At 43.2% G+C, this 212,437-nt stretch overlaps 13 protein-coding genes and 2 non-coding genes across 21 annotated transcripts; 9 read left to right on the top strand and 6 right to left on the bottom strand.

The window, feature by feature from the left end:
• Positions 1-9,677: 9,677 nt before the first annotated feature.
• Positions 9,678-14,480, top strand: ccnq (cyclin Q). Its single transcript, XM_071918730.2, has 5 exons — positions 9,678-10,124; positions 11,095-11,278; positions 12,072-12,204; positions 12,755-12,973; positions 13,818-14,480. Exons 1-5 carry the CDS (start codon positions 9,977-9,979, stop codon positions 13,905-13,907), a joined length of 774 nt encoding a protein of 257 aa, XP_071774831.1. The 5' UTR covers positions 9,678-9,976; the 3' UTR covers positions 13,908-14,480.
• Positions 14,481-27,169: 12,689 nt separating this feature from the next.
• On the top strand, positions 27,170-57,983 carry atp2b3b (ATPase plasma membrane Ca2+ transporting 3b). 2 transcript variants are annotated; one of them, XM_071918722.2, is made up of 25 exons: positions 27,170-27,419; positions 30,614-30,811; positions 32,514-32,768; positions 33,624-33,749; positions 36,220-36,345; positions 37,904-37,960; positions 38,377-38,418; positions 38,592-38,756; positions 39,244-39,315; positions 39,515-39,657; positions 40,097-40,229; positions 41,419-41,528; positions 41,920-42,054; positions 42,416-42,522; positions 42,746-42,821; positions 43,023-43,181; positions 43,375-43,554; positions 44,369-44,456; positions 44,543-44,649; positions 45,151-45,342; positions 46,096-46,309; positions 46,957-47,168; positions 48,986-49,093; positions 49,426-49,608; positions 57,453-57,983. In XM_071918722.2, the coding sequence occupies exons 1-25, from the start codon at positions 27,170-27,172 to the stop codon at positions 57,981-57,983; spliced, it is 3,969 nt and encodes a 1,322-aa protein (XP_071774823.1). The 2 variants fall into 2 exon arrangements, with proteins under 2 accessions (XP_071774823.1, XP_071774824.1); XM_071918723.2 differs by lacking the exon at positions 37,904-37,960.
• A 9,554-nt stretch (positions 57,984-67,537) lies between these two features.
• crebzf (CREB/ATF bZIP transcription factor) lies at positions 67,538-70,219 on the bottom strand. The gene is made up of 3 exons (XM_078288523.1): positions 70,078-70,219; positions 68,137-69,243; positions 67,538-67,695 (listed from the first exon to the last, which is right to left on the bottom strand). The coding sequence occupies exon 2, from the start codon at positions 69,182-69,184 to the stop codon at positions 68,399-68,401; it is 786 nt and encodes a 261-aa protein (XP_078144649.1). The 5' UTR covers positions 69,185-69,243; positions 70,078-70,219; the 3' UTR covers positions 67,538-67,695; positions 68,137-68,398.
• Positions 70,220-71,231: 1,012 nt separating this feature from the next.
• las1l (LAS1 like ribosome biogenesis factor) lies at positions 71,232-73,668 on the bottom strand. Its single transcript, XM_071918721.2, has one exon. The coding sequence runs from the start codon at positions 73,537-73,539 to the stop codon at positions 71,818-71,820; it is 1,722 nt and encodes a 573-aa protein (XP_071774822.1). The 5' UTR covers positions 73,540-73,668; the 3' UTR covers positions 71,232-71,817.
• Positions 73,669-73,766: 98 nt separating this feature from the next.
• On the top strand, positions 73,767-77,034 carry haus7 (HAUS augmin-like complex, subunit 7). Its single transcript, XM_071918734.2, has 9 exons — positions 73,767-73,832; positions 74,142-74,257; positions 74,359-74,429; positions 74,618-74,679; positions 74,778-74,968; positions 75,177-75,291; positions 75,753-75,965; positions 76,097-76,208; positions 76,292-77,034. The coding sequence occupies exons 1-9, from the start codon at positions 73,776-73,778 to the stop codon at positions 76,351-76,353; spliced, it is 999 nt and encodes a 332-aa protein (XP_071774835.2). The 5' UTR covers positions 73,767-73,775; the 3' UTR covers positions 76,354-77,034.
• A 199-nt stretch (positions 77,035-77,233) lies between these two features.
• On the bottom strand, positions 77,234-78,290 carry mrpl49 (mitochondrial ribosomal protein L49). Its single transcript, XM_071918703.2, has one exon. The coding sequence runs from the start codon at positions 78,259-78,261 to the stop codon at positions 77,734-77,736; it is 528 nt and encodes a 175-aa protein (XP_071774804.1). The 5' UTR covers positions 78,262-78,290; the 3' UTR covers positions 77,234-77,733.
• Positions 78,291-79,135: 845 nt separating this feature from the next.
• LOC139926857 (ninjurin-1) lies at positions 79,136-82,984 on the top strand. The gene is made up of 4 exons (XM_071918704.2): positions 79,136-79,339; positions 80,567-80,801; positions 81,224-81,359; positions 81,513-82,984. Exons 1-4 carry the CDS (start codon positions 79,277-79,279, stop codon positions 81,598-81,600), a joined length of 522 nt encoding a protein of 173 aa, XP_071774805.2. The 5' UTR covers positions 79,136-79,276; the 3' UTR covers positions 81,601-82,984.
• emd (emerin) lies at positions 82,636-86,763 on the bottom strand. The gene is made up of 7 exons (XM_071918705.2): positions 86,689-86,763; positions 86,113-86,191; positions 85,909-86,016; positions 84,373-84,407; positions 84,263-84,288; positions 83,435-83,494; positions 82,636-83,268 (listed from the first exon to the last, which is right to left on the bottom strand). The coding sequence occupies exons 2-7, from the start codon at positions 86,189-86,191 to the stop codon at positions 83,079-83,081; spliced, it is 498 nt and encodes a 165-aa protein (XP_071774806.1). The 5' UTR covers positions 86,689-86,763; the 3' UTR covers positions 82,636-83,078.
• Positions 86,764-88,581: 1,818 nt separating this feature from the next.
• Positions 88,582-138,041, bottom strand: flna (filamin A, alpha (actin binding protein 280)). Of its 6 annotated transcripts, none has more exons than XM_078288011.1 (49): positions 137,662-138,041; positions 130,771-131,245; positions 118,619-118,870; positions 117,394-117,491; positions 115,997-116,144; positions 115,544-115,662; positions 115,316-115,393; positions 114,936-115,098; positions 114,285-114,485; positions 111,433-111,570; positions 111,006-111,132; positions 110,447-110,583; positions 110,083-110,279; positions 109,776-109,889; positions 109,527-109,670; positions 108,881-109,004; positions 108,341-108,501; positions 108,123-108,213; positions 106,344-106,513; positions 106,091-106,208; positions 105,503-105,615; positions 105,109-105,258; positions 104,287-104,605; positions 103,750-103,923; positions 103,258-103,420; positions 102,781-102,941; positions 102,203-102,370; positions 101,939-102,062; positions 101,608-101,764; positions 101,064-101,253; positions 100,144-100,167; positions 99,315-99,562; positions 98,663-98,737; positions 97,483-97,582; positions 97,151-97,291; positions 96,778-96,906; positions 96,311-96,484; positions 95,708-95,869; positions 95,357-95,560; positions 95,058-95,210; positions 94,505-94,627; positions 93,964-94,230; positions 93,732-93,869; positions 93,271-93,386; positions 92,089-92,221; positions 91,761-91,937; positions 91,439-91,657; positions 91,035-91,232; positions 88,582-90,457 (listed from the first exon to the last, which is right to left on the bottom strand). In XM_078288011.1, the coding sequence occupies exons 2-49, from the start codon at positions 131,138-131,140 to the stop codon at positions 90,273-90,275; spliced, it is 7,635 nt and encodes a 2,544-aa protein (XP_078144137.1). In that variant the 5' UTR covers positions 131,141-131,245; positions 137,662-138,041; the 3' UTR covers positions 88,582-90,272. The 6 variants fall into 6 exon arrangements, with proteins under 6 accessions (XP_078144137.1, XP_071774810.2, XP_078144136.1 ...); XM_071918709.2 differs by having other exon boundaries at positions 130,771-131,275; positions 137,680-138,041; XM_078288010.1 differs by having other exon boundaries at positions 130,771-131,280; positions 137,684-138,041.
• Positions 138,042-151,970: 13,929 nt separating this feature from the next.
• Positions 151,971-155,770, top strand: rpl10 (ribosomal protein L10). The gene is made up of 6 exons (XM_071918706.2): positions 151,971-152,101; positions 152,937-152,995; positions 153,975-154,082; positions 154,334-154,472; positions 154,905-155,067; positions 155,549-155,770. Exons 1-6 carry the CDS (start codon positions 152,079-152,081, stop codon positions 155,702-155,704), a joined length of 648 nt encoding a protein of 215 aa, XP_071774807.1. The 5' UTR covers positions 151,971-152,078; the 3' UTR covers positions 155,705-155,770.
• Positions 153,373-153,505, top strand: LOC139926889 (small nucleolar RNA SNORA70). Its single transcript, XR_011785326.1, has one exon. It is a non-coding gene; the product is annotated as a small nucleolar RNA SNORA70 (small nucleolar RNA).
• Positions 155,238-155,370, top strand: LOC139926890 (small nucleolar RNA SNORA70). The gene has a single exon (XR_011785327.1). It is a non-coding gene; the product is annotated as a small nucleolar RNA SNORA70 (small nucleolar RNA).
• Positions 155,771-159,688: 3,918 nt separating the features above from the next.
• On the top strand, positions 159,689-172,806 carry LOC139926887 (solute carrier family 46 member 2-like). Its single transcript, XM_078288326.1, has 6 exons — positions 159,689-160,285; positions 162,965-163,162; positions 165,252-165,423; positions 171,418-171,501; positions 171,875-172,031; positions 172,264-172,806. Exons 1-6 carry the CDS (start codon positions 159,704-159,706, stop codon positions 172,346-172,348), a joined length of 1,278 nt encoding a protein of 425 aa, XP_078144452.1. The 5' UTR covers positions 159,689-159,703; the 3' UTR covers positions 172,349-172,806.
• Positions 172,807-173,023: 217 nt separating this feature from the next.
• Positions 173,024-187,954, bottom strand: LOC144542319 (L-rhamnose-binding lectin CSL3-like). Its single transcript, XM_078288328.1, has 10 exons — positions 187,819-187,954; positions 178,248-178,320; positions 177,072-177,116; positions 176,919-176,963; positions 176,219-176,354; positions 175,866-175,978; positions 175,713-175,757; positions 174,719-174,854; positions 173,743-173,856; positions 173,024-173,258 (listed from the first exon to the last, which is right to left on the bottom strand). The coding sequence occupies exons 1-9, from the start codon at positions 187,825-187,827 to the stop codon at positions 173,748-173,750; spliced, it is 711 nt and encodes a 236-aa protein (XP_078144454.1). The 5' UTR covers positions 187,828-187,954; the 3' UTR covers positions 173,024-173,258; positions 173,743-173,747.
• Positions 187,955-195,340: 7,386 nt separating this feature from the next.
• dnase1l1 (deoxyribonuclease I-like 1) lies at positions 195,341-201,838 on the top strand. Its single transcript, XM_078288020.1, has 10 exons — positions 195,341-195,469; positions 196,973-197,140; positions 197,435-197,523; positions 197,744-197,833; positions 197,940-198,052; positions 198,444-198,556; positions 198,720-198,877; positions 199,561-199,657; positions 199,999-200,797; positions 200,834-201,838. The coding sequence occupies exons 2-9, from the start codon at positions 196,991-196,993 to the stop codon at positions 200,119-200,121; spliced, it is 933 nt and encodes a 310-aa protein (XP_078144146.1). The 5' UTR covers positions 195,341-195,469; positions 196,973-196,990; the 3' UTR covers positions 200,122-200,797; positions 200,834-201,838.
• The last annotated feature ends 10,599 nt before the right edge of the window (positions 201,839-212,437 follow it).

The raw sequence follows: 212,437 nt of genomic DNA, 5'->3' as shown, positions 1-212,437 counted from the left end.
GGCACAGATGGCCAGCCTCAGCACCTGCAGTTCTAGCCTTAGCCAAGGCTTTATTTCTTTCATGAGGGGAATCTGAGAGGCAATCCTCCATTTCCCTACAAGACCTCCCTAGGCCTTTGGTGTAAATAAGAATGAGCTCATCAACTTTCCTGGTTAAATAACCTGAAATGCCTGAAATAGAGGGCAGCATGATGCATTTTGATAACAGTGTTGTGTAGCCTGTTGTGGCATTCAAACTATCCCCACAGCTCACACACTGACTGAATTAAAATAAATAATGTGCACAACCAGTTTGAATGGTAAGCAAGTCAGCTTGGACAGAAAAGTCTAATGATGACATTTAAAATCTATGCGGCAGTCTCTGATTATTGCAACTAACTGACTAATAATGGAGGAGTGGCGTTCAATATGAGATATCCACACACAATATTACATGACAACTATTCTTAGAAAATGACTGAAAGCACAAAATAAAAAACAAATGGTTTAACTTTGTAAGTCATTGGTTGACATACAATATGATACACTGACTGAATCTTATATTTTGAGCCTGCAAGTAATAGAAGGCTAGTGTGTGGATATAAATAGATATATAGTGTTTTCAAATAGTAGATGTAGATGTGGGTAAAGAAACAAGTACGCTCTGATAGCTCCAAGGTAATTTAATGACACATTACCATGAACAACATGCAGTTCACAGTATCTGATCATGCTGCCCACTTCCTTGTCCTAAAGCCCCATGGTGTGAACTTGAATACAGGCTACATTTCCCTTCTTAAGTCTGCATGAAACCCTACATAAAGTTTTACTCTTAACAGCTAACATAGGAAATTGTGGCTTTCTACATAAAACTTTTTTCTCAACTATCTGCAGAAGGTTAGTATGCTAACCACATAAATGTGAACACCCTAACAGTTCTTTAACTATGACACGCCATATGCTGTGTGCATGTGTCCTTGGTAACCACCACTATGAATGAAAGGATGTACTTTACGTGTGTATGAGGTTAAGTTTGGAAATCCTCTCTGAGCAGGTAATAGTGAGGGTCTTGAGTCTGTGCTGTTCCTGGTTCACCAGCACTGCTGTGCTGATCACCTGGCACTTGGGAACCAGTTTCTGCTGCTGATGGACATGTGTGTCTGTGGAAGCTCTGGGGATATGGACACTGCCTGGCTGCCAGTGTCAGTGGTTGTGGTTGTCGCTACTGGAGTCATAACGGGAATGTAAAAGTAGAAGATAGATTAGTAGAAGATGGCTTTTGTTTCTCACATAGTGGTGTCCTCAGCCTGGACACAGTGACTATTCAGTTGGGGGGCTTTTCCATTTACTGTGGCCATCTTGCCCTAGCCAAATTCTGTTTGCGTCCTCACCGTTTGGCCTCTGTGCAAGGGTGTTAAGACTCTTAGCTGTCTTGTTGTAATGCCACCTTCCTGTCTGTCTAAACTTGGTCCCGAGATGCGCTCCCTCTGCCAGCCCTTGGAGATGGTGTCTGAGAGTCACTGGCATGTGGGGTCGGCCAGTGTCTCACATCTGAGCTCTTCCATTTGCCGGGAGAACAGCACCTCGACTGTCATCACTTCTGTAGATCACATTGAGCGTGTAGCACTGGAAATTAGCATAGTTTTCTGAAGACATACTGAGGCTGTGTGCAGGGGCTTTAGAAGGACGGTGCTGAGTGGCTGATGATCTGTCTCAACTGTTAATGGGAAATCATATATCGAGGTTTTGGAGCGATTTTGGGGGAATATGAGTATTATATATCAATTGAAAGGTCTCAGTGAGATCTTTTCAGTGCCAAAAGGACACAACTGAAATCATGACCCATACGTTTTAATTAAACAAAAACTGAAAGCCGTAACAGTAAAAGTAGGGTTTTGTTTGCTGCCAAAAGGGCGTAACTGCACTTACGCCCTTTTGACACCAAGCAAAACCCCACTTTTGACACTGAACAAGCATTGTGGGTAGAGGATTCTAACAGCACTTAGGCCAACTCAAAATGCATGCTGACGTAAGTAATGCTAGCATGGCAGCATGATCACATCATTTTTAGTATCCTATTCATATCCTAATTAATATTCTAGGTCAATATTAGATGAATGTAAATATGTTAATATTCCCATGAAATAGGCCTATAGATTCAAAATGTTATTTTATAATGTTAGGAGTGTGAACTGGTCAAGATGAGCTCTGGTAGTAAGACTGCTGGTGGCTGAAGTTCTCCCTCAGTGTTATGAGGAGTTTTACAGGTCTTTGAATGTGTCCCAGGACACATCAATAAGTGATGTGTCCTGGGACACATACAAAAATGTATTATACTAGCAAAAGAAAAAAAAAAAAGTAGTAGTTTAGAATCAAAAGTGGTTTCTTATGTCTATGGAGGTTTATTAAAAAGGTTTATTAAAAGTTATTAACAGAAAAAATTTATCAATCAATTTGATATGTTCCATGTAGCCTACAATTTTAAAGGCCTTGGTGAAAGTTGCTGAGCATTACTTCAAGATAAAGATATTCATTCTGATCTTGTTTTATATTTCAGTGTTGATTGAAGTGTAATTGCTAGATTTGTATTAAAATGAATGTGTTTTACAATTGTTTACTTACATACGCCCATATTCTGCATGGCTGTATTGGGGCAATGTTTGTGCCAAAAAGGCGTATTTCACAGTATTGTTTTTATAGTAATGCTCAATCTGATAACACAAAAAGTTAAAATATTGTGCTTAGTATGTGGTAACGGCAGCTGATCCAAGTTTGATCAAAATTTGTTTTGGCTCTCCTGTAAAATCTACTATAACGCATTTACGCCCCTTTGGCTCCAAGCCCTCGATATGAAGTCATAGAATTTATGGCAGGCAAACACTAAAGTCAGGAGCTACTTTTCATTTTGAGTGTAACATGTTTCAGTGAGACCTACTGAGGCGAAAGCCACTGGTTTGTTGTTCTGACGCAGCTGGTACACATTAAAATACTGCAGTACAGGTGGGCTGGTCAAAATATCTTAGAAACTGGTGATGCACGGTGCTCCTGCCAGCTCCATTCCTGGCAGAGCAGTTCAGATAGGGGGGTTTCACTGTAGGAGGGAATAAACTTGGATGGGTAATTTGTCATGCCGAGAAAGTGTAGGAGGCCTTGTTTATCCTCTGGGGGAGGCATCAGGCGGACAGTCTCAGTCTTTACAGGATCAGGGGTTTAACTCAGTGGTCAGTGAGCATGTGCCCCACATGTGGAATGTCTCTAACACTCTGAAGTGACACTTTTCAGGATTTTCAGGAAGAGTTGCTCCATACATCTCTGGAACATCTCAGTTCCTGTAGAGTCTATACGGCATGCGGAGAAAGCGATAACAACCCACTGGGGTCATGACGGTTGTCAGCTTTGATGATTCTTCATCTAGTGGAATTTGCCAAAACCCACATTTTACATCCAGCATACTGAACACCTTTGCTCCTGGCATATCAGTGATTACCTGTGTGGAATTGTATAGGTACTCACACTGCGGTCTTGTTAGTTGACCTAGTTCCTGAATTTCCCCAAGGAGATTAATAAAGTGCTATCTTATCTTATCTTGCCTTATGTGCCTGATGTTCCAGCTTCCAAGCCATTCGGCTCCAAGCATCAATTGTTACATCAGCTATCAGGCATATGGAGACATGCAGGAGCCATGTCTTGTCATTTTCTCTTTCATCTGGACGCACTTTGGGTCCAACACCTAGTTTGACGCTCTCACAGAAGCCCAGCAGCGCCTTCACAGAGATCCACCTGAAATTGTATCACCTGACTTCTGAAAGTTATGAGGTTGATCTTGTGTGTTGGGTTAATAAGCATGGCCTGGACAGGACATTATGCTTTGATCCAGTGCCTACATTAACTGTCAATTACTGACCTGTATTCACTGAGGAGAAGGTGGTACGTAGCTCGTCTTTCTCCAATAGATCTCCTATGCTTTCACTGTAGAACATTTCAGATGTATCAGGTGATTCATTCACCCTGTGTATGGGTCCAGTATGTTCCATTCTTTGTTTAAGGTGGGGGATTTGCTTTTGTCAGATGAATGCTGTCCACCCCAACTGGAGCACTGTAGCTGCTGTATTGCACACACCTCTGCCTCCTTTTTTTTAATTCCTTGTGCCTTTTGGACTGTTCATGGAGCATGCAAATCTCTATGGCAGAATCCAGGGTGAAGGCCTTTTCTTTTAGGAGCTGAGAGCGGACAGTGTCACTCTGGATACCGCACACCACTCTGTCTCTGACTTCTGCCAGAAGTTTCAATGTAGGTTTTAACACAATATGACTGTATGACTGTATTGTTTCACCTGGGTTTTTTTTTCATTGGCAAGCATAAGAACGGTGCTACTTGTGATGTTTGTAAAGAGATGATGATCCATTTCACCAAAGATCTTTGTAAAGAGGACAGAGAATTGTGCCAGACTATGGCCAAAGGTGGTTGCGGCCAGGCATCGAGGACAGAGTGGGCACTTAGCCCCATCAGATCAGAAATCAAATCAGTAGCGTGCAAAAAAAACCAAAAAACAGCGCAAGCGTTTCCAGCTTAGCGAGTGATTTACTGTCAGCTGTCATCCATATGAGGTCAGCCGCAATTCAGCCACAGTTAGGCAATTAGAATACCAGGCGCTAGTCTTGGGATTGCGCCTAGCCACTTCCAGAAAATGGCATCATCTGTGAGGACGAGGAGAGACATGTCCCAAACTGAATTATAAGTGCTTGTGGATGAGGCAAAAAAGTATGTGTGTGTGTGTGTGTGTGTGTGTGTGTTCCAGATAATAAAACAGCAGCACACTATGGTTGTGGTACTAAATGGACACCAGCTATCTGTCCCATCTATGAGACTGGGAGAATGTAGGGATTACACCTCTTTATCCTAACAGCCACCCACAGCCTTGGTCTCTGTTTGACATCACCTCATGCAGCCTGCTGTTACTTATGAATGAATCATTTGAACTGGGGAATTTGGCTGCTACGTTTGTGATGAGACAGGAGGCTTTGCAGACAGCGTTCATGGAGTAGGTGTGTTGTCTGTTTCGGTAAATTTGGTGTTCTTCAGATGGTGGTATTATGGGCCCATGTGACATTTGGTGTTGTTGATTTTGTCTGCTGCTTGTGGAAAATGGATATGTTGTCCCCGTCCTGATAGCATTAATTGCCTTAGTACCCCAGACAGCACAAGAGTGATTGTGACATCCCTGCTTGTATATGCCACCGTCCGCTATTTTTCACCTCCTTCTCATCCTGACATCCCAAATAGGATAATGCCTGGGTGAAACATTCTCTCTCGTTGTGTTCGACCTCTCCATCTGTCCCTCCATCTGAACAAGGCAACAGCCATGTTAGCACATAAAATAAGGCCTGCTTTCACCAGGCGTTAAGTGTGCGCAATCTGGGTTGAAATCAGCAGTTTTTGCTGTAGTAAATCAACAGGAGTCATTATAATCATTTGAATAATCTCCTCCTGCAGTTTTGCACCTTACAGCTGACACGCCTAAAAATACATATTAATTAGGTCAAAAGCGCTACACATTTCTGCCCCACTGTCCATCACATTTACACATGCACAACCCTTGTGCGCCGTGTTGGTAAATCAGATTTGTCCCTTTTTACGCACGCAATTGCATTAGCGCCCCATTAAACCTTTAGAAAATATGGGGGTTAATATGAATTGTTTAGACAGTCTCCCAGTCACAGGTATGACTGAAGTGAAATGAGATGCTCACACTGACATAGCCTTCATGTACGGGCACATCTGCAGACACCCACCCAACAGTGGTAACTTACCGCTTACCAGAGACTAGTAATGAGCAGTGAAACATAAATTCATACTTTGACCCTACATTTCATTTTTCATTCATTCATGTTTCCTGGAATTCATCTTTTGTATCTGCCAACTTTAACAACAGATACAAGTAAAACATTTACAATAGTATATCAATATCAACAATGCCAGTGTCGTCAATTTAAATCCCTAATCCGCTATCTGTATGGCGCTGCGGATTTGGATCATGTTCTCTGTACTTAATTTTGTTGCAGAGTCTTATTTCAGGAGCATTAGTCATTAGGCTGATGATGAGAACATGTTTTTGGTCCCGGTTTGATTTTCATTGGTGGAGTGACCCTGTTGTTAGTAGATTGATTGCGGATTGGGCCTTTAATTTAAATTTCATTTTATTTATTGATTTTTCTTTTAATCTGATAAAAGATTAGTTGAGCTGCTTAGTGTTGGTTATGATAAAAATGCTTTCACGACAAGTTATTACAGCCAAACCCTGTGTTTTATGCAGTTATGCACACAGTTCTATTGGATTATCTTTGGTAATTCTACTTGGCCTGTTATGGTACATCATGTTTCTGTTTGTGTTATTGGTTCAGTTTTTCTGAACGTTATTGTTTGATCCTGCGTTAGAGAGAGATTAGCTAACTTTTTAACATATTTAGCTTTTCTTCACTCTGAATGTCAGGGGGATCAGGAACACCGCTGAACGCACAGCTATGTGTCTTTTTTTTGAAGGGGCATACTGTACATTAAATGGTAACTGTTTTCTTTTACAAGAGACACATTCAACTGAGGCAGTCATTACAAATTACCTCACTGTAGCCATTTTAAGTCACTCATTAATGATATCACTAAACAAGAACCCTTAGGCAAAAAAAAGTATGAATTAATGTCCCATTCTGTATTATTTTGATTGTTTTTATTGGTTTTATGCTCCAGCAGTCCATGTTCTTATTTTGATCCTGTAACAACTGTAATAGTGTGTATACTGTAAGATGTCTTCTACCCCCAGCACTTTTTTCTTTGTACTTTTTTCTTCCATCTCTTCTTCCTCTTTGTTTTCTGTAATGTTCGGCAAGTTGTTATTGCAGCTGCGCGTCAGCCAGGCGAATATTTGTAACCACATTTAAATTTGCCCAGGTTTGGCATTTACTCAGTACACAAGGCAATACACAGGGCAAACCTCAAGAAGTTTCAACATCACTCCAAAACATCTTTCAGGGAAAGGTTATCTACTTAAGCATGGTGACGACAGGATTTTGTTACATTCCACCTCTGCTCATAATATTAAGTCAATACTGTTCATGGTAAATATCATTGTTCACAGTAATCTTTGCTAACAACACTCTACAGATTGTTGATCACCACTACAAGACCATTCTCTGGGCAGCTTCCATTAAATGAAAATGAGCTCAAACAGCAAATCTGTCAGGATTTCTCCATATAAGATAAATGTCTTGTTCAGTTCTCCTACAACAATTTCATTGTGGCTCTCTGAACCTGTTGTCTCCTTTTGAGTCTCCTTTAACTGTGAAGTGTCTGGAAACTCATATCACTTGAGAAGGGAAAATGGGGCCTGTATAAACATTACACAATACATGTGATTAGTCTTATGCCCTATAGTAGCACTGCCCTGTCCAACAGCAAAAGGTTTCATAAAACATAAAAGGTCTAATCTTTAATCTGGTTTATGGCTTTTTTTTTTTTTTTTTTAAATCAAACCTCTTGAGAGATAAGGCAGGAAGAGGATAGATTGGAGGAATACATGGTGAAGCTTCACTTCACTGAAAAATCTGACAAAGTGAAAATGTGCAGTCATATCCTCACATCACATTTGCATGGTATGTTGTGGAGAAACAATCACGATCCTGCCAAACCTGTTTGTCTCCTGAATCAGCTCTTTGTTCACGTATGTGTGTGTTATTACAAGAGTTAGCTACGTTTAGATAACAGACTGTGGTCCCGACCTGCTGTGCAGCATCCAGCAGCCCGGCTGTGTTTTTGCTGCCTCTGTGTGGCGGAGAGGTGCTGGTGTGTTGTGGGTCCAGGCCCCAGGCCTGCAGTCTGCTCCGACCCTCCACAGAGCGGCCAGTGGGGTTGATGCAGCGGGCTGGGAGGCGAGCTGGGAGATCCCAGGTCCCCTTGAAGTCTGGCCAGGCGCTGCCCTTCTGCAGCGTAACACACACACACACACACACACACACACACACACATACACACAAATAGTGAATTTAGCCATAAATTGATTCAGACACAAAGACAGGCATGCATATATCTAGGGCTGCAACTGACAATTATTTTCCATTATCGATTAATCTATTACTTTTTCAACTAATTGATTAATCATTTAGTCTATTAAATGTCAAAAATAGTAACAAATGCTCATCACAAGTTACCAGAGCCCAAAGTGGTTTTTAAAATTGTTTACTTAGTCTGACCAGCAGACAAAAAACCCCAAAGTAGACTATTCATTTTATAATGATAAGAAAGCAAGCAAATCTTAGCATTTGTGAAGCTGTAACCAGCAAATATTTGATATTTTTACTTGATAAATAACTAAAAGGATTAATCGATTATCAAAATTATAATCGATTTATTTTCTGTCAGTTTCCTGAATTTCCCCATGGGGATTAATAAAGTGCTATCTTATCTTAATTGATTAATCGACTAATAGTTTCAGCACTACATGTATCACATGTGAACATGCAGACTCCTGTGAGTAGAGGATCAGAGGATTTTGATATGCTCTCACCTTGACCACTCCTGGGAGCAGATGTCCTTTATCATTGGCAATAAAGGTGGTGTGACCTTCTAGTGCAGCAGGTCTCTGTGCATACAAATACACACACACACACACACACACACACACACACACACACACACACACACTGTAACCACTGTAACACCATTTGGCAATGTAAAATACAGTCTAACATAACCAAGATGATTATATGCTGAGTGCCTGCTGACATTAGGTTACCTCTTTGTAGTCCTTGGACGCACACCAGTTCTGCAGCTTCTGCGACTTGAAGGCACTCTCATACTGAGATGAAAAAAAACATTAAATAATGTACTATGGGTGAAATACAACAGCAAAACCTCTTATTGTTTGTTCCTGATTTTTGTCAATCCAAATGCAGATATTTACCTGGTTTGCTGAGTAACTGGATGCCATCTCTGCATCTGTCTGCAGCCTCCTCTTCAGTTTTTGTTTACTCGTTGCATAGCAACAGGACCAGGAAATGTATACCTGATTTGGAACAGGTTTCACTGCTTGGTCCTAACCAGAGTTTTCCAAGTCAGAAATGGCAAAACTTCCGCATGCTTCAGAAGTAACGACTCATGAAATAAAATGGCAAACCTTTTAAATGAGAACTTCACTTTGGGCGCATAATCACGACTAGCTGAAACATTAGATGGCAGTAGTTTGTCGGTAGGAAGTAAAAGTACCACCCAAAGAAGAATGACTTGGCGGAAGATGAGTATATGCTGTGAAAATTACATTTTGGAGGAAAAAAAACAACTTGTGTTTTCATTTACCACAGATTCCCGCTTAATATAGCGGGAATTTTTTTTATCACCAATCTTTATTTTCAGATTGGTGCCATGTATTCATCAATTCTGCAACACGTGTTCGTCAGTAAGGCTTTTATTTTGAAAGCTGTAACCGGAAGTTTTTTTTATTTATTATTGTGGCTAATTTGACACTGCTGGAAAAAGCAGAGTTTGGGATAAAAAAAAAACAGCACTTGCAATTATTTTATTTATGACAATTTCTTTTCACTTTGGCACTCCATATTACTCAAAAACGTTGCAACGTGTTCACCAACGAGGGTTTTATTTTGAAAATGTAGACCGGAAATCCTATTGTTTTTATTCTGGCTAGCGTGTGCAGACAAAGCATCTCAACGAAAGATATCCACTTTGTTTTAGGGAGAGCATCTAGACTAATATTTTCAGCTGAATATATATTAAGTGTCCAGTTTGTTCTAACAATTAAGGCCATACCATTGGCACGACAACATAGCTTTGCAGCAGCGCGTGAGTGAGATGAGTTTGTACCACCTGAGTCTCTGGCTGAACATACAGCTATCTGAGGTTGTCTTGTAGACACACAGACAGTTACTTACTCATTCAGTTACTTGTGGTAAAACGTTATAAGGCACCCTGTTAGGACACGGTCCATGAGGCATGGAGGGGCCGTCCTCTCGGTTGTCTGGTACGCCGGATGGACCGACGTGGCTGGCGGGCAGGAGAGGCTCGGGTGAGGATGCAGAGACTGACCCTGCCCGGGACACGAAAACACACTTCCGCGTTTGTCGGTTCATCATGGAGACAGGTAACCGAGAGGTGTGTGTGGATGTGGGAGAGTGAGTGATTGTGTGTTTCTCTTCTGAAAGAAAGAGTGAAAATGAGAGATAAAAAAAAGTATACGTTCAATATAATGTCTCTGCCAGTGGCCTCAAGCGCCACCTCTCTTGCGGGTTTTTGTTCCATCGTTACTCTTGCACACTTGATGCAATTAAGGGCCACATACTTTCATGCTAGCCCTGTTCAGATTGGTCTGTTCCCACTGCTCAACCAATCAGCATTTGGATCACTGTGCAAGAGTAAAGATGCAACAAAAACCTGCAGGGCAGTGGGTAGCTGAGGACTGGGCTGGAACGTTGCTCTGTGCCATACATCTGCATGTTTACATTTGGACTACACAGGATAAGAAGTCAAGTACATAAGTGTTTCTGACAATATGTGACCATAGACCTGATGTTCTGTTCTGTCTTGTATGGAGAGAACATAATGCTAAACTCCACGTAAGACAGTACTTGCAACCGTTTTTGAATCATTTGGATCTACTAGTAAATTCAGCATACATCTGATCCACCAAGCAGCTGTTTATTTCAATCAGATTTCAACTTTTAGAAGTGGTTTACACTGCGCGCTATTCCACGCCCACCATGGTGTATTTTGGTGGAAGGTTATTATGGCAGGAAACCCAATTAGAAAAGTGGAAATTTTATAGAAATATGTGCTGCATTGGATGTATGCCGAATTGAAGAGTGTCTCCAAGCAATTTGTAGAAGGTCTTACATCATGTTCTGTGATGTATGTGTTTGCCGATTAGCAAGGCCCCATTAAATTGCCAGAATTTTGAATGGAGTTTGGTGAGAATGGTGTGAATGGAGTTTAAGAGTGTCAGTATTAGGATAGAACTTTTACACTAACCGTAATATGTGTGAATGAATGAACATGACAAAAGATGAAGATGAGGGTTCAACTCTCTCTACCACTCTCTCCCTTCCCTTTCTCAGGAGTGAAGCTGGGCATGCGCTCGGTGCCTGTGGCCACGGCGTGTGTGTTGTTCCACCGTTTCTTCGAGTGTGTGAGCGTGCGCGTGTACGAGCCCTACCTGGTGGCCATGAGCTGTGTGTATCTGGCCGGCAAAGTGGAGGAGCAGCACCTCAGGACCCGTGACATCATCAACGTGAGCCACAGGTAACAAGCTGGGTCATGGCTTTGGCTTTCAAAGGTCATACTGCCTGCTGCCTCTTCAATTCGTTGTCGGTATACCTATATTTCACTATGAGTCACTGATGGACAAATCATATTGCTGACGGAAAAAATACAGGGGTGTTATGGCTTTCATACAGCAGCTAGCAATGCTTTTGTACTGTGGGAAAGATTTCTTCAAGGTAGTGTGCATAAGAACAGAAATCAGGAGAAAGCAATAGAGATGAACCAGTTCCATTTTTGATGAAACATGGCCAGCACCGTCATTATCAACAAATGTCTTTGAACAATGAGATGGCTTTGCTGTAATAACGTTTTGTGTTACAGCTCATTGCGCGTGCACACACACACACACATACACACACGGGACACTGACACACCTACCATGATTTTGATGCAAGAGTGTGTACAGTTGTAGAGAAAAACATTTTATTTGATATATAATGTTTTTAAAAAAATTTTTTTTACATCTATTAAAAAACAGTAAGAAAAAATAGTGAATTCCCTATTCCCTGAAAATGAACATGAATATTGCCTCTTTTTACAACCCCTAATATGGACAATCATTGCATTCATGTCAATACATAACAGCATCCAAAAAAGCAAAACTCGTTTTTTTTTTACTCATCACTGCTTGTTTGGTTTGTCATGTCATATCGAAGTGGTCACCTTTAATCCTCTCTCTCCCTCCCACCTTTTCTTTCTCTCTCCCTATCTCTCCCTATGGCTCCCTCGCTCCCTCTACTTCTCTCACTCTTTCTCTCTCTCTCCCTCCCAGGTATTTCAACAGTGGCAGTGCTCCTCTAGAATGTGACAAGGAGTTCTGGGACCTGAGGGACAGCGTGGTGCAGTGTGAGCTCCTCATCCTCCGACAGCTCAACTTCCACGTCTCCTTCCAACACCCACACAAGGTAGGTGTGTGTGTGTGTGTGTGTGTGTGTGTGTGTGTGTGTGTGCACGCACCTACCTGTCCACCTTATTTTGTGTTTTGCCTACTTGTCTGTTTCTGTTTTGTCTGATGCTGTCGTCAATGTCCCCATGTGTCTGCGTGTACAGTCTTTGCAAAGATCTGGGTCAAAGAAATTTTGGAAATAATTTGGTGGCAATTTCACTTTCCTTAGCTCTTATTCTGATTTCTTTTTAGCACATGTATCACAGTGTGCTGTGGCTGTGACCCTTGCCTCCTTACTATTGGTTGCTTACTTTGGTGATTACAAATTGTCAAGTAAGACCAAGTTGGCAGAAGAAAAATATACTAAAATGACTTTGAAATACTTTCCTGTGATTGGCTAAACACTCTTGCATATCAAGTAGTTTTAAATACTATTATACTATAATATACCCAGGAATATTCTATGTTGAGCATATAGGATTACATTGTACCATTTCTCTCTCCTCTCTCTCTCTCTCTCTCTCTCCCTCCCTCCCTCCCTCTCTCTCTTTCTCACTCTCTCACTCTAGTATTTACTCCACTACCTGTCGTCTGTGAGGTCGCTGGTGAATCGCCACGCTTGGTCTCGAACCCCTGTTGCCGAGACTGCCTGGGCATTGCTTAGAGACTGTTACCACGGACCCATGTGCATCCGCCACGCACCCCAACACATCGCCATAGCAACGCTCTACCTGGCTCTGAACAGCTACGGAGTGGAGCTGCCTGTCGGGGAGAGGGAGTGGTGGCAGGTGTGTGTGTGTGTGTGTGCGTGCGTGTTCACTGCAAAGTGTTCATAAATACAGACTGAAGAGAGAGGGTGGATTGAAAGCTTGTGTGGGAGAGAGGGAAGAGAGAGTATGTGTGCTGAACAAACCTGGACTCAAGTAACAGTAAACATTACCAAATAGTTGATGTTGTTGAATACTTTCTGTGATTAGAGGTGAAATATTTGATTTTCACATTCATATCACAAAAATATTTTTAAAGGTGGAAATTATATATGAGAAACGCAATATTTTAACAACAATGTATGTTAAAAGAAATCTACATTTTTGCCAAAACAAATGGCTTCAGCCATTTATTAAAAGAAGCCTTTTTCTCTGAGTCTAATCAGAATTGAAGAATATGCATTTATTATGAAATATCAAATACTTTATATATAAGAGGTCCCCTTGCGATATGATTGAGCTTGAACTGCAAAAAAAAAAAAGAGAAAAGAAAATTCTTTGATTGCTTTAATTACTGCTGTTATAAAAGCAAAAGGTGCTTCTACTAAGTATGAACTGAAGGGTGTGCAAACGTATGCAACCAAGCTCTTTTAATTTTCCATTTTAATACATTGTCAGAAATGAGGAGCCTTTTGTTATTACCTTGTTTTTGCTGATTACTATATCCAAATGGAAGTGGGAAAAAGTGTGCTTTGTATGGGTTTCTACTTCGGGCCTCAAGGCAATAAAAACTAGGACATTTGAAAGTGTGTGTAGCCTTTTGATATTCACTGTTTATTCATGCTAGGTATGGTGCTGAATCCTGTCTTGTGTGTGTGTGTGTGTGTGTGCGTGTGTGTGTGTGTGTGTATGTGTGTGTGTGTAGGTGCTGTGTGAGGACGTGACGAAAGCAGACATTGATGCTGTGATCTCTGACCTTCTGCAACTCTATGACATGGACGCCAAGTGTATCTGAAGGACACACCTAGAGGACCTGCACATGGCAGACAAATGGGTTCATTTCTGTGTGTGTGTGTGTGTGTGTGTATATTTGTGTACATGTGAGTCAGTGCGTATGTGTTCCTGTACATGCATGTATCTGTGTGTGTGAGTGTCTGTGTGTATGTGTGTGTGTGTGTGTTGCCCCAGTTAGCCTGTGAGCTGTGACGAAAACGCACCTGCACTACCACGTCCCGCCACCCTGGGGAGACATTTCTTGCTTTCTGCTCCCTGATCTCCCGGCCCTGCAGAATGCTGATGTGCTCTGGAATATAAGATCAGTGCCAGGTTTCTCAAAAACATCCCAGCACAAAGCACAAGCACATGTTTTCATCGCGCTCACTGAAAAGGTTCCATTACAAATTACACTGTATGGATTTTAAGGAAAGATGGTTTCTTAAAATTCATCACTCAGTAGATTAAATATGTAAATGAGTCCAACAAATCTGTGAAAAGACCTGGGAATGGCGGCACTCTGGAGGCTGTGATGAAGGCTTATGTGCCGAAACGTGCCTAATGTTGGCCATTAATAAAAATATTGTTTAATTGAGGTTAAGTCTTGTTCTATTTTTTCTATTATCCCACCACTTTGGTACATTGTAGGTGGGACATTATGTTGTGATGTTGGCGTCTGTGTGTCTGTCTGTGTGTCGACACTCAAGAACAATCCATGATAGAAACGTCATACTTATACCACAGGTTCCTCCTATAGAGTAGACGATCTGATTGGATTTTGGAGCACCTTGCTGCATAAATTTGCATATTAATGAAGAAAACTGATTTTCTTGAAGCTAACTAATTCCTTAAAGCTTTAAGAGTTCATATTCATAGCACCCATGTGGCATGTGAGGACAAGTATGTTGACATAGAAATATTTGCTAGTTAATGCATTAATTATCTTAATTAATGACCTCATTAGCATAACTGGTTATGTTTAATATATCATGGTGATTATGGTGGGACATTGGGCAGTTTAAGTGCCTTTTGTTTTATGAAGTTTTTTTGGAGTGCCGCCATTTCCATGTCTTTTTGTGGATTCATTGGCTGAGCACCCAACCACAAGGTTATGCGAGGAGGTACACCTACTATATGTTTTTATATGAATGATACAGACATATTTTACATAGTTTTATATACTATATTTTAGTTCAGTCATATTGTTGAATATAGTTTGTTTGTATTAACCCTGCAGAGCCTGTCCTATCCTGTTTCAGAGCGGGGTTAGCCCTGTGGTAAAATCAAGATTAGCCCATTTCAGAATGCAGCAGAGTGTGACAGTGCGACGGCCCAGGGCTAAAAGCCCAGATTGCCTAGAGCAAGCTCAGGCTCTATAATGCAGTTGGCACAGGCCTAAGTGGAGTGCGAAAAGAGAATGAGTGTTAAGGTGACTTTAGGACACCTTGTCCTGGGTATTCAATGAGACTGGGATTTCATCAGTGTCCCCATGTTCTTTTTCTATTTAGTTTCCCCCTTACAATGGTCAAATTTAAGGGAAAAAATTGTTTTGGGGTAATGTAAAAAACCAAAGATGTGTAATACTCTCAGCTGTGTGAGCGGTGAAAACTCAGCTATTTCTCATCTGAGATGTGAAGAAATGTTTGACTTTGTCATGCGTGTCTGCTAACATATTGTGAATCCTGCTGAGGTTTGATCCCATTGTTGCCTGATGCGCTTTAATTTGCTTGTCGTTTGTTATTGTACAAAGCCTCTCAGACGTGATATTTTTAGCAGAGGAGCGATGTGTGTGTTGGCTAACTCACTTCTTTTTTTTTTTTATTATTTTAGAAAAAGAATTTAAATGTAAAACCAGGTCTGCCTGTCTCGAGTGTGTGTGTGTGTGTCCAAGAGAGAGGAATCATGGTCACATGATCAACACTGACACATTGAGTCTCTCTCTCTCTCTCTCCATCCCTCTCTCCCTCTCACATCCCGTCTCTCTCTTCATGGGACCAGAGACATTGCGTGCATCCCAATAGCATCACGTGTCATACAATATTCCTCTTCCTGTCACATTCTCTCTGTTCTCATCTGTCACTCACCTCCAACTCATTTTTTTCCCCCTAGCATCTGGCTTCTCTCTCTTTAGCGGTTCCTCTCTCTCTTCATTTCCTCCACTCCTGTCACCCTCTCCACCTCTTTCTCCCTCCTCCATCTCTCTTTTGCCCTCCATTTCCCTGTATCCTCCTTCTCTCCTTCACTGTCTCCCTCTCTCCCGCCTGTTTCCTCCTCTCCCTCCCTCTCCTCCGTTTCTCCTCTCACTCTCCTTCCTCTTCCCTGTTTCTACCTCTTTTCCTCCTCTCCTCCCCCCTCTCTCTTTCTCCCTCTCTCCTCCTCTCCCCCACTTTTCCCTCCTTTTCTCCTCCTCTCCTCCCCGTCTCCCTCTCTCCTCCTCCCTCTGTCTCCCTAATGTTATATTAATAATGGAGAAGGTGCGTGTTCAGCCAGACTCCATGAATTAACCATCAGATGGAAAGGAGTACTAAGGGAAGGAGTTGGAGGAGTAGGGAAAAGAGAGTGACATGGATGGATGAAGGGTGGAGGTGGCGAGAGAGTAAGGAGAGCGGAAGCTTGGGGATGGAGGGAGGTGGAGAAGGAGAGAGAGAGAGGGGGAGGGCGAGGAGGAAGAGAGGAGCTGGGGTGAAGGAGGGGAGCTTATCTTTGTATTACACTTCACCACGCTCCGACCTCCTCTGATCCCCCCTCCTCTATATGCTTCTGATGTGCTTACACAAGTCAGAAGGTCACACACACACACAAGCAGCTGTGTGTGTGTGTGTGTGGCTCCATATGCATGTGTGTTTACATTGAAATGACAGTTTGAGATGTAAATGCTGTGTCAGGCCGGCGGTCATGGAGCTGAGTGCCCTTGAACGGATGAAAGCTCCGGAGCCCCCCGCCTCAGACCTATTAGATGTGAACCAAGCGCTCCTAAACACTCTAAATGCCTAATGCATAGACAATAGACTATAGCCCTAACCTAAGAGAAGAAGTAGAGATGGAGAGAAAGAGAGAAGGTAGTGTATAATGTGTGTGTGCTTAGTGTTAGGGGGGAAAGAGAGCAGTATGTATAGTCTATAGTCTGTGTAAACAGTGGGATAAAAAGATTGATAGACAGATAGAGAGACAACTATCAAACCATCAATCAAAAATCTATCAAGACCTTTCAAGACACACCTCTTCTTACCGGTAACATTAATACACACACTGACCGTTAGATCTGCCTTTGAAAGCATTACCATCCCAGGTGATCTAAGATGTTCACAACCCCAAAACCAAAGAGCATCTTCAGTACCAGTGGGTGAGATCCAGCAAACCAACTGACTTTATGACGTTCAGCAAGTGGGAAGGTTTTGTTGGGGTTTTCACAGCCTGGGCATGCTAACTTTAGAAACCAGAAAAGTGCATTTCCCGGGGAGAAAAAAAAAATGTGTGGGCTAACTGAAAGCAGCTGGAAGCGGGCTTGCTTCAGCTTGAAAAGTTAATACATAAGAAAGAGTATGGCTTTTACAATTTGTCACTATTCACTCTGCGGCATTAAATCTTACAGGAAAAAGACAAGAATAAAACTTAAAAAATGTAAAGAGTAGTGAAAGTTTGAATACATCCACACATATCTTCAAGTACCTGAGCATTTAATTGGAGTTAATAGCTGAAAGTATGTTGAACTTGTATTTAGAGTCCAGTTTTGGAGAGAATGATAATAATAATCATGACACAATAGTGGGAATAGCCACTAATAAAACATAAGAAACAGTCTGTTGGGTCATTGAATCAAACACAACCGTTGTCATCTTTACATCACCCCATGCTGAACACTTGAACACAGAGCTGTGATCAATAAGCTCCTTGTCAGTGGGGTAGTCAGGAACCTCAGCTGCTTATATGTGTGTTCAATAATGATGTGATTTGATGTGGGATCCCATGTGTTTAAATCAAGTTTACCCTCCTATTCCAGCTATTTTAAATCTCCATGATGTAAATTCATAGTACCTGAGATGAAAATAAGGCCTTAAAACATAAATTAATACTATTCTGACATTGTTTGTGGTTGTTCACCCTGTGGTGAGTGGAGTTTAGTTTACCACCTTTTCACCACTATATCACTACACATGATGGCCTAATAGACAGAGCAGCACTCCTATTCTGATAAATGTAAGAAATATGGCTCCGGACGCCCCCAGAAACCATAACACAACAAATAACTACTTGTTTGTTATCCACCATCTGGGAAACGTGACACCTACTCAGAAAAAGTGATGGCTGGCATGAAAGTAATGAACTGAATAATATTGACATTATCAGCTTTCTTGAGCCTTTTACTTACTAAGTTTTCAAAATTCAGAAGATGCAACCATCTGTATTTTTGTAAATACTGAGCAATGAACCTCAGGTAACATTTATTTTTTACAAAATGGGTAGCCTATAGCACCAGATCATGAAGTATAACCTACAAAACCACTTTTTCTTCAACGCATAGGAGTCCTTTTATTATTAAATAAATTACCTTGATGTTTTTTGATAGTATTGGCAATTGAACTGCATCAAAATAAATGAAAAAGGCACTGTGAAGAGAAAAGTCTATCCTCAGGAGCTGCTGCCCCCTTCTCTATGAGATACTTCTTTGTAATGATTTATTATGTTTGTACATGTAGTTGTAGTTTATTGGTGTATCAGTATCAGGGCCAATAGACACAACATCCTATGTTTCAGAATAGGAGCATTAATCTGAGACAAGTTTACCTTGTAAGCCATAGTGAAGTTTACAGGCCGGTTTCCCATATTGTTAATATTCCTAGATTTGGAAGAAATTAGTTGGGCTAAAGGAAAAGGAAGATAAAAGAAATTTGATGGATGATTGTTGATGGATTTTGTTGATCAATGGCACTCTAGGAGAAAGGGCTAAATCTGTGACTATTTTAAGCCTGTGAAAGCCAATTTGAGCTAAAAGGCCATTTTTGAGTAGAAGTGGCTTCATGGCTTCATGGCTGCTGGTCCAGATTAGATGTTTGAAAGTATAAGGTGGACATTTTTGTGCTTATTTGTGGAACTATTAAAACAAATTAGCGCCCATCCACAAAGAGAGTGTTTCTGAGTTTTGTGCGTGCTTTTGGGAGATGGTGTTGAGTGCTTAAAGATAAGAGGAGGGATAAAAAGAAAGATAAAATCAGCAACAAAGCTTTTCATCAAGATATCTGTGCGCGTGTTTTTGTGCGTGTATGTGTGTGTGTGTGCGCGCAAGTCTGTGGTCCATCTCCCTCCAGTGTAGAGGAAATCTATTAATAAGTTCATCTGATTCATCTATAAATACATTTCTCCTCTCTCTCCTCACACTGGCTCGCTGCATAACAAGCTTTGACAGTAGCCAGTTGGGTATAGCCGTGCATGTGCATGGGGGACGTTGGGGGGGGGGGGAGCTATTAGCCTAGTATGAAAAGAGCGTATGATATTCTTTTGTTCTTCAGCACTAGGGTGTGCTAGCTTTCAGCACAACGGACAGCGCCTCGGGCCTGGGCTTTGTTTGCTCCATCAGCCCGCTGAGCGACAGAGGAACGGCCCGCTGCTTCTCAACCCACCAGCTGACACTGGGTTGGTGTTTCTCAACCACGACCCCATGAGCCGCGGACCGGACAGGTGGGTCCAAAAGTGGGGTCCGAGACCGCCAGGGGTCCTTGAGCGAGTTCCAGGGGATCCCCACCAAAATGAGGATTAGTTAAAGTGACGATCCTCAACTTTATCTCTAATTTTTTAGTTTTTTTGGTGACATCTTTGGTGCTCAGCGCTCACTGAAGTGGTGTATCTGCACTGCACTTCCCACAGGTCATCTGTCAGTCAAACAGTGTGTCCAGTCCTGTTCCTTGGATTTTCTGTTGATGCAGTTTGAGTTTCTGTAGGTGGCGCTCTTTTCTTTGTCTGTTCAGCCATGGTGGCTATCACTGCTCATGTTACTACCCAGCTCTTCTTCTGTTTATTCCAAACAAACTGCTGTTGCTGCTGCTGGAAATGTAAAAACGCATCACTTCCTGTGTGCCAGAAGATTTTTCCCGGGAAAGACCTACCAGACACCTGATGTTTCAAACAGCAGATGACCTGGCTATAGGTTGAATCACTGTTGTGTTGTGTCAGTCAGATGGTAAAACACATGTTTATTCATATGAAAATGTTGCAATTATTAGCCTACTTATTATGTTATTTCCTCACCTACAGTAGCCTACAGTATAGAGAGTTCTCAAATGGGGCCCCTGGTGTAGGCTAATGCACTTTTATTCCGGGGTCCATGACATTTAAGAGTTTGGGAACCTGTGGACCAGTGTCAAGCCATCCAAAACGCAATATAAGACTTCCTGTCAACACTTTCAAAATAAAACCCTTATTGACAAACATATGTTTCAGAAGGTTTTTTTTTGTTTTGTTTTTTTTACTTTTTAGTAGGCTAATTGCGAGGCTTTTATTGTGAAAGTAAAATCACTTTTTCTGGTTTTCTCTGGCTGGCTTGATGCAGCTCTAACGGGAGAGGTGTGTCACTCTCACCGCTCACATGCAGACAAGACAGGATAACGTTGGAGTCAAATTAACATCCCGTTAAAACCGACGTTGGATTTCACTTGTCTTGGAAAATGTTTTTGAATGACATTTTGACATTCTCTTACTGACTCTAGGCCAATTCATAGACAGGCTATGTAGTAGCCTGTGTGTGCAAAACCAATTTGCAAATTGTGTCTGCCGCCCACAGCTGGGAAGCTGAACCAACTGTAATTTATATCTGTCTAATGCCCACAGTGCCTCAATGACAAAATTACAATGTAACCTATTTCTTTAGATCACTACAGAACTGTAGGCCCGCAGGCCCATAAATAATTCATTCAAAATATTGCGTGGCCAAAACACAATATATTTTGTATATAGCCTATTTAGATACAGTATATGTTGTCAGCAGTGCAGAGAATAGGCTTCCAGAGTCCAGTATATGTTTGGGGTGAAGGCCATATAGCCTAGGCCTATAGCCTACGGGTGTTTTTCTTTCTTTGCCGATCTCTGAGCTGAAGTGCATGTGAAATGTTTTTTAATTTTCTTTTTTTGCAGTATGGAATTTGTGTGGTATATGCAACAAATGTTAACCATATAGACACACATCAGTCAGGATAACATGCTGCAGTCTGCCTTTCTTTATACACTATAGCCTATGTTTAAAACTTTAAATTTGGGACTGTTCCAAGAGTTAAACTATTGCTTTATTACCTTTATGGGTTAAAAAAAATAGTAGGCTATTGTGCGTTTGGACAACCTGATTCATTTGCAAAAAACAAATAGGCCTCTCACTGTTGCATTAGCCAATTTATTAGGCCAATTATTCTTTTTGTAGGCTAATAGAAAATGGAACATACAATGTACAGAATGAACAAGGACGCCAGGATACAAGCAGGATATGATATAAAAATAGAAAATAATTAGATGTGTGACATAGGCGTATCTGTAAGTTTAGAAGAATATTTCGCAAGCAAGTCGACTCTTCTAGCTTTTATCTAGGCTATATGTCACTGTTCCTAGTAGGCTATTTTTTCTTTTTTAAAGATGACTCTAAAAGGCAACTGATTGTGCCCTACAAAAAAAAGTGTACGATGCGGTGTGTCTGCTGTCGTCATCACGCAGCCAAGTAGGGGGTGTGTGTGACGTATTGAGCACCCCCCACCCTCCTCCCCTCTCCTGTATCCGCGCTCGGTTCCTCTCGCGGATGCTGCGACCGAGCTCCTGTGCGCGCGGGCTCTCGCAGCAGCTCAACCCCCCCCCCCCTCCTCCTCCTCCTCCTCCTCCTCCTCCTCCAAAGATGTCGCATGAGCTTCTCCTCGCACCGCGGCGTTTCTTTTTTTTCTCCAGAGCCGTTAACAGTTAACAGAATTCGGTCAAATTAGCAGCTTGCACCGCCGCTAGCAGCTCTCGTATACGTGCACGGTCTGCTCCCTCCCCCCGCCCCCCCCAACCTCGGAGGTGTTTAAACCCTCAACCCGGCGCATCCTCTCTCTCTCTCTCTCTCTCTCTCTCTCTCTCACTCTCTCTCTCTCTCTCTCTCTCTCTCTCTCTCTCTCTCTCCCTCCTCAACCGCCGCAGAACTCCGCCGACCAACCGTCAGGTGACCGCGCGGAGCGGAATATTCATCAGCACCGTCGTCGTGTTTCATCCCTCCACTCCTTCGGACTCCAGGCAACCGAAGCTGCCGTTGCGCCGGTCCCCCTGTACCCTCTCATCCGGTTTGGGACATTCTCCGCTCCCCGCACACGCAGATTAACGGGGATTCTGCCTCCCCGCCCGCGCGCTGATGCTGATGTCCTTGAGCTCGGCCTGCACGGTGAGTCCGTGCGTGCCCGCGTGCGTGACTGTTATTTACCCCGGGCGCCCGAGCGCCGTTTTTATTAGGGGAGATGTGTTGCTCTCGTTGTGATTCACTATTAATGGCATATAGGGAGTTTTTTAACGGAGCAGCAGAATGTGTCAGGGCCTGTGTGGAATTTCTCATCATAGGCCTAGAGAGCTATGATAATATACAGTAGAGGCATACCATGATACCGTGTCCAACAGCGCTATGACATTATGATAGGGAGTGTGTGTGTGTCTGTGTGTGTGTATGTGTGTGTTTCTGTGTGTGTGTATGTGTGTGTGCATGCGTGCGTGCGTGCGTGCGTGCGTGCGTGTGTGCGTAAAGCTAATGATACATATCCATCCATTCATCCATCCTTCCATCCATCCATCCATCCATGCATCCATCCATCCGTGTCCTGTGTCAGTTGATGAGGGGCTGCAATCTTAACATTTTCACCGAGCAGCACGCGCTATTCTCTGGTTTGCCTCTTGGTTTTCCCGGGCACTGGTGTGTACCAGGCTATAGGCTATTGGGTATCATTTGCGTTGTTTGTCTCGATTACGGCGCGTCGCACCTGCAGCGTTGAGCCACCGGGTGTCGGTTGTTATCCGGTGATGATCTTTTGCCGGAGGGACCTGCAGGACTGGCCCGGCTCAGGGTGGGTGTGAGGCGGGTAGAGTGGGCCGGCGATGGCCGGGCCAGTAACCTTGCGGAGGGACATAGGGGAGGAAAGTGGCGCACCACACTACGTCTCTCTCTCTCTCTCTCTCTCTCTCTCTCTCCCCCCCCCATCTCTCTCTACAAGTATGTAGCCCACTGTTACTCATCGCAATAAGGACCCAGTCTTGTTGCTATGTATATGCGGTAAGGATGAGGAAGAGGATGAGGTGGAGGGATGAAGCTCAGGCACGTCTGAAGGTGACCAGGAAAGGTCGTTTTGTGTAGGAAAGACACTGTTGCCTGTGGCCTTTCCTGCATGGAAGAGCACAGTCTTATTGGGAATTGCAAGTATGATGTGTGTGTGTGTGTGTGTGGCTGGGGGAGAGGAGGGTTGGGGGGGGGGGGGGTAGTGGTTAGTGTAGGAGGCACAGTGTTTGTGTGTGTGTGTGAGTGTGTCAGAGAGAGGCAGAGAGATGTGAGGGAGATGGACACACACAGAGTGGACATCAATCAGTCTTTCATCTAGCTCGACTCTTTATTTCTTTCTTTCTTTCTTTCTTTCTTTCTTTCTTTCGCACAAGTTCTTTGAAGGCCAGACCCTGCCCCCCCCCTCTCAAACCCTCACTACCACCATCATCATCGTCACCGTCATCAGCATCATCAGCCGGTTGCTTGCTTTAATGTGCTCCACAGTACTGCAGATATCCGGGCCCTGTTGGCGGCCCACCTTTAATGGCTCCAGCCACTGACTGTGTCGAATTCTAAGTGTGCTATTCCCGCTGGGCATTACAGAAGTGTGTGATTGGCGCCGAGCCAGCGACGGCAGGCAGGCAGCAGCCCAGATACAAGGGCCCCGCCAGAGGTGACCCTTCAGATGCCTGTCGGAAAGTGGGACTGCAGGTGCACAGGTGGCCCGCAGACAAGCCAGTGTAGGCGGGGAGACGAAACACTGACACGGGCGCTGACAAATGAGCACACAGACACACACACATACGTGGACACACACTCACCTCGGATCACGCTTTCGCACACACATATACACACATACGTGAACATACTCACCTATGATCGCACTTTCGCACACACATACACACACACAGCGCAGGCATGAACACACTCTACTCACCTAGGATAACATTTGCGCGCGCACGTAGCACAGATGTGAACACATGCGTGCCTTTGCTCACACACGTGCGCACTCACACACATACACACACACATGCTCGCTTAGTCACATGTGCTGAAGTGTGTGTACGTAGACTGGGTCGCCCCCTCCAGTACACACACACACACACACACACACACACACACAGAAAGCACACGTGGCCCTGCTAGCCTAGAATCAAATCCCATGAGGACCTTCTCTCCTGTGCCTTCCCTACTCTGCATCCTTCTCAACCTTCCTGCTGCCGCGATAAAGAGAAAATACCTGGGGGAACAGACTGGCCACTCTCCTTTAAAAAAGAATCAAATTGCTGCGACCCTCTGAGGGATGGCGTGCAGGGAAGCAGGGCTAGCATTCAGGATGAATGGGCAGGCCACTGAGGATAATGGTGACCTTTTGTCTGACTCTTTTCATGTTCAAACACATATTCAGCCAGGGCAGCCCCCTCTCTCACTCTCTCTCTCTCTCTCTCCCCTTTAGAAAGCACCGTGGTGTGTGACACATTTGTGTGTGTGCGTGTCATGTCAGCGATCATATATAAGTGATGTCTTCAGGCATGTGTGTCTACATGTATGTGTGATGCATGCTTGCATGTTGTGGCTAAATTGAAGGGTTGTGTGTGTGTGTGTTTGTGTGTGCATGTATGTGTGCATGAAAGAGAGGGAGTTGAGAATGCGTAAGCAATTGAGGGAGTGACAAAAACTGTTTTTTTTTTTTTTACAATTTATGTAATGTTGTAGAGGCACACACACACACACACATGCAGACACACACACACAACACACACCAAAGCTCTGGCACAAAGAGAGCGAAACAGAGAGACGTGGTCAGAGTTAGTTTGTGATAGTTGGGAGGATGAACAGAAGAGTGTCTTCTGTGTGAGCGTTATAAAATCAGACAGAATCAGTGAGTGAGAGACCGGGCTGGAGAGAAACTGGCTGAGTAAATAAATGATTGCAGTAGCAGGAAGCAGATAGACGGGGAGAGCGACTTCGTCAAAATGAGGGAGAGAAAGAGAGAGAGAGGGGGAAGGGGAGAGGAGAAGCTGAAACAAGCGATGAGACGCCAGAAGACGAGGTGCACGAATACAGTCGGTAGACACACATGGATACAGTAGATAGATGTAGATAAATAGATAGAGAGAGAGGAAAGAGGGAGCGAGAGAGAGAGAGGGGAAGCTTCAAAGGCAGAGCAGGGTGACTCAGTCATAAACTAACACTCTCAGTCAGGATAGAGGCATGCCAGGACAGAGAGGAGAAAGGGAGGGAGAAGATGCAAGAGACAGGGGGAGCCGAGGGAGAGCGAAGAGTGGAAAGGAGGGAGGGGGAAAGGAATTAATGATGAGTTTTAGCTCTTTTTTTTCATGTTCGTCTCTATATGAAATACCCTAGCAGGGATTCAGAATATGTTGTGTCATGTGTTATGCTGTGAATGTTTAGTTACAGCCAGTGCTAATTGCCCATTTGGGATGAATCTTCGTTTAAATGTGGTTGAAGGAAAGAGAGTTAGTCCGCCACTGTTCTACTAGACGGTGTGAACAGAATCGGTGTCAGATTTATTTTAATTAAATCAAACCCAGAGACGGGTTGAAACGTTAATTCGGTGATTAGGAAATTGTGTTTCGGTGGATTCAACAAGAGCATCTCACTTCAAGAGATTTCCTGTTTTCTGGTCTCAAGAGCCACTTCTTAAACTCAACAAATTGAACGTGAATTAATTAACATCAAACCTGCAAAGGACATGAATGAATCCAGGCATGGCATGCTTTGTGTCAATGTGGACATAGCAGGGTAACTTTTAAATAGTTAAACTTAAGCAGCAAAGGCCCCCAGAGACCAAAATACACATTAAAGCATGTACATGGTTTGAAGTAACATGATTTCCCCAAATGTACATGGAATTACTTATTAGATTTGTTTACTCAGAGAAGAAAGTGACGTAATGAGATCCAGCCTGCGGCCAAAAATGTAGAGACTTTTTGTCATTGTTTTTTGGTATTCTTTGTTAGTGCGCTTACTGAACACCTTGATGCAAGCGGTGTTATTCTCAGTGTTAGCTGAAAGCAGAAGAATGCTGTTTCACACTCACGCATCCTTTCCCATGATAACCAGAGAGATACCTTTCATGCCATGCCAGTCCACTCAGGAGGGTGCTGGATGTGAGTGAGAAGTAGGAGCTGGTGGGAGTGAGCGGTAGACAAACAAACCACCTCTGCATCCAGGTCAACCTCCCCTGTGACCTCTGTGACACAAGAGCGCATTTAAAATATTGAAGGAAATCAGACGATGGCCTTTACATGGCCAAATAAATGTAAAGATTTAAATCTAAGCGTGTTCACCGGGAGAGATCATTTCCATTTGGTGTATGCAATATATTGTTGATGATTCGGTGTAGTGAGATCCATGAAATACAGTAGTAATGCTTCTCTCCCTCTCTCTCTTTAGGTCCTGGTGGTGCAGCAGTAGCGACCTCTGAACTGGATCCGCTTCCCGTCTCTGGTTTTTCAGCCGCCTCTGCCTCGCTCGCCCCTCTCTCCATCCGCCCGCCATCCCCCCGCCTCTGTCTGTCCGTCCGCCGGCCCGTCCGTCCGTCCATGGACTGGCCATGACCCTGGAGGGAGGGGGACAGAAACGAGGAAAGAGCGGAGTCGCCGAGGAGACGAAGGAAAAGAAAGCTGGATTCAGCCAGGCGCTGCGCTCCCGAACCGCCCCTGCTCATCATCCTTCATCCCCCTCACCCTCCTCCTCTTCCTCCTCCTCCTATGGAGAAGTAAAGGAGTAGCAGGAGACTCTGCCAAGGTAGTGAGGAGAGGCGAAGAATATCAACAACACAAAAACAAAACAAAAGAACACCCCTTCACTCGCCTTAGAGAAAATAAAACAGGGTTAGGCATATCATTAGCATTACAATTTTAGAGAAAGGAAGTGCGACAGAGGGATTTTGACCAATGAGCACATGAACAACCCCACACCAACCAAACGAAAGGGGAACTGACCTGAGGACGGACTAGAGAGAGAGAGTAAAAAAAAAAAAGGGAAGAAAAAAAAAAACCCTCACCGACATGTCAACGACAGCCACCATGGGGGAAATGGCGAACAGCGCGGTGGAGTTTTACCCCAAGGGGACTCGAGGCGGGGGTGGAGGAGGAGGGAGGGCAGACAGCAACCATGCGGGGGGAGATTTCGGGGTCACGGTGGAGGACCTCAGGGACCTGATGGAGCTCCGGGGGTCCGAAGCCCTGCAGAAGATACAGGAGAACTACGGAGACACAGACGGGCTCTGCCAGAGAATACTGTCCAACACGACTGATGGTGAGCTGGGAGGGACGGACGGACGGATGGCTGGAAGGATGAATAAGTAGATGGCTGGGTGGATGGATGGATGTATGGATGGATAGTGGAATGAATAATGGAGGAGTAGATGAATGGATGAGAATTTGGATGGGTAGATAAATGGACGTATGGGTGGATGAGTAGGTGGCTAGATGGATTGCTGGCTGGTGGGCCGGCTGGAAGGATGGATGGATGAATGTGCGGAGTGACAACTGAATGAATGAAGAAGTAGTGGGACAAGTAGATATATGGCTGAATAGATTGATGCATCGATGAGTAGATGGGTGGATGAACTGGTACATTGAGAGTTGGATGAATGGAGGAGTAGATGGATGGGGGGATGAGGTGATAGATAGAGAAATGACTGGACGTACAGTATATTGGGAGGAGTGGATGAATAAGAGTAAATCGATGAATGGATGAGTAGTCATGGATGGACTGGTGTATGCTTGTAATTGCGGGTGTTTCTTTACGGCAGTGTTTATACTTTACACCATTTTATCGACATTATCGAAACTTACACACACTCTCTCTCTCTCTCTCTCTCTCTCTTTCTCTCTCACACACACACATACACACATACACACACACACACTCGAGACAAGAACAAGTTTAGAGGATTACACTAATCATAGATTTTTGATGACCAGTGATGGTAGAATGTGGTGTATGTGTGTGTGTGTGTGTGTGTGTTCTAACAGGGGTGTGGTACTACACTACACCCACTCTAACTAGTGTGTAACCTAGCAACACAACAGCAGAGAGAAGTTGGCTGGGAAAGACAGAGATAGATAGAGAGAGAGAGAAAGAGAGAGAGAGGATGACTGATTGAGAACTATGAGATGGAGATAGTGAGGACTAGAGTGAGGTGAATGGAGGAAGAAGAGTGTGTGTGAGTGTGTACATGTTCAAGTGTAAGCTATGTGTGTGAGAGGTGTGTGTGTGTGTGTGTGTGTGTGAGAGAGGGAGAGAGGGAGAGGGAGACAAAAGCGAGAGAGAGATTTGGTAGGTGTATAGTTACAGAAAGTCTGTGTTGAGTGTTGCTAATTTGATACTGTGAGCTGGTCAGGAATCAGCGCAGCAGGCCTCAACAACGCAGCACACACACACACACACAGAGTCATGTATCTGAAGTTGTCCCTACGAAGCACAGTTGGCAAACAACACACACAGACACACAAACACACACACATACTCCTCTCCACACTTTTGGATGGGCTTCTCTCTCATGGTGTTGATTTTCACAAATTACATATGGTGCAATTTGGCATGACAAACCAAACCGCAAGCGCAAACGGAGATGAAGGAAAATGTTTTCTACCTTGTAGAAATTTAACGTCATTACTTGAAACTCCATCTGCTCAAACTTGTGACGGATCACTCAGAACCCACAGCGGACGATATTTTCTCCCCTTTCAAAGCTCTCAGATCTAATGCAGCCGACAGTACAACAAAGCTGCTGCCTCTGCTTAGCAAGATTACAATAGCGCTGATCACAGAAGAGCAAGATGAATAGGTAGATGGATGGATGAGAAAATAGATACATACAGTAGAGAAGTAATCAAGAAATATCCAGTCATATATGCCCACATCAGTGCATACTCTGCAACAATGCTACACTCATAGCATATGCCATCCAGACTGGGGTCGATATACCGCACGCATATACATTATAATACAACTGATGCTGAACATCACCCGTAATATGATACACAGAGCAGAGTGGGGGGAATCAATCGGTTAAACCAATATGGAATGGCATCACACACACACACACACACACATGAACACGCACACCGATATGGATACCCCAGCACTGCAGCATAAGACCATTATATACACAGTCCAGAGAGAGAAAGGAGGAGGAGAAATGAAGAGAAAGAGAGTGAGAGAGCGAGTGTGTGTGTGTGTGTGTGTGTGTGTGTGTGCGTGTGTGGTGGGGGGTGAGGGGGTGAGGAGGGAAAGCTAGAACAGCTTGCCGCATTGTCAAGGACACATCAAGGGGAGATTGAGAGAGGGAGAAAAAGAGAGGGAGAGAGAGGAGGAGAGCCAAAGAGAGAGTCTGTGGAAGAGGAGGAGGAGGAATGGGAGAATGGAGAGATGAATGAGAGAGAGAGAGAGAGAGAAAACAGAGAGTGGGAGGGATGGACTAATGAAAGGAGGATACAGCTAGCTAAGATTACTCAGCATAAGGTCACTTGTTTTCTCTCTCTCTCTCTCTCTCTCTCCCCCTCTCTTCTCTTGCTCGTTCTCTCCATCTCTCCCCCTCTATGTCTGCCTCCCCTCTGTCTGAACCCTGTTGAGCTGTCATATTGCTACACAACTCTTCAGCAATGCTGGGAGCTACATATGACTCCCTGCAGCAAGCACAGTGGACTAGGATGTCTCAGAACACACACACAAACACACACACACACAAACGGACACTAAGATTGTCACCAATCTTGGCCAACCACGGCAGACAAATTGCAGTTCCCCTCCCCAACGCCCAATCACAAAATAGCACTGCTCCAAACCTAGCGCTGTGGAGGAGTGACATCACCTGTTGCTGGGCAGAAACCTGCTGGAGACAGGAAGCCCTGACTTGATATCCTCGTCGCCATGGAAACTGACTCACTTAGGGGTGAGGCTGAAGGGGAGAGGAGGGTGAGGATGGAGATGTTGGAGGGAGGCTGAGGAGGAGAGAGAGCGAGTGAGGAGTCTGGAGGCAAGGGGGGGGGGGGGGGGGGGTAAATTGGGAGTCAGCTGCCATAACAGAGATTTTCAAGGTGTTGTTTGTGTTGGTAAACTGTTTTACTGAACAAAGCAAGTTTGACTAGTAAGCTTTGGCTGTTATTGGGTGATTCTGTGTGTCTATATGTGTGTGTTATAGTGAATGCTAATCCTCTAGTGCTTACATTAAAGGTTTTCTAAAATGGTTTTCTAAAACAACAAACCTCAAACTTCATGTAATATAGAGCAAAACTGACTAGTAGTGTATGCTTGTGTGTTTTCAGTTTATTTATTACTGTTGTGTGTGTGAGTGTGGGTTTCTGCATTTGTGTGCAAACTAAAAATTGCTGACATCTCGAATGCTCTCATTCTCTTCCTCATCTGCCTCTTTTGTCTGCCTCCCTCTCTCTCTCTCTCTCTCTCTCTCTCTCTCTCTCTCTCTCTCTCTCTCACTCTCACAGGTCTCAGCGGGGACCCAGCAGACCTGGAGCGTCGGTACCAGGCGTTCGGCCAAAACTTCATTCCCCCGAAGAAGCCCAAGACCTTCCTGGAGCTGGTGTGGGAGGCCCTGCAGGACGTCACGCTCATCATCCTGGAGATCGCCGCCGTGATCTCCCTGGCTCTCTCCTTCTACCAGCCTCCTGGGGAGGACACCGAAGGTGGGGAGAGGCAGGCAATGGGCGGATCGGGTGGGAGGGGAAGGAGGAAGTTGGGGAGTAGGAGCAAAAGTTTGGAGGGTGTAGCTGGATGGAGAGAGAGGCCTATCCCCCTATCAGTCTCCTGGTAAAAGAGCAGAGCAGGAATCAGAGAGGGAGGGAGAAACGCTTGTGGGAGGAGAAGAAGGGAGGAAAAGTGTTGGAACTTCCATATTACTCCATTCTGAGAAGCGCAAGAATCAGAGGGAAGCGGAGGAAGAAGAGAGAGTTAGGGAGGAGGAGGAAATGGAGGAAAATGAGGGAGAGAGAGGCAAGGCTTGGGTAATAGGGAAGAGAAGGATGGAAAGAGGGGTGAAGGGAGGGTTAAGGGAGGATGGGGGTGAAAAAAGAGCATTGAGCCAAAATATCTACCATCACCATATCTCCTCAGTGCAGGAGAGTCAAGTTTTACAGAAGTAAATGAGAGTGATCAGTGGGTTGGCATTGTACTCTTATGCTTGATTCACAATTCACAAAACCTGTAATGCAGCGGTGTTGCTGCAAGCTGAATTCTACGCCAGAATCCTCTGGCCCAAATGCATTGAAATTACTCTGATTAGATATGGTTATCAATCACTGTACTGCAGCATATATTTTTTGTTGCAAGTCCGATTCACTGACAAAATGTTTTCATCACGAAGACCTCAAGGAGATCTTGCAAAATAGGAGCAACACAACATTCGCTTCAGTTTGCACATGCATTATTAACGCATAAGCAGAATAAATCCAACACACGCAACAACTTCACTGCAACGCAATGCATCTGAGACAGAATGATGCAAAACGAAATGAAAGAACTTCCAGCAACACATTCAGCACAAGAAGTGTAATCCTGGCCTTAGAAAGCATTGTTTCCTTTTGGTAATGAGTTCAATTAACATGTCATTGTACTTTCTTCCTGTTTTATTTCCTTGATGGTTAGAGTTAATGAGAAAAGACCGCCATGTAATGATCTAATCATCTTTTTATTGGTTCAACGGTTAAAAGGGGAAGAAGGACAAAATAAAAGGATAATGGGGAGAGGGTGGGTGAGAAGAAGAGAAGTGGAAGGGAGGAGGGCAAATTGTTGCCATTAGCTCACTGGGACTGTTTTCCACAGTGAGAGGTCATGGCAGAGAGGAAGTGGGCGCAGTCTGAAAGCTCATACCTCACACTACTCACCAGATAGTATGCGGCAACAATACAGACAAAGTATCCACATATTAGTTTCAGTACATAGTGCAACATCGACATCTGTAGTCAGGTGTGAAATGCTCCTTAACTGATTTTTTTAAATATATTTCAGGTATTTTACTGGTACCAAACTGTAAAACATGCTGAGATAAAGCAGCCACTAAATAGGAGGCAGTGTGGTCTTTTGGCTGGTCCTTTAAAGGACCAGCAGGTTGCAATAATCATTGGGTATTTGAGAACTCATTTAGCTTTCCAGCAACTTATTTGAAACATACTGAATCTGAATTGTGCTATCCATACCACCACCTATCCGGTCCTTCAAGCAGGTTAATATTGTTTGACCCAGGTCGGGTTTCTACTAAGCACAAGAGTGAGGCTGAAAGAGAGTAGGAGGAGAGAGGAGGAGGAGAGCGCTGATATCATCTCTCTAGCTGTGTATCTATCAAAATATCTACCCATCCATCCCTCTCTCTCTCTCTCTCTCTCTCTCCAGCATGTGGGAATGTGTCTGCGGGTGAGGAGGAAGGCGAGGGGGAGACCGGCTGGATCGAGGGTGCGGCCATCTTGCTTTCTGTGGCGTGCGTCGTCCTGGTGACGGCGTTTAACGACTGGTCCAAGGAGAAGCAGTTCCGGGGTCTACAGAGCCGGATCGAGCAGGAGCAGAAGTTCACTGTGGTGCGGAAAGGAAATGTCATCCAGATCCCCGTGGCCGACATGGTGGTGGGGGACATGGCCCAGGTCAAATACGGTAGGGACACCGTCAAAAAAGCTTACTGTATAAATAGACATATACAGTACATGCTGAATGCTAGCATGTACTTACTCACTATCTCCCTCACTCACTCACTCACTCACTCCGTCACTCACTCACTCACTCACTCACTCACTCACTCACTCACTCACTCACACTTTTGACATTATTCAGATGAACTTATATACTGATCCTACACATAGTTAGGAATAAATACTGGCATACGTGTACACATAGACAACCTAACTTAACGTAACATGACTCCACCTGACCTAATCTTACTTGATATTGTTAGTGTCCAGCTGAAATCTTATTTCTCCAAAAGTCAACAAGTCAGGAGAAAATGTAGTTGTTGTAGTTGTCTTTTTTCACATTTTAGAATTAATTATCAGCGGTTTGACTTGGACAAGGTTCATCTTCTATATCTGAATCACGTCAGCTGTCAGTGGAAATAAAAATGGCAAAATTGGAAATACGGGCTATTTGGGACACCAGTGTTACACCGGCTCTTAGTCCAACTTTAGGGAGTTGTAGTGTTCTTGTCTGATCTCTCCTACTCTTCAGTTACCTCTTCAACGTATTCTCTCAGTACCCAGCTTCAGTACTCAAATGTCCCCAACATCCATACTTGTAGATGTCCCTAACAGGCACCCATAGACCTCCCCAGCTCTTTACTCCCCTTTAAAAAGTAATGTTCTCTTCTAGTGGTATGTACCTGACATGTCCCCAAGAGACACACATACATTTACATGTCCCCATGAGGCACCCATGCGTCTGTATGTCCCCAACCAAAAGGGACATAAACTACTATGTTATAAAATCTTGCACTGATCTCTCCATTTGTGTATCCAGGGGACCTGCTGCCAGCTGACGGCATCTTGGTCCAGGGCAACGACCTGAAGATAGATGAGAGCTCTCTCACTGGAGAGTCTGACCATGTACACAAGTCTGTGGACAAGGACCCCATGCTGCTCTCAGGTTTGTGTTCCCACTGCTGATGATGACATCATGTTGTCATGACGTCTGTCTGTGTGTGGACACATTCTTCTGATCACAATAACTCAAGAACAATCCATGATAGAAACTTCATTACACCACAGGTTCCCCATATAGAGTAGATGATCTGATTAGATTTTGGAGTACCTTGCTGCACAAATTTGCATATTGAGGGAGAACTGATTTTCTTCTTCTCTATAACTCCTTAATGCTTTAAGACACAGAGTTCATATTAATACCCCACCTGTGTTATGTGAAGACAGGTATGTTGACATAGAAATATTTGCTAATTAATGCATGAATTAGTTCAATTAATGAGCTCATTAGCATACCCGGTTATGTTTAATGACTCAAGAACAATACATGATAGAAACTTCATACTTACCACAGATTCCCCCTATAGAGCAGATGACGATGTGATTAGACTGTGGAGCCCCTTGCTGCACAAATTTGCATATTCATGAGGAAACTACTATAGCTCCTAAATGCTTTAAGATACAGAGTTCATATTAATACTGCCCATATGTTATGTGAAGACAACTATGTAGACTTATTCATAATTAAAGCATTAATCATCTTAATTAATGACCTAATTAGCATAACTGCTTATGTTTAATATATCATGGTGATTATGGCAGGACATTCGGCAGCTCAAGTGCCTCTTGTTTTTATTTGATTTTACAATTGGATTTTTTCCCCAGAGTTTGGGATTGGACAAATTGGAAAGTATATTTTGAGGTGTTAAAAAGTGGCTGATGGTTGTAAACTTCTTCCTGTGTGTGTGTGTGTGTGTGTGTGTGTGTGTGTGTGTGTGTGAATTGATTGTAATAATAGCATATAGAAATAATAGAAAATACAAAAATTTTCAAGTTAACAAAGTTATTATCACTTCACTTACTCTTCACTTACTTTACTAAAGTTAAGCTAACTAAGGATTTTAGGCTTAAGGCCAATGGCTGGTTCACCAACTAAGTCATTAGCTTTCAGGTGCACTAGGTAGCTAAGTGAAGCTACATAGCCTAACAGCAGTTGGCATAGCATAATCACTGTTGTTTCCTTACAGATTATTTCTTTTTACCTACTGATGAATTTATACTATGTGGGTGAGTTAGCCAATTGGTTTTGGATGATTATCCCATCAGAAAAGGTGCTGTAGCTCCAAAGACGGGCTTATTATCCAACACTTGTAGCGTAGAGTATATTGAATTAGTACTTAGTACAGCAGAAACACTGATGCAGAGAGGAGTGAGACATTAACAGAGAACAGCAGGAGTGAGACAGATAAACAGAGAAATGAGTGAAACAAATGAACAAAGGGAATAGTAGAAAAATATAAAAATAGTAGAAAAATAATGCAGTGGGAGAGACAGAGAGTGCAGAAATCTATCTGCAGAAATTGAAATTATCTTACTTTGTGGCAAGCAACAGTCAAACATACTGCTAGTCAGTATACAAGTGAATTGATATAGCCTAGTTGTTGTAAATTATTTTATTGTTTTTATGTGTATTTATTATTTTGTTGTCTCCCACAATAAAATTTGGGGAGGGACTATGGATTGGCCCGGTCCGTCCCTCCGTTATATATCTTATATATGTCCGTCCAATATTTTGGACGCCACTTGATTTGGGGGCATGATGCATCTCCCCATTGTGTTTCAGCATTTTCAATCACTAATTGGCCCAAGGGTGGCACTACTATTACAGGTCAAAACTGTAATACTGCAATAGGGCTGCCTTGTTCATCAAAACATTTTATTGTGTGTTGAAATTAGTTTTTTGAGAATTAAATATAAATAGTATATTATTATATAAATAAGTGTTTGAAGTGAAATTTCTTGTTTGGAAACTTTGGGGGCTCATGATGTGACGTATAGGGGTGGAGGGTTAAAGGGTGTAGGGGACTGGGACAGGTGGGACAATTGTTGATCAAAATAACTTGTTACAGCTTATTTTATCAATATAACTATATCAAAACTGATTTGTTTCTATCTAGTTTTGATGTGACAGAATCTTATTGAACCAAACCCAGATTGACTTTACAGAATGATAAGGCTTTATCTCTGTTTGGACCCTTTTAAAGAATCCAGTTTCTAATTGGCCCAGGATTTGGATAGTTTGCATTCAAAATACCATGTGGGTGCAGGCCTTGTTGAGCTATTAACATAGATTTCACTAACAGTTTTGCCAACTGGCATGTCAAAACATTGATGCTCAGTATCTCAGAACTGCTCTTTACCCAGATAGAACTTTATAATCCCAAACTTATGATTTGTTGATTCTTATCTGTGACCACTTGGGGGCGCCACTTACAAGCCCCATTGGGCTCCTGTTGGCCCCTGCATATTCCTCTAACACATCGTTGTTGATATTCATGTCCTATTATATGTGCAAACTACAGTAAACTTAACCAAATGTAAGTGAAGCTAATCCAGTAGTATATACGGATGTTTAGGTACCCATGTGATGGAGGGCTCAGGGCGGATGCTGGTGACGGCTGTGGGCATCAACTCTCAGACTGGCATCATCTTCACCCTGCTGGGCGCCGGAGAGGTGGAGGAGGAGGGGAAGGAGAAGAAAGGTAAGTGCAAGAGATGGAATCAGAAGAAGGATGTTGTTATGTTATAAATGAAATAAAGGCCTTTTGGGCTGTAATGAGAGGAAGAAAGAGAGAGGGAGAGAGATCTTTTTTGTTGAATTTGTACAGGAGCTTGTCTGTAGAGTTTGTTTTATCTGCCTATATTGCAAGTTGAATAGACTTCATATTTGATAATACATCAGAATGCTGTTGTTCTTGAAGTACCGGAAATGGCAGGAGAAGTGAATAGATGCCATCTTAACTTGAGAAAGGTGCTTACAGAAAGCTGACAGATACAGGCTCTCTCACACCTCTCCACCACCTCCACATGAATACTTCAAACTGGTCTCCGAAATGTTCGAGTCAGTTAACATGTACTTACTCACACATGGCAGTGTGTGTGTGTGTGTGTGTGTGTGTGTGTGTGTGTGTGTGTAGAGGTAGGGGGCTGCTGCCTAACTGATTTCAGATAAGAGCTTCAACAGGAAACACACCAGTTTAACCTCATGGATAATTTAGCCCACATCCTCTCCATCCCTCTTTCCACTTTTTCTTTCCTTTTCTCTCTCTCTCTCTCTCTCTCTCACGCCCCCTCTCTAAGCTTGTCGCCCTCTCTCTCTCGCTTTCTCTCACTTTATCTCTTGTTTACCTCGCTCCTCTGCCCTCTTTCGCTTTCCCATCTCTGCTATTGCGCTCCCCTCTCTCTCTTTTCCTCCCTTAATCTGAGAGAGAGGCTGCAGATTGAATCAATTATTGAAAGAGCAGGGGAGAGAGAGAGAGAGAGAGAGAGAGACAGAGAGCCGGAGAGATTCAGGGAAGAGGGTGTCGGTTGGTCAACGGATGAAGCATTAGCCCACGCTCAAATTTGTTTTGGAAGTCCTCGCAGCCAGAGCAGAGCTGCAGACAACAACAACAAAGGCTACACATACTTTCAAAGGCACTTAAGGCTAATATCATTACTAGTGCACTCATCCATACCTATACCACTGCAGTTGCTTATGCATGGGAATGTGTATTGTGTTGTCGGGATCCTGAAATAGGGAAAAGGTCTGTGACAAAGAAGAATCAGAGATGGACAGCAACAATTTAGCTGATGGTGTTTTTTTTTTTTTAAAGGAAAAAATAGTCTTAATGCTTTTCGTCCTCATTCTGTTTCCAAAGTGTTAGTTATGCAGTGGAATGTTTTGCACTCAGTGCAGCAGCCTCTGTGGGCTGGATCATTCAGACAGCCATTTACTGGAGCCAGTACATAATTCATAAGACTTCTACAAATGCCATAACTTGTTAGTTTTTCCTCATGCAATATGGGTTTGCTATGGGGCTATGTTTACTTTTCTCTTTGATCCGTCTCTCATTTGAAATAGAGGTTATAGTCTATAAAAAAAAAACATTTAGTCATCTGCAAATGACTAGTCTAGTCATGCATACACACACATTCACTGTTTATTTGAGTTTTTCATTCTTTTCTTTTTGTTCTCTTTTGTTTTCCCTTTTTACCAAATCCTCTCAAATACCCCGAAACCTTCCTCCCTCACACACTCTCCACTGCCCCTCCAAACAGAGGAAAGTACTCAGTTCCTCAACTCTGCAGATGCCAGTTACAGCACAGTCACCAATGGTATGTGAGCATAAAGTTGTCTGCCCCGCCCCGTTCCTCTCCTCAGCCAATGAATGGACCCCAGTAAACGGTGCAGTGAAAGTGACAGTGACAGTGATCTACTGTATCGACTCCGTACATATAAAAAATGTCTCTCAGCCTCTTGACCCAGTGTATGAAGATGTGTGTACCTGTATCAGTGCTCCCTTCAGTATTGTTTTGTTGTGGGTTTCTGTTTTTTGGCCGTGTGTTTTTGGGTGTCCTGAGATAAGAAATATGAACTGATGTTGATTATTTATGAATATTCATACATGTGAACACCTCTTCTCCACAATTGTCTTTCTATCTCCCTGTCTCTGTCTCTGTCTCTCTCTCTCCCTCTCTCTCCCTCCCTCTCTCTCTCTCCCTCTCTCTCTCTCTCTCTCTCTCTCTCTCAGGAAAGCAACCTGATGGAGCTGTGGAGAACAATCAGAACAAAGGTAAAGGGTCATGACTTGTGTGTTTGCGTGTGCATCAGTGCATGTTTGTGTTAAAGTAAGGGTTGGTTGGGATGTGGGATGGGCTTACTTCATCTGCAGGTGCAGTGCTGAAGAGGAGGTGTGCGTGTGTGTGTGTGTGTGTGTGTGTGTGCGTGTCTGCGTGTGTATTTCAGCCAAGAAGCAGGACGGGGGCGTTGCCATGGAGATGCAACCTCTGAAGAGTGCTGAGGGAGGGGAGGTGGAGGACAGAGAGAAGAAGAAGACCAGCGTTCCTAAGAAAGAGAAGAGCGTTCTGCAGGGCAAACTCACCAAACTGGCCGTTCAGATTGGCAAAGCGGGTAAAGCACCGTCATACATAAACTGTACAGGTTCCAGAGAGGTTTGTTTATGGTGATCTGGATTCTGCTTTTGTTGGTTGGAACCAGCTTTGAGGAGATCTCTATGCTAAAAATGAACAAGCACAGATTCTGCTCAGTGGCAATGACGTATAGTTCTTTGTGAATACGAGAAGTGAATTGTGGGAGTTGTGTGAAAATTTGCAGCTAAGGTGCGAAGCTTCATAGTCACATTCTCACAATAGTAGAACAAATTCCTTTTATTAATTAGGTACTGCTTGATAAAGAACAGACATTATTTGTAGAAACCGATTTTCTCAAGTGCTGTAAACTGTGATGACGTTTGATAGTGCGCAGGTAGAGGAGTGGAGTGATGATGAACCACACAGCGCCTCATCATTCACGTGTGACAGAGATATTCAACAAAGTTAGGATAGAATAAGTGAGTGACACACTGATGGACCAATCCCCTCTTTGGATCTTCCCACAGGTTTGGTGATGTCGGCCATCACCGTGATCATCCTGGTGCTCTACTTTGTCATCGAGACATTTGTCGTTGAAGGTCTGTCTGTTTACGTTACAACAGATGACATGCAAACACAAACACACAGAATGCATCCCTCCCACTTCCAGTCAGGCTCTGCCAAATCTTACGGATGTCAATCTTTTTCCTGTGCTGTCAAATGTTTACGGCTGTGTTGTTCATGAGTCACTGCTCGTAACTGCTCTTTAAGACGTAACACGTGCGGCGTGTGTTGCAGGTCATGTGTGGCTGGCAGAGTGTACCCCGGTCTACATCCAGTACTTTGTCAAGTTCTTCATCATCGGAGTCACTGTGTTGGTGGTGGCAGTCCCGGAGGGCTTGCCTCTCGCTGTCACCATCTCTCTGGCTTACTCTGTCAAGGTAGACCCATCTGTGTGGACTGTGTATATCAGACCAGGATCAAATAGTGTGGGCAAATTTTGTCTTTAGACTACCACATGGCTGGGCAATACAATGACTGCCAGAAACCATTCGAAAGTCAATTTGGTGTTGTGCTGATGCAGTAAATCCCACCTATCTGGTACTTCAACTGAAGAGTAACTAAACCCCAATCCCCAATCTGTGTAAAGCCTGATATCTAATGGTTAAAAGCATGCTACTGAAATTGCCATCTGAACAATTAATGACTTTCTCACTGCCTCTTCCCCTTCTTCCCTCTCTCCTTCCTCCCCTCAATCCATCTCTCACTGCCTACCTCTGTCCCTCCTCCCTCCCTCCCTCCATCCATCAATCGCTCCATCCCACCCTTCCACCCGCCCCTCACCCGTCCCTCTGCTTTCCATCACCATCTCATATGTAGAAAATGATGAAGGACAACAACCTCGTACGCCACCTGGATGCGTGTGAGACCATGGGCAACGCCACGGCCATCTGCTCCGACAAGACCGGCACCCTCACCACCAACCGCATGACAGTGGTGCAGACTTACCTAGGTGAGTGGAAAGCAGAATCTCTCTGGAAATTCACAGAGGGTTTCTTTTCCAAGCGTTGTCCTACTTTGTGCGGCCTGGGACCCACAGTAAGGACAACATATAAATGGTTTAATTCTTACAAATGTTAGATATGCATCTTCATCTTCAAAAACACAGGTGACTATCCTCACTATTTATTATATAACACTATTTATTATATTATATAACACTATAAGGTGTTAAGATGAATTTTAACTTTAATAGCCCTAATTTGCTTTACTTTCATTCCAGTAATTACTTCGTAAGAGGAGGTGTCAAATGGTGGATATCCGACTGTGGAAAGAAAGTTTTCATATTATTGCTTCTTTATCACTCTTATCCACCAGCAACAGGACAGTGACCCATTTTGGTTCATGAGCTACAGTATAGTGTGTAGAGGTTTTGCACAGTTAGTGCAGTCTACACCCGCCTGTTGTACGCAATGCGTCTCTGTCTACAGAGGTTCAAATTCAGTCATTTGCTGCTTTTTAGCCTTTTTTCTCTATGTACCTTTTCCAAGTTCCAGCTTCCTATTGTAAGTGTAAAAAAAGTGTTAATACTGTACTGCATTGTACAGCAGCTTCTGTAACACCATATAGACCATATGTCACTAAATCTCCCCATTGAAACCAGTAGAAAATAAATACTTTTGGAAAGGGTGACAGCTCCTGCGGCTGCAGCCCACTCAGCCTATTCAATTGGAAAAACCAATATACAGTATAAATGTTACTTCACATATATAGGATAAGATAGAAGTTTAATGATCCTCGTAGGGACATTGGGTTGGCGCAGCAGCAGAGAATAGCATATAGAAAAGAATAAGACAAATTGAGAGTACTGAATAAAATTACAACATATTGAAAATAATAACGCAAATCAATATATAAAGACCCAACTTCTTCATTGCCAGATTTATAAGTTGAAGCAGATATGTGCAATGCTAGCTATTCACATTATCAGGTGTACAGATGGGAGAACATATATACAGAAAGTCCAGACATGCAGATAAGCATCAGATTTACAAATGGAGGTAACATGGTCAGAAATATGTGCAGAATGTGCATGTGCATTGTTAGCTAACACCTTGTACCACGTTGTAACATATGGAGCTAGCACACATACAGGCTGGAGGTGCAGAGGTTATTATTGATATGTATTTGTTATTGCCCAGGTGATGTGCACCACCGTGTGGTCCCGGACCCTGGGCAGGTCAGCCCCCGGACGCTGGATCTAGTAGTCAACGCCATCGCTATCAACAGCGCCTACACCTCCAAGATCATGGTGAGTCATACACAGAGACAGAGATGCCATTGTTCTTCAGAAAGTCATTTTCTGCCTTATTCTTTCAGCAGACCCTTCAGCAGCCCTTCATGATTTAGGTGTATTCTCAGGACTCTGAAAATAATTTCACCTTTCACTGTGCCTTTCTTTTAACGTTTTCTTCTTCCTTTCCTCTTTCTTCATTTATCGCTTTCTCCCCTTCTCTCCTACCCCCTCTTTCTCCGTTCCTCCCTCCCTCCCTGTCTCTTCCATCCTCCCTCTCCTCCTCACCTTCTCTCCGTCTCTTCTTATTCTCCCCCTCCCTCCACACCTCACTCCGCTTCTCCCTGACTTTCTCCCCACCCTCTCTATTCCACCACCCCCTTCTCCCTTCAATCTTGCTCTCTATCAGCCGCCTGATGTGGAGGGGGGTCTGGCTAAGCAGGTGGGCAACAAGACAGAGTGTGGCCTGCTGGGATTTGTATTAGACCTGCAGCAGGACTACGCCCCTGTCAGAGAGCAGATCCCTGAGGAGATACTCTACAAGGTAGGGAACCGAGCGCAACATCCACCTTCACAGGTTAACTTACTTAATATGGCCCAGTTAAAAGATATTGCTGTCTGAAATACACAATTCACCTAACTGTGGATTGAAAGAAAGGTCAGTCACAGCTTATTTGAATTTATCCAATCCTTATTCAATAGGCTAGAAATTTTACCATTGCATTGTTGCACTTTGTTTTTCGAATTGTATCATTTTGTTTCCCCCATGACTCCCAGAAAAGTTTTTAATTTCACTTGGCATTCATGTAAGGTGGAATGACAATAAAGTTGAATCTAATTTGTTATACGTCTCTCTCTCTCTCTCTCTCTCTCTCTCTCTCTCTCTCTCTCTCTCTCTCTCTAAGGTTTATACATTCAACTCAGTGCGTAAGTCCATGAGCACCGTGATCAAGCTGCCTGACGGCTCCTTCCGTCTCTACAGCAAAGGAGCCTCTGAGATCCTGCTGAAGAAGTGAGTGATGGGGAGAGGGATGGAGGGAGGTGGACAGAGGAATGAAAGGATTGGGATGTCATGACATGACATGACATGACATGACATGACATGACATGACATGACATGACATGACATGACATGAGAAAAGAGTTGGGTTGAAGGTTTGAGTTTGGGGAAAAAGGATGTTCTACCTGTGAGATTTTCCTCTGTGGCTCCATCTCTGTCCTTCGTCTCTCTCCAGGTGTTCCTACATCATGGATGCCAACGGCGAACCTCGCACTTTCCGCCCACGTGACAGAGATGAGATGGTCAAACAGGTGAGCCGCTGAAATAAAATATTAAATACTTTTAATTGCCTTAATCCAGTTTGTATACTTCAAAGATTTGAATGTAAACTATATTTTTACATACAGCACAAGTGTAATAAGAGTACGAGTCCCTAAGTAGTTAAGCAGACTGTAGTATGATGGGTGATGAGATTTTGTTTTGATGAAGTTTTGATGATGATTGATTGATAGGTGATTGAACCAATGGCATGTGAGGGGTTGAGGACCATCTGCATTGCGTTCCGTGACCTGCCAGGCAAGCCGGAGCCAGAATGGGACAACGAGGCAGAAATAGTGACTGAGTTGACCTGCATCACTGTGGTTGGGATTGAGGACCCTGTACGGCCTGAGGTAGGGCAGGGTGGTGTGTGTGTGTGTGTGTGTGTCTGTGTGTGTGTGTGTGTGTCTTTAGTTTTTAGTTCCTTAGTTAGCACCTAATTCAGTGCGTTAGTGTGATCAACAATACACAATAATCTGCTAATCTGGATTTAAAAATGGATGTCAAGTTAAGTTTTGGTGCAAACAAATGTGTCTGTCCCTCCAGGTGCCGGATGCCATCCGTAAGTGCCAGCGTGCGGGCATCACGGTGCGGATGGTGACTGGTGACAACATTAACACAGCCAGGGCCATCGCTGCTAAATGTGGCATCATCCACCCTGGGGATGACTTCATCTGTCTAGAGGGCAAAGACTTCAACCGACGAATCAGGAACGAGAAAGGAGATGTGAGTTGGGGTCGCAAGCGTATGAGTGATGAGTAAACATGCATATTTCTATAGTGTTAAAAAAAATAGTTCTTTATGTAATCGTAGGATGTTTTCATGTTGCTGGACTAAATCAAAATGAACTAAATATGAACCTAATTCAGCGAGACATCTGTTATGGGAGGAGCCCACTTGATAACCCCAGTGACATAGCTGCTCTCATCTAGCCCCTCCTTTCCTCTAATATCCAAGCCAGCTTTCTATGCAGGCATTTAACCTGAATAGCACAAGCATATTTACATCAGATCCTGTGTATTAGTAAATGCTGACACATCTATCTTTGAATAAATGAAATACTCAAGCCTACTTGTATTCTTGTATTATTCACATCTGTCCACTTTAAGTAGCAGACACTATCAAAGGAAACATTTGTACAGAGGTTGCTTTCAGTTAACCTATTTTGCATCATCATTTGAACTCTGCTGAATGCTTAATAGGATGGATGGCTGCACTCTTGCATGGACTGTGAATTTAAATTCACATTATATCCAAGAGTGCAGTGCGTTTAAATTCACATTTTATACTCTGTGTAATGTGCTTTGTGCTCTGTGTAAATTTTCATTCTAGACAAGAGTGAGGCTGGTTTAAATTCATTATATATGCAAGAGAGCAGTATATGGAAGGCTCTTTTCTGTGCAGGTCTTTGATCCTTTTCTCTCCGCCACACCTGCGTACCGCTGGGTGTGCCTAAGCCTCTTGATCAACAGTGACATCTAGTGAAAGCAGCGAACAGTCACGAGGTTCTCTAAGCCCTCTTTCTCTGTTTGACCGACAGATCGAACAGGAACGTATCGACAAGATCTGGCCCAAACTCCGTGTGTTGGCTCGCTCCTCGCCAACCGACAAACACACACTGGTCAAAGGTGAGTCACGGCGTTTTACTAACCCAAACACGCACACACACACACACAGACACACTTTACAACCTCTTTTTCTCGACTGTGTCCAGGCATCATCGACAGCACCGTCATAGAACAGAGGCAGGTTGTCGCGGTAACAGGAGATGGAACCAATGACGGGCCAGCTCTGAAGAAGGCTGATGTGGGCTTTGCCATGGTAACTCCCTGTTTGAAATATTATGCACTATTAGTGTTCTTTATTGATAAAATCCTTCTGTCTTACTCATTAATGTGTTGTAATCATCTCAGAAAGCATCAGCTGGTTTCATTCCAAAACACTATATATCCATTTTGGAGAAAAATTGCTCATCGATACTCATTGCTCCAAAACACTCAAATATGCATATTCTCTCTAAAGGTATTAAAATAACTAATAACTTAAGTGATATTCCATGGTGAATTTTGTCTTCTAGCCAACAAACATTTGTAAGAGTAGGAGTCTAGCTTTTCTAATGTTGGACATCTCATTTTGGAATGAAACTCTTTTTTGAATAGACTCTCACGCAGTCTAAGTGGTAAGACTTGGAGCTAGGCCAACGCAATATTGAGACAGTAGCACTTGCAAATAGTTTTAATGCCGGAATACTTCTATGAATCCTGTCCTGATTCTCTCTCTCTCTCTCTCTCTCTCTCTCTCTCTCTGTCTCATCTCTGTCAGGGTATTGCGGGGACAGACGTGGCTAAAGAGGCGTCCGACATCATCCTGACTGACGATAACTTCAGCAGCATCGTCAAGGCGGTGATGTGGGGCCGAAACGTCTACGACAGCATCTCCAAGTTCCTGCAGTTCCAGCTCACTGTCAACGTGGTGGCCGTCATCGTGGCCTTCACCGGGGCCTGCATCACTCAGGTAGACGGATAGCACTGTGAAACATGCAGACACATGCTGACACGTGTTAAGTTGTATAAAGTGGAAGTATGATGGCTTTTCATGCATACGCACATGCAGACGCATACTGACACACGTGGACACACATATATGCCTACACTCTCCTATGCATGATTCACAAGGAATATCCACTTGCATATTATTATTATTATTTTTGTCGTTATTATTGTTGTTGTTGCTATTTTTGTTATTATTATTATTATTATTATTGGTTTGTTCACTTTTTAAATTATATTATAATATTTGGTTTTTATTTACTCATGTGTAAAGCTTTTTGTAACTGTTAATAATAATAATAATAATAATAATAATAATAATAATAATTATAATAACATCAATGTAGTTATAAAAAACTTTAAAACTGCAAAACAAGACAGCAGAGCAAGAAACATAAAAGTAAAACATAAAAAGGGAGGTCAGGGTCAGTTAATAAAAGAGCATTACATAAAAGCAAATCTATAAAAGTGAGTTTTAAGAGGTGATTTAAAAGGTGATATTCAGACTAAGCGTTTCAGCCAGGTCGCTTCAAAGTCCTGGTAGCAAATGTCCGATCGATCACCTCTTGTTTTCAGTCTAAACTTTACATACACACTGACACACTGATACCCTGCCACCAGAAAACCATTCATGACTGAAACCACAAACATCACTAACCATCACTATGTCTTATTCCATCCCTCCTCTCTCTCTCTCTCTCTCTCTCTCTCTCTGCAGGATTCTCCACTGAAGGCGGTGCAGATGTTATGGGTGAATCTGATCATGGACACGTTCGCCTCTCTGGCCCTGGCCACCGAGCCCCCCACCGAGGACCTGTTGCTACGGAAACCCTACGGCCGAAACAACCCGCTCATATCCCTGACCATGATGAAGAACATCCTGGGCCACGGAGTCTACCAGCTGGTCATCATCTTCACCCTGCTGTTCATAGGTATAGACACACACACACACACACACACACACGCACACACACACCCACACACACACACACACACACAGAGCAGCAGGCATGAAGTTTCACCTACCATTGAAATACCATGAAATACTATTTGTATCATTGATATTGGTTTCAATGGATAGTTTCAGTCTGGATTTAGTAGGTTTAGATGCTGTTTAGGGAGTGCAGAGTCATTTCCATTTCCCAGTCAAGAAAATATTTAGGGGGAAACACACACACACACACACATACTAGGCTAGTGTTTCCCTTACCACTGAAATAGTGTGGAATAGTATTTGTATCTGTACCAATAAATAGATTTAGCGTGGATTTAGCTGGTTTAGATGCAGAGTCCTTTCCATCTTATCAAGAAAATATTCAGGGGGAAACACTGATGTGCACCCACACACACACTCACACACTCACACACACACACACACACACACACACAAACACCTGAAAGCACTTGAGTGACTACTTTGTTCAGAGGCCTCTTTGTCCTGCAGCAGATCAAACACACAAACAGCGCACCCACTGAAGAACACAGCAGATTCTCTCACTTTCTCCAACCTCTCATCCGCTCTTTCCTCCTCTTCCTCCACTCCTCTTCCTCCCTCCCTAAAATCGCTCCATCCCTCCAGGCGAGCGCATCTTCAACATCGACAGCGGCCGCAACGCTCCGCTCCACTCCCCTCCGTCCGAGCACTACACCATCATCTTCAACACCTTCGTGCTCATGCAGCTTTTCAACGAGATCAACGCGCGCAAGATCCACGGAGAGAGAAACGTGTTTGACGGCATATTCGGCAACCCCATCTTCTGCTCCATCGTTCTGGGGACCTTCGCCGTGCAGGTAAGATGAAAGGCGAAAGGGAGGTTGGAAAGCGGAGAGGGAGAAAAGAGAAAAGTGGCTGTTACTCAGTGATTTTGGTGATTATGGTGACTGTATTTCTAAAGCAACACATAGCATGAATGTCGTCTACTGATGGAAACTGTGTTTTGCTGATGGCCTAGGCTGTTTTCACCACCTTCTGTAGTTTGGGTTATGACGCAGATCTGGAAAGTGTCTGGGAAAAGTATAGAAAATGAATGTCATGATCATTTCCAGGTCTTGAAAAGAAGAGAAGGGAATTGCACAGAGCTAGTTGATAGTCATATTGTCCTGCTGCTATCAGCATACATCACTCTCCAACCCCATTTTCTGTCCTATGGTACTAGGGACCTTTGCTGTGCACATAAGAATGAACAATGAGGAGATTCAAGATTCAAAACTTTACCATCTCAACCACAGTATGTAAGGGATGTTTGCTGATTCTACTCACAGTGAATACAGAAGAGGTTTGCATTGAAGAGGGAATTGTCAGCACACAAACACAGAGGCAAGCAAACAGAGAACAGCCGAGGCAGAGTTAGAGATGGGGATAGAGAGAAGAAGAGGGATATTCTCTCTTTCTTGCTCTGTGGTACTGGAGGGAGAAGCGAGAGAATAGAGAGAGCTAAAGGGGGATGGGTGATTTTGGAGTGAGAGAGCGAGGGAAGAGAGTGGAAAGATACAGTTCAGAGGGATTTAAAAAGGGAGAGATGACAGATGAGTGGAGGCAGCCTGAGAGGTGGAATAGAGAGAGAGAGAGAGATCAGTAAGAAAGATTGATCTGCCCTCTCTGTAGGATATTATTACAGTACGTGATACACTATATCATACTCCCAATGAAAGTTATGACTGTGCAGTATAGTGTTACGATGATACTGACTCTGATAAGCCTTGTTCCTGGTGTAAATGATCATGTTACTGTTTAAAATGCTGTCCCTACAACCACAAGCAAACAGACCTTGTGTACTGTAGAGATTTTTGTCACTGCGGTCCGGGTTTAAAGAACCACAGTGAAAACAAGCCTCAGGATTGTGCTTATTATATTGGAACTCTTCTTATTCCTAAACATGAACTTGTCAAACAAATTCAATCAATCATTTGTACGGAGTGTCAAATGAGTTAGAGTGGAAGTTGCAATGCTTACTGTGGCTGACGTCATTTGTTCCCAGCTTAGTATTTCCCCTGTAGGAAGTTACACAAATAACGCTTCATAACACTAATTTGTGACATTTCAGTGTGCTGCCTTTCCAGTGGAGACTGCAGTAGACGCAATAGATAGCAAAAAGGGATATGGGCATCATGTTATCCTGTAATGGTTCTAGTATGGATACACATAATATAACATTTTTATATTATATTAAAACATTTTATGTTGCCATGCCATGCCAAATTCTGCATATTGTGACCAGACTTAAAGAAGTAATGTCTTTATAATGCGAACAGGCATTAAGAGAGACTGGTAACATTGGTAATGAGTTAGCTGTACCCATAAATACTCTGTATCTATAGATCGTAATAGATAAAAAATGTCTGCCTGTGATAATGCGCCTCTCCTGTAGATTGTTTTAGATGCAGCAGGGATCGGCGTTACAGTGATAACATCTTGTATTTCCTATTTCAGGTCGTGATAGAGTAGAAGGGAGAGGTGTTCACTGATGACGCATCCCGGTGGTTTTGTTTTTACAGTACAGATTGCGATCGATACAGCAGGAATAGATGGCGCAGTGATGATTTTCTCCCCTGACGTCGTGTTTCTCGGTGCGACAGTAACCCCCCCCCTCTCTGTGTTTCTGCTGTAGGTCGTGATCGTGCAGTGGGGAGGGAAGCCCTTCAGCTGTGCCCCTCTCAACGTGGAGCAGTGGCTCTGGTGTCTGTTTGTGGGAGTTGGAGAGTTGCTCTGGGGGCAGGTGAGTAGCTCTTCAAGCTGCTGAGTCAAACCACACCGAGCTTGTGTGGGCTGACAGGCCTGCTTTACACACACTATAGCTTTTCCCCTGAGATGAAGCCAAGGAAACATTTTCACACTGACCTAGATAATTCTATTCTATTATATTATATTCAATCTGTTCTGAAATTGACAATTTAAATGATCTGGTATTATCTGATCCAACTTGTAAAAGTACACTTTTGGATGGACATACTATATAATTGGAGGAAGACACAACTTCCCAGTAAAACGGTACAATAGCGTCTGCTGGTCAAATGACTAGTGTTTCCATGTGTGTTACCTGGGCGACAGCTGATCGCCACGGTGCCGACGGAGCGGTTGCCATGCCTGAAGGAGGCGGGGCTGGGCCTGGAGCCCGGGGAGGAGGAAGGGGAGGAGATGGCGGAGGACGAGGAGGAGATTGACTGCGCTGAGAGAGAGCTGCGCCGCGGACAGATCCTCTGGTTCAGAGGCCTCAACCGCATCCAGACCCAGGTACTGTTGGATTGGACCACCAACACAAACCATGACCCAAACACTCTCAGTTAGATACACCCAAAGGTGTCCAGATACCACTACAGCTCAACCAGCAGTCCTATCAATCAGAGGCTTCACATGGTCATGGTACACACGCAGTTTGTTTAAGGTGATTTATAAGTAGATGGGGAATGTGCAGAAACATCAAAACCAGTGACAATGTCAGAATAATAATGCCAGTATTGTTACTGAATTGCATAGCAACACTGCCCAAATAAATTGCCAGTACATTATGGCCTTTACACACATATTGGGCCTTCAATCTGCTGCAATACTGTGTAGTTCATCACTAAAAACTGTTTTGCATTTCATCGTGATTCCTCTTTGACAGATATGCCATAGTAGATAAGTCAAGGTATTTTGCCTCCTTTCTTCTTGCTCTTCAAAAGTCAATCTCTCTCCTTCTTTCTGTCCTGTTCCTCCAACTTGTGCCAAACATAATGATTCAAGTTTTTCTCTCCAGCACAGCTAACTTTTCTGTTCTGCTCAAATGTCTTGAAATGGCTTTCTTTAACTCTGTTGCTGGAAGTGTATTTTAGACACTCGTAAAGTAGTGTGAGAGACTATTGTGTGAGAGTGTGTGTGTGTGTGTGTGTGTGTGTGTTCGGCTGTGCGTGCTCAGCTGCACGCGTGTGTGCGTGGTTGTGTTTACACATACAAGCCAGGCTAAGTAGACAGGCTGTTGACTTGCTTGATTACTTTAATTGATCGATTCTCACACTGCTTTATGTGAGAGTGTCTGCAGCACGGACATTAAGTCAGCAAAACAACAAAACATCAACATGAACATTAAGGGTGATCACTATCTACTAACAGCCTCCTAGCAGGGTTAAAGAGGCAGTCCAGACTCTCTGCTTAAGTGCCTATCTTTGCGTAAAGTGGTCAATTTTTCATTAAGAGGGTTTGGTCTGAGTGTGTGGACAGACACACACATACACACACACACACACACACATACACACACACATACACATTCATTACACTGTCAAATCTCTTCACTTTTTCTATTTTGTACATATTTATTTACACTCCCATTATTTATACAATTCTGAAGTCAGTAACATCCAGAAAGAAAAGAACATCTTCCATCATAGGGGGTTTGGATGCTGTTTCAGAGTCCTTTCTACTGTGCCATGAAAAACACACACACACACACACACACACACACACACCCAGACCGGGCTTTTCCTACCCTCACTGAGTGTTGCTGTTTTGTCTCTGTCCTACAGATGGAGGTAGTGAGCACGTTCAAGCGAAGCGGTTCGTTTCAGGGAGCGGTGAGACGGCGCTCCTCTGTGCTCAGTCAGCTCCACGACGTAAACACTATCTCTACCCCCTCTCACGTAGCTCTCTCCACCGCAACAGCCAATACCAGCCCAGCCCCCGGGAGTGAGTCCGCCGAACGCACGTACACACATACACACACACACACACACATACACGCATACATTCACGCATGCAGTCAGTCACTCACTTCCTCTCTCTCACACACACACTTTCATAGACACACACACACACACACACGCACACTGCTGCACGGCACGTGGACTGCAGTATTACTCTCTATGGTTGTGTTCCCTCCGGCTCGCTCGCTGCTCGTGTGTGTGCATTGTCTCCTCTCTTCTCTACTCTCCCTTTTCAAACAGCACCCAGTCCCGACCGGCTGTGTCCCGGTCTATTCTGGTCTGGTCTGGTCTGGTCTGGTCCCATTCCAGTCCAGTCCCAGTCCCAGAGTCTTGTTTTGTTGTTCTGTGTCGGTTGGTGCGGGAGGTCGGCTCGCCGTTCTCTTTCTGCCTGAGAGGCCAGTGTCCTGACAGGAGAGGAGCAGCACGGAGATAGTTTTCACTTACACCTTGAAACTATTTGGGGTTTCCAAAGTTGAATGAAATGAAAGAAGGTGATTTGAGGGGACTTGAGCATTGAAAAGAGCTTGATTTGCTCTAAGAAAGCATGGGTAGAGAATTTGGACGCAGCCCGAAGTTCAGAAAGAAAATGGCGGCTCTTCCTGCACTGTGTGTTATCTCCTGTCTGTGAATGAGGTCAAGCGTGGTTACTGTGGTTGACATTTATCTCCAACTCAGAAATGTGAAGGAGTGGTGTGATTATTTAATAAGCAACCTGTGATTATAGTACTGCTGTAGCGCTAACAGTTCTATAGTTTCTATTTAGAAAACACTATGATTTGATTCCCACTATGCTACAGAATGCATACTCATGACCAAATGGCTTTCACATGGCTTCTGCAGTTCTCCGTTAAACTGTAAACCTTCGAGTATAAAAGCCCCGTAATGCACTGCTGTTTCCAAGACTGTTACCTGTAAAGTGTCCTCTTCCTCTATCGCTCTAGCCTTCTTTCTCACTTCCTTCTGTTCCTCTCCTTTTAGTTCAGTGCTGCCATTGTTGTCAACTGTTTTTTTTTTTTTTTTTCTGTAACAGTATTTCCAGCTCTGATGTCACAAGTTTGGCTCGCTCCTCCCTGATGTCTCCAAACGTACTGATTTCTCCCTCTCATGTCTGTTTCTTTCTCTCTCTCTCGCTCTCTCTCTCTCTCCATCACGGTTGTCACTCTCTCCTCTTTCCTCCATATTTGTGAGGTATTACAGGTTCCCCGTTTGCTTCAAGTCAACAGAAATATTCTCTGAAATGTGTTATAATTGTTCTTCATAAGTAGAGTTGTTCTTTTGTAGACACTTTAGAGGTATTTAGATTCTACCAGATCTAAATACAGGCTCTTGTGTAGCATACTGATAAGATTTCTTTAGTCGGTTTCTCTTCATTTTATTTTCTAATTCTATTTATTTGTGTCTTTCTTTGTCCTTTTCCTCATCCCTCTTTTTACTGTCATCCTTCCATCTCCTTAGTAGGGTAGCGTCCATCCCTCATGTTTTAACTTTATTTCTTTGTATGTCAGTTCTGCGTGCGTCTGTGTGTGCGAGTGTGTGTTTGCGTGCGTGCACGTGGACTTGCTGAGCCGTAGATTGGTTTCTGTGTGTTCTGTGTTTCCTCTGTCGGCGTGCGAGTGCATCTGTGTATGTGTATGTGTACGTGCGCGCACCTGTGCTTGTATGCTTGTGTATGTGTGCGTGTGCCTGTGTGTGCATGCATGTGTGTGTTTGTGCTGTCTCTTCATTTGCTCGTCTCATCAGTCTACTCACGGTTCCTCCTCAGTTGCTTCTCCTTACCTTCCTTGCTCCCTTCCTTCCTTCCTTCCTTCCTTCCACCCTGCCTTCCTCCCCACTTTGCTTCATCACCAGTAGGTGTAGTTACAGAGAGAGGCTCACGTCGGCGCTGCTGACACCATATTGTTGGCTGTTTCCATCCTCTATAGACACTAGGAGTTACCTGGGCTTTGGTTAAATACTTTGGAAACACATCCTTCTCTCCATCACTTATAGCACAATTGCTTATATTCAGGGGAGCCCGAGCTTTGACGTAATCTGCAGCATTAGCTGACTGATGGAAGGGGAGAATAAAAGGTAACATAGCTCATCTGAAGAAGGTGTGGAAGGAGGGATGTATTGTCAAAGTATTGGAAAAGGGTTCAGGTGCCGCCACTCAACAGGGGTGCTTTTAGTTTCAAGTTCATTGCTTGCTTTTTCTATTCTTTTCCCTTGATTTGAAGGGCTTGTCGTGTCCAAATCTGTTACTCAACAGTAGCATGACACATACTTGCATTTTGACCCTAAGTCATCCTCTTGTGGTTCAGTTCCTGGGAATGTGAAGGAGCAAGCATTTAACTTGGAATTGAATGTACCCCAGGTTTGCTTTTCTTAATCACTTCATGTGGTTTGGAGGCAGCCCTGGGTCAAATGAAATTTGCAAATAATTATTTGCATTTGCTTTAAACTTCAGGAATCAGATGGGTGGGGTTTACACATGAGGAGAATTCACATGTCAAATAAACTTTCAGTCACAGAAAAGTCTACCAGACTGTCAAGTACTTCCTATGATTGCCTCAACTCTCTGCTCACCTACTTATTGTATGCTTCTATGTGGCAAACCCCACCCCTCTGGTACTCCCAGCAACAAACAAATGCTACAAATTACTTGCAACTGCTGTTTGACCCTGGTCTAGTTTGAGGAAGTGATCAAGTGTGTTACCAAGGCAAACTGACCTCTCCCCCTCCCATGCTGCTCGGCTGCAGAGAGCCTCAAGGTCATTACTGAACTCCACTACCCAGAGTTCATTGCAAAGCAGACACAGCCCCCACACTTGGCACTGTGCCCCATTGCAGTATGGTGTGCGTAGTTCTGACGTGGACACCATCACCTCCCTGATTCTTACAGCCAAATCTGTCATCATTTGGTAAGGAAAGAGCCTAGAGAAAACTCAAATAATAAATATAATATTTGATAGAAATATCACTAAACAAGTAAGTGTATATGTTCCATATAACGTTGCTTTCGTCCACCTGAGCTGTGCTGGGCCCTAGCGATGCCTCTGGATCATTTGGACCGATCGATGGATCCAGTTTGTTTTCATTTCAGACTGGGCTTCCTAGTTTCATTTACCCACACATACATGGAAGGTTTCACAGGTGCTAGACTTGGGTGGGATTCAGGACAGAGATGGATATAGAGAGTTTGCTTTGGTCAGGAGGGATGGAGGGGAAGTAGAAAGGCTTTATGGGTTGAATCTCAAATCCATCCTCAGTTCCTCAATTCTTTGCTCACACTCATATTCAAAAAGAAGATTTCATCCTTCTCCCTCAGTTTCTACTCCTTATACATGATGTGAATAGGAGGCATGAAGAGGGTATGCAATGAATTGAGGAAAATTTGTTCAGATAATGCTATGGATTGGAGTGCGGCCATCTTCAAAGCTTCAGCCACAGCTATCTAGGGTGGGTGCTACTCAGTGTTGGGCCGCACGGCGGGAAACGGGAGCCATTAACCAGTCATCTACCTCACAGCTTCTCCCTGTGTTTCTGTTGCCGTTTCTTCTCATCAGCATTTGTTTTGCACACAGCAGCCTCTACCTCCCAGCGCCTATTTCCTTCTCGTTCTTTAACCATCACGTTTTTCCATCAAGCACTGCTGAAAGAGCCGGCAGGGAGAGAGAGAGAGAGAGAGCGAGAAAAAGCAAGAGAGAGAGAGAGAGAGAGTGGGTGAGAGAAATAAGTAACTCAGCAGTGCCCTGGCCTACAGGCCTCTCTGGTCACACCGTGGGCGTTATATACTCGAAAGTTTACTCTTTCCACGGAGACAAAATGAAAACAAACCAAGCGCTGACGAAGTGAGCAAGTAACATTCTGAAACCTTCTCAGGCTGCATGAGGTGTTTTTCTACTGTCTGACAGGCTCTTTGGAAAAACAGATAAGCACTGAACCTACTGCTTGACCGTCTGTCTGTCTGTCTGTCTGTCTGTCTATCTGTTTGTCTCTCTGTCCGTCTGTCTGTCTGTCTGTCCTGTATGCCAGAGTCATATATAGAGACTCTCCTCCTAGTTTGGCCAACTGCAGCACCGGGCCCCATTCTGCTGCCTGACCATTCATCCATTCATAACCACAATTTGGATTCCGATCGGTGTTGCAGTTGACATAATGCTTCTCTGTTGATCTCATGTGGCCAAACTGTCTCTATGTACGGCTCTGTCTGCTCGTGCCTGTCAGTGTGTCTGTTTGCACTGGATTGTTTCTGTTTCTTTTTGAGCTCATGCTGCTTCTTTTCCTCTGTTTGGGCTTGGGGGAAGGGTGCATGGACTGACTGCCGTGGCAAAAGAATGTGTTGACGCACGCATACACCATACACTGCATAATATACCTTGAAGTGCACTCATAGACCTCACTCTGGAGTGTGTGTGTGTGTGTGTGTGTGTGTGAGAGAGAGAGAGAGAGCACGTAAGTGACAAAGATCTGATTCAGCATGACCTGGCTGCCTCTCTGTGTGTGACAGGGCTGACGCCTGCGTTGCGCTCCAACCTTTAAACCAATCACCTTCTGTTTCTAATAATCTAACCAATCACACACTGTTCTAACCTGCTGATTCTCTGTGATGTCACTTTTCTGTTTTGCAAGACTTGTTTTTTTTTTTTTATCCTGCAGCAACTTCATCAGCATCATCATCATCATTACAATCTTCCTGTCTCTCCTTTGTCTCTCTCACTGCTGCATGGCTGCAGTACATTTTGCGTGTGCGTGTGTGTGTGTGTGGAGTGGCTGACTGGCTGACTCACTGTCTGGATGTATGTGTGTTTGTACTTATGAACTAGCTTTCTTGAATAATCAGCACCCATGAATGACAGCTTGACAATGCATGTGGACGTCAACCTCCAAGTCACATGATGTGGAAACAGCTCATCCATTGGTTCACTCCCAGTTACGACCACTGCTGCATGTATGTTCGTGTGCGTGTGTGTGTGTGTGTGTGTGTGTGTGTGTGTGGTCACTGCTATAGGTTCTTGCTGATTTCTTTTTCATTGTACATTAAACTAACACACTCACCCTCCATGCTTCTTCTTCATCTGTGTCTAACAACCATCCACATCTGTGTGTGTGCATGCGTGTGTTCCAGTGTGCTAATGTATGCGTGTTTGAGTGTTTTTCCCACTCATATCACCCCCCCTCCTCCCCCTCTAGCACACACACACACACACACACACACACATGCCACGTGTGTATGATGCGGATGGTCTGCAGCTTCTGTGGTCTTTGTGATGGTGGCTCCTGAATGCTCTCGTCTTGTTTGGTCTGGTTGATCGTGTGGGAACTGACAAAAAACATGTGTCATTAGCCAACTCATTTTGGAACAGTTTGCTCATTGATTTTCTTTTCACTCTTGTCTTTAAGAGACACACAGGATCAGGTGGACGCTTGCTTAATAGTGTATTAGTCGAGATATTTGCTCATCTTATTTGTGTTATCAAGGTTAAGGTGATTGCAGATTGAGTCTTCCAAAATTTCGTAATAATGTCTTAAAATGCAAATATGTGCTCCAAAAATGTATTTCCCCATCACGAAAGGATTACATGAAAGAGACATGACTAGAAACAGGCAGCACTTTGATATTGAAATAGCGCAGAGTGGTGGATGGGTGTATATACTTGCCTACAACTCTGGCGACCCTGGTCATACCAAGAAGTTTCCTACTGTGAGTGAAGTTTCATTTGTAGAGAAGGCGTTTCTCATGTAACCATGACCAAAGCCTTACTCTAACCTTAACCAAAGTTTTAGCTGCCTAAACCTAACCCTAACCTTCACCAAGTTGTTTTAGTTGCCTAAACGTAACCATTAGCTAACCTTCTCATATGACAAACAGGTTAAAGTGGCATGCCCAATACGTGCTATTGTCACATAATCCCTTTGTGGTGGAGGAATGTAATCTTCACATTAGCCGTGTCCAGAACACATAATCTGTGTTTCAGAGTTCCGTCTTTGCCATTAAAGTTTGCCAGTTAGCCAACTTCCGCTCCCAAAAACTGTGGCTCTTTGAGGTTTAACTCAACCAATACGATTATTTCTGCGTCCAGAGCAGCTCTGACTCAATGTTTGTATAACTAAAGCTCTAGTCTGCACAATGACTGTACCTATCAGTCCTATCAGGATTCCCTATCAGGAATACTGCTCACCAATGTGACCTTTGGGAGTCAGGAAGCTACCTTGAGAGGAGTTGTTGGTATAAACTCTGCCTGTAGCCACCTGGCCCTGAGTGTCCATCTGTCTGTCAGTTAGTCTGTCTGTCTGCCGGAGGACGCGTCTGTCTGTCTCTGGGTTTCCCTTGCCTCCCTCTCTCCCTTTCTTCCGTCTCACTTTCTCTTCTTTCTTTCTTGTACTCTCTCCCTCGTCCTCCCTCCTGTCCGGCAGATGCGAGTGGTGAAAGCGTTCCGTAGTTCGCTGTACGAGGGCCGGGAGAAACCGGAATCCCGAAACTCCATCCACAACTTCATGGCCCACCCGGAGTTCCTCATCAATGACCTCATCCACAACATCCCGCTGATCGACGACACCGACGTGGACGACGAATCGGAGCTCAGCAGATACCAGCACCTGCACCCGGCCCTCCGCAAGCCGCCGCCCCCTCCCACCCAGCCCCAGCCCCCGGCCCGCACCCGCCCCACCCGACCCTACCGCCAGTACAGCCTCCCGGTGACCCCTTGCAACAGGAACAACAACAACAACAGCAGCAGCAGCAGCAGCAGCAGCATCAGTTCAACGGTCGCCCACGGCAACAGAAACAGCAGCACCGCAGTAACTCCTAGCAACCGGAACCCCCACCACTATCACCACCACCAACACCACCACAACCATCATGGCAGGGACAGGCTGGCGAAACCCTCTCCCTTTCCCTCTCCCCCTCACCTGGCCCATCTCTACTGCGTGGAGACCTCCTTATAACTGAGCTGCAGGGGGTGGGAGAGAGGGGGGGAGGGGAGGGGGGCAGAGGAGAAGGGGAACGGAGTCATGGGGAGGGGAGGAGAGGGGAAGAGAGGGCTGAGGACACACAGAAGACATTTTCATCATATCCGATCTCCCTTATAACAAGCGAGGAGGAGGGAGCGAAGGATGAGGGAGGTGCAGGAGGGAGTGGACAATGGTTGACAACTCCCTGAGAACATTGCGACTTTCCCTCCCTTTGCCCTTGCTCCGGCCCTCTCAGTCTGACCCCCCACTCCCCCCCACCCCCCCACCCATCCGACCTCCCCGAGCCCACCACCTCTCTACCGCCTCCTCCCCTCCAAAACGACGTCCCTCCCACCCAGCCCACCCTGACCTCTCACACACACACTCGTCATACACGCACAGATCTGCTCTGGCTGCGGTTGTTGGAGCAACGGTGGGGTGGGGAGGGAAGGGAACGGGCACCGTCGGGTCAAAACTACACATCCCACAATGCATCAGCAGAACAGGGCCGTGTGGCTATGGGGGCTGACTCACTCTGTTTCTATTGGTGTTCATCATTAGCGTTCGTGTCACTCCCTACCCACCGACCTACCTGCCGTGACACCATTGTCATCATCATCATCATTTATCTGGTTATGATCGACAGCCACTTTGAAATCACTACTTTGCTTGCGATATAACTGACGCTTTGTTAAAGCTTTAACTACAGTTCAGTAATTTCCATTTATTTATTGATTTGATTTATTTCTCTATTTATTGGTGCTCATTCATTTCTTTCTTTGACATTTGTTTATTCATCTTTTTTCTCTCTGCTCTCATGCAAAAACTTTTACATCAAACAATAATTTTTTTAATCTGTTAAATTTTTTTTAGGTTTCATTCCTCTCTCTTTCTCTCTTTCTATGTGTGTACGTGTATTGTCTTGTCTCTTCTGAAAAAAACTGACAAAAAACATAACAAAAACAGAAATTGCAAACAAGGATACTGTTCATTTAAACCTAATAGTAATTAAATAATAGAATGGCTGCAAAAAAAACAAGAAAAGGAGGGGGAAAATATATATATAGATATATATATATAATTTCAATGTCTGGGAAGCGACAACACAGAACAATTCATGGCCATCACTGTTCTTTCTCCAACCCAGCCAATCCTTGAATGCCGCCCCATGAGTCCACATGACCTGTTACCTGTAATCCCACCTGCCCGGCTCTGACATGATGCAGTGGGCGGGACCTGATATTGATTTGACTCTGTGGTGTGCACCTGTATACATACACTCACCCCATACAGTGCTAACTTAATTTGCAGCCTCCCACCACGTCGATGAACTGAGTATGTATGATTACCGTTTATGGACTTCACCTGGGACGAGCCCGAGACGCGTCCCTCTTCCAGTCTTCTTATCTCTCTGTTACTCGCTCCATCATCTTCTCTCTTGCTGTTCCTCGGTCCGGTCGTCGTTTCGAAATCTTTTTCCTCAGCTCCCTTTCTCTCGTCCGTCTCTCTTCTGGTCTCGTCGTTGGGTGTGTCGGCGTCTTTCAGTTGGTTTAAAAGCTGAATGCTTGTGAAGCATTAACCCTTTAAATGGCATCAATCACACAATGCACAGGCGATGGCCCTTTAAGACTGACATGCACTCACTCACACGTCCGCCCGCTCCTGCTCACGCGCCATCGGGTCGTCTCCATCGCGTAGCGTTGTCCTCTACTCATCTCCGTGTGTATTGTGGATATAAGGCGACAGAGATTCTGTTTCGTTTCACCTGTTCAGTCCAGCCATTTTGAAGGAGAAGGAATCACTGTACACTGTTGAGAAGCAACCGACCACTTCAGCAATCAGACCCATGTCTGATTATGTCAACGATCCCCTTCAGTGGCCAGTCTTTGCTCCGGCCATCAGGCTCAAAGCCCACTCAGATCAGCAATCTGGCCAGTGAAAGCTTGTGTGTCATGTCCTTGTTTCATTATTTCAGCAAATACTGTGCATTCCCCTTCACTATGGTGTACAGTTTGCTGATTGGGAACCTTAAGATGCCGTATTATCTTGGAGCCGTCCAAAATAACAGGGCAACACATATTGCATGAGCAGCAGGTCCCAGCGAAACAGTCACAGAGAACATGTTGATAGCCGCCCATACGACAGCGGGCGTAGCGTTCATGACATTACATTCCACCCACATCTCGCCTATTCCACCTCAACATTCCATGGAACATACAACATTCCAAATGACCTCATCACATTCCAGACTGGGTGTGAGAGTGCCCTCCTGTATCCCATGTTGCACTAGGTGTGGGCGAACCGCTGACGTCATCTTGCCTCGGAGCGTGACTGCAATGCAATGCAACCTCGGAGCCCCCCCCCTCCCCCCCACCGCTGCCCCCCTCCCGCTCCCCTCTCCCCCTCCCTCCCCTCCTTCAGTTATCTCCCGACGAGCCCGAAATCCCCGAGTTATCGACGGGTCCCACCACCAGAGCGAGGCAGGGGCAGACAATATGCAACAGACTGCCATGTCAACAGCTGTACCCAGACATAGAATTAGACAAAATGTACAACACGGACGTTCAATACATGCAAATACGGCGAGAGAAACATGTCTGTCCTGCTAGTTCTATTTCTGGATGCGCGCGGGGCTCTCTGGGAAACACCCTTACCTGTATAGAACTCTGTCTTCTTGAATGCCCATCATCATCGCCGCCGCCCAAAACCGGCCTGTCAGAGGGCAGGTGGGTGGCGGCATTGTATTGGTCTGTCTGTTTTGAAGCATGCATTTGGTATCATTAATGTCACTCTTTATGTGTTGGTAAATCATTTAGGCTACTGTCACTACTGTGTGCTATGATCTCTCCACATCTGCGCTCTCCTCTCTCTGACACACACACACACACACACACAAACACACCCATATCCTGTTCTCAGTCTAACCTGATCTATTCTATTTCAGCACCTCTTAGCACAGCTCTATCAATGCTTTCTACAGTCTACAAAACACACACGCATACACACACACACACACACACACACACACACACACACCAACAGGCAGATAATCTACAATGGTGTAAATTCGACTGTCCAGTTCCAGCCATCTCTGTCCATCTGTCCAGCCACGTTACATCATGATGTTGTGAGCCAATTTCACAGGAGGGAAAACACAATGTGAAAAAGAATATATTATAATATATTTACTATCAAAGTTATAAACTAGAAAAACAGTTCCTGGAGAAACTGTGTGGGCTTGCTGCAAACAGCTGGAAGTAAAGGGATACAGGTCAGTCAGTTAGACGGGTGATCATTTTAGACAGGTAGTTATACAGGTCAGTGAGACAGGTGGTCAGTTAGAGAGTTTGTCAGTGAGACAGGTAGTTGTACAGGTCAGTGAGACAGGTGGTCAGTTAGAGAGTTTGTCAGTGAGACAGGTAGTTGTACAGGTCAGTGAGACAGGTGGTCAGTTAGAGAGTTTGTCAGTGAGACAGGTAGTTGTACAGGTCAGTGAGACAGGTGGTCAGTGAGACAGGTAGTTATACAGGTCAGTCAGACAGGTGGTCAGTGAGACAGGTAGTTATACAGGTCAGTGAGACAGGTGGTCAGTGAGACAGGTAGTTATACAGGTCAGTCAGACAGGTGGTCAGTTAGAGAGTTTGTCAGTGAGACAGGTAGTTATACAGGTCAGTCAGACAGGTGGTCAGTTAGACAGGTGGTCAGTGAGACAGGTAGTTATACAGGTCAGTGAGACAGGTGGTCAGTGAGACAGGTAGTTATACAGGTCAGTCAGACAGGTGGTCAGTTAGAGAGTTTGTCAGTGAGACAGGTAGTTATACAGGTCAGTCAGACAGGTGGTCAGTTAGACAGGTGGTCAGTTAGACAGGTGGTCAGTGAGACAGGTAGTTATACAGGTCAGTCAGACAGGTGGTCAGTTAGACAGGTGGTCAGTGAGACAGGTAGTTATACAGGTCAGTCAGACAGGTGGTCAGTGAGACAGGTAGTTATACAGGTCAGTCAGACAGGTGGTCAGTGAGACAGGTAGTTATACAGGTCAGTCAGACAGGTGGTCAGTGAGACAGGTAGTTATACAGGTCAGTGAGACAGGTGGTCAGTTAGACAGTTTGTCAGTGAGACAGGTAGTTATACAGGTCAGTCAGACAGGTGGTCAGTTAGACAGTTTGTCAGTGAGACAGGTAGTTATACAGGTCAGTCAGACAGGTGGTCAGTGAGACAGGTAGTTATACAGGTCAGTCAGACAGGTGGTCAGTTAGACAGTTTGTCAGTGAGACAGGTAGTTATACAGGTCAGTCAGACAGGTGGTCAGTTAGACAGGTAGTTATACAGGTCAGTCAGACAGGTGGTCAGTCAGACAGGTGGTCAGTTAGACAGGTGATTAGACAGGTGGTTAGTGCTTGCAGCAAGCCCACTGATTATTGTACAACTGCACCACTACTGTACAGATCGCCCAAATGTGCACATGTGCATCTTTGATTTACAGGTACTAAGTTCCTGTTACACTTTTATTTATTTTTTTGATGTTTCTTTCTTTCTTTTAATCCTATTGCTTTTTGTAAAGAGAGGAACAACAAAATGGAAGCGCTTGTATATTATGATTATTATTATTATTATTATTATTGATTTTCTCCACCGGTGCTCCCACTGATGGAAAAAAAAAAAAAAAAAAGACAGTTGCACATTCTCCTGAGCATATTCTGAGGGCTGTGTTTTCTGTCCACTGAACAGCCCCTGAAGTGTGCAGAGGTGTGGAGAAGCTTAGTCTCTCTTAAGACCAGAGACACCACTCTGTAAATAGAGACCAGGAGATACAAAGTGTACCTCATTATGATCTACAGGACTGGACAAAGAGGGGACCCAGGGAGGATGGAGAACTGGAGGGTGACGCAGAGCTAGAGACTGCAGAAGTGCAGCGCATCCGTGGCGTGCGTTGTTTAGGCTGCTCTTTTAGATCTGCTCCAAGTATTTTACTGCCATGTCACGACGGGAAGAAATTAAGGTTTTACATTATTCATTATACATACTGTTGTAAATATTGTGTGTGGAATGGTCCCCCTTCTTGCACATTGCAGTGCTGTTCCGCAGACAGAAAATGCAGCCTTAACTGTGCTGAAATGAAAAAAGACCAAAAAAAAAAAAGAAGAAAAAAATAATATAAAGACTATTGAATATATTAAAGAGTTACCTGCCTGTTATTTAAGCGAATAAATATCTATATATGAGGAAGAACACACCTGTATACTGTAGACTAAAACTGTATGGAAATCTAAGAGAATTTAATGGGAATAAGTCCAACACCTTTTGTCTGTATGAAAGAAAAAATACATCAAAGTATTCTACAATAATAACTTTGACAAAGTCTGTGTGGCTCTGTGTTGTTTGTTCACACTGGTGCAAGGCTGCACCAAGGAGAGTTTATTTTATCCTTCTGAAACTGCTAACGACCAACTTCAACAGCAGAGGGCAGTGTGGCTACACTGCTAAAGTTGAACATAAAACACTCATAATCTATCGGGAAGCCATGTGTCTGATTACAATCTTAAATAAGAGACTAAAAAACGTATTTACAAGCTTCTGTTTCGCAGCCTATCCTGAAGGTGGCCGTGTTCCAGGTAAAGTTGCCAGATATTGCAGAAGGAAGCAATGTAAGGAGAAATCCTTTACAGGCCACCCCACTACAACTAGCGATAATCAAATATAAGCTCAAGCAAATCCGCATGTTTGTTAAGGAAAACGTCACAGCTTTTTGTTGCTTATTGTGTTGTGAATATGCTTTTGTCACAAATAGGCTTGTGGCATTATGGGCAACTGTATAGCCTAAACCAAATGAATAGACGTAAATCTAATTGCTCGTTTCCTACATGAGCATTATTATCCACTCCTTCCATATCCAGGTCCGGTACTGTTCATTCATCCTCCTGCTTCAGAAAGCGCTGCTGGCCACTTCATAACGAAGTCTCATCCATACATTTCTATCTCACCTTAGAGGGACTTCTGAGGACGTTTGTAGTGACCTTAATGCGCTTGTCTTTTCATCTCTTATGTATAATTTTAATATTCCTATATGGATTTAGTTTATATCATATGTGTATAGTACCATTCCAAACTTTACAATGGGATTACTTTTTTGTAAATGGTGTTACACAGTGAGGAAATTGGATTCTCCTAAACCTTCTATAGCTTGTTTCTCATGTTTCAGTTCATTTCAGTGTTTTTGTGGTAGTTCAGTTGATAATGGTCATATTTGATATGTAGCAATGTATTACAGGCATGTTAGTGACAGCCTGTGTGTTTAATGCTTGCGGAGACTGTACTTTCCTGTAGCAGCCGTCTCGAGCCGGACTTGAAGCCTCCGAGTCCTCTGCCAGACAGCATGGCAGCCATGGGCCAAAAGACAACATAACTCATCTAGTGAGTTGGACAGTTACATCACATTGGCATCATTATGGTCAATGGAGACTTGCATGGGCCTTTATGCCTGACCCAAGTGAAATTTTCATTCGGATAATCCTAAATAATCCTAAATAAATTCAACCCAAGTAAACTTAAAATGCTCAACATCTAACAAAATCTGGTCAAAATTATGTAAAATATGGCAATAATTGAGTCCAGCTGAGGACCTTTGTTGATTAGCCCATGATGGATTCAGGGCATGGAGTATTTCAAACAGTTCAACAAAATTAGTGCTGCATTAATTGCAATACAATACCATCTTCTAAAGTAGATTCACCAAGCTTCTTTTTAAACCTGTAGCAAGTTTTATGGTTTGTTGGCTTCAAGTGGACATAACCATATTTTATAAGTGCCAGCCACATCATTTGAGTGGGGAACCTACATTAGTAAACCCTACATTTCTAAGTGTTTTGATGCTGAAGTTGGAGTGAAAAGTTTTGCAATTTAGTAATCAAGTGGTGCCTAAACTGAGCACTGAAGCAAAACTCTCCACCTGGACATGGCATCATGGGTGTCTACACCCACTCAACACCAAAAATAAAACTCCATTATTATTAAAACATTAATTCCATGATATAAATGTTTGGAGGTGAACTTGGTGATCCCTACTGTGCCTTGCTATGGCAAAGTATCCACTGAATGTTAAAAAAAAAAACAGGTAACAACCAGAATCTAATGTCGTGAACATGACATGAAATGTGATAAATTCCTGCAGTTTTGTCAAATGACCTTGACCCCGTTGTAAAATCCCCAAATATTTCAAGCCATTACAAATGGATCAATATCAATCGGAGGGCTCTTGCTCCCCGACTGAAACATACCTCAAAACCCAATATTTCAAGACCAGCTGGAACCTAACTTCGCTATCACTGAAGGATTCAGCATCCAGTGTATCTGAAAAAGTTGCCTAGACATTCCTGAATTCACTGAAGAAAACAATCACGACAATGCTATTAAAATCTGAAGTCATTTCTTGATTAGTTGCTACATGGTAGCATATAAAACAGACATCACCAAAAAAAGAAATCTCCATTTCATTTTTTTTTAAGCACCAAGAAGTCATATCACAGCTTACAATGGCATTCTTTAGGCAACATTTTCAGATACACTGGATGCTTATGGCAATGCCCAGTCAGCACCAAATGGACACCATATATCTTGGTGAAAAAAGAAGAGCCCATCTGAGGTGTAAACTCTTATGAAGGCAAAAACTGCAGAGGACCCACATCTAAAACACTGGTGCTGCATAATGTCTCCCAAGTAAAAAGGAAATGAAAACAAAGAGCTGAGTAAAACATTAAAATGTTTTCACAACTTGGACTTGATACACTATTTATGATTTATTGGTAGTATTAAAGAAATGAAAGAGGACTACCACTTGATTTAAGAATTCACATGTTACTCCAATGGTCTGGGACCAACCACGCAGCATCTGTGCACATGGCTCTTCCAACACTAGAAACCAGAGCCTCCTAACCTGTGATGTCACAGCGATGTATAGGCTAGGGCTGCTAAACTCGTCAGCAACACTAATTTGGCTGACTCTGAACACCGTCTTAACTTTAACTTCCACAAGTGTCACATTCTGAAGGAGAACTACAAAATTATCACAGGCGCCGTCAGCTGCCTATTCCTTCCAGAATAATTTGCTGTTACGCATCATGTACATTGGTGAGGCTTCACAGCTCAGGACAAAGCTAAGAGGATAAAAGCAAATGTTCACAAAAACAGATGGAACAACCCACCTTAAAGCAGCGCTGACAGTTGTTTGTTCAAATGAGGCATGTAAAAATGCACAAGTCTCTCATAAAACTAGAGCCCAGTGAGCAAAACCACCATCTGCTAAGTCAAGCAACACTTGTGGATTTCATTTGTGGAGGAACCTGCTCCACAAATTATCACTACATGACATCACAGAATAGTGTCTTGGCTAGAGACTTGCTCATGTACATAAACCTTGGCTAAGCTATCTAAAAGTGATGTTGAACTTTGGTAGTAGCTTGGGTTGTGTAGCTTCCTGGCTATGATAAAACAAAATTGGCGATTCAGTTATCTGTTGCTCTGGCAAAGGCAACTGGAGGTGTGTTATTTTCTCTCTCCATTCACTGCCATTGAATGGCAAAACAAGTCTCAAAATCACACTTCCAGCACATTAACAAGCACAAAGCAGATTCTGATTATATAGAATTTAAAAAAAAACTAGTAATGCTGCTGAATTGCTGTTCTTGTGCAAACTGAAAGGTTTAATAAACAGAAAGAAAGCAAAACAATTCAGCAGCATGACTAGTTTTTTTTAATATTTTGTCAGATTCCGCTTTGTTCATGCTTGTTTATGTGCTAGAAGTGTGATTTTGAGACCTGTTCCTCCATACAATGGCAGTGAACGGAGAGAGAGAAAAACACAATTCTCCAATTGCCTTCACAGGAGCAACAGATAACAGAATTGCTGATTTTGGGGTTATATCATGGCCAGGGAGCTACACAACTTAACGTACTACCAAAGTTCAACATCTTTTCAGATCATGGGGACAATATGCACATTCTGTTTTAGTGTGTTTTTCACTTTGAGGCATTGGAATAACATCTGAATTCAGTGGTGTCTGCCTTTAACCATGATGGGCCCTCTCCTAGCGCTTTGGGCTTCCATTCAAATGAGGTCTTGGTCATTTGTTTTGAGAACCTTTACCAGACTCGACCCAAATGTTCAGGAATAGTAAGACCTTTATCTGCAGAGCTTGCTGTTTAGAAAGAGAAAAAGAGATGCATTAATATCAACAGCACAGAACAAGACGCAGAGTAGATATTGTTAACTGAAAGCATACTGAAAATATGATTTATTTGTCAAACATTTCCCCAAACCCATGTTCCTCAAACAATGCTTATTCAGATCAAAATTATATATACACATATTAACATTCTGTTACACACTTTCATATACAAATCTGGCGTTTTCACCACATCAACCAGATCATTTTGGAAGAGTTAAGCAATTACATTCCAAAATGTCAATATATACAAGACATAATTATGAGACCATTAAGCCTCAGTTATCATTGCTACCAGTAATGGAGCAGTTGTAGTCACCCCCAGATATATGCTGCATGAGCTACACTGCTGAGAGCTAAGGATGTTGTGGAGTATTGGTAAAATGCAGTCACTTACACCATTTGTTACCGATACTACCTTTAAAAAAATACCAGGCCACGTTGGCAGCAGCTTGTCCAGCCTCTTCAACTTCCAACAGCAGAATCCACTTTAGCATAAAGAAAAATAGGCGGCGCTAAATGAAAGTATTCTTTTGTACAATGGTGCTGGTTCACAAAGAGACCAATTTTAACCAAAAGACAGTATTTTAAGATTATTTTTTCCCTGGATCACTTTAATTCCAGTTTGAAAGCCAATTTACTCTCAACTAAATCACTCCTTGTGAACCTTCACCTTCATCTTAACAGCTTCTTGTCATTACATTTAGGATACTTTGACTTAAGTCTTATTTACAGTTTAACTGCTAAGAGGATTTCATTATAAATGAAACATAAACATCCAAAAGAAACAATTATATAAGTACTCAAAATCAACTAACTGGGAACAAGGACAACTGTCTGTGGGGAAAACAAAAGTACTAAGATCACTGCAGAACGCCTCAAGCCTGTGAGAAAAACAAAACAAGCATCTTTTCTTGTCTGATCCTTACCATGGAGTCAAGGAGGCAAAGGTGTTCTGAAAGCCACTCATCCCGCATGGTAGATCAACCCATTACCTAGAAGAAAACTGTCAACAAGGTTTAGCAGTAACGAGTATTCATCGGCTTCATCACACTTCACAACATGCACATTTGTAGGATCTTAGGTAATCATAACTAATTCAACAGTGTTCATCAAGCCCCATGAAGTTCATTACACTGAGCCATATCAAGTTCAGTCTCAATATCTGAAAACAGAGAGAAGTACTTGACCCTACATTTTGAGTGATGTGCTTGCACTCTCTGCACACTTAGTGCAGAACTCCACTGAGACGTGGTTCTTGTCCACGTGCAGACACACGCCACCAGATGTCTCTTTCTCCTCCACTTTCACACGTTTCCTGGGCAGCGCGTAGTCGTGGTCGTTGGAGTCGGGCCCCTGGAAAAGCGAGGAAGATAATTTCATCCCATTCACACCGCTCAGCCTGGACAAGAGCTGGGCTAACATGCTCTCGTTGGCCAGCACGGCCCTCAGGTACCTGGTCTCATCTTCCAACTCCTCCACCCTCTTGGTCAACTGAGAGTTTTCCTGCTTGAGCGAGCGGTTCTCCGTCGACAGAAACCCGACTTTCTTCTCCAAGTCGCTGACATATTCTTTCTTCTTGAGACGATTCAACCTAGCGGCGATGGCATTTTTGTTGATCATGTGGCTGGACTGGTTGTGCTTGCTCTTGATCGTCAGGTCAGAAGACATTCTCTCTGGAGACGGGGTTGCTGATGCTTCAATCCCGGAATCAGGATCCTTGACACTGCACACACCCAAGTCTTCCAACCCAATATCGAAGAGCGGGGAGGCTGCATCTCTTTCAAATGTCCATTTTAGGTCTTCAATTCCAAAGAAGTCATCTAGATCTAATCCAGCTGCGTCGATATCCTCAGTTGGCAAGCACTCTGATGGACTTGGGAGATCTTCTATTGTTTCCACAGCATCTGTGACTTCAACTTCGAGAGACTGCACCTCAATGTTGTTGATCGCACGGCCTCTTCTTCTGGTGATCATTGTGGCTTGTGGATGGGAGCACAAGCACGCTCTCCACAAGATATGTTGGAATTCCTTACCTGTGAAGACAGACAAGTGATATTTGTAGTGTGACACAAACAATTAATAGGTTAACTTGACATGGTTCATGATTTCAAATTAACTCATCAGTTCACTCAAGATATTCAGATATGTAATAAGAATAAAAAAATGCATGAAATAATGGCATGAATACAAGAGAACATTTATTTAAAATGTGTATGTGGAATATTGTCTAATATATGTCTAAACATTTGAAAAGATCTTCAGTGGGTTTCATCTACCCGAATAAAGTGTGCTCAAAATAACTGGCAGCCACCATTTTCTTTCAGACTGCAGCTAAACCTCCTTGAGCTAATACAGTTGAGAAAGGGCGCGTTAAATGTATTACCAACGTAACTCAAACGTTGAAGCAGGCCAACAGCCCAGACCGAAATTTTAGCAATGGACGGTTATCTAATGTTGCTTTATAATTCACTTTATGTCCCACCTTAACCTCGCGTTAATAATGCAATCCAAAATAGTTACGAGTGGCAACTGTTTGACAAGTTAGCATTATCGAAGTAGTAGCTAACATTAGCTCGCAAACTAACGCTAGGCCCCAAAAAGCTAATACAGCTAGGTTAGTTTGTTAATAGATAAATGTTCCAAATGTTCCTGAATGCGTGTAGTTATTCCGAAAGGTGTTCAGATATAGAAAACACAAATTGTTCAGAACTTAATCCAAACTAAGAATGTTTTAAAGGGTTTTGCAATTAATTACAGAACTATCTTTACCAAGCTTACTAAAGACACGCGGCTCTAGCTAACAAAACCAATCTAGGATGACGCAGCATTTTGCAACCGATAACCTCACTCTTTAAAACAGTACTTACCGTCTTGTATGAAAAAAAAATGCTTTGATAAATATCAGTATGGAGTCTTTCGATGGAGGCGTGTTGATTTGCAAATCGTCCTGCAGCTTGAACACAAAAATGAGAACAATCGAGCGGTCAGACGGTTTTCGTTGAGACCGACGTCAAGCGAGCCAGAATTGTAAACACTTCCGGTCAAAACATTCAAAATAAAAGCCTTATTGACGAACATGCGTCACAGCCATAAATAAAGTGAAATAGATAATACATTTAGGAAGGTATCTGTAGTGAATGAATATAAAATTGTCTTGTTTTCAAATGACATTTTCACAGCATATATTCTGTTTTAGACAAGAGTTGGTTTACCACACACACAGTCAAGGTCTGAGTGTTAGGCAAACCTACGCCTCAGCTTTCATGCGCGCCCCCTACTGTAGAGGAGTATAAAGGTAAATGTTCTTTACATAATGGTGACGTGATAACCTTATAACATTACGTGAATATTATCACTGAGCTAGTAAGTTCCCTTTTGATTCCTTCAGACCTTGTGTTCCTACAATATGCCACTTCTCATGCCCATTTTAATAAGCAATTATATTTTCACCATAGTTCATTTCTTTCCGTGAAAAGATAATCATGCAGTTTACACCTGTCTGGCACTATAATGTATACTGTGAATCTATTGAATAAGGATTTAGCTCAGCATTAAAAATAGAAGGTAAACTGTTTCACAAGTAAGAAGTGGGAGTTTAGGTGGATTTATCCTCCGCTGCATCCATTATCATTGCTATCCAGAAACTACTGTCATTTATCACCATTTCTATCCTTGGACTTTCTCACTTCTTCCATTGCAAAATTAAATTCATTACAGTAAATAAAATACATTTTGCTTTACCTAAATGAATATACTAATCATGTATTTTTTTTTATGCTTGTCTTTATGCTTTCTTGCCTGTGATTCCCTTCACAGTGTAAACATTTTGCCTGCTCATGCTGCATTGGCTGTTCTCCACATTAGACATCCTTTCCAAACCAACACTTCTCTTCTTACTTACAGCTGCAGCCTTTCTCCTCATGACAGCATCTAAGAGAACAATCATATGGCAACAGACATGATGACATGAACATAAATCCTAACTCTCAAAGCACAACACCATCATCTCACTTTAGTTGAAAAAGGTTTTATTGGACAATTAAGTGTGTAGAAGAAATTATATATTACACTGAACTACTTCGCCCTACTGGCCTTGCAATATCATCTCTTTTGGCAGGATTTCCAATTGAACTTCTCTGCAAAGAGATTCACAATTGCATTAACAGTGAAAACAGAACAGGTGTAAGGTGTAAGAAAACAAATCCTGCTGCACTCAACCATCAATGAATGAACCAATTCCCAATTCCACCTCACAAACTTTTCTTATTAAGTAGAGTACATGCTGTTTTTTTTAACATAGGCTGTGTTAAATATGTCTGCACCATAGCTCTACTTTGATCATAGTCACATACTGGAAATAGTATAGACACAGCACTTGGCATGGAGGCTTTTGCATTTGCTTTACATATAATGGTTTGCGTTATTCAGCAACTATGTACATTCAACAACAGGCTGTAAATACTTTTAGTTGTGAAGTATATTTATTTTCACCAATATGTTTTTTTTTCTTTTTGTCTTTTTCTAGCAAGTGTCAAAACAACAGAAAGCAATAACTCATCAATGTGCCAGCAGTTGAAGGCTTATGTTTCACAGTATCACATCATGACTTAAAAGAGCTGCAGTCCAGATTTCAATTTGTTGACATCGCTGTGGGTCCAAAGAGGGCCATCGGTCGGTCTCAGCGGCGCCAGGACTCCTGGGACATTGTGCGGTGTGGCGCTCTCCACCGGCTGGTCAAACACAGTCATTGTTGAGTAGTTGTCCACCATGAGGCACGAAGGGTCTTCTGATTGTCCTGGGACTTTACCAAGAGGATAGTTCTTCCACAGAACTCTATCAGTGCAAACCTGCCATGGAGAACCCCTGAGCAACTTGGCCTTTTTCGCCTGAGCGTCGGCCCCGTGGTGCTCTTGAAAAGACTCGCTCCTCTCCGAGTCGTTCCTAGAGCGCCGAGTATGGACCGGGCGTCTGGAGTGCTGCAGCTTCTCGTGTAAGCTCTCCAGTGTGTACACAGGCTGCTCCCTCTGCTCTGGAGTAGGATCGTCTCCTGAGTTTGCAGTCTGTGTGTAGATGGAGCAGAGCTGCAGTAGCCTCTGTCGGGTTTCCAAAGGCAAAGGATGCTCCATGTCGTCCAGGATCAGCTGGAGCAGGTGAGGCGTGCTGAAACAGGGAGCATCCAGACAGGCGGAGAGAAGCTGCTGCCACCGCAGCTGGATGCGGTTGACAAAAATCCTGTCCTTCATTCTGGCTTTCTTCTGACCTTTTGTTTCAAAGTGGTATTCAAATCTGTTGCTGTTGCAGAGGATGACCTCTGAGATCCAAGCTGAAATGTAGAAGGACCTCTGATTATTGGGCTCTCTGGAAAGCTGCTGAAGTTCGACGAAGAGCTTCTCCAGGAGGAGGTGAATGAAGGATGGCGAGTTGAGCATCTTCAGGAGGGGCAGCCAAAAACGCAGAAACACTTGAGGAAGTTGGGGGACAGTGGAACTGGCATCGTAAGCAGTGTCACAGCCTAATGACTCCAGCTGTTCATTGGTGGGAACTAGAAATCCATCTTCCATCAACACATCAATCAGTGTCTCACTAGACTCTAAAGCAAACTGCTTGATCTCAGCTAGAATCCAGCTCATGTCTGCAAAGGGGGCGGGCCACAGGCTCTGCTGTTTGTCGTCAGGCAGTCCATCAAAAGCCTGGTACTGTTCCTTTTCGAAAGATATCAACAGTTCCCTTGCGCCCTTGTAGGCTTCCATTTCTTTTTGCCTTGCAATGAGCTCATCCTCTCTGCGTTTCAGGTCATTCTCTTCATCCTCTCCATCTGACTGTGACTCCCAGTCCTCATTTAGCCCCCCTCCCAGCTGTCTGGACCAGTACTCCTGCTGCAGCCACTCCAGAACAACCTTACAGCCCTTCCGACACCAGTTCAAGGTAGGGAGCTTGCGGTGTGTAAAATCATGCCTGAGGTCTACGATCCACTCCGGGATGTTCAAGTTCCCAGCCAGCAATCTCAACGGACGAGCGGTTCTCCCCTGTTGACGCTCTGTGATTAAATTAACAAACCTGACCAGCGCTGTCCCGTACAGCAGGACCAGGTCGTCCCCGTCCAGCTGTCCGGACCGGTCCAATACCTGGCACCGCACCAGGTCCGCCGTGCTCTCCACGGCCACAGGAGTGCTGTTGGCGTACCTGCCTTTCCAGGCCGATATTCTCTGCAGGGCATACTTCTGCAAGGCGCAGTCCTTGGAGTACAAATACTCCAGCACCTGGTCCCACTCAGCCTTGTTGACCCACGCTACCACATGGCGTTTTTTCTCGGAGCTCTTCTTCTTCATTTTTAACAGTAGATGAACCGTACGCTAAACTTAACCTAGACCTAACGCACTTATATGTCGAGAAAATGCTGCCTTCTGTCTCAAATATGTAGCGAAATATATATTCACCAGCGCCAAAGTGTTTGGAGCCTGAATCTGTCGGAGCTAGCGATTGTATTGCATAGCGGAAATGATATAATAACTCGTCGCCCTTACCTCTGTAACGTCATTTTTCTGAGACGGACTATATTTGGAAAATGGCGGGTGCTTTGAAAGAAAAACAACTTACACAAAATATTTACGTCGCCTTGCAGGTAAATTAACATAAAATAATACAAAAATTAAGTTCGAATAATATGAAACATAAAGTTACTCCCCAGAGTCCCAAGAGCTTTGTTGTTAATGTAATCTGCATGTCAGCTAAATGAGTCTATCTTTCCTGAGTGTAGATAAAAGATTGTTAGCTTTAGCCTCGGCTCCTCTACGTGACGCACAGGCTCGTGCAGCTCTGATTTAGAGTCTAAACAGACGACGGTATGAGTCCAGGCTGCTCTGCATGCATCTAACACCATGTTTAAACCGTGTTTGTGTGACCTAATGTCGCATCTGTGTTTGTGGTTCAGGCTGCGTCCTGTCCCTTGGTGGAGGGTCTGTATCTACAAGAAGCAGACAGTATGCAGCAGCTGCTGTGTGCTCCCTCCCAGCACCGCACCGACATACTAGCTTGGATCTGCAGCAGGTACTTAAAGCCTTGCTCCTATTCTCATCAAAACTGAAATCATTTGTAGCGTGAAATATAAGATAACCCCCTCCTCTCTTTCTTTATCCAACACTTGACAGCATCAATCCAAACCTTGCCAGTTTGAAGGCGTCCTCCCTGAGATCCAAAGACCCAGATGTTTTGAGTAAAGGTAACATGGATTAACATCCTTGGTATATTCACATGGTTCATTGTCTAGCATGTCTTTTGATGGAAAACCTTATGGAAGGGAAAGTAAATCTCAGTGACAGTGGATATGCGCTTTCATTCTTGTTTCCCTGAGGCTGTTATAAGCTATATCCCTGCTATTGTTTTTGTTGTTTTCTTATGTTCAAGCAGAGATGGCTATGCTTGGGCAGGAGTTGACGCTGTGCAAAGCAGACGACTTGGACCTGATCGGGGTGAGAGAGGCTGTGTAAAGCTGGTGTAGATGGGGCTGCAGAACAATGGGATGCAGCCCGTTCTGTCTGTCTAATCTGTGTTTCTGCCCCCCACCCAGGGCCATGCGAGCCCTCGCCGGCAGCTCCAGTTCCTGCAGCAGCTCTTGACTCTGGTCCCAGGCTGTGGGGGGTCTGCTGAACACAAAACGGACGAAGAGGGGCTCCTGAATGAGCTCTTCGCTGCTGACAATCTGCCCCACCTCACGCACGCGCTCAACCCCGCATTCGACCCCTGGCCTGCACACATCAAGTACACACACTTTCTGTCTTTGTCTTCCAAAACATGTTCTCCCTCTGTTTTTATGTTTTCCTTCTTACCTTTCCTTCCAATATGAAACAAAACTGTAGGGGTTTGGGGGCTGTGTTGTTTTCATGAGTTACTGTCTTTATATCATTATACTCTTTACCTGCTCTGTTTCCTCTTTTCACCTCTCTTACTCCTTCTCCTCACCTTATAGGGCTTTACGTAAGGGCCACAAGTCGTCTTTCCACAGGCCAAGTAGGGAAGAGGTTGCTGATGTTGCAGTCCTTCTGCAGGCGACTCAGTCAGCGTTGGAGCAGCTTCAGTCAGAGGTACGGTGTATGTGTGGCTGGTTGTGCCAGCAGTACTGAAGAGCTTTCAATGGGAATAGGCTGACAGCACTAAAAACAGCCTCATGAATTGAAGAGAGTTTGTAATTTCAGTCCAGTCTTATGATTTTCTGCCCACCTTCTCTGAATTATTATTTTTTTTTTTTTACTGTATGTGTAATGGGAGTAGTAATAAACATTTGAGACATGTTTGCTTGCACATTATTCTTACACTTGTAAATGACATGAGCATGGTTATTTTAAAATGGAATTATATTGTTTCTCATAGCCTTAAAGGTATTTTACTAATGTGATTTGGAATATGAACCTCTTATGCACCTAATTGTATATTACCAGGCCTAGGCACAGACCCCAGGGATTTGGTTGAATATACAGTATGTATTAGTACTAATGAGTTCTATTATTTTGCTTTTTCCTTCTCTTTCTCCCTCCATTTTCCTCAGTGTGAATTCCTGCACAGCGAAGCTCAGAGTCCTGGCGTCTTCTCTCCGTGTGCGTTGCGTGTGGCGGTGTGTGACCTCCAACAGCTGATGGCTGCCTTCAGCCACGTCTACGAAACAGACTTCAGAGCCTACTGCAGCAGAGACCCGCCCAGCCTCAGCACAGAGACACACACCTTCCACAGAGTGCACCAGCTGCTGCTGGCCTGCAACACGGTAGGTACACATATGTACATGTACGCACGATGTTAGTTATACCACATGCAAAAATCTGTCTCCCCCTAAGAATGACATGTAGAAGCAAGTCACACTGACATGTTTTTGTGTTGCTCTCCTTTGTTTCTCAGGAGTTGGAAATGCTAAATGAGGTATCAGAAGCGTCTGTGTCCGTGACTGACAGAGTGAGGCAGCTACAAACACAGCCTCGCTACTGGAGTCGTGGAGAGAAGCGCACATTACGTAAGTGAGCATTCTCTTTCTCACACACACACACGTTGTATGTTGCATAGTTAAATGTTTCTCTTTTGTTTTTTTTCTTCCAGCGGACCAATTGGAGGAACTTACCCGCCGATACAGAGACTTCCTTTCCCTGCTTCATGCCTAGCAAAGCATATACAGTACATATTGATAGCAACTCTGGCATTTGCATAACCATGCATAGCATAGATGCCTCCAGAAAAACCTCCAACCATGATCAAGGTTAATATTGAGGTGGCACTTAACCCCCACCTGCACCAGTACAGCACCTCAGTGGCTCACAGTGAAAGAATATGGTTATAATGTGGAGGTCTGATTTATCGGTGTGTTAAGACTTTTGAGTGTCAAGTGGAGAACTGTGGAAAAATGAGCCAGTGTGCTCAGACAGCTGCTGCTGTTGTGGTTAAATAAAGGTTAACCCTCGACAGCCACCATTGTTGTTCTGTGGCACATTTTAGCAACACTGCACCCATCACCTTTGTGTGCTATCTCAGAGAGGAAACTAACACTGTTGGATGCAGCTACTGTATGTCCACCCTGTTTATTATTTACATTTTTGTAGGACTGAGGTGTTGGGCAGGAGTTGAGCTTGTCACCTTTGTAGTTATTCACATCATAATGGGTGCAAAAATTGCTACATATCTCTTACATAAAGTGTAAATGTTACTAATTGCATTGTAAATGAGTGATCAGGAAAGGGGGGGGGGGGGGAGCAGCATCCCTCCTGTTTATACTTGGCTAATCCTAAATTTTTATTTTCCTTTGCACTACCCAGTGTATTTTATATACTTTTAATATGCCTAATTGTCTGAATAAATAAAAGACTGTAATTTAAGTTGCAGACTTTAATCCCACCAGGTTTGACACACTACCATGTCATTTCTCATTCTTCTGCTTTTTCTTTGCATTTGTCAGATGAGGCTGAACCAGTGTTCATGTCGACTCTTTCAATGGCTATTTCACACTTATCTTCTTTGTAACAATAACACGTACACTAGTAGTTTGTTGGAGGTTTTTTTATTTACCAGGTACCAATCTCAAGTATGTATATGCAGTCACTCCACTGTTACCTCAATGGCTGCAGAGATTTCAAGCTTTCTAAACAAGCAGTCAAGGTGAAAATGTCCCCCCCATACACATTTGTGTATCACAGTTGCTTTGATCAGCCACACAGGAGCCATAACAGACACACTTGACACAGCGCTCTGGTTTTCTATTTAATGTTATGATATTCAGCAAGTATGTACAGTTATACACCCTATGATCAATAATTTCAGCACGTTCCTGGTGTCAAAAGAGTTCAATAATGTGTCAGCAGTCAAAGGCCTTCATTTCACATTAACTGTTTTCAAGTTGTTGGCATGTCAGTGGGTCCAGAGGCCATCAGCTGCTGTTCTGACACCAAATAGTCCTCTCCATCACCAAATCCTGTTGTTCTGGCATAGCTCTCCACCATCAGAAGATGCTCCGACAGTCCCGGCAGCTCCGTGCCTCCACATAACCTCAGCTAGAAGCCTTTCTTCGCCAGCCAGTCCTTCAGCTCTGCATCAAAGTGACCTTTGACCCGCAGGGTCATGGTGACCTCGTTGACCTGTGTGGGCAGGTCTGTCCCCGTCACCTCCTTCAGATACTGCTTCACGTCGTTCTCCAGAGCCCAGATGTCCCCTTCCACTTTCCGTACGAGGGTTGTCTTGCGGCTGCCCTGGGTCAGGTCGGTGTAGACGGGGATATTGTGCATTCGGGAGCGGCGGATCATATACGGTAACGCCGGCGGTACGTCTGCCGGAGGGACCCAGCCGGACGGGGCAGGGCCGTCGTGTTTAGGAGGAATGGGGACTCGTGTCGGCGGGATGAGTCGCTCCACAAACTTGTATTCCTCTGTCGACTCCAATATTACAGCCGTTTTTTCCTCTGGAGCAGCGCTACACACCGACCGGAGCCCGGCAGCGGGGGCTCGCGGTGCCCGGCGGTGCAGGCTAGAAACCCTCAGCGCCCCGCGGAGCATTGAGGACTGAAGGGTGAAGCGGGCCGCCATGTTGTCTGGTCTGAGAGGGAGCAGGAAGTGACCTCTCTAACACTTCTTCATGAACCTTGCGGTAGAATAGACTCTGGAGTGTTGCTGCCCCCTACTGGTCAACATTATACTGCAGCCTATGACGAAGATAATCTTTTAATGTCACCAAACTGACACATAATTAGTTCACAGACCCTTTAATGTTGAATTGTATTACACTGTAGGCTAGCACGTATGGAGATGCTGATAGTGAAATCTATTATTAGAATAGACATTCTCATGCATTCTCTATTTAGGATCATTTCTAGTGAATTAAATGACGATGATTAAATGATAAGGTCAGCTATTCCTGACAGTCCCAGGACGCCACTTGAGGAACCACTGACTAGAGTGGGAGTGAACGGTCCATAATAATATGATGAAATTGCCAAGATAATGAAAACGGAGCCGGTGATCAGGCCAGGCTGCGTTCGGTACGAGCTGAGCTCATCACTTTTATGTAGTTACTCATTCACCAGTCATAATTATGGAAAGTATTTGGCCCATTTCCCTTTTTTATATTCATAAAGTGAATGACCAATGACGATGGAGAAGGAGGTGTGGCCTATGTGTTATTTTGGGGTGAAAAATAAAAACAATCTAAAACCTTCCTGCTTTTGTCGATCTGTTTTTTTCCCTACAAAAGTCAAATCTCCGTTGTTTGATTGTATGAATAAACTGAAAGTAGCATCAAACTTACGGCGATGTTTTAGGACAGTAGAGAGAGAGAGAGAGAGAGAGAGAGAGAGAGAGAGGAGGAGGAGGAGGAGGAGGACGAGGACGAGGACGAGGGGGAGGACGAGGGGGAGGGAGGGGTCGTTTTGAATGTCCCGGCAACTCAAGCTGCATAATTTGTCAGTCCTGTCTACCCAGTTCACTTTTTGTTTGGCCCGTAGCCTACAGTGAACTTTAGGTCCGTATTTCAGTGAATTCCGTCACATTTCAGCCGACAGAAGACTTGTGTTGTAACTTGAGTGAAGTCAGCCGACCGGACGAGATGGACAGCGGGTACAGGATGAACGGAGAGGACCTGGCTCTGAATAAGATGGACGACGTAGAGGTGAGTGACGGAACAGACAGGCCGCGGCCCCTTTAAACTGTAACACATCTGCTATAGGTTCTGTGGATATTGAGATTTTTCTATTCTATTCGTTTCTATTCTATTCTATTTGTTTCTATTCTATTAGTTTCTATTCTTTTCTCCTTGTTTCTATTAACGCCTCTCTTGTTCTCTATTCTATTGTGTTATGTCCTGTTCTATTTATTTCATTTCATGTGGTAAACATGTTGTTTTTTCATAAGTTGCTTATTCTGTTCTGTTCTATTCTACCCGTACAGTAAGCAGTGTTCTTTTTGATTGTGTATTCTATTCTATTCTATTCTATTCTATTCTATTCTATTCTATTCTATTCTATACAGTCTACCTACAGGAATGTTGGGGCTGACATAACTCATAACTGTGAAACCTGGCTCCTTGCCGAAGTCGCCACCTGTCAGTAGAAGTGAATGAAAGCTTTGTGAACCTGTCAGTTGCACCCAGGTGTGACGTCTCCTCTACTTGTGCAACAGGGTTGCTCAAACCCCTGAGAAAACGCCGCTGCCACTGATGTGGTTTACGTCAGGCAAACACAGCAGAGACTTTCCCTCAGTGGTGTAGTGACACTGTGACCCTCACCTTAGACTGATGGGAGGGTCCTCCTGTACACGCCTTCAGTGAAACTAGACCTACTGCTTTTCAATAGAGTCTCACCTTTAGAAACCCCCCCCTCACTTACAGTATGGATTTCCATTCACTCTCATTGCTCTACATGCATGTATAATCCCATCAATTGATGTGACAAATTGTGTGGTTTCTGTGGTTCCCCACTTCAGCTTAAATTGGCAGTGTGTGCATATTAGTTGCAGAGAGAGAATGTCTTAGAGCATGTTGTGTCTTGTCCTCTCTCTCTTTCTTTCTATTTCCCTCCCTCCCTCCAGCCCAGGTGAGCCAACACCCATCCGTCTGCCACTCCCTCCTCTTCTCCTCTTACAGCCACACCTGAGTACATAGCAACAGGACACACAACACCTCTGTGTGTAGGGGACAGACCCTAGTGACACAAGAATGACCTGTTAGCACTTGTCTGCCTAGACAGACTTGACCAGGCAGACACAGAATGCAATGAGACTCGTGAAATAGAAGAAAAGAATAACACTGTTCTTTAGGAGGATTAAGTTTATACAAAGTTTAAACTTAATGCACCACCCTTATAGCTCAAGGCCTAACCGCTCCTCTCTGACCTGGCAGGCAGCCACAAACCCCTCCGGAAAGGTGTACCGGCCCATCAACCTAAATCACTACGCCACGAAGAAGAGTGCCGCTCAGAGCATGCTGGACGTGGCGCTGCTGATGGCCAACTCCTCCCAGATGAAGACCGTGCTGTACGTCGGGCCTCGCTACCGCTTCTACATCCCCCTCATCGTGCTGCTGTCTCTGTCCATCACGCTGCAAGTCGTGGTGGGGCTGCTGCTTGTTTTTATTGGTGAGTGACTCTGGGTTTTCTCCTCCTCCTCCATTATCTCTCACACTTTTGACCCTGTGCAGAACCACAAAGCAGGAATACGACTGCATTTATAGAGGTTTATTGATTCTGATGCATCGAGAGAGAACAAGCCAACTTACAAACAAGCATCAGCCTTGTCTGCCTGTCCAAGGCCAGCCAGTCTGTTGTGTAGCCTCTTGTTATGAGAACATGAGATGCTTTGGGTTTCTCCATCTCTGTCATGTCTGCCCTCCCAGCCCCATCCTGCATACAATCAATGCATTCCAAGCTGTAAGGTCAAAGGTACAGAGGCATATATGCGTCAGATGGCCTTTATTCTGTAACTAAAATGTAGACCTCTTCCTTCCTAAGGGAGAGGTGGGAGAGTTTCCTTAGATGGCCACTAATTGTTTTTTCTGCAGTGAAGTATGATCTGAACGACGCGAGGAAACACGCCAAGTTGAACAGGATGAACAACGTAGCGACAGTGTTCGTCTTCTTCACGGTCCTCATCAACATCTTCATCACAGCGCTCGGCTTCGACGTGCAAACACTCAGGTACAGGCTATACTGTATAACACACACTTGGCTACATAGGCTGAGTGAGCTACACACACACATAGAGAGATATGAAGACTCACAAGCACAACATTCGTTACTATGACTGTTGTAAACTCTGACTTGTGACCTTCTTCCTGTGTTTCTGCTCAGGCCGCCCTCGGTATCTGATGTGATGTCGATGCCACAGCCACAGTCTTTCCCTATGGCCATTGACCAGAACCTGACTGGAAGCATCTAGACCAGCCGTTGGACCAAAATTAGAAATTTACTCTCTCACCCTGGGACCCAGGGCTTTGGAATCTTAAGGATTTTGGGGCAATAGCCTCTCTGTAACATCTACTGTATAAAAGCCACAATTCAAAGTATGACTTGTAAGGACAAATGACCACTAGCTGGAACTAAATTTCCATTCTTGAATGGATTTAATGGAACTAACATTATCTTAGTGCTGAGAGGCTTTTGAGCAACCAGCCCAGACTTCACTCTGACAAAAGCCACCTATCAGCTGCACCCTTGATCCCAGCCTGGAACTGGCCAGAGATTAATCCTTCATCCAAGGACCAACGAGTTAAACCTCAACCTCAGAGTGACCAAAGACCTCAGCCTCAGTTCTGGATCGCAGTCCCAATGATCAAAACCTCAGCTCAACCAAAGACTGCCATGCTCTTTCAACTGAAAACCTCAGTCTGAAGTCTACCACTGCCACATCCCCAAACAAAACCCAACAAACAGACTTTGTTTTGTCTCCCACCATTGAACCTTTACTGCTGACCTCTGACCTCTAGTGTAACCTTGGCCTTAACAGTTTTCATCTATTGTGTTTGTACCATGTGACTGGAGCCTTAGAGCTATTCTGTTACCAAGTGCGCAGAATTTGCACATTTTATAAAATGAACTATTTAAATTTTCTATCCTGTAAATATAGCGAGACTTAAAATGTTCAGCTGATGGAAGTAAGCTGGCTCATAGTTTTGTATGCAAGCGAATAAATGAATTCACTGAATGAATCACTGCTTGTGTCAGTAGAGAAGCTGACAGTTTGTGTCTTTGGAAAACGCTCACTTCTCTTTTCTCTTAATGTCAAAATGTAACTCTTCTGTCCTCCACGTCATATCTGCACTCCTTTCCTCCTCTTTCACATCCTGCTTTAAGATTTCTCTCCGCTGTCATTTCCTACTCAAGTAGAGCTGATCTCTTTGATATCATTAAACTTATTCTAGTCTGTTTTAGTGACCTGAGCTCCTTTTCTAAAACATACTGGAAACTGAACTAATTTTCATTTATTCATTTATTAACATTTGCCATACAGACAAAAATCTTTGGCTTTGATAAGACATGATGTGGGAGACAGGTGTAAAACATGCTGAATGCAGGCCACAATTCACAAAAGTGATCCAAGTTATGTTACATTACATCATCCCGTATATCCCACAAATGAGAACAAATCACATCTATTAGAAAAAAGCTGCATAAATGCAATCAAAACACAAGCATTCAGCACACTTAAGAGATCATAGTGCAACAGTTTAGGCAAGCAAGCAAAGACTTTTATCTAAATCTTATGGAATGTCGTATTTCTGTTCTATTTCTGTCGAACGTGTGTATTGGAATAAAGAAATAAACAGTAATCTCCAAAAAGAAATCAATGGAGTTGTGTATTAAAAAAACCTGACATCCTAAAAAAAAAAACACAAACAGAAAAATCACATCTGTGGATCATAGAAGATTGCCAAAAGGGTTTTCTGCGTTGTTCTCCATGCAGCAGTAGACGTAGTAGAGGAAAGCTGCTACCAGAGCCAACAGCAGCAGCCGGATCAGCATTGACATGCAGCCGCCGGACTTTTTGATCGGCTCTCTGGATCGTACTGCGCTGTGATTGGCTGCCGTGGTGCTCTGGATGGGGGGCCTGGAGGAGAAGAAGAAAGAGGAAATCAACTCATACATTCTCAGAAATTGACTGACACTCAGATTCCCTTTACGACTTTACTCACTCTGAGTGAGACACACACACACACACACACACACACACACACACACACACACAACTTTATATTGGAAGACTCAAGACTCACTCTGTATAATGGTCGGATTCCTCGTCTTTATCTGGCTCAGTGTTTCCTCTTCGTTTTAACCTGAGTGGAGGAATACTTTGTGCTTAGTTTGCTGATTTTATTTATTTAATTTACCAAACTAACAGTGGTGTAGCTGAAGGGAAACATACACAGGAGTAACACCAACCTTTACCCTGCCTTCAACTGCTGTCTGAAGTACTGTAATTATGAGTTGAGCGTGCAGGAATGACCCAGTCAAGTGGTAAATATCGCTAACTATAGCAACTTCCTTGTTGTTTCTACGATGGTAAACACCAATGCCATGCTGTGCCTTAGAAAAATCTGACTGGTTTGAATTATGATGACAAGCCACAGCGTTGCCGCCCTTTTCTAACCAACTATTGTGTTTAAATTTCTCCAGACCTCTGTTGTTTGAGCCTGAGGCGTGGCTACGCGAGATTAATTACATGCCTGAAAATGGATTTTCTCCTCTTCATTGTGCCAATGCAGCACAAAGCAACACTGTGCCGCTTGATTCCTAAAGTAAAACTTTTGTTATGCAGCCGATTTTGTTATTATTCCTCGCCAGAAGCTCTTGATTACATCACAAGTCATATTTACGACTTCTGATGTCGGAATTCGGAGCTTACGAGGAGCACCTGAAGGCAGCATTACTCTCCGGGCATACAGAATATAACACTAACCAGCCTTGTGTCACATGGAGGGATGGTGGGGACACAGTATACCCAACTACAACTACCACTGCACCACTGCAATCTTGCATCAACAGAGTTTATATGCCTTAACAACGTGTGTGTGTGTGCGTGTGTGTGTTAAAGCTGTACTCACATGTCCCCATAACCTTCATGTCTAACCTGTGGATATGAAAGCAGGCAGAGTTGTGAGGTTATTTACACAGTTACAGATAAAGAGAAGGCAGGCAGACAGTCAGGACTCACCGGGTTGTGGTACGTGACGTAGGTAATCTCCTCCTCTGTAATGAAAGAAAACCCCACTGATATCAGCATTAACATTAATTCATATCGGGCCTCATTTATAAAAAGATTAGCTGACTTTGCTCACAATTCCATTTTACGCTCATTTCAAAGAATAAGATAAGAAGTTACAGTTACATGGCATTCACACAATGGAAACAATAAAAATGTGTGAGAGAGAACATTTTCTAGCCAAAGTATCTCATCAGTGCTTTCAACACTGAGGATGAACACTAGATGGCAGCTTTGACAATGAAAGTGCCTGGTCTGGAAGTTTGTGGTTCCCAATACAAGGCTGTGATTTCAATTGTCTGATTTACAACAGTCTTGTTGTGAAAGATCAACTCCACTATTGTTTGTGTTGTTTGGTGCTGGAGAGCAGCAAAGAATATGGATGACACAAAAAGAAAGACTGGTGTATAGTAGATTTCAGGGTTGGGGTAGATTTAATTTTAAATCAGCAGCCAGCATCAAACTCAGGTACCATGTCAAGCATCATATTGTTTTGTGGTGGCTACTGGATTCTGCTTCCACTAGGAAAGTATGCACCGCTGTGGAAGGAGCAGCAATTTACCTAGTGGTCACAGCGCATTCATTCACAATCATTTCTTTAAAGAATGGACCCACAATGACAAAAGTTGCACAGTTTCTGAATTCCTTGGAAAATCTGCTTCCTGACTTCACTGAACTGAAAGTGACATGATCCCTTTTGGGGTCTTGGCTACAGATGCCTTGGCATTATTGTGGTTGATTATTCTGTAGTTGGTATGGTTGTACAAAGTACAAAGTACAAAGTATTACAAGCCTTACTAGGTGTAAACACAGTGATCATTATCTTTGTTTGGATTAAATTCACTTAGTTTTGATCAAGTAATAATCCGCCACATTTTCATATAAACAAATGTCCATTTATTCCACCTATACCCAGTTCAGGAAAGCTTTTACATTTACTGATCTAAACATCTGTTGCCTGGTAGTTCTTTCCCAAGACAAATTCCTCTGGTGCACAGGAAGTGATGCGTTTTATGTTTCCCGTAAAAGCAAAAGCAATTTGTTTGGAATAAACAGAAGTAGAACTGGGTAGTTAGCATGAGCAGTGATAGCCACCATGGCTGAACAGACAAAGAAAAGAGCGCCACCTACAGAAACTCAAACTGCATCAACAGAAAATCCAAGGAAAAAGTACTGGTGACACTGTTTGATGGACAAGTGATCTCTGGGAAGAGCAGTGAAAAAAACACTGCAGCAATGAGCGCTTCGCACCAAAGATGGAGACAAAATTAAAAACAACAAAAAGGATCTTGCAGTTTGCCTCTTAGTTTTAACATTAGTTGCATTTACAGTGGTGGAACATGGAAGTAGCTTTAACTACTTTCAAAGAAAACAGTCCAGCCAAAAGTTTGAAATGACAAAGTCTGAAATAACTTTCAAATATGAGAGTGATTTATGAAGCTCTCAAAGGAATAATCAAGCTACTGAAACACCAACAGCCTGTCCTACCTTCCTCTCTGTAGTAGGTCTTGTCAGGTGAAGTTTTCTGTGGCGCTGAGGCTGAGGCTTCGTCCATGGCTGCTTTAAGCTTCTTCTCATACAGCCTTCGAGTTGAGCCTACACACACAAACACATCAGCAGATTATTTCAGCAGCCTTCTAACCTGCCATGACAATCCCAATAAAAAAGACAGTGTGTGTGCATTGCTCATACCGACTATGGGTCCATGTTTGATGCCATACTCAGCAAGCAACTCGCTGATCTCCTCATCACTTTTGTCACTCAAAGACATCTGCAAAGAGAGAAAGAAACACAGATAGACAAATAGATAGATAGATAGATAGATAGATAGATAGATAGATAGATAGATAGATAGATGCAGACTGAGGTGCAGAAGTTTGAGAGCAACAGCATGCAGAGGGAAGGAAGGGGAGGAGACTCCGCAAGTATGCTGCCTGCCTGGATATACAGGCTGCCAAAACCCATAACTCTTGTAAAACTGCTCTAAATTCAGCCTTGGGTCGGTCAGAAATACATTCAAGACTCAGCAATGGTTGAGAGTACAGGCAAAGTTTATATCGGCGAAAGTCAGCAGAAGGAAAAACCAAGTGAAATCTGCTACTGTAAGGTTAGCTAACTGGTATGTCGATACTGAGTGCCTTCGTCAAAAACTTTGCTCTCGGCAGCTCAAAGTCAGGGAATAGCAAGTCTTCGCGACCTATTTTAGCAGGCAAAGTTTCTTACCGAGGAAATGTTTATGTTAGGCTGAAATAAAATGGTTTCGCTTACCTTTGAAACAGACAAGAGTGTGGAGTTGAAAATGTGGCTGATTGCAGGGCGAGGTTGTGTAAACAGCAGCAGGCTAGAGTGAGTGGGCGTGGCGCCAGGCCACATCTGGATGACGTCACATGACACACCTTGGCCTCCACCACGCCTTAAATAGGCCAAAACTACTACTACTACTGCTGCTGCTAATACTATTACTACTACTGCTACTACTGCTGATAGCACAACTGATACTACTACTAGTACTGCTGCTGTTGCTACTACTACTACTACTACTATTACTACTACTACTACTACTGCTGCTAATACTATTACTACTACTGCTACTACTGCTGATAGTACAACTGATACTACTACTAGTACTGCTGCTGCTAATACTATTACTACTACTGCTACTACTGCTGATAGTACAACTGATACTACTACTAGTACTGCTGCTGTTGCTACTACTACTACTACTACTACTATTACTACTACTACTACTACTGCTGCTAATACTATTACTACTACTTCTGCTAATAGTAGTACTACTACTGCTGCTAATACTATTACTATTACTGCTACTACTGCTGATACTACAACTGATACTACTACTACTGCTACCACTACTATTACTAGTACTGCTGCTGCCACTACTACTACTACTACTAGGCCTACTACTACTACTACTACTAATAATAATAATAATAATACAATGACCCTTATTTATATAGCACCAAAATAAAGTTACAAATTGCTTTACCACCGATACCTTTACCTCTCCTGTCAAATGACCATAATATTCCTATAATATTCCTCTGGGGACTTATAGTGTGTCTGTGGTACTAAATAGTGAGTCTATAGTGACCTTATTGTACTTTATGGTATTTTATATCTACTATGGTATCTCTTTAATAATACTATAATATTATTATAGACTTAGCCTATAGTGTTTGTGGCACTCTTTGGTGACTTTATTTTACTTTATGGTATTTATCTCCCATGGAATCACTATATAATTCCTAATACTAATAATATAATTTTTTGCTGCAATATATTTATAGTAATCCCTCTGAAACTTATTATAGGATTACTATAGTTTTTTTCAGTATATAGACTGTGATCACCATACAGCTGGTTTTAATTATATAATTTAACCAAACAATTTTATGAATAAGGCAAGGTAGGTCTGGTTTATTAGTTGTTTAAGCCTCGGCATGTACATGTAAAACAGTGTTATGGAGTTATTATGTAAGTCTTTCCATGGGATTTTGTCTCCTGCAGCGGCCTCTGGAGGTTGTGTGTGTGTGTGTGTGTGTGTGTGTGTGTGTGTGTGTGTGTGTGTTGGGAGGGGGGTCATCAGGCCTAATAAGGAGATTTTCTTCCTTGGAGTTTTCCGGGAAGGGCGTTGGCTGCAGTCTGTAGTAATGTAGGCTACACATTTTCCACTCAATGGAAGGATCTGTAGGTAACTACCATTTCTTCCATGCTTAGTATATATACAATGAACTTTATCAAAGTTACTGATGAGAGCAACATCTTAAGAACAAATTGTTATTGACAACTGCATCCATGCATGCCACACAAAACTTCCCTTACAAAAAGAGGCTGTTATAATATTCTATACAATACCATATGAGATTAAAAAAATACAATACATAGAAAATAGTATGATACGGTCACTATAAACTCGATATTGAGCACCAGACACACCTTAAGTCCCTATAGGAATATTATAGTGTTTTTTCACTAAGGTTATATCATATATTTCTGACTTGTGCTGCATTTGTCATGATATATAGAATGTTCTTCTATCCATTCGTGGTTCATTCAGTGTGAATCAGACAAAGCCTGGGTATGTTAAATAAATCTTTTTCTGGTGCAAATTTAAGAGACACAAAAGACACAGCCATTAGATTGACAGAAAAATACTTAGACAACTTTATTGTGTATCAAAATACTGTAAGTCTTACAAACACTTTTAAAGCCTTTTTTTTTAATTTTTTTTTTATTTAAGACAAGATTCATTTTTAGCTCTGAAATACTGAGTACACACAAAGCCAGAGAGCTGGAAGGATGAAGGGAGAGGTGGGTGGATGAGGGGCGAGTTACAGACATTGAGCAGAAAAACAAAGCAACATTTGTTCTCATTTGTTTTTTGGTCATTGCGTATTTAAGGACGTGACAATTCACAATCTTCAGCCCTTCTGTCCAGCACAGCTCTAGAAACTTCCCTTTTTGAACCAGTTCATTTATATGCAACAATTCCATATTCAAAGTGGACCACCACAACACCACATATCTTCAGTTTCAGCTTAATGGATGTTATTCTGAGTCAGAGGCTTTCTGTATTTGAAGAGTGAGTTTAAGGACCTAATGTATATGCATGGCACATGTTTGGATCACGCGTAAAACACACAGAAAGCCTAAGCATGGTTTTCGGGCAGCAGTGCTAGGAGAGCATGTGTGAGACAAACCACGAGTGACGGTAAGCTACTGCGAGTGCGTTACCATCTCTAACCTAGGCCGACACTAACTTTCTCCTGTCACTAGCCTCTCTATTCACATGTCACCATACCTCTAAGCCTTTGTAATCATCACTCTAATCCATATTATGGTTTTAAGAACAGCAGTGCCTAAAACTGGATCACACTAGCAGCAGGTAAAACAACTGGGTTAGTTAAAGAGCATCATGAACAACACACACTGGAGTGGACTGGGCATTTACTGGGTGTCAACACTACAAAAACTACCCCCTTATAAATAAGAGAGCCTTTCATCAATCATAGGACTAATATCAAAGTGTGTCAAAGTGTGTGTAAGGCATGCATATGGGTACTTTTACACATTGTGCACACATAAAATCATAGGTAAGGGAGGTATAAGAGTCTTGGATACGTCACATCACCTTTCTGACACTCTTTGGTTTAGGTCCAATGATTGTTTGTATAAAAGTCTATCCACTCTTTATATAAGGGTAGCTCTTCCAGTGTAACGCATAACCCTCCATCCCACGCTAGGCAAGGCTGGGCCAATATCTACGCTGCTACACTATGCTAAGCTATCCTATCATTCTACACTCCAAACTAGTTCAGACAAAACTACAGGCTAAACCAGCCACTAATGTCCACTAGTGTCCACGATTGAACATGTAAAAAGCCTAAGGCACAATTCACTGCTAGTTTACAGTAATAAAAAGGTGCATCTTTCCCCTCTCTAAATATACTTACGGGTGTAATTAGGGGAGGGATGAAGAGAGAAATGGAGTGCGTGACTGATGAAGAGAGGGATATTCAGTGTCTATGCATTCATCTTTGGGAGATTTTGCATTGGGTTTACAATAAGACTGATTGGTTACAGTAAAGTGTAATGGGTTGGTTTACAAATTCAGAAGGAAATCTGGCTACGGGTAAACACTGACGTTTGTTTTCTAGTTGGTTAAACAGCAATAAAATAAGAAGTAAAAAGCCAGATATCTTATTGGATCAATTTTTACTGTGGAAGGGTTTGGATTTGTAAACAATGATTGGTTAGATTCTAGACAGAATTTCAGTTGTTTTAAACAGTGGTACTATAGGTTTCTTTATTCTGATCTATGGTGTTGGGTTTTAGACAGTGATGTGGTAGGGGCTGCCAGGGATGTGCTCGTCCCCCCACTTGACCACCAGGATGTACTCTCCCTTCTCTTTCAGCTGGTAGCTGACGTTGTACATCCGGTTGCCCAGGTGCTTCACTAGGATCTCCTCGCAGGGAACCTTGGGACCATCCACGCCAACCAGGAGCATGTTACGCCCTGTGGATGGAGACAGAACAGGGTTAAAAACAAAACACACTCACATTAAAAAGGTACTACGAGTGGCATTTTTAAACATCAATATCACTGTCGAATTAACTGTGAAACCTGGGTATAATTACCATAAACCAATGAGACTACAGTTGAGACGATTGGTAGCCTCTATCTCATGTCAGTGGTATTGTTAGTGCTTCTCAAAATTAAGACCATATTTCCCCATACACCCCGTTGCTTGTATGGTTAAAGGTTTTCTCTTTGGCTTTTCTGAAGAGAATAAACATGTTGGAAGCGATTCTTCCCTTGGCCTTTCACTCCTTCCACCATCTGCCATTGTGAGAAACTCTGAAAGCTTCCTGTTTTGTGCCATAAAGCAATCCAGCAGATTTCCTGCCAAATGTGACCCAGTGACACATAATGTAAAATGCAGCATTGAGGCCAGTAGAGGCTGACAATCTTCTCAGTGATGGCCTTATTAATTTACAGTAATTTAGACAAGTGTTTCTCCCAGATATATTTCTTGATGGGGTGCAGAAGGCCAGTACACACATTCCTTAACACCGCGACCACACACACACACCTGCTTTGCTGCAGTCGACGCTGAAGCTGTTCTTCTGTCCGATGAAGCCCTTGGTCAAGCCCAGGCCCTTGGCCGTGACCTTGCTGGCGTCTGACTGGGCGGGAGCGCCCTGCTGGGAACAGCTGATGGCGCGGGTCACAGGGTCAACCATCACAGAAGAGGTTTCATGCATACTGTGGCTGGACACCAACTTGGAACCTGGAAGGTGGAGACAGAGAGAGACATGAGATAGAGGGGTGAGAGGGAGAGAAAGTGTATGAGAGACTGAGAGGAGATAAAAGACAATGTGGAATTGCTGAAGCCACATTATAAGTTTGTGCCATGGCAGCAGGACTGAAGTCATCTCCACTAATCTTCAGCCTGGACAGTGTATGCCATTTATGAAAATTGAAGATCCTCCTCACCAGTGATCTTGGCCTTGAAGGGGCTTCCGACGATGTGGTATGGTCCACCGTATTTGATGGAGATGAGATAGTTGCCAGGGGCCATCGGGGTGTAGGTGACCCTGTAGCCCTCGGAGCACTCCACACAGTCCATCTTCACCTTGGAGGGCCCGTCGATGGTCACGGCCAAGGCCCCGGGGCCTGCGTTGCTGGTGTTCACCACAAATTCACATGCAGTTCCTGGGAAGTAAGAAAGCAGCAGAGAGGTGAGACAAAGGGGACAGAAAGAGAAGGAGCCTCACTATCCAGCATGGATGAGTGAGGTAGAAAGGCAGTGTGTTACCTGTGGTGCCTCTCTCCAGGCCTGCTCCGTAAGCCGACACCATCCCAGGGTCCCCAGCCTGGCCCGTCTCTCCAACACGGATCTTAAATGGACTACCAGGGATGTGACTGCCGTTGAACTTCACATCAATTAGATAGAGACCGTTCTCTCTGGGAATGAACCGTACTGCGTATTTATCTAGAGGAACGGAGAGTAAGGGGAAAGGTAAGGTAAGGGGAAAGGCGGAGGAGCATTTTGATGTCCCGCAACATCGACTCAGCTCTCCCAACAATGTCCCATCAATTCAACGTATACCAGATGAGTCCAGGACGCCGTGTCTGTGGTTTACCTTGGTCGATCTCAGTGACGCAGCATTCCTCCAGCGCTCCAGAGGGGCTGTGGACCTTGGCGTCGATCACGCCCTTCGCCCCGTTCAGACTGACGGCAAACGACGCCGGCTGGTTCACCTTCAAGCCCGACTCCTGCTCGACAACACATACTCACACGCTCAACACTACAACACTACAGCGCTATTATTCAACACTAACCAAAGTGCTACGCTCCCCTACCAGCCACAACGTTCATCATTCTTACACAAGACAATCTACTTTATATATCACCAAAGTCACCACAACATCATATTCAGACAAACCTTAAGATCTATGCTACCGTTTGCCTTACCTGGAGGTCGCTAACAGGGCTAAAGAGGAGGGCTGCACAGTAAAAGGCAGAGGAAAGCAGATTTTTGTGGACGTTTAACAAAGATAGAAAAGGTCGGTGAAAGGAGAAGAGAGTCAGTGTGCAAGTTTGACAGTGTATTTGTACACGAGTGTACGTGTGTGAGAGTAATTTTGCATGCATGTGTGAGCGCTTATGTCTTCATGTGTGAGAGTCAGTACTGTATGTACTTGTTTGAGTGCGACCAGAGACACAGATAGAGAAGGAAACAGCCCATGTCAGACCTCTTTAACCCTTTAGCGCCCGGTAAAAGTCTTAGAGGCGGGAGGCTGTTGAGAGCCTTTAGAATGAGGCACGAGAAACACACACAGTCCTCTAATATCCCAGAAGCCTTTGCACCGCCCAACAATGCAGCAGCTGCTGATCCTATACCTAGTCTTACACCTCTGAACTCTCATCACAACCAACCTGAACCATCCCGGGTTAACAAAACCCTCACTATAGCACTTTAATAGCACTCTGCTATATCTTTCAAGTTAAAGTTATTCTTAACTGTCCAATTCTATCAGTATAGGAAAAATGAAGTTATCTGACTGACATGTATGCTGATGCTGTCTATCTCAGCTACTTACTCCACAGTATAATTTGTCCTGTTGCCCTTTGTTAGTCTGTCTGCCTTGAGAAATGTTTGTCTGTCTATTCTGTAAATCTATTGTTTAAATGTAAATGGCCTACTTTAATCTGGTATAGCCTCTATATTACTCCCGCCACTAGCTGCAGCTGCTGCATTGTGGGTAGTGTCGTGTGGCCTGGTCTTTGCGCACACGGATGTGTGTGTGTCTCAGAGCCTCACCTGAAGACTGGCAACAGTGAGGCGGCGGGCGTCGTCCGACGGCGAGGCCACGGGGACGACAAAGGGGCTGTCGGGGATGTGCTCGTCGTTGAAACGGATCGACACCTCGTAGTCTCCTGCAGTGGAACGGGCACAATATCAGAAAGTTGCTAAACACGCACACACCCAAAAACACTAACAGGCACATACACAATGTAGTTTCCCACAGTAAAAAACACACAAACTAATATAGAGACAAACTTTTATGCTACTATTACCTTCAACTGACAAACAATGAAAATATGAAAAAAGCTGCAATAAAAAGATAAGTAGAACTATTTGGAGTAGAGAATAATTAAACAGTATTGAAGAATAGACATTTATTGAATTTCTATCATTTTCATGTCCAGCACATGGTCCTCATGGGACATTCTCACTCATCTCTCATCCATCCACAAACCCTTCCCCCTCTCCTCTCTCACCAGGCTCCTGTACGATGTAGGACACTCCGCTGGAGCCGTCCTTGCGGTCCTCAAAGGCGATTTCAGCCTTGCTCGGCCCCTCCACAGCAATACTGAGGCCTCCGGCTCCAGCCTCCCTCGTCCAGATACTGAACTCGGCTACACAGAGTACAGGGACCGATACAGAGTCAGGCACAGTGCAAACTAAGAAATCATCGCACACACACACACATTAATCCAGCCAAACACAGACCTGGTACTCCAGCCTCGGCTCTCTCCAGGCCCGGCCCTCCGGCGCGAACCTTATGCGCCCCTCCCTCTCCCAGGGGGCCCACGGTGAACTGGAAGGGGCTGCCGGGCACGTGCACGCCGTTGTACTTCACACACACGGTGTGCACGCCTGTCTCGGTGGGGACGAAGCGGATGCAGTAGGTGTTGTTCTCTCCCTCCATGATGTCAGCCTTGTGGATCTGGCCGGACGGGCTGGTGACCTGGGCTGTCATGTCCGCTATGCTGATCTCTGAAGAGGCAGGCAGATAGGAATACACATGAAGCATTGAATACACACATACAGTACTACAAATTATACACAAAAGGTAGCAATTGTAGAAGTCTCCCTGACTCTGCAACAACAGAATTTTACACACTATCCTGAGAGTGAAAAAGTAATTTCTATGACCGCTACACAGCTGACAAGTCACACAAACTGCATTATGATGTGCAGTTTGACTTCTAACATGAGCATAGAGGGATATATTTTATATTATATTGTCACAACTTTCTGTTTCAGTCACCTGGGATCTTGAGGCTGAGGTCACACTGGCTGCCGACGTTGGCGACCGACGCTGCTCTCCTCTTCCTGGTAATGCTCTCCTTCATCCTGCCCTCGCCTGTTACCTTCACTGTGAACGCACTCCCTATACACACACACACACACACACACACACACACACACACACACACACAGAATGGTAGAGAGTTATTCAGAGGACAAATTATTTCATTATTATGGAGACAAACAAGCTCACATCTGAACTCTTATCACTAGTCAAATAGTAAGGTGCCTGAAGTCCACGGTAGTGCAGTTTGATAGTGCTTTAGAAAACTGTTATATGCTTTTAGGATAGAAAAGGAGCTATTGCCATTAACTTCTATCACTATAGCTGATCTTGAGTCTCAAGCTTACTGATGGACTCATTAGTTTGATATGATGATTTGATGGTAGCTCTAATAAGATTTTTATTGTAGGTTGGCAAACTGTATAAAAACCACTGAAGGCCATGAACGATCTGAGTGATCTTGCACTGCTCTGTAATCCCCGGCCATCTGATTATTAGAGGGAAGTACCTGGCACGTGTTGGTCAGCGAACTTGATGTTGATGATGTAATTTCCTGGTTCAGTAGGGCAGTAGGTGACCTTGCAGGTGCCGTCCTCCTGGTCCTCAGTGTTGATGTCCACTTTACTGGGGCCCTCAATGGACAGGCTCAGGCCGCCGTAGCCTGCATGGACAGACACAAGTAATAAATACTAAATCTGGATGTAAAGAACTGAAGTGAAACGTAACAAATCACCACATGTAGAAGTCTGTCACCATCATCTGAAAGTATCAAATAGTTGCACATAGTTGGTCATTCACTGTCTTTACCTGCATCGCGGGTGTCGATGATGAACTCAGCGGGCTCGAAGGTCCGGGCCTCGCTCAGGCCCTGGCCGCTCACACGCACGCGGCTGGCGTCGCCGATCTCCGATTGGCTGATCATCACGGCGATGGGGCTGCTGGGAATGTGTCGGCCGTTCTTCTTGATGTTCACCAGGTGCTCTCCGATCTCCTTGGGAACAAAGGAGATGCCTGCGACGGACACACACATACATACGAGCAGGAGGAGAGGCTTAAAAACAAGGCAGATTATTGCTAAGAATAGTCTTTTCAGTACTAAAAAGATCAGTCGATTTCCCCTTGGTTACAGCAGCGACTCACGCACAGACGAACACTCACCGACATGTCCGTTACGCAGCATCTTCAGCAGGCAGGGCTCCTCGCGGCCCGAGGGCGTGGTCAGGGAGGCGGTCAGCTGGCTGAGGTCCAACTCTCCGATGTCCAGCGGGATATCAGCGGCCGATCCCACCTTCAGATGGGACATCCTCATGGAGTCGTCACCTGGAAACACAGCAGTGACAGTGGGGGTTAGGGCGGGCGCACACTGATGACATGACACATGCTAACAAATTCAAACAGGAGAGGATAGAGTGAGCTTCTATTGGGTCTTTGTGCGTGGAGGCATTTGCTGAAGGTGCTCTTTGTTTTGGAGTTGGAGTTTCCCCCGATCCACAGAGAGGTCAGAGGTCAGGGTCAGCTACAGAACAGCAGCCCTGCAAGTGGCTACTGATGGTTCACCAGAAATCATCTTTCAACTTACAATGAATCAAAGGAAAATATACTCAAACTCAATTGTCACATTTACCTCTGCTAATTGGACTGAATTCAGTGTATAAAAAGTGAGGATCTCTGAACTGATGATCCCCTAAGATCTTTATATTGAATGGATTTGATAAATGTGATCAGCAGAATGGAGTGTATGTTTGTGAGCGTGTGTATTACCAGTAATCCTAGCAGAGAAGGGGCTGCCGGGGATGTGCTTGTCATTGTATTTGACCAGGATGCTGTAGTCTCCGGGCAGGACAGGCAGGTAGGACACGGTGCAGGTCCCATCCTGGTTGTCCAAACAGCTGATGTCTGCCTTGGACGGGCCCTCGATGGCCAGGGACAGACCGCCTGGAGGGACATGATGTGAACACACTGGTCAGAGAGGAAGGGAAGGAGGGACGTGGTTTGTGTGCCTAGGTTTTTGCCTTTCATCACCAATTTTGCCTTATCTTCTGCTTGGCATTTGTCATTTATTTTACTCCCACCTCCACCAAGAGGCCTTTTGCTCTTTTTCCCAGGCTATCAGTGCAAATACTACATTAATTATGAGTAATAAATGTATACATCTCCACAGATTCTACCTCTTTCTATATACAGACACTGTGTACAGTCATGTCTATGTCAGTATGAGTGCAGCCTACCCTCTCCGGCATCTTTAGTGTTAACAGTGAAGACAGCAGGCTTGTTGACAGTCCCATGGATGAGGCCAGGGCCGTAGGCACTGACATTACCACTGTTCATGTAGTCCACAAAGAACTGCAGGGGGCTGCCTGTAAATGACAAAGAAGAGTAGAAGGAGAGAGAGAAAGAGACAGAAAATAACATCAGTGAACCAGTCAGAGCAATGTTAACTTGTCAGTGCCCTACTTTGCCGTTTCTTTTATTCTTTTCTAATTTTTCATGCAACATGACCATGTCCCAGCACATCTCACCACATGAAATGATACGTTTTAATTCATCAGTGCAAAATCACAGAATTCTCTTGTATTTTTGCAAAACAGAGTCAAATCCTACCAGGGATGTGGATGCCGTCGTACTTGATGTCCATCTCGTGCAGACCGGCCTCGGTGGGGGCGTACTTGACAGTAACGGTGCCGTCCTTGTTGTCTGTGATGTCAGGCTTGGCCACCTTGCCTGATGGCATACGGACATCACCTACAGGGAAGGATAGGCACATACTGTGAGATACAGGCACCCTGGAATACATAATATAATAAATCACCTCTAAAGACTCAAATCTGTTTTTGTTCAAAAATGTGCAGTATCAAACAAAATGTAAATGAGAGATGACCACATCTGCATGTTTATGTGTGTGTGTGTGTGTGTGTGTGTGTGTGTGTGTGTACCTGTGATCTCTCCCTTCTGGATGGTGAAGGGGATGACCAGGTCAAACGGTCTCAGCCCTGCCACATCCAGGCCGTTCATTCCCATTGGCCTGTCCGTTGCCTAGGAGACAGAGGGCAGAGGTCAGAAACACTATCTGGGAAAGGGTTGTGGTGATGGGCGAGGGGCAAGCATGAGTATTTATTACACATTATATTCTATTCTAATTATATCTATTATATTGTAAGCATTTGAAGCAATGATATGGGTAGGGGAGAGATATAAGTAAAGGATGAGGGCCGATGAGTAGAGGATGAGTCAACAACAACAACAACAAGCGACACCAACAATATGTCAACAACAGATGCAATGAACACAGTGCTGGACAGAGGGGGTAAAAGGTTCCAAACACCAACATAGGATGAGATGAGATGATTGACAATGGAGATGACGATGGTGATCATGATCATGATGATGACACCGACACAAACTGCGAGAGAGAATGACATGAGGACAAAACCACACGGTGGCCGGGGGAGAACGAGGAAACACAAAACAAACCCAGGGCAGCCATTTTGCAAAATGTGGAGCAGCTGACGTGCCCACATTGATGATTCTCAAAATGGCTGCTTCCCCTTCCTAAGTGAGTGGTATGAGTTTACATGGAAGGTCGCTGCACAGTAGGGCTGCACAATGAATTGAAAATATCTGATATCCAAATTGCAATGGGCTGCAGAGGGTAAGGTGTACATGTTTAAGTGCTGAAAAACAAACTATGCTGAAAAAAAGCTGTGTCCACATGTATTGCAATTGCAACAAAAAATGCTATAGATGTTTTGGTGGATATTGTGCAGCCCTATTGCACTGTCCATGTGTTTAAGGAATCCTGTATATGAGATGGAGGGAGTGAAACGGAGAGAAAAACCCTCTCAGAGATGAAAACACCTGCAATGAGAGACAGCAGCCATGGAGACCAGACACTGGATGCAGGGTGAAGAAGGGAGACCATGAGAGATGACAAGATCATAAATAACCCGAGGCATGATTGCCAGGGTTTGTGAATATGATGGAGATGAGAGGAAGAAAGAGAGAAAAGGAAAGAGGGAGGAGACGGAGCTATAGCACCCAGGGATGTTGAACACAATGCCGTTAATGCTAATGAGAGAGGGATGAGAGAGAGGGTGGAGACAGAGGTCTAGGTACCCAGGGTTGTTGAGCGTAGTACTGGGGCATTTGGCTCTGCTGCATGAGCTGGTCTGAGGGAGCTCCTTCCAGCGCCTGAGAGGGGGAGGGAGGGATGGATGGATGGAGGTAGGGAGGTACAGGGGACGATAGGGAGGCGTATACAGATTGGGAGGAGATTGGGGGAGGTGGGGAAAGGGAGGAGGAGGAGGAGGCCAGGGGTTGGTATAAGGGATGGGGAGGGTGATGGGGATGGAGGAGATTGGAGGGGAATAAAACAGTAGTTAGAGTCATTAAAAATTCTGGAGTAACCAGGATCCAATCAGGAAGCTGCTGTGGAGGGAAACAGGGTCAAGGATCTTTGATAATCCACTGAGGACAAGTTTCTTTATAAGTCTGGGTGAGTTCAGTCAAGAAATAATGGGTGAAGCAGTGGTTTTCATTGCAACCAAACACTACACCAGCTGATTTCACGCACAAGCAAGGGGGGAAAAACTAGTGAAATCAGCTGGTGTAGCGTCTGGTTGGAATGAAAACCTGCATACTCTTGGCCCTCCATGGCACATGATTGGACACCACTAGGCTCAAGTACAGAATATTACAGTGGTGTGTGTGTGTGTGTGTGTGTGGTTGTTGCTCTGTCCATTTCTATAAATAGATGTACACCACTCACCGTGACCTGGAAGGGACTATTGGGGATGTGCTCCCCTCCGAAGCGGACACAGATGACATACTCGCCGGGCTGCGGCGCCGTGTAGAAGATGTCGAACGTGCCGTCCTCGTTCTCCACCACGTCCACGTCGAGCTCCGCCCCCTCGGGCGTGCACACGCTGCACGTCACCTTGCCTTTCCCGGCAGCCTTAGCGTCCACCGTGATCACCGTCTGCTCGCCGATCTGGATGGTTGGACCGACACCGGCGCCTGAGGGATTGAGACGAAAAAGCCGGTATTAGCGAGATGAAAATGTTACGATGCGGTAATGTTCAAGCATGCAGACGCACACACTCGCATACATAAAAGACACAAACAAGCATTCAAACACACTCACTCTCACACACACACCATCCAACATGCACATTCCACATCCATGAGACCGGGTTTGAGTGGGATGAGATCCAGTCATGACCATGTTATTTTTCCAGCTGTTATTACCAATAAATCGTACGTTATTATCATACAGTTTCCATGTAGTACTTGAAGCTAGATTAGCCAGAGTGCCATTCCACCATGCCATCAACTACCGACTCCGTTAGTCCATTAGTCTGTCCAGTAGATGTGAGAGGGAGACGGACAGTTATGAGAGAGGAACCAGAAAACAAGATAGGGAAACAGAGAGAGGAGAGAGAGAAATGGAAAAGGGAGAAGAGGCAGCAGAGAGAGAAAGAGAGGGAGAACCTGTTGAAAGGTGGTGCCACTATCCTGCATGCGGAGAGACAGAGAGAGAGAGAGAGAGAGAGAGCAAAGTAGTTCCTCTACAGTACAAACTCGTTCTTTAGGCTTACCTAAACCGTGACCGCCGATTGAGACTGAGAATAGGAACGGTGAGAAGCAGGGGAGCGGAAAAAAACAAAAGTGACAAATAAAAGACAGTCAGGTGGGGGTGTGGAGGGCGGTGAGAGGCAATCACTGTGCTCCAAACGGTGGTGGAGGAGTGTGAAGCAGGGAGGGAGGGGGGGCGTATGTGTGTGTGTACAGCGGGGACCGGGCTCGGGGTGGGAGGGGGGGGGGGGGTAGGGGGTGTCACTGAGGAGCACAGCGTGAGGAACACAACATACCAATGCACGAAAAAAAATGACAAGATATGAGCGTCAAGTACGCTGAGGGATGGAATATCAAAATGGCTAGGCCGACATTTTCCACTACTGTGTGATTTATCTTCTCTCCCTCTTTCAGGGATACAAGTTGTTTTTCCACACACAAGTCCAATTGATTTATAATGGCAGATTTGCCTTTTCTGTGTTGTCTGTGAATCGTATCCCTGCTCTTGAGTGGCTTTCTCTATGTAATTCTTAACTTGTATTAGAATTGTGACATTCATTATAACCCATTATAATTGTTAACAGTGTTTCTTGTGTGTAATTGTAACTGTAACATTCATCATTGCATATCATTGCATTATGCTATAATTCTTTCAAGACTGAAGAGAAAGGCACCAACAAAATGATGAGTTTTCAGTCAGTTGTAGTGGAAGCCAACATTATATAAAAGTGGGAGAATTATTACCTTTGCAAGGACTTCTGTGGCTCAGAAAATGAATAATTGGTGTATGAACAATATTGAGTAGGACTTCTGTGTAGCCACATTTTTATTTGTTCATTCTACAAACACACTTAACCAACAAAAACATGTATATATATTGCACAACACTCCTGTCCTGTATATGGTATATATATTAACTGTGTGTGTCCTGCGCTGTTCGTACCTGTGACGGTGCACTTGCTGGCATCTCCGGTGGGCAGGGCCCTGATGCGGTAGGGAGAATATGGGATCTCGTCCCCGCCGTACTTGATGAGGATGGTGTAGCGGCCGGTCATGTCCGGCACATAGGACACCAGGTAGGTCCCGTCGTGGTTGTCGCGGATGTTGGCCTTCTTAGGCTTCCCCTCTGGGTCCTGAGGGGCGAGAGAGGGAGGATGAGAGTGGGACCCCATGAGAGTGGGACTGTGTTGGAGGGAGAGGTGTTACGCTGTGGTCTGGCTGCCTGAGAGCGTGTGCATGTATCATTTATGTAAATGTGTGTGTGTGATAGTGAGTGTGTGTGATAGCGAGAGAATAGGGCTGCACAATTAATCATAATTCTGACGATATAAGATGCATCAGGAATAATAATTGTGATTACAATCTCCAATTGCTCAGCCGTAAAAATGTGCATGTGTGGCTGTATGTACATAAGTGTATTTATGCATAGATGTATATGTCCATATACAGTATATACAGTATACATATGTGATTGCATGTGTACTCACAGTGATCTGCACAGCCAGCAGTCCCTCCCCAGCGTCTTTAGCGTCGATGGTGAACTCGACGGGCAGAGAGGCGGGCACCCCGGTGGTGTTGAGGCCCGGTCCGCTGGCACGCACCTTACTGGCATCATGGGTGGGCAGCACCTTCACCTTGTAGGGACTGACGGAGGGAGGGAGGGAGACAGACAGAAGAGACATGTTGAAACAAAAACAAAGAAACTGGAGAGTGATAAATATTCAGATGTTAGAGAATGTTGAATGTTAATGATTGTATATTGCCTCCGTATGTACTGAACACTGAAAGAGGTTGTGTGTGTGTGTGTGTGTGTGTTACCTGCGTGGGATCTCCTCGTCAGCATATAGTACGTTGATAGAATAGGGGCCCTCTCTGGTGGGAACGTAGTTGACTGTGTGAGTCTGGTCGCCATTATCCACCACCTCCACAGGCTCCACCACTCCTACACACACACACACACACACACACACACACACACACACACAAAGAAACAAGTTAAATACCAAGCAGTGCTTAGATGCTTGTGTAAAAACATTATTTTTTTTACGTGACTGTCACAGAAACATAGACACACAGCCTTACCTTTGGGGCCCTGTACGCGGACCTGCAGCGGGGCCACTCCAGCTTTGGAGGCGTCCACTGTGAATGCCTGAGGAATATTGGCTCTGACGTTGTTGCCCAGGCCGGGACCCTGGCACTTCACCTTGGTGCTGTCCACTGTGTCACTGACTGGCACCGAGAATGGACTGCCTGCACAGACAGAGAGAGAGAGGAGTTAGAAAACATCACACTCAAGTGTCCTGGCAGCTCAGCAGGCAGTGTGGAGCATGTATTCGCAAAGTTCAAATCTGCCTCATGACCTTTGTCACATGTTGTACCTTCTCTCTCTCATCTTTCCTGTCACTCTCAACTGTACACTCCTCTCTATTATCTAAGAAAGCACAAATGCCTTAAAGATAATCTAAGAAAAGTATCCTACTCTTTCCATCTTTACCAGAATCCTAACAGTCTTTCCTCTGTCTTCGCTACCCTGCGTCCTTCTTAGTATTTCTATCATCTCAATAAAATAAAGATACCATGGAGAAATGGGAGAAGCTCCTTTAACAAAGAATATAATGGCATACAAGACATTAAACATACACAGATTGACATTTCAGTACCTGTGATGGGCTGTCCTCCGTAGGTGATGTTGAGGTTGTATGTGCCAGGCTCATAGGGGATGTACTCCACGCTGCAGCTGCCATCCTTATTATCAGTGCAGGACATTTTGGCCTCTGATGGACCCTCCACTGCCAGGCCAAGACCACCAGTACCTGCCCCCCTGCAGAGAGAGAAGGAGGTCATTATAGAGACACACAGAGGTGAAGAAACACCTGCTAGGAGGGGACAGATTTGTCTCCCGTTGGTAACCCACATACTTTTAAATGTTCAGTAAACCAGATTTAAGCATCTATTTTCTACTTTTGTTAGGTTGCCAAGTTTTACATATTTGGCTGGTGTATTAGTTACCCTCTGCAGGAAGCTGAATATCTCCTGTATATTAATCACAATGACTTAAATTGGTATGGCAAATTAATTTATCACCCAAATTTCATCACAATGCTCCCAAAGATTTCAGATGTGTTTGTGTCACTTACCGGGTTTCCACTGTGAACTTGTTGGGTTTGTTGGTGATGCCGCCCTTCAGGCCAGGGCCGTGCACACGCACACGTCCCGGGTCGCAGCCCTCGGTCACAGGAACGCGGAACGGACTCTTAGGCACTGGAGAGCCATCGTAGGCAACCTCCACATTGTGGGGTCCTGAAGCACGCACACAAAGTAACACAGATCAAACGCATGTCTTGGACAACACAAATTATGGACAATTAATCATGTAGAACTGTATAATTCATAATCTTAGAATACTGTTATATTGGTAATATTGAAACATTTTATTTCACTTAGAGGGGGGGCCTCTGTAGCTGAAAGTCTGGATGTTGAGGTAAGATGCAAAAAGTGCAGCGAAATTTGTTCCTCAAATCATAATCGTGCAGCCCTAACATAAACGACAGATAAGTGATTACATGTACCGACTCCGCCAAACCTCTCAACTCTACAGACATCGGTACATTCTGTCGACGTCCACTCACCTTCCTCATAGGGAGTGTACTCCACGTTGTAGGTTCCATCTCCGAGGTCGGTGATCATGGCGTCCGTACGGCTGCCGGAGGGGTTGCTGATGAGGGTTTTGATGTGGTCGCCTCCCTTCTGTGTGAGAGCGCGAGCGTCCACAGTGAAGTCCGTGGTCGCCTCGCGGAAAACACCTGAAAACACAGGACAGGGAATATCCAGCGTGACTACAGGTGGAAACAACCTAAAAAATAACACAGCAGGAGATATCGAATGAAGAGCGGATGAAATTAAATGAAAGCAGAAAATGTTTGTTGGTAAACTAATTGCTTATGCATGAGCTGGTGGAGGTTTGAGTTTATAGATGAAGATTTAGATTAGATGAAATTTTAATGTTTCCCCGTGGGGAAATTGGGTCGTTGCAGCAGCAATATAGTCAGATATATGAGAATGTGTTTTCATTTAGACTATTTTTGTGGATATTTGAGTTATTCAAAGCCCCAGTAGCAGGTTATACACTAACAAACAATGACACAAACATAATCCTACCCCCTTACCTTTGCCCTCCACTCCGGGTCCGAACACACGGACTCCGCTGGCGTCGACTGCGGGCTCCACGTTGAGCCGAGCGGGGAAGTTTGGCACATCCTGGCCACCGTAGCGGATGGTGAGAGTGTAGGAGCCGGGGTAGAGAGGGATATAGGTGATGGTGTAGGTGCCGTCTCCGTTGTCTTGGATGTGGACCTCGGCCTCTGTCCCGCTGTCAGAGATGATCTCAATGGTCAGCTCAGCCGGACCGGCGTTGGTACAGTCCACCACGAACTCCCCCGTCTCCCCGACCTTGGCGCGCTCCAGACCTGGGCCAGAGCAACGCACCTGGGAGGAGAGAGATGAATGATTAAGGAGAGGATATCTGATAGGTTGAGGTCTTGTGATACAACTATCAGTGCAAGCAAACCAGAATGCTGGTGAACACTTATAGCAAGAAAGTGACACGATTCAATTTTACAACATCAATATAATAAACTAAAACCATTTCAAACATACAGACTATTGTAGCATACAGACATTGTCAGTGTCTTGCAGATGCCTTGTATCTACAAAATGCTATTTTCCATTTATTAACAGAATCCACAGTAGATGCCGTCAATATACAGAAAATGTTTCATGATCCTGACACTGAGCCAAACCATTATAAATGCATAAAAAAAGACGTAAAATGTCAAAAATGTATGGGTGTCAATGGCAAAATTATCCAGTTTTTCAATCACTCAAAAGTCTATTTTTATGGATGCTCGGTTTGTAGGAAAGCTACAAGGCAAATTTGTATATTATGCATTGTGTGATAATATTAACAGTAAGCAGTAATTGTAGCTGACCTTGGAGGGGTCTGTGGCAGGGTAGGCTGTGGGGCTGTAGGGGGATCCGGGGATCGGAACTCCATCATAGGTCAGCTCAACCTGGTATGGCCCCGCCTCCCGGGGGATGAACTTCACCTGACTGGTCTCTGGGCTCAGCCCCGGCTCCACCTGGAACAGGAAATATCAGTGGATTTTGACGATTAAAAATAAAACATTTGCCTTAACTTTAGCATTCTGCATCCCTCCTGCATTATAGTGCTGCAGGAACTTTCAGACAGTTCCTCTTTGAGATGGAGCAAAGGTGCAGCAAGCATGCAAAAAAAACCTTCTATATCTGCAAGATTTTAGACAATTAGTAAGTCATCTACACACTATTCAATTGAAATGCTTCTGAGGAAATAAGATGCCGTACCTTGCTGGTCACTGGCTTGCCTGCTGGACCAGTCACCTTGGCGCCGACCTTGCCCTGACCGCCAGCACCCTTTGTCTTCACAGTCACTTCCTGGTCCTTGCCTACAGTCATCTCTACAGAGAGAGACACACAGAGAGGCAGTTTAGGAGCAGACACATTGATTTAATGTAGATGCAGACATTCCAGAGAGAGAGGAAATACTGTTTAGGGGTTTTTGAAGGCCAATACTGATACCAATGTTTTATGCCAATATGCAAATTTGATCATTTTCATGCCAAAAAATTACAAGTGTTCAGTTTTTCCCCCTGAATTTTATTCTTGGAAGGTTGGAAGGATAGACCAGGATAGTAACAACATATTGATGCATACTTGTGTGGATCAATTCAGATTAAGGGCTTCTAATAGACAACCAGTGTAATATTAATCAACAAATATGTAATCAAACTGATATCATATCCATCATATCGGAGGTCGATGACAATGACTGGTCGATTTTTAATAAAAGGCCAATATCGGACCGATGTATTGATCCAATAGTGGTTGTGTTAACTACATTCATGCAAGAGAGTGAAGACAGGGAGGACGTACTGTCTCCCAGGCCCGTGACATTGATCTTGCTGAGGTCCAGTGTGGGCGCCACACCAACGTTGAAGGGGCTCTTGGGGATGTGATCTCCTCCGTAGGTCACAGCCAGTCCCAGAGGACCCTGGGACAGGAAGGGGAGGAGTTACACTGCTGTGGTCACACAATTCATTATGTAGGAAAAGGTGGATGAAGTGATTATCAGGCTATCTGCAGGTTTCAGAAAGCCAAATTTAAGCCCTTTTGTTATCCATCTTACCTGCTGCACAGGAGTGTATTTAACAGTGTGTGTGTTGTCGTGGTTGTTGATGATTTCAAAGTCCTTGACGGCCTCAGCTTTGGTCGGGCCGCTGAAGTTGCAGTCCAGCTTCGCCTTGCCTGCTCCCTTGGTGTTCACAGTGAAATGAGTCGGCTTGTTCAACTCAACACCTGAGAGAGAGAGAGAGAGAGAGAGAGAGAGAGAGAGAGAGAGAGAGAGAGAGAGAGAGAGAGAGAGAGAGAGAGAGAGAGAGAGAGAGAAAGAAAGAGAGAATTAATGTGAGTTTAATTGTTGAGTTGAGGTCTTAACACAATAACACAACAGTTATTCAGCCTAGCTCTTTCCTGGGAAAAATCCTCTCACATACAGGAAGTGATGTGCTTTACATTTCCAGCAGCAGCAACAGCGGTTTGTTTGGAATAAACAGAAGAAGAACTGGGTAGTAACATGAGCAGTGATAGCCAGAGACAAAGAAATTAGCCAAAATAAAACAAACAAGCAAATAGTAAACATGTTGTCCCCCACCAGTGATGTAGTTCCACCCTTGGGTCAGTCAGTGATTGCTGAGTGTACTTGAAATATGAGTGAAATTGTATAAGCATTTTCGTATGGGACAATGAAAGGACAGATTGACCATATATTTCTGTTGCCTACTCTCGTAGTAACTGTAATTGTCCTGTTTTTACTCAATACAGTACAAAATATAAGAACTACAATACGCAATAAATACAATCCATACATTACACAATGTACACTACAATACAATTTATAATACAATATACAATATAACATACAACACCAGAAGTGTGAGTGTTATGAATAATATAAATGCTAAATGATAAGTGATATATGGTATTGCACAGTAGGTAAGTGGTAATATGATATAAGTAGTCAACAACTAGTCAACACTGACGGCACAGTGGTAGTGCAGTGATGAGTGCAATAACAGTACAACAGTCCAACAACTGTACAATAACTACAGTGTCTTGTGGTTAGAGGTTTGCCCAAAAATTCTCCATTGACTCTCACTTCAACACATCAACCCAGTCTGATGTCTCCAAGTGTGTAGCGTGTGTAGACTATTATGTTACCTATGATAACTTTAACTGTATTGCTTTACCACTGAGTCCCCATTCATTGTCCCCCACATTGTATGATAACTTTAACTGTACTAGTGCAGTGCCCGTTTAAAACATGCCTGTTTGGAACGGGCCGATTGCTTGGCCTCCGGTATTGCTGCTTGCAGCTTTCTCGAGAACCGCTCATCCAAACAACTTCACACTCGACACTGCGTTTCCAGTTGCTTGCTTTGAGCCCCGCTGCTGCACAGAGCGCTGTTCGCTTGTTTATTCAAAGTTTATTAATATTGAACGTGTCGCGTGTCCAATCTGACACTGCACGTCCTTGGGTCCCCAGCAATACACCCGCCAAGTGTGAAGTAGATCGGACGAACGGTTCTCGAGATATGCAAAGGACACACATACAGACAGAGATTCCTTGCTTTATAGTATGATGATGATGACCTGCTTTACCACTGAGTCCCCATTCACTGTCAATGCCGCCCCCTAGCGGCACAAAGTCAACATTACAGTGTGACTAACAAACTAATGGACGGAGACCGATCCATAGTCCCCCCTTTGGTGGGGGGACAAAAAATTAGGAACTTGCAGAGCTATACAATGAAATATAGTTAGTTTCTTATTACAGTGTGTAGAGTAGATGTTTCACATAGGAGGCTTCATAAACCGATACAGTTGGTGTGTGTGTGTGTGTTCTTACCACTGCGGCTAAGTCCTGGTCCCTCTGCCTTCACTTTGCTGGCATCATGTGAGGGGTCGACCTTGATCCTGATGGGAGTCATTGGAATGGCCTAGACACCACAAACACAAGGAAAACCGTCATCAAACACACATTTTAGCAAACACAAACACTCTGCCATCATGTCACATAAACACAATGCATGATCAAAAGCATATAACACACACACACACACACACCTGGTCAGCAAACAGGACCATGATGGTGTAGCTGCCCGCTCCAGGAGGAGTGTATTTGACGGTGAAGGTGTCATTGTCGTTCCTGATGATGTCGAAGTCGATGTCAGCCTCGGCGGGTCCCACCACACCGGGGGCGCACTTGATCCCTATGCTGATATCACCTGAAGAGGAGAGAGTAAACTCATTTTAATACACTTTATACCAATCCACTGTCCCTCTACAGCCATTTTGCTTCTACTGTTGTAACCATTCATTACATTAAATTCAAATGGGGACAAAAACTGGTGAAATCAAAGCAGCCCATACTGATGAGAATGAAAGGGCAAAGCTCATTTTTTAAACACACCTGATATGCAATGTGTAATGTAACGTGTAAAGGAGAGAAAACATATTAACCACACACTCCAAAGAAAAAAAACAAGCTTTGTAACTCATGTACACCTGTCAAAATCCTTTTATATAGTTTGTAAACTACCAACAGTTTATTGGAGTGTAGCCTACTGTAGCTTATTGTATGAAAGAGTATAAAACTGACTTTACCTTGACCAGCCTCTGCACAGTCGACAGTGAAGTACGTTGGCTCGAAGGCCTTCAGGCCAGTCTTGGCCACACCAGGTCCTGATACCTTCACCTTGTTAGGATGACAGCCCGCTCCTACAGTCATCTGTTGGCAAAACCATAACAGTAAAAGAGAGGTTTAGTATGATAGAAGGTAAGTTCAGCTTGTGAGCTAGCATTATCCTTCACTGTCTTGCTGATTTGTGCACTAGCTAATTAATCTAGTAGAAGCGTACGTTAGTGCTGGTTGGCCTAGTGACTGCTAGTCGTATTAGTGCTTTGCCAAATTAGCCAGCGAGCTAATTAGTTAGCTAGCTAAAAACACAGCTGTTTGTTTAGGTTAACTGAGCTGACTTTTCCAAGCTACAGCTCAGGGTGTTTTGCAGTAGTAACTAGGACCAGAGGACCAGAGGGGGCCAGCTAAAGACAAGATATAGTTTCCTGTGTCAGTAACCTAAAATCTCTCTTTTTCTAGCCTCATTTTATATTTAGCCATTTGCACACAGCCAATTCTCCAATGGACCTGCATGACGGTGCCAGATGTGGTTGCTAGCAAAGCCTCTCTGAGTATGTATGTATGTATTGTGTGTGTGTGTGTGTGTGTGTGTGTGTGTGTGTGTGTACTCACCCTGAAGGGGCTGTCGGGGATGTTGACTCCTCCCCAGGAGACCATAACAGTGTGTTTGACGGGTTTACGTGGGGTGTAAGTACAGGTGTACGTCCCGTTGCCATTATCTTTCACCTGGACGTCCATAGGAGTGCCGTCACCATCCTGTACAGCCACGGAGAAAGAAAGAGGTAAGTGAAGTAAGGGGGAATGGATAAGAGGAAAGGTTGGTAAAAGCAAGGTACGGGGAAAGAGAGGGTGTAGTCGTACCTGAGCCGCAACCTTCAGAGGGGCCTTCCCTCCCAGCTTGGCATCAACTGTGAACTCAGTTGGCTTTCCAACAGCCAGACCGCTGCTCTGCAGGCCGGGACCGTAGGCCTTCACCTGGAATAAACACATTCACAAAGCTTATCAGAAACACAATTCTACGTTTGAACGGCAGTTAGGGAAACTTCTTTCTGTAACAAAAAAGTTGCACAAAAACTAACACAAATGTCAGTTTTCTGTTGTACATTTGTGTAATCACACATATTGTGTTGTGCAGCTGTGTCCACGTCTTTACTGGGTGTGTGCATACCTTGTCGGGGTGGAAGTCTTTCCCTGGTGGGTTGACGATCTCAGCCATGAAGGGAGAGTGCTGGATGTCTTCGTTGTTGCAGAGCACGTGCACGGCGTACTCCCCAGGCTCTGTCGGCCAGTAGCGCACGTCACAGGAGCCGTCGCCCTTGTCGTCACACTCGATCTTGGCCTGAGACGGACCCTCCACCGAGAAACCTGGGAACAGAGGGAAAACAAAGTTACGAAGAGCTGCAGAAAGCTGAAGTCACCGCTGAGCAGTCTATCAATGAGCAACAGAAGGTACAACTTGGGAAACTTACTAGAACAAATACTTTTAGGATTTTTTATGTGTGTTCACTCTGCCGTCTCCCTGGCTCACTCACCCAGTGTGCCTACGTTGTCTCCGACAGCCTCCACCACAAAGTCGGCAGATTTGCCGACCACGCCTCCGTCCAGCCCGGGACCCCAAGCTCTCACCTTCTGCGGGCCAGCCTCGGCACCGATCTTCACCTCAATGGGACTGAGCAGAGCAGAGCGAGATCAATCACAATGACAGGCTGATATGATTCAGAGGTGAACTGTAATATTTGTTACAGTTTGCAGTGTGAGAGTATGTGTGTGTGTGCATGTGCTTGTGTGTGTTTTACTTCTATAAGATATCTAATTTCCTTCCCCGTTGTTGCTTCCAAAAATGAGCAACTAGATCTAAGTTTGACAAATGAGGGACTTTTGTGTGCATGTGTCCAGTACACCTTTTATCGTTGTTGCTCAAGTTTTTTTTACATATTAGAAGGAAGGAAATGTACTCACTTGTGGATACAGACCTCTAGTTATTAGGTATAAGGTTTAATGATCAATGACATTTTGCAGTCAAACAAGCGAGGCTGTAAGAGAGATAGTGTGTGTGTGTGTGTGTGTGTGTGTGTGTGTGTGTGTGTGTACCTGCGCGGGATGTGCTGTCCTCCCCAGGTGATGGTGATGCTGTATGTTCCAGGTGTGGTGGGGTAATAATCAAAACCGTACACGCCATCTCCTAGATCCTTCCTCTTACATGGCTCCTCAAGACCCTCTGCAAACACGCACACACACACATCAATGCCACATGCTTTTTTTCTCTTTACTCCAACTTGCTCCTAATTTTAAGAGGCAAGTAAGGAAAAGGAAACCAAACATTGAAAAATTTCAAACTCAGGCTTTAAGCTCTGGTTAAACTTTTTCAAACTTTTTTTCCCCCTTTACTGCTTCTTGCTGCTTCTTGCTGTAAGATGGAATTGATAAATAATAATTTGAGACCAAACTTGAGGCTCAGGTTAAAACTGCTGGCATTGGTAAAAAGAAGAATCCTGCTGGTGTTTGTAGCGTCACTCACTGGGGCCCTTGATGGAGACTTTGAGCTCCCCGGTGCCGGCTCCTTTAGTGTAGACCTTAAAGTCTGCGGTCTCCTTCACCCTCAGGCCCTTTGGCTGCAGACCACGACCCTTAGCTCTGCAGAGGCTGGGGTTACATGCTGTGGAGAGGGAGAGAGAGAGAGAGAGAAAGACGGAGAGAGTCAGAAACAGACAGATCAACAGAGACAGAGACAGCTTTGAGTATTTGGATTCCAACATCATGACCACATGTGATAGCAGTGGTTTCAGTGGAGAGAAAAGGAATGAGGTGCGGGGTGAATGATATGAAAACAAAACAATTTCCATCTAAGGCACATCCATCACGCTGAAGGGCTGCTGGAAAGCTTTTAGTGCTTTTCTATTGTCCTTTTCCCCTCTTCCTCCTGCCCCCTCCCATCCCTCCCTCCTCTACTTCTTACCCTCCTATGTATCTGAACCTTAAGAGCGGATTCATAGGCCACAGCGGAGGCGGTGAGCCTTTATCCCCACACAGGAAGTGGGGTGGCCATCGCCCGATTAGAAGTGTATAAATTAGGACTCGCTGAGTCACGGTCGGGTGGCCCTGCTGGCAGCTCAGGAAACCCCACAGGAACAGGACACAAGCGACTGAAAGCGGGCACAAGATATTGTACAGGGGAGTACTAGTACAAAGCATTTTAATGGGATAGAAAAAGTAAATGTACATTTCTATTAAATCAATTTCGATGTCAGTGATACATCTATATACTAAACTTGGCCTAACCATTGTAATCACAAATGATAATTTATGAGAAATGGAGACAGGTGTATGTTAATATGAATATTTATCAGCTAAGTTGAGCAGGGATGTGATCAGGAGCACAAAAAATCAGGAAAAAAAAAAACAGGATATCACTCATCTTGCATTCAAATGTAATGGAAGATGTGTGTAGGCTACAACAACCTGAAAAATACCATCCTTGGTTTCAGGTCACCTTGGCACTTAATTGACCTCCACATCATTACAGCTGCAGTTTGTACAAATTTTAAGCATTAAAATAAATTTAAATGTGATCCTGAATTGAGAGGGATCGATAACTGAATGCATTCTCTGAAAAAAAACAATAATCATAGAGCTAAGTAATTACAGTTATTGGTCTGGAAGATTTGAGAAACAAAACTACAGCAGACATTCTAAATGAAAGCATGTATCATTATGACAAAAAAAAAAATCTGTTAACCATGCAATACAATTATTAATTTTTGTGTTTCATTTAGCCAACTGATACCTAGTAATAAAGCCCAACATGTTCCAGCGGCATTAACTTCCTGGAAACATACAAATTGCAGCTTAATGGTATTCTTCCATCTAAATGTGAGAAAATATTTGTGAATTTCTTCGCCGCACGTAAGAACAAGTATTTCCACATGGGTTTGTTGAAGACTCCTAATAAGGAGACAGAGTGCTGGGGATGTTTGAGTCAGTCTGAGTTTAGAGCTTTACAGGCAGATGACACACGTAAAGCCGTCTACAGAGGGGAATTAGTCACAAGTAAGGACATGCAATTCAATACACACACACACACACACAGAGTAGAGGATAAAACACTTTTGCATGCTCAGACAAACACCCACAAGGGCACACATCGACTCAACTCACCCACACACACACACACACACACAGAGTAGAGGATAAAACACTTTTTCATGCTCAGTCAAACACCCACAAGGGCACACATCGACTCAACTCACCCACTTATACATACACACACACACACACACACACACACAGTGGGTACCCAAGAGAGATCCCAGGAAACAGGAAATGACAGCAGAAGGAAGAGGCTGTTCCAGAGAGAGGACAGATACCACCAGGCCTCTATCAAAGAGAAGGAGAGAAGGAGGGAGAGGGGAGGAGAATAGAGAGAAAACAACATCCAGTACAGTAGCAGAAACAGACAACAAGACATTATACAAAGTTCAACAGAGAACAGCTGAGAAAGTGAGCAAATTGTAAAGGTGTAAAAACTGTCTTCCAAACACTGTCACTGTTATGATCAAGACCCACAGTGGACTTTGTGTCATCCTTGATGAATTTAAGATCCATGTGTTCTATGTGCTTTAATTGGGGTACAAACTAAAAGTTGAATGATCTGTGACTTTGTCTTTCCCTTCACCTGTACCATCTTTTTTATTTCTCTCAGAAGGCTCATCTGTTTTAATCTTCCTTCCCTGCCTTTTTCTACCTCCAAACCTAGTTTTGCTCCATCCATCTTGACTCCTCCTCATTGTTAGTCACTCCACTTTTATCCTCTTGCCCCCAACTTCCCCCCATCCTCCCTCCTTTACTCACTCCTCCATTTTCTTTCATTTTCTACCTTTCTTTTAATTAACTCTCAAACTACTAAGTAACCCATAGGAGCAGAAAATAAGGAGGGGTCACAATGGTGGAGAGGTTTCAATGTAACTCATGGGAGCAGAAGATTGCTCTGATATGAGATTAACATTGGGAAATACTACTGACACGTGGTTGAGAAATCAAGTGTCAAAGTGATTGCAAATATTTTGAACAACCTAAATTACCTGAATGCTAGAGAAATAGTTTGACTAAAAGACTTCCATTCAGGTGATTTTGGTGATATGTAGAGGAAGCATGTTGCATAAAAGCAAAGAATTATGGGATACAAAGCAATTGTTGACCCCTCCTTGCTTACTGCTCCTGTATTATTCCATTACTAGCCTCTATCTTCCATTTACGTTCTATACAGACACCCTATAGGTTTCAGTGTCTTGCTCAGGGACAGGACTTATTTCGACAGGGCTAATGCTGTTGCGGGGTCTAACTCGTGACCTCTTGGCTACAGGACGGCCTTACCCTCTCCCACGTTGACCGTGAAGGGGCTCTTGCTGATCGGTCCCCCAGCGAAGGTGACGTAGATGATGTGCTGGCCCTCCAGGGTGGGTTTGTAGGTGCAGCGGTAGCTGCTGTTGCCCTTGTCCTCAATGCTGCACTCCACCGTGTTCTTCTTACCGGCCGGGTCCATGATCACCACCTCCACCTCCCCGATGCCAGCACCTGGGGGGATCAAGGGGGAGGAGAGGGCAGAGGTGGAGAAGAAGGGCAGGAGGGAGTGTTGAGGGATGAAGGGAAAGGGGAGGTGGAAGAGGAAGAGAGAGAGAGAGGGAGAGAGGAATGAAGGGATAGATGAAGGTGGGTGGGCAAAGGAAGGGTGAGAGGAAGGGGTTAGAGGGAGAGAAGGAGGGGGAGGGGAGAAGCAGGAGAGGGAGAGAAGTGGAACATAGAAGGATGAAAAAAGTTAGTTTCACATGTATTAAAATACATCATGAAACCACATGCATTCAATTTCTAACCTCAACCAACGACACCAGAGAGATGATAGGCTGGTTGATTTATACATTTTTGCAGACGCAAATATATCAATTTTGAGTTACCGTAATGAAGGTAACCTCAACACAACAACTACAAGAGACAAAAACCTCATTGCCATTGTCTGTGTTTTATTACCTGCTGTGTAGACATCGAAGTAGGTGGCCTTGTTGGCAATGTTTCCTGAGGGCTCGAGGCCCGGCCCCTGGGCCGTGGCCTTGCTGGAGTCTCCCTGGGCCATGCCGACCTCCACCTCGAAGGGACTCTTGGAGATGTGCTGCCCCGCAAACAACACTGTCACCTACAAAGCAGATAGGAAAGAGTGAGAACCATGATGGATGGGAATGCTTTACTGCCACTTCTTTCACTGCTGTGAGAGAGCCCACACTGTTAGTCAAGCAATCTAAAACCTAACAAGCTATAGCCTAAAACTATAATTTTATGGTTCTTTAGAGATGCTAATCATTGTCACTTAAAGATCAAAGTGGTAAGCATAAGGAGTACAGCTATAGGTTTACCTTGTGCATGCCTGTAACTTTGGGGATGTAGAAGACTGAGTAGGTACGGTTCTTATCGTTGTTGGCTGTCACTTTAGCCTGGAGGAAATAAAAAAAAAAAAAAAGACACACTATATCACAGGGAACTAAAAACACAGTAACAGAATACCCACACATGGAATTTTTTTAAGGTGCAGGTCCAGAGGTCAATAAATGCAGTGCCTGTATTGTATATGCATAGTATTGTACCTCCTCTCTGTGTCCTGCAGGGTCCTCCACGTAGACCAGCACCTCTCCCATTCCAGCGCTGATGGTCTCGACGGTGAACACAGCCTTCTTCATCACAACGTTACCAACAGGCTCAACACCTGGAAAGAGGAGGGATGGCAGGAGAGTTGAGAGCTGCAGGTACCCACATAAGGCATGAAAGCTGTTTTACATCTATATTTTACATTTAAGCATTTATCTGACAGTGTTATCCAGAACGACTTACAATGGGTGCAAGAGTAGAATAAGCTTAAATTCCTATGTGTTTTAAAGTACCAAGCTTTTGGACTAACTCTTTTGAGTCCATGGCTGTAAACATCTAAATAACCTCTGCTCTTAACCTGATCCAGCTGCTCTAGTGAATGGAACCACATTTGCCTGCTAATAAAGCGTCCCTCCTGAAGTGTAGATGCAGATGTGTTCGTGTGTGTGTACCTGGCCCATAGGCACGGGCCTTCTTGGGGTTGAGTTTGGGTCGGAGTGGTGCGCCAGGCTTCAGTTTGGCCTTGGGGAACTGGGACAGGTAGGTCATGACTGAGTGTTCGTCCACGTTGGGGTCAACGATCTCTTCTGGGGTTATCACCTAAGAGACCAAGGCGAGACAAAAAAAAAAGTTCTCATAATGAAAGGGCTGTTTTTCCCATGGAGAAATCCCTCTTTCGATCTAATCTTGTTCACATATTTGCTCAAGAAAGAGGGAAGGGAGGCTGAGTGAGTGTTTGGTTGGTTACCATGGCACATATTACCCACACAGATCAACTGAGGAGAGCGGCGTGATTTCGTAGTGATCTAAACCACAGTCTAGCGCCTACCACAGCTCAACTCAGACTTCAAAAAGCACCTGAGACGAACACACACGCCAACACACACAAAGACACGCTCTTTGTTTGTCTGATTTTATAAGCCACAGAGACAGCAGGGGAAGGGAGAAAGTTTGTTTCTCAGCAGAAGCAGAGCTGCAGGCGGAAACACCAGCAACCACAGAACCAACTGTCAGCACGCTACGCTGTGCCAGCTGCCAGCTCTGTGCCAATCTTGCCAGCACAATACTGTGAGACATGTCACTTCACCAGCGATGCCCAACCCAGGATAATAGCACAGTAAACTGAAATTTGGTGACTTCCATTCAAAATCTCCCAGTAAAATGTTTGCCTTTCCTTTTTGGACAGACACTAAAGGAGATTAAATGTTTGAATTAAGGACATTCTGTTTCTTATTGTGATGTCCAAGGGAACATCTCTTATTCCGCTGGCACATACCCACACAACTCCGGGAAAATTACATTATAATGTAATTTTGTTGTGTGGGTATGTGCCAGTGTGCCAGTGTGGGTATGTGCCCCCTATACGGGACGGACCCTGATCAACATGTTGATCAGGGTCCGTCCCGTGTAGGGGGTAATTCAGACAAGGCGCTGTGCATGGCAACATCCTGTGGGCTGCAAACTTTTAGCAGCAATGAAAGTAGAAATGTTTACAGTCTGATCAACACGCCGGATGGCATTATGGTTTAACACTGAACCTTCACACCAAGTAGAGCGGAAGGTCGGTCTGGGTCTCAACCCTGATCTTGAACAGGGATGTTTTGGGGAGTCGACTAACCCGTGCACTGATGGCTGACTCATGTATTTTCCAGGTCACTATAGACCGGTGTGAAAGAGGTATAAGAGTAAAGTCTGGCAGGTCTGGAGAGAGGCCAACCCAGCCTAGTTCACAAAGCTGGCCTAGGTTAGGTTACCACAACGCAAAACTACTGTAGGTCAGGGTAAACTAGTTTACAAGGCCAGAGTTGATTAGGATAAAGCCAATGTGTCCAGACTAGGTGTATTTTACCTGTGGGATGCCCAGCCAGTCATCAGCTTGCTGCATGGCCTCACGGGCGTTGTCCACTGGTTTGCTCTGATCCCACTGGTCCCAGTCAGGACACAAACCTGGGGGAAAGAGTGGAGGTGAGTTGGATCCACAAAGACAGACAGACAGACAGCAGCAGAGAGGTACACACACACAAATATTAACTTGCACTTAAACATCATAATCTCCCATTTTCCCTTGCAGCCAATTCAATGCCTGAGAAAGCATCAGGAACTTGCAACACACTTTATCGATATTAAAAAGGAGTTTCAGGGAATGAGGCGCCCACTGTGTAAAATGGTGAAACGGTATCTCCTTGTTGACAGCGTTGGATAACAGAAACATTTAAATGAGCTTGACCTTCTCTGCACAGAGAAGCTGAGAGCTTCATGTGTTACTGCCAAGCGGTCTAATTAGGGGCAATATGTCGACTGCCTGGCTCTCAACTTATAGCCTTGATGACATCCAACAGATATGAGGAGAATTCAAAACGTGTCTCCTCAAGATGGCTGCCCTTGAATTTATACAAGCTAATACAATCAATTATTCGCTTTTGTTCAAGAGGTTCATAATGGACTTTCAAGTCTGGAGGTTGATTTGTTGATTTGTTGTTATTAGACATTCTCTTTCAAGCCGGTGTTGGAAATGTTTCTTTTGCCGGACAGAAATAAAAGCTTTTCCTGTTCCCTTATCTCCCGCTGCAGCCTGTTGGAGATCTACAGGTATGCCAAGCATCCCGAGCATGTAAACAGAAACCTCCTTCATCCCCCGCTCTCCCTCACCTACCTCTCCCACCCCTCCTCCCCTGTTCCTCCTCACCTCCCACCCCGGCCCTCCTCTCTCCTCACTTTCCTATTTAACAAGACCATAATGGGAGGTTTGAGTGCTCCTCCTCTCCTCTCATCGACTCCTCTGTCTCTCCGGCTCTCGGCCTCCTCTGTCGGGCTCGTCGTCGACCTCGCCCTCAGTTTCTCCTCTCACACACAGACGAGCATTACGCACTTACGCTCTCCCTGACCTTGGGTCTGCAGCTGTCTATTACTGTTGTACGCAGAGAGCCGCTTGTTACAGAGAGGTACGATGCTAAAAGACAAACTGATACTTGACATGTACACAAAACACCTCTATCGTCAACCTCTGGTGCCCTACACACACACACACACACACACACACACACGCACACACACACACACACACACACACAGACCTGGAGCACAGCTGTCGACCAGCGCCCCCAGGGCTCGGCCGCTCTGCCAGTCCTTGCTGAAGTTGGTGATGGGAAGCTCGGGCAGTTTGTTCTGGATCCATCCCAGCAGCCTCTGCTTGGGCGTCTTCTGCCTGCCGTCGTCCGCCTCCTCCTCCTCGTCCCACATGGGCATGGAGATGGAGTAGTGCAGGATCAACGTCCAGATCAGACCCAGGATCAGCTTCAGGTTCCCATCCACAATGGCTTTGGAGTCTGGAGATGTCAAAAAGGACAGATTTGGTGTTAACTAACCATCATCCACAGTTTAGAAGAGAGAAAGACAGCGCTAAAACAATTGTAAATAACAAACCAAAACTTCATTCTGAATATGAGTAGGAGAAGAGAGAGGGAGACAGATTTTAGGTCAAGTAACCACGGCGGCAGGGGGAAGATAATTTGAAATTTTCCATACAAATTTTCCTTTCAACACTATAGCTAAAAGGGGAAGGCATTTAAATAATGTGTGCCAACAATGGGGATGCAACCCCCCTTCAAAATGTAATTAGGTCAAAACTACTATAAAGAATCTAGAGGGGAGAAAAGACTGAATGAAAAACAGTCTTTGATAAGAGGAAGAGGAGGACAGATTCAGGATCAGAGTTAATCTTTGGTCCTCTACCTCAACTTCAGTGTTTTGATGAGCTAAGATCTGTGATGATCTGTGGTTCAAATTCTAAATTTCCCTCAGGAATGTCTCTGCTATCTGCTGTACGGCTTTAATCTGTCGGGGGGGGTGAGGACGGCATACCTAGAAATCACCAAGCGTGGCCTGGGGCGAGATAACGATAGTTCATGTTGACATTCAACATGGCACTTCAGCGTTTATACTTTACTATTAAAAGACGGGCATAAAACACACACAGCACAGACTGGGAGTAAAAAGAGGAGGAGAGAAATTGTGAAAGAATCAGTATCAAGACGAGTGGAGAGGGAATTTTCCGGATGAATCATATCGCAAGAGTAATATAGACGTTCACATGAGAGCTGCTCCCGCCCGAGGCACAGAGGACACACCAGCAGCAATATGAACTGTGTCATTACAAAACGCAAAATATCCATGTGTCACCTGATGTTCATCATTCTCAACAAGTACAGACAACCGCATCCTCAAAAATGATGCAATTTTATAAGCTGATATCTTAAGAGAGATAATCATTTCAATGACGCTTCACAGTGAGTTTTACAAAATTCCTGCATGACATAGAGGCACACCGAGTTAAATTATGAGTTGTTCTGAAAGATGTGGGGCCGTGTTGAGACAGAACCACTTGCATGGCTGCAAGCGGAGGAGAAAGTGATGCAACCAGATACTAGTCCAGACACGAGGAAGACAACCACAACACACACGCACACACCCCTAACATCAACACTCCGGGGTGCGCACACATGTTACACAACAAGCAGTTGATCGCGAGGGACGATTGCTCAGGTCCAGCCTTAAGGGAAGGGTGGAGTCGCGTGTGTGTGTGTGTGTGTAGGGGTCTCTCTCTTCCAGCTGAGGGGGATTAGAACAGAGTAAAGGAGGAACTAAGGGTTAAAGTTGTGGTTAGTGTAAGGGGCTGATGGGTATTGGAGGTCTCCACATGGGGCCTGAAACTATGGCTTTAGGCTATCCCACAGAGAATCTGAAAAGTCAACGTTTTGGGTCTCTGAATGGAGGCGTGGGATCGAGTCCCACTTCTGACAAGCAGCTCTGACACCTGTTTCCAGACTTTTGGCACACACTGTGCAGTAAGGCATGCAGGAAGGATGGAAAAAGAGAGGAAGAGGCTTAAAAAATAGAGGAGGTGTTCTGTATACAAGTATGAATTAAAAGAATATCTTTGGACAGGAAAGCTGATCTGATGCTGGTTTTCCTCTTGGGTCATAGTTATGTTTCTGTGGCGATATAACCTGACCAGTGATCCTACATCAGTACTTCTAAGTGGAAAGCACACGGAGCACGTGGCCCACTTGGTTTAAAAAGTATTCTGCTTCTGCAGCGCTGCTCCCTCCGTCTCCAAACTTCCACAACCGTGTCAAAGAGACTTGACTTGTTTTGTTGCCGTTGTCTAGACGGGAATAATTCATGGGAGCGGCAGCTCAACCATGGCAACAATGGAGTCCTCCAATTATTCTAAAGCGAGACCGTTGTGTGCTTCCCCCTTTTTTTTTTCTCTGAGATGTTTTTGCATGCGGGCGCTGAGGCTGTGGTTGGGGGCTGGGGACTAATGAAAGAGGCTGAATATTTAAGGCCTGAAGTAGAAGGCAAGGGGTCTGATGCTGTTTGGCCGAGAGCTGCAGGAATGGTTTGAGGACGGGGCTGTGATGGGGGTCTAAGCCAATGGGGGGGTGGGGGAATTAGATGCGTGAAGAAGAAGAAGAAGAAGAAGAAGAAGAAGAAGAAGAAGAAGAAGAAGAAGAAGAAGAAGAAGAAGAAGAAGAAGAAGAAGAAGAAGAAGAAGAAGAAGAAGAAGAAGAAGAAGAAGAAGAAGAAGAAGAAGAAGAAGAAGAAGAAGAAGAAGAAGAAGAAGAAGAAGAAGAAGAAGAAGAAGGAGGGGGGTGGGGCGGCTAGTCAGCCAGGACAGGAGGTCCAACAACACAGAAAGACACACATGCTACATCCCGGAAGACTTTAAATGACCACAAATTTCCGAGACATAAAACAAGAGAGGAGTGATTTGCCTAGATGCAGAACAACTGTAGCCGGGGACATCTGTTGTCTATCTGCCCGTCTGACTCAGTTGGTTCGGCTTCACTCATGTTCCAACAGAGACGCGCTAGCAAGCTGCCAACCCTGCGATACATGACATGTCAGCTGCTCCCTTGTCAGCGGGGGAAAAATATTTTCCGCATGCTGATAAAGTGAAGCAGAGTCAGAGAGAAGGCCTGTTTGGATGACCCATCACCATGGGAACTCTGACTGGGGTAGATCGCTATGGCAACCGAGTGGCAACTCAGTCGGCTCTGGAATGATAGGAAAGAAGAAGTGGTGAGGGGACGGAGAAGAGCAATGGAGCAAGAGACATGTGAGAGACAGCGAAGACAGATTATATAGGAGAGAGAGAGGCAGAGAAACATTGCCCAAAGACAAAGATAAAACTGATTGCTGTAATTTGTGATTTGCACTGATAGAAGGGTGTGTATCTGTGTGTGTGTGTGTGTGTACCGCAGGTTGGTACATGCTGTAGGAATGCAGCTCAGCATATAAAGGAGGGGTGTGTCACATAGTGGCCTGTAAGCCACTACAGCACCAACACACTGAAACCAGACCACAACATTACCTGAACAAGACCAGAAAAGAGCCACAGTGAAGCCAAGAGCTGGGAAGAGCGGAACTAAAATGGTCTAAAACCGGTCTTTATTTATTTATTTATCTATCTTTCTCTTTTTTTGACTGGTCTGAAGCAAGATTGGGGTCAATTGACTAAGGACACATGCTATAATGTTTAGGTAGGTATGTAATATAATATAAGTGTTAGTGCCTTACTCCACTGACCTACAAAAGGTCTTCAGATTTTCAATAATAATCAAGTGAGTCCAGTATGAAGCATTATCTGAAGGGGAGACAAGTTCAGTGAGGAATCCAGTTTTCAGGTTTAGGGAGCAAGAAAAGCTTGTCCTCATGGGAACTATTAGGACATAAATGCACTTAAATTTTCTGATCACGTGTAAGTGTGTATGTGTGTGTGTGTGTGTGTGTGTGTGTGTGTGTGTGTGTGTGTCTGTATGTGTTGCTATTTGATTCATGTCGCTCACACACAAAGAAAGCCACTAAACATGCGAGGAATCTGCCAGCATTCCCAGCAGACCACAGTGCACCGAGTCCGATGGAGCCCATATACGGACACAGACTGCCGCATTCCCCCTCTGCTGACTCATACCCCCCCTTTGAGTGTGTGTGTGCGCGCGTGCGTGTGTGTGAGAAGGAGAGAGAGAGAGAGAGAGAGAGAGAGAGAGAGAGAGAGAGAGAGAGAGAGAGAGAGAGAGAGAGAGAGAGAAAGAGAGCGAGAGAGAGAGAGAGAGAGAGCGAGTGAGAGAAAAAAAGAGAAAGGGGAAACGAAAGAGAGACACAGACAGAGTCAATGAAGTGTGAAGGCTACTGTATTCAGTGCGTGTGTGTGTGTGTGTGTGTGTGTGTGTATGTATGTATGTGTGTGTGTCTGAGCTCCTTTTACCCCAAAAACTCCCATGACTCATCTCTTTGGCTCGCTGTTGCGACCCCGTATGGCATCGCTATGACATCATCACAACCCCTGACCCCAAGTCTGACCCAAGAACAGCATTGCGGGATGGGAGAGGGAGGGAGGAGAGGATGAAGTGCAGAGAGTAATGAGAGAAGGAGGAAAGGTTCAGCACAAAATTCAGCTTGTATTGCAACATCTGGAGCACATTAATCCTGAGATCTTGTAAGGAAAAGGACAGAAATGTAGATGTGGTCGGGACGTCCTGATAGCCCAGAGGTCTAAGGCATTCACCATTTACTTTCAACATTATGAGTTTGAATCCATATATCATGCCTGGTCAGGAGTCAAACTCATCTCCCCATATATGATCATGAATCTTCCAGCAAGCAATTCAACCATTTCTATGTCTGCAGTCACTTGTCAATTTGCATCATATATTTGGTAGTATCAGAATACTTGGTAAAAGTGTTACATACTCTAAATACAAATAAATGTAACTGTATTCTGTTACATTGCATAAAAAACCCTAATGTATTCTGATTACAGATACTTTAGATTAGAGGATTACTTCTGAGAATACTTTTAAAGTGAAAGAATACAATAATAGAATACATTTTTATTGTAACCTACCCAACCCTGAATAACTAATGCTTTTCACATAACATTTGCCTAGGGCTTGAAATGTATAATGTATAATGTATAATGTATTGAGCATTGAGTCAAGAAGACTATATCATGTTTGAGTCTGAACATACTGAACAAATTTAATTTTGGCTGGCTTCTCGCACATTAAGATAGCCAATGTGTGCTAGGTCAAGCAGGACAAAAGGTGCACACATGCATTCACACACACACACACACACACACACACACACACACACACACACACACACAGAGTTGTGCCTGGAAGAGGGGGAGGGGTTGGAGTGACCACCCTAAAACCCAGTCAGACAGAACACTCTGAGGAAATGTCATACATTCCATACTATCCTTATCACTGACACACACACACAAAAACACCAGTGTGATTTATAAGCCAATATAGCACAGTATATATGCCTTCCTATTATGCTCCTACAACAATAAAAAACAAATTCCCTTTCTATCTTTGCTCAAGAAAGCTCAAAGATGAATTATAGAACATAATATTGAAATAAAACCCAAAAATGAATAATAAAAAAAAGCAGACAAATTCCTCATCCTAAAGATCTTTTACTATCACCTTAGCCTTACAACATGAATTCGACTTGAAGCCTCAACATCCCAAGGCTCAAAAGCCTTAACCTGGACGTCCCGCTCCCTCCCGCCTCTCCCACCTCCCTCTTCCCCTCTCTAGCTCCGACAAGCCACACTAGAGCTACTACACTTCCTCCTCTTCCTTTCTGCTCCTTCCAGTCATCCTCCCTCCCTCCCTCCGCTCTCCCTCTCTTCACTCCCTCCGCTGGAAAAGTTCCTCCTGGTTTTTTAGCCTTAAAAGGGCAGAAGCAAACTGGATCTTGGCAGCCCACCCATTCCCTGGGCTCTGGTTACAGACAGAGGGAGGAGGGAGGAGGGAGGACAGGACAGGGGAAAGGAGGCAGAGGCAGAGAGAGAGGGGGGTGGAGGGGCGAGAAAGAAAAGAGAAAGGCAGAGAAAAGTGCTGTGTGGGACATTTTTAAAGCCCACACTGACAACAGCGCCTGTCGAGGATAGGCCGAGATATGTTCATTCAAGTAAGGAGACGGGATAGGCCCAAAACAAAAAATGAGGATGGAAGGGGATAGGCTAGGGCAGAAATAAAGGAGGAAAAGACGAAGAGGACAGGGAGCGGCGAGAAGGGATAGGCTCTCGGAGTCGTGTGGGAGAGGGGGATGAGGGAGCAGAGGAGGTGAGAAGAGGACATGGGTAAAGTGATGAATGAGGAGGTTTAATACCACGTGGCTTTAATCAGGGGTTCGTTTCCTGGAAGCGTCCGAGAGCAACGACCTACCAGAAGAGCAGAGTTTGACTTTCCTGCTGATTGATGCTTTTTGGCCTGGCAAAAATGATTCAAGTTCGGAAAAGAAAAAGCCCTCCAGACATATTTCTGGCAGAGAAAAAAAAAAAATCATTGTTTGTAGGCAAAATCTTCTAACATAATAATACCAGTGCAGACGGAAAAACCAAATAATCATCCTTTCCAGGACAGTTCCAGAAAAGTTCAACCAGATGAGTTTAGCTGAGGTCAGCCAAGTTCTGCTTGTTTGATTCGGCAGTGTAAAAAACCTTGTTATAGGAAAGCATATTATTAAGTGTATCATTGTATTGTATCAGCAAGGGGCAGTTTCAGTGGGGAAGAGGTGGGTGGGGCACCTTTGGTAGTATTAAATATGCAAATTTTACTTATATAACTATATATTTGTGGGAAAAAGGTAAAGAAAAATGACATTTTATGCCTCCTCTGTCTCCCTTGTTGAGCTGGAACATGAGGCACGGCGTGTAAGGGCACGTTTCCAAGCCTGTGATGTAATGTAATAGCCTGAATGCCATTGTGCTGAATGGGAATGCCCACTCTGCTAATCCTCAGTATCCACTTGACCAGGCTCCTTTCGCCTGTGCAGACAGGAAGTTATGCTAATGATAATGAGCTGGCAGGAAGTGATCCATTTTAACCCGACGGAGAGGCTAAACCCGCTGGCTTCCACACTCCCTGTTATCGCACTCTTTGGCCAACATTCCTCTCCGCACCCCCTCCACCAAACACACACACACACTCACTTTTATCTTGTTTCTGAAAACCTATGATTACATTTCATGCAATATGACATCCCTGCAGACTTTCAGTAAACAATGGAAATATACATTTATATCCCATTTATATTATCTGATGACTGTAGCTGCTGTTACAGTAAAGGACAGCTTTTTGAACAACTGGGGAAACAGTGTTCGAGGAGTTGCCTTATAGCACCGTTGCTTTAATCACATAGGAACATCTACTTTCAAGGAAATATTTGAATACATTTTTTTTTACTTGCTTTGTTGCCTGTTGCTGGGAAAGTTGCCCATCTACCCTGCCCAAACATTGCATATCACCAGCCTCAGGCTTTACAGGGACCCTGACTAACTCTCTTTGGGCCTATAATTCTATAGTCATGTGGTTTAAACCCAACAGGTATGTCAGACTGTTGTCTCACTGCTATTCATTCCTTAATGGTCACTCATGCTCAGATCGAGCAGCTGTGGTAAAGTTAATCTGACTGACACGACATTGGTCAGGATGTGCAGTCAAACTCGCATCATCACGAGTGCATCGCATGTGCCTTTGCCTGAAGATCCACAAAGTGATGAACAGTGAACAACCCAGGCAGTGAGGTGTGGGTGGACCTGGGATTCGCCTCTAGAGTCTGATTCTTGGAAAGATTTCCCCCCTTTGTTAGTGTACATTTGGGTTGTTATTGAACCAAAAGTCCCGCTGAAATTGCAAACCTTCATCTCTGCATCGAGCTGAGCCAAACAGAGCGGGGGCAGTCGGACACGCACTCATCTGGGACATCTTGCTGAGTCTAGCTGGTCCAATCTAATAGACCCATGCAAGTCACTGCAGCTATACACAGTCATGGTGAATCAGTGTCACCCCCCGGCACCCTTGACAATGTAATCCATCATGACTAAAACCAGCTCATCCAGGTCAGTGGTCTTATTCTAAGGCTAGTTTTACACCAGCACTGGGTAATGTTGGAAGCATCAACACTTTTGAGCCGATTTGTCTCCTTGTTTCCATTCCTTTCAGCAGTATATAACACATATCATCATTACATAACAGGTGGAGACAGCCTGGTTGTTGCCAAACAGGCCTCTGTCTCAACCTGTGTGCAGAGAGCAGCCAGGTACAGAGTTGCACCATAGCTCAGTTTATTTCACATCCTGCCTGTGGATGACTTGACGGGGAGAGTCTGGCACTATTACTGCCATCTTATTGTTTTCACTGAGCGATGCAGGCTCAGTCAAGTACAGATCAAGTGTTATGAAAGGTCTTAAAATCCCACTGGGCTGGGCTGCTGAGTGAAGATGCTGCTGACAAGAAGCTGACAAGGCATTCACTTGTCCACAAAGAGCAACTTTAACTGATTAGTAAGATGGTCACCTAGTCCTATTCTGCTGAACCACCAGTGTGTGTTAAAGCTCACACACACACACACACACACACACACACACACACACACACACACACACAGATGAACATGGCAAGATGAACATGCTAAGATGAACATTCACCCAGATGATGCCAAGTGAAATGATTAAACTTGTCCAAACATGGGAGCGATGGGCACAGTGGAATATGCACACAAACAGTCCTAACACACTCTCCTGAATCCCATCACACACACACACACACACACACACACATTCCTCTCCCCGAGTGAACAGAGCAAAGCAGAAATGTCCTGACAGAGCCTCAGCTTTATAGACGAAATAAATCAACTTGGTAGAACAACTCTGGCATACCTAACAACACACTCATCCACCGATCAGCCATTACACACACACACACACACACACACACACACATGCATGACAGAGACTCACACACCTTGCTTTTAAGTCATCATTGTCTGTTTCTCTCTTTGACCTTGTCCCTAATGGGAAATTTGGTTTGCAGGAAGGCGTACAACAGAAAACAAAGTCACAACAAACACATGCAAGACACATTAAAATGAAGACTGGAGAGAGCAGAAGACTGAATGACCAGGGAAATGGAGACAGAGAGTTGATCTGTTATCTTGACAGCATGAGGGATAAATGAGCTTCAGTCTGTTTGATTCAATCAGTGCCACTCAGTGAATTTCTCACCTCATTCACGCCACTGCCGGCTAGGTGGCAGCCTCGTCACTCATGAATCAAGCTATTGACTCAATACATGTGGGTTCTCGTGTGGATTTATCAGTAATCATGTGCCTACTGCCTGGTGCCAGGTCATGTGAGGTTTGGTTTTGTGTCAAAGCTGCACAGAGAGATTACCTGTTGGGGTGGACAGAGCTGCATTACTTAACTACTGAGATCCTCTAAGTTACACCAACAACTTGTTTCAGTCTGCTTAAATGGAAATATGGACAGACGGGTTTTGCAATTTAGTCACAATCTGATTGATCCTATTGTGCCAGACCTGAGCAATCAAACCCAGAACAGAAGATGGACCTATATCAAATAATAATTCAACCCTCATGCGAGTGATGCTCATTTGCACAAAACTGAGCCATTGGCCATTGTACTTTTCATGATAATCATGTTAGCTCTACAGTGCAGCTCCAAGGCCATTGCTAGGTACCTTGCTTGCTTGTGGAGTGGAGAATATTACTGGCTTGTTATTGTTGGGCATCTGACCGTTATCTGAATGTTATGGTGGGCACTGATGCATATCAATACTCGCCAATACTTCTTAATTCTAGATCAAAACATGGAGCCTATAGTACAACCTGCCCAAATCCTCTGTGCAGGGCTCTCAAACAGAGAGAGCAGACATCAGACAAAGAAGGAATAAAGGGACAGAAGAGCGACAGATATAGAAGCACAAGTGCTCTTAGCTAAAGAAAAACAACAAAACTCATTTACTGAGAAAATAAGTTGGAGTGCAGAATGTAGTGGAAAGAAAGTTCAAGATTTAGAAGAAAATTGCTGAAAGAAAAACACACAAAAGACAGAAAGAAAGACAGCAAGAGCTTCAAACCAAAGAGAGAGAGAGACCTCATGCATCATGCTGAGCACTGATGGCAGTTTAGTAATTTGTGGTGAGGGTTGCTGGCTGGGTGTGTCCATTTTCCGCAGTGAAAGGAGGAAGTAGAAGAGGAGAGCGGGCTCCCAACTCATCTCCAGATTAAATGACTCAAAAGGGGTGAGGGTGAGTCAGTGGGAGGCACAGACAGACAGACAGACAGACAGACAGTGCTGACCGGGATGGGTCATCAGCGCCTGGCACCGCAGTCTGAATGCCAGGAGGGCACTGTTTAATTAAAACACACAGTCAGCACAGCAGGAGTGTGATCAGGAATACACACAAAGCAGGAAAAGTAATCTCCCTTTAGAAATGAATGGGAGTTGTGTGGCTCAAAAACTGAAATCCTAAAATAGAAAAGGAAACAAACACATTTCTGGAGGCAGACAAAAAGACCGAAAGATGACAGGAGTGCTGGGAATCTGCCCCACCCCCCATCCCCCATCCCCACCCACACATACACACACACACATTTGCCAGGAACATTAGGTGGCATCTTATATGTAGCGTCCATGAGTTCATGAATAATCAGACACACACAGTTACACGTACGGACCCGAGTCCTACCGCACACACACACACACACACACACAGAGCATGTGGCATGACAATGATACCAACACGATCTCTACTGATCTAATCTAACCAAAGCAGCCGCGCCTGTTCCTCTCTGTGCAGCTGTACATCTATTTTGCGCCCATAAGTTCCTTTTGTGCAGTCCCCTCTGCAGTACGTGGTTTAGACCGGCAACATCTCTGTAGAAATCATGAAGCAAGCACTGAAGCCGACATGCCCCCGGGGATGACTGGGACTCATGTCTGATTCATAGATACTCAGCGACTCAGTCAGTTAGAGGGACGGCTACCTAACTTTTTGTAACACTCTATTGGTAAAGGTTTTGTCACAGGGACCCATGTAAGAAGAGCTTTGTTGTCTGTCTTTATTGTAGGCAGGGTGATAACAGTGGGAGTGAAACCTCTGATCATTATAGACATTCTTACACAATCTCTCCTAGTGGGTGAAATAGTGAAATTGAACTTGGGACCGCCTACAACACCCTCAAGGACTCTTGAGCGTCTTTTGACCCCGGTTTGGGAGCTACTAGAGAGCCACTCATTCACTGCTGTGATGTGGTCTCCTCTTCTGTGTAGGGAGGAATGTTAAAATCTGAACACAATCTATTCTACTATGATATGCCATTACATAATATGTACTCATTCAACTCTAAGTCAGAGACAGAAGTTATGATCCGCTCAGCAGAAAATGATTTTATGTCATTGGCAGTCACATAAACAACTGCAAAATCACTCCGGTGTTATGAGCAGGCAGGCAGCTGCATGTAGGCAAAGCCCATTAAAACCTACCAGTTTATGTCACCAAGTGTGAGCCAAGTAGTGTCTAACGCTGCGGAGACCCAGCCTGGCCCAGCACAGACAATAGGCCTGTGTGTGTGTGTATGTGTGTGTGTTTCAGGATCAGCTCTCCTCGCCTACTAGGCCTGAACTACATCCTGGCCCACAAAGTTTGGCTCGGCCCGGCCCGGCCCGGCCCAGCCCGACCCAAGCGGCAGGGGAACACAGAAAGCCTGGGCCCCCCCAGAAAACAACCCGCCTCAAATCTGGACAGCCGGAGACAAAGCGCTGCGCCCCTGGACACCAGCGAACCAGAAAACGCCTAGTTTCTTATACAAAACACAATCGCTAAAGTTATCAACGCTGGTAACTTTACCGTAGGCTTATTTAAAGCTCGTTCACAGAGGAAAACTGTGGACTCGCGCGTGATTTTTCGCTTACTGGGCGACCGATTTGTATTTCTTCTAGGGAACGCGCAGCAACAACATTGTTCAACTTTATTCCGCTACTCTGCGAGTTGCTGTCAGCGGCTCTGCGTAAAATGAACGCGCAAAAGCAGCTACATCCACGTTTATATGCGCTGTGCTTTAAAAAACGTGTCCCTCTATGACAACGCAGCCCAGTTCAGCTATTACTCTGCTCGTTTCCACTGGGTTTCTTCCAGAAATTCAAGCATGTAGCCTATGCACAAGAGCAGACAGAAGAATGGATGGAAACCCACTAGGGAGCCACCTGTAGCGGGTGCGGATGGGTTACACTGACCAACAATGCACGCCCTTTCATCTGAAGCAGTCGCACACACTACTGGCACTCATTCATTGCACACAACATGGTTTTGCAGAGTCTAGAGGGGCTGATGGGACCCACCTATGGACACCAGCTTGATGTTCTCCTTGTCCAGGAACTCCAGGGCCACCGACACGTTCTCCAGCTGCATCTGGCGGAAGGTGGGCCTCTGGTTGTACTTTCTGAACATCTTCTTCTGGGACAGGACCTCCAGGAGCCCGATGAGCCGCAGCCCGTCCCCGAGGTCCGTCTGCAGGTTGGCGATCCGCTTGTTGACGCATTTCAGATGCTCGTTACACCAGCGGGTGAAGGTGTTCTGCTGGATCTTCTTCCATGGCGCGTCCTCGGCCAGGTCCTTCTCCGTGGCGGGCATTTCTGCGTCCTTGTCCGGGGAGAGAGCGTTGGGAGCGGGCGCGGCGCTCTGGTGGAGCCGGGGGTGGGAACCACTCATTTTTATCGTCTCGGCTGTCTCTCCGTTCGCTGGCTGGCTGGATTTTTTTTAGGGTGGAGTCTGCTCAACTTTGCAGGGCCGCTCCCTCTCTCTCTCTCTCTCTCTCTCTCTCTCTCTCTCTCTGAAGTTTTCCCCCTTGTCTGTAAGAGAGAGAAAAGAGAAAGAAAGAAAGGAGTGAGCATGAGAGAGTGAGAGTTATAGCCTGGAGATAGTGATTTCGCAAAGAAAGTAGGCGTTTATGGCACTGGAAAGGAAAAAAGGGAGTCATTTTGAATAGAAACAGTTCATGACATGTTGAGTGCAGGATAAGTGTTTTCCTCGCTCATAAACAATGAAGCAGCAATGATATTCCCAAAACTTTTCATATATTTGATAAGTTGTGTCCCAGTGAACTTATTGTGAAGTTATTTACGATTTAATACTGACATGCCTGTCTCTACTGTGAGAAGGGAGGTAACTGGAGAAGTAAAGGCAAGATTAACATAGTCATCCTTATACATTCTGTCATTGGGATAAATCAGGTTAGTGACTGAAATAACAGTATAATTTAACTATTCCTCATTCTGCTGTGGACCCCTGGAAACCCCTAAAGGACCCTCAGAGGTCCCCGGACCAAACTTTGGGAACCACTGATGCGGTGTACATCCAAGCCACAAACCCATACCAACTTATACCAAGCTCTAACCACTGGGAAAGCAGCCCGGATCACAGAAATAAGTGGGGCAAATGTGCTTTACTTGCAGATGACTGACCCTGAATAAAGTGTGTTTTAGCCTTTTTCATGTTTGCCTAAAAGATAACAGATGCTGCTGTGTCTGCAGACTGCAAACAAGGTCAAACCTTTAACAGCAACACTGAGAAAACTTGATCAGCAATCATGCTCACTATGTTCTAAAACACATTTTGCCACTTTTCCTCTCTCTCTCTCTCTCTCTCTCTCTCACACACACACACACACACACACACACCATTGCCCAGGGCTCTTTTCTACCTGTATATACATTACCTGAGGGGTAGATGGGAAGACACTCCCACATTCTAGCTGCCTGATTTGCCCTGAGGGATCAGAAATATCTGGGGACTTTCATACCACAACCCCTCCTCTCTCTCTGTCTTTCTTTCTTTCTTTCTTTCTTTCTTTCTTTCTTTCTCTCTCTCTCTCTCTTTCTCTCTCTCTGTCTCGTAATCCTTAAACAAAACGACAAAAAAGAAACTAGCCCACAAATTGTGCTCTCGCATTGAAGCAACCCTTAATATTTTTCAAATTTTGAAATGAACAAGCAATTTAAGAAACACACAATTATCCTTAATCCCCCTCATTTGTTTCCATCCATCATTTGTCAAAGTAATTGCTCAAGGATTCAACACAAGGGTGCCGCTATTGGGGGAAGAGGGGATCATTTTCCAAGCTGGAGAGGGCCTTCAGAGAGGCAAGGTGATCCTGTACTAGAGGTACTGGGGTGGGAGGGCCCACTGACTGGGGACCCAGAGTTCCTAGCTGCACCCGTGGGTCTGTATGAGGCGATCAAGTGCTCTTGTGGAAGGCGGAGGTCATGGGTCCCAGGCCGCAGTGAAATAAATATTTGTGTATGAGACGCGGACAAACGCACTCTTCCAGGCATGACTTCAGCTGGGAGATATCCAGAGGGGGAGGGGCATCAGTCAATCCTCATAAGGTCATGGGTGTATGGTTGTTTGTGTTTGTGCACATGTCTGCATATGTGTGCGCATATGTGTGTGTGTGTGTCAGTTTGTGTGACATCATGCTGTGTGTAGAGTCTTATCTCCAAAGAGGTCGTAGTGCAGATGGGCCAGACAGTGAGTGTGTCTAGACGCCAGCCTCACCCACCTCCCCTCTGTCTCTCAGCTGTACTATACTGCCCAAACAGCCAGATGAGATCATACACTAAGTATGCGCTATACTCATGACAAATTGTGTGTTTTATGACAGGTTATATAGACGTCAACAGCAGGCATTTTCTCAAAATGTAGTAATGGTGGGGTGGTGAATCTGTGTTTCTTCTCATGTTTTCCTTAAAATCTCTATCCATGAGGAGTGTGTATTTCATAATTTGTGTTGACAAGGACACCTTTCCTCAAGTTTCCCTCCATACATCACAGATGTATGTTTAGGATTATTTTGAAGATATTTCTGCTTTAGAGAACCACAGGACAAAGGTCATGATGCAGATTCGCACAGTCCGCTCCCTCTGTCACTAATCCAGCAGGAAGCCCCAGGGAAACATAGCTAAATATCTATTTTGTTAATCAAATTTTGTAAGCATCTCTGAGGAAGCTCAAGGATGATCAAGTAATTTAATCTCATTTGTTTATCTCAACACGCAGCGAGCTGAGATCGTTCTAGATGTTTCTGTCTGTGAGTTCGGCTAACAGACCAGCAGTGGCTGTAAAGACAGGGGGAGATGCGACTCTGCAGCTTTGACTAAATAAGGAGCTCAGTGCCAGGAGCCACAGTGTGGCCGGCAGCCATCTAAGAATGCTTTCCCTTTGTGTGTGTGTGTGTGTGTGCGTGCATGCGTGTGCGTGCGTGCGTGTGCATCTGGTCGAGGGAGAATCTGAAGAATGCCCTCCCCACACCCCCATAACAACCCTGCAACCCCCCGCCTTAATAACCCCCCAATAAAAGAACCCTATTAACGTAACACACACACACACACATGCACGCACACACACACACACACACACACGCACACACACACACATACACACACAATCCAGCACCGGCGTGCTTTTGCATTCACTGGGCCATTTAAAAACAATGGAACAATAGACTTAGGCAGTTTTAAGCAATTCAACTCTGGTCCCTAGATGCATAATCTGCTGCATTTCACAACTTTCATTACGTACAATCTTGCCTCAGTACACTACAGGTATTGACCTTAATTAAAGCTAAAAGCTATGAATGCTGTGGGAGGAGAACAAGACAGATTAGCAGTGAAAACTAAGACAGAGAACATATTAAAAAGGAGAAGAAATTAGGCACATAGAGATACAGCAAAAGACTGTAAGTAAGTGGATGGATACAGTGACATAGAAATTATATTATAAAGTGGATTATCCTAAGGCTGTTTTCCTGTTAGAGGGGATCACCCATGTTCCTCACACACTACATAGTCATATATTTATGGATAACCTGCCATAGGAGCAGTTATTGGCACTGGAAAATCTTCTAGTGTTTTGAATCGTATTGAACTTCAGACAGCGCAACACACTGCTGCCTGCAAGTCAGTGAAAGCGGTTGAAGTTGGTGCAAACGTCTCATATTCACTGTGTTGTGCCCTTCACAGGCCCCTATTGTCTGACTGGAATTTGTCCTAGGACACATAAAGAAAACGTCTCGATATCCGAGGACTGAACTCATACCTCTGCCTTGTCTTTTGGCGCACTCTAGTGATGATTTATGGTTCTGCACTCTGTCCGCATACTCCTCTCTCCTCTTTTCTCCCCCTCTCCTTCTTCTAATTTCCTGCTTTCTCCTTCACGTTCCCTCTTTTCCTCTCCCCCCTCGGCTTTCTACCTCCTCTTCCGCTCTTGTCATGCCATCTCTTCACCTTGGCTCTTCTCTCATTGCTTTGCTCTGCTCCTCTCTCCCCTTCTCTCCTCTTAATGTATCTCCTCTTCTTACTTCCCCCTCCAGTCATCTCCTCTGCTTTGCCTGTATGACTGGTAAGTAACCCCATGCACTGTAACAAGCTCACCTAATTGGATAATGGGAATACAAATTCAGCTCTGTACTTGATCCTGGAGGTCTATGGCTTGGCACTGACATGACAAGAGCTGATGTGTAGATCCTCCTCCACATCGGTTTCAAAGGGCAAAGAGAAGCTTCCTACTGACTACTGACATAATTTTCCATTTGAGCCTACGCCAGTGATGAAAGGCCTTAGTACCAATAAGGTTTGGGGAAACCTAGCCCAAATCAAGGGTGAGCAGGGCGCTGAGGAACGAATCCTGTGCTGTTATTGTGCAATTACTGTCATTGCACATTGACACTTTAGGCATTTAGCTGATGCTTGCAATGGGTGTAACAGTAGAATAAGCTTCAGTTCCTGGATCAACAAAAGTACAAGCAACCAATAATGAGGAGTGCAAAGGTCAGGGTGAAAGTGTCAGGGCTAAGGAGAGAGACAGAGGGGATTTTTTTGAGAGCAATTAGACGGAGTAGAAGTGCTGTTTTGATACTATACAACTTCTCACCAGAGGAAACTATGAAAAACTACTATGAATGAATAGCTGTAATGCTGGTGATGTAATGCTGATCTGGTGAAGATTAGATATTACATTAGACAACGTCAGATTAGATTAGATAGACTGTTGTTGACATTACAGAACAGTAATAGCCAAACTGTCCCTCTCTCCTCTGTTCCACTGATACTGTTGTTGCTGCTGTGCCAGCCATGCAGATACCAATAGCTTCTCATCATCGCCCACCACACCCCATCAGCCGCAAGCCCAGCAGAGCAGAACTGAGCAGAGGAAGTCAGATGAACACTGCACACAAGGCCGTTAACCACAGCACACACACACACACACGCCCACACACACACATTTACAGTAGTGAGAGAAAGTGAACCGCACAGATTACAGCAAAGTTACAGCTTTGTGCTTTGCTGCAGAGAGAGAGAGAGAGAGCGTGTGTGTGTGTGTGTGTTTCAGTGGCACTGGGTAGGTGAAAATATAGGCCAGGCAGTATGTCAAATAAGGACACAATTAGCCTAACTTTCTACTGCTCACACTGTCTTTACCAGCAGCCTCCTTCTGGTCTTTGTCCTCTTCATGATCTTCATCACTGTCTTCATCGTCTTTATTAGAAGTAGTAACATCAGTGCCAATAGTGAAGTGTTATTGCATTAGTGAGAGAATAAGAAGTCGTGATAAGTCTTTTTCAAACTCATTGTCAGGCTTACAGGCTCATGTGGGGTACAGTAAACATCAGTAACCTAAAATCTGATTATGATGGGTTTATGGGAATTGTATGACCTCAGTATGAAGTCACCTGCCAGAAAACATCGGAAACCTCTGATCTACAGGTTATATTCACTTTGGGAATATAAACAACACATTCCATTGCTTCAATCTCTCTCCTCCTCACCAAACAAATGAAAAAGATACAGAAGAAAGGACAGTGGAGGGCAAAGACGAGGAGGAGGCTGGTGGCAGCTGTCACTACAATCAAACTTGTTTCCATATACTTATTTTAGCTGCCATGTGTGCCACTGGAGGCATTCATAAAACTCAGGACAGCAGTCTAGATCTGTATGCGTAAAATACCTAAGATTAACCTGATTATGGTTTACAATCACTGGTCCGGTCACATGACCATATAACCTTATTTTTAGATAGATCAGGAAACTTTATGCACAAGACTCCAGAACTAATGAGATTATTCTTAAATCTGTTCATGGCTGAAACTAAATTAAGCTACTATCGTTTTTATGAGTGGAGACCTGTGATTACTAAATGTGTAGATCCTCCTGAGCATGAACCAAGTCACAGCGTGTGAGCGGCCCATGTGGGAGTGCGTGTAGTGCGTGCGCGCGCATCGCACGCCTGGGGGTGCGAGACCCGTTCCCGGCGGCGGAGGGCGCACGCGGCCACCACTCGCCCCCTCCGGTAAAGCTCAGCTCGAGCACAGGACAGTGTCCGTGTTTTACCATATTTGGTGTGGAGCCCCTAATTATAATACCGGGGAGATGCTTCAGTCTGCTCCTGCTGCTGCCGCGGCGTGTGTGTGTGTGCGTGTGTATGTGCGTGCGTGTGTGTGTGTGTATGTGCGTGCGTGTGTGTGTGTGTGTGTGTGTGTGTGTTTAGGAATGAAGTGAGATGGATGGATGAGCCCCAACACAATAGTTCCAGGCTGACATCATCTGCCGTAATGTTTTGATGTTTGACCACCGCAGCGTCTAAATGTCACACTAAACACCATCATATGTGGCTGTATGGCGGCCTGGCTAACCAACACACGACCCGGCAGGGTCTAGACCAGACCTCAGAGACAGCATGCATTATAAAAGTCAGTGGTGCGTGAGGTGTGGCGCACCGCGGCAGCCCACCCGGTGAACCGTCCGGTGTCCCACTCCCATCCCGCACCGCTGGCCTCTGAAACTCCGCTCCCACCGCTCCAAACAGGCACTCAAGCCTTTAAAACAGAGCTATAGGAGGGGTGTAGTGGGGGGTACACCCACCTAAACTCACTTGACATGACATACAACTTTATGACATGAAGTCACAGTATCCAGTATCCAAAGTAGCATCAAACTGGTGCATGTTATATGAAGATAGGGTCTTTTTAAGAATAAAGGGATACAAATTAATGCTTTTCTCAAAGTATAAGTGATTTTTGTTTGTATTGGTGATTGTTTGCCTCATGATGATCACCGACTGGTTATCTAGTTTTGATGATTAATGACAATCTAGGAGCGCATAACATCACTCAGCCGTTATCTCCTCAATAGGCTGTTATCAACATGGAAAACACAGCAACGCGCCTGCAGCAGGACAAAACAAACCGTCGGAACTTACATGTATTGCAGCCTGTGAGGTTGATGCGTGTGTGTGGTCGGTGTGTGTCCGGTGTCCGTGCGTCTCTGCGGTCCGCTCAGTCGGGGCGCGTAAAGTTGCTCAGAGAGTGTGTGTTGCACCGTCAACCCGGACCTCCCGCCCCATGCGCGGTCCCGGTGGGGGGAAATGGGTGTATTGGCTGTACTGGTGGTGAAAAGGAAGAAAGAGATAGTCCCTCCGCTCTTTTGCTCTTTTCTACCTCTCCTTCTCGCGTCTCTCTCTCTCTCTCTCTCTTTCTCTCTCTCCCTCTCTCTCTCCTCTGCAGTGAGAGCCTTAATTGGTAAAGTGGTAAAGTATCAGAGGAGGTTGGGGGTGTTGCTCTGTCTCTCTCTCTCTCTTTCCCTCTCTCTCTTTTTCTCTATGCTTCTTTTTTTTTATAGAGGTGACGTCATGACCGCGCCTTCTTGATTTTAAAGGTATGATGTCAGCGGCCCATGGGTGCCCCTATCTCTCCCTCACATCTTTTTTTTTTTTGCCTTGCGGGGGTGCCGATGGATCCTCTCTGTCTCCCCCCTTCTCTCTCTCTCTCTCTCTCTCTCTCTCTCTCAAATCAGTTCAATTTCTTTCAATTCAATTCAATTTCTCTGTCTTTCTGTGTGTATGTGTGTGTGTGTGTGTGTGTGTGTGTGTGTGTGTGTGTGTGTGTGTGTGTGTGAGAGAGAGAGAGAGATAGAAATAGATAGAGAGAGAGAAAGAGAGAGAGAGTCGCTGGTAGGTCCCCACATCTCTCAGCACCCTCTGTCGTCTCTTTCCTGTTATCTGTTATTGTTCAGGCAGACCAGTGGACATGGAGAGCCATGTTTCTCTGTCAAACCCTGCTCTGACTCAACGCCAGAGAGAGAGGGGGGCTTTGTCTGTGTGTGTGTGTTTGTGTGTGTGTGTGTGTGTGTGTGTGTGCGTGCTCCAGCTGAGTATTGGCTCAGGGAACAAGAATGTTCGGCCTCTATGCCCTCTACTTACAGTTCATCAGTCTGGTGGGAGGAAGGAGGGAGGAGGAGAGAGGAGAGGAGGTGGAGAGGGAGTGTGTGTGTGTGTGTGTGTGTGTGTGTGTGTGTGTGTGTGTGTGTGTGTGGGTGGGTGGGTGGGGGGAGGGAGGGGGGGAGAGGAGAAGGAGGACAGGAAGAGGGGGAGAGAAGGAAGAGGGGAGGAGGCAATAGAAAAGTCACTGTAATACTCCTAGGATTACACTATGATATTCCTATAGTGATGTAGAGTGTGTCTGAAGTCCTCAATAATGAATATACTAGTAATATTATCATACTTAATGGATTTTTTTGTCCTTTATGGTATCACTATAAAATTCCTATAATATTTCTATAGGGCTTTAAATGTGTGTGTGGGACTCAATAGTGAGTTTATAGTGATATTATCATACTTTATGGTATTTTTTTTTTCTATGGTATCACTATAATATTCCTATAATATTACTATAGGATATTATATACGGCATTTGATTTTCCTGCAATATTAGTATAATATCCTTCTAAAATTTATTGTAGGATCACTATATTTCTTTTTTGTGAGGGAGGAGGGCAGCAGTAGAGAGGGAGGGAGAGGAGACAGAGGGAGGGGAGAAAGATGGTGAGGAGAATGGGCAGACAGACAGGAGGCAGAAAGGGGGAGGAGGGCGGAGGAGGAGAAATGGGGAGAAGGAGGCCAGAGAGAAGGAGTGATGGATCTCTGTGAAAGCACCATAAAACCTGCAGTTATCAACCCGTCCCTTCAACTCCCCTTCATTTAAGCTACAGAGAAGCAAGCTGTAAAGTTTTATCTGTGTGTGTGTGTGTGTGTGTGTGTGTTGGACCGGTCTGTATTAATTAGATCCAGCTGTTTGCTGTTCTGGTTCTGAGCTCGTCCAGTCGGTCAGTGACATCATCTCTATGCAACTTGTATAAGTTACATCACCAGAGGCTTATTGGTTGGATAAACACACACACACACACACACGCACACACACACACACACACACACACACACACATGCACGGCTCTGCTATAGAGTATAATACAATACAATACAACACATTTATTAGATTTAGCATAAGAATAGAGCCAGTTTTCGGGTTAACATTTATACCAAAGAGTTCATCCTGTTTTTTAATCTTTTAATACATCCTGGGACCCAAATGACTGATAGTCTCTTGATTTTTCATATTCATATACATAAAGTCATTTCATGTGGGAACCCTGTTTGACATGCAGGCCTGTGTGCCATCTTGCATCTGGAGCCGTAGTTTAAGAAAAGGCGTTTTTTTTTCATTGAGTGGAAGATACACAAAGCAGGACAAATAAATATTATGATGTTCCGTCAAATTCCAAGCCAACCACCGTGCTCTGCACTGGCGTCGCGGTCGGCCATGTCACTTTCTTCTTTTTAGTCTCGTCTCATCTACTTCCTTGTGCTGTGCTATTTTTAAGCTGTAATCTGTTTCGTTGTTCCATTAAACAATCAATAAATAATTGTTTGAAATAAAGGGGTCAGCCTTGCTGGAGAGGATGCCAAGGAGTTTGCTCCATTAGAAAACACAGTCAAGAGAAGACAGGCTCAACCAGCTGAGAGATGGGGAGGTTGGAGGTTGGAGGTTGGAGAGGGTGTAAGAGTGAAATGAGAGGGAGATAGAAAAAGGAGAGACCGAGTGAGTGAGGGAGAAATGGGGGACTAGAGAGCTTATTGACATATTGACTTTATCCCCACGGCGGCCATTTTGAACTTAAATCACACTCGGGGTGGGATAGCCCAGCTATGTCCTACAGTTGCACATCATAGAAATGTTGAGAATTGGACGAACATTTCTCATTTCACAGATTCCTCACTGAAAAACATTAGAAACAAATGGATCTCAAGCATCCAGAGTGATATAGGTTCACATTTTAAAGTTATATATTTCTCCTGCTATAACTACCTACCGGAATCTAGCTTAGGTACCTATGGCTAACTAGCTAGTAAGCTTGCTAACTTTCCTGCTAAATTCAAGCAGTCCTTGTAGTTGTTGTTCCTGAGATTGCTAGCTTTTGATAACCGTCTATCAGATAAAGTCTATCTGAGGTTCTCGGACAAGTTGGGAATGAGAACGGGTTGAAGTAACATAGTTTTAGTCTAGCCTATATGCCAATCTTCTGGGTAAAGTTTCCTACCCTGAATGTGACGTAAATTCAAAATGGCCGCCGTGGGAAAGCCAGGGTAGAGAATGGGAGGAGATGGAGAGAGATATAAAGAGGCAGTAGGAGAGATGAGTTAAGAAAGCAAACTTTGATTAATGTTTTCCTCAATTCTGTTTTCTTTTTTCTGTCTTCTTGCTCGCTCTTCCAAACCTTGGGAATCACCTCCTCCCACCCTGACCTCTAGGCTGCTGTGCTTTACGGGCGCAAGGACGCACGATAGGAAAGAAAATCACATAAATCACAGAGAGAGGGAGGGAGAGAGAGAGACAGTGAATATGTGTTTAATCTGATTTAATCCAGAATGTGATAAAGGTGAGGTGATGGACCTCTGTGGTGGAGATTGATAGTTGATAGTAAAGAGCTGAATGAGTGATTAAACTTGGTAGCAATGATAAGGGGATAGAGTTAGATTGAAAGCATGTGGTAAAAAGCTGGAGAAAGTGAGTGATAATGGCAACAGTGGGTATAAAGGTTTAAAGGCGTGATATAGTGATAGAAAAACAGAGAGACAGATAATGAGCGAGGTGGTGACAGTGAGGAGGACAGATACAGAGGCCGAGCCTGCTTTAATGATAGAAAAAGAGAGATGTAAAAGGGGAAAGAGAATAACAATCACAGTGAAAGTAGTTTTAAAGTCAGGGAGTCGGGGGCAGCTTCATAACAAAGCCTCTCTGTTAGCCAGTTAAGGAGCTAAAGTGGTAAATTGTTTAAGTGGAAACGATGGAGGAGACGGTCTAAGAGGGTCTTCGGGCACTCACCCTTTCTCTCCCGCTCACTATAAACATACATGCCGATACTAATAAAATGTACACATGCACAAAGGCAGCTGCACACACCCACCCACACACACACACACACACACACACACACGCACACACATTACCTCACTGCAGACCTGATTGCACTCAGACACAAGGTCTGAGCAGTTAGATTAGGCCTATAAACAGGACATTAAAGCCCTCGTGCAGGTAGTTAAACAAATATGTCTCGTTCCTTACATCTCTCGCTCTCACTCAAACTCAAAGGCTCTCGCACACATAAAAGTGGCACCCATATGACAAAGTGGAGTAAATTTGGAAAAACGTTACTCATTAAATGGAATGGAGTCCATATTTAGACATGTGAAATATTTTATGACCAGCCGAAGCAGACAAATCAGTTGCACAGAAACGACACATGAGAAAAGAGGAATGAGAGATGGAGTACAGGCAGAATGTATGCAGGGTCAGAGTGACAGTGAGCGATCGCTGATGGCAGCAGGACCAGGGATACAGTGGAGGATAAACCACCTAAACTCATTTGCAGAATATAGTTTTAGGCCTGACATTATAATAATTCATAGTATAATAACACGATATGTAGTATAAAACGAATCGGAGTTATCTAAGGATGTGTGAGGTTTTGAATTTTAAGGGGAAAAGCATAAATCAATGGTTTTATGAAATTATAATTGGTTTCTGTTTATATTGGTGGATGTTTTGCCTTATGATGATCCCTGGCTGGAGCAGAATTGGAATACACACGATATAACTTATGAAGTAAAAATAGCCAAAACACAACAAACGGAATTGAGTTAAGCTGTAAAACTCTGTCCCTTTATCTTCGTCACAAGCAGCAAAACAGCAAACACAGCTAGTCTGCCGGGGAACAAGAGCCCATTGTCACTGTTTGCTCAAACCTACACTTAAACACCTACTGCACCTGCACATGCACTCCTTCAATACACTTAATATGTGCTATCAACTCTTACCACAAGCACTGTAAACTGTACTGTAAGGATTTGAACTCGTAAGACACCGTCGGGCCAAGCAGCCAAATCACACTGACTCACTGTACAGTAGAGTCTGATGTCTGTGGCCGTCTGTGAGTCACACGCACTGCAGACGTCAGGAGGACCTCAGGAATAATGAGATCTTTGCAAGTGCATTGTGTGTGTGCGTGTGTGTGTGTGTGCATACATGCATGTGTGTGGTTGTGTGCATGTGTGCGCTGTATTTCAGTGGAAAATGTGTTATATCTGTCGCAGGGGTTTCCTGCTGGAAAAGCCCAGCCGTATGGGTGTGTGTGTGTGTGCGTGTGTGTGTGTGTGTGTGTGCGTCTATACATGCTCTGCTGGAAAGTGAGTGTCTGTTTCCTCTCTGATTATTCCCACACTATACATTATATGAGGTAATCAGGCTATACTGTATGTGGTAGTCTCTAACCAGCCTTTGGTGAGATCTTTGATAAGCTATTTGTTTTGTTTTATATCTCACCTGCATGACCAGTGAGTAAGTGATGTGTGTGTGTGTGTGTGTGTGTGTGTGTGAGAGAGAGAGAGAGAGAGCCGAAAGGCACAGCGCGGTAACTAAACAGAAAACAGCTACGTAGTTTGGAGCTCACCTGGTCCAAACTACACACAAACGGCTCCAAAACAAACCAAAACCTGTCCATGTAAATTAGAGTCTAAGTCAAAACCAGATCAGGTTGAGTCTCTTCAGTACTTCAAATCTCTCAAATTTGATGTGACAATGCAGCACAGCAGAGTATTTCAGTTGAAGAAAACACATCCTGCATAGAGAAAAATTGCATCTTGACATTTTGATTTTCACATAATTCACTGACCTTATCTATGTGTGTAGTGCACAAAATCCCAAGTCATACCACAATAACAGTATGTGAAAATAATTCTTGGTGTTTGTTTTAGCCTACACTGTGTGAAAGATGAGTGGGCTTTTATTGCATCAGGACAATTCAGATGGTTTCAGGTCAGTTGTCAGTCACAGGGAAGTAAAATAAACTGACCTTTCATGTATTTTCCTGTGATTGTCTAAACCTGCCGCTCATTGCATTGTCCTCTGTGGCAAACCCCACCCACCTGGTACTCAAAGAAGGTTAAAACAAACACTAGGAACTTGTTGCAAATACTTTTTGAGCAGGTATGGTTTGGACAAGTTAGTGAGAAGTGAAGATAGACGGACTCTAGAAAGTACAAAGTCATTTTAGCTACTCTGTCTCTGCTCCAACTTCCAGCTCTCTCTTTCTCTTTGCACTCCCTCTCTGGCCATATTAAGAAACTCACACATGGACATAGATTGCTGTGGGAGAGCGAGGCTGACAAACCGAGAGAGAGAGAGAGAGAGAGAGAGAGAGAGAGAGAGAGAGAGAGAGAGAGAGAGATTTGGACCTGTTCCCAGATCTTCAGTTCCTGTTGAATAATGCGTACATGGGGTCGAGGGAGGATGAGCGGGTAGGAGGGTGTGTGTGTGTGTGTGTGTGTGTGTTTGCGTGCATGTGTGTGCGTGCGCGTGTGTGTGTGCATGCGTATGTCATCAGCAGTATGCATGCACACTTTTGTATGAGTGTGTTACATTAAATGTGGAATTATTGTTTTTGCAGATGTAGCATGGATCGGCACCCAATCTACCTATAACTGCAGTTTGTGTGTGTGTGTGTGGGTATGACTTAAGTCACTTTCAGGGACACACACCAGACTTAAGACCAGTTAATTGGGGACGGCTTGTGCAACTGGGGACAAAAGCCGTGTCCCCAATTGGTAAAAAGCTGATTTTTGGGTCAGTGGTTAAGGTTAGGGTTAGGTTAAGGTTAGGGTTAGGTTAAGGGTTAGGTTAAGGTTAGGGTTAGGGTTAGGGTTAGGGTTAGGGTTAGCCAAGTAGTGGTTATGGGTTAGGGTTAGGGTAAGTATCCAGGAAATGAATGTAAGTCTATGTAAATACCTCAAAAGTGACTTAAGTAAGACTGTGTGTGTGTGTGTGTTTGTGTGTGTGTGTGTGTGTGTGTGCTCACACGCTCCGAATGGTTATTGAAATGCGACAGGGGTGTTATGTATCAATACAACACATCCACAGTCTTTAAAAGGAGACCTGTCCATGTTGAATGAATCAGACTACAGGAATCTAACGCTAGTAGCTACTGGTTGTTTTGGCACACACACACACAAACACATACACACTTGACACTCTATCGCTCACACAAACACATACATGCACACATTTGAAAGTCAATCACACACACACACACAACCGTCCATCATTATTAGGATACAGACTGGAAAGTGATGTAAGTCCAGATCTCTCTCCTGCTGAATTCAAAGAAAATCCCCTGTGACGCCTTCTGCTTTCTAAAGCTTGTTAATCTTGACTGAGTACTTTCAACCCTACACACACACACACACACACACACACACACCTTACCCCCCACATACACACGTTAATATAGAGGGGGGACATTTAACAACCTGGGAATGCACGTACACAAGTTCATTTAAACACTCGGACGTGCTTCTCCATCCAACAAACACAGCCTTTTAAGGTAAGCTCTCCCTTCCCCTCTCTCTCTCTTTCTCTCTCTCCCTCTCTCTGTTTGCCTATCTGTCTCTCTCTCTCTCTCTCTCTCTGTCTCTCTCCATCTCTTTCGGCCTGCCCGTCTGTCTCTCCAACCCGTCTCTCTCTGCTTTGTGTTTCTACCCTTCTTCCCCTTTTTTTGTTTTTTTCCTCGGACTTGCTCTTTCGTTCCCCCCATGAGACTCCTGTGAAAAGCGAGCGCTGCTGGATTCCCTCATGACCGGCGTCTCTCTCTCTCTCTCTCTCTCTCTCTCTCTCTCTCTCTCGGGGCTCTCTCCCTCTCGCTGGCTTCCACTCGTCTGACATTATGAACAGAGAAGAGGCTTGAGAACGGCAGGCAGGCAAACAGGCCAAGCGAGCAGAAAGAGAAAGGCAAACAAACAGAGGAGGTGATGAGCAGAGATAGAAAAGAGGAGAAGAGAGTGCATGCACCAAACTCTGGAGATGAGTGTGTATGGCATATTCTGTGTTTTGAGTGTGCATTGGGTTATGGATTGGGACGCAAAGCGGGTTGCGGGCCAGTTTCTGCTGGGTGGCCACATGACAAGAGGAGCAATATGTTTTCATTAGACTGGATTCTGGGGCAAGATTACATTTCTTAAATTTGGGTCAAGGGCTGAAAAAGATTAAGAACCCCCGCTGTATGTAGTTTGGTGGGTTGTGTGTGTGTGTGTGTGTGTATGTGTGTGTGTGTGTGGTATAGAGATGGAGAGATGGGCTCCAGTAGTTTTGTCCATATAAGGGGGGGAGGAATGCAGAGGGAGAGCAGCTATGACTGACTGATCTCCCTCTCGCTCTCTCACCCTCCCTCTCTTTGCCTCTCTAAATCTCCTCTCTCTCTCTAAATCTTCCCCTCTCTCTCCAAATCTCTCTTGTTCCCTCTCTAAATCTCTTTTACTCGATCTAAATCTATTTTGCGCTCTCCAAATCTCTCTCTTTCTCTCTCTAAATCTCTTTTTTCGCTCCCTAAATCAAACCACAACACCTCAAAGGCACGCTTCACGCAGATGCACGCACAGTGTGCGTATTCACAGACACTTCTGTACACACACACACACACACACACCTCAAGGGCAGAGTAGTGTGTCTGTGTAAACCTGATGACATCATTGCGACCTTTGTGGCTCACTGACTCATCAGTTACGTCTGAACGACTGCGTGTCTGTGTATGTCTAAGTGTATCTGTGTGTGTGTGTCTGTGTGTGTGTGTGTGTGTGTGTGTCTAGGAATTACTTTGAGGCTCCTCTTACTCATCCAGGTGACATGTAGTGAATTATATGCATTACATCACCCAGTGCAGAAGAACACAGGTACTGTACACACACACACACTCATGGACAAATCATACCTGTACAACACATAGACTCACATCTGCTGAAGGCATGTGTGTGTCTGTGTGTGTGTGTGTGTATGGGGGGAGGCATTCCGTCTCTCCACATGAATAGACGATGAATTATTTGGTGACACCCGTTCCCCTCACCTGCATCTGGACTGGATTCACTGGAAACAGATGTTAAGGGAAACAAATAATGATGTCAGCCCAGACGAACAGCAGCCTAAAGGATGCATTCCTCATGCGTGTGTGTGTGTGTGTGTGAGATGCATGGAATATGACGCTGTGTGGGGGGAGAGAATCTGAAATCAGAAACCATTTTCAGTGAGAAAAAAGGAGGGAGGCTGAGAAGGAGGGCCTAAAAAAAATCATTTCTCCCTCTCCCTGGCTGACCCTCGTGATCTCTCTTTTTCTGCACAATTGCTCTGGCTCGACACTTCGCTTCTCTCTCCTCCTCTCAATCCCCTCTTTCTTTTTCCCCTTCTTCTTCCTCTGCTGCCTCTCCTCCCTCTTTGTTTTCTTTCTCTTTCTACGCCTCTCCACGAATGGAACGAGGTATAGAATAGGTAGGAAGTTGCCTATATTGTATTACATTATTTATTATTATAAATGTCTGGCTTATTAGATTATCTAAGTTACCACACTCTACTTGGTGTTTTTCCTGTTGGGTCCTATCCTATATACCCTATACCCCTAGGCCTATTCCACTCTCTCTCTCTCTCTCTCTCTCTCTCTCTCTCTCTCACACACACACACACACACACACACACAGAGTTCAGGGTTCAGCGAGGCTGATCGGAAGGCTGTTTCTGCATGAACCGGGATGACATCATATGATCTCATGTCTGAGGCAGTTGAGCCTGACATGCAGACCTGTAGAGACAAGACCTGCAGAGAGAGAGAGGGAGAGGGAGCGGAGAGAGAGAGAGAGAGAGAGAGAGAGAGAGAGAGAGAGAGACGGAGGATGTGAAGAATAAAGACAGAGAGAAAACCGCTGAAATATAGGGAGCATTATGTGAGAGAAACAGAAACAGGATCCAACAAAGAGGGAGAAAAAGATGGATAAAAACAGGTGAAAGAGGTCGATAATAACAGAATACAACAGACATGGTCGGGTACTGGGAATTGATCCTTTCCCTATAACTGATTGGCATTATGTTTAGATGATGTCAGCTTGTTAGCGAGCCACCCATAGTATCTGGTCACTTAACCATCTCCGTCTTGTTAACCAAAGGATTGAAGAGAAAACCAATGATGAGGGAGAAGGGGAGGAAGAAGAGGGAAGACTGAGTCAGACTCGTTTGTTTATTTGTTTTTGTTTACGTGGGCATCGGTCTCCGTGGCAACGCTACACTTTCACTTCCTAATCAACATTATGGGCATCAAATGCCCACTCAGCGAAAATTCCCCTCGATGGCGTTGCACAATCCCAGTGACGCGCACTGCAGCTCCCACAGAGCTGTGCCTGGTTTGAGTAATAGAACAAATTATCTAATTCAATATGCCCATCTTCCCTCTTCATCCCAATCACTGTCATTCACACACACACACCACACACACACACACACACACACACACACACACACTGCCCTGATCCTATCGGAAGTGTGTTGGTATGGTAACTACCAACACAGGAGGCTGGACTGTTTGGAGTGAAGGTGAGATTCAGAGCAAAGGAAAAAATGACTGAAATGTAAACAGAGACTAAACCACATGAATCAACCAACCACAAAATCAACACCCTGGTCAGAGCCTGCAGAATCTCATACATAGAAAACCTTGCTGTAGGCGATAAAACAAGGATGTTTTTCTCAATTCCTGAAAGGTTTCCTTTTTGGATTTACAAGGCTTCCATCTGACAGCATCAATATTCTTGCCTGGGCCAAACAGTAGCTGCAAATACTTTGTGGTGTTTGTTTTAACCTGCTTGGAGTACTAGATGGGTGGGGTTTACCACGTAGGACATTACAGTGAGTGCCAGAATGGTTAAACTTGATGATAATGAATTTAGTAAACTACTCCGCAATATCCTAATGCACTAAAACCCCACCCACCCAGTACTAAGAATCTGTTTAGCCCAGATCTGGTTCTAGGCCGTGTCCTCTCAACCCTCCATTCTCCCCTTTTCTCTCTTTCTCTTGTTTTCTCTCTATCTGACCTCTCTTGCCTTTCATTCTCCCCAGCCTGAATGAGGAAGTGGACAAAATGGTGCTGAGCTCTCAGGGATCCCCCTCAGGAGGTATCTCCTCCACGGAGGCCTCCTCCTCCTCCCCCCCCCCCTCTCTCTCTCTCACACACACACACACACACACACATACACACACACACACACACACACCTTGCTGTAGCTCCTGTAGGCCTTGAATTCTCCCAATGCACCTTGACCTTCACATATGGGCTTCATTACACTCTTGACTGCATATATTTTGTACTACTCCATAGTGCACACACACACCCTGCCTGCCTACACACTACCCCCCCCCCCACCCCCACCCCCCACCCCCACCCCCACCCCCCACCCCCACACACACACGCACACACAGCTACCGACTGACCAGTGTGACTGATGTGCTGAGTGAGGGTGTGGTGTGTAACACCCTGTGTGTTACTCTGAGAGCGGAAGTGTCTCTAGGAGGGGTGTGTGTGTGTGTGTGTGTGTGAGAGAGAGAGAGAGAGCGAGATCTGCTGGGTGGGGTTGGCAGTATGAGCAATTGGATGTTAATAATGTGCTGTAGGTCTGTGTGTTTCTGTATTTAGAGAGAGCAGTATGTGACAAGTGTGACCTCTGCACCACACATAATAAGACTCTGTTTTTCTGGTCAATCCTGCAAATCTATTCTATAGATCTGTTATCAATAATCCATTCATTTGCATTTCTCTTAGGCATTTAGCTCATGCTCTTATCCAGAACGACATACAGTGAATGATCAGGTGTATACAGGTGCAGTGTCTTTCACTGACACACATTGGCTGCTGTGAGGATCAAACCTGTGAGCTTTTGGTTACAAGATGCTTCCTTTAACCGCTATAGGCTTCCCTGCTACCCATGCATCTTAGTAAAACAAACAAAAACTATTACAATTAGACACAACTGTACGATATTTTACAGCCTGGATCTAAATGTGAAATTTAGTCCGGCCTTATAGGATCCTGCAAACAAAGTAAAACAAACCAGTAGGTTATTCCTTTTGTGGTGTGTGTGTGTGTGTGTGTGTGTGTCTGTCTCTGTCTGTGTGTGTCATCTGTCACCAGAAACAGGCACGCAGGACCTTTTTTGGTGCTTTTCCCCCCTTTCCACGGCCACAGAGCCCCTGTCCTTCAGTAGCCCAAGGCTTAGACACAGGAAAGGCTGGAGGAGGCTCAGACAAAACAGAGGGAGCAGACAAGATATGGAGGCATCGCGGCGCTGATAGCTGACCTTCACTGAGGCTGACCGTGGATCTGAGTTCAGCTCAGTTCAGTTCAGCGGGCCTCCCTGACTGAGACATCCGGTTTGCGTTTGAGTCACTTATCAAGGAGTGGCTATGTGCCCTTTCTGCCACTTACACACACACACACACACACACACACACAAAGCAGGGTTGGGTTGTATTGGCTTTGTGTTTGCTGTAGGCAATCATTTATTCATTTGTAAATTATTTCATTTTTGTTCAAGTGTATTGATTCATACGGACATACACTACAAAGGCTTTGTTATGCAAGCCTTCTCTGTCCACTGTTGGCTGTGAGTTCATAGTCGACAGTTGAGTGTGAAACCCAAGGCAGAGAGGTGTAAGGACACCAAACACGATGTCTAAACTAATGAGATAGGCCTGAATAATCCTAACAAATCAGCCCGTCCCAGGATGTTTGAACACCCCTGTAATGTTGAGTGATGTTGGAGTGGCTCTCAGCTTGAACAGTCAGACCAAGGTTAGGATTCCTCACATTCCCCAGTCAGCGAGGAACATTTGTTCTGCATTAACCAGAGTTTAGATATGAGCTCATTGTTCCTTTTTAAGAATTAACAAACTAGGGCGCACAGGAGGGAGAGAAGCAAGGACAGGGGCTTTTTATGATACAATGGTGCCCCCTAACGGCCATTTTGTAGACTAGCCTACATGAGGACTCTACACCAATCGCAAAGGATTTCGACAGAGAGGATCTTGGTGAAGCCAGAGGTTTCACTCCTGCCTACTTCTGTGTTTGCCTATTTTTTAATTAGGCTAAATAAACACTATGCATCACATTACAAAAAGCACAAAAAAAAAAAAATGAAATAAAACAAAAATAAAATAACAAAATGGCATTCAATTCAATTAAAAACACTGCAGGAGATAGGCTACATATGCATTAAATCATAATGAGATGATTGCAATTTTAAATTGTAGGCTAAGTAACGAAGATATTTGATTGACTTTTTACATTTAGATTTAGATCCCACGAAAGAATCCACATATACTGTAGCTGAAATCATGAATTATGTGTAATGGATACAAATTTCCCCCCACAAAATATAAAGGTTCACAATATAATGATAATCACAGCCTTCATCAGAAAAACTAAATAAAATATCAAAGTTGTTTATTCTGTTAGTAAAAGTAGGTTGTTTCTTTTTTTGACTCAGTCAATGAGAGTGTCTCCTATTTGGTCTACAATCTTTCTTTGTTTTTATTTAGCCACACAGCATAATATTTAAGGTCTTATTACTGCTACTGATAGACTTGCAGACAAGTCTTTAAAATAATTAAAAACATTTTTGTTTAGCAAGCGCTCCTGATTTTTGCATGTGTGTCTGATGCCAGTAATGAATAGTCATGAAGGTTGTTTATGCTGTATGTATGCATTTACTATGTAACTATCCTGCTAGCTGGCTATTCACCAGATTCCAGGGATGTTGATTCATTAAATATGGTCCTGAATGCTCCCCTGATATGACTTTTCTTCCAATCTTTGCTGTCCATTATGATGATAAAAACTACAAGATCAAATTTGGACGCAGGCAAATGTATGACAAGTGCCACACCTAATTTATTAATATTCTACTTTTAGATAGTTTTGTACGTTGTTCTGACAAGGACAGACAAATGTTTCAATGGACTGGGTGTCAAGTGTCTGGGTGGAGCTAGAATCTTTGATTTCACTGTCGTGTCGTCTCTGGCAAATCTATTGAAAACGTCATCCTATAAAACTACACTTCCCAGCAGTCACCTGAAACTGCTTAACTGCTCTGGATGAATTTTTATCACAATGGATTTGAATCAGATTTTCATAGCTTGTGTTTCCTATCTCAATGAATGCATCTAAAACAAAAAATAATACGTTAATGAATATAATATTTATTTTTCCCGACAACCTTTGCCCATATGACGCAGCGGAAGTCAGGCCGTCTTCCTTTCCTCCATTAGGTGAGTACGTGGTGGGAGCGCGGTGTCCGCGGCTCTCTTAAAAATACTCTATTTTAAAGTCTTTTCCCCAAATCCTACCCCCAATTTAATTCAGTAACACACTTTAATTTTGTTACTTTACAGATCGCAACCATGGGCCGCCGTCCAGCCCGCTGGTAAGTTTTCCACCACATTGTTTCAAACTGGGCCACATTTTTACAAGTCGGAGGAAAATGGCAGCGCCTGTAACGTTACGTCCGCACCATGTGCAGTGTGTTCACTGTGCTGGCATGCCGGGAGGGTTTCTGACACAGCCTGTTTCTTATTGTAACACTAATACATGGTCGTCCTGCTGTAACATTTCGTCCCTCCGGTTATCGACTGTCTTTATCTGGCATGACATGCTGTCATTTCACTTGAAGCGATCCGCTTGCTCGTTGAAAGTGGCTCAAGCTAACGTTAGCTAGCGAGGAGCTAACCCTGCTAGCTCAGTGGTTCCCAAACTTCATCATGTCATGGATCCCCATATAGATGCAAATTAGACCACAAACCCCCATTAATTCGTTTTTCCACCTTGTTAGTGATTTCAGTCTGATTTCTGTCTAACCTGTAGGTGTTAGAACCACAGTCTGTACAGGGAAGCCTATGAACAGTCCTCTTTATATATCATCTCAGTGTGCTGGTGTATTTACCTCATTTATGCCTTCAACACCCCTGCTGGTCGCTGGACCCCACGTTGGGAATCACTGGTGTAGCTAGCTAATTCATAAAATTCTTTATGCTGTCAATATAGTATACGTACTTAAGGTAAATACGGTGCTTTAGTCCCACTGGGCTGCATACTGGACAACACTGCTAACTTCAAAGGTGTCTACTTGTCCCATAGGCAGCCTGAAAATGGATTGACATACCATAACATGACAACTTCAGAGTATTTCAACAGCTGTAATAGTGGTTCTAAGGCCTGGCAGAGTTGAGCATTATATTTGACACATCTGTTTTCTCCCACAGCTACAGATACTGCAAGAACAAGCCCTACCCCAAGTCCCGTTTCTGTAGGGGTGTGCCTGGTAAGCCCGCTCTGTCCCTACTCGCCTTACTCACTGTTGATATTGTTTGAAACATATGAGTCCAGGTGTGTGTTAGTGGTACCATGTCAAGAGACAGATGTGGAAGTGAACAATATGCAATGTTTGGAGTAGTTCTAGTTTAATAAGTGGGCAAGCTAACCAGCTCTTGTGTCAGTCTGTGTTGTCACTGAAGTAAGAAGTTGGCAGTGTGTTTAATCTTTCTAGTGCCATTAACACAGGCTGCTGCCCTGTTTCGCCCATAGATTCATTAACATAAATTTCATAAATCAGTCTTTGGCATCACTTTGGCTTCAAAACAATTAGATATCACAATAGTGTGGTAGTATTTATATTGTCACTCCACTCATAAGCCCACCTTGCAGCTTATTAAGCCGACCAGTCTTGCTGCAGTGCAGTTCTGGTGTGCAATGGCTGCAGACAGTAACTCTTTGGTTGTGTATGTCCTCAGCTGGGAGGTGCTGAGTGCTTTAAGGGACCACTGAGACAAACGCCACATTTATAGTCCAATGACTGACTTAATGAGTCGGGTGTTTAATCCAACACCTCCCCCTTGTCTGCTTCTGATGGCATGAATAGATTTTGTGTCTTGCGTTATGTTTCCATTGTTACAAACGATGAAGACAATTAAGAAGCCTGGCTCCAGACTACCTGCGGAGAGGCCAATACTCACCACCCATGGTGTTATGTTTTTAAGTTCTCAGTGTGTTTTTAATCACCATGTCTTGCCCAGATGCCCCTCTGGACTTTAAAGAGATTTTTTATCAAATGATTACACACAGACTCCTGAGCTTTTACTCAGTGTTGACTGATTTCTTTTTCCTGCATGTAACCGGTGTGTATTGCTACTGTTTGCTGGGGGAAATATAATTTACGGGGTAAATTTAAAACTTTCCCATTTTATATCCTCTTCCTCTCCCTTCTCTCTGCCCTCTCCCTCCCCTTTCTCTGTTGTGCACAGATCCCAAGATCAGGATCTTCGACTTGGGCAGGAAGAAGGCCAAGGTAGATGAGTTCCCCCTGTGCGGTCACATGGTCTCTGACGAGTACGAGCAGCTGTCCTCAGAAGGTGAGGGGTCAGGGACCCACGGCCAAACATGGAGACACAAATTTTGACTGGAAAAACATGTGATTCAGGGGTACAAGAGCTTTTCGGCAAGGGAACCAAATGAGAAATTTAGGCATTTTGATCCCAGGTTACTGTCAAGATTTTTCCATTTACTTGGTACATTTATAGTTCAAGGACCAAAGGTGATACTGAGGATGGTGAAGTACTGAGGCTCTAAATGTCTCCCGATTGTATTGTCTTCCTCTCTGTAGCTCTGGAGGCTGCCCGTATCTGTGCTAACAAGTACATGGTGAAGACCTGCGGTAAGGACGGTTTCCACATCCGCGTGCGTCTGCATCCCTTCCATGTCATCCGCATCAACAAAATGTTATCCTGCGCTGGGGCTGATAGGTGAGCATCTGTGTGTACGTCGTTGCCTTAAGAGTCTGACAAGCACAATCAAACTGTACCATGTGTAGCTTGTTCAAGTCGTGCAGAAAGGGTGCAGACTGCATTTCTTTGGCCAGCTGGGAAATACTGGGACTACGGAGACAGACTGTAGGACGACTAAAATAAAGGACATGTGATTAACTGACATTTAGAACTGGTCGTGTGTGTCAGTACATATTGTGAAACAGTCGGTGGCATGCAAGAGGATTTTCTCTACCTTTATGGTACTTGGCCATTAAACTGATGTGACTGTGGTTAAAATGGTCAGGACAGGGCTTAGTGTTGGTACAAGTCCATGGCCTCACTGAACCCAGTCAAGATGATTTACATGCTTTGGAATTTTGGAATTGTATTGTAACCTTTGGCTCTCCTCCCTACCTTTTTGGTACTTAGGCTCCAGACTGGAATGCGCGGTGCTTTCGGTAAGCCCCAGGGCACCGTGGCCCGTGTGCACATTGGTCAGGTGATCATGTCTGTGCGTACCAAGGCCCAGAACAAGGAGCACGTGGTCGAGGCTCTCCGCAGAGCCAAGTTCAAGTTCCCTGGACGCCAGAAGGTAAACATGTCCACACACTCAGCCATGCACTCACTCAGACTTAATGCAATCATGTGCGGTACAGTTAAGCTTTCTTGTACCTTCACATGCATTCAATGGGTAAATGGCCACATTTAGAGATGTGAGTCATGATTCCCAGCATCCGTAGCGCAATCCTCATCGCTACACCTCTGCAGCTTATTAAGCCGACCAGTCTTGCTGCAGTGCAGTTCTGGTGTGCAATGGCTGCAGACAGTGACTCTTTGGTTGTGTATGTCCTCAGCTGGGAGGTGCTGAGTGCTTTAAGGGACCACTGAGACAAATACAAAACGCTTCAAGGGGAAGACCCCTTGACATGCTTTTATTCTGTTACTAATACAGAAATACAGAAAAGGCAGGCATGCACAGATGTTTTTTGTTACATTGTATGAGCATGACTTTTGGCCTCTTCATGTTTCTTGCTGGCTTGATTTGATTTCTGTCATTGTTTCCTTCCCTTCAGATCCACATCTCCAAGAAGTACGGCTTCACCAAGTTCAACACCTGCGACTTTGACGAGATGATGGCTGAGAAGCGTCTGATTTCCGACGGCTGCGGGGTGAAGTACATCCCCAGCAGAGGCCCTCTGACCCGCTGGAAGGCCCTGCACGCCATCTAGAGCCGCTGCTGGCTCTCCGTGACCACATGACAAATCTAATAAAAATGGGTTTGATTACAAAAGTGATTGTGGTGACTGTTGTCTTTGTGGTTTTGATTTTGCCTTTACATTATTCCTACACAAGGCATGTTCATGTAGTGGGATGGTGGAGTTAAGTAGTTAGAATGAGTTGAAAAGAGCTGACGGGTAATTTCTATGATTGTGTTAAGGTAATTTTCCATATTTCCTAAGTCATTGCACTACATTTAAAGGCTTTCATTCTAAATCGCTACATATTTTGTCAAAACCGATGGCTGCTCTTAATATAAAAAGCACAGATGGCATCATCTAAAATGTAATTGTTTAAATGGCTGAAGATGAACAATTACTTCCATGATTTTGAGTTTGACATTGAGTTATACTTAAATGTCAGCAAACACTTAATGTCCCTCATGTAAGTAATTTAATTCAAATGTAAAATTACTATGTACGGAAGTCTGGACATTCAGAAAGCATCACTGAATACGGAAAATTGACAAATGATAACAGAGGGTCAAGGTTACTTGTCCTAACTGGACAAAAAGATCTAATCTGGGTCCCGTTTCACGTACGTGGTTTAAACAATCCAGGGTAATTGGACGCGTGCCATATCGAATTATCTTATCAATTGAGCTCAAGTTTAGTCCGTTTCACGAACGTGGATTCGGATTTGATTAGTCAATCCCGCATTAAATCATCTTGGATAACTGCGCGCTCCCGCTCTGCTACAAAGGGGAGATGAATCGCACACCAAAAACTGGATCACACTCCTTATATGGACATGTTTTTTTTGTTTTTTTTCCTTATATGGACGAGGCGAGGACACCTTTGTAGGATGACGTAACATTTTTAAATTGACCAAAGCAACACCTTTTCTCAGTTCTCATAATGTAACCTGTATATTGCTTTGATTTTTTTGTGGTTTCAGTTTACCAACTTACATTTTTGTCACCGGAAGAAAAAACAATATTATCCAGAAAATCCAACACTGGCAGAGCCATGGGCAGAGCGGCTGAACTGACGGAGGAAGCCTGGCAGAGAATATAAATATATAAGAAGACTTTTATTCACTAAAAAGTGTGACTGATTTAATTCTGGTCAATTTTAAAGTGGTTGTAGCCCATACTATTTGGGCTCTTGTGCTTTCTAATAATGTCACCCAACTGAAATATTAAATAGTGGGCTATATTATTTTTTAATTACTTCCCAGGGCGTCTGGCAGTGGCAAGAAAAGGAACTATATCACGTGAAAATCAAATATAAAAATATATTTCAAACAGGTAGCCTCTTTATTGTAATTCTACACTTTCAACCAGGTAATGTGCAAGTAGCCTATGTGGACATTATTCTTTGCATCAGAGTTGTTACTATTGCTCTCAGTATTGTCTGGACGTTATGAGACACTATACATTTATGCTGCGGATATAAATTTATTAATTAATTGCTATCTATTAATTGCTGCTGGTAAATAATTCACTCACGACTAAATCGACAGCTTTCATAAAGATAAGTATTTGCGTGCGCTAAACGGTCAATCTGTACAAACACGTTTCCTTCGAAATGCTCCAGGATCGCTCCTTCATCATCAACAACCGCTCTTACGCTGCATTCATTTCTGCTGTTGGGCCTGTGTGATTTCTGGCCTATATGTGTTCATACTATCCAGCTAACTTAAGCTTAAACCTGGGTTTTTGCAGGTTTGGGCTTAAGGCTCTGTTGCCCTGGTAACAAGTCTGGCTAAATTGTTATCTCGCTTCGTGAAACGGAAAATCCTGGGTTTATGCCAAATTGTCAACAAACTTATCCGGTTAACTGAGTTAGCCACGTACGTGAAACGGGACCCGGATCTATGAAGAATGAACAGATTCTATGCATGTCAGATAAGGGATTGTCCTCAGACTTTGGGGTTGTCACAACTCATCAGTTCACAAGTCCTACTGCAGGATAGTACAGCAAGAGAGCATCAAGCATAAATCTGTATATCTCCTTGAGGCCCAGCAAAAAAAGTTAAAGGATTTCAAATTTCTAAACAGTGAAAACGTCTTGCAAACATTTTTTGCAAATCAATATTTTTATCATTGTATGTGTACTTACATCAAGATGAGGAAGATACGGAAAACAAACACATCAATCAAATGGCAGGCCCTCATCTACATTTCAGACACAATCTTCAGTTATGCAACGCATTGCATCATCAAAGCATGCCTGTCACTTTTTGCCCATAATGGATGCTGGACAGGTTCAGCTTGCTGTCTGTCCTCATCCTCTCAGCTCTCTAGCTCTTCTTCTTTAAGGGTTAGTGAATCCAGAAGTACATTTATAGTCTCTTAATTAGTGTAAAAATAGTTTGAACTATTGTGAAGATATTACCATACAAGAAAAATATAAGAACATTAAACTTGCAAACAGCTAAATTAAATAATTATCAACTTATCTTCTTTCCATAAAATATCTGTGTTGAAATGTGTGCTGTTTTCTAAAGTCAGGTGGACAAAAATCTGGTTCTCAGGAGGAAATATCAATCAATCGAGCTTCAGCATGCATGCATTTTGACATTAAGTTTAATAATGTACTACCTAGAACCCCCACAACAAATGCTCTACCCACATATGTTGGAGTTATACCGTGGTATGCTTAAATAAGTAGCTACAGGGTGTTCACTCCACCTGGTCACAGCCTGTACACTTGGATAATCAGGATGAGGCATGAGTTGAGAATTTTGTCATCAACAGTACGATGCTTGAACCCCGACCTTGAACGCAGCTCATCAGTCACATTGACAGTGCATTGACAGTGCATTGACAGTGCATTGACAGTGCATTGACAGTGCATTGACAGTGCATTGACAGTGCATTGACAGTGCATTGACAGTGCTGCTGTCTTTGGTGTCTACTGTCAAACATTCCACAGAAGCCTTTTCAACACCAGATTCCCTGAGTCTAACCCTAACCCACATGTACACTATGTATGCTCTTTCGACCTGATTACACAATCAGGCTTATCACAGTGCTGGATCTGAAGGCTTATCACAGTGCTGGATCTGAAGGCTTATCACAGTGCTGGATCTGAAGGCTTATCACAGTGCTGGATCTGAAGGCTTATAACAATGCGGAATCTGAAAGCTTATCACAGTGCTGGATCTGAAGAATGTGGCGCATGTGTCTTGGGAAACAAATTACTGCTGGCCTTTTGTTCAGATGGTGTGATGTTCCATTGTACATCAGGTCAACTGGCAACGATGAAATTTGGGTCAAATTATTGTAACTTTTAGTCATATGATGACATCTGTCTGAAAGAACAATCACTTAGGGTCCCCAATAGACCTACAAACCCTCACTCTGGGTCCCAACTGTCAAAAATCCATTCACTAAACATCCAGTTGCTATAGGCTAGTTGGAAATATAAATGCCTAAACCATGGTCACCATTTCTAGTGATCAAAGTAATTTGAGTGACCAGAAGATGTCAGCCATAGTATAGTTCAATCAGGTACTAACATACAGTATCAAGTTTGGTGTAGTTGGGATGATACTGAGATATTGATACCAATAATCGTTTTAACTTCTTTCAAGAAATCAGGATAGCAGTAATTGTCAAACTTTCCCTGAATCCCTTATGATCAATTTAACACCATCAAAGGCCTATTTCAGATCACTTCAGATTTGTAATAGAGATGTTGAGCACTTAGCAGACATTGCAAATCACATCTTAGTGAAACTTTAAAATTTTGACACAATCGAACTGGGAACCCTCAGATACACAAAACAAGTAAGGGGAGGAGAGAAAAGGTAGAAAAAATGTTAATGACGCGTAATGACGAGTATGATGTAACAGGTCTGACAGATGTGAATGGGTGCTGATAGCTCTGCAGCTCAGACAGACTCTTCCACTGCTATACTCAGTCATCACTATGTACCTAAGAAATGTGTGGTGGAGCATTGAGCCGGTGGTTGTTTGCACGCAGCTGGGCAATTCTCTCTTCATGACGGCGCTGCAGATAATAGTGAAGGACCGATGCACCAATGCCTCCAACGCCACCAACTCCACCAACTCCAGTGCCATTAACTCCACATCCATGGAGGACAGCTTGCAGAATGCCATGTCCAGCTTCTACATGATTTACAGGCCACTGATCCAACTGGTGCCCATTCTCCCAGGCCTGTTTCTGGCCTGGCTGGGAGACCGGGGCTGGAGGAAGGCCCCCATCGTGGCCCCACTGGTGGGCTTCATGCTGTCCAGACTTCTGCTGCTGTTGATGTTGCTGCTGGACTGGCCTCTGGAGATCTTGTGGCCCGAGGCGATTCTGCTGGGACTGTCCGGTGGCTTTGGCGTGTACTGGGGCGGCACCATGGCGCTGGTGTCTCTGGGCTCTACGGAACAAGACCGGTCCAAATTCATGATGAGAGCAGAGCTGGTAAATGGGCTGGCAGGCCTGGTGGGCTGTGCGGTGTCCGGACACTTGTTCAGCCTCAGCACTGGCAGCTTGAGACCAGGGGTCGTGACAATGGTGGTGTGTTTACTGCTCTACGCATTCTGCCTGCTCTACACTATTTTCTTCCTGCAGGTGAGTATGCGTGTGTGTGTGTGTGGTGTGGGTGTTTATTTGTTTGTTTTATTGATTGAACCTTTTAGTCCAGGCAACATATGCCAGCAATAGGCCAAATCATTCAAAAAATTTAATAAAAGCACCAAAATTATGTATTTATGTACAGTTCGATGTCTTGAACATTTTCAGTATTGGAGCCATCATTAGACATCTTACAGCCACCAACAAATTAGCTCTCAAGTATAAGAAAGTTGTCTAACTGCGGTAGATTTACATTTTAAGTAATCCTTTCTTACCCAGTTTAATAATAAGACAGACACTTTTTAAATCTTGTCGTGGTCAGTTTAGGCTGTTTCCATATGGAGGAATACCCATTTGCTGGCAATGGAGGAAAGAAAAATGGCTGTGAGTTTTCCGATGGCTCCAATTCTGAAAATGTTCAGGGCATCAAACTGTACAGGTATAAGTTCTTTTGCACAAATTATATAAATTCATGTACGTTTTGCTTGGATTATTAATTTAATCAGGCAGGTCAATTAAGGAGTCTTACACTGACAGTCATTAGTATTTACAGTGGATATTAATACACTTTTTGATGATGCAGCTTTTTGTTACAATTCTAATAAATCTATATTCAATAACATCAGGCCATAACAACATTTTCATCGTGGATAAACAAGGACTGTATAAACAAAAACGGTTCTGCTGGAACTGATATGGTTGTAAAAGCTCACACTAAGGGTGTTTTCACACCTAATAGTCTGCTTCCTTGGTTCAGACCATGGTTCAGACCTAATGTGAGAATAATACACTGTTTTGTTTCTCAATTGGTCCGGTTCGCTTTCACAAAGGCAAAAACCAGGTCTAGTGCTTGTAAACAAAGCCATGTGGTTGGAAATGTTCGTTGGTGAGTAAAAATACAACAAAATCCTCACAATTTCTGCCAGCATTATATCTTACGTAATGGAGCACCGTCAGGTTATGTTCATGTTGGTCTTGATTCGGAGTAGATATCGGAGGACCGCGTGGTATTAAATCATTTAAGAATTTGGATATTACGTCATTTAATAATACAGGCATTTCGAAGAAGACACTCTGCAATCAGATCTTATCACAGAAGAAGGCCGGCTGTGATGAGATGAAGTTGATCCAAGCATTACATTACATGACATTACATCATTTAGAAGACTTACAATAAGTGCATTTTGTCAGCAGTAACCAACTGAATATCACAGTCTTCATCAGCTAAGACTTTAATAGGAATAAGTAGCATTTGTAGAATCAGAGTTTTTATTTTATTTTATTTTATTTTATTAAAAGTAGAAAGGGAAGAAGATTGTTACATGATAGGTTAATTCAAGCTGGGTCCAGGTGTAACCCAAAGAGATGTCTCTTCAGTCACCGGCGAAAGATGGGTAATGATTCAGCCATTCTGTTGGGTGTCATCAGCCATGAGAGTCTCCGTGACAGCAAGGAATGCAGTCTCGGCAGAGTGAGAAGCCTTGAAACCGGACTGAAGTGGGCCCAGGAGGTAATTCTGGGGGAGATTTGATTGGAAACTGCTCGCTCAAGGGTTTTGGATAGAAAGGAGAGAAGAGATACAGGTCTGTAGTTATGGAGAGCAGCAGGGTCGAGGGAAGGTTTCTTAAGTAGAGGCTTGACTCTGGCAGTCTTTAGAGCAACAGGAACAAAGCCTGAGGACAGGGAGGAATTGATAAGGGTAGTGAGGAAGGGAATGATGTCGGTACAGATGGTTTGGAGAAGAGCGGAAGGGATAGGATCGAGGAGGCAGGTGTTGGACCTGACAAGTGTGAGGACATCTTCTGGAGAGAGAGGAGAGAAGGATGCAAGCACAGAGACAGGGAACGGAGAGGTAGTTTTGGAGTAAGGAATAGTAATTAGTGTCTGGATGATGGAAGGAACAGGAGAAACAGCAAAAGAAGGAGAGAAGGACATTTATCTCATCAAGGAAGTCACCAAGCTGACCAGGGGGGCGATAGATCACCACAATGTTGAGCTTGACAGGAAAAGATACAGAAACTGCATGGAATTCAAATGAGGATATAGAGAGGTGTGAAAGAGGAATGACAGTGTAAGTCCACCTAAGTGAAATGAGGAGTCCAGTGCCTCCCCCACGGCCAGAGGCTCTGGGGGTGTGAGAAAAAGAATAAGTAGCAGAGATACAAGCAAACGCTAGTTTCACCAGTCACCAAAACAGGATGCGAAGATGTTGCTTTTAACCAATAAATAAAATGCAGCATAAACGGTATGCTTCCTGCGTTTAATTCAAATGGTGTTCTCACCAGAAATTAACTACTCCATAGTCCACTTGTTTGCAGCCCGAGACCAGCTCTTTGAGGCGGACCAGAGAGCGGTTGTTTGGTCCACACCAGGGTTCGATTAGAGTGTTCTCACCACCCAAAATGATGCGAACCAAGGGGGTAAATGCTCCAGAGTTCGATTCAAATGGACTAAACAAGGCTGGTGTGAAAGCACCCTAATATTCTACTGTGTGGTCTGGTTTCACAGTCAGTGATTAAGCCTTGCCCTTGACTAAACCTTTTTAATCTACAGCAAAGAGAATAATTGACAGTTATTCCACAGTCAGGATGCTGTTTGGCTCCAATCAGTGAGTACTTGTCATATGTAGGATAGGCACAGGGGTAGAGGTCAGGTGATAATGGTGTTCCCATATAGGTCAAACAGATCGCACCCAATGACCACAAGCACCAGAGAGAGGCCAAAACCACCGCACCATCTGGCCAATGTGGGAGAATACTGAACATTGTGCTGCTGTTGGCTGGGGGAATCCTGTACAATGCTGCAGTTTGTGCATCCAAAAACATCCTGGTTGTATTTGAACTGAAGGAGCCGCTCCACTGGAATGCTGAAGAGGTGAGATTAGAGTCAAAGATGTTTTTAAAACAAATGATTTTATCTTCCTGTGTGGTATGTTTAAGACAAACCAGAGCAGGGAATTATCTATGGAGTTACTTTTGTATCTTTACTTTGCAAGTGACCTGTCATTCACCTGTCTCGGCGCCAACTCTCTACACTCCACCCACAGCAAAACAGGGCCAAAAAGATTTGGATTCATGAAAAGTAGGGCTGTTGCGGTGGAGGAATTTCCCCTGCGGTGATTTAGGGTGGCTCAACAGCGCGGTATGCGGTGTATGCGATAAGAAGTCGCCGGATGACGTCACATGCTAATTTGCATATCAATATATAATTTACAGTCTCCGCTCGCAGCGGAGGGAGGGGGGCTACGCTGTGTGTGGGAAGCGCTGTGATCATCAGACCTCTCTGGATGACAAGTAAGTAGAGCAAACCGGCATCAGCCGAACCAATTTATTGGCAAATGCTTTGGGATTCAACACTTTAACATTGTTCCCCATGGTCAGAAAAAGTCGCCAGATTTGTCGCTAGTCGCTTTTCAGAAATAAAGTCGCCAGGGGGTTCTTAAAAGTTGCTAAATCTAGTGACAAAGTCGCCAAGTTGGACTACGGTTACATGAGACATTTTTTTAAATTCTGAATGAAATCATTCCGAAGGAACATTGCTATGCAAGTGTTTACATGAGCGCTAAATATAACGATCGCAAGATGTTAAGATGTGCGTTTACATGCTCCACAGTATGTAATCAGAATAAAAGTTTCTGACATGCGCAAAACACTGAATCCAGCACTCTAACATGGGCTTACATTTTTAAAAGATGGACCTGCGTCGGTTATTTCTTTACTGCTGTTCTTTCTGATGAAGCAACAGTTTTATCAACATACGACTCGTGTCAGAAAAAGACGTTTTGTTTTGCCCCCGCAATGATTGGGTGCATTTGTAATTTTCACCGCTGTAAACCGAAACTGGCCCGGAGAGGCGGAGTCAGGACTTGATATAAAAACGGGCTGCACCGCCTACATCAAGCCCGAGCGCCCTGGGGTTAATAACAAGCACATCCATTCAAATCCTCCTGGAAAAAAAGGGTTACGTAATTGATGTGACTTACGTTAAATGCGCGAGCATGTGCAGAAAGAGGCGAGATAAAGAAAGTGATCGGAATGAGTGTTTACATGATGAAATTTTATCCATCGACCGGATTATGAAAGGGTTAAACCACCCCTCTCAAACGGAATGAAATTTCATTTGGATCGGCCAGTTTATTCTGATTGAGGCGTTTATATGAGGCATTTTTATTTTGATTGGGCTACTATTCTGATTAAAAGGCTCCATGTAAACGCTGTTGGTGGGAAACAATACACTCTTATTGTTTCCATTATGAATTTATTTAATATTCAGTACACACGCATTGAAGTGTAAAACAAGAAGTGCCTAGTCTAGCGGTTGTGGCGGTTGCTTGCCATCCACCGCGGTTGGCTTGTCTATAGCGCGGTATTGCAATATTGCAGTTATTGCGACAGCCCTAATGAAAAGGAAGATTTGAATGAATAAAAGAGATTTGAATGGATGAAAAAAGATTTGAATTAATGAAAAAAGGACAATGTAAGTGAAAGGAGAAGAATCGAAAAACTGGAAACTTTTTTTCACTTTTAAAACTTTTTCCACTTTCAAAACTTTTTTCACTTTCAAAACTTTTTTCACTTTCAAAATACAAATACTAATATAAGTAACTCCATATATAAGCATCCTTTCTTCAAGGAAAAATGAAGGTGTCACCTCAGTGAAAACCTGAAATTGGGGACACAACAATACAATAATGTGAATTTTCAAAAATGTGGTCAATTGACGACTGTTCACTGTCACTGAGACGCTAACCTTCTCTGCACAACAGGGAAGTAAATCACTGAATGGGTGACACCTTTCATTGGTTAGAAGAGATGGTGATAACAGTGAACTAAGAAAATGTGAATATGCTTGGTATTCAACTTAATAACACATTTGCATAATGGCATACACTGGATTGGATGTGATGGCCTGTGAAACATGATTTGTGCTCGGTTATAATTCCCGCCCATGTGCTCTTTCCAAGGTGGGTTATGGAAATGCCTCCGGCTTCGTCATTATCATCTCCAGCTTCCTGGGTGCCATGGTCATGTCACGATGGGTCAGTGATCACACTCTGATCACCATCGGCATGCTGTCGTTCTCAACCGGCATATTCCTCATGGCTTTCGTCACAACTACATACATGTTCTACATAGGTAAGTCTAAGGAATGAGAGTGTGTTTCTACTGCACGTGCCCTTAAAGGAATAGTTCACCCAAAAATGAAAATTCAGTCATTATCTACTCACACCCATGCCAGTAGAAAATCGGGTAAAGTTTCTTAGTCCATAAAACAGTCCCAGAGATCCCTGGAAGAAGTACAATGCAGCTTTCTCCAAAACAACTGCAGTTGCCGGAGACCTGTCTTCAGACCATGCTTCAGACTTCAAAAAATAACAGAAAATAACCACCAAATGGCTCCATGCAGCTCTCCCAAGTCTCTTGAATCCAGCAGATCCCAAATTGACTTGAAAAGACTGACATTTACACCATTATTTAGCTGAAATCGCCACTCTAGCTGTCATTTCAAAATACGTCACGTTTGCGCGCACCCCGGCCTCGATAGGTAAGACCAGAGCCATTGAGAGAAAGAGTTGCGTCACCTCCATTCACTTCATCAGGCCAATTATTTTACAGCAATGGCGGATCATGGAGACCCTCAATAGTTCCAAACAGCCGGAGCTAGCAACTGCATCGCCACAGGGAAGCAGTGTTTCAACTGCTGCTTTTAGTGGTAATAACTTCAAAATCAGTTTTACTTTTGCTACTTATCTTTTTATCACATGTGAATCGAGTTAGCAATATGTTTTAGAGCATTTCAGTTTAATTCCACTTAATCAAATTTATATATTTAATCTGACTATGTTATCTTAAACAGATTAATAGAGCAAAACAATAACGTTAAACTACTAATGTTAGCAATCAATTTGGTTTTAGGTTAAGTTACGTTCTCTTAAATTCTCTGTAATTTCATGCGTTTTAAATTGGAGACAAAAGCCTGTAAACGTGTTTATGGGCCGGAAAATGTATTTATTAGTTAACTAAGCTAACCATATTATGTAGGCCTATTTAGGCTATATTATTGTTTACGATGGTTGATTTCTGATTGGTAAGATAAATTACTATAACGTTGGCTGTTTATGCCAGTATATGTGAAGATGTAATGGTAACGTTTTGTCCTTCTTATGTTAATAGGGTAGAACATTCTGTCACTTTTTGTTTCCCAAATAAAAGTCTTTTTACATATATTTTGTCTGCTACTGTTCTGAAAATGTGTCTGTTAAAGAAGGTAGGACAAGGCATAGCTAATAACATCGATGGAGATCGATGGATTTGTATCCATAGCCCATTATCTGACACAAGTAGGCTAATTAAAAACTTGGTTTACTAATATCAATAGAGATCAATATGATTGCATCCCTAGTAACGTAGCCTACACCAAAACCCATTGCCTGACTCACCACTACATTGCTAAGCTTAATGGATAGGCTATACATATTGATATTTTGGTAGTATTAATATTGATTCTGGATCTGGTGGATGGGTCAGATTAATAAAGCATGCTTAATTGCATTTATAATCTAACCAGACTTGTAAATTACTTATTCTAGTCCTATTCACTCTTTGTCTAAGACTCTTACCATAGACTTAGTAACACCTGAGTAAGAGAGTATATTTTTTATGTAGGCATACTCATGCTCTATGTTCATTGATGCACCTCAATAGTTAAATATGAGTACCTTCTTCTAGGTCTAGGGCCTGTACTTTAGAAACGTGAAATGAGGATGATTTTGTTGGTGTCAGTGGAATGCTTTTACTTTAGGTCATAAACTGAATAGACCGCTCGCAAGTAACTTTCAATGACAACTGAACATCTTTCAGTGCCCCTTACTGCTGTCAGTTGTTGGTGGATTCACAGCACTTGAAGAGACTATCTTGATGGATTGATATTCAATTCATACCTTCTGGTGACGTTATCTTAAAGTGCAAAAAAGTAAATAATAATAATAATAAAATTAGGCTACATTAGGATGTAACACAGTGAACAGCTAGCAGCCAAAGCAACACATCATTGACTAGTAAAGGTGCCAAGCCTTAATCACTCTAATCTTCTATTTTGAGATAATTTTTAATCATAATATTAAATAGTAAATATTACAGACATCTAACCTGTCAGTTTACAATACTCTAAATCAGCTGTCATATTGTTTATTATACCCAAAGTCGCGGTTGTTAATACTGTTCCCATAGAAAACTATGGATTCAAATCGATTCAAATGGAACGCTTGGAACTATCGGAGCTACATGAACCACGTGACCGTCATGTGACCGTGTAGCGTTTTTGACCCTCCGTTGACGCAACTCTCTCAATGGCTCTGGGTAACACCAAGGAGGTTCTATATTAACAGGATGGGATATTAACATATTAACAGGACCAGAACCTCCTTGGACCTGATAGGTAAGACTAGCTCGAATTAGCAGAAACAAGACTTCCGGTTTGGCCGTTTAGCCTTCAAAATAAAAGCGAGATTTTAAAATAGGTAGAAATACTGTTTTAAACCAATTACTTTGTATTTAATCGTCAAATTCAATAAGTCAACACCCATATTAATGTTCAGGTATATCCCAGAAATTCCCCAATCCTCGAAGGCCCCAAATGTAATGTAATATGTCAAATGCCAAATGTAATAAAAAGCCATTCAATAATCACACAATAAGACTCCAGGGTTAATCTTCCCAATTATATTGGTTGTATGTCCCAACTATTTTTATTTCGCCAAATAATAAAATGTTTCCTTCTGGGCTAATCTTCATAATAATAAAGCTTGCATGCCGTAACTATTTTTATATCACAAATTAATCAAGTTAACCAGTTAATTATATCCCCGAAAGTTATTTTATTAATAATAATCACAGAAGTTCAAACTTCATACAAATATCCATAATTGCCTGAACAATTCTCTTGACAAATTTCAATACAATATAATGCACCATTAGTGAGATATGGGTCCAAATAGCATGGGCATGAATTTAATCAGTTAATTAATAATAGTTATAATAATCATAAACACATCAAAATCAATAGAGTTCTTCCTCTAGGGGTCATCAATGTCCATACCAAATCAGAAAAGATTCTTATAAAAACTGTTTTTAAGTTATCGCGTTCACATGGAGAATCGGCGGCGAACGCGGTGAATCAATAATATCTCCAAAAGTTATTTCAGGGATATAATTCTATACTAAGTAAATATAAATATACAACCAACTAGTTTGTGAATATTGGGATGTGTCTATGATCGCGGCCATGCCCCTTACTCAAAACAACATGTCTTGGTTGCATTGCATTCTGGTCTATTGAGGCTACTGTCGGTGAGCCATAGAGAGCCTAAGTCCCTCCCCTTCCGGTGGACCACCATGGGACCTTATTTCGGAAAAAATATGTACGGTAGTCAACGAGGAGAGACAAATAATTGTTTGATCCCGTTTGAATTGTGCCATGAATTACACATATTATGTTTTGTCAATTTAAAAGATAATTTTGCAAGTCAAGAAAGTCGCAGTTTGTCGTAAAACTGTTGAAGTTATAGACGGTATGTGAAAATACGTAATTAGAAAGACTACATACCCAAAAATCGCGTAAGTGACGTCATAACTTTCTCTCTCCACAAGCTACCCAGAGCCGCTGAAGCTAAGTCCCTCTCAGATAGCAGTAGTATTATACACAACCTGGAAGGTAGACAGTAAGAACGGATTTAAACTGGTTTAGGATAGTTTTAGTACAGTGGGGGCTAACGTTAATGCAATGCCTGTGTGTTTCGTATGTTTCGTTCCATGTTGGTGTTGGTGACGTTTATAGTGCGAGACGAGAGATGTAGTTCACTGAGTGGTTTCACACAAAACTAAACGTTACTTTACTGTTTTACGACAAACTGCAACTTTCTTGACTTGCAAAATTATCGTTTAAATTGACAAAACATCATATGTGTAATTCATGGCACAATTCAAACGGGATCAAACAATTATTTGTCTCTCGCCGTTGACTACCGTACATATTTTTTCCGAAATAAGGTCCCATGGGGGGCAGCGGAAGGGGAGGGACTTAGGCTCTCTATTGGTCTCTGCAGGGGCGTCACCAAGGTTTGAATACATTTGGGGCTGAGCCCAAGTGATGTGGGGCTGAACCTGGTCAGGGACATTGCATGTATTATACACATTACAGAACAAATTGGGTAGCATTTGGGGCACTCTACTGTGTTACAAGCCAAGTTACATCGCTATATGGTTGTTAACTTGAATCTAAAATTGATAAAATTAAAGATCTTATATCTTATATATGCCTCTGTATTATAATGGAATGGAATTGTTTTACATAATTATTATAATTTGATGGAAGATTACCAGCACACTGAGCACTAACAGCTGAAAACAAAATAAACAGAAAAAGGCTTTAATGAAGCCATGGGTGCAGTGTCTGCCCTGGATCTGGGGTTTGGTTGGTGTGGCTGCTCTCTGCTGTCTCTCTGACCCTGAGTACATGAATTCCTATTATACAGTACATTCCTATGATATTGATAGAATGGACAACATTACCTTTAAAAAATATAATTCACTTGTTTCATATTTTACTAGCATTTTCCCATTTGAAGGTGATCATACCTGAGTATCACTATTTTCTGCTTCTTCTCCATGGATGTATTGCTCTTCTCTCAAAACTGTCTCAACTTCCTCCTGCTAGAGTAAACATGACATGACAAAAAGCTCTCAAAATATCATGCATTATATTAATTATATGTGCTGGATGAATTGATTCTGATTGGCTGGAGGGGTGTTGATTAATTTCAGATAACCACATGACTCTGACATAGTAATCCTTATCACTGGTCTAAATTAATGCACCATGTTGAGACTTGTTTACGAACTGAATATTATTGTGTATAAGGGTACCAGTTATGAGATGGGCATCACTTTTATGGCATCAACAACAGCTTTAGCAAAACCAGGAATACACTTATTTTAGCTTAATTAACTTTGTACATTATCTAGTCGCCTGAACTCTGCTGGCCTGTCTCCCCTAATCTGAGACTGATCCTCCTGCCTCCATCTGGCTCTGTTAAATAGAGCAGTGCAAGTATTCAGACGTTACTGATGGCAGTTTATAGGAGACTTTTTAAATTGCTATATTCAGATTAACTCAAAGATAATATATGATACACCACTGCAACATATTTATCTAACGTTAGGCACGTAGTCAATCAAGTAACAAATAGATAGCTAAATATTCCTCCACTCTGGTAGCAAACTTTACACTACAGTAATTTCAGTTACAAAGATGGATCATGTGAAAATGACAATGCCATGTCTCTGTCTAAAAGTTAAATTCACTTAAACACATTGTTTTATCATTCACATTGGGTTGAAAACAAGACAGAATGTCTTGTTTTTAACCCAAACCAGTTGTTTAAGTGACCAAAACAGGTGCAAACACCGGTATTGCTCTGCATTTACTTTTTTAGAACCGGAACGCGCGTTCCGTCGTCAAATTCACTCCGGGAACACCTGGATACACTTAATATAAAACCCCCTTACTTAACTGTCAAACGATTCGGGGCTAGTCAAAAAACATTTCTGGCTAAAGCCCCGGTAGCCCGATGCTGGTGACGCCACTGGGTCTCTGCCTCTTCTACATGGATTTCTCCCTGTATGATTGTTGGACCTCGGTGCAAATGGTGAGTCTAGAAAGTCCACTTTGATTCTGAGGGACTGACACCAAAACCTGACGTTTACCATTGATGTTTTAGCTGATCATTTTCTGCTATCAAACTTCACTGTAGCTGCACTGGAAATATGTTACAGTGGCGTCATGTCATCTACGTTTGGTCACTTATCCATGGGAATAAGAAAATCCAATAGCTGTTTTTTTGTTTTTTCTTGTGTTAAGTGCTTCCGGGTGGATTTTATCTTTAACACTAGCGTGTGGGACTAGCGGTGATTCATCACTGGAGCTATTTGTATTTTGCTTTATTGTATGTTATTTAAATTTTTTGTTGCACTGTATTTTTTGTTATTTCTACCTACATAACAAAAAAAACAGTTTAGAGGTCCTTTAAAAGTTTAGAGGTACTGCACCACATGCTGTTGTTTTCTCCCCAGCCCGCACTCTGACCCTGTTTGCCCTGATCCCCATGCCAATCATCCGGTCTCTAATGTCCCAGCAAGTGCAAGGATCTTCTTATGGTGAGACCACACAAATCCTCTCTTACTCCTACAAGTGTGTGTAGTAGATCAGTGGTTCCCAAACCGAGGGATCTCCCAGGGGTCCTTGAACTGGTTCCAGAGGGATTCCCTAACAATTAGCTCAATTTCACTGTTATTTCATTCACCAGAAATAAGCACTAGGAAAGAAACATATTGTAGTTTTAGTCATACAACAGAACCACAGTTTTTTTGAGCGGAAGTTAGCTAACCTGAAATTCATCTAGTCAAATAAAAATAAAAATAAAAATAGTAACCGCTCACTCAAGACCACCTGGGTCTGGATGAATAGCAGCCACAAAAAGCCCCAGTGTGCACAAGAGAGTGTTGTCACCTGGACTATTCTCTCCTCCAGGTATGGTCCTAACTTCTCTGCAGCTGTCTATGAAAGTCTCCAGTGTGGGCTACATCCCCCTCTACACCAAGATTTACCAGCAGAGTCTCAGCTGGTTCCCTGGCTTTGTCTTTATCTTGTCCAGCATCATCACCATACTGGCAATTATACCCATAAGGTATATTTTAATCTGTCAACACCTGAATTTACATCATGGGTTCCAGATGCATTGGGAAGTCACACAAATATGCACACACACACACACACACACACACACACACACACACACACACACACACCCTAGAATCCTATCCATGACTTTAACATGACATTATTAAAGGATAGTTTGTTTGTTTGTTTGTTTGTTTGTTTTCCATTTTTTAATTCTCCTTACCCAACTGCTTTTGCAGCATACTTAGGAGTGGACTAGCTAAGAGGTGCAGCTGCCAGCGGGAGACTGACGAACAAGACCTCTTGCCCCCTCAGGAGACCTGAAGTGATGACACTGTTCATTCTGATACGCAGTGCAAAGCATCATTGTCCTGTTTTGAACAAAGAGTAAAGAGAGAAGAGTAAAGGAAGAAACTTTACCAGAATACCAGAATGAGAGTCCTTCAGATTTTGGCAGATGACCCCGCCAATTAACCTACCTTTTGTCAAATCTTTCTGCTTCAGTGTAATGGTAACCAGCTTTGTGGGGTTACTAAACAACTCAGTTAGTGTCAAAGAATCCGGATTTTTGGATAGATTTCTTTGAATCAGTTGACCTTGTGCACTGTTTTGTTTTTGTTTTGTTTTTTATTTTGTACGTGGTGCATGAACGTGAAGTGTCTTCCACTTTTTACTGCATGCTTTCTGAATGTTAATGTTGTACTTGTGTTTGGTCGAGAGACATTAGTTTTGTTTTACATTACATTTATTTGGTTCTGCTGTATAAAGACCTTTCCACAAAGTTTTGTGGTGTTTATGTGAATCTGTTTGGAAGTTATATGCCTTTTAGTGAGAAGTCATGCCTATCATCACGCCCCCTTTGGTCAGTTGGTATGAAAGTTAATCACTTCTTCCTTGCCCCATGACCACCAAAGTTCATCCTGGCAACAGACAAACAGACAGACAGAATGGGGACCATGCTGAACCTGGAGTTCTCTAAACTCAGTGGGGACACAATGGTTGAAGTGCTGTAGTTTATTGAGTCAGAAATTATTTCCATTTCACAAAATTCTAAAAATAAAGAGATTTGATTTCATAAGGCTTGATCACCAACTGCACAATTTTTAGGATATATTGATGAATGTGTACAATCACCAGATAAGCAAGAAGGAAAGGCGGCATAGAGACACACAGATTAGAGTCTGCATGAAGGAATTCCTCTCTTCTGTGGATGTGTCTCCTCAGACAGTGTCTCCTGTAAAACAACACATAACAGCCATTGTTGCCTGTATGTATATGTGTCTGTGTTTATGTCTGTGTGTGTGTATGTGTACCTCTAATAGTCTGCATGCCTTCCATTTTAGCTCCCTCTTCTGGTGCATTTTGACTCTTGCAGCTCATACTTATCATCATACTACATACAGCTCATCATACTTAACTCATGACTCGGACATTTGACAGTGAGTTTTATTGGAATGACCTTGACCAACGACAGGATGCTGAGGAAAACTGTAGACCTGAAAACAGTTTCATTCTTCTATGGAGTGCTTCATTGGAGCCTTCATTCTTATTCTATATCCTATTCTCTACCTCTAAATGCTATAATTCTAAAGATATAGGATTTTTAGAACAATTCAAAATACTTTATTGATGTCTGTAAGTATTTATTGCTGTCTTTACGTCAAATACTTCATTTAAAAAGACTTGCTTTGGTTAATAAAGGGAAAATGAATTCTTACTTTTCCTAAGCCACACAGAAATAGCTGACATCCAGGTACTTGTAGGTGCCATAGCAGGGGTCCCCAAACACTGCATTGCTTGCCCCGATGTCACACCACTGCTTTCCATTGCACCTAAAAATGTATGAAAGTGTCCAGATAGAGTGATACAAATTGTAGGCTTCCCAAAGAAGCACATTGAGGGCCGGTATATCTGCATATGTATGTCTCGAGGCTCATATCTATACAGAAACAACAGAAAATGACAAAAACAAGTCTGCATTTCTACTCTGAGATGGTTTCATGTTTGAAGACCACTGTCTGTTGTTCACTGAATCAGTATATTAGGGTTCGATCAATGTGGGTTTTTGGAGGCTGATACCAAACACTGAAATTTTTGTATTGAAGCTGTCTATAGCCTATATGTGATGCCAATATTCAATATCTTTAAATTTCTCAAATTTCTTGCCAAAGTATTCAGTTTTTCCCTTAGAATTGTACTCTTGTCAGGGTGGAAAAGCCTCTGAAACAGCATTTAGACCATCATGGGACACTAAAACTCTCCACTGAAATACATGGAAATTCTGGGATTGATTCCTACCTTTAAATGAAGAATTAACAAAAAACATTACTGAACAATTAAATAAATGAAACATGCAAAGAAAATAAAACTTCATTACAGGTTTTACAGACTGTTTTTATGCAGCTGTGGTCAGGGAGGAACCTCCACCATATTGGCAGTGGACAACATGACTAGCTGATATCCAATATTTAATAAATAAATATATATTGGCCTGATTGGCAAACTGATATATCGGTCTAACCTTACAGACCATACATATGAGTATGAGCAGTTGATTGACTCATCTGCTAACACGAGAGAGTAGTAAAGTGTTGGCTCTGGATAAAATAATATGATGTATCATGTGACACAAATAGAAAACATGCAGAATTTTTACTCCCTTCAGAGTTGAGAGCGGACAGTAGTTGGACCTACCTGTGAGCCACGTGCTGCAGAGTGCTGGGCAGGATGCAGTTAACTTTTCTGACCAGGTGGGGCGGATGTCCGGCGGAGCAGACATGGCTGTTGGTACGACCGTAGTTAGCGGCGGTCACCTTGATCACGCCGATTGCTGAGGAGACACACAGACACTGTTTCACTAGGAGGCACTATTGGTTATTCAAGTGTGGGTTCGACATTAACATTGCAAGCCTGTGTTAACTTTACATTCCCAAAATTAGAAGAAGAGAAGAGAAGAGAAGAGAAGAGAAGAGAAGAGAAGAGAAGAGAAGAGATTTATCTTCTTCAACCATTTTTTTTTGGCATTCCCTCAGGTATATTTAAAAAATAATAACAGTAAACACAGAAATTAAATCTGGCTGTGATTCTTAAAAAAAAAAAAACATGGAACAGTTTCACTTCATGTTATTGAAACAATGTTGTTATAGAAGCTGTTTCAATTGATATTTGTTGTTCATTTTTATGTTACTTTTAGCATGAAACTAATTTCGGTTCAGCGCAATCTCGCCATCATACTAAAAGCACCAAAACTGACATCTTGACATTAAGAATTTTATTCATTCAAATGGGGCAACACCGAATAAATTTAATGCTGATTCTGAGTTTAGATACAAAAATTTGACCCTGGTGTTACTACCGTGACAAAGTAATCGTGCACATTTCAACGAAAATAATGAATGAACAACCCCCCCACTTACAGTTTTCTCATTGCTTTAATGTACAAAATATACAGTATGTATGTACAGTATGTATATGTACTGAATATCTGATGAGTTTAGCGGGCCAAATAAAACTATTTCTGATTTACCGTCATTGAGTTAGAGGAAGTTATTAGACATTCTACATCAGCTAGACAATATTTGAGCATAAAAGTCAGTAAAAACTCAAAAAACTCAACTCAAAAAATATTCCTATGGGCCACAGGATCAATAGCATCACACTGTGTGTCAGTGAGTGTGTAGCGACTCACCACAGTCCAGAATCGCTGTGTGACCTTCGCAGGTTCGACTCAATGCTGAAATGAAAATACAAAAAATTTAAGCTGTCTCTGCATGGCAGTACAGCTGTGCACAAACTAACTCCAACCACTATTAGAGAGAGAGAGAGGGAGAGCAACATTTACTTCTTTTAGGCACGCAGGTGTAGGTGACTTCCAGGTATTTATACGTTCCCACACATGGATCAGTGAAGATGGAGTTGACTGCCGGCACAGAGCACCAGGTCTTCCCATCACATCTGGTAGAAAACATTCAATGAATTCATTCAGTTGTGTGCTTTAGTGTGTGTGGGTTAGAGAGAGAGAAAGAGAGACAGAGAGAGAGCTTTTTGTTTATGCAACGACACATCTGCATGCCTAGACACTACTACATTCTACTTTTCATTCTTTTCGTTGCTGAATCCTCATACTATTTGCTTCTGCAATAACCCTGTTTCCCCAAAGGGATCATTACAGTGTCATGTCATCTCATGTTTTACCTCTTAGACATCTGGTGCAGGGCTGAGGGCAGGACACAGTTGGTTTTGGTGATTTCGCTGGCCGGACGTCTATAGGAGCAGACTCTGTGGTCAGTGCGACCGTAGTTCGCAGAAGTTACGTTTATTTGACAGCTCCCTACAGAAACAAGCAGACATGGTGTTCAGGTGGTGACATGACGATGACAGGGACAGAAGGGAAGTGAAGAGAGGAGGGAGACCGTCCTTCAACTGGAAGACCCAGGTTCAAACCCCCATGATGGCAAGCATCCGCCCTGCTGAAGTGTCCTTGAGCAAGACACTGAATCCCTTATGGGTAACTTATTGAAGAAATGACCATTGGCAAATGGAATAATAATAATAAACTGTATTTATATTGTACCTTTCAAAACAAAGGTGTTTTGAAAAAGTGCTTCACAGACATTAAAACCAGAAGAGAACCAAAAACAACAGGAATATAAAATAACAAGCAAACATTCTGGCAGGGGGGGGTCACTTTTCGCCTTTAGTCTACCAAGGGACTGATAACAGAGCTTTGTCACAGGATCTAAGATTGAATTTAGGTACATACAGACATAAAAGCTCACAAATGTATGCTAGGGCCAGACCATTTAATGAAAATAGGTAAAATCTTAAAGTCAATTGTAAAATCAACGCCAATGCAGGGAAGCTATGTTTTGTCGGTGAGTGTGTAGCGACTCACCACAGTCCAGGGTCGCTGAGTGACCTTCGCAGGTTGGACCCAATGCTGAAATGAAAATACAAGAAATTTAAGCTGTGTTCATGGCAATACACACCAGCTTTGCAGAAACTAACTCTACCCAGACATGAAGTACAGACACACATCACATTTTACCTGATTTTGAGCACCAGTCGGCTTGCACACATGCTGCAGCCAACACTGAAAGAAGCATGAAGAGACTCATGTTATATATTCCTGCTGACTTCAATCAGTTTATTGAAGAAAATACAATTTTTACTGTAATTCCCAGTTTATAGGCTATCCATATGTAAAAATGTGGATATAAAATATGTTTATAAATATATAGAACTATTTATCCATTTACAATACATTTATCTTCAAAAAACAAAAAGGAACTAAATGAAATCAACATCTATGAAATCATCCCAAAAAGTAATTAAATACTAATAATTAACTTACATTCTCTAAGACAGTGGTTCTCAAACTTTTTCACGTCAAGGACCCCTAAACTGACACAAATTAGACCACGGACCCCCATTTGATAAGATTTTGTCCCAGGGTCCCCCATCTGATAGGATTTTTGCTTTTAGATGTTTTATTACAGAAAGTGTATGAAACCCATGACCAAAATAGTCATACATTCTGCCATTGTGTTACTTATGGATGGAATTATAGTGAAAATAAATTATTCCCCTTTTTGCTGGGGACCCCCTGGAACCCCCTCAAGGACCCCTGGGGGTCCCCGGACCCCACTTTGAGATCCACTACTCTACTCTACTACTGTATACTGTCATATATCTGTGTGATCCATATAGCAAGTAATCTTAATTAAGCTCAAGCACACAAGTGTCTGGCACTATGATTCTTGAAAGTAGAATCACCAAGGTGCTACTGGGCTTTAAAACAGGAATAGCTCAATTTTACATCTCATATTTTATTACACAGGTTTCACTCAATAACACCAAGACCTACCAGGGTAACATATCTATTTCAGTATGGCCCATCTAGAAGAATACAAATGTATCAAAACTTCAATCATGTATTACATTAAAAACTATTTGTCTTGATAAAATATTGTATAGGAGCATAGGAGCCACAAGGGGCAAATTTCAGTGGAAATGTTCTACTAAAACAAACAAACAAATAAGCAAATAAATAAATAAACAGACATGCAAATAAATAATAATGTTACCTAGTAAACAATAAAATAAATAGACAGACAGCTAGATAAAAAAATAAATAATAGATGGTCATGACATAAAAATGTCCCTATACATCACAACATGTATGAATGCTGTCTGAAGTACTGTGGTCCCTGGCTGTACTTACAGAGTGCTGCTGCAGTATACAGTCTGCTGTGGGCCATGGTGTCAGGAAGGGCCGTCCGCTTTCTGTGTCTGTCCTGTATACAGTATCATGTATTTATAATAAGTCCTGCCCTCATAGAGCTCAGTATGATACCAATCAATAGCTGACAGCTGGTAGGTGTGGTACCGATAGTCTTTTGGTACTTCCTGAAAATTTACTTTGGAATGTCAAAGATGTTTATAGAACTTTAGTTGTAAAGACTGACACATTTTAAAATCCATTTGTATGTAAACTCTAGGTAAAAGTCCTTGCATTTCTCTATTTGCCACCAAAGGTGGGAAGTAACAAACTACAACTACTCTCATTACTGTACTTGAGTATCAAGTTGGATAACTGCCACAATCTGAAAGGTATAAAAGCTATGTTTTGAATGCTTGAAACTAGTTTTGCAAGTTTGAGGCTCAGATTTGAATCTTTGTAGGAAGGAATTTGTAACCTACTCTTTTGAGGTTCTGTGGTCGTAAGGAAGTTTTGCAAACTTGAAATGAAATTAATCTGTCTTTGTCATTCCAGTTTGAATACTTCTGAAAAAAATATGTAGGATGCTGGTAACTTACTGTTTGTACGTATGTTTGTAACGCCTCATCTATAGACTGCAACGGCAGAGAATATTGAGAGACCAGACCAATCCTCTTCATGCATTTCAGTTTGGTTTGACATCAACAAACATTACCATTCGGTTCAATGGGATGAACATTTGATTATTTAATGTGATTTTGCATACACGAGCCATATCGTGATATATATTGTTCGATACTGAAAGAAATCCTTATGATTATCGTGATTATTGATTTCCAACATATCGCCCAGCCCTAACTTCAAGTACAAGTAGCCTACTACAACTAAATGTTGTGATGTCTGATGTGGCACTTTAAATATATATTGATAGCTAACATTAACAGCCAAACACACAATCCACATAGCTAGCACAATTTTATTGGAACTTGGATTTAAACTTTTGCTTGTTTGGTAGAAAGAAATCCCATTTCCTGTAACATTACAATTTTAGCAGCACACATCCGAACAACACTGTCAGATTAAATTGAAAAAAAAAAAAAAAAAAACGTGCCATTGTTATATACCAGCTAAAAACCGGTTTGGGGAAATGATGGTTGACCCAGAGCTAAACGCAGCAGCCATCCTCTTGCCAAGATTCAAGAGTTCATGGATGGCTGCAGGCACATCATTCAATATCGACATCCTGGTAGGTGCTTTACACAAAGCAGAGCTAATACTCGCACGCATACTCACATGCATATTGGTCTCCTCCTGTACTGGAAATTACTGGAGACAATCTTCACTCTAATTTTTACACACACACACACACACACACAATACATTTACTGTATATCTAATGCTTATCTGGCCAATCCAGTGGCCTATCCAGAGTTTTGGTCAGCAAATAAAAAAGGTAAATGTTCCAATTTCCAGCTTCCAGCCTATTTCAAAGTATCACATCTCATGCACATGTACTATAATCTCCTATGCATCTGGCCAATCCGGTGGCTCCAATAGTGTCTGACCACAAATAGACTATACACGGTTTATATGTGGGGGAAAAAACGCCAATAAGCCAATTTTCAGCAATAATGCCTAACTACAAGAATTGATTGTATACAGAATAAGTAAATCTGCAAGTATGCCAAATTTCAAGGTACTGTATGCCTCCAGTAGAAAAATTGTGTAGAAAGTGTAGAAAATACACACTAAACTTGTCACGGGTTAAGGTTGGCGGACTCTAAGGCAGAGACACAACACGAGGAGGCAGCAGGACAGTTCAAATAAAGATTTATTTGAGGGTAGGGTGAGAGGACGAGGCTGGCCTGGAGAGTGGAGGAGTCCGGGCTTGACAGCTGACTGACGAGGCGGCAGACTGGACGAAGGACTGACAGGGTTCCAGAGCTGGAGCAGGCGGCAGGAGTCAGGACAGGATCTGGACAAACAGGCAAGAGTGAGTCTAGGCAAAAATGCAGGACAGACTGACAACAGACTAAACGGCTTGAAAGTGACTAACAGGGTGAACTGAGTCAACAATCTGGCGGAGTCTGGAGGCTTGAGCCGGGCTTAAGTAGTAGGGATGATTGGGTGATGAGTTGCAGCTGAGCAGACCGGCTCCTGACTCCGGACACCTGACTCCAGCTCTGTAATCAGACCACACACAAAGAGAGAGAGAGACTAGGAGGCAGAGGGCATGACAAAACTAGGATTCATTTTTATTTCATTTCTTTTATTTCTCTGTCAGTTTTACAGTTGTGTGTGTGATGTGAGAGAGGCCACACAAACATTAACTTCTGTCAGTGATGGTTATACCAGTCAAATGTGTGTGTGTGTGAGAGAGAGAGAGAGAGAGAGAACTGAATTCATAAAGTACCTTTATTTTCACAACTCCAACATTGACAACAAAAACCCTATGGTCATGATAAAATCAACAAGTACATTAATCATTATTAGAAATAGAGAGAGAGAATAAAAGCACTAGACCAGCTCCTAAAGGAAACTACATCCATGTGTTTGAGGCTCCCCTCCTCATCCACCTCACACAGCACCCCACTGATCCCCCACACAGAGACAAACTGAGCTACATTTTGCACCAGCTCATAGTACAGAAACTCAACCTGCAGCCTTGCTGCTACCAGCCCCAGCATGATGTTCCCTGCCTCCACTGACCCCGCCCCCAGCCTCTTATTCTTCCTACTTTTCCAAGTGGCCAACTTAGCCTGCCCAAAAATGAAATTAAGCAGGCACACCTTTCTCCTCTCTGCAAACTTATATCTGGGCCCAGCAATGTACAACTCCCTGGAAAAGTCCTTACGCCTTGTGCACCAGCCCTGCACTGTCCTCAGCAAACCCTCCAGCCTATCACAGGTCAGAAATAAGTGATCCATTGTGTCTAGAGAGAGAGAAAGAGACGGATGTAAAAACTGATCTCTGCTGTTTTTAGTTTGACTGACCCAGTTTTCACATCCTTCTCGGAAAGAAGAAACAAGGAAACAAGGAAATACATTCCTGAATGGGACTTGAGATGGTTTTTTTGTGTGTGTATGGCACAAGAGGAAGAGACAGAGAAAGAGTGGGAGAGAATAACACACACATACAATATGTACATAATATACTGTATGCTGCACTATTAGTGTGTGTTCTGTTAAGTGTTTCTTCTCCCTTGCCCTCCTCTTGTGGAAATGTTGTGAAAAGCCCCATAAGGGAAAGACTGAAATAGTATCGTCCAGCCTGAGTTGCTGCCACAGCCCGTAGTATTGCCCCGCTTACTTACTGACAGCTCTGGGATCAGCTATCTGACAGCTAAAATGCAAAGAGTTTCATTCCAAAATGAGGTTTCCATGAACACTTGGTCTGCCAAAACTGATACAGTACAACTCACTATTCAATATTATTAAAGTTTTTAGCTATCTTGAGTCCTTCAGTTACACAATAATAGCATGTGTGTGGGTGTGTGACAAGCTGTTAAAGTGTGCTTGAGAGCAAGGGGTTTTTATTTGTGTGTCTGTGTATGGTCCTGTGCATGACTGAAAAAAACGCATTTGTAGATTGTTTATGTGTGTGTGTGTGTGTGACATGTACATATCCATGGGAATAAGAAAATCCAATAGCTGTTTTTTTGACAGTGTTACAAGTGCTTCAGGGTGGATTTTATCTTTAACGCTAGCCTGTGGGACTAGCGGTGATTCATCACTGGAACTATTTTCATTAGTGTGCTTGCTGCAAGCGAAGCACACTATTATTATCTTGCATACTTATTAGTGTGCTTGCTTCAGCAGTAATAACTCACACTGTTGTTATCCGTCATACTTATTATTTTTCTTCCGGACGCTTTTTTAAACTTTAATGCGGCTTGAACCGTTTTAGCTATCGACGCCGTTCCAACTCTCAAATGTTCAGCATGTTCGGGGATAGCGTGCTATTACTTTTCTAAGCTTTCGGATTTATAGGTTTTTCACAATATATGTTTAAACATGATATTTTTCCCCATAGAAATGAATGGAGGAATGTTCAGCCTGCTAGAGTGGATGATGTCATCACACACTCTAGAGGCTGTGATTTTTACTAAATATTCAACGTTTTTAAACTGTGGTAGTCCCACATTTTTCACCCTACGTACACATATTACACATCAAACTGTTCAACTACTTCTTCTGCCACTCGCAATGTAAATATCTAAGTCATAGCATTTATAGTTTTGGAGTTCTAAATGTTTGTTCAACACTAGTGCAAAACTGATTTTTGTGATTTTTACTAAATATTCAACATTTTTGAACTGTGATCATTTCCACAATTTTCACCCTACATACACATATTACACATCAAAATGTTCACCTACTTCTTCTGTCTCTCACAATGTAAATATATAAGTGATAGCATTTGTTTTTGAGCTATGGACGTTTGTTTCAGAGTATTCCACTTTCAAAACAAATTCTCAGTCTCCACAGTCTTTTTTTTTTTTTGTAGAGAGTAGCAGTAGTAGTAGAGCTGTGTGTGTATGTTACACAGTGAAATACACTGTAGATGGTCATATTTGACTTTCTTATGTAGAGAGTGTGTGTGATTAGGGAGTGAGTACACCTGGTGACTGGTGGGAGACAGGGAGAGAAGCAGAGAGAGAGAGGCACACACACACACACACACACACACACACACACGTGTAGTTACCATTACATCTACAATGACTGACCCTAACCCTTCTACTTCCATTACAACTACAGCTACTACTACTACTACTAATACTGCTACAACTACTTCTGCCACTACTACTTCTACTGTTACTATTACAACTACTACTGCAAATAACACTACTGCTATTACTACTAATTGTGTTACTCCTTCTACACCAATTAAAATTACTAATGGTATGCTAGGGTATACTGCTATTACTGTTGCCACTACCTCTGAGGGTAGTTTGTGCTTTTGTTTAGTTATTTGCACTTTGTTTATTTATAAAAGTTGTGAAAGTTTTAAAACATTCATTGTTCTCCACAAATAATTGTGTGCTCTTTGTTTATTCAAAAAACTTTTTTTCATGTTTGCACATTCAATTTACAATAATAAAAAAAAATGTTTTTGTTATTTGCCTTTAAAAACTGTCCTGTGTTTTAACATGCATGTGATTAAGTAATTAACAGTGGAAAGCAAAAAAAAACTGGCTACGCCAATTTTTTTTTGCTTTGCTTGCTACATACATGCTTCAGTTGGGAATCAAACCCGGGTTTCACAGGTGGCAGGTAGAAATTCTACCACTCACCTTACAATGATTGTTAACCTTTGGCAAATAATTTAGTGGTCATGAAAATGTATTCAGATTTAGCCTATTGATGATGCATTCACCTCATAAATCATGACACACTGCTCTCCCCTACATGAAAGTACATAAGCTGCTTTTAATAATAAAAAGTATCGGTATCGATATCGGCGATTCTGGCCCTGTATTACTTGGTATCGGATCGAAACCAAATTTTGCGGTATCGCCCACCCCTAATGATCACAGCGTAGCTCCCTCCCTCCACTGAGAGCAGGGACTGTAGGATAGGGTCCAATGGTAATTGCTACCGGCGTACGCCAAAACTGGCCCGGGTGGGCGGAGTCAGCACTTTGAAGTTTGATTAATTGACTGTCTGTCTTTCATCTTAAAGGCCCTGACACACCAAACCGACGTCAAAGAACCAGCGGCGACGAAGGCCGACTGTTGTGTCGTCTCACGTCGCCTGCGTCTGGTCCAAAAAGTTGCACTTGAACACACCGCAAAGACTACAGCCAATGGCCAACTAGCACGTACGTTCTGCGCCTGCGTGAGGGGAAATAACTGTCCATACCATATGTCTGATAAGAAGTTGCAAATGGCACTGGCGTTGTCAGCCCTTGGTCTTTTGGTTGTGGAAGAAGAAAGGAAGAGGCGGAGGCGAAAAATAAGGAGAAACCGCACTAAATGGGTGAAATCATGAATAACGTTACTCCAGCGACAGGCTCAAGGGGCTTTCCCGGACCTGTGTCGAGAGCTGGAGATAAATGAAACCTCCGATTTTAAAAATTTCGCTCGGCTCTTTCCTGTTCAGTTCCACATGTTGAAGGAATTTATCATTCCAGAGGCAAAACACGAACTACCAATCAGAGTGATCTCTCTCACCGATGGCTCCGCCGCCGCCGCCGATGCTCAATCGGCCGAAAAGCCACCGACAGGGTCCGACTAGTGCCGACGGTGCGGGACACACCGCAAAAACTAGGGACACCGACGCTTACCGACGGCTCGACATTGGTGTGTCAGGGCCTTAAAAGGTAAACGTTAAGTATGGATACATGAAGGTAAGAAGTTCTTGAAGGATCATAAAAAAAGGGGATTACAAAAGACATGTATTTTGAGTGACACTGTGAAAAGGTAGAACCAAAGACTATCTAATCTCAGGTATAACCAATACTCATAATAAAGATAACTACACACTAGACTTACATAAAAAAGCTAACACATTCATTGGCAGTGCTCTTATAGTATTGACAGTGTGTGACTTCTAAAAAACTTCTAAAAAAAAAAAGTTTCATATTCTTTGATACATTTTGTATGTGTTTGTTGTGATTGAAGTTGCAAATGACACATTATCTATCGATAGTGCCACAATAATGTACCATAGATCTGTCAGTCCTATTCTTCAAAATATATATATATATATATATCCATAATTGAATAATTCAACATGTGAAGTTTAGTAAAGTTGTGGGTTAAACAATACAGAAAAGTAAGACAGTTTTTCTTATGCATATTTAGTACTATTCTGGCAGAATTTAGCATGATGACCAACTTAATTATTTCCCGGATTTTGTATTGGTTACCGTAGTCCCTAAATGTATGTAGAAATGCAGGAAATGGGATTCAAATCGCAATTTTTCTTCTGGGGGAGTACCCCCAGACTCCCCGTTTTATTGTGTCCCCCCCACTTCTCAAACCAAAGTTACGCCCTTGACTATCACTACTACTGCAACTTACAAGTCCTACTACTGCTGCTACTACTACTATTGCTACTTCTACTGTTACTAATACTGCTACCATTTTAAACTATTAATTCAACTACTTCAAACACTTAAACTACTACTACTATTACTATTGTACTGCTACTGCTGCTATTACTGCTACTACTACCACTATTGCTACTTTTACTGTTTCTAATTCTGGTAGTCCAAATACTACTACTGATAGAGGGCTTTCTCTACAGACACTGTTAGCAGAGCTCCCCCTGGTGTCCTATTCATGACACTGTTGATTCTGCCTATACTGTTGTGTCATGTTTATGACACCAGGGGGAGCTCTGCTGACATTGTGCCATTAACATTGAAGGCTTGTATTCAGTCATTTCTTATAGTCACTGCCACCTAATTATTCTAAAGTTTTCTAAGGTGATCCAGTCATTTGCTGTAGTCAAATATGACCATCTACAGTGTATTTCACTGTGTAACATACACACACAGCTCTACTACTACTGCTACTCTCTACAAAAAAAAAAGACTGTGGAGACTGAGAATTTGTTTTGAAAGTGGAATACTCTGAAACAAACGTCCATAGCTCAAAAACTACAAATGCTATCACTTAGATATCAATATTCCAGCGCACACCAGCATATTAGGTTGACACTATTTTATTAACAAATTACATTAAAAACAAAAAGGAGCGAACTACACGTTTCGCATGTTGCTTCATCAGATTCGCTCTGTGCTTGATTGCCATCAGGTGTGTCTTTAAATAATCAGGTGCTGATTAGCGGAGAATCCAACAGGTTCACATTCCCGAAATGCACTTCAAAAAGTTAACAATAATAGGCAATAGCAAATATAATTCTACTGTACAAAATTAGATAGATATAAATATTACATTTCCATTTCCATAAGATAATGCGATACAATTAATGTTAGAGTACAAAATACATAGTCTGGCTGTTTCATCTCTAATACTACAGAGGATATAGATCCAGAATGCATACACAGGGCACGGGGTATCTTCAGTTTTTTGGAAATTTTGGAATGAAACTCTTTGCATTTTAGCTGTCAGATAGCTGATCCCAGAGCTGTCAGTAAGTAAGCGGGGCAATACTACGGGCTGTGGCAGCAACTCAGGCTGGACGATACTATTCCAGTCTTTCCCTTATGGGGCTTTTCACAACGTTTCCACAAGAGGAGGGCAAGAGAGAAGAAACACTTAACAGAACACACACTAATAGTGCAGCATACAGTATATTATGTACATATTGTATGTGTGTGTTATTCTCTCCCACTCTTTCTCTGTCTCTTCCTCTTGTGCCATACACACACAAAAAAACCATCTCAAGTCCCATTCAGGAATGTATTTCCTTGTTTCCTTGTTTCTTCTTTCCGAGAAGGATGTGAAAACTGGGTCAGTCAAACTAAAAACAGCAGAGATCAGTTTTTACATCCGTCTCTTTCTCTCTCTCTAGACACAATGGATCACTTATTTCTGACCTGTGATAGGCTGGAGGGTTTGCTGAGGACAGTGCAGGGCTGGTGCACAAGGCGTAAGGACTTTTCCAGGGAGTTGTACATTGCTGGGCCCAGATATAAGTTTGCAGAGAGGAGAAAGGTGTGCCTGCTTAATTTCATTTTTGGGCAGGCTAAGTTGGCCACTTGGAAAAGTAGGAAGAATAAGAGGCTGGGGGCGGGGTCAGTGGAGGCAGGGAACATCATGCTGGGGCTGGTAGCAGCAAGGCTGCAGGTTGAGTTTCTGTACTATGAGCTGGTGCAAAATGTAGCTCAGTTTGTCTCTGTGTGGGGGATCAGTGGGGTGCTGTGTGAGGTGGATGAGGAGGGGAGCCTCAAACACATGGATGTAGTTTCCTTTAGGAGCTGGTCTAGTGCTTTTATTCTCTCTCTCTATTTCTAATAATGATTAATGTACTTGTTGATTTTATCATGACCATAGGGTTTTTGTTGTCAATGTTGGAGTTGTGAAAATAAAGGTACTTTATGAATTCAGTTCTCTCTCTCTCTCTCTCACACACACACACACATTTGACTGGTATAACCATCACTGACAGAAGTTAATGTTTGTGTGGCCTCTCTCACATCACACACACAACTGTAAAACTGACAGAGAAATAAAAGAAATAAAAGAAAAATGAATCCTAGTTTAGTGTGTATTTTCTACACTTTCTACACAATTTTTCTACTGGAGGCATACAGTACCATGAAATTTGGCATACTTGCAGATTTACTTATTCTGTATACAATCAATTGCTCAATTCTTGTAGTTAGGCATTATTGGGACCTGTAGCGCCACCTACAGGCAAGGTGTGCCATAGATGTTCAATGCATGTACAGTAAATGTAAAATAGGTCTGGTACATTGTTGATGCAAGCAAGCTTATCATAGCTATATGCCTCCCGCTATCCGGAGACGTACATCAATGCCCAGGCCCAGTTAACGTGAAGGCGGGGGAGGCAGACTCAAACAACTCGGCGGATCTACATGGGAGTAACAGCACCTTCTCACAGGTAAGCATGGAAAACAGAGAACTTACTGACTTTACCCATAGCATCTGTACTGATCCGTCTGCACACTTTTGCTGTCCGGGACCTGCGGCGAGGGTCGGGGACGACGATGCCGGGCGGATTGGGCGTGGAGCAGTGGGTGGACGAATTGGAGTGGCGGCTGCATTCAGATTCGCGAAATGAGTTTGACCGTTTTAATAGAAGAGGGCTGCATCTAATCCCAAGGGCGTAACTTTGGTTTGAGAAGTAGGGGGGACACAATAAAACGGGGAGTCTGGGGGTACTCCCCCAGAAGAAAAATTTGCGATTTGAATCCCATTTCCTGCATTTCTACATACATTTAGGGACTACGGTAACCAATACAAAATCCGGGAAATAATTAAGTTGGTCATCATGCTAAATTCTGCCAGAATAGTACTAAATATACATAAGAAAAACGGTCTTACTTTCTGTATTGTTTAACCCACAACTTTACTAAACTTCACATGTTGAATTATTCAATTATGGATATATATATATATATATATTTTGAAGAATAGGACTGACAGATCTATGGTACATTATTGTGGCACTATCGATAGATAATGTGTCATTTGCAACTTCAATCACAACAAACATATACAAAATGTATCAAAGAATATGAAACTTTTTTTTTTTAGAAGTTTTTTAGAAGTCACACACTGTCAATACTATAAGAGCACTGCCAATGAATGTGTTAGCTTTTTTATGTAAGTCTAGTGTGTAGTTATCTTTATTATGAGTATTGGTTATACCTGAGATTAGATAGTCTTTGGTTCTACCTTTTCACAGTGTCACTCAAAATACATGTCTTTTGTAATCCCCTTTTTTATGATCCTTCAAGAACTTCTTACCTTCATGTATCCATACTTAACGTTTACCTTTTAAGATGAAAGACAGACAGTCAATTAATCAAACTTCAAAGTGCTGACTCCGCCCACCAGGGCCAGTTTCGGCGTACGCCGGCAGAAATTACAAGTGGACCCTATCCTACAGTCCCTGCTCTCAGCGGAGGGAGGGAGCTACGCTGTGATCACCAGACCTCTCTTGATTAGACAAGCAAGTAGAGCAAACCGGCATCACCCATACCAATTTATTGCCAAATGCTTTGGGATTCAACCAGGGGCGGAAATCACGGGGGGGACAGGGGGGTCCGGACCCCCCCTTCCTGGGACTAACAGAGAGTTGTCCCCCTCAATATATCATTGTAAACATAACTATATAATTTTAAATAATATAATAATATGCATTGAAAGCACTTGTGCTAATTATAGACGCAAAACAATGCGTTTTTAAGTTTCGAAAGATTGAGTCCCTCTCTCATATGCCTCACAGTGGTTTGGTCCACTGCCTACCTGCCTCCCCGAACCCCCACACACACACATTAGCCCTCGGTACGAGTGTGTGTGGAGGATCTCTGGAAGTGTGTCAGTGGTGGCAGACCTCCAGTAAGTAGCTGAGGTTAACTTAAAACAAAGGATGTGTCAGACATTTTTCTTTACTTCTACCACTCAATAGAATAAAACACATTCACAATTGTAATCAGACTACATTTTGTTCCGTTACCTCGCGGTTGAATCTTGTGCGTCAGCGTGTTGGTACGGAGCCGCGTCTCCTAATGCATGTGTGTGTATGGAGGCAGGAGGTCTGTCCACAATTAAAATCATCATAACTCGCTGAATTTTCGACCGATTTTCAAGCGGTTTGGTTTGTTACAAATGCCAGACATGTATTTATGATACAGGATAGTTGGTTAAATTAAAATGCGGGATTTCATACCAAAATACTTTATCTTTTGTAGATGGTAACAGTAATATTTCTATAATATAATATTTAAGATTAACTTACCCTATGTAATTAGGTTCTAAGTATATTATTTTTTTCTTACTGCATGTAAAATGGCTGCCACTATGTTATTTTGTTCATAATTTTGGAAATAAATGAAGACTTAATTAATAAAAAAGACATAATTACAACAAACATTATGTTAAATATAAGTAAGTTTCTGGCAGGCTTCATAGCGTTCTGGACTTTTACACATTGACAGCAAAACATTAGAGATCTGCTTTTTCGGGAAAACAAAATCTAATTAGGCATATATTAGCTTTAGTTCAGTTAATGGGTGTTGCATCTCACCTACTACTGTAAATAACCTGCATGCTGTGTGTGTGTGTGTGTGTGTGTGTGTGTGTGTGTGTGTGTGTGTATTTGTCAGCCAGCCAGGTCAGTTAAAATGGCAGAGAAAAGAAAAACATACATCCGATCATTTTTCAGTGCACCGAAACGCCAAGTAGAAAGACCCCAGTAATATCAAAGGCAATTTGATAAAATCTTCATAAGAAAGGAATGAAGTGCTTATGGAAATGTTTCATAATGGACCTCTATATACATTTAATACAACAGTACTTTTGGCGGCACCTTTGGTGTCCCCTTCAGGAATTGCTCTTGAGAAATGTTTCTGTTTATTGTCCCCCCCAACAGTGAAATGAAATATCTGCCCTTGGATTCAACACATTAACATTGCTTCCCATGGTCAGAAAAAGTCGCCAGATTTGTCGCTAGTCGCTTTTGAGAAATAAAGTCGCCAGGGGGGTCTGAAAAGTCGCTAAATCTAGCGACAAAGTCACCAAGTTGGCAACACAGATGCCAAAATGTACTATAGAACCGCGTAGGCAGGCTGTCCGTGTCCGCTACTCGTCCGTGGCAATTTTTTGGAGTATATACTGATATACTCCAGAAAATAGTGTAAGGCACTGGCCTTACAATCAGCAGCTTAATTCACATTCTCAGCCAGAATCTGACGGCTGGCCAAACAGTAGCGTATTAAGCACGATTTTTGCGGTTAAAAAAGTGGGGGGGACACATACAGGATTTTGAAAAGAGGGGGGGCATGTCCCCCCCCGTCCCCAGTGGAAATTACGCCCCAGTCTAATGCACCTAAATGCGCGGAGTCTATTACCGAAAGTTCAATCTGAAACAGCCACAAAATGTATGGTCAGTTTTAAAGGATATTGGCTCCACATCTTCTAATAAAGCAAAGTCTCAAAATATCAGTTTGGAAATTGATGGAGCCATATGTCATGAGAAAACAAAAATTGCCAACCATTTTAATGCGTTTTTTTACCACTGTAGCCTCATCCCTGGTAAAGAAGTTACAAGCCTGTAAGGGATACTATGGGTTTTCCTTTGTTCAAAACTTTTACCAAAGTGTGAACATAGCAAACGACATGTTTGAGTTAGATATGGTAACAGAGAGCAGTGTCTTCAATCTTCTTTGCAAAATGAATATTACTAAAGCAACTGGACTAGACAATTTGCCAGCGAGATTTATAAAGGATAGTGCCAGCATAACAGCAAAAATCTTGATGCATATTGTGAATCTTTCTGTACACACTGGAAAGTTCCCAAATGTTCCCAAATTTTAAGTACCAGTCTGGTTTCAGGACAGCTCACTCTACAAACACGTGTTTGATCAATCTTTTTGATTACATAAAAATGGAGAGCGAGAAAGGGAATTATACGGATATGGTCATGTTAGACTTACAGAAGGCTTTCGATACCGTTGATCATGGTATTCTTTTAATGAAATTGAAATGTGTGGGCCTTAAAGACATAGCTGTGAATTGGTTTAAATCCTACTTGGCAAACAGGAAACAGGTGTGTAAAGTTGGTGAGGCCCTGTCCACAGTTATGGAGGTCACATGTGGGGTACCACAGGGCTCCATTTTGGGACCATTGTTGTTTTTAATTTATGTCAATGATATGCCGGCAGCAGTGACATCTAAAATGAGGCTTTACGCAGATGACTCTACCTTATTAGTATCCGGTAAAGATACCAGAGTTATACAGGAAACTCTTAGTAGAGAACTGTCTCTGGTAAGAGACTGGTTGATTGACAACAAACTGTCTTTACATCTGGGAAAGACAGAGTCCATTTTATTTGGCACTAAACACAAGCTTAAGAGAAGCGATACAATCAAGGTAGAGTGTGAAGGAAATATTATTGAATCCAAAACCAGTGTCAAATACCTTGGAGTCTCTCTCGACCAATCTGTCTCTGGGGAGGAAATTGCAGCTACAATCTTATTTAAAACTGCAAAAAAGCTTACGTTTTTATATCGTTACACTCGTTTTTTTAATATTAAGGTTAAGAAACTTTTAGTTGCCTCATTAATCCAGTGCCACTTCGACTATGCCTGCTCCGCATGGTATAGTGGACTTTCCCAAAAGCTTAAAAACAAAATGCAGGTAGCACAGAATAATGTTATCAGATACATGCTCAATGCTCCTCCCAGGACACATATAGGACCTGTAGAAATGAAGGAAGTTGGATTATTACCTGTTGAAGATCGAGTTAAACAACTGAAACTTAACCATATGTTTGATATAATTCACAAAAGGGCCCCAGAATATATGAACTGTCAAATTGATATGGTTGGAAGTCAACATAATTGTAACACAAGAGCAAGCATTATGTCATGCAGTGTTCCTTGTGTTAAAGGTAAAATAGCAGGAAGCTCATTTTTCTATACTGGGATCTCCTTATGGAACAACCTGCCCCTGCATATTAAACAAAGCCAAACAAAGGCAATTTTTAAAACAAAAGTTAAGGCGGCTTTGTGGGGAGTGTTGATGGGTCACTTTTAAGGGAGGGAGTTTGAACCATGGGCGAGGGGTTGCAAGGGGGACTAGTAGGTTTATCCTGTAATTTTGTTTGTTTCCATCAAATTGTTTGTTTCCATGTATTGTGTTTGTTTGTTTCCATCGAGGACCACTTTGGAAATAAGTGTTTTTAGTAATGCTTTTAAGTGCTATCCTCTGGGATTTTGTGTCATGATACTCCTTTGAGTTGTTGTGCTTTTAAATTCCTAATAAAAAATCTAAGTAGAGGAAAATCTATATTGGAGTATAAAGTTCAAAATTGGCAGATTTACCTTTTTTAAGATGCAGAAGAAAACTGTGTGCAGTATAACTGTGGTCGGACACTTTTGGAGCCTCTAGCCTCATACCTCTTATGCTTTGGGGTAGAAAGCTGAAAATTGGCTTAATGGCCTTTTTTCCCCCACATATAAACCGTGTGTAGTCTATTTGTGGTCAGACACTATTGGAGCCACCGGATTGGCCAGATGCATAGGAGATTATAGTACATATAGTACAGGCACATCACAAAGTGCAGAAACAGAATAAAAAAGAGCGATCAATGCCATCAGTACACAGAACCATAACAAGTGGCAATAACAGTAACCAATAACAAACACACACACACACACACACCGCCTCCTACTGCACACTGCTTCTTCTTCTAACTTCTTCTTCTAACAGCGTTTCAAAAACTTCTGTAGCTAGAATTTCAACCCTGCGAATAGTTGAAGTGGGGTACAGTTTTAATAGCGGATGTCACACTAGTTTTAATTTTGTCGTCAGTTATCACCTCATCCACGACGGCCAGCATGCATTCTTTCACGGTTTCGGAGTCTGTGAATGGCCTTTTCTTCTTTGCCAAGATGCAGGATACACGAAGGGAAGCTGCTGCAGCTCTCTCTTGGTCTGTGCATGACCGCACCAGGTTAAGTCAATACGGCTCCGATCGTAAGATGCAATCAAACAAAGCGTCCCTCTCCTGTGATCCCTCGGGAAAGTTTGGTGTTTCTCAATGTGGTGCCTCCGAATATTATATTCTTTAACTACCGCAACGCACTCATTGCAAATTAAACACATTGGCTTGGCGTTTGGAGATAGCGGTAAAATAAACAAGTATTTGCCAGTCCAGGCAGGGTTAAAACGACGGTTTTCATTGTCACTTCTACGTTTCAGGGTTGACAGAGACATATTTTCAGAAAAAGTGGGGGTCGTCTTATATTCGAGGACTAGACAAACGTGTTCACAACATCAGATATTTTTTTGAATGGATAAAGTACCGGTGTAAAACCGACTCCTACACGGAGTGTTGCATTATGGGTTGTTTGTAGCCTTCATGTTGCTAGGCTAGCGAGTGTCTGTTTATAGTGAGTCTGTTAGAGTCAGTCAGCCCCAGAAGTGTTTCGTTAGTCCAGTTTAACCTGCAGGAGTTTCTGAAGGCTCGTGTAACGTTTTTCTGCCACGGAGGAAATAAATTCATGACGAGTGAAAACGAGTCCAAATTTTTATAAAATAATATTACAATTAAAATATTAAAATTGCTATTAAAATAGCCTATAATTCAAGCTCGCTGGGCCACTCAGAGGTTGCTTCTGGACCGGATGTGGCCCGCGGGCCGCCAATTGAATAGGCCTGCTTTACACTAAAGATTTCTATTCCCAAAATAATTTTAGTTTATTCCTACAATGTGTTTGTCTTGGTTATTTACAAATACGATATAGCCTATGTCAACTTTCCAGCCTATGTCAACAGCCCCTTCAAAAAATGTGTGGATAACCCCAATGCTTATTTAGTTATAAATAGAAAATAATCTCCTTTAAGAAATATGATTACAAGGAATACAACATTGAAGGTGGAAAAAAGGCAAAAAATGATTGGTGTAGCACTTTGACCTTTCAAGACTTTTCCTAAAAACACATAAGTACACAAACTTGTGTACACGTGCACACACACCAGCACATACACACACCAACGCATACTCACACACACACACACACACACACACACACACACAATAGCACTGTACATTTACTGCATATCTAATGCATTTCTGGCCAATCCAGTGGCCTATAGGTGGTGCTAGAAGGGTCAAAGATGTCTATAATGTACTATATAATCTCCTATGCATCTGGCCAATCCGGTGGCTCCAATAGTGTCTGACCACAAATAGACAATACACGGTTTATATGTGGGGGGAAAAAGGCCAATAAGCCAATTTTCAGCTTTCTACCCCAAAGCATAAGAGCTATGAGGCTAGAGGCTCCAAATGTGTCCGACCACAGTTATACTGCACACAGTTTTCTTCCGCATCTTAAAAAAGGTAAATCTGCCAGTTTTTAACTTTATACTCCAATGTACCAGACCTATTTTACATTTACTGTAAATGCATTTGACATCTATGGCACACCTTGCCTGTAGGTGGCGTTACAGGTCCCAATAATGCCTAACTACAAGAATTGAGCAATTGATTGTATACAGAATAAGTAAATCTGCAAGTATGCCAAATTTCAAGGTACTGTATGCCTCCAGTAGAAAAATTTAAATGGACCCAAGGCATCCAGATGTAACAATCTGTGAGGGAAACAGGAGGGTTAAAGAGTAGAAAAGTGTAGAAAATACACACTAAACTAGGATTCATTTTTCTTTTATTTCTTTTATTTCTCTGTCAGTTTTACAGTTGTGTGTGTGATGTGAGAGAGGCCACACAAACATTAACTTCTGTCAGTGATGGTTATACCAGTCAAACCAGTCAAATGTGTGTGTGTGTATGTGTGTGTGTGTGTGTGTGTGTGAGAGAGAGAGAGAGAGAGAGAGAGAGAGAGAGAGAGTGAGTAAAAACTGATCTCTGTCTCTAGTCAGACAACATTTTCTTGCCAGTTCACCTACTGGTCAGCTGTTAGTCTTCTGGGTTTGTTTTTGAGCTGTTCAGTCCTACAAGCCAGGGCATTAGACTGGCCCCTCCCATAGGAAACACAGAGAGAAGGAAGTGAGAAGTGAACCAAACAAATCCAGAGTCCAACAACTATCGACTAGGTAAGTTGCCAAGAATGTGTGCTCTAGCCCGCCTACTGTTGTTTTTAGTTTGACTGAGTCAGTTTTCTTGATTCCTTCTTTCCTTCTCGAATCAAGGAAATACATTCCTGAATGGGACTTGTAACTTGAGATGTTTTTTTTGTGTGTGTATGGCACAAGAGGAAGAGACAGAGAAAGAGTGGGAGAGAATAATACACACATACAATATGTACATAATATACTGTATGCTGCACTATTAGTGTGTGTTCTGTTAAGTGTTTCTTCTCTCTTGCCCTCCTCTTGTGGAAACGTTGTGAAAAGCCCCATAAGGGAAAGACTGAAATAGTATCGTCCAGCCTGAGTTGCTGCCACAGCCCGTAGTATTGCCCCGCTTACTTACTGACAGCTCTGGGATCAGCTATCTGACAGCTAAAATGCAAAGAGTTTCATTCCAAAATGAGGTTTCCACGAAACTGATACAGTACAACTCACTATTCAATATTATTGAAGTTCTTAGCTATCTTGAGTCCTTTAGTTACACAATAGCACTCAAGAGCATGAAATAATCTGTGCTTTTTAAATAATAAAATAATGATAATAAAATACCGAAGACAGAAGTGGAACAAGCAGCTGGTAAACCCAGCAGCTGTGAACATGAAAGTCATGTCAATCAGTTCCTTGTGTGAATGGCTCAAGAATTTCCCCTTTTTTCTCCACCACATCATGTTCTGATCTTAATGCTGAGGAACATGAAGTGGGGTTGAGTCAGAGATCTGGAGCAGAGGGATATTTAAAGCCTCTCCTGCCCCCTCGGTGGGTAAATAATCAGCTAGGATGTGAATCAGGCTCTATTTGTATGGTAATGTGTGCTCGAGAGGGAGCTCTGTGTGTGTGTGTGTGTGTGTGTGTGTGTGTGTGTGTGTGACAACCTCTGTTAATATGTTGCTCAGCAAACCTCGGGGAGAGGAGCCTTCCAGTTTTCTCTCTCTAATAGTGTCAGCTGAGACGGGGGGCAGGGAAGAGGAGAAGGGGAAGCTTCTCTCGTTCCTGCGCATGACTGAAAAAAATGATAACGCATTTGTAGATTGTTTATGTGCACACATGTGTGTGTGGGACATGTACATACAGTACAGTGTGTGTGTGTGTTTGTGTGTGTGTGTGTGTGTGTGTGTGTGTGTGTGTGTGTGTGTGTGTGTGTGTGCGTGCTTGCGCGCGTCAGTGCTTTCTTGTGTATTTGTCCTGAATTACCCTGCATTTTTTTATTATCTGGCTTACCAGATGGGACACTTGCTCCTGCCTAGACTTGTTCAGTCCAATCAACAGTGAATGAACAGTCCCAGTGTATTTAGCTAGTGGCTGTTAGTGGGTGCTTCGTATGTCATGTGTATTACCAAATAGCGTTTCAAGGTCAGGACTTTGCTCAAAAATAAGAATAATAATAAGAATAATGTAGTAATTCTGTATTTTTTTGTGCACACAAACAGTAAATATCTCATGTTTGCGTGTGTTTGTCTGCATACACAGATTGAAGGTGAATGCACCATGAGGTCTTCTTCCCTCCTACTCCTCTTCCTCCTGTCGGGGGTGTGTGGCGTTCAGGGGGCATCATATATCAGAATTTGTGCCTTCAACCTCCATAGCTTTGGGGAGAGCAAGGCCAGCAAGCCCAAAGTCATGCACACACTTGTCAGGGTAAGACAATGACAGAGGTGGATTTTATTGAGCTATAGTTTTATATTTGATTCTTGCCTGGGACATCTGGGGTCAAATGTTTTTTTGTTTTTTTTTATAAGCCCCTTGTTTTTATCCCATTTGCATAAACCTGTGGATTTTGCTCTTCTCTCTGAACTTTATCATTTCACCCCGTTGTTTTATTACTATGCAAATAACAGGACTTTTTTCATTACTGTGATGTTTGTCTGTGTGTGTGTGTGTGTGTGTGTGTGTGTGTGTGTGTGTGTGTGTGTGTGTGTGTGTGTGTTCCAGCTCATCAGCCGCTGTGATGTGTGTTTGCTTCAGGAAGTGAGAGACAGCAAACAAAAAGCTTTACCGCAGCTGTTAACCCAACTCAACAAGTGAATAATCACACACGTGCACACAACCACACCCAAACACACACAGTTACCCACTGACTACACACAAACAGTTCAATACGGTGCAACACAGCTCTCATCTCATCGCTCTCATCACTTCTCACACAGAGACACACAGCCTGTTCATAAAGTTTTAACAGTTGTATTTATCTTTATCCTGACTCCCCTCCATTTTGCTGTCTGTGCCTCTTCAATATCTCAGGTATGACAGTGTTCATGAGTATAAAGCTGTTGCCAGTGAAAGACTGGGCAGATCTGACAGCTATCAGGAGCAGTATGTGTTTGTGTACAGGTGAGCTGAACTGTGTGTATACATATGTATTTATGAGTATCTAGAGTGCAAAGACAACCTTTGTACAGGCAGTAATGGTAAAGTTGTACTTGTTGTATGTGTGCAGAACTGGATCAGTGACTTTGATGGACCAGTACCAGTACCCAGACAATCTCCCAGGAGACGTTGACGCTTTCTCCAGAGAGCCTTTTGTTGTTCGCTTCAAAGCCCCCAAGACAAGTAGGTTCACTGACACACAGGATTCCCATATAAATGATGAATAAATTATGAAAAGTATGGGGAATTTACATTTAAGTTGATGCGTATAAACACAGCAACCTTCCTCCACATCCTCCCTGTTTGCCTCTCTCTCTCTCTCTCTCTCTCTCTCTCTCTCTCTCTCTCACTTGCTTCAAAAAGGAGTGAGTTACTTGGCGGATTTGTTCCATCATTTTGGTCAAGTCAACAAGTGTGGTCGTATAAAAAGGAAATAAAATAAAAAAAAACAAATCATGCTTTGTTTGTATAAATACTTTTTGATACAAGTTGAGGCTTTGTGGTTTTGGCAGGTTTTGACAGCAGGTAGTCTCTGGTTAACAGTAATATCGGTCTCTCTCCTCTGTGTGTTTAGCTATAAAGCAGTTTGTCCTGATACCCCAGCACACCACTCCATCCAACACCACCAAGGAGCTTGATGCTCTCTATGACGTTTTCCAAGATGTCAAGAAGAGGTGGAAAACTGAGGTAGGAAACCAATTTGCAAAGTTAAGTTTGCTGAATATAATTGGCATGAAGATAATCATAATCACAGCCAGAACTGTTTAAACAAAGTTTAAACAACATGCGGTAAAATAAAATGTTGTATGTGTAGATTATGTAGTGTGACCCTCAGCATTGCTGTGCGTAGGATGTGATGTTCCTGGGGGACTTCAATGCCGACTGTGGCTACCTGCCCAAGAAGAACAGAAAGGATGTTCGTCTGATTAGAGACAGTGCCTTCCTTTGGCTGATTCCTGAGAAGATCGACACCACCGTGCGAGAGTCCACCTCCTGCGCCTACGACAGGTAAACTCACACTCTGTATACAGGTAGTGACACATCAGCCACAGTTATAGAGGAAACACAGCCTCCAGCCTTCATATTTATTGTTCTCATGCCCCAAGATAGTTTTCTAATATGTTGCACTTTTGATTTTCATAAGTTATCTAATTGATGTATTTTTGGATGATGCTGTCATGATATTTTCAAGACCCAGTAACTGTTGGTTACATTTTGTGCACTTGGTTCTGGCTGGTTCTGCTCTTGTACATCGTTTGGAAAATCCTGCTCAGTATGCCTTTAACTACAAGTACTTCTAGTACAAGTAGAGACCGCTCTATGAGATGAGGAATGATGGAGGTCTCACTGTATTATAGTAACATAACGCAACTGTGAACCTATGTGTGCACCCATGAGAGGTAATAACACCTCATACAGGTGTGGAGTTCTCTATATATTGACGTAAGACCAACTAAATTACTGCATCACTAACTTAGCATGCCTTTCACCTGCACAGTCCACCATATAAGCCTATTCCAGGTAACAACACACTACTAGAACTATTAATGAAATATGTGACATAAACCTGTTGAAGTTAACTTCAGCACATTTGCTATAGTTTACAGTATAGCAACCATACTAAAGGGTGAAGATATTTCTAAGAAATATGATGTGTCAATTTTTTATTTTTATTGTATTGATTTTAATAGGATTGTTGTACATGGGGAGAAGTTTGCCAGAGCCATTGTGCCTCTTTCAGCCAAACCGTTTAACTTCCAAAAGGAATACCGACTCACAGAGCAGCAGGTAACCGCACTATATTTGATGTGTGTGTTTGTGTGTGTGTGTGTGTGTGTGTGTGTGTGAGAGAGTGAGAGAGAGAGAGAGAGAAAGAGAGAGAGAGAGAGAGAGAGACAGAAAAGCTGATTAAAGTCTAGATGTATTGAACTAAAACACAGTAAACTATTTGACAATTAACAATGGACTAGTTTAAACCAAAATTCTAGTATAGCTTAATCTAGTCTAGTCTAGTCTAGTCTTGTTTGAGTGTACTTGAGTCAAATCCTCCATGTTTCACAGCTGGAAGCATGCCTGGTGTTGTATGGGTGGATGTTGTCAGTGGTTTATTGTGTGGTGTTTCTGCTCAGGCGCTGGACGTCAGTGACCACTACCCAGTGGAGGTCCTGATGAAGGCCGGAGCATCCAGACAACAGCAAGTCTCCATCAGCCTCCTCCTCATCCTCCTCGCCTTTACATTCACCTGCAGCTGAGCAAACATGCAAACATGTGTGTGTGTGTGTGTGTGTGTGTGTGTGTGTGTGTGTGTGTGTGTGTGTTCTTGTTCGTGTGTGTGTGTGTGTGTGTGTGTGTGTGTGTGTGTGTGTGCATGTGTGTGTGGTTGAGGGAGCTGTGGGACCTGAGTAAGAACTGTGCAAAAGGAGATCACATATATACTAAGCAAACCAGAGAAGTGAACCATGAAGATGTACTTTACCACCCACTGGCCCTCATTCATCAAGCTATCATATGATCAACACTGATCTTAAAGTGGGTGTACGCTCATTTCACCACAAAAGTCGGTATTTATCAATTCCATCATTGTCATAGCTATTGGAATTACAGGCATTTTAGGCTGCCACAGATTTTTTTGGTGTTAAGTTTAATATCAGACGATTTCTTTCTGTCCTGAGAATTAAGATGGCTTTCTTCTTTCTTTGTAGAATTACATTTTAGAGACAAACCTCCTGGAGTGTCCTTTTCTCAGTTGAAACACTGCTGACCGATAATGCAATTGCTTGCCAAATTTTGCTTTTATTACAGCCTTTTTAATAAGATTGCCAAATAAAACACTCTTGGTGGCAACCTCTGCAACCAAAACATCAACTTCTGCTTTGGTAAATTTCTGCTTCTCGGATCTTTTGCTATGTTCCAGTCTGTAGCTTGCATGTTTTCTGCGCCAAGTCTTCCTTTTTGTAGGCCAAGAGTTGCCAAACTCACTTAATTTTGTGTGTCATATGTAAATGATCAATTCCATGGCTGCCTCTGATTTATCAATCTATGATGTACTTTGCTCTCATTTTGGTGCCGTGACAAAGTTTCATGAATCATACGTGACCTGTTTTAGGATCATTTTCACAATAGATTCTATGCTCTTTTCCATGACAGCTTGATCAATGAGAGCCATTGTATTCAACACTGGTATGGACATGTAAAGAAAACCTCTCAGCCCACGTTCTTTTGCTTCCTTGTCTGCCAAATGGTAACAATAGCTGTAGTAATAAGCCTACATGGACTCAGGGATGGAGTACAGCACATACATTGACCGTAATCTCAATCTCAGGACAGCATGCATGATGAATTGTTGTGAACCAGTATAGCATCATGAGTCTCCAACATGTGGAGATAACCTGCCAAATATCAGATTCTGATAACACTCCATAGCAATGCCTCTCAAAGTTGGGTGCTTCAGGGTGTTCCAGGCAGTCCACAGAAAAATTAACAATAGTTCAAATTTACTATTATGTAATTTACCAGATAGAACAATAATTGATCCACCTGTCTATCTGTTTGGTAATCCTCATCCGCCACAAGGTGTTATTTTTTGTTTTGTTTTTTTGTTTTTAAAGAAAAAAAAAAGTATTTCAAGGTGATATATTTTATCTTGTACTGAAGAGATTTAGGGCCACAGCTGAAAAATGTCAGAATTCTGAGATTGAAGTCAGAATTCGGAGAATAAAGTAATTACTTTACTTTTAGTTCAAGTAAAGACTTTATTCTCAGAATTCTAAGATTAATCTCAAACTCAAATAAAATCTTAACATGTGGTCCTAAGCCTCTTCCGCATTCTTGCCTAGTTATCACTATCATAAAATGGTGTTGCCGTGTATATATAAGCAATGAGTGATGCACTTTGTAAATACTGTTGATGGTTTAATGGAATACTATTTTTCAATGGAATGCTGTTTTTAATAAATTTAGAAAGTGCGACTTCCCTCCTTTTTTCTCATCATTTTATTGAATTTTCTGCAGACATGACAAAATCAGTTTAGCAGTTATAGGACATGGCAAGGTGTCTGTAATAGAAGACCCAAAAACCCACATACCTTCCCACCCCCCCATACCCCCACCCCATCATCCCATATTGGTCGTGGCCACTAAAAAGAAAGGATAAAATAAAAATAAGAAAGTATAAGTGAAATAAGAGGATAAATAAATAAACATATGCAGAAATAGCGATTAACTGCAATAAACAACCAATTCATAAATAAATAAAAATAAAATAGTAGTAATGATAATAATAATAATAATAATAATAATAATAATAATAATAATAATAATAATAACAATAATAATAATAATAATTAAAATAGGTGAAATGGAAAAAGGCATATAGTAGAATAGACGATAGGTAAAGAGGATTTGTAGGGAAGGAATAGTGAGGGTCCCTCTCCCTCTCTCCAGTGAACTCTACTCAGGAAACACCATCAGCATCAGGAATGATAGTGAGATCATTAATAAAGACTAGGAGGGGACTCCAGGTCTTGTGAAAGGATTTCAGACATCCTTTCAGTGAGAATCTTAACTTTTCAAGTTTTACTTAAACTTCCTATATCCATCTGTCATGTGTTGGGGGGAGGCATATTTCCATTTAAGAGGGATGGAACGTCTGGCCAACAGGGTGGTAAAGGCAATGACACGCTGTATTGTAGTGGGCATATTCTGAATTGGGGGGAGACCAAACAAAGCAGTCAGGGGATTAGGGTCTATATTTGTGTTGAGGGCCTGTTCAAAAGTTTTAAATACATTGGACCAAAAGTCTGTCAGCCTCGGGCATGTCCAAAACACACACAATATTTTTGCCAATTTAGTGTTGGTGAAGTGGGCTCTGTGGAGCACCTTGCACTGCAGTAGGCCGTCCCTTCCGCATATAGATGAAGAATGCACCAGGCCTAGGATGTCGCTCCACTGGCTGTCTGAGATGTCAACTCCCAAGTCGTGCTCCCAGGAATCTTTGAGGGATACAGTGGGGGCTGGATTTAGGGAGTCAATTATGCCGTATATTATAGATATCAGCCGCTTTTGATCAAAGTCAAGGGTAAGAAACTGCTTAATTTTCGATTCAGGGGGGTGGTTGGGCAAATGGGGAAATTGTTTTGGACAAAGTGCCTTATTTGGAAAAAACGAAAGAGATGGCTGCTGGGCAAGTTATATTTAACTGACAGGGATGCAAAAAATGAGAAGATCCAATCCTCATACAGGTCATTAAGTGTTGTAAGACCATTGGTTGACCAACTACGAAAGGCGGGATCAGAGCAGGACAGGGAGAATAAGTGATTATTTAAAATCAAAGCTCTGTGTAGACCGTGTTGTTTTATGAATTGGAGCCAAATCTTAATAGTACTAGTGACAACTGGGTTGGTTGAGATTTTGTGGGGCGCTATGGGAAGCTGAGTTTGATGCTGAATTGATCTCCTGAGACAGGCATGTTTGTTATTCCAAAGGAACGCATTCAGCTGCTGATCAAGATTGGTGAAAAAGGATTTATTGATACAAATTGGGATGTGTTGGAAAAGATATAAGAATTTTGGCAGGGTGACCATTTTTATCAGATTGACATGGCCCGCAAGAGATAGGGGAAGGGAGGCCAACCAAGGTATGTATGTTTTACATTAGTGGCTGAAAATTTTTGAGGAACAAATCATTGAAGGAGCCAGTGACAAACACCCCCAAGTATCTGAATCCCTCTGACACTATCTTAAAGGGGAATGTGGATTGGGGAAGTGTTTTCGCCAGTTGGTTTTCAAAAAATAATTCGCTTTTTTGGAGATTTAATTTGTAACCTGATAAATGACTAAACGGATCCAAAATTGAGAATATTGGGGGAAGGGAGGATATGGGGTTGGAAACGTATAAGAGAAGGTCGTCCACGTAAAGGGAGAGTTTATGGACCAGGCCGTGACGAGCGATGCCCTCAAACCTATCATGGCTGTGGAGCCAGATGGCTAGAGACTCAATAGCTATATTAAACAGCAGGGGAGAAAGTGGGCATCCCTGATGTGTCCCGCGCTGGAGAGGAAAAGGCGGTGATTGAATGCTGTTGGTTTGTACAGATGCAAACCGGGAAGCATATAAAAGTTGAATCCAAGAGATAAATTTAGAATCAAAGCCAAATTTTTCTAAAATAAAGAACAGATAGCCCCACTCCACCCTATCAAAGGCTTTTTCCGTGTCGAGTGATACTATGATTTCAGGAGAATTAGAGAGAGAAAAAATAATGTTAAGTAACATCCTAGTGTTGAAAAAAGAATGTCTCCCTAATGTAAAGCCTGTTTGGTCCAGTGAAATTATGGATGGCATCACTCGTTGGAGGCGGTGGGACAGGATTTTGGCCAGTATCTAATCTACATTCAAAAGCGAAATTGGCGTGTAGCTACTGCAAGAGGGTCCTTATCTTTCTTCAGAAGCAAAGAGATGGACGCCATAGACAAAGTCGCTGGTAGTCGGCCTTCATGAAAGGAATCATTGTACATCCTCACTAGAATTGGTACTAATAATGTAGAATACGCCTTGCAAAATTCGACTGTGAAGCCGTTGGGCCTGGGGATTTCCTGTTTTGCATTGATTTGATCGCTTCCTGTATCTCTAGGGTAGAGATGGGGCTACCTAATTCCTTGGCAATGATTTAGTCAATTTTGGTGTACTCTAACGAGTCAAGGGGATTGGGCGTTATTGCGGAAATCAAGGGGCATTCAGAAGTGTAGAGATTGGTGTAGTATACAGAGAAAGTCCTATTAATTTCAACCGGATCAGAGACTAAACTGCCTTTAGGCGATTTGATTCTGGGAATTAACCTGGAAGCACTGTTTGCACGGGCCTGTTGAGCTAGCAGCCTCCCTGCTTTGTCTCCCTGTTCAAAGAAGCGTTGCTTGGATTGTCTCAATTGTCTCTCTATTATGCGTGTCATCAAAAGGTCATGTTCCAAATGTTTTTATAAAGGGTGGGGGAGGGGGTGGAGGAGTATGTTCCATCAAGTTTGAGAAGCTCATCTGCGATTTCTGACAGCATAGCCTTTTCAATCTTTCTCGATTGGGAGACATAGGATATAACCTGCCCTCGGACAGAGGCTTTGAGAGCTTTGAGAGTACCACTACCAATGTCAGGGGTGTCATTAAATTCAAGATAGGAGCGAATCTGTGCAGCAATAAAGTCTTTGAACTCACTATCCGACAGCAAGTGAGAGCTGAATTTCCATAATTTAGGGGAGGTTATACCAAGAGGGAAATTGATGTCAACCGATGTAGGGGCATGATCTGAGGTAGCTATAGCGTGGTATTCGCATGAACTGAAATGATGTAACACATTATTATCAAGCAAAAAGAAATCAATCCGTGAGAACGTATGATGCGCATGTTAAAAAAAGGAGAAAGCTTTACTTTGGGGTTTTTTAAATCTGAGATTCCTAATTGGAATGCGTGATTAAACACTACAATGGCGGATTTGGATAAGGTGGCTTGTTTATGGGATGATCTGTCAAGACTCACATCCTGAACCAAATTAAAATCTCTGCCTATAATTATGTGGTGATTGTCAGCATTTGGAATATTTGCAAAAAAGTTTGCAAAAAATTGGTCGTCATCCCAGGTGAGTGCATAAATGGAAGCCAAAATTACTGGTGAGTTCTGTAACATGCCCGAAACTATGATATAACGGCCATTAGTATCTAGTTTAGTATTGGTCGGTTCGAACATGACACTCTTATGAATCATAATGCCAGCCCCTCTAGCTTTGTCAGAGAATTTTGAGTGGAATAAATGTGTCACGGTTGTGACTTTCAGTCCCTGCTTCATTGTCTAGTTTTTGTATTTCTATGTGTTTTATGTTCCCTGTCTAGTTCTACGTGCCATGTTCTCTGTTTGCCCCAGCTGTTTCTGATTTGTAATCACCTCCCCATGTGTATATTAGTCTTGTTCCCCAGTCAGTCTTTGTCGGATCATTATTTCCTGTTACGTGTCAGTTAAGTGCTCCCGTCTCTGTTTACCTGTTGTTTCCTGCACCCGTTATATTAAACACCCAGTCTTGGGGTTTGATCACTACCTGCCTCGCTGTCCTGCATTTGGGTCCTCACCACACCTCACCGTGACAAAATGGCTCATCCATGCCCTCTTGATACGGAGGGTCTCAGATGTTCATGATGGTGAGTTGACCTGAAACAGTGTAGCGCCTCCCAAGTTGAGGAGGGAGAGAGAGGGGGAGAGAAAGAAGACAAAGAGAGAAGACAAGGAAAAAAAAAAAAGAACATAATCCCAATTGTGACCATACCTAGAGTAACACCCAAAATGCAAGCCATGACTGGGCACTAAAGCTCTTCCAGGGTCTCATTTCCCTTCATAAACAGTGATAAGCCCCATAAATTGCAGAAGGATGAACAGGTGAACAAAGAATCATGAAATCTAACCTGACCAAACACCATGCGGATATACTGAAAAAGAAATAAATACAAATAAATAAAAAAAAAAAAACAGTGAAGCTCTGACTCAATGCTGAAAAGGGGGCCGAGTTGAAAAGTCTGTGTGAGTGTATATGGTGTATGTGTCTGTGCGCACGTGTGTGTGTGCGCATGTATGCATGCATGCGTGTAAATGACAAAAGCATAAATAAATAAATAAATGCAGAAATAAATAATTAAATACATAAATAAATTAAAAATAAATACATTTTGGTAATGAAAAAGGCTATTTCTGTATTTTTACATGTATTTATTTATTTATTTATGCATTTCTATATGTATTTATTTCTGTATTTCTACATTTATTCATTTATATATTTCTACTTTTATTTATTTATTTATTTATTTATTTCTGTATTTCTACATTTCTACATTTATTTATATCAGTCTGTCAAGCTCTTGAAGTTCGCGGACGACACCACCCTCATTGGGCTCATCTCTGGTGGGGATGAGTCAGCCTACAGGCGGGAGATCGACTGCCTGGTGTCCTGGTGCGGACTGAACAACCTAGAGCTCAACGCTGTAAAGACAGTGGAGATGGTTGTGGACTTCAGGAAGAACCCAGCCCCACTTACCCCCGTCACCCTGAGAGACTCCCCAGTCGACACTGCGGAGTCCTTCCGCTTCCTGGGCTCCATCATTACCCAGGACCTCAAGTGGGAGCTGAACATCAGCTCCCTCACCAAAAAAGCACAACAGAGGATGTACTTCCTGCGGCAGCTGAGGAAGTTCAACCTGCAAAAGACAATGATGGTGCACTTCTACACCTCCATCGTTGAGTCCATCCTCACCTCCTCCATCACCATCTGGTACGCTGCTGCTACTGCCAAGGACAAGGGCAGACTGCAGCGTATCATTCGCTCCGCTGAGAAGGTGATTGGCTGCAATCTGCCATCTCTCCAGGACCTGTACGCCTCCAGGACCCTGAGGCGAGCAGGAAAGATTGTGGACGACCCCTCCCACCCTGGACACAAACTTTCTGAAACACTCCCCTCTGGCAGGAGGCTGCGGTCCATCAGGACCAAAACCTCACGCCACAAGAACAGTTTCTTCCCGTCTGCAGCTGGCCTCATCAACAAGGCCCAGGACCCCCCACTGTCACGGCCCCTTATCCCCTCCCCCCATAATCACTACACGCTACATTAACATACAGTCTCCACATCTGACTCAATGCGTTACAATTAACGCACATCTTTTTGGTCATCTTTTGATCTCTGCAATATGAAGGAAAACAAAGGGGAAGGAAAAAAGCAGGAGTGAAAGGCCCAGTTCAGGGATTTCCTCCTACTCCTCCTCCCCCATACTCACCCACAGAATAGCCAGCCCAAACAATATTGCACACATACACAAACACTCACACACTCACACACAAATGCACTGTTGTTCCTGCAACACCAACATCTCCTACCTCACCATACAATTAACATGTGCAATACAACATATATATTTTGTTAATATTTTGATATTTTTTGTATATATTTTGTTAATATTTTGCTATTTTTTGTATTTTGCTATATTTTGTTAATATATTGCTTATATTGTAAATTTCTTTGCTTATCGTGTTGCCTTATGTACCTTATGCACCAACCACACCAAGTCACTTTCCTTGTATGTGCAAACATACTTGGCATAATAAAGAATTCTGATTCTGATACAGTATAGTCTGGTTTAGTTTGATTTGGTACCATTTTGTGAGAAACATGGTCTTATGCTCTCCCTTCAGGTGTAATGGCAAGAGGGTGTGTGAACTAAACACAAATGTCTTCCATACTTCTGATCCCTGCGTTGGCACCTTCAAATACCTGGACATCACCTTCACCTGCCTCCCAGCAAGTGAGTCGTGTGTCTGCATGACACTAACAATGAAACTAAGCTGAAAATAAGTCAGATAAATGTGATGTCTAACCTGATTCACGTTACTTTGACAGTTTACCTTGTTGCATGTGAGGGCTCTGTGGCACACCTACATTGTGGTAAGATCACAGTTTCTCTTTTTTATATGTATGGTGCATTAACATGATAAACATAAGCGTAGTAATTAAAAAACACATTTTCAATGAATTTTCGACACTTGAAACTGCTACTTGCACCTTTGATCACCTGCATCTGAAACTAGAATTTACCACATTTTTCTTTCCACTCTACCTGTCCAACTTTTCCTCCTCCTGTTCTCAGACAAAGGGCAGGTTATAAATGTCCACGGTGCTGATTATGGCCGCCGCGACCAGACCACATGCTCTTACCAACGCCCTACCGCTCAGATCCAAGATGTCTACTGCTCAAGGGTCACTAGCAGTGTTGGTGAAAGGTGCTGTTGCATATTCCTTTGTTATAACTTTAACTTCAGTTTGAGAATTATGGAAAAACAATCATGGTGTATATAGACGTTTTACAACTGAAGTACAATGTTAGTTGCAGGTGGCACAGAGCACATATTTGTTGAAATTTGATGACATGGAAGTAAGACAGTGTATTCACTCATATCGCTCTGCATCCACAGCTGTAATGGGAAAAACAACTGCACTATCAATGTGAGCAACTCAGTGTTTGGGGACCCCTGCGTTGGCACTTACAAGTACCTGGAGTTGGCTTACACATGTGAATGTAAGTACCTGAAAGGCCTGTTTGGGCTGTTTCACTCTGCTGAAGGTAATATGGAGTTACACCACACACGCACAGGAAAATACCTGGGGGTATAATATGGGGTGGGGAAGAAGGCGTGATCTACTTCGATCACATTGGTTCTTGACTTCAAGTGGAATGAAAAATGATCTCAACGCTAAGCTTTTGAGAAACCCATTAGTTAGTTTCTGAAACTGTGCTGACATCATGTACAATGCTGGTTTATGAAAAGCCAACCTGCAGTGACAGCACATTATCTGTCTAAAGTGAGGTTTTTGTCTGTTTTTTGCAGATCCTGTTGCCTCAGCAGAGCAGCCTGTGTGAACATATTCCAATCACAATAATCAGAATATTAATCAATACATGCATATCCATTCATTCGTTGAATAAAATGCATACTAAATGAGCATCATAAATGTATCCTATCCATTTGTGATTTGGTGAGGTGGCTAGAGAAATGTAAGGAGTAACCAGGAAACCAATGAAACAGTTTAAATTGAAGTTTAAGAATAACGTTAAGCAGAATACTGACCTAAATTCATAACTAACTACAGTAGAACATTAATGTGGAATAGTGACATCTTCATTTACATGGAGGAAATGCCTCAAGAAAGAACAAATTAAACCAGACTGGGACAAAATAGAGTTTAAATGTATTAAGGGGGAATGCCCCAACACTGTTAGAAGAAAGTGTTTTGAAACCCAAAAAGTGGGTGTAGTGGCAATATAGTGGAGTTAAAACCTGTTTACACTGGTGTTTCAAGACAACATAGAGTGTTACAAAACACCCTCTGGTGACTGTTTTGAGATCCGAAAATGGTGCTTTGAAGCACTCGGGAAACAGAGTTTTCAAACCTGATATGGAGCATGGATACACCAATGAGATAAGTGGTTTGAAACACATTTCAGAGATTCAAACTCCTTTTTTCTAGGACTGGAGACACCCCTGATTATAGAGATTTGAAAGACTGCACGGTGTTTCGAGGTCTGTAAAACCTGAAACTCGAAACATGACGTGTTTCAAGAGCTTATTTTCCTCAACTCCAAACACCACTTAGGTGTTTTGATACCTTACTTTCATAGACTGAAAACACCACTATGGTGTTTCAATAGCTGTCAGGGAATCCTAACACCACTATGGTGTTTCAATAGCTGTCAGGGAATCCTAACACCACTATGGTGTTTTTATTGATTAATTTATGGCACTCCAGACACCACTATAGTGTTTATCTTTGGCACTGGCAGTAACTGTGTTTTACATTGTTTCATGTCGATACCCCCTCATATGGTCTATCAACCAACTATTTTACCTATTTGTCAAATATTGTTCAATGAGTTAAAATATCTTTACTACAAATGAGGACAGAAAAAGATAACTATTTCAGGCATTTTTATTTATGCTTCATTTATGATTCATGCAGTCACAAACAAATCTTAGTTTCATCAATAAACAATCAGCAGCATACAAGATATCGTATTGTACATATTGTAAGGTCATCCATTCCCACATGAAGCAATGAGATACATCATATGTCCCTAAGTTTCGTGAAAAGTAAAGTCAAAGATATTGTGTGACAAATATATTGTATACTGTACTAAAGACAATTGCGCAATAATTAATAAACATTGGTTCAGCGGCATCCAAAATGTTGTGCGTGATGGATGAATAGATGGATGGACAGACGGATGAACGGACAGGGATTGATCCACAGTATCCATATATTATCTGTTAGGGTTAGGATTATTAAGTAGTTGTATCTGTATACATTTTGGGATACTGCTACCACAAAATGATGTAGGCCTACGAGAAAGCAAGGGCAGTGAGGGAATCAGAGAAGTTGTGCACAGCCACAGTTTTATTTGTGGCTACTATGTAAAATCTTTGTGCTGTAAGAATGGGCCAGTGGTTGAAATATAGGGAGTTACAGGGATGACTGAAGAATCTTGTGGGGTTGATGTTTCCTGGAGCATCATGCTGCTCTGACCTCCTCATTCAACAGTGTCGAGGTCTGTGGCTGAAGGAGGACAGATGATGGACACACTCACTCACACACACACACACACACACACACACACATGCACACCAGAGTTAGTTATGATTCCACTTATGTTCTTCTTGACATCTGCAAAGGCACATACATGATAACTATTACAGTAGAAGCTGAAACACTGAAGTTCTAACAGTAGCCTATGTATTTAGCTACTGACACAAGCCACTGTAGCATTAGCCTAATGTACAGACCCAACAGACGCTACATTTCGCAAACTACTATTTAGCTGGTAAACTACTATTTAGCTATTATTAGCAAAGCACAAACATGATAGAACAAAGCTAAGGTTAAATAGAGAACTGTTTTAAGATGTCAACAAGAGTTTACAAGCTTAGCTAGCAAATATCAGCTAGTTAGCTTTAGGCTAAATAGCTAACTAGCAAACTAAGGTGGCTATCTTAGATACTACAAAATGTAATAAAACGGTCTCCAGCAACATACTGTACCATTGCAACATGTCCAATCCAACGTTAGCTGTGGGTAAACTTAGCCTCTGTAGCAGCACAGCAGGAAGCAGAGAACAGAACAGTGACAGAACAACAAACACACCTCAAGCTAGCTCTGCCCACCTGAGATCTTCCATTTTCCAATTCACACAGACAAAGAAGATAAATGAGGGGTGTCCTGGTCAGCGTGTGCCATGTAAATGCGATGTCCTGGGTTTGAATCTGGTCCAATATGTTTGCTGCATGTCCTCCCAGTCTTTCCTGTCTCTCTCTACTTTGATCTGTCCAATAAATGCAAAAATGCCAAAAACTTAACTCTTAAAAGAAGACAAATGAGTGTCAGAGCTGCAATATCCATTGGTGATACTCTGAAGGACAACAGAAAAGCTATACAACTGTTATTCATTTGAATAACAGTTGAAAAAAATAAATAAAAAGATTGCCCACTAGGCACACAGACCAGCAACCAACATGCTTAGTTCAAAAAGTAAACTATAAAGGTTGAGCTATCTATCACAGTTAAAGGCAGAATCCTCAATACAAACCTAAATTCTAAACAAATGGATAGCCCCAGCGCCAAAAATGAAAAAATAGGAATGGGTGTATATAGAGTGCTATTTATAACTGACTTTCAAACTTTCAAAACACTCTTTGTGTGTCTACAGACTCATACATGTGTATTGATAACACTTAAAACTGGGTATAGCTCCAAAATGTATCATGTTTTGTGTTTCAAAACCAAAATATTGTGTTTAAAGTGCTCCCAAACACTGATATTAGAGTTTCAACTTGAGCCCCACCTAAACACCAATTCCAGTGTTTCAATGGCTGCATTGCACTGCTTATGGTGTTTCAGCACCTGATAACTGCTGTCTCTTACTCCCTCTTCTAACAGTGAAGGAAAACCCCAATCCAGATTTTATTTGGTCGTGTAAATCTTTGTAATATTCACAGATTCTTG

Source organism: Centroberyx gerrardi, chromosome 14 (genome assembly GCF_048128805.1).
Source record: "Centroberyx gerrardi isolate f3 chromosome 14, fCenGer3.hap1.cur.20231027, whole genome shotgun sequence".
In the NCBI taxonomy this organism is placed as follows: Eukaryota; Metazoa; Chordata; class Actinopteri; order Beryciformes; family Berycidae; genus Centroberyx; species Centroberyx gerrardi.
This window is presented reverse-complemented; position numbering and strand designations above follow the sequence as displayed.

Coding starts and splice junctions, on each gene's coding strand:
- ccnq (XM_071918730.2), top strand. CDS start 9,977: ATGGAGGGGCCGTCCTCTCGGTTGTCTGGTACGCCGGATGGACCGACG. Junction 11,279..12,071: donor ATCATCAACGTGAGCCACAG/GTAACAAGCTGG, acceptor TCTCCCTCCCAG/GTATTTCAACAGTGGCAGTG. Junction 12,974..13,817: donor GGGAGAGGGAGTGGTGGCAG/GTGTGTGTGTGT, acceptor GTGTGTGTGTAG/GTGCTGTGTGAGGACGTGAC.
- atp2b3b (XM_071918722.2), top strand. CDS start 27,170: ATGTCAACGACAGCCACCATGGGGGAAATGGCGAACAGCGCGGTGGAG. Junction 42,523..42,745: donor TCTGAGATCCTGCTGAAGAA/GTGAGTGATGGG, acceptor GTCTCTCTCCAG/GTGTTCCTACATCATGGATG. Junction 42,822..43,022: donor GAGATGAGATGGTCAAACAG/GTGAGCCGCTGA, acceptor ATTGATTGATAG/GTGATTGAACCAATGGCATG.
- crebzf (XM_078288523.1), bottom strand. CDS start 69,184: ATGATCACCAGAAGAAGAGGCCGTGCGATCAACAACATTGAGGTGCAG.
- las1l (XM_071918721.2), bottom strand. CDS start 73,539: ATGAAGAAGAAGAGCTCCGAGAAAAAACGCCATGTGGTAGCGTGGGTC.
- haus7 (XM_071918734.2), top strand. CDS start 73,776: ATGGCGGGTGCTTTGAAAGAAAAACAACTTACACAAAATATTTACGTC. Junction 73,833..74,141: donor ATATTTACGTCGCCTTGCAG/GTAAATTAACAT, acceptor TTTGTGGTTCAG/GCTGCGTCCTGTCCCTTGGT. Junction 75,966..76,096: donor TGCTGCTGGCCTGCAACACG/GTAGGTACACAT, acceptor TTTGTTTCTCAG/GAGTTGGAAATGCTAAATGA.
- mrpl49 (XM_071918703.2), bottom strand. CDS start 78,261: ATGGCGGCCCGCTTCACCCTTCAGTCCTCAATGCTCCGCGGGGCGCTG.
- LOC139926857 (XM_071918704.2), top strand. CDS start 79,277: ATGGACAGCGGGTACAGGATGAACGGAGAGGACCTGGCTCTGAATAAG. Junction 79,340..80,566: donor ATAAGATGGACGACGTAGAG/GTGAGTGACGGA, acceptor CTGACCTGGCAG/GCAGCCACAAACCCCTCCGG. Junction 80,802..81,223: donor GCTGCTGCTTGTTTTTATTG/GTGAGTGACTCT, acceptor TTTTTTCTGCAG/TGAAGTATGATCTGAACGAC.
- emd (XM_071918705.2), bottom strand. CDS start 86,191: ATGTCTTTGAGTGACAAAAGTGATGAGGAGATCAGCGAGTTGCTTGCT. Junction 84,408..85,908: donor GACCTACTACAGAGAGGAAG/GTAGGACAGGCT, acceptor CTTTCATTACAG/AGGAGGAGATTACCTACGTC. Junction 83,495..84,262: donor CATGAAGGTTATGGGGACAT/GTGAGTACAGCT, acceptor TCCTCCACTCAG/GTTAAAACGAAGAGGAAACA.
- flna (XM_078288011.1), bottom strand. CDS start 131,140: ATGAGTGGTTCCCACCCCCGGCTCCACCAGAGCGCCGCGCCCGCTCCC. Junction 101,765..101,938: donor GACGAGGAGATCCCACGCAG/GTAACACACACA, acceptor TCCCTCCGTCAG/TCCCTACAAGGTGAAGGTGC. Junction 93,387..93,731: donor CTACATCGTACAGGAGCCTG/GTGAGAGAGGAG, acceptor GTTCCACTGCAG/GAGACTACGAGGTGTCGATC.
- rpl10 (XM_071918706.2), top strand. CDS start 152,079: ATGGGCCGCCGTCCAGCCCGCTG. Junction 154,083..154,333: donor CGAGCAGCTGTCCTCAGAAG/GTGAGGGGTCAG, acceptor TCCTCTCTGTAG/CTCTGGAGGCTGCCCGTATC. Junction 155,068..155,548: donor AGTTCCCTGGACGCCAGAAG/GTAAACATGTCC, acceptor CCTTCCCTTCAG/ATCCACATCTCCAAGAAGTA.
- LOC139926887 (XM_078288326.1), top strand. CDS start 159,704: ATGACGGCGCTGCAGATAATAGTGAAGGACCGATGCACCAATGCCTCC. Junction 163,163..165,251: donor TCCACTGGAATGCTGAAGAG/GTGAGATTAGAG, acceptor GCTCTTTCCAAG/GTGGGTTATGGAAATGCCTC. Junction 171,502..171,874: donor AGTGCAAGGATCTTCTTATG/GTGAGACCACAC, acceptor TCTCTCCTCCAG/GTATGGTCCTAACTTCTCTG.
- LOC144542319 (XM_078288328.1), bottom strand. Junction 175,979..176,218: donor CTGCACCAGATGTCTAAGAG/GTAAAACATGAG, acceptor GTTTTCTACCAG/ATGTGATGGGAAGACCTGGT. Junction 173,857..174,718: donor CTGCAGCACGTGGCTCACAG/GTAGGTCCAACT, acceptor ATACATTTTTAG/GTGCAATGGAAAGCAGTGGT.
- dnase1l1 (XM_078288020.1), top strand. CDS start 196,991: ATGAGGTCTTCTTCCCTCCTACTCCTCTTCCTCCTGTCGGGGGTGTGT. Junction 197,524..197,743: donor CTGTTAACCCAACTCAACAA/GTGAATAATCAC, acceptor TCAATATCTCAG/GTATGACAGTGTTCATGAGT. Junction 197,834..197,939: donor CAGTATGTGTTTGTGTACAG/GTGAGCTGAACT, acceptor GTATGTGTGCAG/AACTGGATCAGTGACTTTGA.